We start from the raw sequence: 244,315 nt of genomic DNA, 5'->3' as shown, positions 1-244,315 counted from the left end.
TAAGTTGAAAGTCTTAACAATCATAGGCCAAATAAGTCTCCCTGTCAGGCACCATGTTCTCTCCAGCATTCATTTTGAACGAACCAAATCAACAGACTCTGCAGAAGACAGATGAAAAGAGGGGAAAGGTCCAGATGGCTATGGTGGCATTTAAAATAAGAAAATGTATTGTTTCTCTGCGAACACATCAAGGTGCCACCTGTGCTAACAAAAGGAACATTGAACCGAACCTGTACTTGTGTTGACTACACAGACCTGTGTTGCTAAGCTGTGGGAAACCCATGAGGTCCAACCTTTCTTCCTCCGGATTGCCTCTAGGGCAGGCAGGAAAACGTTATAGTGAAGGCAAATTCTGGCACGCCCACACTCAATAGCATACAAAGGCAATGTATAATTTCCAGGTCTCACAATTCTAAGAAGTGTGTTATTATGGTTTTCTTTCACATCCAATTGTGACATAACTTAACAATAACAAAATTCTGGCTGTCAGGAGGAAGTCACGACAGGACTGTCTCATACAATGTGTATTCTTATTTTCACCATATTGTCTTATAATGTCATAGACCATTTGATGAAAGTATTATAACTTCTTTGGGATCTCCGTGTCAGCTTACTCGTTGTGTCCCATTTTTCTGGCTATCAAAATATCTTACAAAGCAGATAATAGTATCCCTGCCATGAAGTTGGTGCCTGCTCAAACGGGCATGCCGCATACTTACAGTCAGTAAGGTGCTTTTGGAAAATGTATCTGGCTCATTAGGCCTTAAATTAGCTGGTAGATCTGGGTCATTAGGAATTAGGGTGCAGACAGTGCACCTGTAGAAGCATTCCCAAGTGTAAAGCTGATCATTGGGGTAATTCTTACTATCAATTATCCACCACGGTGGCTCATATCAACTCATGGCCGCTGGTTTTGGTGCTGAGCATGTTCCCTGTGAGGTATTGTACAGTCCTGCTCTTTGTATGTTACATTTAGTTTTTTCAGCTGTATTCTTTGGCTTTGTCCTCTTGCATGTGTACATTCTTTTTTTGTGTGTGTGTGTCATGTTCTGTCTTTTCTATGTTATACAAAAATCATCTATCCATTCATCTTAGGTCACCAGTTAGAGGGCACACACACACACACACACACACACACACACACACACACACACACACACACACACACACACACACACACACACACGCACACACACACACACACACACATGCACACACTACCACCAATCTTTAAAAAATAAATGTCTTTATGTCAATAGAATTTTGAGAAAAAAATAGAAAGACTCCTGTATATTGTAGGAATATGCCAGTTTTTTTTTGTTTGTTTTTTTTTTTGCCAGAAACATTCATTACTTCTTTCAGTTTTTAACAAATTCATCTTGCTTCAAGACCCCGAGGTATCTCCCAAAAGTTGTTTTTTTATGTGTTTTCATTCTCCATTTCGGTTCTTTTTTTTACCTGCATTGTTCAAGACTTATCTTCTATTTATGAGTTGTATTGTTTCCTACGTTGCAAATGTCTGCCATGCATCAACATGTCTGGAATTACAGAGACAAAATGTAATTATTACTTGAGTAAAAACTTTTGGAAGTCTGTGGCAACCCATGGTGATATTGAGAAGCTGAAGTTTCTAAAAATGAATATAATATAGCTCTGTTTTATTGGGGAAAATTGGTCCAACAATGATTGGAATGAAGAACATTCTTTCCAGTTAATTAGTTGGTCACTGTTGGTTTGGACATTTTCAAATTCAGCTCACTCAAATCAATACCCATATATCCAAGCTTCATTTGTATGGCTACTGTAAGAAATTTTAATTAAACTGATGAAATTCATTCAGAACCCATTATTCACTTGCGAAGGGAAGGTAGGACTGCTTAATTCATGCAACCTTTCAAAACTGCAAATGCCTCTATCGAGCAGCTTCGCAATGAGCCATAATGGGTACCCGGGACCGCAATCTCTTAATACATCTATTGAGGCTCGTTATAGGAAATTATGAAGATCTCTGTCTGTCCAAGAAAGTTTGTGTGGTAAGAAAAGGCATCTGCTTGAAGCACAATGCTTTTTTATTACATTGTATTATTTCACAAATATACAACAGTCAATAGGATGGATCGCTACTGTGAGCAGAAAACAAAACCAAAGTCTTATTTTTCAATGTTTTATTTATATTGCTACCTAATGCTGGTTCCACTGCAGTCAGATTATAGTGCCACATTGCACTTGTCATCTTCACTCCTCTGTTTTTCACCTCAGCTGATGAGCAGGAAAGGAGCTGCAGGAATCGTTTCAACTACACATCAAAGTCCCGCGGTCGCTACGCGCTTATTTCTGTATCGAATTAAACCCTTTTCATTTTTAAAATGATGGTCTTTAAACAGTGTCTCCTGCATAGTGGGACAGAAAACAGTTGAAGCAAATGTGACATAGGCAAGCGGTGATTAACGACAGGGAATTTTTCGAGATGAGACGCACGTGACTGATATCTGATGAAGTAATATGATGGAGTACCACGGATAGGCTCTCTATTTTTAAATAGGCAGCTGCCCTCTGACTCCAGTTCAATCGTTTTAATTCTCAATGACTTCACCTTACTCTAACCTTGACTGACATAGGTTCATTTGCAGGTCATGCAGGTCATTGAAAGTGAATGTATGTGAAATGTCTTGATGCGACGCGACAGAGGATGCACAACACAGCAGAGTGCATACTGTCGCACCTGAATAAATGCACAAATCCGAATGCAGAATATTGTACAAACACACTAAGTGCAATACACAGCATGACGTGCCTCCAGTGATCAACTATTGTTCTATTGATTGCGGTGCCATGACTGTAATGATAAAATCAGAACGGCTCATTTGAAATACCCATGCCTGCTCCCTGCGTGAGCCTCATGTTTAACAGGCCCAAACCACTGAATCTTTGAGTTCCTGTCAAAGTTTCACACAGATAACCCAATGAGCTTGTCGACAACTGATTTTCTTTTATTACTTTCAATAGATGGGTCAATTATATGATCATATTTCAAGAATATCCCACACAACTATAGCTGCGGGCCAAACTGACAGGTTATTGTGTCTTTTGATTCGTCTTTTAGTCTTTTTTGTCTGCCTACTGGAAGCTTTTATGATCAGGTGAGTTCTCAGAAATGACAGACTCTTTAATGGATATGTTGTTTTTGAATGGGCACATGAAAGGTCCACATCAATGGTTATGTCGACATACAGATTAGCGACACACAATGCCACGTCTTTGTCTGGTGCTTTGCCATATGACAATTTAGTAAATCATCTTCTAAAACGGCAGGTGTGTCACCCCCGAGCCCCTTCAACAATAATGGTTCGACTAATGAAGTATCACAATACAGCGATTAGTGTGTTTGCCTTCAAGACAAACAACTATTGTTCAAACAATAATGTTTGCGTATATGTGTGCTTCCAGTAAAAAAAAAAAAGAATATGGTGGTACACAGCAGGAACAGCCACATGTGCACCACCACCCTGAGAAAAGAAGACTGTGTTTGTTATTTGTTTCATAATGAGATTCATTAATGCAACATTGGATAAAGCAGAACACTGGTTAACAACAGTAAAGTGTTTCTATTCAGCCTATTGAAAATGATCCACTGATACACATGGGAGTACTGTGCATACCATTAAATGTGTGTTCTTTGCCACTGTTTGTCGATCGCTGTATACGTCTTGTGTTATTTGGAGATTAATGAAGATTTTTTTTTAATGTTCCCAAATAAATTCAATGAAACATTTTTAGCTCAACATGTGAGGATTTTATCAACTTAATTTCATGACACACTTGTGATCATTTGACATGTTAAAGATGTTGTCATTGCAACATCTTGTACTGATGATTCTGTTTATTATTAGTATAAATAACCATGTTGGATGGATAATTTGTTTAACTTCTCCATCAATAAAAACAGTTTCATTCAGATCTATAGATTATAAGTGTAACCTTGGATTTTTCTTTCCACCCGGCAGAAGCAGCTTGTTGAAACTGTCAAGGGAGAAAAAGTAACAGGTAAGATTGAAGAGGATCATGTGAGGAATCATAAACATTTATTGTACCCATAAAAGAAAAAACAAACAAACAAGAATAATCAAATCATTAAATCCATCCATCATCAATATCATTTTATTTAAATTAGGGTCAACCCTGGACATGCCACCAGTCCATCACAGAGCAACAGCCAGTCTCACACACACTCAAATCAGTTTAATTTAAAATTACAGTTTATAACGTGACTGTCGGATTAGTTTACGTGGTCTTTATATGCAAAACTGATATGTAGAAATAATGATTGCTTCAAAACACATCATCAATATGTTACAACCAAAATTAAATCAAGAAGAACCGAGAGACTGAAGATGGTTTTGTATTTTTCCAGTTGGTCCAGCTCATCCTTTATGTGTGGAATCATTAACACACGCCCACAGATCAAAACAGATCACCAGTCTTATACTTGGATATGGTTTGTTGCTCTGTAGATTACCTGGGTTAGTAGAGGCTTGTTTTAGCGGCATATCTTTGGCTCTAATCCAAAAGAATGTTTCAAGCTATGCTTCCAATTGATGGTTTTTGTGTGGGCAGAAAACATAGCAAGCCCTTTCTTTGAAACAAACCTGAAAAACATACTCTTTATTCATAAGAGCTTGTAACTGAAACAACTGAGAAAAGCAGAAACATGCTCAAGAGCTGTGCTCTTGAAATGTGGTTAAAATGACTTAAAACATATTCGTATAGCTTATTTCAAGGCACTTAAAATGTAATATTTTGTCTTCAAGTTCAATCCCTGTAAACTGCAGTGAAGGTTTTGTGTGGAAATCTCAGTAGATCAGTAATGTATGAAATAATCCGACAAGCATGTTTGGTACTTAAAACCTTGTTTCTTCTCTGTTCTGATGTCTGAGTTTCATCAGTCAGTCTCATTTATGTCATGTGATGGTCTACTTGGATATTTGTGTTTATGACCAGTTATTGAGAGGGTTGGTAAAACAATAATAAATACACATTTTACTGTAGTGAAGTCATATTTTTTGGGTACCTGCACATTTCTGACTATATTGTCCTATATGTAATTCACACTTAAGTACAATTTACATGTTGAAGTTGTTGAGAAAAAAGCACTATATACACGACTATAGTATATTTCTAGACAATAATTTAACTTCAGTTTATCCAAAAATGCACTTTTTCAGTCCTCTTGGCACCTTTGGTTACAAGCGGACTCGTCTTTATAACTGGAGAGTTTATGTTTTTCACTTTTTTTTTCAAACCTTCTGAATTATATTTCATTGATTTCACTGATGCTTCTCTGTGGAAAAACTAAAAATCTTAATTTGACCCAATGTCAGTGAGACCAAATATTTAATATTAAGTGTGTTTCCTGGTCAATATAATGCTCATTATAGGGTATTTTTCATTCATCTTCCATATGTGCTTTTTCAATCTTGGGGACGATGGCTACAGCTGATCCCAGCTAACATTAAGCAGGTAGCAGAGTATTTCTTCTGGATTACGGTAGCCAGGTTGCGAGAAAACAAAAACCCCAATGTTGTAATCACACATTTAAATGACATGAAATCACACATTTAAATTACTGGCAATGCTGCATCATCAATCGAACAATCAAGCATGACTGGAAGGAAACTGGAGCAGCCAAGGAAACCCACACAAGCTCAAGAAGAACATACACATCCTTCACAGGAAGTCAAAGATTGAGGCTGTACTTGGTCAGGATATTCTTTGATTTTGTTAAGCTTTTTTTTTTTTTAGCTTTTACAAATGTGCCTTATGTTGGAACTTATTCCTGCAGTTTTAGAAACTCTTGTAGAAACTGGACCTGTGAAGGTGCTGTAAAGTTGATTCACACCCATTAAAAAGACTTTAAATTCCCCACTACTGATGCAAACTGTTTTAAAGGTTTTGGTTTAAATGCAGTCTGTGGGCCAATAAAGGTCCATGCTAATTTTATTCTTGTTACCATTTACCTTAAAGGGTCATTTCATGCAAACTCGACACAAACACTGACTGGGATATAAAGACAGCGACTTGGCTAAGACGGGAAAGAATCAGTTCATTTTTACTACAATTGTCATGATATTTATTCCAGCCACTACCGCTCATACACAGAGGATATTTTATGCAGGATGTTAACTTTATTCTAAAGTTACAGACTCTTGTAAATGTTTTATGCTAACTGTGAGAAAAGCAGTAAACGCAAAATACAGACTGAACGCAAAGCAGGAACAAAGTGCAGAGGATCCATGAAGCGCAGACTCTTCGGAGAAAGAAAAAACAAAAGAAGCTTATGTTTATAAAACAACAGCGACAACAGAGAAAGAGCCATCTGCTTCATTTAAATTTTTTAACTTTTTCATTGCATTCGGCTAAAACAGATGAAGTAGATAGACGGGCGGGTGGATGGCTGGAAAAGCAGAGTTTGTACGTGTTTGTCTGCGTGTGCATGTATGTGCAAGCGCAAAGACATGTTTGTCTGTGCATGTGTGTGAGTCCCTTTGGTAAAAGGCTGGGTTATTAAAATCATCTGTCTAAACAGTTACATGTGTGCAGCCTGAACACCTGTTTCTGTGGAGTGGGAATGATGGTTTAAATTTTACATTCTAACAAATGCTTCCTTTTGTGAACTTAAAAAAAATTGTGTGTTACATATAAATCAAAAGTGCAACATATAGAAAGTCTGCTGAGATTTTCATTGGGCAGCAGGAAGTGACACGGACTCCACTGAGTGACACTGCTTAACCAGCTCAGTACATCAGTGGTGAATGTGAAGGTACTTGGCTTCCATATAGAAGTATAGTATTGCAACATGGCATTTAGGTCTTCTGACTAAAATAGGATGTGGGCTGAGTATGTGGCTGCAGCACCAAGGCTGAATTCGGAACTAACTCAAGCAAAATGTCCCATTGTGTGGGCGAATATAAAACCCCTTTTCTGGCTTTAATATGTCATTTATTTGCTGTGATGAATTGCCAGGTAAGATTTAAATATGTGTTAACACGTCTTGTGACTTGCGAAGCTTGACTTGGGACGGTTAATACACACGAGGCTCCCTTAAATACGAGTAAATCCTTGTGATTTTAGGCCTATTATGCAGATACATTTGATAAAATAACAATACATCAAACGGCATTTAATTCCTGCACCTGGCTCTCTCCAGTAACAGTTTGTTTGAACTGCCCTTGGGGCATTTATTTCCACTAATATGAAAGCTTTCAGTGTGTGTTCCTCTTGTTTGCTGAAGTCTCTGTCAGTGCATTTCAGTAATAATGACAGAGTGGGAGGGCCACTCGGTGCAACTAATAAGGACCGCGATCGAGCAGGCGATCCCACTGTGACTTTTATTTCTAAGTCCAGGAATCCGGAATCGGACTGATCGTAATCACACATGGATTATGCTTTTTGCGCTGCCTTTTGTTTGTTTTTGCCTTAGAGGAAACTTTACCAGCAACTGTAAGTACTTACAGATCATATGAATTGAAAACAAATTCTGCAAGAAGAAGAAGAAGAAGAAGAAGAAGAAGCAGAAGAAGAAGAGAGGAAAAAAAAAAAAGATAATCGGCTTAATGTAGAAACAAGCGTGTTAACACGTCGGAAATGTATTTTAAACGACTCGTTTCTCAGCTTTGTTTATGTGTGCGTGTCGCTTAGTATTTTATTCACTCAGTCTTGATGTGCCTAAGTTGTGCGCGAAGTGGGACGCATGTCTTGTGAGGGCTTATTTGTGATTTATGAATGCTCTGCAGCAGTAAACATGTGCCGTATTGCATCACTTTGTTAACAGCAAAGTGCGAAATGTGTCGGACTCTGAAGGAACAGGAACCTTCGCATTGCCTAATTATGAAAATAAATAAATATATTTATATATTTATAAAATTATCCAGCCAATCAGCGCTGGCGCGGAGAGAATCACGCTTCTTTGAATATTGCAGAGTCTCACTTAGACTGAGTTATTGCCCCTGACCGAAAGTGGCTGAATGAATGATGGAGCGACAGAGTAACCTAAGTGCCCAAGGTATAGCCTTTCTCAAGCTGTGACATATATGTGACTGAAGCTCACTCTGTCCCGTTTTCAATTTAGATTTCAGATCGATGCCTGCTCACAGCAGATAGTTCAAGCAGTGTTGCAGTCCCCAGTACAGAAACTAAACCATGTGTGCTATAAAAGTGCCCCCCTCCCCCCCCCACACACACACACACACACACAAATAATAACAATCCGTCATGTAAAGATGTGGAATAACTGTGACTGCTGGGTCCGAGCTCCACAACCGCGTGGAGTGCATGCAGAAAATTGACGGGAATAACGTTACACCTTCACACAGACAGGCAATGTGATACTTCTGTAGTGCTTCTTGTCTACGACCCATGCATGGTTTGTAAGTTGTAAGTGGCGTGGTCACATCGTCCAGAAGCGCCATGATACTGTGGGCCCTGCATGCAAAACTTTGTGATCCAGTGGGAGAAGGGCAACAGCACTATGACTAAATTCATTTAGATGTAACATGAAGGCAGTGAAAGAAGGAAAGTATCATGAAAAAAATAGCATCGGTCCCTCCCTGTGACCTCTTCATATGAATTAAGTTAATGTGTTGTGCCTTTTCTGTGAAGTTCAGTTCTCAGCTTCTTTTTGTTCTGCGTGGTGAGATCAGATAAATGTACACAAGGCAGGAAGGACTTTTGTCCCTGACTTCTGATGTTATATCACAAAACTAACACAAGTGCCAGTAATATCTTTAAAGAAAATTCAAAATCCAAGATCTGAAAAGTATTTTCTTTGGCGTGGAATGAAATACTATTATTGTACAATTATAAATTCTCGCCAAAAATCTGGATTTTTTTCTGTACACATCTGACTGTCAAACCTCTGCACTCCTCTTTGTTGAGCCCCGTTCTATTTCTTTTTTTGTCTTTGAAACTTCAGACAGTCCTTGAACAACCCATCTTTTTTTTTTTTTTTTTATAAGCTCAGTTTTCATTATCTGACAATGTGCTCGTTTTTCAGGCAGGTCTGATTTAAAAGAGTCGGATGAAGTTGTATTTTACTGACTGTACTTTGAATGGAACTCTTTAGCTTCCAGGATGACTCTGCTCTAAAAACGCTGCCTTCACAATGGTATGAGAGTAATGCACAGGATTTGGTTTGGCAGCATAGTCAAATTGTTCAGGAGACGTAGTTGTAACTGGAGGTTTCCCCAGTTGCTCTTACCGTGTGACATCCTTGACCGAGCCTGTGTAAACAGATCAAAACACGGACAGTTAAATGAGTATGATCCAAACAAAGAGGAAGACTTTGGCATTTGGATTGAGAGTTGATAAAAGCTTGCAGTAGAAGCTTGCCAGTTACAATTTGACCTGCTACAGTACTTTGTCATACATAGTTTGAATATAATTTGAAAAAATTCTATTGGGTGCAGAGTAAGAAACACAATCCAAATGAATCTTAAGCTGCGTGTTCGCAAGAAGAAGTAAATAATCATCATGCTGATAGAGACTTAAGCTTGAAGTAGAATGACTACTGTATTATAGGTGCATTCACAATTGTGGATTATGTAAGTGCATATGAGGGGTGAATTAGAAATACCACAATGATTCATTGCTTAGTGTTTATTACAAACCTGTGACTTTTGTGGAACATAATATGTGGATGTTTCTAACAAGTGCAACATTTTAAACGTCTATCTTCTAAGCTGCCACAGAAACACCTGCCTATTCTCATAAACAATGCTACCTGAATGAATTCCCCCCCGTCAAAGTTGTTGGTGTGTGCAGCATGAAAAGATGACTGAAGCAACCTCATTGAATCATTATCAGTGTGTTTGTTGGCACATGGATGGGCTCAGTGTGTAGTGCCAGTGTTTCATTGATTATTTGAAATTTCCCTTTCGATTTGATTGATCTTATATTTACTTATTAATGTTTTGTTTGCATCAAGGTTTTCATGTGGACTGCTTTCTAGCACCAAAGCCATGATTTGCTTCCTAAGATGGACTGCCGCCTTCATTTGGACTGCGATTTCCATTCCTTGCTCTTTTGGAATGGCAGTGAGTGAACAAGCAGGTATACGCTCAAAGTGTTTGTCCACAGTAACACTTTCCCTTCAACAACATCAACGACACCAATATATTGTGACTGATGCTGATGCTGCAGCCTGAGAGTAGCAGTTGGTATCATCTTCAGACAGCACATCTAAAACATATATACTGTATGTGTATGAGGCTAACATAACTGGCTTATTTAGGATATGCTTAATATTTCTGAACAGCTATCAGTATCTTGGATTTACTCACATTGGAGAGACTTGTTTTAACAGTGAGATGGTTTTGCAAAATTAATGCTTCTATCTAAAAGTGTAGATTTAGAAGAATATTTCAGGACAGAGGTGATTGGGACTTATCTTTGAAATACATCACAACTTTCTGTCTTTTTAGGGTTGATTCTAAAGTTTAAAGGAACAATACCTCAAGTATAATTGTGATGTTTGTGCATTAGATGGCTGTAGTGAGACAGCATAACGCTTAGTTTGTTTAACTGAAACTCTTTTAACGCCACATTATAGTTTTGGCAGTTTCTTTCTTCACAAGCTTCAGTCTCTGCTGTGTTTAATATTCAATGAATGTGTAATTTTTCTTATTAGAGGGAGGACAGACTAGATCCCGAAGTTAACATGCTGCGGCTATCTGGGGAGCTCCCTAACTTCAGTGGCCATATCTACTACATTACAACCCACAAACTGTTTGACGTGATTGTGAAGTTTTGAATTTGAAAATATTACATATGGGAAAACTTGTGCCAGGTTCATGAGCTGCAATGCCGACCTGAAGGGAAAATCCCAAAGAGGATCATGATCATCACATATTGTGCTCATAAAGGGAATATTTGAATCGTATTAAAAGGAGATATTACATTTTCTGCCCTGATTTCGATTTCTGCTAAGTAAATTTGTGCTTCCTAAATGAGAGGGAATTTGTTCACTATTTCCTTCATTGCTGTCGGCAAAATTGGTTAAACCATAAATGGACTGTAGCCAACTGCTTTAATTATTTTCCCCTTAGATGGCTCATGTCCCTCTCTGAGTGTGGAGGAACACAGGTTTTCTGAGGTTTTAGACCGGCCTCTGGACATTTCAGGTACGTACTGAAATAACACAGCGACTTTGTGAGTCACTCGACGCTCAAATCAAGTAACGCGCCGTCCACTTCTTGCAGGATTCGATCTCACAGACAAGTTTCTCCTCAGAAATGGGACAGGCACAGAAGAACTGCCATCGTATCGATTAGGAAGCAGTCCACTAATTAAACCAACAAAGTAAGTAGCATGCACATGTCGGCCATATGTGTTTATCATTTGCATCATTTGAATTGCTCTTGGTTATTGTCGTATGGGTGCAGAGTTAAAGCGTACTCTTGAGTTTGCCGCCGCTGCTATTGTGCTCCCTCATGTACTGATTCAAAATAAAAAAAGAGCTGCTTATTTCTAAATAGTCAAATATTGTAAAATCACTTGTAAGATTACATAAAAAGCAATACTGTTATCATGCTATCATGATGAGAATTTCGACTGGCTTCATCTCATCTTTTTTTTTTTCTTGCTTTCAAAAGAACAAACAGTTTAGTCATCTGCCATGAAAGGGTTGAACTGAGGCAACCCACATGTAACCTGCTCAGAGCAATAGTTTCATTTGCCTTGGCTAATAAGGGCAGGCAGTGAGGTGAGCTGGTAGACAGGGAATAATTTGAACAGAATTAATATATATTGCATTTATTCTAGAAACCTCCTAAGGGCAAAAAAATGGGACATAAAGGAATGAAAAAAAGCTTGAGCATGTATAATAAGACAGGAATATTAAAATAACTACATAAATGACACACTAAGGTGCCATTTACTGAGAACCTTTATTCCCCGGTCAACTAGCAGGGCCATGCTGTGACTTCACCATTCTGAGGTTGATATGATGATATAGTGCTCGTTTAATTTGATATAATATTTATAAAGGCCAGCTGCACTTTTCATTTAATCCCGTCAGTTGTATCACAGACCTGTGGCATACATAAGCCTATAATGAATGCTCAATCTAGGCTTTACATAAAGGCTGTGAATCAAAAGAGGAAAGTTTTTTGTTTTTTTTAAGATGTTCATTGTTTTCTGTCCTGAGGTTGTAACATTGAAAGAGAACACTCTGTCATTCTTCCAGGAGGGGTGGGTATTTTTAGTATTTTTACATGCAACCGTAAACATTTACTGCCAGACTCTCTCTCCCTGGCGAGGTGAAAGAATCTTTGAGCCAGGTGATTTGTGATCTGCTTCCCTGTTCAGTCAACCAGCTGAAAATACATTTACTTCAGCCCCTCACTCAGTCTGGGCCCATAGTGCAAGAAGATGCTGGCTCTCAGTGACGCTGCTGACACTGTCATTGGTTATAGTGGCAAGACTGCGATCCCTCTCATATCCAATTATCTAAGTACTTTGACAGGTGATACTGCACGTCAGCTGAGGAGGGAAAGCGAGGGCAATTGCATGAAGCAGGAGGCCCCTCTGCCCCTGCCACAGCCACTAAAACATTGCTCACTTTATGCAGGATATGCAGCAAAAGATGCTCCATTCCGCAGGTCTGGCTGACGCTCTGCCAACTCTTTGGCACTATCCAAATTGTGGCGCATAGATCACATCTGACACAAGCGTGGGACTGAGGTGTGTGAGACAAATGACTTCACAAAATGCAACATGCATTCATCCATACAGTATGAAAGCATAGTGGTGCAGTGGCTCACTGCCATTAGGGACGTATCTTTGTTTGATCTCGCTCCCTTATTGCCCCATAGGTAACTCATATCTCACATTCCTGTCTGATTTATGTAACTACTGTATGCACAGTATTTGCATTTAAACAAGGCCGACAGTGTCTTCACGATCAACATTATGGATTTTCCTGTATAGTTGCACACTCCAAACTATTGTAAGTTCAGTGAAGTTTGCAATAGCAACAGTCGATTTTTTCAAATGTTCCAAGTTTTTATTGCAATCTGTAGTTAAGTAACAGGCTGTTGCACTGGATTATAGTTTTTTTATGGATGCTCCAATTGTTTATATCAAAGGAAAACAAGCAAGAAAAGTTAGAATTCACGCTGTTCGCTTTGTATTTCTACCTTAATAGTTGTGCTTTGAAAACTGACAATTCTGTTTGTTATTTTGTTTGTGATCTTAAGAATCTTTCAATACGAAGACATTATGTCTCTTTTCGATTCGTTTTTCATTCATGTAGCAGTAAGTTGTGTTTTTAAAAAAAGGATTGTTTTAACTTTTCTCTGTAACGTCATCACAAATCCTCGGAGTGCACGGTTGCCATTTTGAAACTGAAATGTAGAGCATCAAAAATAACATGGCCATTAATATGCAGTTTCAGTGCTTTGCGATTGTTTTGTCAGATAATTAATCACATGGGCTTATGTGAGTCAACCCCTATACTGCTAACTTTCTTTTGTATTTATTTTCCATGTTAATGTTTTAGTTTGCTCCAGTTTCCTCCCAGACCTCAAAAACATTTAAGGTTAAATGGTCTCTATGAATTGACCCTGTTTTAATGTGAGAATGTACCCCTGTTTTTTGTGTTTGTTCAACGTGTACCCTTCATTTGCATATAGTCAGCTGGGATGAGCTGAACTGGATAAAGTGGTAGAGAAGACGGATGGGTATGTCAGTAGCTTTAAGATTACAGCTTCACCGTCGCGCTGAAGATATCTTTAATATGCTTTCACTTGTTACAAACCACCATCCAAGAAATGTGAAAGTGAAAAGGTACTGAAACTGTTTGGACTGATATTATGTGATTGTTGTGAGGATGAGAATTAACAACATTTACCTGAAAGGGTTGAGCTGCAGTACCTTGTAACTTTAATGGTTTCAAATTTGATATATTGCTGAAAATCATAGCTTTTGATGAGCTATTAAAGGTTTGCTGCTGTTGCAAAGCATCTTCCCATGTTATCCATTCGGTGTGCTTATTTATGCTGGAATAACAATAGCATACTGCCTGACACAGCTGCACACATGGACACTTATTTGTGTCGGCTCATTTCTCCATTAAAATATCGCGCTTGCAGATTGCAGGCATGGTTTGATAGTGTCATGCTGAGAAACGCAGCTCTTCCTCCACATTTCATCTTAGAGGCGGTTTCACGCTGAGAGGACGTCATAGTCTTTCCTAGCATGAATGATGCATTTAGAGTATAAACTGTCATGGTTGAGTTCACTTTGATCTTCTGGTGGATTGAGTGTCAGTAATAGGGACGCCAGCCAACTAGGCGAGCATTTGAAGTTTGATTGTTTCCACAGTGGCTATTCGATTCCTGCAGCTCGTTTGGAAGTATCCACCTGGATAGGGTTTCTTGTGAGCCACACCATCCAAAGTCACTTCCGTGAGATCATCTACTCGGCTGGTAGTGTTGCTGTGACACTCTGTCAAACCATTGTCCCTGATTAAACAAGGGTTAGTGTCAGCCAAGTAATAACTGCGGTCAAAGTCATGTTCCAGGAGGGGTGATAGTTTCCAGAAAGTCCGTCGTCATTCTCCATAAAAATGGAATTAGGTCTGATTATAACTCTTGTGTGCCAAAGTGCTACTCTGTGACTGTTGTCTGAAAAATGTTACTAAGGAAGATTTATATGATCCTCCGTCTTGATATTGCCGCTTCAGTAATTTGGATGGAAACCAGGCCCCACTTCCTAATGCGCTACAATCCAACTCTATGGTACACAGTCCTGACATGACTTGCATTGAAGCAGAACTTTATGAATGAATCTATTCCAGGATGCATTTCAAATTCTTCCAGAGCATGCACTGTTTGCCAATGTAAATTACTCATATTTGAATGGGGCTAGTTGGCAGAATCACTTACAGTATATTGTAAAAGTTTTGGCAACGTAGGGCATGAGGAGGAGGAACTGATGCACATCCTTTGCATTCACTCATTATCACATACTTGAACGTCAGGAGTAGATTTAAAAAAAATAAATAAATCTAGAGAGTCAGACAAACAGTGTTCCCAACTTAAAGACACTGAGTGCCAGGTTTAGCCACTTATCCACCAAGGGCAGTCAGCAGCAGGTCAAGACCTTTGACTCTGTTGGTCCTCAGAGATCAAGAGCAGCACACTGTAGACAGGCTGTGTTTTGAAATAAGAGGAGCCTCAGTTAGGGGCCCCATAAAAGAAGACTTGAACTATAAAGCCCTTGAAAAATATGGCATTTCAGTGTATTCTACAGTTATATTCCGTTCTCCTTTATCCATTTATATATGATTTCTTTAAAGTTATTCTTCTATCCAAAACAATATTGCGTTATACTTTAAGTACACGCACTTATTGTATGTGCAGCCTGAACATATTCTGTCCTGATGTCTTTTGAATTTCTCATTTTTATAAATTGCTTTGCCACTTTTGATATTGAACTGCAGCTGAAATAGTCCTTTAGCCCCCGGGCAACAAATGACCTTCCCAGTGCTCGGGCTCTCGCAGAAGCATTTGATTTTTCAGCAGCTTTAACTTGGTGTATTTATCATTTTAGTCATGTACCGTTTACACCAAAAATCTCAAAGAATTCGAGGGACACAATAGAAGAGGGTATGAAGCTCAGAGAGAATAGGAGATGATATATTGGAGTGAAAACTAATTTCCAACCTGTCTAAGGCAAGTCGCTCTCTCTTCCTCCCCCAGGCTGTGCTCTGCCTTCCCAACGACCTTATCATTGCATTATTATTATTTTTGCTGATCTTGATTTATTATGTTTATGCTCTTCCACTTTTGGTTGTTAATTTGAGTCTGGTGTTGGGGTTCGGGAATAGTGTTTTGAAGGGGACAATGTTTTGTTGCTGGGGTTTTTTTTCCTTTCTTCTTTTTACATAGTGTATGAAATTAAGAAGGGAGCGGGGGCTGTGGGTTGAGAGATGGCTTGGTGAATAAGCTGTAATTCATTTGAGTGTGGGTGTGATTTGAAATACGATATTGTTTTCCTCGCACATTTTCTATTTTGCCCTTATAGTTTGCTACTACTAAAACATATTTTTACCTGTGTGATTGGACTTTACAGAGCAGCTAAGGGCATAAACATAAAACCGTATGACTGCACTGCTGAAGGCCTCCGTAACACTATAACTGCAGCGCGCAGTATCGCAGTGAAGTAAAAGATTGGCGTCTTCGACATGGGATCAATGTCTATATGCTTTCATTATCTGAATGACAGGGGCGCCTATATAAAATTCATCAGGATAAATGGAATCAAGTTTGTCAGGTTTATTTATGTGAATATCTCAGCAGCAGGAGGCTACTGAAATGTTTTATTGATCGCCGAATTTGATTGGCTGGCGCATTATTCAGCCTCTGAAAGCTTGAAGCAAGTTTACATACCATATTGAGAAATGATACTGGACACTAACATCTTCGGTTTTTAAGACATTTTAATATTTAATTTGTTTACCAGGCACTGGTAATATCGTGAGTGTCCACAAAAAGAAGAGTGGGAAGATAGAGTTAATGAAATATACATGACGGGAAAGATCACGTTCTCATTTCAACTACAAATAGGTAGACTCGCTAAGCTTTGTTTGTTTGTCTGCTTCTTCTTTTTTGGGACATAAAACCCATAATCACAACAGAAAGGATTACCACATCTCCATAGTGTCTCTTCGTCTCTTTTTTTTTTCATTATTTTCTCCAATTAAATTTCTTTCTCCCACTCTGATGTTAACACACACCTGTTTCCCAGTATAACAAGATACTTATTAACGGCTCAAATAGTATTTGTGCTAATTGTTTCAATGTTAAAACCTCTTTGTGCGTTGTCTTTACACCAGAAACTTTAACATGATGCATTTATTTCCTTAAAATGATATATATTCTTTTGTATTTGTAAATACTTGAATATCTTTTGCAACAACTAGTTTGTCATTGTCATGTTGTTGTTTTTTTCATGTGCTTAGATTGATATTTCCAAATGGACTGTCAAGCGAGTACTCCCTTGTTTCCATTTTCCGGGTGAGGAGAACTACAAAAAAAGACCGCTGGTATCTTTGGCAGATCTTCGACCAGTCGGGAGGCAGTCAGGTGAGCTCCACTGCACATTACAATGCTGCATATCTACCTGCACGATTGGTGTATATTGCTGTGTAGAGATTATCCTGATCCGATACGCTTCCCTCTGCCCCTCAGGTGTCTTTGGTGGTTGACGGTGGTAAAAAGGTGGTGGAGTTTTCTTACCAGGGTCAGCTGAAGAACGCTCTCCGCTACACATTTAAGGGCCGCGACCTTCATGCCCTCTTTGATCGCCAGTGGCACAAGCTGAGCATTTCTGTCCAGAGCAACATCGTGTCCATTTACATGGACTGCAAGCTGATCGAAAGAAGACTGACTGAAGAGAGGGACAGCGTCGACTTCAGTGGGCGAACGCTCATAACGACACGCGTGGAGGACGGACGGCCCGTGGATGTATGTCCCATGCAAACTTTGCCAGAACATGTAAAGGTTTACGATTTGAGGCGCAATGATTTATCAGAAATTTCAATATCAACTCTTTATTTTCATAAGCTTTTTTTAAAATAGGGTGCATTTCTGTCTAATCTGTGTAAATAATCAAGAGTGTCAGATGTGTAAATTATTCACAGAAATGCTTGGTCAGGCCTCTATTGAAATAGAGATCTTAATCTAAAACTCTGACATCGTAAAAGCAGAGAAATCATAACAAAGCTTACTGTTTGAGGATCCAGTGTTTCTGTGTCGGATTTGCATCAAGTAAAATTCACAGCTGGCTTGTATAAATACCCAAAAATATGGTAAAGAATGCTAAATAGAAGCGAGAAGTAATTTAGAAAATAGCCTTTCAAAAATGCACAACTTGCATTTTAAATGTGAGGAGTGTATACTCTGGACCGGAGATAGAAAAGATAACAAATGAACAAAGTGTATTACCTTAATCAATTAATAGGACATATTTAATATGTAAGAGTGGAACATGTTCCACCCATTAATCCTTCATCTTGAAAGCTTCTTCCCACCTATTGTTGTGGGAGGGCTGGAGCCAATCTTCAGAGATTATATGTGAAGGCAGGACAAACACAAAGAGACAGACTCTCACAGACACTCGCACCTAAAGGCAATTTTAAGAACATGACGTGATACCAAAACTGTCATAAGATGCCCAGAAAAACAATTAATATACTGTCTCCCCCACAGATTGAACTGAAACAACTCCTGATCTACTGTGACCCTTACATGGCAGAGATGGAAATCTGCTGTGAGCTGCTGGAGGTGAAACACTTTAATGTCTTACTACAGAACTGACGATTACTTCTTTGACTGTAAAAGAAGAGGCAATGAGATGCCAGAAACCTGTCTGTTAAGTTCACAAGTTAAGGTACAAATGAGCTGATTGCAAGGTTACAACTTCAGAATTACACATGGTATCTGTGTACTCCTATTAGAGTGGCATTAACCTATGTATTGAGATCAGACAGTGAACGTCTTCACAAGCTTCTCAGCTATAAGGACGTGCTTCTCCTCATAGAAACTTGATAACAAAGAACTCTCACCATAACCATAAAATCAATGCCATCTAATGTTACACAGATTCCAAATGGAGTGCTGATCTCTGACCCATTACCATTACACGTCCCCATAAGCACACAGTCACGTCAGTGTAAAGTTACTCTTGGGGAATTGTCACAACCTTCAGCCCGACTTATTCAGAGTTTGCTGGTTTCTAACTTTACAATCTTCACTGCACAGCGATGTGAACAATGAATATGGGTTACCTTGGGTGAAGTGTGCTGTGTTTCAGTGGATTCTGCAGATTTTCTTTTCTTTTCTTTTCTTTTTTTTTTTGCCCCGAAGCACACAAAACCAAGGAAAGTGTCTAAATGGTGAATTTTTTTGTATTGATCTAGTGCGGAGCCAAGAAGACATTTAATGGGACTTCCCCTCCCCTGGTTTCAGCTCAGATCCCCCAGATGCTGTCTCAGCCAGTCTCACCGTCAATTGACAGATGTCACTGTCCAGCTGAAAAGGTACAATCAATTCCACTGAACAAAGGCCCCTAATTGAGTAAATGTAATGTCGATTGTAACTGAACCATGCGGATTTAACTCCATAGGTTCTCAGTTATTTATGGATGCTGCAACATCAGTTAGAAGTCGAAGGCATTTACTATATGTCAAAATGTATTCTCTTTGGAAGCCAGCCAAATATATTTCAACCTCAACCTTTTAATAAACACATTAATGGTACTTTCAAGCAAATGCAGGCAAATTCATTTGGTAAAAAAGTGGCATCTTTTGTTAAACAGCAGACACTAAAATGCAAATTGGGAGTTAAAAGCGTAGAGCCCCCTCAGAAAACAGAAAATGATGCAGCTCCATGGTAGTGTCCAATCCCACATACGCTTGTGAGTTTAAGATGTTGCCTGCAAGTCAGAGGAGACTGTTAAATCACCATTCTGAGGTGCCTCACAGACATGGCTCATTTCTGACAAGAGAAAAGGATTCAGGATATCACAACATGCTGAAACAATAATATTATACTATATTTAAATAACGTTTAACTCTATAAAGTCTAATATCTTAGTGGAGTGGTATAAATTACTTAATGCTTTACAGAAAAAACCCTTCTGTTAATTAGTACTGTTGCAGTATCTCTCCTTTCATGCGATGACATGCATCTGTGTCTTATCATGCGCTCACATTTCTTTTTAGTATTCATTACATCGAGAAAATGCAGTGGTTAAGTGAATATTAGAGACGAAATATTCGGTGGATCTCTGTGCATTCCTGTTGTTGTGCGGCGTCATGTTCAGCATCCACACCGCATTTCACTGTGTCGTGAATTTTGCCCTTTGTTGCAATAGACCGTGTTTTTTCGTTCTGAAATGATATACCTCACCTGCTGCCGTTGGTTTCCTTCGTGGCCGGTGCGGCTGGTTTTCCAGGACAGCTGCAAGGTCTAAATGTCAAGAAAGACAGCAAGTCCCTGTAGGGCGAATTTATACTTCATTGTTAGAGGAAGGGCAATACATCTCTCCTCTCTCAAGCAAGCAAATGTCTGTGGTGTAGTAGTCTGGCAAAGTTTCATGTTCTTCAGTCAAGGTCTCGTCAAGATGCTACCGTACAATTACTTTCACAAGGTGATCCCCCACCCCAAAAAAAATCTCCCATGAAGCATGAATTGGGAAATCATAGATTTGTCCAATCACTAGAAAATGGGTGTAGTTTAAAAAAAAAAAAAAGTGCAGGATCGTTTCACTATGACAGCTCAGCAGACAAGTGGATTTTTAAATTGTAAATGCCCACTCTGTGAAAATTGTGGGTTTTGTATCAGATTGAAGACAAGAAAAACATGAAGGCAGGACCAAATATCCAGACGAAAAAAGTGGAATTTTTCCGGAGACAAGTTACAGTCTCTGGGGGGAGCACAGCCTCCTTTTAGCTGTCTGTAAAATGTTCACTAAAAAAAAAAAAAAAAAGACGAGAAAATGTGTTCAACATCAGGTTTTTAGAGGGATAAAGAGTTGATTCTAGCATATGCCTGATTTGACCTTGATTTTTATTGCCAATTAAAAACCATCAGAATACGTCTGATGATCATTGGATAGGTCATAGTTTTGTTAATGTTCTTATTTTCTTTCTATTCATAACCTATTAACTAAATAATTCCAAACAATTTTCATTCAGCCGTTTCAATCATGGCCTCGAGAATGATTTTCATTTATTTAATGCCATGATATATTATAATATTTCAAAAGAATGTATTGTTTAAATCTTTATATCATATAAATTCAATTCATTTTATGTGCAATCTAAACTACTTTTCATAGTTTGCTGAAAAACTATAAGAAAAAAAACAAACAAATTTTTCCATCATTATTCTTGCTTATTAGTTTGCTCTTGCATATACGGTTGCTCCTGAAAATACATTTTCTTGAAATGAAGCCATTCTTTAAGTTTCCACCCAGATCACACCCTGGTGGTGTGATGTTTGTGGAGTTTTGTCCGGCGGATCAAAGTTGGGGTTTTCTAACCTTTCAACTTGCTGTTCTTTCTGTTTGAGCTAATTAACAACAAATTGAGTTTTTTTACATTATTAACAAGCTCGAGCTTTGCATTAAGCTTGTGGTTTCTCTGAAAAGTTTAGAGTAATGAGCATGTGCCATTGTTCATTTGGGTATAGCAATTATGTGGATAGGTATGTAAACAGCAGTGCTTACGGCTTAAAGTCTTTCACGCAGCAGGTAACGTTGCATTGAATAATGCTATAGTGGGAGGTGACACCTTTGTTCACAACAAATGTTTTGATACAGCATTTCATTCAAAATTGTGTGTAAAGACAAATTGTCCTAATATGATTTGTAGACGTGTTATAATTGGCCTCTAATGATCCCTAATTGACTGAACACAGATCAGCTCTCGAGCTGTAATAGTGTGTGTGTGTGTGTGTGTGTGTGTGTGTGTGTGTGTGTGTGTGTGTGTGTGTGTGTGTGTGTGTGTGTGTGTGTGTGTGCACGCGCACTTGGAGTGTGTCTCTGTTAGTGATTAATTTCTTGCCACTAATTAGTGTGACGATATTCAGGGAGCAGGCATGCATCATGCAAAAAGTAGCATGTATAAAAATGGGGGTGTTGCGTGTTGTCAGTGTCTCACGTTTTCATAAATAAATGTTTATACACAGCAGAAGTAAGAGAGGTGCTGAAGACAAACAGCTTTGTGTGTTCTCTATATTTGTGCAGATAATTAAGCAGAGCTGAAACAATAATAATAATATTAATATTAATATTAATATGCAGGCCACGACTTTAGCTTTAAGTCACTGACTCAGACTGTTAACACCTGAAATCTAATTTCAGGTCTTCAACAAATCAATACCTGGCACCTTTTGCTTACTTAGTGAACAACAAAATTCATAACAAATCCTATTACAGGCTTGAACACTAAATCAATGAAGTTAGAGAAAAAAAGAAAAGAAAACATGATCAGGGACCTCATCCTCAAGACTAAGCCTTCTAGGTTGAGTCAGCCCATAACGCTTCAGTGCGGAGTAAAGAAAGAAAACCACATGACATCTGTGATTTTTTATTTTATTTAAATGGTAATGCTAGAGCAGTTGCTCCACTTTGTTTGAATAGTGAGCCTCGTTTGCTTAAAATTTATTCCTTTTTAAAGACAGAGGCACCAAGGAGTAATTCTCCAACCTCTCTCTCCTCGTGTATTCCTCACAACCTTATGTCTTGAGAGGTTCAGCTTCTTCGTTCTGACCCCATTTCCCTCCTAATCTCCCTGTTCATCTCCTTCATCCCTTATACATGCATGGTGTAATGATTTGTTGAAACTGCTTAACACAAAGTCATTCTCCATGTGGACACACACCATATGGAGTTCAAGGTTACTCTCTCACTCAATAAACGTCAAGTGGGAAGCTATTTAAGTGATGTGACATATACCGTTTCATAGCCACTCTGCTCTAGATCTCCAGTGGCTGTTTGTAATAATTAGCTGATTTGTAATTTGAATGCACTTCAGCCAGATCTGCGGTGGTTTTGGTGACACACTTTATCCAACAAATAACTGATATATTTCACCTCGGTCTGAAATGGCGAGAAATACATGGGAAAGACATGTGCAATTACAAATATTCCGATAACATCATTCACAGCATTTTTGGGTACTTGCAGTACTCATATTACAACAAAAGATCAGCATTTTGTGGCTAATACTTTGTATTCTTTCAACTGAGAAAATTTGTTTACAAAGATGATTCCCTCAATGTACATTTTTATTTGTGTCTTGAACACAGACAATATATTGAGGAAATTGTTTTGAATTCCTGGAAATAACAATACTTTAATATCTGAAAAGTTAAAAGCAACCTAAATTAAGTGTTTTGAACAATTTTTTTTTTAATGTTGTAGTTTGATGTAAGTAATGTAACAATAGTTGTACTACAAAATCTTAATAATCTTTCTATCTATGGCGAATTGAGCTACTACCCGTCCCCCCATTCATGTTCTGTACTGCCTTATCTGACATTGGAGTTAATACTTGCTGACTATGGGTGAAGACAGGGTGCATCCTGCACTGACCGCCAGTGCGCCACAGAGCAAACACAAGCGCTCACATTCACAGCTACAAGCAATTTGAAATCGCCGATTAACCTCAAGTGTATGTGCTTGGACTGTGAGAGAAAACCAAAGTAAAGCCCCAATTCCTTATAAGGAGACGGCGTTAAACCCCTCCACCACTGCGTGGCCCAACAAATAAGATTTGCATACAAAGGGCTGCCAAAAATCTCATTGCGTTAGTCAGTGAACATATTGATATTTCTGAAAAAGATCAGGAGAAACTTGAATAAATCAAATGTCACAGATCATTGAGCCAATGTGTTGTGGGATTTGCAGATGTTAATACATCTCCACCATCGTAAGTATTTCACTTTGAGCCATCCAAGCAGTATATCAGAAACACTGTTGTGGCAGTCTTGGAGTAGTTCCTTCTTTTTTTATTCAGTCTGACCTTGTTACACATTAATCTGCCCGGTAGCTTATGGTAGCAGTTCACTTCTGTTGAAGGCATATTTAATTCATAATGATTGATCTCTACATTTCTAAGATTGTTCCTGTGACTGTTAAATGGCAGTGCAATTTTGCACATTTACTCTGCAGCACAGTAACGGGGGGTCATAGCGAACCCCGACAGTAAGGTAAACTCATGAGACCGTCAATTACCAACGTGAGATCCCCTTCTGCGTGAGATCTAAATTAGTCCGCCCATACTTACTAACAATTTAGCATGACTTTGTAGAGATTAATCAAAGACATCTGGGCTATTTAGAGCATTTAAAACACCCATAATGAGAACCGCAGGCCAATCATTGTGACCTACACAATAGGGTTTCTTGGGAAAGTGTGTGGGGATTACTTTGGCTGTGTTACTCCAACAGAAAGCAGTAACCCGCATTACAGTGAGAGTGTGATGGAGGATTCTAACGCAGTGCAAAGGGATTAAACTGCTATGATTAATCCAGGATCCCTCAGGAAATTAAACAGATAAGTAGTAGGTTATAAGAATGCAGCTTACTTGAAAGGAAATCCATTTTCTCTGGCCTTGCACATAAACCCCGGTATTACCAGAGTTGCAACTCCTGCATGTACATGCAAACAAAAAAAAAAAGAAGAAAATAAAATAATGATTAAAAAAAGACCCATAATTGTGAAATTAAAACTTATTTCCTTTTTGCATTGCCCTTAATTTGTTTTGCAGCATTTATAACACTCCTGCTCTTATGCTTGTATTTTCAATTATTACTATCTAATTCAATTTATGGTCATTGTATCACCAAAGTGTAATATTACAGCAATTTATTTGAGAAGCATTATTTTTTTTTTACGATATCCTTTCACTCAGACTGAATTTTGCTTACATGTCAAAGCCCTATTATTCCTGTTAATACGTAATATTAGTGTATCCTTTTATTTTCTTAAAAAGGTTTTGTGTCAGTACTTATAAGTAAAGAGGGAAGGTCAAATATTCTGTGTTTGTGTTTATAGTGATTTTCTTTTGCTCCTTTTGCAGCCTGTTTGCATGTATTTTGTCTCATACAAATGCTTGAGGTGAAACCACATTTTTATGTTCATTGCTTATTTTGTACAAGTGCTGGATTGGGTGTGTTGTCTAGAATAATGGGGTAGAATAATAGGTTTCTAATCCATTAAATAGAGATCGCATCTCAGTTGTTAAATTTGGCAGCATTTTCTTGTTCTGTCTAAGTAAGCCTATTGAGCTCTAATAAACAGGGCGTATAATGAAGATGTTACCATGAATGGGCATTGTCTTTAATTGGATTCTTAGCTTCCAGCAAGTTATGTGTTCATTTAGCCGAATAACAATCTACCTTTGCTCTCTTATCAGTTATGTGGATAGTTCACTTTTTCTTTTCTGTTTTTCTATAACTAGTCTTTCCTCTGCTCTGCTTGTAAGCGTGCACACGAAGGAGAATCCAACTTTTAATACCTTCCAGGTCTGCTTCATCTACAATATTAAAATGTGACTCTGTTATTTCACAAGGTTTGCCCTTTCCAGTTGTTGGAAGACAGTATCCTGACCTGCAGCTGCTGAGCCACTGTGTCAGCATTCGCTTGTCCCAACAGCTGCAGGAGCAGTATCGCTGATGAAATGACAACCCTCCTCAAAGCTATTCACTAATGTGCGAACGAGAGACCTTTCACTAAGAGTTCTGTGTGTTGTTTTGGTCTCAGGGGGACACAGGGGAGGTCAGCTCTCCAGGAAACCCGGGACAAAAGGTGGGTCACTCACTGATTCCTGAGATTTTCGTTGCCCTTTGAGTTGTGATTAAATCCATCTCACACAAGCCTCATAAGATTCTGTTTTTGTGCGTGGTTGTTTTGAATGCTGTTTGACTATCACACTGATTTTGTTTGACTGGGCTCCTCACGAACGCAGTGAATAGCAGGAGGTCCTTCGGTTAAGTGATTTATGGAATCTGCCACTGCTTCTCTCTGGGACAATTTTCTGATTGAATCACTGGCTTGCTTTTTGTTGACCTCAACTCAGCAACAGAAGAAAACAAAAACTACATTCAGAATTAAATTAGACCAAAAAACGTGGGTGCCTGGTTGGCGCAGGGTGAATTGTAGTGCAGCAGAGACGTAAGTTCAATTCTAAGCAGCGGCATTTCTGGCTTGGCCGCGTGCCCTAACGGCCACAGTTGGCAGGTGTCCTGAGTTCGGGAGCCAGAGAGGGATCATGTCCTTGTCACTGCACAGGCGACTTCTGCGAGATGTTTAGGCTGTCTGTGCAATGAGGGCTCAGCTTTGAGTGTGGACATCAGTTAGCATGCCATTCATTCATGCCTTCCACCACTGGGTGAAAAACGGATGACCTGCATAACTCTTTGTGTATTTGTGGAAACATGTGACTCCGTGCACCCTTGTCCAGCTTTTAGTGGAGGTCAGTGAAGACAGACATCTTCACATTAAGAAAAATGACCATTTGTTTCATCATTACATATTCTTCGTTTGGTTGTTCTTATATTCATTACTACTGTCAAACTTTCGAAGTTATTCATGTTTGTAAAAAATAGAAGATTATTGACAGACAATTTTTTCTTGCTATGTGGATTATAAAGTATCTCCTTGAATAAGATTGCTGTCTATGTGGCATCTTGAATTCATGTTAATCTCCAGTAGCAGAGGAGCCCTGGTCACTCGCAACAGCTGCCTACTTTAATGCCGCTCCTTGTGTGTCGTCTTTGACTTTTAAACTGAGATTGCCCTATAGTATTATCACGTAGTGGAAGGAGAGAGGATTTTCTCATTATTTTCTTCAGAAAAATAAAGAAAACGAAGAGCAAGAAAATAAAACATATCCACTTGATATTTTATTGCATTCAGGCAATCGATTGTCGAGTAGATTGTTGTGGAGGCTGTTTATGTATCTGAGGAAAATAGGATTATTCCTGGATGTGGAAGATGGTTTAATCCTGGGCCTATATCAATTGAAGACGTTAAGCTCCCTGTGGGGTGACTTATTTGCTCACGCACCTTTATATATGGAATATAGAGTAACATTTAATGACACAGCTAACTCCATTTGCGCTGTCTTAAATGAGGTTCAGGATCCGGCTAAAGCTGTTCTGTTACACCACACTGAACAGGAAAAGTCTACTTTTAAGAGCAGTAACAGCAGTATTGATACAAATGCTAATACACACTACCATGTTTTGCTGTTTTTTATAGCTGTAATGAGCCTGCCTAACCCTTTTTTTGTATTCATTCAATGTTTTATTGTAAGATGAATGTGTGAATGTGAGTTCAACAGAAGTGTGAAGGAACAAACTGATGGGGTTGAACGTTCAGACTTGCTTGATGGTCTTATTGTGAGAACAACACTTTCCACCAGCTGTTGATATTATAAGCGTAATGATATGGTTGCCCTTGGACACTGTAATGTTGCAGTTTGCTCAGGGTTTTTACGGACCAGCTGAGGTCATTAAACTATAGATTACACTCTCACAGCAGAGCCAGCAAACTCCAAGACGTTTCACACATTTTTGGCAGAGTGACTGGAAAGCAGTGGCTGGGCAGCTTGAGAAGAAACGGTGATCAGCAGGGTAATTGTGGAAATAAGCCCGTAGCAGCGTGGAGTGAAGAGAGGAGCAGCTTTGGTATTTCTTCACTAAACTCCTGTTTACTGTTAGAGGAGCGCTTTATTAATCTTGGAATGACTCTGTCACGCAGTAACACAAACGGTCAAGAGTAAGAAATGTTAAAAGTATATACACAGTACCTGTGATGTATTACCACGCTTTAAAAAGTGAGCATACTTTGTTAGAGCTTGTCTGCGGCTCTCTGAATGTCTGTAGTATGTCCCTGCTGGTTGCTGCTTCTCATTGTCGTCGTTGAAAACAGTAAAGTTTAGATCACAAAGCGTCTTGTTACGCCCAATATCTTCAGTAACTTTTAGCTCAATTTATTGAAGGAATCAGATTGTTCGGCAAATTTGTGACCGCAGCAGCACAACATGAAACATCATTTGGCATCTGAAAGCTGTTTGATTAAACTGTGCAGCATTAATGATCATTAGAGGAGAAATAATTGTTGTCTTGAAAGTATAGATTTTATTTTTGGTTTTAATTCAAATATTTCTGGATTCATGCTTACATCAGTAAATATTTCCTGATCATCTAATTGGTGTGAAAACTTTCTGTCTTGGCCACTCTGTGTCTCCTGAATTATGCTTTAGAGCTTCCGGGTGTAAATTAAAGACAGGTTAAAGAATGAACTTTTTCAGCATCTTTTTTTTTTTTTCGTTGCTTTTTAACTTTCCATCTTGTCAATGCAGGGGGAACTCGGATCAGAAGGGCAAAAGGGAATCGATGGCGTGAAGGTAAGTACCACTATCTCCAGCGGACATATATTCCATACGTAGCACATCAACCAGATCTAGTTTCGTCAGGGAATCAATTCTTATAGGCTTTTCATTTTCTGTGTGATGCCCTAGGGGTAGGAACGAAGCTGCGTTTTCTGTGTGGCATTTTTCAGGTGCCTGTCATATCTGAAGTGGATCTAAGTGTTCTAGCCTGCAATGTCCTTCTGCACTGAATTTAATTGATATGTATGCTGCCAGGTCTGGCATACTAATGGACTAAACTAATTTTTCAAATTACTGTGAGCCCTTCCTCTGTCAGTCCGGGTCGCACTTTTATTACATGCTCTTAAATCTGCCCGCAGTGATCAAACTAATGTATCTAGTCGAAACAACAATAAGAAGAACCAGCAAATGAGAAAATAAAAAAAAATGCAGTATGAAAGAATGACAGTTCTGTCCAGATCATACTGATGTTATTTTGGGCAAAAGGGATTCTTTCGTCCTTCCTTTTTGAATTATCTTTTTTAAATGGAAATGTGTTTTGGGTTTTTGTTTGTAGTCGGCACACAATGGCAGAATCTCAGCAGAAATCGAAGGTAGCGGTGCAGATGGTCAGTTTAAACTGGCCTAATAAAGGGACTTTCTTTTCATCGCCATCTTCCCCTTGAGTCTGCAAACAGCTGCCACAGAAATCGGCTTCCCTGCAGGCAGTGGGCTTTTTGATCTGCCCTCACTCAGAAAGAAAAAAAAGAGAAGAAGAAGAAGAAGAAGAAAAAAAAAAACCTATTTACTGATATCATCCAGCAGAATTACTTTTCTGTCTTTCATCACTTTTCAGGCTGCATTAAATGGATGTCTGAAAGTGCGCTTTTTTTTTTTTTTTTTTTTTCAAAATGAAGAGAGCACATCCAGAAACAACATAGAACTGAAGGAATTAAAACTCAATTACTCTTTGATTTACATGCATTACACACCAGTTTGTGATACCGTTGCAGATGACAGCTTCAAAACACAAGCATCCTGCCGCTGTTTGCTCCGGAGAAATGATTAAGTAGGTGGATAAACTACACAAGATCCACTCCAACATGATGGGTCTTGAATTTGTTGCTTCCTTACTTTTCTGTCTTATCACCCTCCATCAGTGTGCTTGCATTAGCCCAAGAGGGATACAACAGATAAAAGTAATTGCAAGAGAGCAGTACACCAAATAAAATTCCGGATGAAGGGGGGGCAAAGATAAAGAGGAGGAGAAGCAGAGTTGGCAAACTTGAGCATCAGTTTGGCTCCCCACAAACAGCATGGCTCTCTTTGTTCTACCGTGAGTCACTAGTGAGTGTGACTTGATGTCACATGACCATTTGCAAATGATTTGACATGAAGCGTATTTATATAGAAATTTGATTAGAACACACCACCTCATTTGTAGTCACAACATTACATACACTATAGAGAAACACTGCCAAGGCCCCTGATTCTGTGGATCATGTACATTAATTCCTGATTGCTACTGTGGCAACAGCAATGAAAAGGGAAGAGTGACACAGGCTGTAAATTGCCCTATTTTGTCACTCAGCGGTTCAGCCTACACTCACTAAAATGGACATCGCTGATATATAAACCGAAAACAGCTGGAAGCTTGTTCTCTGGGGAGCAACTGAGACAGTTTCCAACCTTTTTGTAGGAAAAACACACAGACAACTTTGCACAAACACTAGTCTACAGTATTTTCCCATGAATCCACTTTGCCTCAGCCACATTACAACATCCACTGTTGTTAGACCAATTAAAATTAGTTAGGTATTTGCGTACATATAATTTGTCATCAAATATTTACAGGACTCAGCATGATATTGATTCATGGTCATAGAAATGGCCGCTTTTGAAATTAGTGTCAGCAGGGGGTGTCTGAAAAGGGTAGTGAGTCGCTACATTGGCAGAATTGGACCAAGGGCCTGCTGAGAGGCCATCCTGCTCCCCTCCACTCGCTCTGTATGTGGCAGACATCATCGTTAGTGGTGCCCAGTTGGAAAACTTTATAACCAGAAATGAGTTTCTCCATCTCTTGTCGGTATTCTGTCCATGATTAGAAATGTTGAAACTGACAAATGCTTTCTTTTTTTTTTTCTCTTTAAACCAATGTCCTAATGTTCAATGGGGCCAGTTTGAGCACGAGTCTGCAACGAAAACATTTATTCCTCAAGAAGTGACTTGTTTTTGATCTCTGTGCATCCCTAGGAGGTCGGGTTTTCTTTGGTCACACGCACTTGGCTCACCACGCATATGCTCCAGGGATTTATTATACTATACCCCACTTCCTTCAGTTCTATGAGACAAAGAAACGTTGAGATATGGTTGCTGTTTATCTGAAGCATTGCTTCTAGCTGGCATGTCTATCCTGCATTTCAGACACCCATCAGAGATAATGATGAACAGGTCTGGGAGGAGTTCAGTGGAGCTTAGCAAAACAACAACTGCAGTAGGTGAATGAAAAGTGAAACAAGAATAGATTCACACATTAGATTTCTTTTTTTTTAAGAGTTATTCAGCAATGTATCAGATACCATGAGAGTACTATATTGTCTTAAAGTTAATGTGGGTAAACATGTTAACCCAACTATCTTTGTACCGAAGCATAGAAAATAATATGAACAACTATATTTTCCTTAAATTTCACAGTTTTCTTAGAGTGCTGTCTGTCTATGGTTTGTATATTGATGTGGATGTAGTGAAGTATGTAGTGTAGTGAACACATGTACAGTTCCTTCAATAACAATTCACTTTTTAGGATGAAGTATATATTTTTTAGCTGAAAAACTGTCAGTAAGCATAATTTTCAACAAATTGTTTTATTTTTTTGATACTTCACCATGAGGTACCAGACCGACCAGTAAACTGTCCTTTACCACAACCAGCACCTGTTGAAAATGATCTATTATTAATTCTTATTTTCCTTTGCTGTTTAAAGCTTTCAATATACTCACTTATCCACTGCTATCCAGTGTTGTGCAGGTGGTATCAGTACAGAAACTGTGCGGATCACAGTAACGAGAATGAACCAGATCAGTAAAGTTGTGCTCCATAAAACCAATATAACACCGGATTGACTGTGTACTCTGTAAAGTTGGAAGACATGTCATGTGGTCATCCTATGTCAATATAGAAATGGCCAATCAGAATTGTTTGTCGGTTACTGTTTGTGTGTTCTGGTCAAAAAATGGTGCACCTTTTTTCAAAAAAGGTTCATGGCAAAACAAATTGCACAATAAGTCATGCTGTAGTGGGGTGTTTTCATGATTAGTCTTTTTTCACTGCTGTGCTGCGTCTGATGATTTATTTAGATTTATTTACATAACCCTTGTGTTTACTTTAGAATAACATGAAGACAGGACACTGAAATAAAAGGTAGGATCTACCCAACCTCCATATGTATGAGCGAGCAGGGAGCTGATTAATAGGTTACAACCAGTATTCCCAATGTCTCCATAAATGAGTGCATGAAGTTGAGCCTCATCGACTAAATAAGCCTGTAATAAGGCTGCCCCTTCTTACTAGTTAATCACTTATAGTAATAAGTTCTGAGAGACTGAAAGTCCCAAAGACATAATTTGCACTAACTAGGTAGCAGATGTTGAAGATTACAAAAATAAATCTTAGGAGTATTTGAATATGTAGATCTGGTACTGTATTTAATAAATCCATCCATCCAGCCATCCAGCCATCATGTCAACATATGTTATCTAATCTAGTGAAGACTTGGCCAGTTTCAACTCAGTTGCTTATATTTGCTAAAAAAGACATTATGACATTTTTGCTGAAGTCGCTAATTACCCCTCTAAAGATGTGTAATTGAACCATATTGGCTGTAAATTTCAGTTTAAGTGCTGTATTCGTTCAAAGGGTGAAGTGGAGGGCAGGGTGATAATGAGAGAAGCAGAAAATCTGAAGTTCACTGTCTTTGACTATAGACACACTGGAAGCTGCTTTATGAGACACGGTTTCAGTTCATATTTGCTACGACCACAAGCTTGACCAAACTCTACTACACAACCTGTCCTTTCACTGCAATTAGCTCATATTCCGTTTTTAAAGCGAGCGTGTTATTTAAAGCTTCAGTAGATACCTGAGAAGAGAGAATTCTATGTATGAGCATGTGATCCGGTATCGTTTTGCAGATACGCCTCCTATGAGACAGGAGGAGTGCACACCGTGTTATCTGGTGGGTAATTCAAGTTACATTGGTGGATACAGGATGTTCAGCTGAAGAGTGAAGTGTAATTAGAAAAAAAAAACAGCCCAAAGACACCAAAACAACATGCAATCCTCTGCACTGGAGAAGCTCTGATATCGTAGACTGATATCCTCACACAATGGGTACAATGTTAATGCTAAATTGGTAAAGTGTACCTCCTCAAACCGTGTAGTGGCCAGGGTAATGAGCTACCCTCTGTACTCGTCAATGTCAGCATGATTAGTCCTACACCACCCTGTACGTGGTGGTGTATCGCTGAGCAAATGGAAAACCACAAAAGGCATTTCCTGCTGTAACCTCCCTGGCATTTGTAGGCCGGCACTCAAGATATCTATGTTACTTACAGATCCTGTTCCACAGAGCTTTAAACTTCTGTCATTCAACGTAATAACATTTAACCCCACAAATAATCAGAATACCTAACATATGGTCGATACAAATTTAGTTTAGCCTCACCTCAGTGGACAAAACCGAGTTTACAATGTTTAAATTATGCATCGTTTCTAGAACTTGCAATCAGTGTCAGACAAGGGCATTAACCTACAGCAGCTCCGGTTGTTAAAAGGTATAAGTAAACATAATTAGGCTGCATTTGTCCATTGCCTAGTACTCTGGCTCTGTTTATTTGCTTGCTTTAGTTGTATTGTGCTGGGGAGTTGCCAGATTGTCTTGTGGCCCCACCGCTGCTGGAGTGACGAGGCACAGTGGTGTGTGTAATTAGCAGGCAAGTGTACACAGCTCCCCACAGTGTTCTGACCTCGTGCTGCAGGAACAACTGCTGCACAAGCCAGCACCAGCTTATTCTCAGCCGCTTCTCCCTGCTTTATCCTTCCCTGCAAATTCAAGAAAGCCCACAGCTCACAACAGACACTAACAATATAACCCGGGCCCCTCTGGTCTGCACCCCCCCCACATGTCATTGTGCACCTGTATTGGGCCTGTGGGCTCATGGTTGAGTCCATTAGATAGAAGGGCAGCATCTTAACTAGGCTATAGTGTGCAAGCTATGATAACATATAAAAAAGACACAATGTTTCCCTAAAGGAGTCATTAGATGTTTCCTACTTCAGAGAGGGGACCTTTTTGACTATTATGAACATGGACCATAATGGAATTATTTACTGAAGGTCAGGAGAGACTATTTACAGCATTGTGTTATAGAAGAACTTGTACAACAGCACAATTATTGCTGTGATAACATTGTATGTCATCAGTTCCTATTTTAAGAAGAAGCATTGTGTCGGATATAGTCGGTGCTTATTTCATATATTGTATTATAGAACTACACTCTGCACAATACAATAATTGCTTCAATGGAAACTACATTGGTCAATATTATTTTCCTATGGGAAGGTTTATGCAGTCTAAATTAGTTCATTTATTATAGTTACCCCATTTATATTTCTTAAACACTGGATTTGCTATTGAGGAGGTGCAGTATTCATGGTTTCCTGTCTCATTCAGGCTGTATGTTTACGTAGTGGCTTCCACTTGAGTCTCAGAGCAAGGTTTGATTCTGGGTTCAGGGGTCAGGCGTCTGTGTGGCGTTTGCATGTTCTCCCTTTGCATGTGTGGGTTTCTTTCTTGCACCAGCAAGCCACTGACACGTGTGTCAGCTAATTGATGTCTTTAAATTGTCGTTTTATAAGGTGGGCCACACGGTGGTATAATGTTGAGCACGACTGTTTGCACATTCTCCCTGTGCAGACTTATTGTAGGTTTTCTCTGGGTAATCTGGTGGTGATGCACCTGACAGAGGTTGGTGGCTCCTTACTGAGAGAGCTTCCTCACAACGACACAGATCGTAGGTACTTCCGAATAGTCCCTCCTTTCTCCTTTCCTATCTACTTTACCTTAACCCCATAGATGACGTCACGGTGTTAAGGAAATATGTTAGGAGGCTTACTAAAGGAGTTAGGGAAAGGCAATTGCGTTGGTGTGACAGTCGGACCGCACTTCCACGAGGTGACGTAATAATAATGGGACGGCGGTGCAGGTTAGTGACGTCATCAGTGGTGAAAAAACAAAATAAATTTGAAAATGGACTACAAAAAGCACCTTTATAACACTTTCCCCCATGCCTCTAAACACTGATATAATATCAAATATCATAAGGTTTGAATTGAAATCAAAGGAAAAGAGGTTATCAGGTGAATAAATAGCCAATGCAAACTGAGAATAGGCTGCACAAAGAAATTTACTTTACCGTGTTTATTTTACAACATCCGCATAATATTCAGAGTTGGGATATGAGTTTTAGATTATTTAAAGTTGTTCAAGGCATATTATCGCATTGGTAACTGAACATGATCTGATTTGAGTCATCATGAGTTTCCCTGAACGCTTGGATGAGCGGGTCTCTTTAAATGTTGTCACTGCAGGGAATTGTGGGGCAGCATGATCTCGTCTCCTTTGATAAAGGATGCTTCAGTGTTTCCTAGGCTAAAGGAGGTTCTAAAGGAAGCCCCCCATTGAGCACCCTTTCCTTAGTTTATTGAGAATTCGGATGTTCCTTATCATGGCCGCCACTCAAACACTTCACACACCAAGGAGATAAGAGGGACTATTTAGATGTACCCTTAGTCTTTTCCCCTGTGGTCTATAACCCTGGTCCTGGAGAGCCCCTCCCCTTTTTACAGGTTTTGAATGATTTTGATTCTCCTGTCTCAAATGAATTTTTTCATTGTTTTCTGTATTTAAGCCTTCTGGAAACAGAAGTACCAGCTGAGAGAATGCCAGCCGCTGAATTTTACTTACAAGTGTAATGTCAACAGCTAACAAGTTGTAGAACCTTTATTACAGTGAAAGCAAGCAGTTTTAACACAAACTAATCAATTTCGGCTCAGAGGAAACATTAAAAATATCGCCATCTATCAGTTTAATTTAATTTAGTATTTAATTATATTGGCTACCCTGAAGGAGAAACTTAAATGCCTTAAACACTTTTTTTTTTTGCTTATTAACTTAATTTACAAAGTATATTATTAAAACAGCATAATTCCTATTGGATGATTAATTTATCTGAAATAATCACTGAAGATATTTGGGATTTCTTTTGACAAACTAATCTGTGCTGAATACCAACAACTATAATATGTATGTTTAAAAGTCTGAATATGTTCAGAAAGCATCAAGTGGATTTCCAGTGGGAAATTGAGATCAGTGTAAAAAACAACAAACTAACCAGTGAGGTCTCATTGTGCAGAATTTGATGCAGAATATTCAAGACTCCCAGCATTGTCACCTTTAAAAGTGAAGGCTTACTTTTAATTGCTTTTTGGTTGTTCTCATGTAAGCTCACGGACAGGTCCAGATGTTGTGCAGTCCCACCGTGGCAGTCATCTGTACTGTCACTGACAAAATGCACTCATCTGAGTAATCACACAATTGTGCCAGGATTGATCAAAAATACCAACACTTTTAGCCAGAGGGTTTTCTGTCAGTCTAGGGTTTGGCAAAAAACAAACAAACTGTAAAGCTGTTTTGTTGACTCGTGTAATTAGAATATTTGACTGCACAAACATTTTTGTGGCTCATAGATGATTCAGACTGTCTGCAGAGCTTGGTTTGACTGTGAAACATGGACAGGCACGATCGTTTGATATTTGGTGAGAGAGTGACTTGGGGGCTGACTGAGCACCTGTCTGACCTGCATGCCTGATACGGACATGTTGTGCCACTGGTAAAACAGCTCAGCACCTTGCAGAGCTTTTTTCCACTTCTATTATTCAGCCTGCATTCTGGCAGCGTGCTGTCAGCTTTCTTTTTTTTTTGTCACATGTCGGCAGCTGACAGGAGATGATGCTGATAAAGAAAAGTTATTATGGAATGGAAATATTAAATCATATCTACATTTGCGTTAGCATTACTACTTCTGGATTTATCTGTGCATTGTATTTAATAGTAACCTGCGTTGCACAATGTGGTTGCTGAAGTGGTTTGCGCGCTCACCTCACCGCGTGAGAACTACCCAGTTTGAGTCCTGACATAGAGGCCTTTACGTTTACATGTTCTCCCCGTGTATGTGTGGGTTTTTGTCCGTGTTCTTTAGTCTAAAAACTCGCATTTCAGTTTTTAACTGGTGACATAAAATAAATAAATAAATCGGTGAGCAGAACATGTCTTATTTGTGAATTTGGAATTAAATGTGAGGAAGACCACAGTTTCAATGTACAAATGATCCGAGTACATTGGACGTGATCTTTTTCCATAAATATTCTTCAGGCATAAAAGCAATAAAAAGTTAGCATTCTGTGTTTTTCTATGAATATCGTGAATATCATATGAATGCTGGTTCACTTCACCTGTCTTAAATCACTCATGTAAAACTCATGCAACTGTTGAAAAGCAGCAGACATGGTTTTGTCCTCACAAATGTGATAACCCTTTTTTTTTTTTTTCTCCTTTATTTATTCAGCTCTGAAATCAGCCAAATTGACTTGAAACACATCAGGAGGGTCGAATTCAATGTGACCAACACGAAATGCAGCTTAACCATTACTCAATTTGTGTTTGTGTGAATATGACTTTTGTGGCTTTTATGCCTCTACCAAATGCTTAATTACGCCACATGAGTGTAGCTGGCAGAGGCAGAGGCTGTTTTCTTTCTTCAAAGATTCAGTGACTTTGTGGCTGCGGTGTGAATAACCGGGTCAGAAGTGTGATAACAATCAGCAAGGCTCCGTGTTAACGACTTGTTAATGGTGCCTTACCAAAGAGTGGGATTAACAAACAGTCCCAGTCTCTCTCCAGCTGAAGGTAACTGGTAAAATGGTGGATTCATCTCCAACATCTTGTGTCCTTGGCTAAGCATTTATTATTGTATTGAGGTGTAATCTTCTTTTGATTGCCAACATAACAGATGCCTCATGAAGAGAGATTGTAACACTGCTTCAGTTTACTAACCGACGCAATTTGCCGCCTCTCTGTCGCAGCAGCACTTGTCGGTGAAAAGGTTAAAATACCTCTCAAGCTCGGTCTCTTGGTAATAAATCAATACACCATGTAAAGACATATCAGTCATTTCAACATTTTTGTTTTTCAAATCAAAAATGTGTTCTGATGCGATGGTTGAAATAGGTTCAAATGTCCCTCTTAACAAGCACAAGGCTGTGGGTAAGTACAAAACACCAGCCTAATGGTTTGCTTTTCCAAAAAGGGAGAAAAAAAAAAAGGGATCACAATAACAAGAACATTTGTTTATATTATGTGACCAATCTCATCATCGTAATGAAATGAGCCTTGCTTATTACGGAAATGGAGGCAAAATTCATTGATAAATCAAATGCTCTTCTGTAACTGACAGTCTGAAGTTGTTTATGTCCTTGCTGGGCCTTGTGCTCAGATGCTCCTCAATCCCCGCTGCAGCTCTCATAATACCGAAAAGGGAAATATGCTTCTGCATCCCTTTGTGCCAGATTGCACTAGCAAAGTGGTTAGGCTGTTGATTTAAATAAAGAACTGGGCTCACGTACAGCTATGGGACTTCTGCCCTATTATCGACTGCGTGTGTGTGGGCTGAAGGGCTGTATATGTCGATATAATCGGATAAAATCATGATGGAGTCATTTCACTATTTGTACAAGTTATGTGGAAGCTGTATTTTCCGATGCTGGTGTTGCCAGAGAGGCATTTGTTGTTGTTTTCTTTTTTTTTACCAGGGTCTCAACAAATTGTGTTTTTTGAATGGCAAACGTTTATGATGAGGCCAGGAATGCAGGGACCAGGCAATGAAATAGTCACGTCTCTGGTAGCAAGACTTAATGTGATAAGAGTAGATAATCATCCTCTGCAGATATGTAATGCACTATTAATAGCGTGTGTGAATACCAAATTCAACTATGACAAATTATTGTGAATCTGTCATTATACAGACAATCGTTTTAACCCATTCCTCCAGTCCCTCCTGCAAACAACCTGTTTCAAAGAGTTGGTGCTACTGGCCCAAATGTGTCACACCTAACCAGGCTCGCTGCAAATTTAGCCTGTCGATACTTGTCAAGCCTCATTTATCAGCTATCGCTGTTGATCTGAGCTGTCCTTCTACTTTCACATTTCAGCGCCGAGAGGCTCGACTTTGCCCTTAGCATATTCAGTTCAATCCCACCCCCAGGTGAAAAAAGCCGTGACAACTGCTGTCCTTGCTCCACCTAAAGTGCAAACAGGGGGTGGGTTGGAGGGTAAATACGGTGTAGCCAACTGATTGGGAATCTCTCGGCAGGATTTGGCTGCACTCAGTGTTTCATGGTGATTGACATTATCTGCTCTTTTCTCGTTGACCCGTTGTGACAGGCATGAGAATCTCCCACCTGCATGTGAGACTTGTCTGCAGCATGTCAAACGACGGCTGACATACAGTAACACATGTAGGCAGTTTTTCTTTTTCTTTTTTTTCTCTCTCATATCCATGATTCTCACTGAAAGGAAATATACTTCACAAAAATTTTTGTAAATATTTTTCTTCCGACGGCCCTAAAAGTGACCGAAGGTCTGTTGGTACCAAAGGAACCAAAGTGAGTGAGTCTGCCATTCTTACCAGGCTGGACAGAATGACACTATAATTGTTTTGTTTTTGTTTCGCCAATAAAAATAAATAAATAAATAAATAAATAAAAAACACTTGAGAGGATCTGATGTTTATGAGCTGTAATTCCAGTCTCAATAATGCTTTTTTCCCATTTGCTTGAAGTGCTGCAATGATTGCTACTCCAAACATGGCCAGCTAAAGAAAATTGTTATAGCTGTCATAACTTGGCAAGAACGTATTGATGGTCATATTTAGTAGCTTTTATCACAGCTGAGGGAAAAATTTACCACTTGTGAGGTGTTTGTATTTTCAAGAGATATCTGCTTGTAATGGACATACCCAACACATTCTGTTATTGTGCGGGATGAAAACACTTATTTTTTATTATACTAAATACAACTGCATCTTGCATACTCCTGTTCCTTGATATAAGGGCTGCTCTCAGTGTGGAATATATCTGTCAAATATCAATACATAGAGCAGGTATGTCCTGTGCGGAAAACTTGTGACTGCTCTCATATGACTGCAGTTTAAGACGAGCTTGGAAATGCAGCCACAGAAAAGCTTGATGTGAAACCTTGTTCTCATCTACAGCCCCTTTGGAGTGTGTTCACTGACATCAGTAATGTGAATTAGATTAACTCTTGTTACAATGCAGGAAATATTGGTCTTTTTAAAGTTTTCTTTCCTTTTCATCCCGCAGTGGGGTTATTTTCCATGTATGAGATGGAATGTTTTTCCTGTAATTAGTTGCCATATCTCCTGCTCTTTTATTTTTCTTCCCTTATTGGGTCTTTTTTGTTGTTGTTGTTGTCTTTTGGTGGAACTCACCACATAATTGTAGGTGCGATGCTCTGTCTGCCAGCCTTGAAGTTATAATGAGGTCTGTGTGTTTCTGTGAAGACAACAGAGAATCACAGGGTATTTTATCCTATTTTCCGGATGGGAGGGTGGGGATGGGGGTGGTGAGAGCGTTTGTTTGTATTGAAACTGACGGGGGGAGGCAGGTTTGGAAGCATAAAGTAATGAGTCCCCCGAATATCCCATAGCAGGCATATTTTAGCTGTGACATTCATTTAGACAACAAAATGGATATGAACTACAAGCATGCCATTTTTTCTCTTTTCTTTAATGCACATTTGATTAAAGGATACTGCCAGTTGTAAAGTCCACTGATTCTCAGCTCAGTGCCGTATACCACAATGGTGGGGATTGCAGTAAAAAGAGGATGGTAGGCACAAATACTGGACAGTGATGCATGACTTTTATCTTAAAAGACACCAAAAACAAGGCAGGGAGCAGAAGGCATTGGAGATCATTGCTTACATTGGCCTATGCCGGTGTCAAAAGGCATCTACTTCTTTCCCTTATATGACTTTTTGTGACCGCCTGTATGTCAGTCACCAAACAATGTTATCATACCTGTCCGTTGTTAATATGGCAAGGCTTTCACACAGCTGTGTTTATTTTAAGGCCTGTCACATTTAATAGCATCGACCCACCTGCCAGTTGTCAGACAGTGTGAAAGTCATCAGACTTCATGCTTCATTTGTTGACATTCTGTAAATACAAGTTAATGGTCTTCTATAGAGCACATAGCACTATAACATTACAGCATTTTTCAATCTGTCTTATTTTCTTTGACCTTCAGTTTTTTTGTCGCAAACATGATAGAGAGTTTTCAAATTGGCATTCTAATTTTATTTGAAGTATGATTTAGCTGTGTGATTTAAACAAAGAGTTTGAGGTTTTAGCTGTTTCACCAGTTATTTTCGCCCTTTACAGGGTGATATGGGTCTCTCCAGATCTCCAGGGCTGCCTGTAGGTTCACACTGTTTCATTTACATCTCATTATGCAATCTGTATTTGAAAGGACATTCAAGGGATCTAGAAATTTTGAGATGTACTCACGAGGGTATGACCTAAAATGGCCACGCCGAGCTTTGTAAATATCACAGCCTTTTGGCCGATCAGACTCTGCACACAGTGTTAAAACATGTGGCCCACAGAGATGTAGAGTCAGGCACTCGGGTGAACAGCCTCTGTGTCACATTACCGTCGCCTGGGAATGGGTCAAACAAGGAGCAGATAGACAGAGCTCAGTGGGCATCCTCACTTGGGCCAAAAAGGATAGGGATGAGCAGCCAGGCAGAGAAGAATGAAGCTCCAAGCCTCAGGGTGGGGGTGGGGGTTGACAGGTAGTCACTGATTGTATCCTACATGGGCGAGACATGCACTTATTGGGTTGGTGGCTGTCCCTGCAGAGGCCTCACATTTTACAGACAGCCGGCAGGAACTACACCATGCTTTATGTATTTCGATCTTATAATTGGACTGGCTGTACTTCTGCTTTTTCTGTGGTCATGGTAAAATCCAGGGGACAGACAACACAACCTGGGAATGTGCTGATCCCAGTTCACACATAAGTTAAGGCTACATATGTCACAAGACAGCTCATATGTGGACTTACAGACACTTGAGTAGTCAAAACATATAGTGCATGTGAATTCACAAATACTACCAGGCATGCTCTCAGCGCGTTTTAGCCCGGGAGTTGACGGCTGGTGTAGATTAAAGGTATACTGCGGGTGGTTGGCTAATTAGGTGCGGATCATGAGGGGATCAGCCTGACAGTTTTAATCAGCACCAGAATGAAGCAAGAACTGGTTTCACTGCTTCTGGCTTGCCCCTTTTATGTCACTAAAGGGGTTTCAATACTCAAGGAACACTGCCACCTTTCATTATAAATTTGCTGGTGCTAATTTTACATCTCAACAGACAAGCAAATGACTAAACATTTCCTGACAATCAAACATCGATTAAGCAAATTTTCTCATCGCATTCCAGTAAAAAAGTTGCGGAGCTGGTGCAGGAAAATGTTGTTATAGTTAGGAACTGGCGTCTTATGGATTTGCATTGTATTGCTTGTGAACCAAGGTCAGGACTCTGGGCACACAATCCCAACTGAAGACCATAGTACCATTGTAGATGAATAATTGATTTATTAACAAAACAACTGCAGGGAGACTGAGGCATGTTTTATTTAAGGTGCCACAGGTCAGAGCTGATCCACTTGTTATAGATACAGCTGCAAAAATCTTCCGGTTGTCAGTATTCATCTTTAAAAAACTTTCATTATATATATATAGTGGATCTTTATTTTTGCAGCTGTTTCCAAGAAAAGTCAACACTCTCTGACTTCTGGATGCCTATTGAAAGCTGACACCAATTGTTTAGGTTGTATCTGAAAGCTGATACGTTGTATGTGGCCTTGTGTTCATGCTGCGGCCCGGTGGATAGACGACTCTGTCTGCCCTTTCCTGACAGTGGCCAGCAGGATGTCTGGAGAGTTGTAATAGTCGAGCCCTGACTTTTCTCCAGGTCATCGTGGTCAAGAATAATTACTCCATAACCAATTGTGGAGCCTACCTGTAACCAGTCAACATGGAGTATAAATATACTATGTGTGTTTTTATACTAACTGACATGTTTTTGTATTTGTTGGATCTTTTTAAGTTGATGTGGAATGTTTCAAACAAAATCTGATATTTTAAATCAGTATTGAACTCATATAGACATCCTGCATTTTTGAGTATTGTTTTATTTCTTTAAACTAAAAACCTCTTTTTTTTCTTCCCCTACTTTTAGGGACCTCCATGTGCCAAAGGAGAGAAGGTAACACATATTTTACATTGTTGGACTAAATGCATGTTACATATCCCTTGTCTGACTAAGCAGGGCTGTGAGGGTCAACGAGCAGTTATTGAAGGGCTACAAGCAGATCCTTGCACAAGAACATCAAAATAAAACCACAACTCAGCATATATCTTGATTAACTTTGCTAATAGTTTCTTATCAGGATACTTTGTAGAGTAATGGAATTAAGCTCTGATCAACTGAGGCTGCAAATTGCCTATTAAGGGGATAGCGAAGAAGTCACCTAGAAGCTTTTCACAAGTAAGATTTGAAGCTGCAGCTGTACATTCTTTCCTTGTGTTCATGCACTTTTAACTTGGCCAATGCAGTTTTTTCCTATCACGGCGAATAAACTTACCAGTTATTCATTGTTCTGCTGAGAGCGTGTGGCAAAAACATCTGTCTGCATCAGTTTTTAAAAGAAGCAATTTATAATATCTTGCCCGATTCACTGAGATGCACGTCCTTTCCCCAGGGATTGGCTGGAGTACCGGGTCAACCAGGGGAACCGGGCAAAGAGGGCAAAAGGGTGAGTAAACACAAAGGGTTCACCAGTTCTTTGGCATGGCTGGTTGTTGTGAGGACTACTGGGAGGACCTGACCTGGGGGAAAGGCCAAACAGCAGCTGAGGGACTTTTGTTGTTTTAAAGGAAGCAAAGATGTTTTTTGGCAAAGGGATCACAGGGGCCCTCAAAAAAGAGAAGGAGTGGTGTGTGTGTGTTCACTGTCTGACAATTAATGAATGGGCTATGTGGTCAAGGGGTCACACACATACACACACACACATACACACACACACACACACACACACACACACACACACACACACACACACACACACACACACACACACACACACACACACACACACACACACACACACACACACTGATTGACTGGCAGCACACATGGTTATGTCCCTGTTGGTGACCATGGTCAGTGGTTTTCAGTTTCTGCAGAAGGCCAGCTCAATTTAGTTAAAATGTCAGCGATTGGCTCCATGTGTAGTATCATATCACATGTGTGTATGTATCACTTCAGTTTACAATACCTGTGGTTAGGTATACATGTGTCAGGATTAATTTTGTAATGTGCACTTTGTTTAATTCAACACTATGTAAAAACATTTTGTGGAAACATGAATATTTCCACTTTGTTTGCACTTGTTTGGACATTAGAAACAGGTAAATGGAAAATCAAGTTTTTGCTCAGGACTTCCCAGCAACAAGGATATTTCTTGATAACACAGCTGTAAGGTTCAGTAACAGGTGAGCAGGGACTGCTTTTATGTCCAACTTCATTGACCTGGTATGAATATCTTTTGCATGCAATAACATACAGTATAGTCTCTTGACACTCTTCATTGTTGCAAACAAAAGAAAAAAAAATGGCTTTGCTGTAGTAAACTATAGAATACATGGGAGGTTGAGCTGCACAACAACCATAACTAGGTCAGGCTAATGCTATTTTTCAGATTGACAAAAGCCAAGATGATGCGCACTTCTCCAAACATCTGGACACATGCATGTCAGGAATTCCACCCTTCTTGTGTGTGAATACATTCAAACTCAACATTTCCTTCAACATTAACAATTTACGACCTATCATTGTTTGTGGTATTCTCCAATGGCTCCTTCCCTGCAATGCATGAAGGAGCTGTTTTGAGTGTCATGGTCAAGAAGGGTGTTCGCTGATGCAGGTGCAGATGTGTTTTATGCAGTTTTCTGTGTCTCATTAGTCTGGCATTTCATTCCTAGCCCGACGTGAGCGTGGGAAATGCATTCAAGGCATCAATTATTGTGTGCATTTTCCTTTTGGACTACAGTGTTATGAGGAGTCTTTCAATCATAATTGGGAAGAAAAAGAAGAAAAGAGAAAGTCACCCAGTGTTTGATGTTGTGGCTTTTTGATTTCCCATATCATCATTTTTTCCCCCACTCTTTATTTCTTTTGAAGTTTTTGTAGGTAAAACAGCTACAGGGCTTTAAACCAGCAATTCCAGACCCTCTGCTGTTGTTGCTGAAGACATAGTTCTGATCTATTAATACTCCATCTTTGATGGCTGGCTGACTTCATGGTGACTGTTAATGTGCTAAGGTTTCTGCTTATTCTTAGCTCAGGGAGTCACATGGAGCCCAAGTTGTTGACCAACCTGTGTTTTTGCAGTTTGACAGCCTATTTTAAGAAGGTGGACATGTATCATTATCAGGGGCTAGCTGGTGGCCAGCTGATACAGCAAGAGACTCACCCTATTAGCCACTCTTGTCCATGCCTGTAACTTATTGGTTTTACTAAGAGCCTTCGCTGCTGCACAAATGTTGCAGAATAACTTGATGTGGACTGACCACCCCACAACCTTCATAGAATTGCCGCGAGTGGGAAGCTTTCACGAAGCCTTAGATTCAAGTCAGACCATCTCTCAAACTGTCTACTTCAATTTATTGTTGAGGAAAATACAACCACTCTAAGCCATCTAGATTTACTTCAAGGAGATGTGGAGGACTTAGTGGGGAAGAGAAGTGGAATGATGCCATTTGCCCCAATCCTGCTCTGAAGCTTAAAGCAACATATGCAAGAGAGAATATCAAGGGCATCCATCCAACCCTTCCTCTAACCCCATGTCTAACATTCATAGAATCTCAGTTTTACCTTATTACCTTGATGTATGATGAGTTAACTCTGTCAGGGTGAAGGTAAGGGCCAGTTCAACCATGACTTGGGATTTATTGGAATGTATTGCCCCCGCATTACACATTGCCAATAATGGTAATGTGGATATCTCAGCTCTATCTATTATAGATGGCATTGGCGCAGAATGGCAGGAAAAGAGTAGGACTTTGGGATTCAGTGGAACATTACAGCAGCTCAAAAGTGAAGAGTAGGAGCAACATTAAAAAAAAAAAAAAAAAAAAGAAGAAGCGATGTCCCCCTCGCTGGCTATGGTGTGCTAAAATATTAATCGCAGTCTGTAATGATGAGCTAAGCTACAGTAGGTGTTATCACTGTCGCCTGTTTCTGCACTGCACAGGTTAAGGAGGTAAAAGATATACACACCTAAAGAAACAACATATGGATTGAAAAGTTTTTAGGTCAGTCATTTTTAAGGGCAGCAGCGGAAAAGAAAGTCCATCCTGACGCTCAACATCAAACGTGACAGATTTTCTAATAAAGTCTTACCTGCATTCAAAATGGCAGCTAATTCTGTGCCAGAATGCAACATAAAAGAACAAATTACACAATTGGTTGTTCTCAAAAATAGGAATGAAAGCGTACCTTTGGTCAGTGTACATGGCTTCCTTAATGTCTGGAATGCCACAGCAAGCAAGGCTTATTCATGTGGTGCCAAATCTCTCCTGCATACCTTCATCCAGCAGCTGGCACAGTGTTGTGAGTGGGCTCAGTGCAGACATGGGCTCATCCCTGGGCAAGGCTGTAGCTTCCTGTGGAATAATAAATAATCACCTTAAGAAATCCCCCGTTTCAAAGTGGGTCTTTGGGTTTTAATCCAGACCTAACACCATATTAAACCTTATTAGCTGTATAAATGTACCTGTATACAAAAATAACTGTGTGCTGGAGTCACTGACAAATGTGATTCTTTGGTTTTCTCCTGAATGATATTTGAATCCATCAGAGGTAACAGCATAATTGCATAGGAATTAGTTATATTGAAATGCTTTGGGATGAGTGAAAGGGTATATTAAACAGATATACTTTATATCTTGAATTGTTCTACAGATAGATAATGTATTTTCTCTTGTGCTTTTTCTCTGATGTTAGCACAAGGTATGCAAAGTACTTGAACTCCACTTTAGTCAGCCGATGGCTTCTTCTGTGTCAAGGTTTTCTTGTCTCCTGCTTTGGAAGATGCACGTCTGACAGATGTGCTGCACCGTGTTTGTTCTTATTAGACTGTGCTAGTACAGTGATGATGAAACTCCAGCAAGCCCTGAAGGAAGGAGAACATTGTAACCTCTCCGTCCACAGATGTGTTATCTTCAAATAAATTATGCACTGAAGATTCTCTCACTTATTTATTTATTCATGTATATATTAAATTCTTGTTAGTTGCTTATTTATGTAGGTATTCAGTTTACAGAGTGAACTAGATTTCACTTAGTAAATCAGTTGGTTTGTAGTGGCTGAGCCCCAGCTCAGTAATAAACATGCTGGTGTAATTTGTGCTGCACAATGTGAGATTTGTTTAATCTGCAATGAAGAATTTGACATCAGGTAAAATTGGTTTATGCTGCTGTCTTTTGTAAAATACTACATTAATCCTAGTCATTGAAATGATTTAGATTTTATAGCAGGTTATTCACCCTCTTCTGAATCTCTATGCTTTACAACCACTCCGGTCATTACGTGCCCTGGCATGCACAGGCAGAACATGCAAACCGATAGGCCCCCAAACCCAGACATGAACTCAAAATTCGCTCTGTGAAGCAGGATTCTTAAACACAACAGCTCTGTGTAGCCCTTCCCACAGATCATTACTTATTAATTTCCACGAGACTGTGCCTTAACATCCCTTTTGATGTATAGTATACAGGGTGTATTAAAAAATGTAGGCGGATGATCCCTGATCACCAACCTTCATCCACATAACCCCCTCGAAATTTTTCACATTATAGCAAATTATTGCTCATTGGTCTTGGTGGGACCCATTGGCAATAAATAGGCATCACCCCTTCTTGTGCTTGTTGATTGGGTTTACTTTTCTATACAATGTATGGACTGCAGTTGTCACAACTGTTACACTTGCGGTTTTGCATTAAAGCTGATTTTATAATTCAAATGTATTCAAATGAAAATACTTCTGAGAATATCTTTTTTTAATTCTCAAACATTTAAAGTAAATGGCATGCAAAATGCCTGACTGCTTTAACTGCTGCAGTGTCACATCAGAACCCTCTGGTACATCCTTTGAAAATCACTGATCTGTGGTACATGCTCTGGCCATTTTGGTAGATACACATTTTCAAATACGCGTGAATGCAAAAAGGGAAAAGGCCAATCACATGACAACAACTCAATGTGCTTAGACATGTAGATATGGTCAAGATGAGCTTCTCAAGTTTAAACTGTGCATGAGGTGATTGAAGCGACTTTGTGACATATTTCTTTGATGCCAGACGGGCACGTATTTCTGAAGCTACCAATCTATCCCACACTCCTTCACGCAGAATCATCTTTTGGTTTTACATAGAATGGTCTGAAAGAAGAGAAAATGTAAAGGGAGCTGGATTACTCCGTGCCACAATCCGTGCAACATTAACTGAAATAGCCAGTCATTACAATCAAAGTATGCAGAAGAAAAATCTCACACATGTAGAACCTTGAAGCTGTTGGGAGCTGTTGTCAGCTAAGAACAGGAAACTGACAAAAGATTAGAAAACCGCTGCAAGATATGATGAGTCTTGATTTCTCTTGGGACATTCAAATGACATCGTCAGAATTTTGTGTGAACAATATGAATATAAATGATCTCAAGGTTTTTTTTTTTTAGTATGGCGACGGGTTCACTGGACTCAAAAAACATCCATCGACACCAGATTTCAGCCAAAAAAAGTAGTAGTTAAAAAGAAGATTCACATCATGGATGTCCAGAGGACAACTGTGCAATATGAGGAGAGCAAAACCTCTGAGAAATCGTTTTAGAACCTTTTGAATCTTTGTAGCTAAGAATAAAGATAAATGGTTAAAACGTCTCTAACCTGCCAATAGCCAGGCCTACCTAATGTTTTGGAGGTGAGGACAGTTCATATTTTACGTGACAGATGCGAGCTCACACGGTCCCCCTAAAATTGGAAATATGTATTTGTATCCTGTGACAGCAAACACGAAGCAGCATGGGGCCCCATATAACTGCACCTGTAACTTCACCCAAAGCACATTTCAGCGCAAGTCATGGGACTCGCCAGACATGTGATCCTTATCCCGGAAGTCAAATGAAAGTGGAGAACAACACTGGTGTAAACATGATCTTCCCTGTTTGGACAGATGACTTTATTCTCAGTTACAAGACCGCTTTTTTGTTTTTTATAGTAAAGATAACTATTTGTAAAATAACACAAGTCTGTGTCTCAAAACTGTCTGCCGTCGCATTGCATTTTTCAGGTGTCATCACTGGAGATCATGTGATAGCATAATCCCAGGTCAGTGCACATTAGTAACTCTGGTTCACCAACAGTTTCAGTTCTTTTATCCAAAATGCCAAACAAAGTAACATCAAGAGCAGCTGCCTGAGCTCTTAAACGTGCCATGGGTATTATCTGTCAAAACTAGAAAAGATCATCTGTCCCTTCTAAGCTTGACAACCAGACCATATCTGCCCTTAAACAAGAAGGGAGGTAATTGCGATCTTTTGACAATTATAGTGGTGTTTACATTTTTGGATTCTTGCCCTGTGCTGAATGACAGGGACAGCTGATTGTTAGTCCTGACCAGAGGCACAGGCATATTTTTTTCAATAATGTCCTCTTTTATCTGCTTGCTGACACATGTCCTAAAGGCTGTCTGGCCACTGGATGCAAATTAAATGGTGAATGTTTTTGTTTTGTTTTGTTTTTTGTCGAGCAAAAGGCGATCTATGTGATCAGGATCGGCACAAGTTTTTAACCGGGCACCATCAACTCACTGCTGCTCCCTTTTGGATGGCTTTACCCGCTGCCCATCGGGTCAAACCATTAGTGTCAGAATAGATACAATCACATTCATCTGCTTTAAAACCAAATCGCTGCATTCTAATCACGCAGTTTATAGCTTTTGTCATTTAATCTAATTTGAAAAAGCATGCCATTTTCTGAAAGCCAAATGCATGCTGTAACTGGAATTTAGATGTCTCTCCTTTACAGGACAGACCAAATGTTGTTTTGAGATAATTGAGCCACCACAGTACATATATAATATTCCTATTATACCTAATGGACTTGGCCGAGGTTCATTTTGATCAGTCTGTGTGTCTGCAGGGACCAAAGCTGTAGTGACAGTGATAGGGAAGGAGTAATGGCTCAGTTTGTGGGGACTAAAACATTTGGCAGTGGTTTTTTTTTTGGTTTTTTTTTGCTCCATAGGTGGAAGCAGGCATGAATAGAAACTGTAACAGACTGTTGACCTCTACCAGAGCACCTGCAGTGCAAGATTATTAAGTAACGAGTCCCCGGTGAGAATACCAGCCTTCCTGCCAGAAGTTCTCCATGGGAGGCTGCCGCAGAGTTGGGTGTTACAGTAAATGCATGTAATTACAGCAGCAACTATTTGATTGTAGTCGTGTTTTTTAGCGCAATTGCTGCAGTATGGATTTGTTTCTCCAGAGAGAGCATTTTAAAAAGAGAGAACATGTCATTTTTTGACACACAACTGAGACCATTTGCAGAAGTAACTTTAGTGCTACTTTTAATTTCCTCTTTGATTCTGTCTGCTGAAGTAGCACCAATCAGTTTGAAGTAAAGTGGGGCTCCACGCACGTTAGTCTGGCCTGTTTGAGTAAAGAATACGGCAAGCAGTCCACTGTACACGCTCTTCTTGCTGGAAGACAATTTTCAGCAGTCACGCAGAACTCTGCATAACACCTGTTCGTAAAAGAGAGAAAATGATGCATGAATTAATTGGCGTGAGGAAGCAGCAACAAAAGAGCTGAGATAAACTTCCAACATGCAGACAGCCACAGACAGCTCTTGTATAGATAAATTAATGTTTATTTAGGGCCGCCAATACATCTCCGGCACTGTGGAGGCAAGTTAAAGTCTGCTGATATCAAAGCCAATAGCCACCTCAGGCTGCAGGACAGAGAGCGACAGCAGGACAGAGAGCGACAGCAGCCTTTCAACTGTGTTCATTCATTCATTCATTCATTTTCTTCCGCTTATCCGTTTCCGGGTCGTGGGAGTGACAGTCTGAGCACTGTCACCCAGATCACAATGCACCATTTAAGAACCTTCCTGCAGGTGGTGAGCCCACGGGAAGGTGGCACCTGGCGTGGGACACGAACCCACTACCCTGAGATTGTGAGTCTCATGCTCTACCAACTGAGCTAGCCAGCGGACTCAACTGTGTTCATCTACCACAAAAGTAATGAGTTAACAGAAATAGCAGTTATTTCACATGTTACTAATATATACCAATATTTGTCGTGCTGAAGGTGTGTTCAGGCTTTTCAGTCAATGATATCTATTTTACCACGTGCTGTAGCTAAAAAGTCACATAATCGGAACTACCTTTAAGTACTGGACTGTCATCTTCCTTATAAAACAGCATTTTGATATATTTAGCCCTTTTAATGGACAGTATTGAGATTTGGTGGTTTTCAAACTGCACTGCATTAAGTCTCGCTTCATCGATTGTAACTCAGCTCAGTTTAATTGTAAAACAACTGCATGGCATATTAGACCACTGAGACACAGTCAGTGACAATATTCACAATGTGTGTTATTAAAGCGGTGGTTAAACACAGTAGCGTGATGTGGATATGTAGTTACCGTTTCGGCTCGACCCGCTGGAGCTCAATGACAGAGTAACACAGAGGGAAGAATTTACAGGTCAGCAGGGCTCACAGCTGAGATTTTATGGCAAGATTTACACCCTGTGTGATTTTACAAGCAGGGAGAGGATTCATTAACCCTTTGCAGAGCAGAACGGAATAGGTTATTCTCCTCTCGTGTATCTAAATTCACTTTGAGGAGATTCAGAGAACCCTGCATTTGACACCTGTATTACACCAGGAGGTAACACGTTTGCCCAGTGCACAAGGCAATTAATCTTGTCAATGTCAAGTGCATTGGGATGGAGGATGAAACAAAGATTTGTCCTGATTGGCTATGAAAAGGTCTCACATTTGGGCCCTGTTGGGAAGGGGGAGGGTTACAGGGGGAAGCGTTTGGCACAACCAAGGACAGATGCACAGAGCTTTGATTTATCTGTCTGACTCTCGTCTTTCCCAGAGAGCCCCAGTTTGGCTACGTCCATTGGTGTCGAGAATAAACACACATTAATTGGCCAATTAATTACAGGGACGAATACAAGGGTCAAGACTTTGAGAGGGCCACTTTGATGACTTTTACAGTCGTTGTGTATGTACGTGCATATGGGTCTGTAAATCGACGTGTGCATGTATAGGTATGAAAACCTGATGTTCAACAAGGGGTAATGCAGGTCAACACCTCCTCCGAGCATTTGATAGACTTGCTGTTGTCTGTCAGAGTGTCAGAGCGTGGCCTCCATCCACACATCTACAGCCTTTTTTGCAGGAGAGGCACCACACTGCAGGGACACTGCATGCATCCATTTGCTCAAATACATCGAGGGCCGACACCTCATGCTTCATGTCTAATACCTCTCTAACATTTTCTGAACGTTGTTCCAATGCCTGCCTGATCATAGCAGCACTACTAGGGTGTTATGTATCAAATAAAGTCAGTCGGACTGAATTTACTTGACTCACTGCAGCATGTCAGTGGACGGGGGGGGGGGGGGGGGGGGGTGACTACTCCTGAACCTGTGCAGTCCCCAACATGGCCTTAGTCATCCAAACAATGGGATTCATCTGGCTCCGAGCAGTCTGGCCAGATACAAATACATCCTCCTAACACTTTAGGTGAGGGTGAGGAGGAGACACAGTCTGAAAAATGCTGTGAATGTAAATACCTTTCAAATGGTATTTGTAATCTAGAATGCTTGGATTGAAGCGTGTCCCCAGTAAGTAAGTAAGCTCTATTTGTGTCAGCCGTTTGAGCCAAGCTGACTGAGGGGAGGGAGGAGGACATGGAGAGCAGGGGGAAAGAGGCTGGTCGGGGAGGCGAGGTAGCCCTGAACACTGCAGAACACAGAGGCGTGATGGTGGGATGCTGCATCACTTACAGCACAGTTACTGCCTACCATCCATATTCTGATTCTTCACACCCTCATCCTGCCTGCAAATTTAGATACATTCATCTGTGTCCACTTTAATGGCATGCCAGGGAGCAGCGTATTGACAGTGGCCTGATAATATACAGATGGTAGTGTGGGGGACCTTAGTGTAATCTGTTATGCGTGGCGAGTGATATGAACCATAAGACTCACTGAGGGCTTCACTACGCACAGAGAGCGCCCGCCTGGAGCTTTGCACAGTGTATTCTCACTGACCTCAAATATTTGGTTTGTAAAATGAATCAGGGTTTATTCAAAGTAGATTTCTAGCCTCTTCTATTCACTTGCTGGATAATGCATTAATGAAGCACTCAGTATCTGTAAACATAGGACGGGAGCAATCTGCTCTGGATGAATAATACGGCCAAAAGTCCAGATGAGACTGTGAAATTGTGAAAGAGCCAAGACTAATAACAGCATCCATTAGGAGATGAGAACATTCAAGAGGCATTGCTGGCCTAGTGAGGAGCCAACGCAATAGGCACCCAGCTTGCATTGAAACTCTGCACAGACATTCAGCCGGTCGGTGGGAATTGAGCTCACAGTTAAATATAGATTTATCATCGCTTCTTCACCACATAAAGATGCAAATTCAGATAATATCATCAGCCTTCTTTCCTCTCCTTAGGAGTTGTTAAAGTCAATGAGCTCTTAAAAGTTATCGCTGAAGACGAGGCGCAAACGTGGCTGTTGTAAAGCGCTGTTCTGAGGCTCCCTTGGGACTTCCGCGGCTTAGTTTCCATAGACATCCACTGTCTGCATTTCCTGTGTTTGCATTCAGCTCTGGTGTTTGCACACTGTGTGCTGGTGAAGAGTTGAATGTTTACTGAAATAGCACTGTAAGGGTTATTTTACCCAATGATATGCTGCGTTCTGAGTCTGGGTACTCTTGTAGTGCCACCTGTGTCCTTTTGTATTGTGTGGCAGCTGAAAAGAGGCGTAATGCGGTATGAGAATTATTGTCACACTCCCTCACTCTCATGCAGCTTCTTGCTCTTGTCTATTTCCTCCTTCTCTCATCGTCGTAAGCCTTCAGCTGAAAAAAAAATAAATAAAAAATCTCCTTTACGGTATTCAGTGCCTAATTGCCAGACTGCCTAATTAGGGATGTTACCCAACACACATCATACATTCATGCATTGAGGACATCCATCCCCTCTCTGCAAGAACTTGCAGTTTCCTCATTGGCTCTGTCCCTGCCATGTGCAAGAATTGTGATGAAACTAGTTTGCCATCTAGTGGCACTTGAACAAATAGCCTTTTAGTCACATGGGGTCCATGATTGAGTCTCTGTGAGGAAAGCCTTCATGGAAAGCTTTAGCCAAAAGACTATAGGTGCAATCTTGGTCAGCTGAGCTGTCTCTTAAGTCGGCTGCAGTGTCAGCCATCTCTTTATACGTCCCTGAATATTTAGATGGCTGGGAGTTAAAGAGAGCATTGTGTGCCAGTCAGAATGGTGAAAAATGCTAAGCTGCATTTGAGCCCCTGCCAGGCAGCTGTCGGCTTTGCCGTTCTCTTCCTGCCCCGGCCGCTCCTCTTAACCCTCAGTAAACAACTGGAACAAATCCTATTTTATTGAGGCTTTTACCAAGTGCAAGGGATCTCTGCAAGCTCCAGTGCCCAGGCATTTTCTGAGCCTGTGCAGTGTCCTAAGATGGCATCCAGTGAGGGCGGTCACAAGTGGGGAATTTGCAGCGTCTACCTCTAATTGGGTCCTTAATAAGGAGCAGGTGAGGCCTCATCCCCACCGCAGTGTCGTTTGTGACATTTCCAGCAAGCAGCATAATCGATATTCACCTCCCGAGCATTGATAGTTGATTTGACACGGTGAAAACGGGTGTGCTGAGGATCCTGACAAGTGGGGCACACTGAGCTGTGTATCTGGGGTAAATTCTCAGAGTATGTTGTCTCCTGCACAGGCTGATACTCACTGTTTTGAAACCGGTTCTCGAGGAGGAGCTTGACTGATGCTGACTTTTGTCAGTACGTCAGTGTTAACGATGCAAGTACAGCTGTAATGATGTAAACTGGATTTGGATCACATTGAGAACTTTTTTTTTCTTTATTTAAAGATTAATATCCTTTCTCTTGAAAAAGATGGTTTTTGGAGCATTACTTGTACATTCAGTAAAACTAGTAGTTTGGGCTCAAACTGGCTGTGATTTAAATAACTTTCACACGTGTGAGCATAAAGTATGTACAAAGCTATGTTTTTCCTTTTCTTCTTGATTCTTACGGTTCACGGTGCTGCGCATATTTGCAAACGAGAAAATATTTACAAGTGGGAAGGATGACATTTCAGAATTAATTACAGAATAAATTAGTTTCTGCTGTAAGTGTAAGTAATTTTTAATCTTGTCTGTCTGGATAGTGTAAGCGTTCTCCAGAGGTATAGGTTTAATGAAATGACTGTGTGCGGAGAACTAATGTACTTAAAACTGATTTTCTTTTTTTTTTTAAGTTTGGGAGGGTGAGCCTCCAACTCTCAACCTAAATCCATGCCTCCAGGCATTTTTTTCAGATTTCCTAATATCTTTCAGACTGTAAGACTATTGTTGGGATAGGCAACAAAAAGCAGAACTCATCTGGTGCCAGTTGTTTAATTTGACTTATATAGTAAGTCTTTAAAGTATATTAGTTTGTGACTGTCAGAACTTTTTCCCACAAAAGTTTGTTTTATAATTTATTGCTTTTTTAGGACACTTACAATGCAAAATGCTCTGGAACATTTCTAAAAAATATATATATTTTTACCTTATTTATTTTTATTTCCTGATTTTTCTCCAACATTAAAAGGGAAAAACAATCATGCTGGGAAAAGGCATTCCATCGAACCCAGATTTATGCCCACCCTACACGTTGAAATGCAATGAGCTTGAATATATTGGTGCTATTGTTTTTTTTTGTTTGTTTTTTTTTTAGTTTTTTTGTACTCTCTTAGACCAAGGGCGGTATTTTATTGGGGGATGAATATTGTGGCAGGGTATGTTTGCATGTGCATGAAGCGTGTGAACATCCGTGCCTTGTTTGTGTGTGGAGGACTCACGTTTACAACCCCAGGTATCTCTGCGGTACCCTGGGTCGAACCGTGCCTCGTCACCGGATCTCCTTTTTGCTCAGTCAATCTTATTAAAAATACATAATGGAAATTCAGAATTGTCACTGTTTTGTAATCATTTGCTTACCAACAAAATGCTAAACAAGGTAAACAGTCAGGATCCTGTCAAACCGAGCACACCGGTTAGAAAAACGTCTCAGGTGACCCGAGCACATGTCCCCAAAGGGAGACGGGCCTTAGCTCAGGCAAAAGGAGTGGGAGTGGCAATGTGAGTTTTTCAGTCAAGAAAAGGTCATCTCTCCCATGAGCTACATACTATCGGTGCACATTGAGCTGGCTTCATAATGTCAGAAAGTTTAGCCCCGAGGACTCTAAAGTTCTGTGTTGCACGCACCAAGTCCAGCACATCGAGTCAAAGCAATGTAAAACATTCCTCGTCATCAGCTCATCAAAAGCATCCTGCAGGCAACGTCTTGACTATAAAGGTGAAGATTAAACAACTGATTTTAGGTATCAATGTCAAGAAATCAGGAAAAATAAATAAATAAATTGAATGAGGATTCATGAGGATAATGAAAAATAATACTGGATATTAAACTTGACATTTCAAACTTTTTCTCTTCAAACTTTACTCTCACTTTTCTTTTTTTTCCTTTTACTTCAATTTCTACACTTTGCTCATGACTTTTTGACTTTTTCCCTGAAATTGTCTTTGGATTTTAGTCTTCACATTCAATTGATAATTTTGACATTTTGGCTGTTTGTGACATTTCCAGTTTATTCTCAACATTTCAGCTTCAACCCAAACACTTCACTGTAAGCTTGCCCATGTTGACTTTTTCTTGACATTTCGACGTTTGTTATCATTTCCACTTTATCTCAAAATGCAAAATATTGAAAAAAAATAAAATAAAATGTGTTTTTTACCTTTGTGTGACCACATTTTACCATAACATTAAATAAAAAGCTTTTTCTTTGGTTAAATGCTTTGTAAAAACAAATATTTATGGTTATTTTTACATATTAGCAACTAAAGTACAACATGCAATTGTTTTCAGTGACTAATGTCAGTTGTTCATGTCTGCTTTAAATGTTGTGTCTTTGTATCCTGCTCATGTTCCGGGATTGTGTCCGAGATTTGCTGGAACATGCGGTCTTCTTTGTTAGGGGCTTGTAAGCCTTTTTTTGGGGGGGAGGATCCCTTGGGTTTGAGGATGCTACCTTACATTTGCGCTCCGGTGTTTTTCCCAGTTTTCTGTTTGGTGGCTGGAGTTTTGCCAAAACAGAGTAATTTGTTTCTGGCTTCTGGACGTGTGGCATAGGACACCTGTGGTGAGCTTTGTTGCATTAACAAACAAGTTGATTTTAACTTGAAGGTCAGAGGCTTCCCTGCTGAACACACTGCTCAAAACACACCTCTAATATGAGTTGAGTAGTATTTTGCAGACTAGTACCAGTACTGGTTTTTGTAATGGTGCAATCATATCAGCCAGTTTAAAAGCAAAAGAAATAAACTATGATGTATTTTTCCTGCGAGATCCAAGGTTGATGAAAGGAGAAATCAAATCCTTTAAGTTGAGTTGGACTGTAGGGAGAAGAACAGCTCTGAAACAGCCAATTCAAAACTGTGAGGGGATATTTTGTTGAGGTGGAACGTAAATGCAAGAGGGGAACAGTTGAAGGATCTTTCACCCCCACTGCTGGTTTTGATGCGGTTTTATTGCACCTCAACAAAACAACTGGAAGATAGGAAAGCTCCCAATGTGTCTGGTAGCTTCCCACTGGTAAAAGTGGGAGGATTTGAGAGTTCCCGTCTGACATCAGTCAACATGGCAGCAGTTTTACTGAAAGAAATGTACTCATGCATTCAATAGTTTGTTTCATCTTTTTTTTTGACTCTCTTTCTAATAATCCTCTTCTAATAACACTAACCCTGTGATGGACTGGCAACCTGTCCAGGGGCGTACCTTACCTTTGCCCATAATGGCTGACTGTAATATTAATATAAATTGAACCACCTGAGCTTTATTTTATACCACTTTTGATTGATGTATGCGATGACAAGTTTGCCATTTTCCTGGCTCTGATAACAGCAATAAAGTGGCACTGCTGGAGGCTGTTTCTTATTTATTAGCATCATGTGAGCACTTAAAATTTGGAAATTGGACTTTCAAAAATTGGTAACTATTCTAGTTGATAGTTGCATGAATGCAGCATTCCTCTGCCGAAAGGAGAAACTGGCTCACAAGGTGATTATTGTAAGATAAAGCAGCTCATCTGGCTTTATAAGCGACACAATAGCCAGCATGCTTGGTGTATGGGGGTCTCTTATAATGACAGTTTAATACACACATCCATTGTTTGCAGACTTCCACACTCTTGTTTTATACTGTCTTGTTGTGAGCATATTTGTTTTGGGTTATTGTTATTGTCACTCTTTTTGAGATTGAGATTTGTTTGTGACCAGATTTGTAATAATTATATAAGGAATGGACATTTTTAAAATTTAATGTGAGCTCTGTTTTTTCATGCTGAGCAATGAAGTGGCAAATAAAATCTGAAATTAAATATTTTGTTTAAAATGTAAAAATAAATTTTAATAATTTCCCCCAGCTGATTTAATTCATTTAACCAAAAAGAAAAAAATAACTGCTGCATTTTTCTGTGTGTGAGCAGTCTGTCAGGTGTGAGTCGGGCTCCATGGTGTTTACTGCAAAAGGTTCCTACGGCTTATCTACTGACCCCTCTTGACAGGGGCATTTGTCAGGTGGATTATGTGGCTTTTTCATGGTGTATCTGCTTTATTGCTAAAAATGCGACACATTCTGCCTCCTCCATTTTAAACTACTGTGTCATCCCAGGATGGGTAGTGGGACATGGGATGTCTCAGAGAACATGTTGACATTTGGGATAAGGATTATGGAGTCATCATAAAGGAGTTTCTCTGCTGTGTGTCACTGTTGCTGTTGACTCTGCTCTCAGATTGGGGCTTGTGTTGCAGGACTGCGCCGGGCCCTGTGCCTTCCTTTTACACTCCGCAACTCACAGCAGGGTTGAAGCCAGTCAAGGCTTGGATTCATGTGGATTAATGTGGAAGTTCAAAACATGCTGTCAGTCTACTGAGGCTTCTTCCTTTCCGGTCCCCACTCTGGCTTTCCCTTATGCTGTTATCGAGTTAGTTGTTAATACGGTTTGCTTTTTCACACTTCTCGGATATGATTTGCTGATTTTTCAGAGTGGAGCAGATGAATAGTACATGTGAATTTGTGTTTGGTCTTTCCATCCTATTTTTCATTTACTCAAACAGCCCAGTTCATCTGTAACTCTGTCTCTCCCTCCTTCCCTCTCCTCCACAGCCCCTTCATCTTTCCCCACCTCCTTACCTCCCTCTCATCCTTTATTTCCTTCCCCGCTTTCCTCTGTCTCTCCCTTCCTCTAATCTACTGCAATGACCTGAAGGAGGGCTTCACACTGCAGCACTCAAATAATAATCAAGCTCTAGGATGTTGTCAAATTTATAGGACACTGAGCGTTGCATAGCAACAGAGATTGCTAGGGTGATCCAACAGGCGCTGGAAGTTGGGTGAGTGAGAAACGGGGCAAATGACAGGAGACGAGCAACGAACGAAGAGATGACAAGAAAAGCAGGAGGCAGGAGAGAGGGATGGGATGAGACTCAGAGAGTTATGATATACACAAATTGAAAGAGGACTAGAGGATGGAGGAACACAAAAGGAAATGAGAAAGTTATGACTGCCTTAGCTAAAGCCACTGCGGGCTGGTTTGATGCGCCTGAAATTCTGTTGAAGACATAATTACAATCATGTTGACACATTTTATCATGGCATTTGGTGGCGTCCAATCTAAAAAAAGAAGTCAACTTTCTTTCCCTCTTACTTCTTTGTTCTCTGAAGTTGAATCTTTCATCCTTCATTTTATCTCTAGCTGCCTGCAGACTGTTTTAGCTTTTTGGACTATAGTTCACTCCTGACATTTATCTTTCTTATAGTACAAAAGTACAGTCAGAAAAAAAAAAGACAAAATCAAAGAGAAGGTGTAGAACTTCTCTAATTCACTTGAGGTTAGTTTTGTATGGCCACACTGCAAAGAACATATCAATTCGATGTTTGTTTGATGCACAGTGACAGCAGTATACTGAGCTTTTTAACATCAAATGGGCCCTTACCGCTCACTGAGGTGAAGTTCCGAGCATTCGATTACAAAACTTGTTTTCAGACTAACCTCTTAGCTGATGGACATTTCAGATGAAACTGGCTATTTATTATTTTGTTAATGGAAATGTGCTTTGGAAGTTAATGTAGTGATTTCACTTAAACGCTAAGTATGCAGGTTGTTACTACATTTGCCAATTAGGATAGCTACATGGTGAAATTGTCTGCACTTAAACAAATGGATACAAAATTACTGCAATCAGAAGTAGCTCTCAGTCTCTGAAATGACCTCGGTTCAGTATCGTTTTCACGAGGTGCACGCACGTTAAATTGACCTGATCAAACCAATAGAGGGGCATTAACACAGAAATAAACTTAAATCAAAAATCCTCAAATGGGGAAATTCTTCTGACGGAGGATGTGTCGCAGTGTTCGGATGCTTGTAAGGCGCTCCAGAAGTTGTCAGTATCCCGACTGTGTCGATATTCCACCGCCACTATCTAGTTATCTCACTATGTCACTGACAGGTGTCCCAGTTCGGAGAGTCAAGTGAGTGCAAACAGTGATGACAGCTGTGGTCCTGACTAATTACTTCTTGTGACAGTGTACAGATTTGTTGGGGACGGCACACTAACCAGAGGTCCTCTGCACTGAAAAGTGCCAGCGTCACCCCAAGGTCACTCGATATAGTCATTCTAATGAATTGCTTTGTTGTGAAAATGATTGCCTGAGCTGTTGGTGTTGATGAATATTGAATGAATGTTAATACATTATCAAAGAAGTGAAACTCTGACATGGACTTCCAGCATAGTCACCCCCAACTGAGTCTGCCTGCACGCAGCCAAATGAGATACACTTAGCTGATACAAACAGCTGCACCCGGCCTGTTTGTACCAAAGACAATACACTAAATACTTCAAAGCAACGTTGTTGAACACCATACAATATAAATACTCTGTAGATAAAGTTTGTCATTACTGAGGTGTACCTAATGAGTTGGCAAGTGACCGCAGTACGACTCTTGTTATAATGATGTTGAGTAAGTTTGAAGTTAGAATCAGTCCATCTGTGTTTATTCAAATTTCATGGCTGTGAAATTTTGGTCAGATTGCAGTTAAGTGGTTGGTACTCTTACCTCACAGAGCGAAGGTCTCCTTTTTGAATCCGAGTCGGAGAGTTTTGTGTGTGTGGGTTTCCCTCTACAGTCCAAAAAAGATGGTTTTGAGGTTAATTGTTGACTCTGAATGATTATTAGGAGTGAATATGTATAGTGTCTCTGGTTGCCCTGTGATGGGGTGTTGACCTGTCGAGGATGTACTCTGATTTCATGGAGAGACGGTGGAGTTTGGCTCCAGTGTCTTTGCAAGCTTGAATAATATAAAGCAGTATAGAGGATGGGTGACTGTTATATTAATGAATAAATAGATAAATAAAGCTCTGTGAATGAGTGAATTTGCCCCTCTGTCAAAGTTATCTTCAACTTTCAATATCGGCCAATATTAGTATTTGTCTTTAAAGGTATTGTGAATCTCATGTTACATTTGGAGATCCCTGCAGCTGCTATACAAACTAGTTTATGGAGGCACACTTAATTTCTTTGGAAGTTTTTGAATTTCTTAATATTAACTATTTTGAAGTTATGGTTATGAAGTGTACACATATCTATATATATATATCTATGGCAACAGGGGCATAAAGGGGTTGGAAGTCTAATATCGCCTTATTAAGAAACACTTTATAAGTTGGTCACTGTAAGTAAGCTCCAGCTCTACATTAGCTACTGTGGAGTTAACCTGTGTCATAATTTGGCTGTTTTCACTTCACTGGAGAAGCCGTGCAGATGTAGAATGCCACTATTTATTTTGATGATGATATGCAAATACATGGACATAAAATTAGTACGCACTTTGGAGTTAAAAGAGATTTAAGGGCAAATGTGGGGAAATAATTTTGAAAACTGCATAATTCATGACCTACTTGGCATAATAGCATATGAAATATTCATTAGCTAAATTACTTATCTGTGTCATCTGCTTTTGTTGTTGCGTTCGGAGGGGAAAGGGCAGCAGCAGGGACTAAGGCGAGAACAAACAGTCAGATCTTTCTGCGAACGTAGTAGTGATTCAGCTCTGGCCTGTAAATTATCAGCCAAAAAGGAAAAAAAAGTAACACCGTTCGCCCTCACCAAAATGCTGCCTCGTGAGACGTGAACCTTTTAACGCTGAAATCGGTCTGAATCTACACAAAGAGCCATGATGCTCGAGCCCTCACTGAATTCCAGCCGCAACTCTGACTTCCCTTCTTTTGCCACAAAAGTAACCTGCCTCAATTACATTTCAAAGAGCTTTTTTTTTTTTTTTCCATGTCATATAATCTCGCTTATTTCAATGAAAGGATTTTGAGGTTTGGAGATGCTGCTGCTGCACATCAAGGTAATTTGATGCCTTCCAGCTCTTCTGTGGAGCCCTCATTCATGCACGCTTTAAAGCACATAGCCTATATAGTGGCCTCCGCGTTGTATAGCACAGATATCAAAAGATGCTGGCCAAGGCTTTGTTGACACATCAAACAGCATGAACTGAGGGAAGCACAAAGTTCCCAAGAGGAGGCATACACTGGTTCTATTGTGTCATTATTAAGGTTAATATTTACTGTACATCACTTTTTTTCATTATCTGTAAGCTATGGAGGACAAATACAAACACACACATGCTGCACATGAGAGCGAACGCACATGCAAACAGATGATTAAAAGCAGTAGCTGTTAGTGAAGTTCCTTGCTTTGCCTTTGTTGCTGGCAGACGTAGATGTCAAATTCGACCCAGTTAATCAAAGTGCATATACGGAGTGTCAGCGGGAAGAGTCGGGGGCGTCGCTTTGTGATTCTCAACTTTTCTTCCAGCAGCGAGCGAGCTTCTCCTCTCCACAGAGATACGCAGCCACCATCTCGGTGGAGGAGCGAAGTGTTTTTTCTTTTTTGTGTGTGTGTGTGTGTATCACCCGCACTGACACGTACAGTAAGAGAGGAATACAATGCCTCAATACAGCAATGGTGTCAGCTGATGAAACCCATACTAGAAAGAGGTAATCATGCTCAGCCGCAATACAGGCATCTGCTTTGTCTTGTCATTTTGCCATTGATCACGCCGTTGTACAGTGAATTGATATTGGCCAGAGAACTCCTGCCTCCTAATTGAGTTGATCTTACATCTGTCTTGTGTACGTGAAAGCCAGTTAATTCCCAGCACTACTCAACACAGAGCCCATGATGTTCTGCCAGTGGATATCAGCGCGGGTATCCACAGAGCTTTATCCTCTTCTCTCATGAGGACATAAACCCTCTTGATGTAAATTACAGCAACTTTGGTTTGGTTTATACAGCATTACATCTCATTAAATTGTCAGCTTTTCAAGTGATTTTGAAGAGGTTTTTTTTTTGGGGGGGGGGGTTTACCAGAAAAGAAATATGTCAAAAACAAAAGACTGTGGCTTTGCTTTGACCCCTAGTGGAAGGCTTGGCGTGTTTGCTGCTGTATGCCCTCTTTGGGCTGATTGATGCACCGAGGGACTTGCACAGCTGGAAAAGAGGCAGTAAACCAAAGGAGGGAACAAAGAGTAGTGGGCCACACGGGGTGCGGCAATTAAGCTGTTTTCTTGTTGTTAATTAAAAGCAAATTAGAGACTGCAACAAGAGTTGCTGTGTAGCCTTAATTGCTGGCAGCATGCATGCCCAACCACACCTGTTGTTACACATTCACTCATCTTTGTCTTATTTTTTGTGTCCCCTTTAGGGACGGAGAGGAAAACCCGGCGATCCCGGACCCAGAGGCCTACCCGTAAGTGATATGGTGTAACGCTTAACATTTTTCACTTCTAATTAAGCATCAGGACCACGATTATGCTGTTGAAAATCAAATAAAAAATCATACTGTAGCCATTGGTTTTTATGCATTACTTTCAACACGGTGTTTATTAATGCATGGCAACTCTGATCTTAAAAACCTTACCGCCTCCAGCGCTTTAGTTAAGACCTAAACATTTAATGCAGTGACGTTAATGTAATGGCACATAGTAGAATATTGTATTGATATTTTATAGGACATTTCTTTGTTTCAGAATCACATACACATCAATACACCCCTAAACATCCCCTAAATAGTTATAAAAAAAAAAAAAACTACAATTACAAAATAGTCCAAATAAATAATTAAAAAAAGTTGTTGTGCCAGGATCTATTTAGATCTTATAATGGACGCCCGATAGGACACTTCCCTCCGAATAGTTAATAGAGCTCCTCCACATCTTACAAAGTTATTTCAATTACAAAAGCATATCAAAGATAATTGTCAACAAGGACAGCAGGCATGTAATGCAAATCCATCACGGAAAGAGAAATTACTCTCTTCATGGTGAAGAGTAACTAATTTCATGGTTAGACTGCATTGATCTTTTTCAAATCGTTTTCCACACTGGCTATATCATTACCAGTAAACCACGTGAGGGATATTAAGGTAGCACTTGGGAAGGTTTGTATTGATGAGTAGGACACGTCTGCCTGGAGGGCCCATTGACTCCTTGAATTATGGTCTTTTCCTCTGGCATCCAAGCCAATACCAGACACTGTTTGTGTGTTTGTGTAGTGACCCACACACAAAAGGGCACCAACACTGCGATGCGGTGAAGGAGACAGCTTGTCAGACACTTAACTGAGCTGATGTCAGGACAAACAGGAGTGTTTAGGCATCATGTCGCTCAGATGCTTTGGGCGTCCAATTATTTTCACACTCGATTGCCCTGATTACACTGCTGATCGGGACATAGGGTTAATCTTACTTCATTTTATGCAGAAATCAAGGAAGTTACTTCTATACATGCCCTGCCTCTTCAATAACCAATGCAATTGTACAACACAAAGTCGTAGGAGAGAAGAAAGACAGGACAGCGGAGGTGTGACATTTCTAAATGGCAGTGTCCTGATGATACCCTTCACATGTGCCAGATTTTCCTCCGTCCCCTGGTATTGGCATTTATGAGTCACCTGTTTTGCTGAGGTAGATCTCAGGGGCAAAATCATCTATTCAAAACACACTCCGGGGCATCACTCTCTCTTGTCCATTGGCAGTAGGATAGTGTGAGGATTTGAAGGGGGGGGGGGCAGCGGTTATTTTTCAAAGTCACATTAGCATTTCACAACAACAGGGAAGTCTGTGAAAGGCATTTAACAAAGACCTGCTTAAATATTATGTGTAGACTACTGTGATCTCACTATGTATTTATGAGTACTAATGCATGTTCAAAGGTCACAATAGCATAACACAGGAGTATGAAATTAGGGCGAAGAAAGGGTTACTATGGTAATAATGTGTTGACAAATAAGATTTGTAGCGTTGACAAGAATATTCATATGATTGTCTTTTGGTTTCGCAGGGCCTCCCAGGAACATCTGAAGGAGTAAGTGTCAAGGATTCTCTCCAAATATCATTCATCACAAAACAAAGTACTGACATGTGGCATTTATAGTAGATTCAAGCTGTCTTCCAGTGTGATAAACTGACCCTTACCTGCACTTCCAGCAAGTGTGAATTGTCAAGATGACTGAGCAGTGTTGGTTGTAGCAGCCGTTCAACTAGGGGAAGAGTTTAATCATGTGTGTTGCATTGACTGTATAAAGATGTACCTACGTAAGTCTGGGGCTTGTCCTACAATCACAAGGCTGGGGGTTCAATCCCTTATCCGGCCAAAACTTTTTAGTCCCCAAAACAAGATAAGCACTTTGCATGGCAGCTGTGACAATGGATGAATGTGACTAACAGTGTTTTTATGACTACATTGATGAATATCATCAATTGTTGCACATGTAACCAGAAGCTAAATCCATGGTGCACTTCACTGCCTCTTTGTGTGATAAAAGTGAGGGGGAAAAAATATTTCTTGTTGCAAATGGCATCTCTCAGTCAATTGTAGCCTATCTACTGAACATGTTAAATAGCATCTCCCACCCTGCGCCACCTGCAGTGCAACACAGCGCGACTCAGTGCTCATAGTCCAAACAGACAGATGGCCATTACATACAGTGCTTTTGCAAAAAGGGTCTGCAATCATTTTCATGAAGCCCAGGGGTGCTGTAGCTCACTGGAGGAACATGAGATATGCAATGTAATAAAAAAAAAAAAAAAAAAAAAAACACACGTGGACCTGTACCAGGCCTCCTGCTGTCTCCGATGCAACCTGCTTCCTTCCCCTAACCCCCCCCCCCCCCCCACCACCACCACCCAACCACCCACCAAGCCTCCTGTGGCCTACTTGTGATCATGCAGAGAGTGAAAGCTATTGTGTAGTGGACAACCTCTTGACCGCAGCTGTTCGTTTGATGTATAGTTGCGTCGTTTTGCTGTGGTGTCAGCTCAGGCCGCAGATCTCCTCCTGTTCCCTCTGCCCAGAGCAAGGAGACGGAAGTGTCAGCCGGCCAACCTTGAAAACAAAGTTGCCTATATGGGGACATGCTGATCATTCCTAAAAAAAAAAAAAATGGGATCACAATAGTTATGACACGGACGGAGGCACAATGTACAGTGGTTTTGCCTGGGTGAAAAAAGGACACAGCATTACTGTGTAAAATAAAAAAGACAAACAGGGGTTATTTAGTTTTCATGAGTTCTCTTTAATTAGCCGCCGAGTTGCCGCTTTGTTTTGAACGAGTCGCATATCATGGAATGAAGCCATAAAACTCAAAGCTTCTCTTGGCAGAAAGGAAAATAGCTCTGAGATTGTGAGTTTTAGTGTCATCTTTGCAACTGATACTATATTTTAATGGGTCTTTGTTTAATAACTGGAGGATTTGAAACCGTTGAGGAAACAGGCAGATCATGCTCAATACTTGTCAGACTATATAGTAAAAGGTTGGAGGCTCACTTGTTCAAGCATGTCGTTGTACTTGCAGGTGATGAAGCTTGCTGGAGACAGAGATGCGTAGTTGAAATTAAATGTATCACCATAATTAATAGGACTCATTTGAAGCACTCACTGTAAGATTTTCGACTCATGTAGACATTAGTTCAGACATGCAAAGAAACATTGTTTTGGTGCTCTTACGCGTACATTAAATGTGCATAACAGGCTTGCCCCTGATATAAATCAGTCATGGCCCTACTTTACTGATACATCCTCCCTTCGTCATGATAAATTTATGCTTCCAGTGGATGACAAGAGAACCTGTGTCCCAGAGAAACACTCTACGTCTTAATATGCTATAATGAAACAACTATAGCTTTGCATTTAAACTAATTTACACAGGCTAATATGATAACTGAGGGAAGATAAAGTACTAGACCTCCGAGAGGAATGGAAAGAAATTGTTTTCACGAGCAGAAATAATTGAACAACATCAGGGATCCTCGGTATCTCTCACTGCCATCCTTGTGCATTTTTTAGCTTGGACAAAATAGATGCAAGTTAGACTAAACTGCAGCTTGTGTAACATCTGCGTGAGCGGAGCCCCCCTCTCACTCACTCAACAGAGTGTGAATGTTTTAAAAGTTATGGAAAAAAAATAGGTCTGTATGAATGATGTGCAGGAAAGACGGAGTTCTCATGAATTACATCTCCATAACTGCGTCTTTCACTCACAGCCTCAAATGGACTCTGATATTGAAGGAGAACAGGATGCGTGCAGTTTTTATTGCAGTTTGACAATGCAAGGTGTCTCTTAAACACAACAAATCATATCGCATTGTGCATCCATCCATCCATCCTGCAAACTTTCAATGTCGAGTCCACTTCTATAACCTCTTGGCTACCACTGTCTCAATGACAGAATAGAAGGCAAAGATCTTTTTTGCTGAAAGTGGCATCTCAGTTGCATTAATCCGATTTCCGTCATGATACATTGAGTCATCAGTCAATGCAAACTCTATCCATTGTCTGTATATACATTTTTGTTAATGAAAAAGCATGTGATTGATAGGATCATCGCAATTAAAATGTTGGAATTTCTTTAAAAGTATCATGATGAAATTATGAGTTGCCCCATGGTTAATAAAGCTGTACAGAATTCAATTAGTACTCAAAGTCAATTTTGCGAGTAGTCCCTCCTCTACGCCTCAAATATTCATAAGACAATCCATCTGTTCATACATGGCAGCAGTCGACTGATTTAATAACAGCTCCTAATTTGGACGAGGAAACAGTGACTATATCTCATTAAATGAATGGTATCGCAGCCGCTGTCATTAGTGAGTCCAGGGAACAGAGGAGGGGCTGAAACTGAATGGCAATTATTGTCTATTGGAGTCCAGGCACCGCTAAGGAGTGTGCAAATATGCCCCAACTTTTCTCAGATGTCTTTCTGTCTTCTCAGATTGCTAAACAGATGCTCCATAATGTCTCAGCACAGAGCTTCTCAAGGAATCTGGTTAATTCTTCACGCATGTCATGCAAAACCACAATAATCTTGAATGAATGACATTTTGTGTTCTCCCATGTGTGTTCAGCTGTTAAGATTAAAGAGAGTAGGGCAGTTTATTTTTGTCAAAGGTTTTTGTCATATCTGTGGATGAGATATGAAAAGGTGAAAAATACATGTGAGAATTAACAAAACCAAAAAATGTAAGAAAATTGTTGCAGTTTTAATTGCTTTTAAAAAAAAATAAATCAAAGTTTTATTATTGTCTTATTAGGCCACCATGTACATTTGACCCCGAGTTTGTTTTTCTTAAGTGTATGACTGCCAAGAAGAAATCAAGGTAAAATGTTCAAGGACAGCTCACGAGCAGTCATGAAGTGCCATCTATTGGCAGACAAAGGAACTTATTCAACTTGGATTCATAGATAAATGCTGCAGTGCAACAAGACCCATTTTTTTTTCATTATCCTGCTACACTCATATAATGCTGCAGTTACATGAAGCCGCTGCATTTTTTTTGCCCCCCGCCCTCTGTAATTACAAACTAGTTTCACTCTCCGATGACCCAGTATTGTACCTATTTTCTCATTACCTATTCATAGCAATCGCCTCTGCCAACATTTCACTCTCGTAGCTTTGTGTCTTTTCGCTGTGCCTTCAACGTCAGTCACTGTCACTGATGTGCTCTGCTCACACACAGGTGGAGAAGGTTGAGTTTGGAGTCCCCCAGGAAAAGGGGGAGAAAGGAGAGAGCGGAGATCCCGTACGTATTTTCCTGCGGTGACATGTACAACACCGCTCTGTTACACAGTCATTAACCAAGGCCTCCTCCCACAGGGTCAGCCCGGCGACGAAGGGACCGACGGGATGAAGGGACAAAAAGTAAGTCGCGTCAATGTCAAGTGTCATATATGATGATTCCCCCTGTTTGTACTTTGAGACACAGCCAAGGATTGTGTATGTGAGTGTGGTGGAAAAAGGGGTAAGCCAGTTCAAGCAACTTAATTGGTAGGAGGTGGCAGAAATCAGAGGTGACACCTTTTGAGTTAGTTATCTTCTTGAAGCCTGCCTTCCTTCCTTGAGTCTTTGAAACCTTTTGCAGCGTTTAATGACTCCACAGGTTTTGTTTCTTTTCTTTTTTTTTTCTGTTGTGCTTTGCTCCTAGAAGAATAATTCACGTCTCTGTGTGCATGCAAGCGTGCGTGCCTGTATGAGTGTGTGCGCACACAAGCGTGTGCATGTCTGCCTTTTTTTTATCTTTTGTTGGTGAAATTTTGGCAAAATTTTTCTTCTTCAAAAATGAGCTTCGACAAAAAGGCTACAGTTTTCATTTTTCTCCTCTTTAATCATCTTAAATATCACTTTATCTGTCACTTAGCAGAATAGCATCACTTAAGAATTATTCCACTAACTCTTGTTTTAATAATCAAGCAGTGTATCAAGAAGAAACAACAGCACCATTTACAAAGCTCATTTTGGCTCTTTGCTTCTGAACTGTAGTCGGAATATTAAACTTCACTCGGTCACCAGATTCTTATATGCATTGCTCATTTCGCCTAATTTGCCATTACTTTCATTGCAGATTTTTGTAATGTGCACACATAATGAAATTCATACCGATGGAAGTCAATCCCGAGCACTCCTTTTTAAATTAGGTCGAATTGCACAGTAATACAAAAAAACATTTAAAAGGCACTAACTCATAAGGCTCATTTCATCAGTGATCAAAGACAGAAAAAGCCCCTTAAAAAGAAATGAGAAGCTTGATTCAAGTTCTTTTTTATGGACTTCAACTGATTGCATTTGTTCCCAAACAGCCATGGCTGCAGCACTGTCACTCTGTATTCAGGCACAGCGAGGCTTTGAGCGAAATAGCTAAAATCCTAATGATAGCAATGAGATCACGATGTAGAACAGGCTAAACACGCTGGTGCAAGTTATAATGTTGCTATATTGCCCGAGTGATTGCCGTTAGTCTCGATGAAGGGATGAGTGCATGTGTGCACCGGGTTTTGTGGAAGCCGGTGATGCCACAGCGTTTCCCTCAAAGCATTCATTTCAACCTCATGCAGGTGCTAGAGAAAAAGCTAAAAGGATTATCAAAGTCATTAGGATGAATCGTCAGAGAGGAGATTGCTGACTATACACAATTTGGTGCCAATCTGTCCAGGGGAATTTGAGAAGTAGTAATTTAGACCTGTCCGTGGCACTAGAGAAGAAGCCAGAGATCACTTAAGTCATTATGGTTCATTTGTTCTGAAGCCATGAATGTCAGCATCAAACTGCATGCCAGTCCTTTGAATAGCTGTCAAGACATTTCAATACGGTCCAAAATGTCAGCTTCATGGTGGGGCTATAGAGAAAAAGTGAAGGGATCACACTCTGTAGGAGTCGTATTCAGGGTATGACAATTGTTTTAAGTTGAGAAATGTTAGGAGGTAAAGGAAAACTTTTTAGAGCTGTGACACAAGTGCAAAAACCCAAATCATTTACATGGTTGGATTTATTAAGTGGGCAGCATTGAAAGACGTACTGTTGTTAATGATAAGCCATCAAATCCAAAAGTCAGAAGAAATCATCATCTTGAGATCAGCTTCACAGCGATCTATCACTTTGTGATTTCTCCTAAGAAATTGACATTCCTGGTATTGCTGTTCCTAAAGCGACATCACAAATGAGTTATATCTTATTTGACGAAACCACTTTTCTCTTTACTTAGTGGTGGTGCTCTAGAAAATTCCCTTTTTCCTTGATCCACATCTAGATAGAAATTTAAAACTTCCGAAACCCTTTTCCCTTAATGAAATTACAAATTTAGAGGATTATGTAGTACAGCATGCCTTCTCTCAGTGCATTTGACTTGTTTGTGGCACTTAATATGGAGATGCAAGCTTTGCTTGTGTTTTTAAAAGCTCTTTTATTATAGCTTGTAAATTATGAATGGGAAGAATTGAGCTTCCCTCATGCAATTGTTCACAATTAAGTATCTTCCAACGTTCCCCTGAGCGCGTATTACAGTGGTAAAACAGGCTACATGATGGGAGTCCATGTAACATCTAAACAACATTGTGCAAAAGGTTAAATGCAGCGTCCCCATAGGCTTTTAAGAAAAAATATTTATTGCTGTTGTAGTTTCCACTCTTCCAACGGCTCTGTTGTGTAATTTGAAAGCTACCCACTCTATTGTTGCATGCATACATACATACATACATACATACATACATACATACATACATACATACATACATACATACATACATACATAAATACATACATACATACATACATACATACATACATACATACATACATACATACAATACCCGGTGTTAGACAGATTAATTATCGATGCACACACCTCAGTCTTCTCGCTATAAGGTGATAGTTCTAACCACCACACCCTCATCCACCCATCTTCCTACACCCTCTCTATTCGGGTGATTGAAATTGTCAGGGTCAAAGCTAACATAGGCTTAAGGGGAGGGTTGTTCCTGGACTGGTTTCCAGTCCTTCGAAGGGTCAAAGCAGAGAGAAGCAACAACATAGGTGCAGAATCATTAATTACCTCACCACGCAGATTATCCAGGAGCCACTCCACACACAACAATCGATCCTGGATCATCTCTCCGAGCCAACGGGGCTAATCACAACACCCCCGTTCCACCCACTAAGTTAAACCTGGCAAAGGGAGTACATGTAAACATGCCCCACTGACCAGCAGGTTCAGACCAGGAACATCTTTTTTCTCATGGGTCAAGAGCAGTAAACCGAGTGTGCATGTGTACTAACATGCTGCCCATCTATGCTTATGTCATCTTATTTATTTGTTTGTTTTAGTTCTCATTGTATAATATTGACTCATAAAAAGTAACTGACATGAAGTTTTGCGATGTGTCTTTTCAGGGTGATGTTGGTCCTCCTGGTCCTCCTGGTCCTGTAAGTACAATCAAGTGGAGAAATCCAAAGTCAGTAGCCTTATTGCATTAACCAACAAACTAACATTTTGATGAGTAACAATAATAAAAAGAATCAGTATGACATTTTTTTTCTCTGTTTTCTCAGCAAGAAACCCAACAAATTGCCTCTTGTGTATTAGAAAGCTCTTAATCTCCTGCTGTGTGAGCGTGAGGGAAGAGAAATCAAAAGCAGTGCGGTGTTCCCTTTTACTGTCACACCTCCAACATGGTGACATGTCATCTCGTAACCAATTTCTAATCTTTGACAAGCCTGCAGATTTACAGTTTTCATTTCTTTTTCTCCATGTGAATAGTGCACCGGAGTTGATGAATGGCTTCAACATAGAAAGCCTTTTTCAAACCAGAGGAGATTTGTGGTGTTGCGTTCTTTTCGTATTTTTTTTTTCCTTCGAACATCATCCTTGTTTTGTTTTTTTTGGGGGTTTTTTAGGTAATGAAGTCCCAGATAATTGGCCGCAAGCTCACTATGAAGGCTTTTTACAGATGTATATAGAAGAAAAGAATTCACAGAATAGCTTGCAGGGCGCTGAACTCTGTGCACTGTGATTTCTTGTACTTTTGGTATAAAGTGAAAACATTTGAAGTTGTGCTCGCATACTGACGCTGCCAGCCTTTCACTCGAAACAAGTGTTTCTTCATAGTGTGAATTAATGGAGGTCATGTGGCTCATGACCTGTTTGTAATGTTCACGATTCTAAATTATAGATAAAACCGCTTTGGTTGGAGACACTGGTGCCGCTTTTAGTGGAGAAGCAGATATAAACAGAAGCGCTGACGTCACGGAGGATGTCTGATGAGTGCTGAAGGTGACACAGAGTGGGTGGCGCTGAGATGATAGAACCCATCGCTTAGACATTTCACAGTCAAAAATACACTGTGACAAATCGGCGAAAGATCTCGTAAGGTGGCATTAATAACCGCAGAGGCATGCTTTGCGACGACGTGTACACTATTAATAAAGATGGAAGGATAAAAAGAGACAAATAAAAACAGGATATTGGAGCCTTTGTGCTTTGAAATGATGGCTTTGACATTTCAATGACTTTGTCCGAATGTGTTTTGTTCTAAAGATCTGCCGCATATTGAACTGCAGAGGGCTTCAGACATTAGCTTGGAAACAGAGTTTGACATCTTTCATTCTCATTGTCACTTGTATGGCTTGTTAGCGAGTAATTCTTTTGGAAATTGGACAGCTTAATTATAGGGGGAACAAATATCACTCCACTAGTTTCACTTGATTCTGTCAAACCAACATGAACTCTACTGGCCTCATAAGAATATATATCAGTGTAGCTGCTTTTAATAGCTGTTTAAAAACAGATCCTAAAATTTTTTAGGATCGGATACAAAGAAAAATCTGTTCAAAAGCGAAATGCTCGGTTGTGTTCATTGTTGTGCGATGAGGTGTAGCCCGCCCAGGACATAGGAGATTTGTGCTCTAGCACACAGTAGAGGGGAAAAATATTACTCATTTGATAAATGACACAGTTTGAATATTTAGTACCAGTCTCTGTCTGTGCTCTGTGCTTTCCCATGGCAGATAATTTTGGCAGTTAAGCATCGATTTCCCTTACACAGCAGAAGCTGGGGTTCAGATCATTACCCTCCCTTCATAAACCTTCTTGTGCCTGTGTTTATTAGTGACAGGGAGGAGCAGTGGGCTTACGGGCATGCACGGCCGTCACTACCCCCGATGCCCTTAAAGTGGCAAAGCAGTCTTTGTGGTTCTGAGACGGTCCTGGTTTTATTACTCCATTGCTTTATAATGGAGTTTTATCATCTATTAAACTGAATCTGTTATGCCAAGTTTTGTTGAATAAATGGTTTTAATGCAGCATTTCACATTGTTGGATAAAAAAATAAAAAATTCTGGCAGGAATTTCATCAGATACTGATGTCACTGTATCAAAAAAAAAAAAAGAAGTGAAAAAAAAAAGACAGCAGTCGTTTTGTTGAGTAACTGCAGAGAATGAGTGGACTGTTTAAACGTGTTTTGGCCATTATTGCTGGAGGAGGAGAGGGGACACACCATGTCGCCTTTATATAGCTCTTTAATCAGAGTTTCTCGCTCAGAGAGCTCACAGGCACACATTAGTCAGGATTGGAGAACACCTGCCCAGGTGGACAAACTCAAATAACTGTTAACCGGGAGTCACTCGGAGGAAATCACCAGCTGCAATTATGTCAACAGCAGGCACATCCCTCTCAATCTAAGTGCTATTGGGACACCAAAATTTACAGATATTGGTTCCTATTCTCTCTTGTGGTTCTTAAATCATGAAATCGGGCAAGGGTGACCTCCTTACAGGGGTGAAATATGTTTACCACAACACAAAGGACCTTAAGACATCACGATTGGATGAAAACAGTGACCATGAGAATTGATTTCCAAACTGTGGTATACATACCTTAAAATGAATGAATGATTGACTGAATGAACGAATGAATGAATGAATGAATGAATGAATGAATGAATGAATGAATGGAACAAAATTTATAATACTTATTTCTAATATTCATAATTTAATGGGTTTTTTTTTTATATCTTTGGACGAAAAAGAGCTGTTTTTTTATGTTCTGGCTTGAGATATAATGGAGAGCAGCACTTTGATGAGAGTTGAAGCTACGGCTTGTTACTGTGTGTCTCTGTTTGCCAAAAATCCTCAATGGATGAGCTTCATATTAGGAGTCAATTTCCCCTTCGTGATCATGTAAGCTTCTGCTATTGCATCATCGTGCTGGTCCTAGTTTGAGTGCTTTTAGAGTTCATCACTTTTTCTCAGGTGGTAAACACAGTAGAATGTTTGAAGACTACTGATCTAAAACATTTGTTTTGTTGCAACATTTTTGTGCATCTCATGTTTTAGTTTGTATCGAAATGTGCTTGTACAACTTGACTTTCTTATTGTATATATTATATCCCTTAATGTGATTATGAGTAATGCTACCGTCTTCACATTAAAGTTCCATCTCGTTACTGAATGAAAAATATACTTAATACAACAGAGTATATATTTGGGTTCACTACGGTCTTGTACTCTGCGTGTCTTTTGTGTGTATTTTCACCTGTGTGACCATTTCATTCAACACTAACTGATTCTATTCTGATTCAGTGGAATGCATGTTCATGCGAGGTCTGAATGAGGTCTTTGATTCAGTGAGTGATGTGACGTGCGGTTTGTACAGAGAATGATTTAGCTCTGAGGAAACGCTTTGAAGCCGAGTAATTCCGGTGATTCAAGTGGTCTTGACCTCTTCTCTTCCGTTTCATTTGATTTAGTCGTGGAGGGCTCTACCCAGCTGCTCTGTCACCCAATTTCTGAGCTTTACTAGAGATATGAAAGAGGAATAGAAATATTCTATCTAAATACAGATTAAATCTTTTCTAATCAAGCCGAGGTTCACTCTGCTGGCAGGGGAGTCACATTGTAGTCATTCATTTTGTCAATCAGGAAGAAGCTGTGACTCCTGTATGAGCTTTAAAAACCATCTGTGGCTCAGCTCAGTGTTTTCTTTAATTTTTTTCACTTCCCACAAGCTAAATGGAGACTTTTAAAAGAACATTGTGTGTCTGCTTCATTACTTCTAGGTGATGACAGCTCACGGATTACGACAGCTCTCTGGAACGGTGAGCAGTTGTTTACTTTTTATATTAAAAACAACACATGACAAGTACTGCCTGGTTGTATCCTGTTGTTCTTTGAGCCCAAAGTAGACTGCAGTAATTTCTGATATGGTCTCTCTTCTCTTGCATTTAAGGCTGACATTATGGAACGAAGTCAGAAAGGGGAAAAGGGAGATAAGGTAATTATTCATGTCTTTATTGTTCTTTGCTGAAAAAGGTAAAAGTCACTATGGTCGCCAGGTTTTATTGCATTCAAGGGCCCGGTGGGTGTCTTTTGTAACATCAACAAAAACAGCATTGACATTTGATTTTGAATGAACAATTGCGCGTCACCCACTGCTCAGATGGTGAGTTTGATTTCATCCGTGTTCTTTATAGAGACTCACAAGGTGAGGCTCTACATAAATTGCCAAACAATTATTGTTTGGGCCTCTGAACAACAGATGTATCTACTTGAGGCGAGCATATTACAAAAGCCACTGATGCAGCTATTGACAAAACATCAAAAGATAGTCAGCTAAATGAAAAAAGAAGGGGGAGGGGGGGGTAAAAAAGCTAATTACGAGAAGAGTTACAGTGCAGATCGAGGGTGTTTAGGAGGTAAAACTGTTGTTCAGGTTGGTTTTTTTTAATAACAGAACAAGAATAAACTTTCTTAAAGTGCCCAGATTTGGCTGTAATTGGAGTAGGTTTCTGTCAGCGTTGAAAGAACAGTGTGTCAGTTACAGCCCTTTTAGTACATAATGCCCAACTTGCTCTGGTTCACGGTTAATTGGACACTTGGCCGCTAAATGTTGCTTGTGCTGTTGTGTGTATTTCAGTGTTTGTTCATACACTAAAGAGTCCACATGTGCCTCGGCGATGATTGAAAGCCAAGAGCTGCCATTCAGATTGATGCAGAGTTGTCTGTCAATTTGAAAGGTGTGGAGAGCTGCACATACCAGAAAGCCATCCATCCATCTTCTGTACAGTTTTCTTCCAGCTTTTGGTTGCAGGGGGCTGGAGCTGATAGGCGAGGGCAGGGTAAACCCTGGACAGGTCACCAGTCCATCACCGGGCAAACACACAGAGACAGTCAGGCACTCACATTCACACCTGCCTTTCACCAGTGTTGTTTTTTTTTTTTTACTGTTTGAGGAAACAGGAATAACTGACAAAAACCCATGAATGTACACACAAGTAGAACATTCAAACTCCACACTAATGTTCTGTATTTGCCAATTGTGACATTTGCCCATGCAACAAGGCTCAAGCAGTACAGAAACATGCAACACTTGAGAATACAACAAGGTAGCCCAGAGATATCCACTGTGGTTTATCCGGCAAAGTGGTTTTGTAGTTAGGCACAATCTAAACCAGCACACAATGATACAAAAAAAAAAAAAAGTCATAAAATGGCCACAAAGAAGCACAAGGGGATGAAATCCTATGTGTCAATATCTTCCATGTCTGAGGTAAACAGTGAAGTTTATTACCATAACCTCACTGGATTCACCTCCAGATGTAAACTTTAAACAGAGAATGGATTGAGTGCAGAGTTCACAGAACATATAAACAAACAACAAAGTTATTTGGGAGGTTGAAACAAAATTAACCTCAAACAAAAAGAATTGAAAAGCGTAGAGACAGAAAGGACCAGCTTATGATTGGAAGAGAGAGTGAAGGTGTCAAACACTGCGTTGCTTCTGAGGCAACAAAATTAGAGCAGGAGAGTCTGTGAGTGATAAAAACTCAGTGGGTGACTTTTCATTACCCCGCAGAACAACCATCCAAAACATACAGTTGAAGCAAATAACAGCTTTTCCAGGTGAAAAGGTGGAACATCCTTAACTGTCTGAGTCATTCAGTGTAATTTTGATCGAGGACTCCTTCTACCTGCTGGAGACCGGGACACAAACATTTATCCTTCGACAGGTAGAGCGAAGGTCTAGTAGGCCTGTGGACTTAATACTGGTCTCAAACTGCAAAAGAATGAATATGAAGTTAATGTTGTTTGACTTTGTGCGTATGTGCCCAGTAACTCCTACACTTCAGGTTATTAAAGGTCTGCATCTCCCAATTGGTGAACTCATTAGAGCTGACACATGGCCCTAAAATGTTTCAAGGTATTTTATTGCAAGTTGAATTTGCCGAAACACAAAAGCCTGGATACAAGAAGAAAAAAGGGTGGATTGTGGAAAATCTGCAAAAAGGAAAAATTCAACTTGTATGCATCAAAACCCACAAATTCAGTTGTGTATATGATTTGAAGTGAAAAAAAAAAAATGTTTTGATAAAATTTCCATTCTCACCGCAAAGAAGCATACTTTCCCAAGGAAATATTCTACGTTCGTAACCTTCACTTGATGTGAAAGCAAACTTCATGAAAGTCCTTGAGGATTTTTCTTTCTCCAAATCGCACCATAGTCAGCAAAAGGAATGGCTTACTTGACTACTTTCTTTATGCACATCTTAAAACGGGATGATTTCCAACTTTCTTTATTTTTTTCACAGGGAGAGGCTGGAGTTCAAGGACCGCAAGGCTTCAAGGTGACTCCCTGAAAACTCAGCCCTGGCTCTAAAACTTTGTCCCCCTTTTTTCCACCAAATGCTACTCCGTGTGTCCCTCCACTGGAGGTGTGTGGCATTAGACAACAAAGTAGGGCCATATGGAGTATGCAAGCTCTTGATCAAAGTCTTCTTTTGACATGTTCCTCATCCTGTGTGAAACAGTGGTCCTTGCAACATGCCATGTCTTTGAGCTGCTATCAGAGGGCTTCAAAACTCTAGTGGCACACAGCGAGGAATCCATCTCTGTTTGCTCCTGAAGCTCATTCGTCTCTGCTGTTTATACCTCTCTAAACCTTTGCAAACCTTCTGAATGTACAAAAGTTTTACTGTATATTGAATTCAGAGGGAGGAAAAAAACCTAACACACTGCCCTTCTTTCAGGATCGTATCCCAGAATACAAATCTGAAGATGCTTTTCTATTTTTCTGCCTCTCTTATGTCTCTTATCCAACATTATTGGGGCTGTAACAGGGAAACCTTGGGCCACCAGGACTTAAGGGAGATCAAGGACCAGAGGTGAGTCTTTTATTTATCTCAAGGAGTGCCTCTGACAGTCAGTCAAAGGAGGATGACTAAAAGCCTGCAGAGTTCTGTATAATACAATATACATATAGAAATGTGCAAATATGCTAAAAACTAAAGCATTCTAGTTTGATTCACCAAAAGACTAATGTAAAATCTCCTGGGAAAAACATATTTTAAGACTGTCGCGGAAATATTGATATCAATCACTTCACTTTTGAATAAAATTCATGCAGACGTTATATAATGTCCACAGCAATACCACTGCATTTTCTCCAGTCAGTGAAGGTATGCATGAAGACAGCAGCCGGGAAACGCTTTCCTAATTCAGCCACCATTTAGCCCTAAGTGCTGTTTCCATGGCAATATGTAGCTCATGTAGATCAAAAAACAGTTAAGATCTAAAAAATAAAATGCATAAACAGCTTACTCTGAAATAACAGCAAGAATATAAGCTTGTATATTCAGTAATGTGTACATGTGAAGTTACTGCTGCTCTCAGCATGTTCTCAGCATTCAGTAATTGCCATGAAACAGAGCTTGGCCTATTAACAAGCAGCACACTGCTTTTTGACATACTCTGGAAAGCCTCTGGCATGATTGGCTGTGTTTAACACTTCAAATTCAGGCAATTCAGTAATCAAGCAAAAGGGCAGCATGGCCAAAGCAATGTGTTTTTTTAATTTTCTGTTTTTTCTTCTTTTTTTTTTTCTCTTTTTTTTTTTGCAAGGGGAGGGAAGGTCTACTAGGGCCTGCTGGACTCCCAGGACTCCCAGGCGAGCCAGTAAGTACGCTGGCAATAGACACCAGCACTTCATGTCAAGCCTTGCTTTCTCTCGTTGCCTTATCTGTCACCTTGCCACATCCTCCACTCTCCTCACTCCGGCTGCCAAAATGAAAGCGAGAGATAAACAGATAAACCTCAACAGGCAGAGACCGAGAGGAAGTGGAGAGAAAAGTCCGGAATTTTTACACAGACGATCAGTAATCAAATTTAAGAATTAATTAGTGGAAAGAGGCAAATCTAAGCGCTTTATGCCAGGAACGGAGGCAGAGGCCCAATCTGTTCTCCACACCTGCTTCAGTAATGAGCATCTGTCTTTATTCAAAAGCAGGGAGGGAAAAGAGGCATTTCATAAATCCTGGCTAAGGGAAATTATGTTGGAACACAGCAGCCCGCTGAAGCAGTGAGGAGGAGGAGATAAATGTGTGTGAGGAGATGAAGGTCTGGTGATAGATGTGTCTCTTTTCACCGCTATTTACAGGGCTCGCCGGGGGACCCGGGGGTGCCCGGGAGAGATGGTCTAAAAGGAGAAAGGGTGGGTAAACTTCAAATCGAGTTCTCACCTCAAAGTAAAATAAAAAGCTATGATGTTTTATCACAGGTTGAACATGCTACACAACTTGTGAAGGCGCACCTCAGAATTGCCGCCCAGTGTGCCATCCTCAATCATGTCTGATGCCTCTCGCCCCTCCGTTATTCATCGTGCACAGGACTCATCTTTCAGTTGCGTCCACAACACGGCGCAAAGCAGAAAAAGTGGAGAAGTGTGCAGTTGACATATGTGATGGGGTGTGCAACACGTCAGAGTGAATGAACTTTCTTTCAGGTCGCCACACCCACCTGAATCACTGTTATTTTGTTGAGCACTTCACATGACTGAATACATATAGGAGGCAGGAAAAATAAAATCACCTGAAGTGCTTGTCTCCAATATCCATGATATAGTTGAGACAGCTGCAGATGCACATTCAAGTGCATCGCCTGCTAGAAATAGGAAAACACTTGAATGAGTGTAAGAGAAAGTGTTCAGTTTTTTGAAACAGTCAGAAAAAAAAAACAGTCATTGGCGGTCCATGTGCTTTTCTCAATAAATTGATATTTTATATACAAACTGGCGAGCACACCAAAAATAATCTTCTGTGGTGCTTAATCCAATTTCGGGTCACGAGGGGCTGGAGCTGATCCCAGCTAACTATTCCAGTTGCCAGTCCATCACAGGCCAAATACAAAGAGACAGACAATCACCCAAACTCACATTCAAATCTCGGGGCAGCTTAGAATTGAACATATTTTTAGACTGTGAAAAGAAAAATGAAGTATCTGGAGAAAACCCAGACACAAGGGGAACATTCAGAATAGAAAGTGCCCCACTGGACTCGAACCAGGAGTATTGTTGTGGTGAAGTCAAAGTGCTCACCACTACACCTCAGTGCAGCCACCATGACAGTTTCAAAGTGTTAAAAAGAAAAACAGATACACGTTAAATTGTGTTTGTAGATTTATAAAAAAAAAAAATGCTGGTTATTTCTTTACCAAATATTAGGTTGGCTACATTCATAACACACTAATCAATCCAGCTTTGTTGACGAAGACCCATCGCGTTCTCCTTGTGGTTGGTTTTTATTGGCTAGTTCGAGCAGGAGCGATGTTTGGCGAGGGTGTTTAAGTGTCTGCCGTGCAGCATTGTGTGTATGAACCTCAGTTCATGTTTGATCTGAAGCAATCACGTCATTGGTGTCATCTGTACAATGTCACCCAGTGCTTTGTAATTCACCTTATAATCATCACCTAATTATTACAACCTTGTATTGCACCTGAATAATTCACAAATTGTTAGACTCCCAACAGGTCGTAATGTTTGTTTAGAGTCTGTGGAAATTTTACTGAAAATGTTTTCAATCTCTCTGACTCTTGACTCAAATAGTAAAGAAAAAAGCCTACAAATTCTTTATTAAGAGACTATAAATGTTAATGTTTCTTATTGGCTGGCGTACAACATGCAATGTTATACTACACTTGAAAAAGAGATTAATAATCTGGTAATAATGTGGTTCTCCTGGCTAAATTAAAATTAAATTAAAATTAAACTCTAAAATTAAATTACATGAAATATAATGATCCAAATATTACCATACAGGTATAACTGGCACTGTTATTTATCATTGATCTATTTCCAATAGTCATTATCTTACATGCAGTTGAACAGTAGTCCCACATTCAGAAATTCATGCCACAATAGGCATTCTCACAAAAATAACCTCAGTATGCAAACATACAGAGCAAGGTTCTATGACTTCCACAATACGACAAAAACAGGGACAGAAATACAAGATTAAGACATTGAAATGGTATTTCCTTACAATATATTTAATTATAAACTTTTTTCACATTGAGCACAGATTGTTTAAAGTGAACTACACATTTCGTCATAGTTAAATCTACCCAGATACGTGCAAAATATTGCATTCTTTACCCATGGACCACTGGAATGCAACCCATTATACAAGTGTGTCTATCATCTGATTGTGGCCAGTCCCGGAACTCTTGTCCTAAAATGCGTGTCACAACAAAAAAGTGCTATAGACGCATTAATCCACGTGAAGCCTATGACTTCACATGAAAATATTAAAGAAGTGTGGGAGAGCTGTGATATACTCACGGAGACCATTCACTAATGGCATTAGAGCAATAAGTCAATTGATTTTAAATCATAAAAGACTTCTGTGAATCTAGAAGTTGGACCTGTAAAATTATATGAATTATATATTTTAATATATTGTAAAAGGCATGATTTTAAATTGAATTTGGCTTCATTTTATTATTTGTGTACAATATTCATTTGGGTCAATTCATTTGGATCAAGATTTTTCACTGCAAGCCAATGCAGTAAATAAATTGTAGAAGAAGAAGAAGAAGAAGAAGAAGAAGAAAAAGAAAAAGAAAAAGAAGAAGAATGGCACTCCAATGAAAAAAGAAGCCACCCCACGTTCATTGTGCCCAGTGTATTTCTCCATCTTAGTTGGGCAATTTGAATGAAACAGTGTCCATGGCCAGATTCACAGAATTGATTTGGGACAGGGGAGATGAAAAGCGGACTCTGCTGTTTCTGCCTGCAATTTTAAACCTGCCGACTAGATGGGTTGGTAGCGTCCACGCAGGGTCATAAATTGTCCCCCTCTAACAAACAGCATTGTTACCAATTGTGCATCCCTCGCACATCTTCGTAAATTGTGCCTCACCAAGCTTCACTTTCTGGAATGCAGCGCCTTGTTTGCATTGATGAGGGGAGCATGGCCAGCTTGATGCTTTCAGTTTGTAATACTAACCGTGTGTCCATCTGCAGGGGGATTCTGGAGGAGTGATTGGGCCACCAGGGCCTAAGGGTGAGCCAGGGGAATCTGGTGGTGGATACATGGTGGGTATTGGATCATGGAGACTGACAATTTTATGCTGTCACAAAGCACCTCAGTGGACGGAGTCATTGTTGCAGGAAAACAGAAAACAAAGTAACATATACATGTATGAATCATCTGCATACAGGTAGAACAGCAGTAGATAAGCTTGAGTGAAGTAGTTCCTTCAGCTGAATAGATAACACAATGCTGTGTAGTAGCAATGTCATTAAGCGATCCACCTTTAGATAACCTTAGCCTGGATAATCACTTATCCTCCCATTATAGAGCTTATAGTGTTTGAAGCGCTATCTTTTATGGCCATGGCTTTGCATATAGAAATGTTCATTACCGCTTCACCCAAAAAAAGCAGCACATATGCAGCCAAAGCCTCGGTCTTGGTTGATAGCTCTTGCACTCCCCAATTACCGGCTGCGCTTTTCGGCTTTAAACAATCAGGTTTGTTTGTGTGTGGAAACATTGAAGTGAACATTATGCCTGACAGCAGACCCACTCATCAAGCAAGGGGTATTGTGAGCAGTGTAATAAGGACACGATTGCATTTAGGCATAAGTGTTTAAACCTCTTTAGCATACTGCAGCAATGTGACAATTGAAAAAGGATTGAAAAAGAGGGATGTATGAGAGACGTTCACAGCGTCCCAGTGACCTTTTACATTGTTGCATAGGTCCAAAATGATAGACAAACTGCTTTTATCCTAAGCTCACATTGATTTGCTTTTCTCTGTGTGGAGTTTTTTTGGGCCCAAGACTCACCCACTGGAGTGCAATTCAGTCACCGGGTTGACAATGCAAAATTGTTAAAATCACAAAGACACATAGGCAGCAACAAAGTGACAACTCTTCTTAATTTATTCACTGGTTGCAGAGGGACACTACATTGAAACTCAACGCTGAACAGCGACATCAACGACCACCGTAAAGCAGCCGTAGCTACAGTTTTGTTACTAGCGTTAGAATGAAAGCCATACCCTGAGAGAGAGTTTCTGAAAACGTGCACAATGAAGCTTTAATCATTTCATACTTCTTCATTTTGAAACTTCAAAAATGTGCCGTTACAGTTCAGTTATTTTACTGATCCACCTGAACTGGACCATTCTCCAGTGTCTTGTCATATAACATGAGGAAAAACACTAGAAACGCAGCTTCAAATGATTTTTGCATATTTAATCAGTCACCAAGCTGAAGTAATCCATATGTCTGTATTGATTTTACCTTCAGTTGATTAATGAGCAGTTCTCTAAATGTTTCTTTTGCTCTGTCGTTCTTTACTTTGATTAGTAGTTAGAGTCAACCTTCATCCACTGATTCAGAAGTTTTTGTTTATCAAATGAGGCTTAATGGAGCATTTCAATTCCAACCAGAGAATGTAGCTGTTGGATTGTATTTGACTGAAAAAAGTTCAGTACTTCTCAGAGTTAGAGTTTTATGTTTGATTGAATTACGACTTTCCTCCCTGAAACTGCTGTGTTCGTTCAAAGTCCAAGTACAACGCAGCTAATTTACATTGTGCAATGTTGGACTTGTAACACTAATACATGCTGACCACGGAAATCAATGTCTCATCTGGATGGTACAGTAAATAATGCTTACACCAGACTCCACTCAAATCAAGCATTTTTTTTCTCTGTGGTACGGCCTTATCACGGTGCCTCTGTAGATTGCAACTAATAAAAATGTTGTAAATAGTATTGGACTTGAGCTCATCATGCAGCTGCGATGCAGATTCGGGAGTGCTGTTATATTTCCGGCTGCAACTTAGTTCTCAAAGTGAATCGCTGATGAATTTGTACCGAATCCTCACGCTTCTGTCTTCTTCCCCTTGTTTTTGCAGGGCGATGGCTTGTCTCTAAGCAGAGGGTCTCGTGGGCCTAAGGTAGGAAACATCTCCAACACAACAGTTTTCTACCATCATTTTTGCAGTGTGATCATTGACGTACACTCTGTTTGACCTCAATATATATGGAGAGGTTTTTCCAGTAGTTTGAGCTACACGGACGCATGTACTCAATATACAGCATATGGTTGTAATGTTATGGCTGAACTGTGATACTTAAACTCCAGGAAAATATATCCGTAATGACTGTTACATTCATGTTTTGTTTGTTTTTTTTAAATTTGTTTTAGCTGGTTGATATTTACTTTCACTTCCTTGTGCTCAGTAGAAATTAATCCATTCTACTGACACCCACAGAGAAGAGCTGAGTTCTTGCTAGAGTATGTGAAACCAATACTTGTACATTACTGATCTAGAGTGACCCTGGAGGGGGGGTTAATTAAAATCTATTATTGTAAAAACCCATACAGGATTTTAACAGGGTCTGTTGCAAAATTGAGTGGGCTTCAGTAGAATTGAAAAAAAAAAACTGTCATTATGTTCCGTAAATACAAAAGTGATAGTGCAGCCTAAGCTGTTTAGATATGTTCAATATTTAATTATATTCTTTACACAGTCTGCTTGGAACTCTTTAGTCGACCGTCTGTCTTCTTGGGGCTTCTTGAAGACTTATTTTTGCTTCAGATGCTTCTTCTCTTGGGCTGAATTAGCTGGAGCAGCCAGTCTTGAACAAATTGGCAGGAGTTTGAAATCTATGCCACTTGTAGTGAATGTTCCTCATATTAAAATGATTTGTTTAAGATCACATGGAGAGCTTTTTTCATAGCCCTGAGACTCATAGGCATTCACACCCCCTTTTTATTTATTTATTTTTTTTTTAATTAAGACCCCAAAGAGCTCTTTGACCGTTGGCATGACGACACGGCACACTTCAGTAGCAAAGCAAACAGCAGGTGTGCTAAATGTAGGGGTGCATTTACGTTTTCTGAATGCTTGAAAGAGCTTTAAATTGTGAAATGAATATCATTATATTTGAAGTACTTCACATTCTTGCTTGTTCATTCAAGTGTCTATTTGGCGACTCACTTCTACAGGGGTCGTCACGGCAAGTCACAGCAATTTGCACCATAGACTTGACAAGTTGATATGCCGGATGCCCTTTTTGACTCAGTCTGGATTTTGACTGGGTTAAAGTGGTTACTGGAGGTTAGGGAAGCTCCCTGGTTCACATCGCTCTGCCACGGGGTCAACTGTCGCATACACATTGCATCAGGAAGAGCATCCACCCTAAAATACTTGTCAAGTCAACATGCAGAAACTATAATTCCCAGAATAGAGCAGCCCAAACACGTTTCCTCCCATCTAAGCTGAAAGCACTGCACAGATAGGATAAGTACAAGTGGCCTGTTCACGTCTATTGATATATCAGAAATGGTCACATACTGAATCGACTTTAATTTAGTCTGAAAAAGACTTTTTTTGATGATGTTATGCTCCAATTAGTAGGAGTATTGTTATAGGAAAAAATGGTAATGGTATGAATATACTGTGTTTATCAGCTCATGCATGACTTGAAATGCAGAAAGATAATGAACATGTGCATGCCTCTGGCCTTCACCATAGTTATGTTTCTCATCCTTGAAGCTACGAAAGGCAAAAGATAAAGGGAAACGGGTTCCAGCAGAGTTTGAATACTTAATGATCATGCACTGCGGCAGCTCTCCTTCTTCTGGATTCACTCAATCTCCACCCACCACTCTCTTGTGTTTGTTTCAGGGTGAGAGAGGCATACCTGGACTGCCAGGAGACCATGGTGAGAAGGGAGAACCTGGCGAAGGTGTCATAGGCCCGCCTGTGAGTATGATGCATTGATAGATTCATTTCAATTCAATTTTATATGTATAACGCCAAGTACAATACAGTTGTCTCAAGGCACTCGTACAGAGTAAAGCCCATAAATTCCACACGAGCAAGCATAAGCGAAGATGGAAAGGAAAAACTCCGGAACCAAGCTTAGGGGTGGCGGCTTGCTGCTGTTACGATTGAGTTTAAAGGATAGAAAGAGAGAAAAAGATAGGATAGAGACAGAGAACCACAAGCAAACAGACATAAATCCACTCACTGCAGACATACTGGGGGCAGTAAAAGGTCTCCCAGCAGCTTCAACCTAAAGCAGCTTCACTAGAAAATGGTCCAGGGTGGCCTGAACCAGACCCAACTGTAAGCCTTATTAAATAAGAACGTTTTAAACCTGACCTTTAAAGTAGAGACTGCATCAGCCTCCCTAACTGAAACTGGGAGCTGGTTCCACATGAGAGGATAGCTGATAGCTGAAAGCTCTGCCTCCCATTCCACTTACAGAAAACCTAGGAACCTCCAGTAAGCCAGCACCATGAGAGCTAGGGTAATGTGGGACTAACCGCTCTGAGCTTTATAAGTGAAAATAATGATTTTAAATTCTATTCTAGATTCAACAGGAAGCCAATGGAGAGAAGCTAGTATTGGAGTGGTGTGAATTCTCTCAGTACTCTCCCTGCAGCATTTTTTAGGCAGTTATTTGGACACACCGATAATAGAGAATTACAAATGTCTACTCTGGAAGTAACAAATGCATGATTTAGATCCTCAGCATCTTCCTGATTTTCGAGACACTGAGCAGATGAAAGACAGCAGTGCTGCCGGCTTGTTTAATGCGGGAGTGAAAGGATAAGTCCTGGTCAAAAGTGAGTGCCAGGTTTCTCACAGTGGTACTGGAGATCAGAGCAACACCATCCCCATTATCTCAGCCACATCCATAATTTAGCTCAAACTTCTGTTTCTCGCGAGCATTTATTTTTTTTATTCAGCTTTCCATCTCTTGTGCGCTGCGTGAACTATTTTCTATTTTTGTTTTCCGTATTTGTTTCTTCATTACTTGAACAACCAAAAAGCAGGTTCATGCACTGTAATTATCCATTTATTGAAAACTAAAGGCCACAAAATTCCTAATAGCAGAGACAAATGAGCAGATCCTCTGTTAAGACATTTGCAATTGTCATCTGAGGCCTTCTTCCATTAATGCTCTATGAAGCTTCACAAATGGACTCTGCATGTCACAAATTGAAGTTATTGGACTAAATTATGAAAAATACACAGACTTCACAGTTCCTGCTGTGACTTTAACTCCGCTATGTTAGAAAGGGACCAAGAACACAGTGACCTCCATCACTGATGAAAGAAAGCAGTAAAGAATCACCAATCAACAGTCTTTTTAGATCTGGACCTCCAGCCAAACTGAGCCTGACAAAGGGCCTTGATCACAGAAATAACCGAAGGCACAGAGGTCACTATCTTGAAAATGAGCTCTTTTGCGACAATGGGAGTTCCTTACAGAGGGACAATCACGAGGGCAGCCCTACAGCAATCATGTCATTATGGTAGACTAAAGCCATTCCTCAGCAAACGGCATGTTACATATTACTTCTATCAGGAGTTTGCCAAAAATCAGCTGAATGACATTCGAACCTTGAGTACCAAAACCCTCTGGTGTGATTAAATGAAGATTAAACTGCCGAGCGATTATTTCCACCGGTGTTCGAGGAAGAAACTAGATATTCATTAATACAGCCCCTACAGTCAAACCCTGTGCGGGCAACATCAAGCTGTGAGGATGTCTGTGCAACATGAAAAGAGAGGAAAGTTTTCCATTTCAGTAAGACAACATCAGGTATGCCACTGATAAACACATCAGGGACCCGCGGTGAAAGTCCTGAAGTGGCCCACCCAGAGTCCAGACCTGCACCCAATAAAGAATCTCTGGTGAGGTCTGAAAATGGCCGTGCACTGACGCTTTAATGATTTTGCTCAGAAGAGCAGCCGACGTTTTCCAAAAGGAAGGTGTGCCAAGATTGTGGGATCATTTTCAAGATGACTTGAGGCTGTCATTGCTGTCGTTTTGCCAAAGGCACTTTTAGCAAAGTAAAGCAGTCACTAAACTGTATGGCCATGAATGTAAATACAAATTTTAGTCCTTTGCTTTTTATTATTTTTGCAATTTCTTGGGGAAAAGGAATGCTTTTGCTTTGGCTCTGTGGATTTTTTTTTGTAGATGAGGTAAAAACAACGAATTAACTCTGAAACTCTGAATTTGAGTGCTTTAAGTGTTCATAGCAGACACTGTCACATGACACTCCTGGTTCTGTGTTCTGCGAGGAGCTGGAGTATCGCCCTCCTTTGTCATCATAGATCATCCCCATCGTTAGTTTGAACCTCACAGATTTTGACTGAGCTAGAGACTGTGTTCTTTTTTCTTTTTTCTTTTTTTTTTTTTTAAATACAGTATTGTTGGAGACAAAGAATCAATAGAGCATGAGGTGTCTTAATGCAATTCCTTTATTGGATCCTGGGTGCTAGAGGCCAGATGGTGTTAACAAGATTTGTGATGTGTTCTTAGGGCCCCGTGGGATCCCCAGGCAAGCCAGGAATTCAGGTTTGTGGAAAATTCTCCAAATCCACAACACACAAATAACATGTGCTTTGTTTTCTTTTCTTTTGTTTTTTTTCCTCAGTGTTCAAACTTTTTAATGCTATGCCAAGACGTCTGGCAATTTGGATCCAGCATGTGTTTGGATCCAGCATGTGTATGCCAGTGGTTAGCAGTTTTTCATAAAACATGGTTTTGCAAATCTACCTGTGTGTTTGCAGGGCATCCGAGGAGCCCCGGGTTTATCTGGCCCTCCTGGAGCTCCGGGAAGAGAGGTGAGGCGAGATCGGCTTGTCCTTTCACTCTTATTCACTCCCTTACACATCTGCAGATAAAAGATGGCTTCAAGCATGACAGAATGTCAGCTACCCTCTGTGGATGAACAAGCACAATGTACCAGAGCTCCTGGACACAAATCCCCGCCAGCAGAGAAAGCAGCACGTTATAGCCTTTGCATGGCTGTTTGATATAATAGCCAGGAGGGCTGTTAACTCCTTGCTTTGTCTCCATTAAAGGGCTCCCCCGGGAGACCAGGTCTACCGGGCCCAGCAGGACCTCCAGGTGAACCAGTAAGAGAATCTCCCTTCTGCAGTTCAGCTTCGCTGATCAGCAATATAAAACAACGAGTTTTCATCTTGAAGTTATACTCATAGTAGTCTGACTGCAACTTTGGTTTTAGGATAACTAGCAGTCGGCCAGCCAGGATAGGCACCGCCACATTCAGGGAAACGTTGCCGTTTGCGACTAATTGGCAGCACCCGATTGTTAGCGTGTCTTCATTTCCCTCTCGTCCCGTTTAAAGCGGAAACATTTACATTATTTCTAGTCGCTGCAGTGTGAACGTCACACAGGTGCTGCAGCAGCTGCTCCATCAGAGCATTCGAAACTGTTTATATTCATGTGCGATAAAGACGCATGAGAACCATTCATAGCACACTTTGTTTTGTTTCGCTTTTATATCAAATGTATATCGGTATACTTCCTCCACCTCTGGAAGCCAAGAATAATTTGTCTTCCCGCAGCAAAGTTATTAAACTGTTTCCTCAAGTATTGCAGATATCAACTGAAAATGAAACCAGAAATGTGTTGAAAGGCTTGTAATAAATCATCATCCAGTCACATTATTATATAAGATGATCTCGTGTCAACTGTGATTTTTTGAGGAACTTATGAACCGTTGCTTTGCTAAACAAACAAAAGCAAAATTATTCAAATGCACAACAAATTATTTTTGAAACTGAGACTTCTACTCCTTTTTCTGACAGACTGCCCTGCCAATTGTTGGAGACATGGGCGTCTTACTTAAGGTATTTCATTTTTTCTTTCTTAAGAAACATGGGAAAGGATGTCAGTGTTGGTATTTAACACGATCAGTTTGTTGATGTGAAACTGTATATAGCCACTAATTCATGATTAGGAGATACTGCAGTAAAAGCCCATGAGTGCCTCCATCAGGAGGACCGGGAGAAGTATTTCCAGAGAATTATAGCTAATAATTTCTCAACAAATCCAGGATTAGTCATTCACTGCAGGTGCACAGTCTGACAACATGTTTAATAAAGTATTTCAGAAAAGATAATGGAATATAGAAATATCACACCCGTGCATTGCAAATAAAGTGGAAAGCAGGTCAGTGCAGAGACGACAGTCTCAGAAGATAAAACTGTGCTGCGTATCTGTAAAAACACTATGCATAGATTCAAAAAAGGTGTTTTAATATCACTTTTTGGCTTTTGATATCATAGGTTTTTTTCTAACCCTCTAATTGCAGTTGACTATCAGTTATTATATCATTATCAATTGAGGATTGCTATGCAAGATACCATTAACGTGCATGATTTAAAAGAGGAATTTCTCATTTAGTTTTGCAGGATCAGATATGAGTGCAAAGCCATGAATACATCTGCTTTGTTCCTAAACTCAGTATGTAGCATGTGTATCTCAATGGCATATGTCAGCAGCAAAACATAATATTTAGAACACTTATTGTGCCTCCAACAGCAAAAATATAGTCTGGCAACACATTCAGGCTTTTGACATTATGGACATTATGGCACCACAAAAATACACCGATTAACATAAGCTGACTGAAACCATTATTAAAGTTTTCAAACTTGAAGTAAAAGCTTGAGTTTTCCTCTTCACCTCAAGAGGTTACTTGTAGCAGGAGCGCATAGTGTGGAAATAGTTAGTATGCAACCATAGTATTCTCAGTCAACTCAACTATTATCAGTGCAGTTTAGTGTAGCGTCAAGCTGTCAGAAAATACCCACATAAATCTAATTAAAAAGGTAGGCGTTCTCGGTGCTGAGAGTTGCATGGGATCTTCTGATTAAAGCAGCTTGAGCATCTATGACACCATCCAAACTACCCCTAACTTCAATGAAAAAAAACAAAACACCTCATGTAATTTATAATCCTTCAGACAGTCGTCACTTCTCACTTGAAACAGCTAATTTGTCTGATATTAATTCTTTGTCTAATTTAATTTTATCTATTAAAAAGATAGGAGAACATTCGAGCTCCACACAGCCCTCTTAAGCCAACCTATACTCTAACTTACATTCTTTCTATGAGTGGGCAGTGATGACCACTACACCGGTATGCAGGTATAGTTACTGCAGTTTTTCAATTAAATATATTCATTATTATTATTTTGCTCAGTCCACTTTACTTTGCTGAGCAGAAGCAGTGAAACTGTACGGTGAGGCTGAATGTGAAGGATTTCTCAGCGTGTGTTTTTTGAGCAGCACATTAAGTAATCACCTTTTTAGCCTCAACTTTCATAACCTGGGTGTCACGTCAAGATTAATGTAAAACACTGATGCATTTCCTTTTTTTTGTGTTTGATTAAATTACGGATCAGTCATCCTTGTGTTGTCAACAACTGGACGGTACTTGGCTCCACTGAAGCTTTTTCATTTTTCACTTAACACGAGTCAACTTTGACAATAAATGCAGTCCTTTTAAATTATTAGTTATTGACAGATAAAGCCACATGCCGGCGGCCTTATAATTGTTTGTCACCCCTTTTGCAAGTGTCAACTTCTTTTATCCATTATGTGCGCCGTCAGATTTAGCTTCTGTTTGCGGTCCTCATCAAAGCTGCATACTGGCACTCTAATTAGTACTTTCACCACCTTGATTCACCTTACTGCGTTCAGACTACACTTGTATATTCCATTTCATTAACCTGCCATGTTCTGCCATGATTGTCGCGCGCACTTCCTTTTCTTTTATACTGATGATGTTTCCTTGAACCTTTGGAGGATTGAAAAGACAACTATTATTCTGAGCTTACCTTTCATTTGGTCGTAGATTCTGGTTTGGTTTTAACTTTTAAATATAGTTCTTTTTACTGCTTCTTCCCGACTTAGAGATTGTGATTCTTCCCTGTGTGGTGCAGAACCTATATCCAGACAAGATTGGCGACCATGATATTTAGGATTCTCACCTAAATGTCACAGTCAATGAGTTTGACAAAGTTCACCACTCACTTAGATGGGAGACACTCTTGGAGGCACTCTTGGTGGGTTCACATTATTTCTGGTCTGCAGACATTTAGAGAACTCTGAGTGTCAGTGGAGGGCTTGTCCTCCACCCAAGGGATGTGACATAATAAAGGGCGAAAATGCATTGTTCCATCTCAGCTTGATGAAATCTTATCTGTGCCTCCTTTTTTTTTTTTTTGCTTGTTTGTTTCCTGCCCTGACGGTGCTGGCAGAATGCCTGCAGTGTGTGCCAATCAAAAGTCCCGGGGCTTCCTGGGCTGAAGGGAGAGAAGGGAAACCCTGGAGTGCAAGGAGTGGAAGGCTTGGTGGGAGAAAAAGTAAGAATATCTTGTTAGTACGGCAGACAATCATGAACAGATGCTCTCGTTATTTATATGCTACCATGCTTTATGTTACTCACACTCTAATAGGGATATATATGAAATGTTTTGGAGTGTGTATGCTCGATGAGCCACATTCACGGTGTACTGCTGTCCTATACAGGGTGATCCAGGTGTGAGAGGTCCAATGGGAAATCCTGGGAAAGAAGGCCCAAAGGTAGGCGAGGGAATATATCCTAAATTTAGAAAAGCCCATTTAACAACATTTTCCCCCAAATTAATCATTCAGTTTTGTATCAAGGCAAGAACCCGTGAAATGAATAACCTCATTCTGTGATCGTGTTTGTTGAATTGTGTGTAGAACCTGGTATTGTGAGATTTACAATCACAAATGTTTTTCATAAATTTCCTTGTGGATAATCGCGAGAAGCCTATGCAGCTGTTCTACGACTCGTATCATTCTCAACACTAGGTGCTCACTGCAGAGGTTGTTGCTATGGATACAGTCTCATACCACAGTGAAACAGGCTAGGCAATTTAAAGTCGGGTGCTGGAAGAGACATTTTGAAGTTTACACCCATCAGGATTTAGTTTAAGGCTTTTTTTATGTTTGGTGGAAAACATTCACGTTTCCTCCTCTCATCCATTCTGATCTCCTGCAGGGAGTGAAAGGGGAGCGAGGGTTCCCAGGCCCCACTGGAGATAAAGGCGATGAGGTAAGTGGGAGGAAGAGGAAAGTTTAATATAAACAAATTATTAAAGTAGTCGTCTCACCATGTGAAAGTCAGCGTGGCATTGAGAAACATCTCTATCAAAAGAATGTAAATATATTGTAATGTCGGCCTCATCTAAAGCCTGTCTATTCTCAGTCTGTTTTCAAAAGAAGCTATCAAAGGCTATCCACGGTGCTTTGTATGCACCGTGCCCTCCATGTCTATCTCTCTCTTTAAAAGCAGCTTTATTTAAAGGAAATGCCGCCTGTTCAAAAATACGCTCTCTGAAGGAACCAAGAAACATTTCATAGGTCAAGCAGTGAAATGTGATGGTTTGAGACTTTCAGTAACAGCCACACTTGTGACTAGATTATACCAAGAATAAAACAATGTTTTATAGTCCTTTATGTCAGTGCCCTGCTCTCACAGGGGAATGGAGCACATCCCAGCCAACAGATTCACATTTAGAGCCAGTTCATTGTTGCATGGTACTAAATAGACAGTGGATGGAGACAACAGAATGCATGGACAATGCAAACTCCACACAGAAAGGATCATGAAGCAAAGTTCAACCTTTATGCTGTGAGAGAAATCAGCTTTAACACTGTACCACCTCAGCTGTTAAACAGTAATGTCCCACAAATGTGTTTTCCAACATGCAGATTCATGTGTGTATTAAAGACCAAGTGATACACGATACATTGCAGGAAACCAACTGTCATTAGAGCAAGAACTGTATTTCTCTCAAGAAGTAGACTGGTTCCTCCAACAAAATGTATAAACAGTTAAACATGACATAGAAGTCAAAATAATTATATGTAAAGGTGACCAATAAATGTAAAATTGAGAAAGACATTATGATACAAAAAAATGGTTTCGCATTGCATTTATTGCTTTTAAGAACAGAAGCATATATGTAACTGCACAATGTCTGCTGGAGGAAGTGTGATGAAATAAATGTATTTCTGCCCCAGGTATTTTCTAAAAGTTTGATGGGATGAACAGATTGGATTGGATGGATAGATGCATGCATGTATTTACGATGGATAAGTGGATATATCACTTTTGCAACAACAACTTACTGTGATAAGTAATGTTCAATTGCACAGCATACTTGAAAATATTTTCCATTTAGCACTTGTGATTGAATTTGTGGGACTTGAGGCCTGTTTGAGATTATTGAAGGTAAAAAAAAAACAAAAAAAAAAACTCTTAACACATGTTGGACCAATAAACTGCTCAACCATCAATATTTTTAGAAAACCTACCTGCTCAGTGTTTTATATTCAGCAAGGCAAGATTCTTCAACCACCTATTTCACAGGCGATGATGAAAATATCAGAAGCAGACTGACAGTAATTAATGTTTTACTTTGCACATGGGGGAACACATCTCAAATGGCGTGAACTGTTAATCTTTCATTTCAAAATCAAACCAACATCGAAAGCTTGTCGGATTGATTTCTTTTTTTTTAACACTCATGAAGGCGTCGATTTATGCTGTATTTCTCCTTATGCATGATGTTGCAGAAGAGTTCGAGGAGGTGTATTACAAGAAGACTGCAAAAGATAAAGCAAAAGAAAGTGATGCACTGTCTTTCTTTGAATGATAGTGATTGGTTTTGCTCCTCCAGGGGCCTCCAGGAGTGCCAGGACTTCCCGGGGTGACGGGTCGAACAGGGGCCCCGGTAAGATGGCAGTTCTTCATGTTTTGTGGAATATTTCAATCTTTTTTAGTGTTTGGTCCAAGAAAATATCCTTTTATGGTCACAGTGGAGTGCAGAGACATGTTTATACATGGTTCCTCATCAGAATAGTGTGTTGGACTAACATTATCAACACATAGTCACCTAACTTTCCAGTAATGTGCAGTTTATGCAGATCCTTGAAGACTGATAAGATTCAACTATTATAGACCTATTAAACCCTAAAGCACTTTTTTTTTTCTTAATTCATTGTCACTTTGAAGTATGGATACTGTCAGTGTGTTCTCAGAACAGACATGTCATTATATTGCTGCTCTACTTACAGGGGCTCATGGGAAGACCTGGTCCAATGGGTCAGTCAGGACATAAAGGAGATAAAGTAAGAACTTTTCATATTTAAGTATTTATCAATAAAACATAGGTGGTCTGTGCATCTGCCCTAATTCCTAAACACAGTAAAGTGGTAATATTGTTGGTGCTGAGCTTGATAAACACTGATGGCGTCCCCCACGTTTCACAAATCCTGTGTTTGCATTCGGCAGGGGAGTGAAGGACCTCCAGGCAGACCAGGACTTCCAGGTCCTCCAGTAAGTTTCCAGTGTCTAAAATGAGAGTTAACTACTGATAACAAGCCTCAAAACCTCCATTAAGGTCACGGGTCACTTGGTGCGATTCATGTAATTCACTTGCTGACTCTTCATGCTGTGAACTATTCAGCACTTGTGTTTTTCTGAGTCTCTTTGTTCTAAGAAGGAAACAGTTACAGACAAATGTGTACAAACATGATGGAATTGTAGTGGCCTGCTTGCTGGCATTGAATCATGTCCTGTTCCTTTAAAAGGCGAGTGAGTAAGCACTTCCAAAGGCAAATCTATAATTCATCAGCTGTCCCCTTGAACCCGCTATGCCCCCCCCACACACACCCTGGTCTCATAAACTGCAGTCTGGGAGGACAGGGGATGGCTCAGTGGCCTGAAAAGGGCACAGGCATTCACTTGCTTTTAAATGAGAACCTTGATTCCTTCTAGGTTTACAATAGCCGCCCTCTATCAGTCTGTCATGGAAAAAACATTCTTTCATGTTCTAATACTACCCAAGAAGTCTAAATTACCTCGTCCCCATACCCAAATCTTTTTTTATAATCGGTGTGCTCTTTTGTATCTCTGAGATGCTCACTTTGTGAATTACGATCAACTCAAGGATTATTAAGTCTACTGTTCTCTGCATTTTTCAGTTCTTCTTGCTTTTCGCCCTCTTCTTTTTCCCGCCTCTATGTGTAATCACTAAATGAGCTATTGATCTTTCGCGTGCAGCTTTTAAGGGCTTAGGAGTGTGTAACTGGCCCAGACCTACTGTATGGGCTTCTGTAAAGACTTTTGGTGCTTACAACTCACACCACAGTGAGAGAGGAGGTCTGATTGTGTTGATTGTGTTTTAGGGTGTACCGATTGTGGAGGGCACTGGGATGAGCAGTCTGTACAAGCTGCAGGTAAAGACTTTTTAAATGACTTTAAGTTGGTGATGATGTCGATATGATCCACTGCACTGTTGTTGCATTGCCTTTAGTATTATTGACCGAACCGTTTTCATGCTTGTCACTAAAATGTGTTTGACCTACATTGTATAATATGTAATCATCAAGAAAATGTCTTTTCAGAGTGGTGGAGCTCTTTTAGGACCCCCTGGAGCTCCTGGTGCTCCGGTAAGCATAATCATTGTTATGCCTGAAGCAAATCCTTCGCAGTGTGCTGTGGAGGAACACCAGCAGACAGACATGCGGATGCTATATGAGCTGCACAACCTGGGAGAGCTCAATAACAAATAACCTGACCAGCCCTCCAGTGTTATCCCGGCTTCTGAGGCCTTTATATCACAGTCAATCATCCTCATTGAGAGTTGGCGGTGAGAGAAGGCCAAGAGGCTCCCCGACTCTCAAACAGTTGCCTGTGATCCACCCCAGGACGCACCACATCATTGATATGCAAAAAGGGCTGGGAAGTTCAGCTGCTTCGCACAGCGCTGAGCCTAAAGTGACCCGATTTGCTTATCGCCCCCACCTCCCTCCCCCTCCCCCTCCCCACTCCTCCTTATCAGACTGTTTGGAATCGGGTCCAGTCCTGGGAGACATTCAGTCACGGGCCCTGCAGGCGTCCATCCACCACAACCAACACTTAAGGTGTTCACAAAAAAAAATAAAAATAGGCACTCTGTTATCCCGGGTGCACGCTTCACATGAACCACAGCTAGATGGTGAAAATGCTTCTTACCATACTGCATCCATCATAGTGCGGCAGCTCCATGGAGCAATCAATAAGAGAGCATCTTCATCAGTGTAAAAAGGAACAAGGGATCCAGTTTATCAATAACCTCTTGGGGTTTTTTTCTTAGTGGGGTAAAATGCTATCGTGGACTTTTAAAAACACGTGGCCGGTGTTTGTCAAGCTGATGTGATAACCGCACCGGATTTTACGATCCTGGTCATTTCAGAGCGTTAACATGATTTAAAGACAGGAACTGTTTGAGAAAAGACCAGCTATAATGAATAATATAAATTTTAATGACAATAACATACTGCAGCCGCATGTCATTTCAGACTCTATTCATGGTTTTTATGGTGGCAATTGTCACATTCATAGGTGTAATCTGTCCTTTTTTCCCCCCTCTTTTAAGGGCCCCAAAGGAGATGAAGGACTGGCCGTGAGTTGAAGCTTTTCATTCTGGGCTATATTTTTCCAAGCACTTGTCTATTTTTGTGCTGCGCGCACAAACAGATAAGCCAGAGTTGCCAGACTTGCTTTTTATCGTTGCGTCTGTGGTTTGCTACTACACAACATAAGTCAATACACCCTCAAGCCTGAGCACTTAACCACTCTCAGTCGAGCTTCAACATGCAGTGAAAAACATGATCATGTCTCCGACAAATATGAAACCTTTGTACTAAGTTGTCTTGCCAGTGGGAACCCACGAACCTGCTCCCTCCACCCCTACATACTGACACCTGAAAACATTTCACGGAAACGTGGAAACAACTTGACGTTCCTGCCGTCATCTTGAATTCTTTATTCTCACAGGGCCAATTGCTTTTTTTTTTTATTGTTTTGTTGCACAGTGATTTTTCACCAGGATGTTAATTTGACATTTTAATAAATTGTGGGAGCGGTCTCACTGCTGTGGTGGAATTGCCCCAATCTGTCTCACAGCTGATCCTCTGACTGGCCCACTCTCCCTTTACCCTCAATAGCTTATTCATGACAATCTACATGTGTGACAATTACCTGGACAATCCGTCTATGTCAGCAACGTTTGCCCCTCTGTTCTGTGTAATGGTATTTCTCCGTGGCAGTTTGAGCAAAATGAGGTGTATAGAGGCCATCACTTGTTTGGGCCCCAGCGGTGGGTGTCTATTTTTAGTGCACAAGGCAATTCTGATTGTGATCATGAGAGGGTTTTTTGTTGTTGTTTTTTTTTTTTTTTTTTTTTAATGGAACTACAGACAGCCAGGTGTGGCACCATGCGTCACAGATTTGTTGAGTTATTGTCCTCTGTGCTTTTTCATTATATTGACACAGGATGAGTTGTAACAATACGCTACCAAAATTATCATGTGGCGGAAACGAGATGCGTGAAATCTTGGATCTAGACAGATATAATTTACTTGCTTTCACGCGACTGTGATCTATATTTGCTTATTTATGGGTGACGCTTACTGGCGATCTCATAATAATACCTGTTCCCTTCCAATAGCTCCTATTGGAGAGTCAGGCCAAAAAAATATCTTGCCAGTTTCACATACAGTAGAAGGACCTAAGAACCATTAGTTTATATGAGGAGTGACTTTCTCATCTTAACACAACAGGTGGTGTTTCTTGTTTTATTTCTCACAGGGGGACCCAGGCGCCATGGGATTACCTGGGCTTGAAGGGTTACCTGGTGCCAAGGTATGCAAGTGTCAGCACTCAGAAAGTTCCCCTTTTTCACGACACACGGATTGCAAAGTGGGAAAAGGGGCTTTTTTTTGTACGACATTCCAGTTTTAACATATAATACCTTTGTTACAGGAAAAATTTGTCAATGTGAGGGTTACACAGCTGATTCAAATTGAAGCCATGGGTCAACCAAATTATTGTCCGCAGAATTAAGCAATTTTCTTTTTAACCAAAGGCATTTTTGAATTTAATGAACCTTGTGTTCGGTAAATCAAAGCCAAAGCCATAATCGACTGTATTTCGTAACAACTTGCACAATGAACTAGTGAAAGCATTTTTCTTGAAGAAAGAAACAGCCGTGCATACAACTTTTTACAACTTCCAGCATGTGAAAAAGTTTCCCCTGATTGGCAGTGTGCGAGTGGATGTTGTGTGGAAGTGTGGAGGGGGTGGAATATTTCAGTTTCTGTCACATCCAGAGTAATTTATCCTTTCGGGGAATACTGTCAAAGATTTGACATATGCAAAGTGTTTGCTGCTGAAATATGAAGACGGCCCCAGTTCTTAAGGAATGATAATAAATCTGTATTTGTGATTTTTCTGAGGAGATTTAAAGTGTTTTTAAGTGCTTCACCTGCTTTACGTTGCTTTTGTTCACACAGTACAGCTGCATTCATTACACCCAGATTTCGTCTGTTTGTCAGATCACTCTCTCTGTGCCTGTGGCTTATTGTTTCCTATATGTAATGTGCATGTCATGTAACTGATACATCTTGTGTTTTCAGGGTGATATTGGTTTGCCCGGTCTACCTGGGACTTCAGGTCTTCTAGTGAGTATGACTTTTTTTCAATTACTTTACGTCATACTTCTCCCTGATCAATGTGTGTTGTTTAAGTCTACTGCTGGGGAAAAAAAAAGAAGAAAAAAGCCAATGATGTTTCCTTAAGTACACCGAGTAGCAGCTTTCAGAGTACAAGTTCCACAACACTGCATTACTTCGATCCAGAGACCTACAGCCTGTTTTGTGGATTTTCGTTACCTATAGGAGGCTAGTGGTTATATTCTACATGGACGGGTGCAGAGGTGCTATAGATATGAGACTATTGAGGATCTGTCATACACAGTCGGTTCTGTTCCTATGTTTGTGATTGACAGGGGAAGCCCGGCCCTCGTGGAGAGCCAGGGATCCCAGGAGAGCCGGTGAGCCGCAGCCTCTCACTCTCTTTGAGCTGTCAATCCATATGTCATTCCTTTGTCACCACCGCCTGACACATTGGCTGTCTCTGTTCTCTGACAGGGTGAGAGAGGGCCGCTCGGAGAGACAGGATTCCCTGGGCCCGAGGGACCCCAAGGTGTTGCTGTAAGGATGCTACATGAGTTCTGTCGCTTTTCTTCTCTGTAATCATGAGTAGATGTTGCCAGAGCACCTTCCAGTAATGTCCAAGCTACAAATAGAGCTTTGAATACTACACTGTTGCTTCGTACCGGCAGGTCCGAGGTGTTTTCACAATGACATTGTGTGGAGGTAGAAAAGAAACATAATTCAAGGACAATATGATAAAATACGTATGTTCGAACAACCACTTGTCCTGCAGGTGATTGCATTTCTCTGCGTAATTACCATCAGAGATGGTTTCTGTAATTTTCCCTGTAAGCGCACAATGGAACAGTGTTCGCACAGCAATCAGCATCATTATCCCTTGGTTGAGATATCTCATTAACTGTGGAGATTACTAGGAGTGCAACGGTGCTGATCCAATCGAAGGTGGGAGCTGATACAAAATGTCTTTGTTTGTGTTGCGCTCCTTGAGCAGGGGAGACCGGGAAAAGATGGGACTCCTGGATACAAGGTGAGTTGAGTGAACATGCTGCAAATCCCCTTATAGAAAGTGCTTTACATCAGCCAAGCTACAGAAAGATGGCACAGCAGATTTTTATCCCCCCCTCAAGCTACAGCATGCTGACTGCATTAAACCTATTTGCATATTTGAGATTTTAATGATAAAAACTAAATGGAATCCTGCAGATTTAAGGCTTTGTTGACTTTTAGTCTTTTTTTAACTTAATTATATTGTTAATACTTCCAGGCAATGATAAAATGTTTATAATAGAGGCCATTAGACACTTAAAATTAATTGTGCATTATTCTCCATGCTAAACCTGGTTGAAATTGAAATTAATAATGGTAGAGAGTAGCCTACTTTTAGGTGACTGATTAAATATATTCTACAATATTCAAGCCTTAATGGCACAAAATGGTCTCACAGGATGCCGACTGGGTCTGCATGAATAGCCATTCCCCACACATTACATGATCTATTATCTAAACTGCATTGGCTCTGATTATTACAGTTTTGCTCTGATTCACACATTTTCTGCACCCTCCACATTAATGACAGCCCTGACACTTTATTGTTTTTTCCCGATTAGTTAGTATTCTTCCTCCATAATCCCAGCATTACGCAGAGCCTCTCAACATTGAGCCTGAATGTTTGGAAGGGCAACAGTGCCACCTAGCAGGCAGCTTCCCCCCTCTACCCAGATTTCTTGCAAACTACTTTGAGGTTTAATGTAATGCTCAGGGAGGCACATTTCAGTGGGCAAGATGATAGATTTAAGCCTCCCATCAGGCAGTGGGGAATACAGAGCACTGCAGATTAAAGCAGGCAGGAGAGAACAGCATCACAAAGCAATGCCCGCTTTAAAACCACATCATGCCAGATTGTCTTTTGCATGGCTCCTGTAATCCAGCAGGAAATTGATACAAAGATGCTCCCGGAGGTATTGCTGCTAGCAGAGTAAAGGGAAGCAATGAGGAGTGACAGGGAGGGATCGGAAGACACAAGATGTTGTGACATGAAGCAAGAGACAGGTATTTTCTCCCAGCTCCTCTGTACAGTACAGAGAGCATGTGGGAAAGCAGACAATTGTCAAACAAAACAGGAGTGATGCAGAGGATCCATGACATTGCAGAAGGTGAAACACTACGCACTACAGGGAGACATTATACAAGTGATACACCTGAGCTGAGTAGGAAGCAATCAATGCACAGTCATCTCAAAAGTGCACATTTCTCAAAGTCAAGTTATTCAGAAAAAGCTTGCTCAGTTTTTTCTTGAGGCTGCAGAACAGAATCTTCAGCAAATATCAGAGTAAACATGGGTGGACTTAACAGAATTTAACCCGTCACATGTGTGCCTTTAACTTATACAGTGTATTGATGTATGGCCCTGCATTCTATCAAAAAAGCCTGATGCTGTGTGCACTGAGTGAAAGGTTTTACTTTCAGTATATAGAATGGTTGTTCAGATGTTTATTTCCCTCCTTCTCACAATAAAGATGCAGTGTGTGTGTGTGTGTGTGTGTGTGTGTGTGTGTGTGTGTGTGTGTGTGTGTGTGTGTGTGTGTGTGTGTGTGTGTGTGTGTGTGTGTGTGTGTGTGTGTGTGTGTGTGTGTGTGTGTGTGTGTGTGTGTGTGTGTGTGTGTGTGTGTGTGTGTTTCAGGGAGATTCTGGCAGACTAGGTGATAGAGGATCCAAGGGAGAGCGTGTAAGTAGCATCACTCGATGTTATTTAAACAAAAAGCTGTTTTATGACTCAAAATATGACGCAAAAGAGAGCTTTTGATGAATAATAATGAAAGTTGTCTCTTCAGCACAAATATGACTAATCCCCACAAGCACATAAGCGCTAGATAAAGGCATTTAACGCCCGGCACAGTTTTCCATTGTATTTTCAGGAGCTCTGTCACAGTTGTGCAGTAATCTATGGCAAATGCTGGTAATAGAGGATGCAAAATGAGGCTTTTAGTTTTGTGCTGACAACAGAACCCCAGGACAGGTGACTGACTGGACACATTAAGAGAAATAGATGATTGCGCACAGCGTGTTAAGTGATACAGTTAGCCCTCTAAAATTATAGCCACAGAGCTGCAGTGTGTGCCAGCGTGGATGAGCTTGTGAATCCTGTCAGACCAAATAAAGAGCCAGTTTCAGATTTTATCAGTCCCATTTACCTTGGGTTGTAGAGTGAAAAGGCCAGAGGGGAAGATGCGTGGTGACCTCTCATGGCCATAATGATTATAACAAAAGCAACGTAGATAGGCATGAAACTAAGATCAGGGTCTTTGCTTTTTAGTTAAATAACATCTTTATTATACTATATTTTCCTGAACCAATATTGGCCATTTAATTGGGACGATGTCAGTCAAACAAGATGAACGGAGTGTAATAGTTTAGATATTATATTTTACTGATTTTTATTTATTTATTTATTTTTACTGTGAAACTTCATCCCAGCCATTACCTACACAGTAGCTGAGATACAAATCTGTCCATGTTTATTCCAGGGTGATCCGGGAATTCCTGGAGAAAGGGGTGTTCAGGGTGAGAGGGGTCGCATAGGGGACGCTGGTCCAGTTGGACCGATTGGACCTCCAGGGGAAAAAGGTGATGTTGGTCCTCCAGGCAAGTTGGGCGCCGTCAGGCTTTTGGTAAGTTGTGAATTTGTCAACGTGTATGATTGAAAAAAAAAATAATATTGTCCAAGATAATTGAAGGCCTGATCAACCAGCTTGCTTCCTCAGCATTTGGAACGAGTTCAGTCTTTCTTCACTGTATATAAAACATTGTAGCTCCAGCTTCCCCGCAGGAAACATCAAACACGTCTGTGCAAGTAAGCTTGCTGTTCTCTTTCTGCTCAATGCTTCCCACTCCTGATCATCTAGGCGCAACAGAAGGTCAGGGAGGGAGGCAGAGACGGAAACAGAAAGAAAGACAGAGATATGTGGGCGTGCCTAAAGCTCTGCAGAGCGGCGAAAACACCTCCATCTGTCACAGACATTTTACACTTATTGTACACAGCCACAGTGGTTATATAACATTCTCATACAGTAGATGAGAAACCGTTTTGAATGCAAGATAGAGAGATTCAAGGTCCAAGGCTGCTATTGTTTGCCATTGTTAGTGAAGCAGTTTGGAAAGGGTCACATGGCACATGACATAAATTATGCTACCATATTATTTTGAAGTTCAACCCATTGTTATTTTGCCCGACCATACACTTGGAGGTGAACGCAGCTGATATGCAATGGCACATCATCCCACACAGAGTGCATCAGAACTCAAATGGGCATTAAGAAACACCACTTTAAAGTTATATCATCCAAATTTTTCATTTCCCAAGCTCAATCTGTTTTTGTCCAGTGTTTGCATGCAGCTGCTAGATTAAACTGCAATGCAAGGTGGGATTTCATCAACAAGATACAAAAGAGTTTTAAAATGAATTTGCAGGGTAATATCTTTTCCCCGGATTTGTTTTTTAATATGTCTGGATAAATGCAAATGCCTAGAAGACATTTTTGAGATGAGATACATGTCAGATATCTACTTAATTTCCATGCCGAGATAACTATCATCTTCACAGCATCCTCTGTGCTGTTTCTTCCTGTTGTGGCCTAATTGCATTTTCTTTCAGTCTTGTGCTGCCTGTGCTTCACTGAATACGGTATTATCCTCTCCATAAACAGGATGATCCCAGCTTCACAGAAGAACTCAGACAGTTTATCCGAAATGAAGTTTTGAGGATTTTTGAAGGTACAAACTGTTCCACATTGTGATTCCATGCTATTGTCCGTCTGTACTTTTCCCCCCACTGTGTATTACTTCTTAGCAATCTCCATGTGGCCATTTATTTTTTATTTTTCTCTTCTCTCAGAGAAACTATCGAGTGGTGCCATGCCACAGAAGACCCCAGCAGGCATCTTGGCTCAACAGATGCAAGGGCCTCCAGGACCACCTGGTCAGAATGGATTACCAGGCCCGCCAGGAGAGCCTGGACCTCCTGGATCTCAAGGTAGGAGCTCAGGTTGATATGCCGACGTGTAAACATCATCCCAGTAAAAACTAAAAATGTCTGTTGAAATATGAATAAGAAATAACATGTTTGACATTTTATCACTAAAACATTCTGGTGTAAAATCATTAAACTGTTGTAACCCACTGTAACTGTATTTATGTTTGTACATGTGCTTACAACAGATGTGTATGCATTATTGAAGCGTTAACCCCCCCACCCCCCACCCCTCACCCCACCCCACCCTCCCCCCCCGTTGTTTTGACTCATGCCAAGCAGTCACATTTCGTTGAATGCTGTTAAGACATTATTGATAATGGCTTTCGGCTCTTGGCTCTTTGTATCCACAGACAATAAAAATAACTTCAAACCTTTTAGTTGAAATATGAAGTAAGTCCTCACATTTAGTCTGGAAATGTTACATTTATTGCTTTGTCTTATGCTCATTTTCTAATTTTCCCTCTTGTGTAATTACATTTGCAATATGTAGAGTTCTATCATTGTTCTATTATTGTGTCTTTAAATTAATAATTAGTTCTACGTATTTCTTTTATCATGATGTTTTTTTTCCTCAACAAAAGTCAAAATTGATTTTGATTTTGGAGAAAGAGATCTCCTTCCTCTAGATTTCCCCTGCTAATCCACTGGCCACTGACACCCCCCTCCCCCCACACACACTCTGAAAACCACTGCTTTAAATATATAATTTAGTCCAAATTACCATACTCTGTGCTGACCTTATTATACATGTAATCTAATATTTACAAAAGGGGGATGTGTTTCTGTCGGATAAGTGAGGCGTTTTGTTGAGTTTTCATGTCAACACTCAGTTTAACATGATGTTTATGATGTGCACAACTGATAATAAATACTAATGATTGGCTTTATTGAGGGTCGGGCTGACACGTACGTTTTTGCAGGGATTCATGGGTATTTTTCTCTTGCATAGACCCATATATCAATGCAGACTGAGGGGCGGGAAGCTGAGGAAAGGCCAAGAGTGCGGTGCACGGCGGCTCTCTGGGAAATATGAAGACAAACGAAGAATTGGCTGTGAATAAGAGAAAGCGTTATCAATGTGGACAGGAAAGAGCCCCAGTATTGATACCTCACTCAAGAAAAGAAAGCTTCTAAAATACAAACTGAGCATAGTCAGGGAAGAGGTTGGACGTTCTTTATCAAACTAATGCAACTCTCTGACTGCTCATACAACACTAATGGTTTGTGGTCAGGCTTTGTACCTCGGACTTGCTTAGATTTGTATTGTGTCTGCAGCAGAACTTTGGTATCTTAACTTTTGAAGAGGAGTGTTTTATGTGTTGGTGCAGAATGAAGCACCATAGCATCGGCCTTTCTCTTTGAGCTTTGTATCTACCTCACATCATTCAAGACCATTTACATTTTAACCCTCTGCTATAATATGCTGCTCTCATTCATGAATAATGTAGTTAAAGTAGGAAACTACTCAACTAGAAATGTTTGTGCCGTGTTAATGCAATTTGCATTGCACATGTCTTGGATTCTCTTTTGGCCTGTTTCATTTTTTATGCTTCAAACAAGTGTTTTATAGGTACTTCTTAATGCAGCTTTGCAATAAATATTTATTGAAAGTAAAGAGGAAAGTTATTTCCCTTGATAAATAATAAAAAAATAAAATCAAAAAAACACGAACTTCTTAATTTTTATTCTTTGTTGACTTGTGCCTCCACTCAGCTGGTGAGAGTTTTGGGTAATATTTCCTCATTATTTCTCGTCATCCTCGGCTGGAGACTGTGCTCCTCTGGAATATCCAATTTGACTCCTTCTCCAATATGCCAAAATGAATTGTTTATGGAGAAAAATAACCCCTCTGTCCATGCTCTCTCTTTTTTTTTCCTCATGGTTTGATCTCACTTGGGTGGAAGTCTGAAGTTGTCCAACAAGGCCCAAAAGGACTCGTGTCAAAGAGAATCATTTCTTTTATTTCTTTCCTTTGTTGTAATTGAGTGCTCATTTATCATTCTATTCATCTTTTTACTTTTGAGGCCCTAATGAAATCTTTGTCTGATGAAACTCATTGTATTTAAGTGCATACTCCATAAATTCTACATTTTGTTGGCTTAACCTTCATTTTTTTTTTATTTTGTATTGTTATGTATTTTGTATATTTATTAGTACTGACTGGAACAAAGTGTCTTTAATTATAACTGGCTGTAAATTCTGTTTTGAGCTACCATGCTTTTGACTGTACACCATGAAAAAAAATCAGTAAATATCCCAGACTACTTAATGGAGCAGCTGCCTAAAGCAAAGTGTTTTGTTTTTTTATTCTTTTTTTTATAAGGTATAGTTTGAATCCATAGATGTTGCTGTTATGAATGTTTACAACAGTGTACAACAGGTGTAGCACTGCAATCCTATCAATCACGCATGGGCACTCTTGAGCGATATTATTTTAGCAAACGTACTTTGTCCATTAGTGCCCCTGGAAACGATTTGTTTTCAACCAAGTACACCGTATGGCATTTACGATTTATCAGATTGCGCCAATCCAGTCTGCCACCCAAGCTTATTGCCCTGTGTGCTATTCAGTATTTTTTTTTTGCTTAAGGTACATTGCTCTTTTCTCCATGGAACGTCTCCTCCCTGAATGAATGCCCAAGGCTCTGTGAGTGTTGAAAGAAGTCTCATTATTGTGGCAATGTGTGGATAGCCCCTCTCTCTTTGCGATTCAGTTTTGGAGCATTCATAAGGCTTTTTTTTCCTGAGATTTTCCCTGACATGTAAGCAATGAAGCGTTTCCCCTTTGGGCCAGGCGGTGCTATGCTTGATACCCCTGTCAATGTTTCTGATGCACTCCATGCAACTGCTGGTTGTGAGACTCCATTACTTGAAGTGCCTCATGGGGAAATATTCTCGCAGCCCCTCAGATTTGCACTTGGTGCCGTGTGCTGCTGGAAAGACTCACTGACTCTGCATGCCGTAGAGCGTTATGATTGTGTGCACACTGTCATAAGCAACACACAAGCGGATTTAACCGGAAGAATTGTGACAGCGCTTCGATATTTGTTTCACTCACCGGCCCGCTCTCTTTGACTAAGCATGTGCTTGTGTTAATCACTGCTTGTTTGTTTTTCTTAGAGGTAATCATGCCACACCTAGCCTCCTTCACAGGAGAGGCTATAAACAACATGAGCGTCAGTGCATACTTGTCATGAATACTGTGATTGTTTTCTGCATCTGTTTGTTTTGTATACGATCGACCTCTCTCCGGTTCACCTTTGATTAGGCTCGTCTTATCGCTCTGAATTCCTTCGGCAACCCATATTTCTGACCTCCATCTGAAAAACCCTCCTCACTCTGTTTTGAAATCTTCAAAGACACATGCTTGTGGCCCTGTTGTTGACAGAAAGCTGTACAAGTCCGCAATGCCTCTTCCTTCAAATGCTAACGTGCAGATGGCTTGTTTGATGATCTCTGTTTTGACAGGATGTCAGTACGTCTTTTATTATTCGAAGAATCAGAACTGAAACCAGGAATACAGAGATGGCTTTTTCTCCATCACATACTGAAACTGCTGTTCCTCAAAATGAGAGCAGACATGATGTCTGACATTGTTGTCATGGAGGTGATGTTTATATTGTCAATGAGCTGCTTTGTTTGAGTCCCTGGACAGATCTGAAGGTTGCAGGAGTGTGTCCTTGTCTTGACACTCCTTGGATTTCACCATGTCATGGCATTTTTACTAATATTACTAACGGTACTGCACAGTATGTAAACAGCACCACTCTGTTCTACTCAACACTCACTGTGTGTGTGTGTGTGTGTGTGTGTGTGTGTGTGTGTGTGTGTGTGTGTGTGTGTGTGTGTGTGTGTGTGTGTGTGTGTGTGTGTGTGTGTGTGTGTGTGTGTGTGTGTGTGTGTGTGTGTGCGTGCATGCCCCTCAGGATACAGAGGCCAAAAAGGAGAACGAGGCCAGCTGGGACTGGGGTTATCAGGAGATCCAGGACCCATGGGGCCCCCAGGTATGAACGCCACACTTAAAACATTCCAGATTTAATGCCTAATCTTAAGTTATCAGCTTGCTGTTAAAACCAAACATTTGACAATAGGAAATCCAAAGTGTTGGACAGCAGCGGTAGATAGGTACATAAAATGGAATCTGTTGGTTCATTTCAAATTTGTGCATTGTGGCTTGTTCTGAGGAGAGCAACAGTGATGCTGCTGTGAAAATGAGCTACGTTTTCACAAGCGATATTACATCAGCATCATATCCACATTGGCGCGAGCTTGTGACAACAAGCAGAATGTGTATGGCCTGATGAACTTCAGGCTTTTGCCAGCATCAGTTGACAGAAGTTCACTGTGACCAAAAACAGGTTGTGGAAATTGTGTTCAGGTGTCATGGCCCTAAAACTAGCGGGAATTCGTAGTTGTCCTTAGAAATTAATATTCCATCATTTTACTGATTTAAACCTTTAACACCTATTGCTGCAATTTCCAAACTTATTCTGCACCCATCAGGAACTATATCAAATACGCTGTGCCCCATCCAGGGGTCTGATTTTACTACTTTCCTTCATAATCTCAATTCATATACATCAAACAATTCGCCATATTCAAAGGAAACATTTCTACTTCATATAGTATCTGTTAGAAAGAAAAAACACAAATCATTTCTTTATATAATTGTTAATAAATTCAGGCAAAAGGGGGTTTAATTATCAGAGTTCAGGACTTTGTTGCATGACCTTTTGTTCCATATAGCCTGCAGCAATTATTATTTTGTATCGACATGAAATGTCTTCAGGGAAGCTTTTCATCGATAGTTATGAACTTAAAAAAGTATCACCCAAAGCCTGAGTTTATAGGGAAAAGCAGCATTTAAGAGTCTTTAAGCTCCCCATTTAGGTTTTATTTTTTTTGTACACAAGCACGTCTCTCGTCTCTGTTTCCAGCCACAGTAGGCAAGTGTGTTTAACATAAGCCCATTTTATTCTTCCCGCCCGGTAACAAATTATTATTGCTCTTTTATCTGGAACAATATGTCAGTGTTGTGTTTACAGCTCGTCACGCTCCTTGCCACTGGCCAAAAAAGAAAAATGAACACAGCTTTAAATCTTAATCCAAATCCTTGACTTTTGGCAGAATAATTGATGTTTTTAATTTCTTTTTTTTTTTTTTTCTTTTTTTTTAACTTTGATGCCCCTCATTTTCACATCTCCTTAGAATTAGATCTCAGAACGCAGAGAAATCATCAGTGGTATCTTTTGAAATAAATGCAAAAAATAGACAAGGACAGAGGACAGAACAGGGTGTGTAAGGCATCGTGAAAAAACACTTGTAATGGAAAAGACAAACAGACAAATACAGATAATAGGACAGTATTGTGAGTGAAATCCTGGAATTAATTGTTTACCTCCAAGGGGAAGGACAAGCAACAGACAGGACACAATCAAAAATCACAAAATGAGAAAGGGAATGGAATTTTAGACTGTAGTGGACGTTGCTGTGCTGGTCCTAACACCACTTTTGCTTTAGGCTGGAAGGTATCAACACAAATGTGAGAATCCTTTATCAAAGGTATTCCAGTAGAGTACATGATTTTAAATCGTACAAACCTTTATCAAAGTGTAGTGTTACAAGAGTGAAATACCTCCTTCTGGGTTCCATCCGTTCTCTCAGATGTGTCGCAACAGAAGCTGTAGAGTCGTGGAAGCAAAGATGAGAAATTGTCACCAGGGCCCAGATAGTCCGCACCCCAACACAGCGCAGAGGCAGCCCAAGCAGGCACATCTTTTACCATAAAAATGACTTACCTAACTGCCTAACTGCATAAAAACTACAAACACAGAAGTAAAAGGAAAGAATTTTCTTTTATATATTTATTAAATTCGTATTTGTATAGCGTCCAATTCAACACGGTCATAGCAAGGCACTTTTACAGAGAAAAACCCAACTATTCCACATGACCAAGCATATTTGATGGTGGAAAGTAAAAATTCCCTTTTAACAGGAAAAAAAAACCTTTGCAGAATCAGGCTCAGAGGGGGCAGTTTTCTGCTCATCTGGTTGGGGTTAGTGGCTAGAAAGACAGAAAAGGATAGGACAGTACCAGACAGCAACAAGCAACAGTGGATTGTGGGGAGGGATGCAAACCGTGATTCTGGTAGGGACGCTTCAAGTTTCTAGTTTGACAAGTTGATCAACATGATCAGGTTTTATGGATAAATACATTTGTGTATCTGCTGCATAACAATGGCAGGTAATCCAGAGTTTCCTAGTCCCTACAGAAAGAATGCATAATCTTAAATGGATATGCCTTAAGACAGAACCCTGTGGAACTCCATGGTTAACTTAGCTGAAGAGTCATTGTTAACATGAATAAAGGAGGCTCTGTCTGGTAAATATGATAGAAACCAGTTTAGTGCTGTTTCTTTAATCCCAATGATATGCTCCAGTCCCTGTAGCGGAATGTTACGATCAATAGCATTAAATGCAGCGCTGAGCTCTAACAGGGCAAGAACAGAAATGAGTCCTTTGTCTGAGGCCATGAGATCATTAGTAACTTTGACTAGATCTGTCTCTGTGCTATGGTGAGCTCTCACTCCTGACTGAAAAGACTCAAATAGATTGTTTTGCCTGTATACATATAACGCATTAAACCAGGTGAGTCCTTATCCCTCAGTTATCGCGGTTTTTTTTCATAGAATGACCCAACACAGCTCTCACAGCCTTTATTCCTTCACATCTACCACCATTTCTCGAGTTCTCCTACCTGTTCCCAAATAGTGAGGGAATGCACTGGTGCTGTGTGGAGCCTCAGACCTTAAATTCTATTTCAGCATTCATTTGGTGTCTCAGCATGTTTGAGATAAACACGGATCCCAGATTGCTTTATGTTTTCTCCCAACCTGGAGCTGCTGTGATACAAATGGTACCCTGATAGTGGACAAACAACCACTGCAGCAGAAACTGACATGCATCCTGTAAAGTGAAATCCCTGCTTGGTGTTGCCGCAAAGAAAAAGGCCACCCTCCCCCCAGGTTATCAGCACGTTCCCTCCACATGTGAACGGGAAAAAAAATAACCCTCTATATCACGACGGAAGATGAGAAGAGGATTGCTTTGCAACTTCCAGCCTGTGGCAGTAGGAGTTTGTCACTGAACCTGAAGTCAGTCAGCCTATCTAGCTGTGTGCATAATGCATGTTTGGGGCCAATGCAGCTCCTCTGGAGAGTATAAATAGCAGCTGTTTAAAGACATCACCTCTCAAGGAAGTTGGAAGACGCCATGGTGCTATTGGTGAGGCTTCTAGTCAGGGTGTGGTCCCTTCATAGAAGGAGTTGGAAACTACTTGATGAAGAAACTATTATGAATAAGGCTTCATGCTACTCTAGTTTTCCCTTTGCACTTGGAGCCTGATAATAAAATGTAGCTTTTACACTTGGCATTTACATTCAGTTGGTTCCTCTTGACTCATGGAGACCTGGATGCATGAGTCACGGGAGGGTGTATTTTACTATTAATGTCCTTCGTCAGTGTGGCTTGTTGATATATGGACAAGTTATTTATGTGTCAAGTGACCATAGTGTCTACTCGCTGTTCCTGTCCTCTTTGTGTCCGATGGTAATTAGACCGGATAGTGCCGTGGCTAAGTCGTGCCTGTGTGCAGTGAATTTGTTCTGTACTGTAGTTAATTAGCAGAGTCAAGCTAAGCTGCGAACACTTAAACTTGCTGCATGAACACACATATTTAACAGTCTGGGAAGCAAAGCAAACACTTGCGATGAGTGGGTTTTTTGAACACCTTTCCCTTCTTTTGCCAGCACGAAGTGCTGCAGTACTGTGGATGCTGCGTGCGTGCGTGCGTGTGGTTAAGGAGCAGATGGACGTGTTAGTGATGGAAAGGGCAAGTCCTGTTTTCATAGGCGTCGCAGTGCCTTCAATTCCCTCTGTAGAAAACTGTAGAGGAGTTCAGCTTCCCCTGAGCTGTGACCGGTCGACTGATGTAATGGACACTTGGGTGGCAGGACGGCAGTGGAGGGTTTATGTAATAGTCTTATCCAGATCCATTCGAGATGAGGTGCAATCACCGGGTGTTGTGTTTGTGGTGTGAACTGTATATGCGAGACCACAAAGCTATGTGGACTGCTTTGCCACACTTCAGCAGGTGGTTGCTAAGTAACATGAGATACTACTGGCTCATCTGCCGGGGTGACTTCATCATGTTAGTGAGGAAGTGTTCATTTTCTCTCCTTTACTGTGTTTATACTGGAACTGAAGGATAGATAAATTATAAATGGGGTGTACTTGACTGTGAATGCTTTCCAGTGTTCCCAAAGTCCCTTGCAGTATATTAAGGCATTGGATGCTCCATGTTATAGTCATAATCCTACTAAATGCATGACATGCAAATAAATTAGGATGCAATGATTTGTAAATAATTTTTGGTTCATAATGGTCCATGGATAACTTACCGGATATTAAAAGTAAGACATTTTAACCACAATATTCAATCATTAGAACACTGAAATAGTGGGAGAAAGACTTGAAAAGTAGACACAAGTTTGGGAACACTGAATGGCAGCCAATGCAAAGGCAAAAACCTCCAAACAGATAAGGGTCAAAAACCAGGCAAGATCGGATAAGGGTGAAGGATGGGACATAACAAATGGAACCTGACAGAATGACAATTGGGCAACAGACCAAATATATGAGATCTGAAATGCAAGGAGCCACAGCATGAAACAGACCCAGAACATGACTAGACAAGCTAAACACATAATAAACATATCCAGACTAGCCATGTATCAATCTTTTTAGGGTTGTTGGCTTATGGAGATGGTCTCACCCTTGGGCAAACACAGAGAGACAGACAGACACAGACTTGCATCAACAATAACAGTCAGATTCAGACCCTCCAATTAATCTCAAGGATGTAGTTGGAGCATGGGGGGACACAAAAGTACCCAAGAAAGATCCACACACAGCAAAAACATTGAAACTCCACACAAAATGTCCCCCAGGCCTGGATTTCAACCGGGGAAGATTCTCACCTCGAGGTTAATGCTAACCAATACACCATTGTACAGCTCCAAGACCAGGAAATAATAGATATTTACCTGTTGAAAAAATATATGATCAAACCTAACCTAGACTTGACTCTCTGATAAATACAGTTCAAATGAATTGGGACTGGGTCCCCCCAAAAAATATACCGTATATATATATATCTGGAAGAGCATTTTGCAAAAAAAATGTACTGGTAAGAGTTCAGTAGCATGAGGGGTTATATATAAAAATAACATATTTCAAAGGCAGCTTACCACAATTCTGTAAGAAAATATTTATAAAACATAAAATTGCAAAGACTTCAGTGATACCATCGTCGACATTACTTGATAATACCAAGTAATTCAGAGAGTCTGAAGGGATCTCTGTGCACCAGAGACAAAGTTCAAGGTCAGCATTGGATGCTGGTGATCTTCATGCGTCCTGCGGCGACACTGCAGCGGCATTGTTTCTGTACTAGAAACCACTGCATGGAACTGCTGTCACACATTAATGCCTGTCAACACGGTACACTGTGCAATCCACCAGTGCAAATTCAACCTCACATCCACAGAAGAGGTGGTATGTGAATGAAATTCAAAAATGCAGCTCATGTGAAATGGACTGAGAATAAATGGAAATCTGTTTTGTGGACAGATTAACCAAAATTTCAAATTCCAGATTCTTCTATTAGTGTTTTTGTTGTTGTTGTTTTCTGTTGTTTGTTTGTGTTTGGGGGGGGGGGGGGGGGGGGGTTCTTCAAATAATACCAAGTGAATGAATAGATTAGGATAAACACTTTCCATAAAGTCTTTGGTGTGGCAGTTCTTTGCCTTTAAAACAGCATCATTTCTTCTTCACACAGTTTCTGAAGGAGCTCGGCAGGGTTGTTGTTTCAGGCATCTTGCAGAACTAACAACATATTTTCTGTGGCTGTAGGCTGGTTCAAATCTTTCTCTCTCTTCATGTAATCTCAGACAGACTCCTTGATGTTGAGATGAGGGCTCCGTCGAGGCCATACCATCACTTACATGACTTCTCGTTCTTATTTATGCTGAAGATAATTTGTCATGACATTGGCTGCATGGTTGGGGTTGTTGTTCCCTGGTGCAGAATAAATTTAGAGCCAATCAAAACGACTCCTTGATGGCACCCCACGATAAGAAAGTAAAAAAATTTTTTTAACTCTTCCCGAAACATTTTTGCACTGTTCTGCACAGATGGAATTTCTGTGTGCAGCTTTTCACAACCAGGATTTGCAACTTTGTCCCGATAGCGCATGACTGTGAGTGATAGTATGAGGGAACATGCTGCTTGTGCCGAACCAGCAGTTTTAGCTCAAATGGAAACGTCTTTGTGCGGGATGAGAAACTGCATCCCGGTGCAGAAATTAATAATATCTAATTCTCTGCTTAGGTCCTCCTGGGATCGGCTCTGAGGGCCCTCCTGGCTTTCCAGGCCCCCGTGGAACTCCTGGGAACTGTGACCCCAGCGACTGTCTTCTTCCATCCTTCTGAACCCTGCATGGTAGTTCAGGCTGACTGGAAGACAACCGCCCAGCTCTGAGCTGCAGCCACATTGCAGGGAGAGGACAGCCTCACCCTACGTATGTGACGGCTTCCTGAGCTCTGTATTTATTGGACAGACTCACATCTGACCTCTTTTTTCTCGCTCTACAGTAACATTTGAATAATATTGGGTTTTTTTTGTTGCTGTTTTCTTTTTTTTTTTGTGGGATGCCTATTGGGTTTGTTCTGAATGCAGCTAAAAACCTTTTACTGTAACATTATATAAGTTATTTCTTGTTTTCATTTCCCCCTACTGTGATGTAATGCATTCCTCCTCAACTCTCAATTTGTCCTTTAAAACCATGAAATGACTTTTTTGTTTCATCAGGTTCAGCACTGTCTGAATTGCAATCTTAATTATTTGTTTGCCACTTTAATGGGCATGTCTATGCACTCTTCTGTTCCTATCCAGATAAGCCATTGTGCTGACAGAAGGTACATCTCATAGTTGTTTGTGTACGCGTAAATGTGTGTGTGCGTGTGTGTGTGTTAGAAAGAAAGAGATTACCTGAGTGGATGTACTTGTTTTATATGTAGGTGTGACAAGCTGTTAGATTTTTTTTTTTTTTTTTTTTTGAAAACTCCTTATGCAACCAAAGTGCAACCAACGTGTCTGATATAGAAATTATTTATTCTAAATGTGTTCTTCACGAATGTATTTTAAAGATTGTACTAATTACTGTACTAAATGTAGCATGAATTTAGTAACACGACAAGAAAATTCATTTATTTATGGATTATTCACAATCCCTGAATTTTATTTTTTTGATTGACCTTCATGACATATTGTGTAAGATAATCATTTTTAAAAGCATTCGCGGTATACATGGTGTCATCCCATATTCTGAAGGTCTTGTGTTGGTTCTCAATCCTCTTCAGTAAAGTTTGCCAAAGCTTCCGTAACATAAAACCCACTAACGACTCTCAGATTGTTTGTCTGAAACTATTTGTATGACACACATCAAGGGCAGATTTTTTTCCCCCACACAAAAAGAATGTACTTTAACTTACATCATTGTTGAGCGAGTGCAATGTGAAAGGTTCTTTTACCTTCACTTTTGATTTAATATGAAAAGGTGTAATTGTGATTTTATTTTATTTTTTAATCATTATTATTTCCGGACTAATGGGGTTTATTAAGGGACCTGATAGTATAATTTCATCAGCAGGTTGTCATGGCGACTCATAAAGGTTTTCTCATATGTTTTCATTACAGCAAATGGTGACAATTTCTTTGAGTCCAAAATGATTTATAACATATCTTGTTTACATAGTGTTGTATATGATGATTCCTCCGATTCATATGTATATTTTTGTTTCTCGGCAACACACAGGAAATCGGATTACTACACTACAACTTTCAGATTTTGTTTATTTTGATGGGACATGATCATCTACTTGAACTTCATTATCATGGTCTAGATTCTGGTTTTTCACTCACTGACCAAGACTGTTTTTCTATGTGTAGTTTGGTTTGATGTGTCTTATGACTTCAGTATAAATGTTTTTGTTATATTATCCTTTAAATCTAAAACCATGTTGAGTCAATCTTGCCTAAACCGGCTCGAAAAAAATGTTTCCTTCCTTTAGGACCTGCTGCAACAGCTACATATTTAACCTTTTTTAGGGTCAGCGTGAACACTTTGCCAATTTGATCCTGAAGTTTTCAGAGACTTTTGCCTTCATAATCTTCAGAAATAGTGGATTAAAGGTGGAATCACATCAGACTTGCTCTAAAGATATTGTCTCAGGTCCTAATGGATTAAGCAGACCCACGCATAGAAGAAAAAAATCTTGTTAACTCAAAAATTCAAGTATCAGTCTCCAAACTGCTGATTTGCATGACAAAAGTTTTGGATATTCAGTCTTTGCATTTATTCATTTATTTATTTTCCCGTTTGAAAACTTTGAGGTCTAGCAGTGTGTTCATTTATAAGATAACCAAAAACATTAAACTTTTGTATGCAAAAGAAGAAGATAATTGGCTTGTAGTGTTATTCTGCATTCATTTCGAGTTCTGTTTAATGAGAGTTTGACTCAAAGGCGTAATGTTACTTTTGAGTCCTGCTGTGATTAATGTTTGAGGCTTCCTGTGGGTGTATCTGAATTTTTTGTGACATCAAGAAGTCACTTCTATCTGTATTTCATCCTTCAAGATCTTTACTGACGCTTCCTTCCTTTGTACTACATGTCTCATATCATAGTCATTATGCTTCTCTTACACATGTAAATCATACCTCATACCACACTCAGAAGGTACAGGATATATATATATATATATATATATATATATATATATATATATATATATATATATATATATACAGGTATATGCCAGTTTTATGATCAGTGTGACTGGGTCTAGTTTTAAATGGGCGGTGACTCAATGCATGCTCCTGACTTCATTTGTGAGTTGAAAGAGCCCCCTGCTGGACATGTGTTTTATTTTATCATTGCTTGTAAAGTCAGTGGCGAACCATCGCTCTTTGGTTTATAGGCCACATAAAGTCTCCTCCTTCTTCTGGCTTCTGTCCTTTCATCACACTAATTTTCATATTTGGTTTAATGGGTTCCCATCAGAGACAATAACTCCGACCTTGACGAGGTTCAGATGAGACAGCGAACTAAGGCCATCTAAACTTTTTGGGTGCACTGATGAGAGAGCCTCTCTCCATATATCGGATTTAGCTGGAATTGATATTAATGCACACCAGTTTGTGGCTTCGGTTTAGCTAAACACTTTGATAAGTAGGGAGGACATGAAATGGCTGCTGATGTCACAGCTCACTTCACTGGAAATTTGGAGCCAGTTCTCATCACCGCCAGAAGAAATCTAGTTAGACTAAATGGGAAATGTCAGATGGAACGGAACTCAAAGGACAGAGTTGTTTTCGATTTAAACACCTTTTAGCAAATGCAAGGGGGGGGGGGGACACTTAAAACAATAACAGTACTTTCATGCATTTACATATTTCAGAAGTGCTCTTTTTTATCGTAATGTAAGTTGATCTTGTTGCCACATATAATCTAATGTTGTAATGAGGGGGAATATGGATCAGCCTCCCAGCATGGTCCTTTTGGATTAAAAATGTCTGCCTACTGCTTTCACTGCAACTGCTCCCTGCTCCTTTATAAGCTCATGTTGTGCTGGGTGGCTTTAAGGTTGTTATTGGTTTTTTTTTTTATCTCTGTTTCGCTGAATATCTACCTCAGTCTTGGTTTACCACATGTCTACATGATTCACTATTGTGGGAAAGAATATAAAACATTAAAACAACTGTTGCCTTTTATTCACAAAGCAATTGAAAGCCTCATGTGTATGTAAATGACACATTGTTTGCAGTTCGTTTTGTTTCATATTGGTTCTATTTGGCTCGCTGAAGTATTGGTAAAGAGGACGGGCACTTATGTCCCTGCGATGGATTCAGTGTGTGTGTGGTTACCAGATTTCAGAGGAGGTATTGTACAGTTTTCTTTGCAGCATCTTGATTTACATTGATTATTGGCATCTGCCTTACTTGTGTGCAATAAATGTCCTTTTGTGCTTTACTTCCTGTGTTATCTTGTTATTTCTGCTGTAGTACAGCTTGTTTCAGAAAATGTAGCAAGAGTTCAACTTGGGGGGCTTAAAGTGATTTAAAAAAAATATATAAGAAAAAAGGTGTGACACTGATGATGCATATTTCTTTAAAACCTACTGTTAAAACAACAGTTACAGAACAAATATCTTGTGAATTTCTCTCAATTTACTTTTGGGATAGTTTCTTTTGTACTCAAGTGAAATATCTGTGGTCATTTGTTTTGACAGGGACCACAACAGATCCTACTTTATGTGACTTTATTATAAAAATAAATAAATAAATTGTTGTCTTATAACAAATGAACAGACGTTAACTTTGACCCAAAGTGGTCTGTGGTTAACAGTTTGCTATGTTTTACCTGATTATTTCCTATAGTCAGAATTTGCAAAAACATATGGGTATATGCAAAGATGTATATACTCAGTAAGTAAGAAAAGTAAAAAATAGAAGTGGAAAAATTGTAATGTTCACGAGATAAGCTGAGATGAATATTTAATACAACAATGATAAAAATGATAAATATATATTATTAAACTATTTTAGTGCTATTTATTGAGTACTAATAGAACTTTTATTTTTGACTGGGAACACAAAACATGAAATAAGAAGGTTAAGTAACTAAAAAACAGAAACAACACTATTTTACCATAAACATTCAGAAGTAATCTTAAAGTTAAATCAAGGCTATACTAGCAATCCGACAAATCCTCAAAGTACTTCTTGGGTCAGTTAAAGCATTAACACGGCAGCGCTATTAATACAACTATCCCCCTGGGTTCCAGTTCTTTACGGAGAAATCACCATCTAAATCATGTCTTTTTCACTCTTTGACTGTGTTAACTCAACAAATATCTCTTCTAAAAAGCTTCATTAATTAAAATCCTCACACTATCAAAGGTGCTTGGTTTTCAAAGACAGTTGAGACTTGTAGCATTTAAAAAGCCTTTGTAATGCAGTAAAGTTAATAACAAATCAAAGACATGTACCAACAAACCAGTTGAGAATTATCATTTTAAATAACTAGGGTATCTTTGTTGAGACTTTTAGTGGCTGTTCTCCTGCTTTGCTATTTCAAATCATCAATAGGGAAGAGAAGAAAATACAATTTGAACACCTCCAACTGTGAATACAGTGCTGGAAAAGATCAAGTGATGGGGGTAAAAAGTGCGTAACAGTTACCATATTGTGACTCTGTTATGTAAAGTGTTCATATCTTTATTTTTTGTTCCTGGGACAAACAGTTGGGGGCATGTATCTTCCATTTACCTTTCATGAAATATATCTAATATCCAAACAAAAGATTGCCAGTATTCAGAATAAATAAACACTGCATGTGACAGTTTCATTTATTTGTTCCATGACCGAGGGTTATCCCTCAACCCTAAATATATATATTTCCATATGTGCGCGGCAGTAATCTGTTGTCATTCTGTACAAGGAGGCAAAATCTCACATCAGATGGTTTTAGTAGGAAATATAATTAACCACATTTCAAACATTTTTACAGATTTACAACATACACTGGCGTCAATGTGACTTGATGACAGTTTCATCCTCTCTCCTTTTTATTTGGAACTGCAAGGCTGAAAAGCGGTGGTGTTTTACAGAGGGATTTCAGCAGGTTTATCGAGACATGAGGCTTGAGGCTGGAACTGACTGGGATCCTGGTGATTATTTAGCACAATAAGCAGATTCAGGATGATGTACAAGGAGAGTGGGACAAACAAACATTGCTGGTCATTTCTTATCATCTCAGAAACATGAGCACAGTCCAGAAAATATCAAACATCTCTCATATAGATAAAAGACACTGAAACCATCTCTATTTTTGCAGCACTGGAAAAACAATGTTTTTGTGTGTTTTCACAACTCAAAGCGACTGGCTCCTTCTGATGGAGATGTGTTTGGCACAAAAAAAAAAGAAACATGCTCACTGGAGAAAAAGGGTTAATGTATCAAAGGCACGTTGCCAGCCACAGCCCCTGGGAAGACAGTGTGAAAAATGTTGTGTGCTCAGGGGAGATAATCCAACTGTCTTTCTGTCTCTGCCAGAGTGTCTCTTAGTTCCCTGCAGGTCCCTTCACATCCAGAGACTGGTGGGCAGCTCCTGCCTGGAGGTTGCAGGCTGACGGGTCACAGTAACCATTAGGACCAGATGCACCAGGAGGCCCAGGCACGCCGGGCTGTCCAGGCACTCCAGGGGGTCCCCTCTGCCCATCCCGACCATTCTGACCATAACCAGGTTTACCTGGCTCCCCTGTGAAGGCAAAGATAATCATGTTAGTCACTGGATTTATAGTACAGGTTTAAATTTGCAGACAAACTTTCAGGATAGCATTTCCCACAGTTTTTTTTTTTTTTAATGTAAAACGGGATTTACTCTTGAGTGGTTTATGAAGCATCAGGTAAAATTCCCTGAATGTTGATCCAGTGAATCCAGTGTAAGCACAAATAGTCTTAACACTTGATTACAGACTCAGTCGTCAACACCCTCAGCACAAGCAACCACCAGAGGCAACGTCCACAAGCTATTTTGAGACTTTCTAATTGTCGTCCTCAGTTACAGTGTAATTAAGATCAGATTTCTTTCATGAATGTCAGTTTGAATGAATCTGAGCTAATTATTTAAAATGAATCAATTCATACAAACATGAACTCACCAGGAAGTCCAGGAGCTCCAGGCTGACCTTTTGGTCCTCGTGCTGTGGGACCTCTGGATCCTCTGTCTCCCATGTCACCTGTCACATGCATTGTGTGATGAAGGCATTTGAATTTCATTCTCTTACGTCACCATAACCAGTGAGCACTGAAGGTGTTCTTATTACCTTTGGGTCCTTTTATTCCCATCTGCCCTGGAGGCCCTTTGAGTCCTGGAAGACCTCTTATACCTGCCTGCCCAGGGAAGCCATTATCTCCTGGAGATCCCGAGGGTCCTGGAGGTCCAGGTTTTCCAGGTAAACCGGCGATGCCTGATTCTGGCCTCCTCAAACTCGCAGCTAACTGAGCCAGCTGTTCTGTTAAAGCGCAACGGGAAGAAGATGAACAATTAGATGTGAAACTGGCAACTGGCTGACAGTTTTCGAACCAATAGCAGACGGCCACCCTGGGATTTTTGAAATAATTGATGCTTCAGTATGAGCAGGCTCATCACTGAATACTCAAAGCAATTCTCTTGGACAGGACGGTCCGACGGCGATCGTACTCAGAGTGAACTTGAGTGAGGTAAAAATGTGGTCACGGTATCCCTCGAGCAGCTCCGTTTGGGTTTTTTTTCTTTTTTTTTCTTTTTTTTCTTTTTTTAATCGTTTTTTGTAGAATCTCATAGAATTGAGCAAAAAAGAGATAATAATCTTTTTTTTCAAGCAATCAGCAAGATAATCTTTATGTCTAAGGCAAATCAGATCAAATATTAATCTCCTATGGCTGCTTGCTGCATGGTGTCCTGCACTTAAGATTCCAGTTTCCTGGCGGCTGATGAAAATTCATGCAGCAGCTGCTCGACTGCTTTTTTTTTTCCTTTTTTTTTTCTCCCCGAAGTTTTCCTTTTTCCAGGCAGACTCTTTGCTTGGAGCAGAGGAGTGCAGGTCTGCTGGAGGTGAAATTAATTTTTCAGCACATCGGGTATAAAAAAGTCATGAGTGTAGGAGATGAGTTGAGAAGACGTAAGAGCAAAAGAATAAAGAGAACAGAGGTTGTGACTTCAGTGAAAGATTTCTAAAGCTGGGGGAAGGAATCTTTCATCCATCACATAAACAAAGGCTGAAGCTTATTTCATGTTTTGGTTATGAGACCTTCCCTTCTTCAACTTCAGAGTGTGCCGCTTCCAGCCAGATCAGTCGAACACTAGAGGGGCGGCTCTATGTGTGGCTGTGTAATGAGGCATTCTGGGAAATATTAAAGTTATGAAATGAGACACGAGGGAGTGATAAATGGGGTCAAAGACCTGTCTTTTCTTACCTTGCATGACTCGCATGCAAACTTGTTTGATGTGCTGATCACTCGGCTCTTTACCCTGGGAGGAAAAAGATGACTTAAAGACTTCACAAAAGCATATGAAACATTTATATAAAGGCTCTACAGTACTGTTATTAATTTAAAAGTGCTCTCCTCCTGCTTTATTGTTTCGCTTTGACTGAATGACTAGTTGGTTCCTTAGTGGCATAGAAAATTGCAAATGGCTTGGATTTGTATAATAAACGCAAAGTGGACCATGTGTCCAGCTGAAATGAAACGAGGTTAAAAGGCTTCGGTTTTGGGTATTCAAGGGATTCGATCTGTTTTGATATGAAAACAGCGCTTCCATCTACAGTGATGTCAAAGTGCATGTGGGCTCAGAAAAACGAGGACTTTGATATCGAAACACTGAATGAGTGCAGAAGCTTGAAATCATTAGTGTGCAGGATTCAGTATCATCTATTGGTGAGGATGCAGATTGCAGCCTACAAAAACCCTTTTTCAAGTTCCCCAGTGAGAATCTATAGTGGCCACAAAATTAATAAAAAAAATAAAAAAAACAGGCCTTTGTAGAGGATCTGATGGTTACATACAAATGAACAATGTTATAATTTCCTAAAAAATTGTTTTCAATCCTATACATTTTCCTTTTAAAATCCTCCTAAAAAATAAATTCTTCCAAAGCATGGTACTCTTGCAGTTTGCTGGAGCCTCTACTACTTACTCAGACATACTCATAGTTGATTAATTTTGCACAGAAATAGAGATAAAAACAATATCAAAGAGAAAGAATGTAGCATCCGTTCAAGAGTGAGTAATTGCTCCCACTTGAACATCTTTATATGTTGTGTAGTTTAGGAAAGACCTTCTATCAGTATAAGTTCCTGACGTTTTCACTAATGAACTGAAACTACCGAGTAAAAACATTTTTTTCTGTGTTTCCACCCTTTTCTCTGAACTTTCACTCTAAGCTGCTTCCTCTTGGACTCACCGCAGGACCCTGTGTGCCTCTGACTCCAGGTGGGCCCCTGTTTCCCTGCATGCCTCGCGGTCCAGGTGACCCCGGTGGCCCCTCCACTCCAGGCTGGCCTCGACTTCCCTCGGGACCTCTATTGCCCGGCTCGCCAGGGTTACCACCCTAAACAGAAAGCGAGTAGAAGTAGAAGACGAGATTAATATTACAAAAGGCACAGCACTTGGAAATAGGCACAATCTGGAAAAAATAACATGCTTGAACTCACCTCCCCTTTAGCTCCAGGATCTCCTGGCTCGCCCTATAATACCAGATGAATTACAGATGAGTTGATTAACTCTGATAAGACGGATATGACTAAAGATAATGCTTAGTTGTACAGCGTAAGCACTTACAACGTCTCCTTTGTCTCCAGAATCTCCCTCATCACCTTGTACTCCCTATGAAAACACAGTCTGTAAATAATTTATGCAAAGAAACCCACTTGTTATTCAATTGGATCATTATATCTATGGGAAGAGGATTGCTGTTTAGTATCGGGATCTTTCATACTTGCTCTCCTTTGGGTCCTGTTTCACCACGGTCTCCCTGTGAGGAACAAAGCCACGTATTGTATGATCTTTGTTCAACAGTACAAAATATTCATATCTTCATTAGAGGATGCTACAGGGCTATTTGTTGCTTAGTTTAATTCTCATTTTCACGTTTTTTAATTTTTTTTTAAATAGTCAAATCTGAAAATTTGTAATAAAAAGGCAAATTTCCTACCCGCTCTCCTTTGACACCAGGCAGGCCAGGAGGACCTGGCAGGCCAGGAAGACCCGGATCACCTTTGGGTCCCTGTAACAAATAAGTATGTGATGTGTAGGAACATATAAACAGGTACAACATGTCAAGTTTTTTAATTCAAAAACTCAATACCTATCAACAGCACTATTATTGCGTAAGTAACTAACGGTAAATAACTCTCACGTATTAGTATGTATTTGCACACTGTGTCAGTAATCGAACTTTGTGAAAACTTGCATTGTTGCTTCTTCTCTCAGGCATGTTTGTGGGTGCCATTCAGCCTTTGATCGCTGACCGGCTGTCTGAGGAATGCCAGGAGAACAGAGAGCTCTTTCACTCCGCTGCTTGGTCTCCCCTTACTGTGAAAATAGACCTCATGTGAGATCTACCCCAAGTCTATTCTCTGAGACATTCCAGTCAAACAACAGGCAGGACCTCAGACCTCATTGCCTTTTAGTTTCTTTCATTCAATTTATCAAAAATCCTGCATATAATTAAGTTTTACCTCCTTATTCGATGTTTTGCTTAATAAGACAGGTTTCTTGGATGTGTGTCAGATTCTGCCGGCGTACAAAGATATATTTTCAAGATAAATTATGTTTTTGGAGTTTAATTCTCTCATCCTCCTATGTTTTCATTACTTACCCGGGCTCCTGGTTTGCCAGCTGGACCTGAAGGACCTTTCTCGCCTACGTCTCCCTGTGAGGCAGAGGAGAAAATAATAAGAAAGTGATGACATGCTAATTGATTGAAATATTACACATAAAGAGAAAAGAGATATTCGAAATACTCACAGGTTCACCAATGGGTCCAATAGCCCCCAACTCTCCCTGTTCTCCACGCTCGCCCTGTGGTGTTACAGGGAAATGACACGGTGATACATCAGAGAGGACAAAAAGAACCCGACAGTTCAACGCGCTCTGTTCATACATACGAGTTTCCCAGCAGATCCTATTGTTCCAGCGAAGCCTGCCTGTCCAACATCTCCCTGAGAGAAAACAACCAAAATTATATCAGATTTCTTCTCAAAGAATATGGAAAGTAATAACTCCAGAAAAAGGGGGAAATGTTCAACAGCTGACAAACAAACCTTAGGGCCGCCCAAGCCTTTTGGTCCAGGTGCACCTGGCAAACCCTAAATACACAGAGAACACACCTTGAAGACCTTCAACGAAATATGATGCTCTTTTTCTCTGAATGAAGTACAACACATGCAACAAGTGTTCTTTCCAGAATGAAATACACCTCACTCAATGGATTGCAGGATTAAGACAGGCTTAGTAAAAAAATAAAAAATACAATTATCTGACCTTTTGACCCAAATTAGTGCCTCTCATGAGAAAAATCACAAATTAGAGGACCAGCAGCAAATACTGCTCCCACAAATCATTTCTCTTTCTTTCAGTAATCAGTATTTCTCAGCTCTACAGGTGCATCAAAAAACATGTTGCTGAAAATATGAACTCAAAAGTCCAAAATATGTTTTTATTTCAGCTGTGGCCTCTGATTCAGAATATGTATATAGTGAAACTGTATTAAATGAAACTTAAAAGCATGAAACGTTTGACTTTGTGTGTAAAAAGTCTAAAATAACTGAATTGTTATAGATATTATTTGTGATATTTACTTAATGATATACAATTATCTGTATTTATAGAATGAAATTAGTAGTCCTGAACCAAATATAGCAATTTTTTTTAAATGATTAAAAAACTAAATTACAACATCACTGTTTGTTACAGCAGAACAGGGTGAGTGTTATAGGGGATGGTGTGTGACCCGTGGAGCTTTAAGCTGCACTCAGGTGCAATCCAATCACTGTCAGTTGTGATGGCTGAGGGTCAGAGGTCGTACTCACAGGAAGCCCCTGAAGTCCAACCTCTCCGGGAACGCCTGAGTTCCCAACGCCTCCCTGCAGGGGAGACAGGCAGTGGAAGAATCAAATTAAGTTCTGTGGCTCACAGGAAAACAGAAAAGGGTTGGGGGGGGGGTTGTTTGTTTTTTAACTTTTTATAACATTTCCATATTGTAATGTAAAATACTAGTCTGAAGGTAGACAGTCAAAGCTTCACCTTTGATCCTGGCATACCGGGAATTCCTTCACGACCATCCACACCTGGCAAGCCCTGGCAATACAACCAAGAAAGTTAAATAAGTATTTTGAAAACAATACTTCTGCGGTCATGTGATCATTTATTATCATCGACACTCACAGCCTCTCCTTTTGGACCTGGAAGGCCTGTGATTCCTCTTGACCCTTGAACACCCTGAACAGCACAGATACACAATCACAAGTCAATTCCTAATATTCTAAAAGTTATACTTAATGTTTTAGACCTGAAACTGCTTAGGTCCTGGAACATGGGTGCATCTACTCACCCCTTCACCTTTCGGCCCAAGTTCACCCATCACGCCTCTCTGACCTTGATCCCCCTGAACGACAAACACATCAAATCTTAAACAACATGTTGCCATTGACGCATGTTTGCTGCATAACTGCTACTTACCAAAGCCCCTGCGACACCCTGCGGACCTGGATCTCCATCAAGGCCTCGAGCTCCCTACCAAGGATGAGATGTATTTATGACGAGCATAATCACTTAAAATGACAAACTTTTCACAGAGACTGAGTTCAGCAAGAAGGTTATGTATGTAAAATGAATCCCAAACAAACCATCTCTCCCTTGGATCCCATCATGCCTGTGGCTCCACGAAGTCCCTGTGGGCCCTGAAACAATACAACGATTCAATAAATAAAAACACAATCAGTGGGAAACTGGAGAAGAATTCAAAGATAGCAAGAACTGCTCCTCACCGTTGGTCCCTGGGCTCCAACGTCCCCTAGAATTCCTTGGTCTCCCTCCTCACCCTGAGTGGAGGAAGACCATTAGGCAGAGGTACCAAAAACACATATTTTCATAATTTGAACAAAAATACAGATGCAGAGATGAAATGCCAGGTAAAACTAGCTGCCCTATGATGGACTAGGGACTAGGGGACTCCAATGCCTTGCTGGAGCAGAACAGTCAATGGATGGATGCCCTGTGTGAAATTCAAACATCCAAATGAAGGTTGCCTATTTGTGATACTGTCTCAACCATTTAGACTCGAATCAGCCATCATGTAAGAGTGAAACTAATCTCATGAATCTATTTCTTTCTGTTAAGTTACATTGTTTAGATATTGGTGTTGAAGTGTAAGGACAAAGTAAGTTAGAAAAAAAAGAGAGATTTCTCATATACCGGAACACTCTATTTAAGGACAGTATGACGATTTGTTTGTACTTTATCTCTGGCATGAACACAAAACAGCCTGAATTAATCAACTAAAACACAGGACATAGTTATCCACATCCCCATTTTCTGGAACAAAAAAAAAAAAAAAAGGAATGAGACTCCTAACTTCTGAGATTTGATTAAAAAAAAAATTAAGTGGGTGTATTTAACAGCCGCTGTTTATGGATTGAAAGGGAAGTCAGGCTGACAAATATTTAGTGCCAAATAAGTGTTTTCCAGCTCTGCAAGCTGCAATGATGCAGGCTTTGCCTGTGTTAGAGCCAAGAAAGCTTCATCATCAATCCATGAAAATAGTCTTTGAAATCTTTAGCTACTCACATTTTGTAAAATAAATTAAATTAAATAAATAAAAAGGCCATTTCTGCTTAGAGTATAAATATGTAAATGAGAACTATAGAGATGAATAAACAATGTTCAAAATGTGATTCAAATATCACAGAAATGAAATGAAAGGAATGAAACAGGTCGGCACCCGTTTGGATGTTAAGAGGAAGAAGGAAATGAACATTGTTTTAATACAGCTTCATTATCCAAGGTTTGATTGAACTTCAAGAACTCTTCCGTTTTTTTTGTTGTTCAAAAAGAAGAATTTCTCTATTCCTTGTGGTTTGATGTTACAAAAAAGAAAAAATCTTCCCCATCTTTTTGTGTCGCGAAGTAAAAAGCTGCATATTTTTTCCATGTAATGCGAAAACTGAAGCTGTTCCACCACCATGTGTCAGTAGGGTGTCACCTACACAAACATTACACACACTTGATATTTTCACATATCTTTTTGATCACATCAGACTTAAAAAAAAAATAAAAAAATCACTAAAACCCCAACATAACATCAGGTTATTCTTCCGTTGACTATAAACATCTTCATGTTGGTGAATTTGTGAATGAAAGGCATGCGAAAGGTCCCTCAAACGAAACTCTCTGTGAAGGAGAAAATGATTCTTGAGGACGCAGCGCAGACTGACACTAAATCATATCCTGGCGCGGGATGATAAAGGGAGATGGGCTCAGACTCATTTCCATTTATATAGTGCATAGACACATTACAGGGAGAGGCTAGTTGTGCTTCAACATCATTTCAAATAAATCATCCTCTGCGCATCACAAGGAGTCAGAGGAATTACACACAGGTTTGTATCATTTCCTCTTGAAATAGAGCGGCATGAATAATACTTGTCTCAAAGGTGCGGGAAATGTCTTTTTCAGTTTAAGTCATGCATGCTCCTCTCGTGAAACACATGTGTGACATGTTGTGGGAAGGATTACATGTTTCTAAGTAATTATTTATGCATCTTTGGTATTAAAAAGCCCACAGTAGCTTTGAGAATTCCCCCTACATGTTACATAATTTACCTTGTGCCCTTGTTTCCCAGGTTCTCCTGCTTCACCCTTTACACCTTTGTGGCCCTGGAAAGGATTTAAGAATACAAGTAGTGTCAATTAAAATGCACTGGCGGGACTCTGTGATGTTAGCACAACTCAGTACTGTCCTCTGATCACCTTCATGCCGGGAAGGCCGGGATGACCGGGGGTCCCAGGTGGACAAGAGTTTGGACACTGCAAAACAATGTCAAGATAAATGAGAGTTGTAAAGTGTATATGAAATCCTATGTGGGAAGGAAAAACACGCAATCAAATGATAGATGGGATTCGGAAAACAATTGTTTACCAGGTCAGCACTGCCAAGCATCCCAGCTGCACCCTGGAAGTGACAGGACAAGTTGACAACGTACTACTAATAGGTCAAAGGAAAGAAATTCGAGAAGACTATAAGAACAGCAGGATACTGTGGCATCTCCAATGAAAGCCAAACTCAAGTTTTTTGGAAGTCTGTTTTGCTGAAATCAGATTAAATAAGTTGCAAATTCTGCCAAATCTCAAGCAAAGCTTTTGGCTCCTACCCTGGGACCTGTTGGTCCGCGAGGTCCCTGCGGCCCTCGAACTCCCATCGCCCCCTGAAAAGAAAAAGACATCAACGTGTCACTTACTACACAGGGGAACTGAATGCACTGATGACAAATAAAAACAAATCTTGTCATTTGTAATTAAGCTATTTTAATGTAATCTGGATGTAATATTTGGAAGACTTTTAAGACTTTGCTTAATTATTGTTATTTATCCAAAAACAGCAAACAAAATATAGTTTTTATTAAGATCAAGTAGTTTTTATTACTACTTTAATAGTACGAAGTGCACTTTGTATGTGTGTGTTCGTGTGTAATGGGAAAAGCTCAATTTATGAAATTTGTAGTTTCATAGAAAATTGGAGGACAAATGTTCTTTTTTGGACCAATTTCTTAGAGGTATTGAGTATTGATCTGAACTCTTTCAATTTAGTTACACTGCAGCTTACAGTGGTTTACATATCAACATATCTTCATTTAATGAATCATATTAGGTATTTCTCATTATTGAGGACACGTTTAATCATGTGTAAACAAACTGCAATGATGCCCATGATTAATTAAAGAGACTCCTTTATCATCTATCCATCACGTTAGCTGTCTTCAACACCTGAAGAGACCCTAACCCTGCTTTTGATGTAGTCATGAATTTGCCATACTTTGCTACCTATCATGCTAAAAAGTAATTCTTTCTGTCTGTACTCACTGGAGGGCCACCTTTTCCCACTTCTCCCAGAAGTCCTCCAGGCCCAGGTGGTCCCTGTTCATATTTCAGGTAAACAATATCAATCACAAATGTTTGGGTTAAGACCAACAAATACAGTACAGTTATTTTTTTAATATGTTTTGGAAATGGAGATTACTTACAGGGGGTCCGTCTGGGCCAACACCCTGAAGAGACATGAACAGTACAGCCCAATGTGATATATATATATACTGTATATAATCCGGTATGATTAAAACTGTTTTATGGTGTTCGGAGTTCCACATGGTGATTGGTTTCTGATCAGTGGACTGGCAGGATTGAAAATGCTACTCACAGCAGATCCACGAGCTCCAACTTTTCCAGGTTCACCCTACAAGATGGAAGTAAACAGACACATTCAGGTAGAATTGAGCTGTGAGTCTGCAGAAGGTCCACATTAACATTCCTCTAGCTCATCACATGACTGAGCTGGGCACACTTGACCCAGCAATGTTTAGCCTAATGAGGACTGATGTTGGGGCTTCATGCCCCACGGAGATTACAGAGAAGACTTGCAGGATTAAGTCTCATTTGTCATGAAGAATTGGTTTATGCACTGCGGCTCTTGCTGCCATGCCAAAAGACTGGACAGCAGCTTGGCAACACTTGCACTGGCAACTCTCTGAAGCAGGAAAGCAAACGCTCATTAGTCACTCACTTTCTGTCCGAGGGGACCGTCAGGCCCAGGATCTCCAATGGGGCCAGTCAAACCCTGCAGAGAAGAGCCATCCAGCTAAATAATACATCACAACAACTCTCGATTCACTTTATTTTAAGGAACAAGAAACAGGTATAATTTATAAATTCATAAGTCAGCAGACATCTGTGTCCCTACCGCTGTTCTTATTTCTAAATCCATAATTGTATTTCCACATGTCACTCATCAAAACACAATCCTACACGTATGAGAGGATTTCTTTAGACTCACAAAAGGGATTAACTTGACTGAACGCTTACTCCTCTTGAGTGTGTGCTACACTACTGCTTCACTTCCATCAGTCACATTGAGATTCCAAGTCTTTTTTTTTTTTTCTGAACATGTCGTCATAACAACAAGTGCGTGTTCATCTTAACAGGCACACAGAAAATGTCAGCAGCCGGGGAGAGGGCAAAAGTCTCCGACTGCAAAACCAAGCAAAGAGCAGAATTCCTCAAGCTCATCTCAAAGAAGTATGCTGAAACAAGTCACTGCACACTGTTTTGAGCATTGGAAACACCGAGCGTGGACAATCCACAAAGCGTCATTGTTTACAGAGAGTCTTAGATGGTGTGTTGTCAATGCAGACAATGCATCATTACATATGAAATAACTCACGTTGCATTACTTAAAGTAAACTGACTCTAAGTACTTCAAACTTAAAGCTGGATTATATTCACCTACAAATGTTTTCAGTCTGTCATCTGACCCGGTATTTTGTTTGGATGTTTTCCTAACACACCTTCAAACTCTCAAAGGAGTCAAACTTAATTAAACGCTGCCCTAAGACAGCCTCGTTTGAAAGGAAATTAGGATTTGTTCATCCTGTTTGATAAATTCCTCACATTTTTGCACACTTCTCTCCCAAAAACCCTCATTTTGAAACATCAATGGTCACTGTGAAAGGACAATAAGTGTGGCTGTGTGATGTGGGAGGTTTGCTCTTTGTGGCCCCACCCCCTTGCAAGTTTGAGAAATACTTTTTGACCACATCACAGCCAACAATGCAGCACAGTCTTATCATATAAAGTGTCAGATGCAGAGGACTCACATCATTTCCAGGAATCCCAGGTAATCCCGAAGACCCGGCTTTACCTGCATCTCCATCAGGCCCCTAAAAACAAAGATGCACACAACCCTTTTCACAAAAAAAGGTCTTAAAATAGAAAAGATAGCGACGCTTCATGTAATGTTTTGAATAAATGAATGTACCTGTGGACCATCCTCACCCTCGTCTCCTCTGTCTCCCTGAAACAAAGACATTCTGTGAGTATTTTCAAAGCCTCTGCCCTATTGTGTTGGTAAAGTTACAGAGATACAAGCTCTTACAGCAATGCCATCAATTCCAGGGACACCTGCTGGTCCAGGAGGGCCAGGAGATCCTGTGCTCCTCTGTGCGGAATGATAAGAACATTAATGTTAAATAAATATATATTGGATGTCTGGAAATAATAATAGTGACTTTGCCCATTCTTATAACTATATACAGCACCATCAACAACAAGAGAGAAATAGGAGCAGGTGCAATTCCTTATTATTTGGCTTTAACAGATTAAGCTCTTTCTCAGGGTCCCTGTAAAAGCATACAGCCAATTAGCTTTTTCTTCTCAAAGTTATATATAATTGACAGAAGACTGTAACTGGGGAGGGTTAAATAATTAAACTCGCCAAAAAAAAAAAAAAGAAAAGAAAAGAAAAGTTGAGCAAACTTTTTAACAGGACAGACTGCTGATTAAAACTAATTGCTTTTCCACTGCTTAAAGTATGAAGATCTTATTTGCTATGATCACTGAGAAAAACTCGCCTGCGCCTCTGTCAAACACAAATAAAGAGAACAAAGACCATAAGAGAACCATAATGTGACTTACTTGAGAGGAGCAAATGAGCACAAGCTGCAAAAGCAGCACCAAAAACGGCCCCTTAAAGCCTGGGGCCCCAGCCATGGTCTCCCTGTGAGCAGGAAAGGTAAAGGTTGTAGTCCTTTCTCTGGGATTTGGTGGGCTGAAGCAGACCCCAGCAAAACAACCCGACGGAAATCACCTCGGCTATCTAGACCGTCCCAGGTCGCATAGCCATCAGAGGCTCATGCATATTCATACAATGAATGGATGCAGGCAGGGATTGGAGGGTCTGTGTGGGGGGGGGGGGGGGGGGGGGGGGGGGGGGGGGGGGCACCAGGGAGGGGCCACACTCCGATTCAGACCAACAGGAAGGGTCAGCGGGTTGTTTAACTGTAACACTGCCTTCAGATGTTGTTCAAACAAAACTTGAAGTATAAAAGCTTTTAAAATACAACGGACGGCCATAGCGGATTTGGTTTTTACATTTGACACACTTTAGTAATTTCAAGACAACAGAAAAATCAACAACTATGTAGTAGTTTGTGAGACAACGTCTGGATTCTTTAATCGATTTGGTTCTTACCGATGTCCCAGTTGAGAGGTCACGGAAAACAAAGGAAACAATGTATTAACGTGTTGTGTTTTCACAATTACAACACGAGTCAATACTGGCAGTCACATGAAGCTACAAGCAGCCATAATTTTCGAGGTTATGGTGGGATGAGATGAATATTGAAGGACGCGATTTGTGCGTAATTGATCACTGCACCTGCGCACCGTTTTTAGAATGTTTATTAAACCTGGTTGTGATCTGCTCAGTCCTAAAACTATACAGGATAATTTAGCCTCGTTTTCAACACCATAACTTGCAGAAAAATCCCGCATACTGCATGATGAAACAGCATAGATAGACGGAGTTTCCAGAGAAAAACGCAAAAAAGTGAAAAGAAAATCCAGAGATAACCACAGCTTTCCATCCATGTGTCAGCCCCCCATGCGTGAACATTTTATAAAACGAAAGTCGTTTGCGTGTAATGAAGATGCTGCCATGTCAAAAGTAAATTGAACAATTTTGTTTGTTTGTCTGTTTTTTGTTTTCGGAGTTTAAATAATACAATACCACTACCAACAACTATTCATCAGATTCTATTCTACTATTCTTCAGCAAAATTATTACTTTAGGTATGTCAAGAATAAGAATAGGAATATAATAATAATAATAATAATAATAATAATAATAATAATAATAATAATAATAATAATAATAATAACAATAAGAAGAAGAAGAAGAAGAAGAAGAAGAAGAAGAAGAATGGCGTTGTTGTATACGTTTCAACACTACCCAAGTCCCCTAACTATTGCAGACTGAGTGTTTTGGGTGTAAATGTACTTTTACTTTTGCATACGATGCGATGTATTCCGTCTTGAACTTGGACGTGTCGGAATCGCCATTCCATTGTCTTGGGGTTTCCCTATCAGTGTGAAGACATCCAGACTGACTGTTCGTTGGGCGGAATATTCTCAGCATCGACCATGACACAGTCCAGTAAAAGTGCAACAGAGTTCCTTCTGATCTCCAGAAACATTCTGTGCCACTGATTATGAAAAATAAAACCCAAAAACCTGAAAACCACAGTGCGCCTCCCGGTGTCCAGGCCTCTGAAGACGACCTCCAAAGACTTGGTGACCCCATTCAGTCTGATGGCCACCTGCTCCTCACCATTTAGGTCCTGAATCTGCCAGATAGTCCAGATTTTATTTAAAGTCCTGCCACTCATTGTAATACGGCCACAAATGTAAACTCCTCTGGCAGTCCGAGTGGATGGCCTGATCTGAAACATAAATATCGTTCAACAGCTCTCCACATAATAGTGATTCTTTTTTCATATTTCTTTCCTTGTCATTTAAAACCTGCCGCTATTACATGAATGAAGTGTGTTTGTGATGGTCAAAGTATATTTTCAATGACGTGTGTAGGTGTGATGTGGTCTAGTTAAGAGACGCCTTCGTTCTTCAGGACCATGGACAGGGTAAACTGCGTTGTACTACTTTGACCGCTAGATGTCAGAGTTCACTCATGCATGTTGCCATGCTGCAGCTCACCGTGTGTTGATCATGAAGTTGAAAGCAGGGCCTATTTGATAGGCAATATCTCGAGGAGATGGCCCTTCGACCGTTTTGACACTGCCCCTTCTTGCCAACTCAGCAACGTGGAGCTGAGACATGATATGTAATCCTGAAGGTGTAGGGAAAGAGCTGTGGCAAATTTTAAAAAAGAAGAAAAACATCCCGAGGGCCTGTTCTTTTTGGTCTTGAGTTAATTTATGTGCATGATTAACAGCCATTGGACTTTCATGATGAGTTATATATAAATAGATAATTGTAAATAACACAAGCTGTGCACATTTAACAATATGCAGCATCGTCAGTATAGTTCTTCTCAGGAATGACACAGTGGAGGCTTTTTAGGTTTTAGGTTTTTGGTTTTGTTTTTTTTAATTTTTTGATAGTGTCTCCTTTCTATTTTTAGATTGTGCTCAAATGTTTGTTCAATGTTTTGTGGATCCACCTGGGAAATGATCGTCCCCAACGCTGATCTGAGTACACATGGAGTGCTGCTCTGCATGAATACCAACTTGAGATGAAAATGTCACAGCTACGAGACGGAAAGAAGTAAGCAGACAGTCAATGGTTTTGTGTGTGTGTGTGTGTGTGTGGGGGGGGGGGGGGGGGGGGGGGGGGGGGGGGGGTCAGTGTTTGGAAAGCTGCACCACTGCCTTGAATAAATATTAGGTTATCTGTGAGTGTTTGTGGTGTCCTCCTTAACACTCAAGTACTAAATTTGAAGTTAAAGGTCTTCATGAAGTTTGAATACATAGTTTGCATACAACAGACACTTCCTTTTCCCCAAACTGCCGTGATTGATATCAGCACTGAAAAAATCTGGTTCTTAAACTCTATGCCCCAGGATTGATAGTGGAATGTATTTATTTCATGTACTTTACGAATGAGAATTAGTTTCTTCACTGAATATATTTACATGCACACAGCTGATCTATATAATACTGCAGTGTTGGTGCTACTAAGCCCATGAAATATAGATAAGAGGAGTGATGTGTGCAGAGGGTGGAAACAATAAACGCTACATCCTGCAGACAAATCATTAGCCTATCATCGAATTGGCGAGTCTTTTAGCTTTAATATACTCTGCAACTTGAAATGAAACATGAAATGTGGCATGGTCAACTTGTTTGTCAACAGGAGCAGCGGGCACAAGATGAACAAGTGTAGGAAAACCGCATCAAGTGAGAAAGAGCAGTGCAAACTGAGAGGCAGGGATATGGTTAATACAGGGAGTCTGTTTGGGATGACAGATACACCCAGCCGATCATGACTCATGCTTGCAGCAACGCACTGTGCTGGTAGTTTGCAAACTTCAAGGCTGTAACATTTTCCTTGAAATGTTAGCTGCATTTTGTCTCATTTTTTTATTGTGGTCTGAGCATCTGCACTGTGTGGTGCAGAATAAGATTTACTATGAGAGTGAAGTTCAGTACAGAGACTCTGCTGAATCACACAGCACAAACACAGGGAAGACAGCGTCAACTTTCCTTCCTCCAGGACTTCTCCTCCACGCATGTTGGTCTCATTCCTCAGATGTATTAATGCTTCAGTGACACATTCACAGGATAGGATCCTGTGTTGATGAGCCACATTTACAATTCTGATGAAATACATTCACACTATGATCAATCATAAAGATATGAAGTATTATTATGCACATAAAGTATGGAGAGATGAAAGAAAAGATTAATCTTTTTTTCCATGTATGCAACCCACAAACTCAAACCTTGATCATCCCACAAGGCTGTATGAATCAAATAGCACGTTGCTTTCCATTGCTATAAGATTTATTTCCAAGAACAATGGTTACAACAAATAAATAATGGAACTTTTACGAAGAAATATAAAGCCAACCAGATTTCAAATGAATATTTTTTAACTAACACAAGATGAGTTGCAGTTTTTATTGCTTATGGACCACTACAGTTCGATTATATGTTACATTTTGAAACATTCAGGTAAATCTAGCAATCAGTATTATACTACTGATTACTACAAAACGTGCAGCTTGAGAATTGGCGAGGGCTCATCCTCGCACACTCTAAGAACAACTGCAATGACTTGGAAAAGCAACATTTCTCCGCACTCTTGAATATTGACATTTATAGTTGCACAGTGCAAAGATTGCATTGTTCCCAGTGCAGGTAGAACTCAAATCAGTACAGGCAGGCAAACAAGGCTTCTGTCTGCAATATGACATGAAAACAATATGAGGATACAAGAAGTTGATTCATTTGCAAATAAAGTGCCCGTACAGTGTAATAATGTCTGGAGTCTGAAGAAATACAATGCATCAGAAATCTCTGCTTATCACAATGCTTATCACTGGAAATTGTGAGCACACAAAATAAAGAAATGAAACTGCTGATGGTAAACCTTTAACCATCCCCCACACTTCCTCCCTACATCCTGCGATTTTTCACTTGTTTCATGTGTATAATTGATAGGCCCCTTGTAACAATGATAAGTTAAATCTTAATTATTCCACACAAAATCAAATGCACATGTGGTAAATGATGGGAGTGAAGTCTGCCTTGTTGGTCATTTGGAAGGAGGGACATTCACACTGAATGTAATGTTAAAGTCAAACCAACCGAAACATATCACACATCAGTCACATGGATGTCCCTTTGCAAGTATATTATAATGGATGTTTGAACATTGAAACTGCATTGGGAAACTCTGAAGAAAGACATGTGTCACATGAGCAACATGAGTGATTACAAGAGGAGGTGTATAGGGTTCCCATGGCCCTCCAAAGATATAATTGACCACTCAGGACATTGGTCAAGTATACCACCAGTCAAGTGGGACAAATGCCTCTCAAAGTGAAGAGAGACAATTATCATAAATTGAGCATTTCTTATCAAATTCATCCACCCGACTGTCCACCCTCTGCTTTATCCGCACAGACATTTAAAAAGAAGGCTATTTGAAACTATGGTATGGCGATAAGTCGAGATAAACATTTCTCCCCAAATATAACATGTACAAAAATCAGGATTTTGTTCTCATGGAAAACATGTAACCTAACCTGGACATAATTACCGATTAAAAATAGGCATGTAAAAATAACTACATGGACTGTGACAGGTGGAAGTGGAACAACAAACTGAATCTAGAGCAACGCCAGCTGTTCAGCCAACTTTATTTATTGTGTGTGGTTTTTGACGTAAGAAAAATGTATCGAGGATGAAAACAGATGGACTTTTGAAAGTCATTTGATTCACCTGTGTATGAGCTAAGGTCATGTGGAATTATTATTATTATTATTATTATTATTATTATTATTATTATTATTATTATTATTATTATTATTATTATAGTTATTATTATCATCAGCATCATCATTATTATTATTATTATTAATAATTGTGCTGAACGTTGTTTCGCTCCTTGGCGATGTCTCAGTGTTGCGTGTCGTCGGCTGCGCCTCTGGTATTTGCAGTTACCGCGCAGTTGGATGTTGGTGAGCGTTCAGCTGCTGTCAGCTCTTCGGATTGAGACCAGTTAGCTCGGCTCTCTGAGCGAACACTCTCCGCAGAGGCGGCCACACGTCCAGGCGTCCGTCGGCATCCGTCTGTGGTTGTTTCTACTATCAAGGGAGTGAAGTACTCAGGAGAGTTGCGCTTTCTGCCACAGCGAAAAGACGGCCAGACGACTGAGACCGGGGGTTAGCTTGTGGCTAACGTTAGCTCGCCAGCGCAATGGTGAGTAGCATTAGCATAACTGTGCGGCTAATGTTACCCCGGCGACAACTGCTCGGTGGGTGGATAACTTTTACTCTTCGCTCTCTCGCAATCAATGGACACTTTTTTTTTTTTTTTTTTTTTGGTCGGTCTAATCCAAGAATGTTATCCCCGAGCCGAATGTTTCCCGATCTTCTTTGTGGGCCTTGAGGAAAATGTTTAGTAGCTTGCCACCTGTAACCGAGATTCAGCTTGTTTCTCTCCTCATTATAGTGACATTAAAAACACCCAACTGGCTGTAAAGTCAGACTGTTGTTTTTAACTACTGTGTGTCAGGATGGGGTGTTAGCTGTTGTCATTGTTGTAAAAAGGGAATCTGTAAGGGCAAGCTGGTGCCTGCCCAGGCCTTACCTTTATATACTGTTAACATGATTACAACATGCTTCATTTCTACTTTCACTAAGGTGTCTTAAGTACAAGTTGCAGCTCCTGCTGCCAGGAGTCGTTTTTACTAGAGATCAATATTTTATTTGGTGTTTTTTTCCTCTATTAAAAAAAACAACCAAATGTTAGTTTTTGTGTGAGGTTGAACCAATACTTTAGTGGGTGTGTGTCTGTTGAGGCCAACTCATCTGACTGCTTTATGAGACCAGCATTCCGGCCAGTCAACATCTCACTACACCTATAAATATAATCTTTATTAATAAGATGTAAGGACAGTCTTCTTGTCTAAAGACTGAACCTGATTAACCAGTTGCTCCCATTATGACCCATGAACTCGACACGAGCCCTGGACAGTTGTGTAAACATTTACTTGCCTTGTGCATTACACGCGATGCTGCAGAAGCTGTTTTGTCTGTGTCATGTTCCCCATGTCATTACTGCAGCTCTTGCAACTTTGTTATGAAGTAGGCTCAACAGAGGCACCTGTCACCGAGTTGGCTGCTGATTCAGCTCACCCCAAATTATGTTTGGTTGCTTGATTCAGCTGAGTTGGAGAATTGTCTTTCAAACACAGGACTTATTATCACCTTTTCAATGTAGCAGAAACGTTCTCCTCGCTCAGTTTGAGGCGTCTGTGTGAGTCAGGTCAGATTCGCTGCAGCCTTTTGTGTTTTGCCGGTTTTCTCCTGCACAATGCTGTTCTGTCTCCACCAAATGATTTATTCATTTCATACATGACTAATTTAGGGAGCGTCTGTATAATTATTTTTGCCAGTTCTATTTTGTTTCCGCAACGGCTGAATTTAGCTATATGACCTTTTCTTTAATTAGGCCTAAATAAATCTTGACTTATAAATGTTTCCCCCTATGACAAGGAAGGCTGTGTTTATTTCCAACACTACCAATTGATGTTATTGTGTTCCAGGCCTATTTTCTTTGCATTGATGATCATTGTAGAATCAATTACCCAGCTACATTGATTCTAGAGATTAAACTGCTAACAAATTCTGTCCAGAAGACAAGATGCCTCCTAACGTTTGTAAAAACGTATCTACATATAGCTTAGATCAAATGCACTGTTGAGCCTGACCTTGTGACTGTATTATTGCTGCCCCCACCCACATGATCCCTTCACATATTTTTTAAGTTGATAGGATTTATCTGAAGCTTTGAATGACTTTGAGATTAGCGCTACGGTTTTTCTATTTAATACATAGCTATTTAATCCTAGTTCAATTTGATCAAGTACAAAGGTTGTTTTTTTTTTTTTTTTTTTAAGCAAACTGGAATAGTTAGTCCATTTGTGTTGCAGAAATCATGAATTAGATCCTGTTCCCGGCAGGCCCACAGGTGTGTCCTAGATGATGTATGGCATCTCTGCCTGTAGACGCCCAAGATGACTGAAGTCCAGGCCACAGTGGAGTTTTCTGTGGAGCTTCACAAGTTCTACAATGTGGACCTGTTCCAAAGAGGGTGAGTTTGTCTTACAAACATAGTCCTCTGTGACTAATTGGTCTTGTTTATTTTGAGCATACAGTACAAATTGTTGTATCCAAGCTGCAATTTGGAGACAACAATTTTACTGCACTTGAATATGCTAAACAAACAGTGCTTCACTATAATGCATTATATAACAGAAATTAGATGTACATTTTTGGCCTAATCAAGTATGTCGATGCCTTGTACTACATCATATATCCCATCAAATCAACTCTGATTAACATCCAGCTTCATGCGAGTAATTTCAAAATGTCGTAATTCGCGGGAGACAACAGTAGTAAAATGTCATGTTTCTATTAAGTGTTCAACATCTGGAAATAGGTTTTTACAGCAGCAGTGTGATGATACTCCTGCTCATTGGTCCTGATGCATCAGTGCTTTAAATGCTGACGTTTACTACTTGATTGACTGCAAAAGAAAGTGCTCATTACTCATTTATGAAAGGTGTAGTGTCTTTTTACAAGTGGAAGCACTTGTAGCCAACCGGTGCGGTTTATTGTTCTTTGACAAAGCCTCTAGTGATATCCAGGGCTCTGGCAATAGTGACAGTCTTCCACAGCATTGCTACTCTTTAACAGATTTGTATTCATTTCCAGGTTCTACCAGATGCGTGCCAGTCTGAAGGTGCCACCACGTGTCCCACACAAAGTAGAGACCAGTCTGCTTCACCCGGGAGGTGAATTGCTTTTTAAAGATCTGTATAGTGCAAACTGTACAACATTGTTTAGTGTCTCTCGCTAAATGTGGTTGAGATTGAATCAAATATCTTTACACTTCTAGTGGAGTTGCATGTTTGGACGGATTTTCAAACTCTCAGATAATGAGGTTGTTTTCAGGGAAAAGTGCAGATTTACGTATTGTTTTGTTGGCTGAGAGCTCTTAGTACACTGCTTTTTCTCATAAGGCCACTCCTTGTTTCGAGTGTTTCTCCAAGGCTTTGTGCATATGCCTCAGCCCCTCAGGAACCTGCACTGCTCCTTTCACACAAAGCCCAATTCTTTGTTTCATAAATAAATAACATCATCAAGCAGCCACCTAATTCCAATCCTTAAATATTCTATTTTCCAGTTTGTGGACTTTTAACTTTTCTTTGATTGTGTACAAAAGAAACAATTCCACTTTTGATAATGACTTAGTGATGTTGTCAGATTGTTCCTGACAGTTTAAAAGATGACCTTCACCTTCCTGGTGGTTCTGATGTCTTTTCTGTGGGTTATACAACGCATAGATTTTTTGGGGGGGTAAATTCACTCATTTCTTCCTCCTCCTCAATACATTCTCGAAGGCTCCGATCTGGCTTTTCCTGCTTCAGTCCAAGATGATGTCATATGCAGCAAAACTTTCCAAATCCTGTACAAGAATGAAGAGGTTGTGGTCAACGATGTCCTTCTCTTCAAAGTCATGATGCTGCTGGATGAGAAAAAGGCAAGTTGAAATGTTTTTTGCAGTTTTCCTTTTTAAAATATGCAGGTGATTCCTCTGCTTTGCCTGTTTGACATGAGGTATGTGCAGATTAAATGCAAATTCTCCAAGAATATTATTGCATTTGTTTGACAGTTGAATATAGTCAGCATAGCCGTGTCGGTTGTGTTTTCTTGGATATGTCCCACAGTCTTGTGTGCAGAATTGGTATGGAAAGCAGTAGGTGGGAAACTTTCTTTGGGAAAATATTGTTTGTACCTTCCTCATACACCCATACAATCACAGTTTTACAGGCCATAAGCGCCGTGCACCTGAGAAACATTGCTGAAATCTAAAATTGTTTACTCGCTTTTTTCTTACTTGCTCCCAAGCGACACACCTGTCAGGGTGAATATGTTTGTTGTTGGTTCTGCTTTGAAGTGTATTCATTTTGGGGGGGGGGGGGAAGCCCTGCATCAGGAATGTGGGGTTTCCATTGTTGTAGCAGGATGCAGTGGCCTCGTTTTAGCCAGCTGCAGTGTCTATGGGGCATAGGTCACAACGATGAAGGCCTTCAAAATTCACTAACCTCATAAGAGCCCATATCTTTTCTAGAAAATGTGTTTATGGTCATCCCGTATTTTTGCACTTAAATTCTCAATCATCTGGTTACACTGTTTTTAATCATTCTTAGGTGGAGGAGTCCCTCAATGACATGGATTTCCAGCTCTTCTTGGATTTATATTTCACAGATGGTGATTACACGTAGGTGTTGCGATATTTTAACTGCATACGCAGTTTTGTCCAAGTCTCTCATGTTGAAAAGCAAGTACTTTAATTGTCCTCCCTTGCTGTGTAATTTCTACAGGCCAGATGACCCCAGCTCTCTTCAGAATATCAGCGGGCGCTCACTTCGATTGCACTTTAGCCTTCAGCGAGGCATCCACCAACATGTCAATGTCATGTTTGACTACTTCCACCTGTCTGTCATCTCTGTAGCTATCCATGCATCCCTTGTGGCACTACATCAACCCCTTATCAGGTAAGAGAAGAGGAGAAGGCTCCTTCACGCTGAGTATTTATCATGCGAGCTTCAGTCAAAGTCTGTGTTGAAGTAGAGACAAGTTGTTTCAATGTACCTCGGGATAATCTTGTGAGGATTTCCGGAGTTTGATTTCAGTGTGTGTTTGACTAGTTTCCCTCGGCCGGTGAAAACCACATGGCTTAACCGCAACGCCCCAGCTCAGAGTAAGGACTCTGTCATCCCTCCTCTGGAAAATGTGGTTTTTGGCAGCAGTTATGTCAAGCAAGTATCACCAGATGTAAGTAAAGCCATTGTAAAGCATTGAGCATGTCTTTGTGCATTTGTTGTGTCATTTCTTATGTTCTCAATGTATTAATAATCTAAAATTACCAGATCCTCATAGAGTCTGACATAAATCTTGTATTGCATAAGTTATGTAATTCAACTTTGATTGTTTCACTATTATTAGAGAACAATGCTTAAAGTAACAAAGCCATTTGATGCAGGGAGCTTGCCAGTGAAGCAGGCTTTAATTATTACATGGTCATGACTGAAGTCACAGAATTTACAAGCTCTACATCTCAACAGAGTGGTTTGTTACAGTCATTGCATTTGAAGCATGGGGCGATGTGTCAGGCAGTTAATAGCCGGGGCAAATAAAAAAGAAAAGCCTCTCAGAGCACTGTCACATTAAGCCAGGAATACTTTGCCTGCTGCGATAGAGAAAGGTGGCCAACTAGCTCTTCCCCCGAGATGCAGCCCTGTAAATGTAGCCCAATCATTCAGGCACAACAGAAGCAATGTCTCTCCTTGATGTATTACTGAAGAGCAGCTTGGGAATTACAACAGATCGGCGACTTTTGATTTCTCTACAGGGAGTTGTACTAAAGCCACAGTGAAGCATTTACACGTTATTTCACAAAAGATGGATGTCCACAAGTAATTGGCAGGTTGTTTTTTATTTAATTTGTATTACTGGCCATATTACTATTGGAAGTATTAGCTACAGGGTGTACAATTTAAACAGTGCCCTCCACTGGAGAGTTATTCTGCTGTAAATTCCTCAGAGTGAAAGTACACAATAATAAGATAAAATAATATTTTGTTTACATTTTGTTACTCATCACTAAGTGTGTAGTTTCAATGCATATTAAATTATTGATCCGAGCCTGAGGAAAACAAAAACAATTGAACGTTAGTGTGAGGTTATGTCGGATCCTAAATTATTATTTTTATGTAGTAGTAGTAGTAGTAGTTGTAGGAGAGTGGTTATATTGGTAGTTATACAGGTTTATGGTTGACAGCACCTGTAGCCTGTAACCTGTGTGTTTTGTGGTTTCAGGGCAGGACATTCCTGGTTTCTGACCCCTGTCTGCAGCATGCCTTCAGTTTGCACCATACACTTTGTTCCAATCTCCTCACAGCCTACCAGGGACTCTTTGGATACTTCACCTCCATTACCAAGGACCTGCCCTCCTCACATCGTATGGAACTAGGTATGCTGCCTCGTGGCTACACATCAGCTCAGGTTGAGTGTGAGTTAACAAGTAGTTTTCACGTAATATAATCCTAAATCCCAGATTCCCAGTCATATGACTTTTTATTTTATTTTTATTTTTTTTCTTCTTCATGATATACCATCTCATTATTTAACTTTCATTGGGAGTTTGTATTTTTTGTTTTCAGCATCTGTGTTGGTTGCATGTAAAGTTTGTTTTGTTCATATGCCATTTCCCCCAGTCCCTACACATATCACCATATTCAGCTATTCAAAGAGACCTGGCAAACACCAACCTACCATGCTGTTTCAGTGAATCCAAATGTGATTCACTAATCTTAACTCAATATTGTTTTGTTTTTTTTGACGAAACTATACTTGCATTCAAGCAAAAAGTCAGTAAACATTCATATATATATAAAGACTCTCAAACCTAAGTGATTGTTGTCACTAAACCAATTTCACTTGGATGAGTAGATCTTTACTCATCTTCGCTAACTAAGTAATATATGAGAGGTTAAATATGCCATTATGTGCAATCTTACTAGCAAAGCCCAGCATGCAAGTCCTATATGAGAGAGTACTCAGAAGACCCTATCCCCGAAGTCAGAGGCACGTCTACATAGGTATGTCCCGATCATTGCCGTACCTCCAATCAACTTGCTTTTCTCTCCCTTTTCCTCCGCTGCGTTTTTCTTCTTGCACAAGCAGTCATGCCCTCTGTTTTCCTTCTTCTTCTTTTTTTCTTTTCTTTTTTTAGCGACGCAAGACTTAAATTGCTGTCATGTTATGTTATCTTTTCCCTATGTACACTCATCCCTTTCTTCCATCTGTAGAACTAAGCCTTTGCTGAGACTTTCATAACTGTTAACTCTCTGTGGTCATGCCATACTAAAAATACTTTTAACTCTACTGCTGTCTGACACAACTTTAATGTGGTCACAGGCTCTTTAAAAATTGTAAGATGTAGTAATGACTTGTAGCAATTAATCTATGTGGCACTGTTTGCCCTCCCTCCTCAGAACAACTTGACTTGGAGGCCCGTCTGTCTGAGCTATGTGAACAAGTTAAGGTAGGTCCCGTTTGGTGCCGTGTTCAGTTGCCAGTGAAAATACGGAGAGGAAGTAACAAGTCTGCCGCAACACTGAAGTGGTGCCTACTTAATGAAAACGCTAAATGGAAATATCGCTGAATTTTAACCTCGGGACAAGTGTGTGAAATTGAGATTTATTGTACGTGCCAATGCACAGTATATTAGTGTCTTTGATTTGTATCTGGATGTAGCCTCCTCAGGAAAAAAATGAAGTCTGCATTTTTTTTCATTTCAGCAAGGAGTATAGTAGTGGCAACAGTTATTATCAAGTGATAATGAAGTGCACAGAGAACTAAACTAGTCGGTAGTGAGAATTTTTAATTAATACCTGCTGAATTAAGGTGTGTCATCAAATTACAGAGAGGATATGTCACTGAATGCAGATAATGGAATGAAAACAGACAGAAAACCAGATGTTTCATCATGTATAGTACAATGGTATTTAAAAGAACTGGTTATTAGATTATGTGTTCATTTTTAGTGGTGGGGGCCCAGATCCTTGTGATTCAGCCCCCCCCCCCCCTTGGAGTTACAGTAATAGAAAATGTTTTGCAATGCTGCTGTTGAGTAATGTAGGTTTCGAGAGATAATGGTGAGACATCAAGTGCCTCTTGTATGTTCCTGTCTATTGCACTTGTTTCCAAATATAGCTGTTTATGGTAAGTTAGAGAGTGGCTGGTTGGTGCAGCAGTTTTAGCACGGTGGCTTGGGCTATTCAGTCAGCGCAACAGTTTTCTGGCTCTCTGAGTCTGCGTGGGTGACCATGCTCCTGAGTATTCTGACTTCTTTTACAACCTGAAAACAGGCAAGTTAAGGTCATCTTTGACTCTCAATTGCCCTCAAGTATGAATGTGTGTGTGGGTTGTTGGTTGTGTATCTCTTAGTGTTGGTCATTTGATAGAGTAGCGACCTCTCCAAGGTTTACTTTGCGTTTTGCATGTCATCTGGAGGGATAATCTCTCGCTCTATGTGATCATAACTTGAGTAAAAAAAGGTTAAATCAAGGATTGAACTTAATTTGATGCCAAATATAACTGACTGAGTTTATTTCTTTTTGCAGAACAAAATTATTTAGACTTCATTTGTTCTTCTAAACCTTTTGTTGGGCGGTCTGTGTCTTCGTTCTTTCAACAGAAAGCTGAGTCCCCTGACGAGCTGGCTGAACTCGTAAATATGAACCTGGCTCAGCTTTGTTCTCTGCTCATGGCACTCTGGGGGCAATTCCTGGAGGTTGTGTCGCTGCAGGAGCACGTTGCTGCTCTGCTTGCGATGGAGCACCACACACTAAGAGTATGTTCAATTTGTTGAATCATCTGCAAACCGTTCAACGATCATAGTTGTTGTTTGAGCTGAAAAGCATTAAATATCTGTAATATTGTCTGAATCTTATACGTTAATGTCATTATAGGTAAGGCGATTTGCTGAGGCTTTCTTTTGTCTCGAACATCCAAGGCAATCAGCATTGGCATATCAAGAGTTACAGTAAGTTATACTGGCACATTTGTCTTGATTGTGAAATATGTGGTTGGTGATATCAAGTCTGGACCTGTTCAAACTTGCCACAAATACTATAGCTCAAGTTTGTTTTTCAGTGTGTTTTACTATCTCATTTACTTCTTCCATTCCCTCATCAGTGCTCACAGTCACCAACAGATGACTAACGCCATCAAGAGCTCCAGCTACTTTCTGTCTTTGCCGCCGCTTCCAGTGGAGTGTGCTGAGCTGGACGGTGATGTCAGCTCCCTGCCGATCATCTTTGAGGATAGATATCTAGATTCTATCACTGAAGGTGTGCACAACAGTATTGCTGCACTGCTGGGTATACATGCTCATTGACTGTTTTCTGAAAACCAAGTAACTCTTTTCTTTTCTTCTCCTTGTTTCGTGTGAAAGATCGCGATGGACCGTGGCTGGGCATGCACAATACAAGGGCTGGCTCCGTTAACAGTAAATCAGACAAGCCCAGTGCCAAGGACTGCAGTGCAGCTGCCAGCCCCATACCTGAGTCACGATGTGGCCCCATGGATAACACCTGGCCAGACAACTATGATCCACCACCTAAGTCTAAAGGAAAGTCGGTCAAATTGAAGAAAAACTCAAAGACTGATAACTCCAAGAAGTTGATCAGACAGGGATCTAAGGACTCGGTTGTGTTGGTGGGCTATAAGAACCTCAAGGCTCCTTACAGCAACAGCAGCGCAAAGTACAAGGAAGAAGAAGCTCCCCTCAACCAAGTCGGGGAACGAGATACCGTGCAGCAAGAACCAAGTGGTTGTTCAAGGACTAATGCCAGTTCTGTTTTTGACTCTGGTGCCACAGCAGCACATTCTGGAAATCGTGCTGATGATGCTATGACAGATGACAATATAGCTACGGCTGCTTGTCAGAAATCTATTTTCAAAAATCCTCCAACATTGGATACATTAAATGATCCCCAGGCGGGTACTGGGGCTGTTGGTTCATGCAACCAACCTATTCTAAAAGAAGGACAAATGGACAAACTGTCACAATGGCCTTCTGGGCTAAAGCAGATTGAGGTGAAACCAAATTTAAAGGACCCTTACCAAGGTGATAAAGTAATGGTTCTTTTACCGTATGCGCACGATCAACTTAGTCTTAGTACTAATTTCCCTGGAATCATGCAGACAAACCTTTGTGACTCACAACAGCCACAGCTTGCTGATTCTTTGTTCGATCGAGCCGGGAGAGAAGCTGCACAGCGCAGCCAGTCCCCTTTAGTCTCAGTACAGGTAAAGAGTGATTGTATCAGGCTGCCAGATGCAGGAGCCCCCAGTGCCTCGTCTCGCCTCTCAGACTCCGGTATCGAGAGTGAGCCCAGCTCCTTTGCCACTCAACTTGCTCCAGGACCACAGATGTATGGGGGGCCCAGCATCTTTGAATCGGGTGTCGCTGCCCCACAGCCTGATAGGACCCTCCCTAGCGTTGCACCACGGCCTGGTCAACAAAGTGCAGTGCAAAAGCCAAGTGGGGCAGGAGAGATTCTGATCCCAGAAAATGCCAGTGTTGTGAGTGGAGTCCAGTCCTCTCTCACGTCTATCAATTCTTTGCCTTCGGATGACGAGGGTGAAGGCTCCTCTAGAGGATCCAGTGGAGCAGAAGTGCGAGGCAGAAAGTCCAGTGTCTTGGTGCAGGAGCAGAGTGTAGCATTTACTGGGGATCACACCACGAGAGCCGATGTGGCTTCTATCCCTGACTGTGCTATGGGTGACTCGCAATGCAAAAAGCCTGCGTCTGACTCGGAAACAGATTCCAAATTAATAGGCATGTCTGATTTTGGACTAGAGGACACAGCGAGCTTGGGGACTGTGAAGGAATCTGGTAGTGAACCGCACACCACCTGCCCCTCCAGTAACTCTGCTACCAGCAGCACTGACCTGGTAAAACGCGGGATGGTAGAAAACTACTTTGGCTCGTGCTCAAGTACAGATGCGTCTGAGATCAGCCCTGTAGAAACATCTGCGATCACTTTGGGAATGCAGCCAGGACCACCGGCTGAAGAGGATGAGGACGAGACGGAGCATGAGATGATCGAGAACGGCTATTATGAGGAGGGTGATGGCTACGCTTTTGTTAATGGTGTTGCAAATGACGAGCCAGCTGCGGCCGGGGAAGCAGCCGCTCCAGATACAACTCTTCTCTTTGAACAGCTTGGTATCGGATACCCCCATGAAAAAACGGATTTATCCAAAGCTCCCGTTTGCGCTAATCCTGCCTCCAGCAGCGCCGGCCATAGTTTAGGAAGACCATCTCTTTCCTCCACCACCCTTTCTTCCAGCCTCAAGTGGTATGAGTGTGCACCCACACCACAGATGAAAGCGTGAGTCATCTTTCAAATTTTTCTCAAGTCCACCTAATGTTATCCTCAATGCACACATTCATCATATTTCACACATTGCAAATGAATATCCGTCTCTCTTTTTTTTATTTTTTTCATTATTAATGTGCAGATTTATCAAGGCTAAGGAAGATATGAAGCAGCTAAGGCTCCCTGGGTTCTTGTACAGTGAGGTGCCTGAGCTGGCATCCACTGTGCCTTATTTCAGTCTGGAGGAGGATGAAAGCTGTGAGGAAGGAATCCATCTCATAGTGTGTGTCCACGGCCTCGACGGTACGAAGGCTTCCTCTAGTATTATTCCTACGATCATCTTGTCCACCTTATGAGGAATATTGAAGTACTATTTTCCGATGCTGCAGGTAACAGCGCAGACTTGAGGTTGGTGAAGACGTACCTAGAGCTTGGACTGCCTGGTGCTCGTATAGACTTCCTCATGTCCGAGAGGAATCAGGCAAGTGGATAATCTTTTCTTAGATTAAGTGGTCATCAGATTAATGTCTTTGAGCCTCCTGAAACTGCTATGAATCCAGCGCCCCGTGGAGCATCCTTGGCCTTGACTTAATCCTTGTTTCATCACCAGAATGACACCTTTGCTGACTTTGAGTCCATGACCGATCGGCTGCTGGACGAAATAATCCAGTACATTCAGATATACAGCCTGACAGTGTCAAAGATAAGGTAACGTGACTCGTTCTGTCCAAGCTTTGGCAACTAAATGTTCAAAGGAAAACCAGTTTTTCATGTCTTAATGTGCTCAGGCCATAAGTCGGTGACTCATCTGGCATGTTGAAATAAAGCCACAGTGAACAGGATTTTACTTGAGTCAATATAGTCACACCATGAAGAGACTGTAATATAATATTCAGTCTCTTTTAGAGCTCACTGACAGAAAATGCAGCATAACCTGTTACTGGAACACTTTTGCTCTCCACAAGCTTAAACATCCGTGTTGACGTCCCGCTATCAGCCTGTTTTTGTTGGTGTGTAACTGATAGAAAATGTGTCAGAGCTGATTTTCATTTTTTCTGTCTGTGTTGTTGTATTCCTTGTTTTCAGTTTTGTGGGCCATTCTTTGGGGAATCTTATAGTTCGCTCCGTGTTGACCAGGCCCAGGTTTAAGTGTTACCTCAGCAGGCTCCACACCTTCCTTTCTCTGTCTGGACCTCACCTGGGAACTCTGTATAACAGCTCTGCTCTGGTCAACACAGGTGAATTCACACATTCTACTTATTTTTCTTACAGTCAGCTAACTGCTGATTGCAGTTACTGTTCTCAGTCGACTGCCGCAGCACTGCGTCCTGTGAAATTACTATTAAACATTGTTTTCAGGCCTGTGGTTCATGCAGAAGTGGAAAAAGTCTGGTTCACTGCTGCAGCTGACGTGCCGCGATCACTCCGATCCCCGCCAAACTTTCCTCTACAAGCTCAGCAAGAAGTCTGGTGAGCACGGCTGTTTACCGAACAGTTCAAGCTGGCGATTTGGAACACGTGATTGTGAATATAACTTTCCTGTCCTTCCGCACTTTTAGGTCTGCAGTTTTTCCGAAATGTGGTGCTGGTGGGGTCACTGCAGGATCGCTACGTCCCCTATCATTCTGCTCGAATAGAGATGTGCAAAACTGCGTTAAAGGACAAACAAACAGGTGAGTGGAAGCAGGTCCTGTGATTTGGCAGGAACAGCAGCCTTCAGTAAACTCAACCTTGTACTGACGCTAAATTGAGGCAAGCAGAATGAACCGTGTTCTCAGGACGTTGACATTCTCTACTGATGGGGTGTCACCCATGTGAGGACATTTCCTCTTGATGACAACTTCTAATTCGTTTTAATGCGTTTTCTTCCTGTTGGATCAATTTTCAGCTTTTTGTTTTAGAAATTGATCTAGTGTTCTTACTTGTTTAATTTCATTTAAGTATTATATTGCTGCTCCTGTTTTCTGATTATAGCACTGTACAAATGTGTTTGGCAAGAGTGACAAACTGTTGCAAATTTAAAACTCAACAATAAAAGTGAAAATAAAAATGTAAATCTCTTAACACAATGCAAAGTGAATATATGTAATTGAAGTTAGTGTCTAATGTGACCCACTTGTACCAAAAAAGGCATCGAGGTAAATTTGCAGACAAGCCTAAGGAATTGTTCATGGAGTTAATTTCAGACACCTTTCAGAAGTGACTCCAGATCTTCTGAGGACTCGTGCTATTCTGTTTTGTCATGTAATCTCCAATGGACTTCATATGATTGAACTCAGAACTCTGTGGGGCCATACCAGTACTCACATGACTCCTAATTTGTCTTTTGTATTACATTATTTAATAACATGAATCTATCATTTTGTTAAGAAGAAAAAAAATACATATCAGCATTTGGACAACAATAATTTTTTTAAAGTGAAAGTCTTTCCACACTTGAGGAATATGAATATAACTCGTGTGCCGTCTCCCGTTGAACTTTTGCCTGCACCAGGTCCTGTGTATGCTGAGATGATCGAGAACCTGCTGCTGCCAGTCCTTCAGAACAAAGACTGTAATCTAGTGCGATATGATGTCATTCATGCCCTGCCCAACACGGCCAACTCTCTCATCGGCCGGGCCGCCCACATCGCCGTCCTGGATTCTGAGATCTTCCTGGAGAAGTTCTTCCTCGTTGCAGGTCTCAAGTTCTTTCAGTAGACTTGTGGAGGAATCGGACACTTGGACAACGAGCATGTGGCGCTAATACCTCACTGCACCTAATGTATTCTGATCGCTGTATCTAGATGATTTCTTGGTTTTTGGATATATGAAATTTTCAAGTGCATACGAACAAAATTAACTTCTTTTCATGTTTGTATTGGAAACGTGGGGTATTGAATGAAACCATTTTTATTTTTCTACTACCATTTTTTTTAAAACATGTTTTTTGTGTGATTGGGAACTTGTTTACTGTATACTATATTTTCAGTGTTATTTATGTTTCGAATTTGTATTATTTCACTCCCAAGTCATCAAATTATTTTTAGATGCTGAACTGGAAACGTAGCTGCTACAAAAAAAAATGAAAAGGCCGTTTTGATGAGCTGACCCAAGTTAAGTCTGCACATAGTTCCCTCACTGTCGCAAATGTATTTTCCACCAATTAAAAAAAAAAGAAAAAACTAAACACTGCATTGATTTGCACCACAACTACATTTTACAAGCTTTTGTACTGAGAAATGGTCATTTGTACAAGTTGCTTTTTTATCAACAATTTTCCATCATTTTTAAAAGCAAGGGAAGGCATTTGAAAAAGGATTGTTGCTCAAATCTTGCAGCTTTGTTCTAAATCTTTTATGCTGTTCTTTGCCATTGCAGCATTCTGCACAACATTTACCCAGCCTGGTGTTGGGAGAGTTAAAGCTTTGCCTACAACATGACATTTTATTATAGGGGTTTCCAAAAAAAAAAACCCATCCATTTAGCAAAAGCACATGTAGGTGTTATGGACTTGTTTCATTAAAAGTATTTGCTTTGATGAATATTTATGTTTAAATAGGAAAGTACTGGTTGGAATTAAGAAATGTTTCCCGGACAGTTGTTTATATATCGACATAATCTACCATTAAATATAACTAAAATGATTATTGCTGTTTTTGTTTCGTTTGTTTTTTGCTGACATTTACACTTATGAACAGCTTGTATTTTCATTTCAACCTCCCCAATAATTAACTGCATTTCTCTTCTAGTTTATGGTTCAATATTTGTTAATCGTTTGGTGGTGTTTTGTTTTTGCAGTGAAACAAATGGCCCTGTAGGTGGCAGTGTCAACATTTTTAGATGTTTCTCCTTCAACCTTCTGTATATGCTGGGATCTTCACTTTATAAATGTTAAGTGTGAGTAGGTTTGATCCCATGTTTAAATGCAAAAAATTGTTTAATGGGTAGTTGTGCTCATTGTTACAGAAAGAATGTCTGACAAAGTTTGTAAAGGTCTATACTTTTCCAGATAGTGATGGAAAGGCACACTTTTTTTCTACCTCAACAACATATCCTGACAGAGTAGTGCAATGTCTATGGTAAGCTGAATGACACTGAAAATATTACATTAATATTATTTCTCTTGAAAATGTTGAAAACCCTAAACAGACTTGTCATCCAGTGTTGCTTTAAGCAGTGATCTCCAGTGATTTGTAAAAACATTACTGTCAAACTAAACAGTGGCGGACTCATCCACATCAGCAGGATTACTTTAGACTCTAAAAGGTCTTACGGCTTGGTATGGCATGTTAGATTTGACAACTTCAGAGTAGGCAAAGCCTCTGGGCTCCCTGAGATTTCTAACTGGTTCCCCCCAAAAACATCCCAGACACAAGTTTGGGAAACAGCAGTGCAGGCCATCCGGGAAACAGGAAATCATTTGAGAGAAAGCCTGTTGCTCAAACTCCTGAAAATTGTCAGAAATTTAGATAAGGTTCAAGCAATTCCAGGAAAACCCTGTGATCTGTTGTTACACTCGCTGGTACCACCGCAAGAAAAGCCAAACTTTTCTGCTGGGATGTCGACATTTGCGTGACTCACTGCACTACACAGAAATGAGGGGTGCCTGTTCTGTCTAATTAGAAGTTTTCGACAATAGTATACATAATGGATTTTATAAAGTGTTTATTTAGTTTATACGAATGGCATCCAACTAGAAATAACGACAGGAAAAGGCCTGGCAGCATTGTGAACACTTCTAACATGAATACCTTTAAAGTATTCCACCCCTACAACTTTCCTAAATGGTACGGCTCGCTGGTTGGGCTTCGGTCTAGTTGAAGCGGAGTTCACAGAAGCTTTAACTGAAGAGGGCGAGAAATCTGATGCTCTCCTCACTCCTCTAATGTTTCTGCTCGGATAACAAGCAAAGCTGACTTTAAATACGACTGAAGACAACCTGCGAGTGTCGTTTCACCTCTTATACCGAGACAGTAAGTATTTGCTGCATGTTTCTAACTCGCTAAATGAGCCGTCAGAGTTTGTGATGCACTTGTTGCGCTCCCATAAATACACGCCCATAAAACTTCCTTTTGACTTGTCGCTCACTCATAAAGCCTCCATTTAACCTAAAGGGTGTTAAATAGCACGGTTTTTTTTTCACATTTCTATCACCACTGAAGCACATTAAGTTTCAGAAATGCTTAAACATGTGTCTCATTGTATTGTTTTAAAGTTGGATTGAGCCTACTGGCTGCACCCCCCCCCCTCCGTTGTTCATCCAGACAACCCCCCCCCCCCCCCCCCCCTCCTCTTCCTCTCCCTGGTCTTCTTGTATGGTTTTAGCGGGCAGTGGAGGGGGTCCCTGATGTTGTCTTTCCACCAGCCAGCAGTGTGCTCAGAAGCAGGGATTATAACAGTCTTGCAGTGGAATTAAAGCATACAGATGGCTGCTCTCATGTGACGCCAGGTTTCCCCCTGCTCAGCAACATGGGGGATGTCTGGAGACGTCAGTCACTTTGAACTGATGGTGAACTTGTTTAGTTGACAGATTGCAGATCTAGTGCATTTTACATATCTCGTTTAAGTTCATGTGATCTGTCTTCATTAACTTTTCAAGATTCAAGCATGTAATTGCACACTGCAGATACTTTTTTGCAAATTATTTACAACATTTAAGGGAAATTTGATAATTGTTTTGCAAGTATAGTGTAGCTGTAAATATTTCGTCTCCAGAATGAATGTTGGTTCTTTTTGTGGTCTGATTGCTTTCCATATAAACTATGCTGTGTTTTATCCATCCATCCATCCATCCATCCATCCATCCATTCATACTGCTTTATCCAACTCAGTCCTTGCTGACTATATGAGCAACATCGGGAAACGCACTGGACAGTTCACCAGTCGATCACAGGGGAAACACAAAGGGACAGGCAGTCGCTCACTTTCACAACTACATGGAATTTAGTCTGACTAAGTAAATGGTGAAATACTAAAGGGATTTCACTTATATAGCGCTTTTGCACCACTTGAGCAGTCCCCAAAGCGCTTCACACTGTTAATCACGTCCACCCATTCACACTCCAGGAGAGGCGGCTGCCATGCAAAAGGTGCTCAGTCCATCCAATGGGAGCAGTTTGAGGTTCAGCGTCTTGCTCAAGGACACTTCCAGGAAAATCGAACCTGCAACATCCCCATTGAGAGATGACCACTCTACCAACCATGCCCCAGCCGCCCCATAATTAACCTTAAATTGGCATCATTTTTCTTCTTCTAATTTTCCAAAATCAAGAAAAAGAAACTAAAATTGAACATGCAATTGTTCCCGTGTGTCATCAGTTTTAAGATGTAGCTGACATTTTAGTACTCTCACCAACCAGAGTGTCAATCTACTCTGCTCTCTACAATTAGAATGATTCATGCATCCATTAATTTTCTAAACTTGCAAGGGGTGAGAATCCAAATGACTTGGCAGTGGGCAAAATGGCCAGAGTGAATAAGGCTTTTGTGGGGGGAACAAAAAAAAAAAAAGGCAAGTTTTATTCATACAGAATCAGCATTAAAAAGGTATTCATGGTTCTGTTGAGAGAATGTACCATTTGCTACGCTTCCAGTGCACAGATACAGTTGAGTGTGACAATGTCATAAATGAGTTGGATGTTGAAGTTACAGGAATTTCAGGTTTTCTTCATTCTGTTGACACCCAAATGTCAGTGAGACCATGTTTGAACACGTCTGAAAATCACATTTGGTATGACAAATGTTTTACACAATGAGCCCCGAGCATTTACTGAGAAACCTTCCACATAAATGCGAACAGCATTTCTGCATATGTTTGATGTTCTTGTTTTTTAAAAATGACAAAGGTCTTCCGCTTCTGGTGCTTTTACTGGAACGCTGAACTGCTTGAGCGTTCAATGTGCAATGACACAAACAAGACGGTTTGGAAAGGAAAACTTGAAGACAGTTGGTACAAGAGCAGACTGCTTCACTTCCCGATCACTTGTTTTTCTCTTTTTTTTTTTTTCTTCGTTTGTGGTTATCTTCCAGAGCAGGATTGAGGGGATCAGAGTTGGCGGCCAGCAGTAATTAACCTGATTAATCGATTCTTAGACGTTAATCAGATGAGCCTAGTACCAGTTGGGGCTTTGGGTCAACATCGCAGGGCCAGTTTCAGGTGGAGCTTTGAGTTAGACTGCTTTGCACGTGTTCATATGTCCACAGTTATGTGTCGCGTGACATGCAATAACCTTAAAAAAAAAAAAAAGAGAGGCACGGGTGTTTATCTGAAGGTTTGCATTTAATGCCTTTTACTTGGATTTGATGTAAGCTTGGTTGAGTTTCCTAATTATTTCACTCTATTGTTGACTGAAGATTTAAGTTGTATTTTTTATCAAGATGGAATACCTTCCGTAACTTATTATATTCACTTTTGGGATGCTCCCACTCCAAGTTATTTAGAGAAATTGTAAAAATGTCCTTTTAAGATGGGACAGACATGATTAGTTAATCCTGTTGTGGGATAATGGGACAGATTCATGTACTTAAGTCTGAGAACGGGATTTGTTTTCTTTTCTGTGCCTGATTGACAGCATGTGAACGTTTGTCATATAATTCTATAATTGGGGCAAAGTATTTAGATTTTGTTGTCCATCCAGACACATACAGATTCAGTTGTTTTCACTGTGTGTATTAAACAACTTATCAATCTTTTTTTTTTTTTTTAATGCTTATCTCACTGTTATGTCATCTTATCTTTTTAGATGCAGTATGGATGACGCGCCCAGGGCACTGATAACAAAGTGAGCGATATAAGAAGCACAGACAGAAACTGAAAGACTTCAACACCGAGAGCGCTTCCCGCAGACGTACACACAAGACGTCATGTCCACCTCGATAAAGCAGGAGAGAACAATTTGTGTTCTACTCCCCAACAAAGACCAGCTGGACATCGCTGTCGGGGTGAGTGTTAAAGGTATCTTGACTATCACCAACGATTCACAGATGGTCACAGTTCTGCGTGCAAGCTTTTTAGAGTTGCGTGGCGCAGGTTTGTCCAGTGCCAGCGCATGTTTGAATGCAGCCTCGTGTGTCTCCCTCACCCATTCCAGCTAAAGTCCACTGGGCAGGATGTTTTTAACCGTGTGGCAGAGATTCTTGGAGTCAAAGAGCTGCATTTCTTCGGCTTCACAGTGGTCAGAGGTGAGTTCAGGCCATCAACCTGAAATAACTCTTCACTCTAAAGCACAGCGTCTGCAAAGCATTGAGGAATCGGCTCCCTGAGAGACACGAGTGCAGGACTTTCTAAGGTCTTTCATGTTAACGGATGTTTGCATGTCTGGGCAGTAAAATCAGTGGTTGACTAGTTCAGTTCATGTCTTAAATACATTCTATACTAAATCTGGGACATTTTTATACACAAAATTAAAATAAATGTTTTGCTTGTCTTGTTTAACTGCAAATTTAATTTTATCAGCAATGGAAGAGTTTATATAACCATATAACAAAAGATCATTTGCCTCAACATTCCGCAAAATATGCAAATTTAAGCAGGTGTTTTGTATTCAAGCTCACCTCACAGAGCTTGAATCCCATTTCAGTCCTCACTATCTAGGCAAGATCCGACATCTCCCGGTCCACCAGATATTTCCCCCCACTTAGAGGCCTGCCCAACACTTTGAACACCGCTGCCCTTGCTTACACATTGGTATTAAGGGAAGCGCCAAAAGATTCAAAGCACTGCATTTCAGCACCCTCACAATGGAGTAGTTTATATAATGTTTTAGGAGCACTGGGGAGCATTTCACTGGGCAAAAAGAAGATCTCTCGGCTTTTCAGTCTGCATAACTAAGTGGTGTAATCCACTTTAACGACTGAACAAAGTCCTAAACTTTCTATTTTCTTGTGTCCGTCTTGTACAAATATGTTGAAATGAGTCGGTAATCTTGTGTGGCTCGCCGCTTGAACAGGCAGGCTTTTGTTTTTGTGGTGTTTGGCGATCGCTTAGGCCTGGATTCCTGCAATATTAACTTCATCAAGCCTGGAATGCCCCCTTGCATTCCTCTACTTCACTGAGGAGGGGTGGATTGATGATGGGAAGGGGAGAATGGGAGTGGAGGCGAAGAGGGGGGGGGGGGGACTCGTCATGATACAGGCTGCCTTACTCAACTCTTACTCAAAGGCCTCAATGAGGGATGAGAGGTGAAGGAGGTGGAATGAGTCAGAGAGGGGATGAGGCCGACTGAAAGAGGAGATGGATGGTTGAAGGAGCAGATTGTGAAACGGCATGGTGAGCGTGATTTGACTAGGCAAAGTTGAACAAAGGCGATAAGGCCGATCAGTTGGAAAATGCCTCTGTCATGACTCACAGGCGCAGGCGGAGAATGATACCACATCCCCCCATGATCCCCCCGGTGCAAGTTGCAAACAATTTGTAATGCAGATTAAACAGTGAGATGAAGATAAATATGTTACACTGAATTCATCTTCTCATTTCTCCACATTCCTGTGAAACCGCACAGCTTGTCGTCGCGGCATTTGATCTGCAGCTTAAATAAGAAGATAAATACATTCCCATTGGCATTGTTGTATAGCTTCCCCGTAGCCTCATTCACAAACGGAAGAACAAGGGCTTTTTTCTTTTACCCTAATGAATCCCATTGTTGGGCAGATTTTACGCTCGGTTACATTATTGTTTTGTTTCTCCCCGTTGTCTGATCGTCTTTCTCCGTCGCAGACAATGAGCACATATTCCTGGACATGGAGGAGAGGCTGACCAAGTACTTTCCGAAGGAGTGGAAGCAGGACCCGGTGAAGGTAAAGCTGAGTAATGCACCGAACTTCAGCTGAGAAGTTGATTGATCTGAACCATGTTAATGCATGTCATTTAATTAGAAGGGGAAACAGTTCAGTGGCCTATTTGTCAGTGCCTTTTTATTTAGCATGACAAAAAGATGCTGACATATTTATTTTTTTTGTCCAGGGATTACAGAAGAGACCATTGCCTCTCGTGCTTTGCCTTAAAGTCCAATACTACGTGGAGAATGGTCGACTCATTTGGTACGTTCTTTTGTTCGTCTTCTCACCGCTGCACAAGCTTCTTTTTTTTTTCTTTTTTTTTTTTAACTTGTCAATCTTTTTTTTGCTAAATGAATCTTTGTTGTTTACGGGTCCAGTGAACGAAAGGCCCGGCATCTTTACTACTCTGACCTGCGGGAGCGAGTGCTTCGCTCGGAGTGCCGCCAGCAGGAGGAGGTGTACTTCCAGCTGGCAGGTTACGCCCTGCAGGCTGACCTCGGTGACCACCCGCTGCCAAGGGGGGGTATGGAGGTCGCCCCTTACTTTGAACCTAAGGAATACTTTCCCCCCTGGGTAGGTAACATCATTTAACAGCCACATTTAAAAAAACGTATCAAATGGGAACCATTCTGAATGATACCACCTTACAAAGCTTCAGAGGTGGAATCTCATTTGTTCCTTTCCTCCTGCAGATCATAGCTAAACGTGGCGTCAACTATCTCCTCTGCCATGGACCCAAAGTGCACCAGGAGCTGTGGGGCATGTCGGCTCGGGACGCCATCCTTCACTTTATCAGAGAGTCCTGTCAACTGGAAGACGTCCCCGTCAGGTTCTACAGACTGCAAAAGGTCAATTCTGGTTACATTGATTTGAATGGACTTTTCCTGTAGTCTAACATGAAGAAAACATGCAAATCAACCCAAGCTTGAACTAGTTTACGCTGAACTGTTGTATGACAGAAATGGATTTCTGGTTTTCGGTGCTCTTGCAGTTCTACACTATCACAGAGATTGTCAGTTTGGCTTCGATCCATGCCGAACTAACAACTGTGGGGCAATTATGTAACCCCTCCACCCATTCCAGTTTCTTGTCCTCCCAATTTTGAAAATCACCCATCAGTGATATTGTGAAGGCTGGCCCATCCGTTGCGTAATGCGCTATCACATTAAGTTTAGTTGTGAGCATCAGGTCGGTGCTTCCCCAGTGAACTCAGCGTGGGGAGTCGAACTGTGAAGCGGCTATGTTATCTGAGCCTTTCAGACGCCTCTCTCACATCTCATCATTCGTTTTGTCCAGGACAAAAAGGAGGACAGAGGAACAGCGCTGCTCGGTCTGACTCTGCGAGGAATGCAGGTTTATCAGGTGCGTGCACGTGCGAGCGTGTTATTGATGTACAGTTTTTTTTGTGTGTCAGCACGTACAGAATGTACACGGCGGGGGGAATCTGCCTTTGCTCAAAGATTTGGTCTCTGTATCTGTAGTCCTCTAAAGACGTCCGCCTGGATGTGAGAGGAATGTGTGGGATTGCCACTAACAGCAGTCCATCAGTAGATTGGAGCCGCCCGCCGTGCCTGTCAGTTGTTTGATCCGTCCATCAGGGGCCATCTGGGGGATTAGCTCTTCTTGCCTGGCTGGTTTAAAAGCCAACAGACCGTGAGATATCTCGGGATGCTGCCGGCTTCCTCAAGGTCCAGACGGCTCCAAAAAAAACAGATTATTGATTGCAAATGTTGAAATACAAGTGAAGTGGGTTACAAGTCTGGATATTTTCTAATGTGTTTCTGTTGTTGCTCGTAGGAAGCGAACAACGTGCGACAGCTGCTCTATGACTTCCCCTGGTTCAACGTGGGGCGTCTTACCTTTCTGGTATACCAATTTGCATTCTCTCTTAACGATTAAGTGGCATCCTCGTAATTTTTTAATGAGCTTTAGCTACGTACACCGAGTATAACATGCTGGCTCTCCCAGGGCAAGAAATTTGAGATCCAGCCAGATGGCCTGCCGTCGGCGAGGAAGCTGGTTTATTACACCGGGTCATCGTTTCGCTCTCGCCACCTCCTCCTGCACCTGAGCAGCAGCCACCAGCTCTACCTCAGCCTTCAGCCTGCACTCAAACACCTTCGCCAGCTCGAGGAAAGCAAAGGTAAAGGAAGGCGGAAGCAATTACACAGACAGAATGAGCGCCAGCGATAATTACAGTTTGGTTTGGGGCCACGTCGACTCAGTGGAATACTTCTTCAGCAGAAGGGAGAACTTGAGAACAAACACCCCATCCCAAACAAAAATTAACTGTTTAAATAACACTATTGTTTCACCTCTGTGGTACTTTTGTGAAAGAACAAATTTATCTGTATGGGAGCAACTCGCAAATCGTAATGGTTTGTGTAAAGAAACAAACAAGCATAAAGTACGGATAAGCACAGTCAAATGCAAAATACATATTTTATTAATTGTGCGGATAGAATTTATTTTTCTTTTGATATGCGCCAAACTTTTTCCTTTAATTAAAACTGCATTAAACATCTTGGGACTCAGTGCAGACCAGCATCCTAAGAATATTTAGACATTATAACTCAGATCGTGTGTTCAGTGATTCACATCAGCTTCTGAACGAGTGCAGTCAATCACCATATCTCCAAATGAGCTATAATCTTTTCTCTATTGAAAGTTTTTAGAATTTTTTTATTTATTTTTTTTAGTGAAGCAGCGATACCGAGAGTCCTACATCAGCGATGACCTGGACCTGGACCCACCCGGCAGCGAAAGCAGCCCCGGTTTGTCCCGACACTCCACCAGCAGCTCCGGGATCGAGGCAGATGCTCGACAACACAGCATCTCCGCAGACATGGCCTGCATGGAGGAGGAAAGTCGGCACCGAGCAGGGAAGTGCTTCAGCTCTACAGCCAGCCGAGGCAGCTCCAGCACCTCGGGATTCGACACGGGCAGCAAGGCTCGAATGGAGGACGAAGGGTGTCCAGAGGAAGGTGAGCGGATTCACACCCCGAAGCTCCTCTCGGCTCATATTCTTTGTAAACGCTTTTGAGTACTTTCATCGTCGCCTTCCACGTTCACAGTACTGGAAACCACAAAAGTGGAAGTATGCTAATGATAATATACAGTATGTAACGGAATGAAATGTCAATATAAAGTGTTGGGTCTTTAATAAGTAATTTATCGTCGCCATCTGCTCAGGGGTTTTCAGTTGCTCCACACCATTACAGATAATTGTATACAGATTTACATTGTGCTCCCTGAGGCTGTGTATTATGCAAAACATGTTGCTCAATAAAGATAATCATGTCGTTAGTCCAATCGAATGCCTCACCTGCCCCACTACAAGCTTTATGCAATTTGATTGTGTTTTTAGTGCGTTTTAGTCGTGCTTTTGATTTTATACAGGCGCATCCTCAAATATGGAAAAATATCTGAATCATTTTTCAGATGTTTTAACTGAAGAGGCTGGAATCAATATAAAATTAAAACGTGAAATATTTTTGTTTATTTGTTGTGAGTGTAGAAATAACTGAGTGAATAAAAGTTTAAAATTATAACAGCAGTGTTATTCAGATTTCTTTTTAATAATCTGATTTGTGAAACGTATTTTTCCAGAGCTGAAAACAAATGTCGGGGGTCCAGAGGAGGTTCTTGTGGATGATCCTGAGGAAATGTTCCCACTGGCTGATCTTCTTGAAGGAGTGTCGGTGGACTGTACAGAACTGTCCTCAAATATTCTGCCATCAGGTAATTTCATTGGGTTGTTTTTTTGTTTTTTTTTTCACTTTTAATTTTAATTTTATTTTAGAATACATATGTACATTAAACACAAAACCTAACATGGAAAAACAGTAATTAAGTAGCTATGTCCTCTTATAATTGTAAGTAGTAATTGAGTCTATTTTGTTCAAGTGTCCCAGACATAAGAACAAGCAAGGTTGGGACATATCGTAACCAAAAAGAAATAATTTCATCTTAATTCAAATATTGAATTCACAAACCATTGGGCTTTAATTTTGTTTTTTTTTAATTACTTAGAAAAACTGTGTGTTATTCACAGAAATCAAAGATTGCCCCCGAGATGATGAGACAGAAACTGAAAACCCATGTGACCAACACGTGTTAAAAGAGGTCAGTCATCTGTTTTCTCTTCCTCGCGGCTTCTTTGTTTTCTTTTGGGATGTTTTCATTCTATTTATGTTTTGCTCTCGTTTCTGTTGCAGATGATGAAATCCAGGGCCCAGGTTTGTGCGGACCGGCACAGCCACAGTTTAGATGATGTCCGCCTATTCCCACCTCCGGCACCGCTGGGATCGGCGCTGCCACACGATTCCTCCCACAGCTACACGTTCGGGCTGCCAGATGCCTCAACAAACACAAAGACCTCTGTTGATCCCACTTATTACTCCCTGTTGCACAGCCAATCCAAGCCTTCTTTCTACGGCCGCAGGTCCACCAATTGCCTCTCCCTGGACATGTTGGGTGATGAGCAGTTCCTGGAATTCATCCTCTGAATGCGCCCTCTTTATTTTACAGCACAACATGGACGTCTCAGTGACGATGGTCGTTGCAGCAATGAAACTCTCTTTTCAGAACGGCTGTACTCCACATTTTTCTCCTTTCGGATTAGATGACAGAAGCGCTTCAGCAACATTTCAAAAAGTAAACACTGCATATTTATTATTGTTGTATATTGTGTAAATATTGCTTGAACTGTTCTATTGCATTTCAGCCTCTCTGAACAAAACATATCTAATCAGGTTTATTGTCTCTTGTAGAGTTCATGTTGTCACTGTCAGATTGTATGCCCTTGACATTTTTTTATAGACTTTTAAAAATCATGCAGTTTTATTGGGCATTCATAACATGTGGCTTACGTCCCTTTGTTAACCTTGTTTTTAACCAACACATCCTTTTAATAAGGAGAATCGCCGAAGCCACGAGGGTGTATCCTGCTATGTTCCTTTTCTATTTAAAATCAGATTTCATAATGAACCCTGTTTTCGTATAGTGTGCTCTGTCATGCTTTTCCTATTAGTCTTCGTCAAGAATGTAGCCACTGATGTGGAAAATTGAACCTCTTTACAGCTGGCAATGCATTCATCCAAAGCTCCTCTGTTCTATATGGTCCTCCCGTGGTCATAATTACAACAGAAAAGTATTATTTGTGTAGCACTATTTCTGTAACCACTAAGTCTATAATGAATCTGCCGTATTTTTCTATTATGTAACCCTGCCACCCAACAAAAAGGCTTGTTTTTTTATTCTATTTTTTATTCATGCATTGTCTGTTTTGGAAGTCATAATTGGTGGGCAATAGACGAGCTGTCTTTAGCCAGTGTGAGGTCAGCAGGAAAAAATGTTGGTCATTAAACTGAAACTTTTACTCTGTGCCAATATTATATCACAAAACTGCTTTTTTAAAAATCTAAACACCGTTTTTTTTTTACGTGAAAATAAATTCTTAATTCAACTGAACCCAGAAAGTTTTCTTTGTCTAACATTGTGCCACTTCTCTGTCAATATAATTCACTTATTCTATTTGACTGATGAGCAACCTACTTGGCAGCAGAAAGGGTGGTGTCAATGACATTATTATTAAAGTATCAATTTTGCTTCATGTACATTTGATGGAGGAATAAGGTTCTGACTATAGTGACTTCATATTCGTCTTTCATAATCAAATCCTGACTTCAGATCACAAAAATGCAGACTGATAAAGAATAGGATTACGTTACATCTTTTCCTGAATATGAATTATAGTGACATTATGGGCTTTTTGAACATTTTAATGAGACGTTCTAGGCGAGGTTTAGTTGTTCATATTAGTAAAAACCTTAAAATAAATGGTTTAATCACATATATGAAAACTAATTATAGGGTGTTTATTTGTTGTGTTCCTATTTGTAAATGTACTGAAAGACTGAGTCCATATCAAAATGAAAGTATCTATCTATCTATATCTCTATCTATCTATATCTCTATCTATCTATATCTCTATATCTCTATCATACTCTCGCGCTCTTCTGTCTCTCGATTTCTCGCGAGAGTTTGAAGTGACGTTTACGGAAGTTTACATTCCTGTAGGAAAACGTGCTGCCCATGGCGGCAGAGAGCAGGGACGGAGGCTGACGTGTATCTTCATTTCCCTCAATATCGGTATTATAACACACCTACCATGAACTCAGTGTTACTGAACGCGGTCCTGTCCGGCTGTCCGGACTACGACGCGCTGTTTGAGGCTCTGTCTTGGCCGGAGGAGTCCTCTCCGCAGGCTGAGCGGGTGGAGGCGCTGACAGCTTTCATTGAAGCACTCGGGCCGCTTCTGGATGACCACTCGGGGTCGTCTTCTGTTTCGAGTGCAAAAAGACGCTGCATTCATGAGAAAATCGAGTCGGTCATTTGGAAAAAATGTCTTCCACTCCTGTGTAAAACCTCAGCAGAGGCCGGGGAAGTGGAGCCGCGCAGGGAGAGCACGGCCGCTGCCTGCAGGCTGCTGGCTGTCTGCGTCCGCCTGTGTGGGCAGGACGCTTCCAGACGAGTGGCTCTGACCGTCCTGCCTTCCCTGCAGCTGGCAGAGGAGGAGACGCTCAGCCCGGCGCGACTCAGTGTGGAGGTCGCCGGTGAAGTTCTGGCCACTCTGGTGCCTTCTCTGTCATCGGATGAGCAGTTCACTGTCAGCACCGTGTCCGCTGCCCTGTCCTGCATCAGACAGCTCCCTGACCTGCAGGTCTCCAGAATCATCTCCAGGGTCCTGGTCCCTCTGCTGAGCAGCTGCAGCAGTGGTGTGGGCTTAATAAGCGTCCTCGGGTTGATCCTGGATGATCTGTGCTGCTGGCACTCCACCTCCCGCACACCGGTGGTGACAGAGCGGGCACTGCTGTGTTTGACAGCCCTGTCAGGTTACCTCCTGAAGTCTCACAGCCTTTCCCCCACCGCCACTGCTTCCTGGGCACCAGACCCCCGACTGTCCTTGCAGTTCTGGAGGATGATCCAGGATGGACTGACTCACAGAGACAACCTGTCACGGAAAAGGGCTCTGTACCTGCTGAAGAGGTGTGCAGCCCTGTCAGAGCAGGAGGGCTCAGACTGTCCTTCCTCTCCATCAGGAGAAGGTGAATTACTCCGGTTTGCTGAAAGGGATCCACTTCTAGGCTTACGTGTTCTTTTTAATTCTTCTAACTTTTCCTCTAATAATTTCAGATGAGACCTTGTTTAAATGGTGCCCCAACCAGAGCAGTGTGCTCAGAGAGTTCTGGGAGGATTATGTACTGGTAATGGAAACACTGGAGGAAAACCAGGTAGGAAATCACATTATACTTTTTTTTCACTGTTTGTTTCAAGTTCGGCATCATGATACAGGTTTGCTTTTATTGTCTCATACTCAGGTTCATGTTGTACGGCCAGTTTTAAACAGAATAGACACACTGATCCAAACAACAGTAAATGACAGTCAAGGTAAGTCTGAAATTAAAAGTGTCTTTGGTATTTCCATCAGGATAAATGTTTATGAACAGCTTTATTATCCTCTGTTTTGGCCACCATGCACAAATGAATTAAAGTTGGTCTGTGCTTAAGAAGTGATAACATATAATAAATGATGCTTGATAGGAAAATACCAATCACCCAGGTTAAAACTGAAAAATGTAAATGTCAACTAAAGAAAGAAAATAGAGGCTGAAAGTCTCACTATCAAACCGCAAACCAAACCTGAAACAAAAAAGAATAACTTAATGATAAGGAGTCGTCAGTCCAAACTAACACAAAGAACCTCTGAACCCTAAACATGCATATAAGAAGAAAAGAAAAAAAGAAAGTTGTTCTCTCTGTGTGCTGCAACCTCTCTATCGCCCCGACCGGACCACCAACTCAGGTCTGGAGCAGGTTGGAGGAGGGAGATGCAAATAGAGAGGAGGGAAAGCTGCTGACTACACAACATATTTATCTATCCTCTATAAGCTACTTGTACCACATGTCATGAAACAGACAAATACACAAATTAACAATCTATCAGATTTGTCTTTCGGTGAACTTGACGGCCCCTTTGACAACAGATTTCTTGTAAATGATACTCTATCGTCTCATGATATTTTGTTATTATTTAAGGTGAACTTGGAGACCGCCCCGCAAACCTTTTGACTCACTTGAAAATGTAATCAAACTGCAGATGCAGCTTGGCTTTAGAGCAACCCGTTTCAGCCTTGTAGTCCGTTCCTCTTTCAGACGCCAGCTTTCTGTCTGTGCTTTACCGCCAGGTCAAGGGCTGTTCCACCCCTCCTGGCTGCTGTGTGTTTACCAGCGCATGTTCCACAGTGAGAATAAGTCCTTAATGAAAGAAGGAGTGTGTCATCTGCTCGAGCTGCAGGTCCTCCAGCAGCCGGCCTTCGCGTCAGCCTTTTCTCAGGTTCGGACTTGGAAGCAAGGCTATTACAGCCATCCAAACTTTAGTTTCCTTCTTCACTGAAAGAACTCCTTAATAAATGTACTTTTTTTTTTTTTTTTTTTTTTTCCTCTTCTGAAGTTTATTGTCGGCCCCTTTATGGATGTTCTCTCTGAAACATCACTCTTCCACAGGTGAGGACTTAAAATCAGTTATTTAACCAAAGTAATTGATGTGCATCTGCCTCAGTTAAACTGACTCTTTTCATCTTTAGGTCAGCCGAGCAGAATGTAGGAGACTGTCCTGAGCTCGGGGCGAAACTTCAAGTCTTCATGACCACCTTCTTCAGCAGCCTGCCGTCAGAGCAGAGAAGTACATGAGAGTTCATGAAAACGCGGATACACGTCTCATGGTTTTAATTGCCGGCTAATGGCTCGCTGTGGTGTTTGTTGTGTAGGTTGTGTGTTGCTTCAGCTGATCCAGCAGCTGGCCTCGAAGCACTGGTGTGCGGTACCCATCCTCTTTGTTTCTCAGGCTCTGTCCAAACTCCCCCCAAGTCCACTGTTGGCAAACAGTGGTCTCACCGCTCTCAGGTAACTCACTCATCATGTTTACTAAGAGACAAGCAGATTTACCATATATTGAAGATGCTGATGTCTTTTATTTTGTTACAGAGAAGTGCTGCGATGCACCATGATCACACACCAAGTCCTGCTGAGAGGAGCTGCCCAATGTTTCCTGCTCAACAGTGCCCTCTCTCTTACTGTTGTGGTATGACAAAAATAATCATTTAAATACAGGGATGGATTTATTTCATTGTGAGGGCCTATGAAAATTAATCCTCAATACAAGAAGACCACATTATAGTTTTTAAAGTATAATTAACGTTCTTCTACCACAAGAATATATTTGAAATTTCACAATTTAGTGAAAAATTTAAGCTATGTTTGATTCATTACTGTAATTAAAACATTTCACGCTTGGAAATTAGGTTATAATGTGGTCAAAATGATTTTTCTCTTGTAATCTGTGAAAACAATATCGTATTCATTTTTGAAAATTGATTTGTGAGCTGTGAAGACTGAGGGTGGCTTCTTTGAAGTGCAAGTTGCCAATGTCTGCCTCCCAGCATGACACATTAACAGGAATAAAGAGTACAAAATAGGCCCCAAAGTAAGCAGAAGTATATGGTTTTAAGAGTATTAACAGACTGTTAAACATTACATATTTTGTCATGTCATCAAGGATCATAAAGGAGGAAACTGCAAGATGAATATTTAGTTTAAATGTTTATTAGTACCGTGACTGTTTCACCAAGAAGCTAAACTAATTTGTGCTTCTGTACATTTGCCATCTGACTCAAGTATCACAATAATTGAATCATATTTTTTTCACAGAGTGCAGTGACCCTCGAGGATGTTTTCAGTTTCCTGGTGCATTTCCGTGCAGACGAGTCCCTGTGCAGAGGCACGACGCTGTGGGACCAGGTGCGCTGTGCTATACAGAGATTGATGACGCAACAGTCGATTTAAAATGTATTGAAATAACAAGTTGTGGCAACATATGGAAGGTTTGACCTCATTCTTCATCACTGACATCTCTGCAGGTCTGTTCCTGGTTATTGGAAAATGAAGGCAGTTTCCAGCCGGGGACTGTGGATGGCGATGGCACAGGTGCTTCTGCAAATAAGGAAACTGTTCAGGCTTATGCTGAAAAAGAGATACAGTCGTATCTCCGAGTCCCTGCCAGCACAGGTACTTCTGAAGTGACGCACCCCGATTTAAAAACTGGCTTTGCAATGCATCAGAAAAGCCATTTACTACTACTTAATATGTCCCAAAATGCATTGAAGACCATTTTTTTTCTGTCCCTCAGGTCAGGCCGAAAGGCTGCCTGACTCGAGAGAGGCCTATAAGTTGGCCCGGGTTATTTTGCTGTGTGTGGACATGCAGAGGAGTCGACAAGGAGCAGAGATCAGCAACACTCTGGAGTCATTACTGTCTCCCCTGCTGGACACCTTGAGCAAACTCAGCACCCATATCTACTTGCCACTTCAGAAGAGTGACAGGAGCCTGCAGCTCGTGCTCAGCCTGCTTCAGCTCGGAGCAGCGCCAAGCTGCCGGCGTGTTGGAGAGGAGCAAGGTCTGTCATGATAGTGCTGACTCATTCCTGTAGCTGTCAGGCCCAACATTATGAATATGCAGTTTGCGCAGCAGATAGATAGGTGCACTTATGCAGCAAACAAATCAATAGCGCTCTCCTGCTAATTGTTTGTCCGTGTCCTATTGCATCAAATTTTTTCTCACTATATATTGTCTGGCATCTGCTAATGGAACTGGAATTCTCTACATTTATATTTTCTACCTGTGAATTAGCATTGAGAAAACTTGTATCATCAAGTTGTTTTTGTTTGATAATTTAATCGAATGTCAGGAGTTTTCTCTTTCATTTTTACTGAGATGACTTTCAATCTTTCTCTTTGCACGTCTGGCTTTTTTATCGATTCAAACTTTCTCGCATCTCTTGCCATTACTCTCCCAGTCAAAGCTCAGATCCTGAATGGCACAGGAACACGTGACATTCACCTCCTTTCCTCTCACTCTCTTTTTTTTTTACAGAGGACAGTGTTATGGGTGTCTTGGAGAAAGTAATCTCCAAACTTGTCAATCCAATCCAGGCTTTTATCTTCAGGCGGTTGTCTGGGGAGCTGCAGGAGGTAAAAAGCAAACTAAGCAAATCGGCATCACTCCAATTATGAAGATACTTGTGGTTCCTTACTCTGACGTGTTCTCTAGGTACAGCTGTTTGACATAGAGCGAGCGCAGCTGTATCTCTCGGTCCTGAGGCAGCAGGTCGTCATGTTCAATTCCACAACGCGGCAACAAAATGAAATGCAGCACAGCGGTTTCTCAAAACTCATCAAGTACAGCCTGACAGTCCTGAGAGAACCCAGCCCACAGGTACTAAACTAAATATTTCTGCATCTGTCATGAAGCTCATTGTTCAGTTTGATTGTGTGTTCCACTCATTGCTGATTGTTTTTCTTTGGTCAGGTCCCTTCTGTGGTGAGCCAGGTAACTAGAGCCATTATCATGGCCTCCCTCGCCACAGTATGCGACCTTCTGGAGCAGAAATTGATCGACGTGCGACCAGAAAGTATTTCGGATTTGAAGTCGCTGAGTCATTACTTCTACAGTCCAAGGCCTTCAGTGTCACAATGTCAAGCGTCTCTGGGAAACATCAATAAGCGTCTCCTTAAACCACTAATAACAGACGGCTCTTGGTTAGTATAGTAATCGAATTACTTGAAAATCTATTGTTTCTAAGCACCAAGATGAAATGATATCTTCTTTTATCAGCGAGGATCTGGAAGAACAAGGTCTTCTACTGCAGGAATGGGGTCGCGTTGCTGCCAATTTCATGCGGGATCAGTGGATCTGTCTGAACTTTCTGATGAAGGCTGTTGGGCTTCCGGAGCCTGTCCATACCTCCGAGGTGTCGGAGACGCTCAAGGCTGTGCTGAGTTGTAGCATTGAGGCTTTATCTTTGCTGCCCAGTGACCTGGTGCTGCCTGTGCTCACCTTCATGGAGACGGTGCTGCCACAAGTAAGTTTTGAGCTTAAATTATGAGCACAAAATCTGTCCATGTGCATTTCAAATAATTTGGGTGATTTTGTTTGTTTCTTGCAGTTGGTGCAGGATGACGAGGCCCTCTGTGTAGAGGCGGTCACTCAGAGCTGGCAGCTCGTGCAGGGCCTCAGCACCAATGCTCATGATTTCTGGCCGGCCCTGAAAGGCTTCATCTCGATGGCGTTCCAGCAAAAACTGCTTCAGCTGACACACACTCAGGCATCAACACTTCTCTGCACCTTGAAACAGGTCCGACACATCAGCCTGTTTGGCATCGAGAAACTGAAGCACAGAAAACGTCACTTCCGGCTTTTACGTTTCTGTGTGTTGTGTTTGTAGATTGGTGATGAGATAATGGAGTTGTCCCAGTCAAAGAGTGGAGTGTTTGGTGTGCTGCTTCAACACTGCTGCCAGACATGGCTGCCTGCCGATGATGGCAGCGGACTGCCGGACGACGCCGTGTTTGCGAGTGTTTTCAGCCACATTAACATCATCACCGAGGCTTGTATCTATGGGCCAGTGTTCAGGAGGGACCAGCGGTCAGTTCTCAAAGCTATACTAAGATTTGTTCGGTACTTTCTCTCAGCTAATTTACTGTTTTTTCCTCCTGATATATATATATATATATTTTTTTTTTTTTTTTATATAGACTCGTCCAGGATGTCCACTTATACGTGGAGCAGCTCGGTGAAACGTGTGCAGCAAACGTTGCAGTTACAAGGTGAGCTAGAGTTTTCTGCGAGCGCTCGCTCCACACGGCCGTGAATCCAAATCTTGCCTCTAGAGGTCTCTCTCGGTGTGCAGATGACTTCACAGCTCCACTCCTGTTTTACCTTTACAGTGATAACAGGGATGATCAGTTGCCTCGCACGTGTGTGATGGCTTTTCTCAATCGCCTGGATTCTTCCAATGAGCACCATGAGAGGCTGATGGAGGAAATCGTCATGGATCTGTTGAAAAAGGTAAGCTGCGCTCGTCCTGTGCTGTGAAATAGATTTAACAGGAGTCCAAATGAGAAACCCGCTCTGAGTAACTTTTCTCACCTCTTTAAAAAGAGAAACAAATGAAGTGCCTGAAAACTTCAACTCGGATGCTATTTTGCCAGTTCAGCAAGATTATTTCTCTGGGTACTCAAACATGCGATTGAGGTTAATTTGTGTGTATATTTTCCTTAACTCTTAATGTGAAAGTATGTCTGATCACCGCTGTGTTTTCCCTGAGATGGACTGTGTCCTGTCCAGGATGTGTTCTGCTGTCGCCCAGAATCAACTCAGATCATTGTTGCCGTTTTCTTTGAACATCGTCAGACATTAGAAGCGTTAATACAAGAACTGTAAGCTCAGAAAGTGGGTCGCCAGTCTTCTGCTGAGAAATACTTTGGGGTTATTCCGACCTCTCGAGAGGAGGAAGAGAAGCTGCTGCAGTAACTCACAGTCGGAGAGAAATAAATCTGCAGACGAGGATGAAGAGCTCAAAAGTAGTCATCAGTTTTAAATTACAGATGATATCATGAAAGTGCTGCTGTCGTACTGAAGATATCACCGGTTAGAAAGTGTTAAGTTTCAGACAGATTTTATCCAGCGAGAACCACAGGAATCCTAATTCAAAACTTTTGAATAGTTTTTGTTTTTATCGAGACTCGATTTTAAAGTTTGGAATTTTGAGGTTGTGACTCTTGGCTTGTAGCAGTTTGTGTGAATGTGCAAATTATTACATTTCTTATTAGATTTCATTAATAGTATGTGATCACTGATTAACGTTTGAATTGTTACGATTGCAGTTAAAATGCAGGTAGGAAAAGCTGAAAGCAGTGAGTTGGTGTGCTTTAATGCTTGTTCATTGGTTATTGTTCAGGCTTTCAGGGAATTGTTGGTGTGTATTTGCTCTTTTTTTCCCCCACAAAATGAACGTAAAATTTCATATTGTGGGCCACTGGAACCTCATAGAAACCCCTGCTGTATTGTTGATCCTCATCCAGAAACAGTTCAGTGGATGAACTGTTGGACATCACAGTTCACTGTTTTTCTTTCGGATAAAGTGTTTCTGCGATGTGATGTTTGGATTGCATTTGATGCTCGATAGTGAGCTCAGCACGGCCAATTTAACATCATTTCTCTCTTACCAGGATAATAGCATATCAAAGTCAAAAGTGCGTTACTATAGCAACTCCCTTCAACATCGTGTCAAAAACAGAGTCTGGCAAACTCTGCTGCAGTTGCTCCCCAAACTCAAAAAGGTAAAGCAGCTGCATTATGACGAATAATCGCATGTCAAAGAACCACTCGGGAAGTAAGTGTTTCCTGTCTCGTGTGTGCAGGAGTTTGTTGCCACTTTGTTGAACGGCGTGTATGAAGCCGCGTTCTGTGCGAACCAGGCCTCGGTAAAGTACCTCATCGAGTGGACGATGATTCTGATCCTGGTCCGCTACCCACAACTCATCGACAGCTTATGGCCCTGCTTCAACATGGTGAGCTGCTTCTCACCCTCCGTCTCACCAGGAAAATACAACAGCGTGTGTGGAAATGTTGAATTATCAACCAAAATGTTTTCTGCACAGGATCATGACAAGACCAAGACGAGCGTCTGCACCTTCTTGTCAGTCCTGGTGCATTTTAACGTCGTCCTTCCCAATGTCAGGGATAAGGTAACACACCTTTAATGTTTCTCTTCCACTCAAACACGTCTCTCTTTGTATCGCTGCTTGCTTTTTTTTTTTACAACATTTCTTTCCCTGTGTTTTTAAGACAGCACAGCTGCATAAAGCACTCGACGTCGTCCTCCAGTCCTGTTTCAACCACAACTTCAGTGTTCGCTTGTATGCCTTGCTGGCCCTGAAGAGGGTGTGGAGCCTGGCAGAAGACCGGGCAGAAGGAGAGGTCGATGAATTGAGTGGACTGTCCTCCGTGATCAAGGCCTGTCTGAACCAGGCTGAGACTATGCAGAGCACCGGGTGAGAGCACGTCGGCTCATATCGCTGTAAACCGCTCCCGGTGACACAGCAGTATATTTCTTATAATGTGTATTTGTTATCTATTGTTTAGAAATGCGAACAAGAACTGGATGAGGATTCAGGAGCACTTCTTCTTTGGTGCCTTTCATCCCATCAGGGATTACAGTGTTGAGGTTTGTGATCATACTTCTGCTCTACAGATCGATTGTGCCCTGACCATAGTAACGCTTTGTAACATGCTTTATTTTTTTTCTTGTACTCTTTTGCTTTCTTAGACCATATTTTTCACATTCCCCAGCCTCTCAGAATTGGCTGATGATGAATGGATACCAACCTGGAAGTTTGACAAACTCCCTTACTTCTCAGAAAGTCTGTCATTTCCTTTGAGAAATCCCGTTTCTGATTTGAGCCAACTGCATCCCGGAGACTGGATCCAGCAAGACAAAAGTACATGAAGACGTATCCACCGAGCAGAGGTGCACGCTTACAGGACTCGTCTCCTACATGTGTCGATGGTGTTGTGCTTTCCAGGTGAGCAGGATAAGGAGGGGCGCTGGGCCGAGGTGCAGAAGAAGATCACTCCCTGGGGGTTGGGGATCCACGAGCAGGAGCTTGAACTTCAGCTGGTTCCACCGCAGAGGGCAGCCCGACTGGGAAAACTGCACGGCGCCCTGCTGGTTGTGGCCTCACTCATCGACAAGCCCACCAATTTGGGAGGTCAGAGGCAGATCCACTCGAGATTTTTTACTTCTTTGAATCTCTTCACTGCTGAACATGCAGATATCATGATCCGTTGTAGGGACTTGCCTTCACGCACTAAAAATATATATATTTTTTAATTTGTCTCTCAGCTCAGTAATTCTTTTCGTCAATACGATAGACCAAGTAAAATAAGCGTCTGAGACAATCATTTATCCTCTTGGTCAGATGATTAATAGTGAGTACTGCAAGAAGGATATATCGAAATTACGGCTAGTAATAATATCTGCATATCTTACATTTAATTGTATGTAGGTATTATACATGTGTAGTATTTGTCACCTTAGAATACATTAAATAATACACTATAGAATAATTGCAATGCTTAACCGTTTCAATTACAATTAAAACGATTGACCTCCTTTTATTACTTGTCAAGCTAATAATATTTACATGCAAATGGAAACTCAGTTTCTTGTGTCATTTTATGCTGACTCATTAGTGGATGGATGACTCGGCGCTGACGTCCTAAACACTGGGAAAAAATGTAATTGTGTGAAAAGTTAATGTCACCTTATTTACTTAATGTGTCACAAAAAGTACAGCCTGGCTTTGTTTTTGTACGGTACAGATTTTACTTAGCCCCGTTTCGTTTAGTGTTTTTTTCTTTCCCCTGGCAGGTCTGTGCCGAACATGTGAGATCTTTGGCGCCAGCGCTCTGGTCCTGGACAGCCTCCGTCACGTCAGTGACAAACACTTCCAGTCTCTGAGCGTCTCGTCTGAGCTGTGGCTTCCGCTGTTGGAGGTGAGGCGCAATAAATCAACCGAGAATATGTTCTCATCATTGTGACGGACATGTTATTAAAAGCGGGTGAAATTAGGGTGAAGGCAATCTTTTTCAGCATTACAGCCTTTCACGGCAGTGGAACAGCTCCCTGTCCTGCAGCGATGAAGAAAACTGTCAAAAGATCACTGAAACTCCAACTTCTATCACATTTGGTAGATTTTTGGTTTTAGTACAGTAACAATTCACTTGAGAAAGTTTTTTTTTTTTTCCCATTTAAGTTTGAGGCAAATGATACAACTTGCTGATACCCGGGAGTCTGAGTGTGAAGATTCTTTCTCCATGTTGAGCACAAACCTCTGCTGTTGATGTGAACAGAACACAGGAGAATAGAGCAGGTTTCAAAATGTCATGCGTTTTGTTTTGAAGCTTTCTGTAAGAAGAAAAATTCTTATTGAAGGTATTTCTTTCAGAGATTTCTTTTAAAACGAGTTATGAGATCTTCCAAAAAGCATATTTGTATTGAGATCGGGATGTAGATTTAATACAAATGGAGCAAGTGCACAATATTTATTGTTTGGGTTTTAATGTTGTTTCCTGTGGAATACTTTATATTAATTTGTCTTGGTATGTCACGACAAACACTGTCAAGTCTGTTTTTAATGTTTGTTAGTGTGGATTTCTGCTCTCTGGTTGAAACATACATGTTACTACAGGTACCAACAAATCCACCAGAATATTAGTGTTACAAAATGTCTTTACATCTCACCTGTATCGTGCTTTTTATTTGATTTATATAACTTTTACCTTGCCAAATTGGTAGGGTTTGTATTGGCTGTATTATTCATGCTCGAGTGGCCTGTCATACACTCTGCAGCATTTCATCCACGCGTAGGTTGAGTGTTTTACCTGACTTTGCTTGAAATGAGATGAGAGTTCCGAATATTTTAGAGAAAGTAAATCCTGTACAATGTACTTTTACACATTATTTCTAATTGATATTTTCTATATTTTTGTAACGTCGCTACTGTATGAGCCCTGCAGCTCGTTAACATGCCGGAAGGCGGGCTTACGTGACGCACCCGAACGCATCACTCGAAGCTGGCAGCGACGAAGCGGCGTTTTAACTTTTGAACTGCACACCCTGTTTGTTTTCAGAAATACGTTTCTGAAAACCGCATGGCCGCTTCGCCCATACCCAAATCAGCTACTGCTTCTGTTTTTGTGTCAAATATACTTTGAAATCCAATCCTTCAAATCAGTAATGCTGAAAAACAAAAGCCATGTACGAGTTGTCCGCGGTTGCAGTTTTGGTGGACGAGTTTCTTCATCGGGGCCACAGTGACGGTGTGCATCTGTTGTTCAGGTGAAGCCGATGGAGCTCGCTGACTTCCTGGAGACCAAGAAGGGTGAAGGCTACTGTATTGTTGGAGTGGAGCAGACGGCCAACAGCCACAGCCTCCAGGACTACCGGTTTCCTGAGAAGACCCTGCTGCTTCTGGGGTGGGATAGCATTAAATATTAATCTCTCTCGCACACACATGGAGAGAAAACACACACACTCACACACAAAATCCTGTTAAGCCATCAGTGGGGCTGCTTCCACACAACCAGATGTGTATGAATGCGTGGCGGCCTCCGTCTTCCCGTGCCCCTGTGACTCGCTCAGATAAAGGTGTGAGCTGACGAGGCTATTTAATGTTATCTCGTCGGTTGAGTGTGGCTCCCTGTGGGGATCGCGCCACTTCTCTCCATTGTGTACCTGTCTGGGCATGCTGAGCTATAATTGCCTGTCCCTCAGGAAGGAAGGCGAGGGAAATGAATTAGGCAAACTGGTAATACAACCTGTGCCGTGACGGCATCGCAAACACCTGGACCTTCTTTTGCAGTGGCTGCAGTGCCCTGCAACACCCCGCGGGCATCCTTTAATTGACTTAATGTGAAACTAAAGCTCGGTTTTCACAAACATTTGCGTCTATGGAGAAAAATCCCAGCTTGTACAGCACTAGTAACTTGTGTCCATGTTCAGTTTTCCTGGAGAGAGAGAGCGAGAGAGAGAGAGAGAGAGAGAGAGAGAGAGAGAGAGAGAGAGAGAGAGAGAGAGAGAGAGAGAGAGAGAGAGAGAGAGAGAGAGAGAGAGAGAGAGAGAGAGAGAGAGAGAGAGAGAGAGAGAGAGAGAGAGAGAGAGAGAGAGAGAGAGAGAGAGAGGAGAGAGAGAGAGAGAGAGAGAGAGAGAGAGAGAGAGAGAGAGAGAGAGAGAGAGAGAGAGAGAGAGAGAGAGAGAGAGAGAGGAGAGAGAGAGAGATGGAGAGAGAGAGAGAGAGGAGAGAGAGAGATTGATATTGATCCCTTCTGCAGTAACGTCCTGCTTTGCTTCACCCTGTCTGGTCACAGAGGTGTGAGCGACGCTGCTCGTACGCCATGTACACTCAGTCTGGAGTGCGTTCACAGCTGTGCTCTCCTCAGCACAGCATGGCTCGGCTCTCATTTCTCATCAGCTCGCTATTATCTCAGCCACTTTCACTTCAGATAAATGTAGCTCATCAAATCATGCATTCTTACTGAGTGGCACCCTCTGTGGGGACTGAATGTCAAATTTATTACCCGTTTGTTTGCTTTTCATGGCCCATATTGCTCAGTATATACTCGGCTGATTACTCAATTGCTCTTAGACCGGCACTCGTCTGTCATCTGTATTAAGAGGTTATTGCACATAATTGTAAAGCCTTGAGTAAACGAGAGATTAACTTGACCGCTGCCTGTGAGGGCTCTTAAATTAAATCACATGGATGTCATCAGAAAGTCGAATGAAAGCTGCACAACACTCGATTACACACATGGAAAGATTACATGTAAAATACAGCAATGTTAAACTAGTTTGGTGGTTTGGGTTAATATTTCTATATTAAGGAAATGCATTTCCTTTTATTCCTACATATTGAAACTAGAGAATTGTATTTATTCCAGATTAGTTTGAATTAGTGTGAGAGTTTGGTTTGAGGTAAACGGGAACAGAAGTTTAAAGTACTCGATGATATTGTTGGATTAAACCTGATTTTAAAGAGTGTTTAATAAAATGTTTAGGGTTATTGAGCAACTTCAATTAAATAAAATACTTGAAATATATAATCACAGGCATGAAATATAACTGCACATATATTGATATATTTTGCATATATAGAAGTTAATCTGGAGGGGAAAAGTCTGTCTGATGCCTTTGGGCAGGTGCTACTTCATTTTCTTTCTCAAAAACTGAATGTCTTAGTTATTTAGGTCCATTCCGCCATCAAGTCACTGCTGATTTGAACCGATTGCAACAGGTGCAAAGAAGAAGTAGTTTTGCAGGAATCAGTTTAGCATTAACTATAAATGTATGATATATTGTACAAACCTAATGACAACCGCTGTGTGCCTCCCTCGTCCCCATTTTATTACTGTGGTGTTGTGGGGAAACACTCCCGTCGTGAAACTCTTTTCCCTTTCCCTCCCATAGCAACGAGCGGGAAGGCATTCCTGCCAACTTGCTCCAAATGTTGGACGTGTGTGTGGAGATCCCTCAGCAAGGAGTCATCCGCTCTCTTAACGTGCACGTGAGCGCCGCCCTGCTCATCTGGGAATACACACGGCAACATCTCAGCTCTGGAGCCACCGGTGTCAACCCAACGTCCGGCTGAGGAGGAAACCAGCAGAGCTCAGACTTCCTCACTCCTCTTCCTCGTGCAGAGAGTTTGACATGTTTGTAGGTTTTCAAAGTGTGGGAGGAAGAGCTTATACTGCAGTGCTTTTAATTTGAGATATGATGTTGGTACAGTCTGCAAATGTTACATTCATCATTTCAAACCATAGTTTCTTTTTTTTCATCACAAAGGCTTCTTAAAAAGTAATAGAACATTATGGGAAAAGCCCCCCCCACCCCATCCTACACTTTGAAAACTGCTGATTTTAGAGAGAGACTTGCATGAAGATGTAAAACCAAGCTCCTGCTGCTGCTGCTGTGTGAAGAGCATTCTCCTCATGACCTTAAGAGAGTTTGATGCTGTGTGACGAGCAGAATGGATCCTGTCGGGTTTCGGTCCGCTCAGCAGTAATCACACTTGCCCCTGTGCCTTGATAAGAGCCGTGAATAAAACTCACTTCTGCTTATTACTTTTAAATCTTCCACTTGGCAGGCTGTTATAATCATGGAGGGAATCTCTGCTTTGGTAGGACAGTTTTATGAATGGAAACATCCTGGTTGAGGAGGAAGGTTATATGAGCAAATTACTGATTACATCTAAACCCTGAAAGTATTTATTTTTTGTTTTTTGGGGAATTGCATATGAATAAAACTTAAGTCTTGTATTTTTTTATTGGCCTCCAGCTGTCTTATTGATCCAAGAAGAAGAAAATGTGAGTGTTAAATACAGCACAGTGCCCGTGCAGGTTCATCCCAGCCCATTAAAGAGTCGTTGTGTTGGTTCACCTGGAGACAGTCCGATCAGAGCGCGGGGAGCAGAGGGATCGCTCATTGTTTAGTTAGTTGTTTTTTTCCTGGTTCTTTGCTCACCATGTGAGGTTTTTCCTGAAGGCTATGGACGGATCCTGGTCGGGGCGCAGCTCTCCTCCGGAGGCGGCTGCAGGCGCCAACAGCAGCTGGACCGGAGACGCGGGAGGCGGCGTGTCGAGGCGCGTGCAGCCGCTGCTGGAGCTCCTCACGGTGCTCATGTGTGTGGGAGCTGTGGCAGGTACACGACGACCTGTGGACTCTTTATTCAATAACTGGATATTTGAATAATCGCGGCTTTGTAGAGTAATTCTCCGTTAATCAACACATTTTTTTTTCCAGTTTTCTCATCTCAGCAGGCACTAGATTAACGCGGATTAGAATGGATTGAAGTATTAACACGATGTTTTATGTATTATTTCTAAACTAACAAGAAACACAAATAAATGCATTTTCTTTTTCTGTTTTGTACTCTATTTGCCTTGTTTTTACAGATTTTCAGAAATCTTTGATTAATTAAATAAATCATTATTTATTAATTTGGAAATGTTAAACTTAAAATAAAACATATCTGCAATTGATATAAGTGCATACATCAATTGCTCATGATAGGTTGATGCCATCAACCTATTATGACTATAACCTCATGGATTATTGCATTAACTCAGTCTTGCTCTGAAGGGGTGACTATAAGATACATAAATGATTAAATCAATTAAAGAGCAACTGAAATTGTCATTGTTTGCCTTTGTTTTGGTTACTAATCTGTTCTTAGTATAAGTTTTCCATTTTATTAGACGTTGAACATTAAAATCGAAAAATATAAGTCCAGATTCAGAAATAAGCCTCATTTAATGATGTCTTATGACCTAAAATGCAATAAAAGGACCACATTGCGTCTTGCAGCATTAGACATGCATGTTTTAACATATTTCATGCTAATTTGTCCATTAGAGAGCTTGCTCAGGTCTCAGTAGTGTGTTAAATCCCCAGTAAATAAATCACAAATGGTAACTTTATCAAAAATAAAATCGAATAAAAAAATCTCTCTACAAAGTCATCCTGTGGGCTGGATTGGGCAGAGGGTCCACTATATGTTTTAGACCCCTGGTTTAAGTTATCCTGTTGCTGAACAATCTGTGCATTGTTCTACATTAGAATGTTATTTAACCTTAGGTCAAATCATTACACTTTCTTGACATATAAATTGTCATATTGTCAAACACTATATCTTAATATGATCAAATACGGTATCTTCTACCAAATTTTGAATTAAGGCATGTTTTTGTTTTTGTTTCTGCTTTTGTGTTACAGATGAAAAATATGTGCTTGTAGAACTCAGCCAGTTTGACCTCTGTGGCTGCTTTTCAAGCTCCGTGTGTTTTTGTGTAGGTAACAGCCTTGTCATTGTAACTGTGGCTGCAACAAAGACGCTCCACTCAGTGACGTCGGTGCTGATCATGAACCTGGCGATCAGCGACCTCCTGGTGGGCGTAGGGGTCATGCCTTTTGCTGCGGCGTCCATCCTCAACCGTGGATGGGTCGATTTTACAGTACGTCTCCTCTGTGGCACAGCAACATTTCTATTTGAGCTAAAGCTGATCTTACGCCTGTATCTTTTCGCGCCATTGCGTGTCTGTAATGTGATTGTCACTTTCTTTTCTGGCAGGGTCTCTGTTGGTACGTGGGTTACACTTCCTCTGTGTACTGTACAGCCTCTGTACTAACACTAGCCGCCATTGCTCTCGACCGCTACCACTCCATCATGGACTGTCTGCGATACAGCTCCCGCTGCACCATGTGGAGGACTTGTGCCGTGGTCCTGTGGATCTGGCTGCAGGCCCTGGCCACCAGTTGCCCCCCCTTGCTGGGATGGAGTTCCATCAGATATGTGACTCCTATGTACACCTGTGCGATCGACTGGGCCGGCAGTCCCAGCTACACCGCCTTCGTTGCGGTGCTTTCCTACCTCTTACCGGCAGTGGTCATTCTCTTCTGCTACGTCAAGATTGTCCAGGTGGCCCGTAGCCATGCCCGGAGGATTAACACTCTGGAGGACTCTGTCCAGCGCTGCAGGGGTCCCAGCTCTGCCATCGCCTCCGCTGCATCATCTTACCAGCACCGTGGGAGCCTGCACAGCCCATCGAGACTCATTTATCACGTAAGTGGACAATTTATGTCTAAAGTGAACGCAGAGAGAGGGACTTTCATGAACACTGATCTTGCTGATGCTGCAACAGAGGAGAGCAACACTGCGTCCGGACGATTTTTCACCTTTCTGGCACAAGGTAGGCTGCTGGGACCTCTGCAGAACTCCCAGCAGCACCACCACGGAGTGATGCGCCTCGTCCTGGTCATCTTAGCTTTCCTCCTCTGCTGGACACCTTACATAAGTGTGGCCCTGATTCAGGCCACAGAAACTGCGATTTCAGGTCAGTCCACCCTGATTCCTTCCTCTGCTGTCACCTTTTCCTACTGGCTGCTGCTGCTGAATTCTGACATCAATCCTCTGCTGTATGCTCTGCTCAGCAAGCGTTTCCAGAACGCGCTGCAGGGACTCAGGCAAAAACTACAAGCTCATCCGGGGTGCATGGTGGGTACCGGAGGGGAGGTCACCAAGCAAGGAGATGACGGCAGGCGCAGCGACCCCTGCACTCTGCCCAGCCACCATCCCAGTCCGACTTCCAGCTCGGAAAGTTTGACTTCTGATAGCTCCAAGTATTCCTCCTCCATCTTCACTGTTGGCACTGACCCACAGAAATCCAAGGAACATCTTTGCGAAGTCTGTCTTCCAGGAAACGTTTCACTCTCTCCGTGGCAAGATGCTGGCGGTGACTCACTGCAAGTCCCAGCTCGGCCACAAGAGGGCAGCAGATTACCCTTTTCTGCTCTGACGAAGGAGCGACAGGCCACTTTTTTCTATGGCCAGATCACAGTGAGAGTGGAGCATGACGTCTGAAGGACTTCTGCTGCTTCAAACTGAACATCTGTGGCCTCAGATCAGGGAAAATATGTAAATGTTTACCAGGCTCAAAGTTGGTTTATGGATTGTTCTAGCCAAAATATATTCACCTAACTATCATTAAAACCTGATGTTTATTTAAATTTGACTATCCATTTTAAAGCATTTCTCACTCAACAAAAACAGGTCGGCAATAAGTTATTTTCAATCTAAGCAGGCATTTAAACTGTGCTGTGGTGCAGCAGTTTCCTGAACACATGTGTTAATAGTATGTATATTATAATGTTTTTATTTTACAAAGCTGAACCTTTCGTATTTACACGGTTTGTATTGTCTGAGCGACATTCAAAAATGCCAAAAACATTAACTGATGTTTAACTAACCCCAATTCTATGAAGTGGTGCATTAAAAATGTAACCCAGTATATCCTGTCAAAAGGTAAGTGATGCCCAACGACATGGAGACTGCCTGAATAACACCTACATAACTGATATTTCACTCGAGAGTGTGAAATAAAAATCACAAGACAAGAAAATACAGAAAAAAATCTTTTTATATATATATTGTACATGTGATTACACTTGAAGACACCCCACAAAAGATCAAATAAACCCATCATTTATTGACGCTCTAAATATTTCTTCCTCAAATGTGATAATCATATGTTGCATCTCAGTGTAAAAATCATCATTCCTTACAAAGGTTTACATTTATGTCTAGCAATAATTCCAGAGGAATACAATATTATTATTTATTGTCATCGAGAATGACAATGGGAAACAGTGCTAATGTACTCTATTGCAAAACAAAGAAAAGGCAGTGAAGTGGACGTCTCGGCTGAATCGGCTCTTACAGTATATGTGCATGCTCGTTCTGTGTATGTCTCTCACTGGCCCGTTGAGGTTAGTCAGCAACCAAATGCAAAAATAGAAAAAGTTCTGTGCGATGCATCAAAAGTCTATCCCAGTAAATAAATAAGTACATAAAGAGATTCAGATGGTTGCAAGAGGGATAGAATTAAAGAGTCTCTCTCTGCAGCAGTCTGTGATGGCACGGTAAAAAACAGCACGTATGGAGCATGTGTGGTCGAGTGATGTTCGTACATTCACAACAAGGCAAGAGTTTATCCTGTTGCTCCACGAGGCGTGCGCCTCCGTCGCCCTCAGGTTTATGTTAACTTGCCTCAGAAATGAGATGGATGCCACAGTGAGACAGTTCTGTACCGCCTATAATTTTCACCATTAAATCTGTTTTGTGTTCATAATAATTGTCTAGACAGTTTATTGTGTCAGGGAGGCTCAGTGGTAGCTATGGTCGATGTTCAAAATAAGTAAAGGGGTAGCTCCAAGTTTTCTCTAAACCTGTCGCTCGATAAATCAACTTTTTGGAGGTTTTTAGCCCAAATAAAGACTGCAATACCTGAAAACACTTTAAGATTATTCGAATGACAATACATAAATACATGTATTACTTACATTGCCTGTTTAATGACATGTTAATATTGTTTGCTACCAGTGTTTTTTTTTTTCGATGGACCATTTGACGAACAAATACCGCCCATCTCATGCATTGGAAAGGAATGCGTTAGAGACACTGCTTCGAATATCTGGTGATTGAACTGCGGGCCTGAGGAATGAGTGAGCATTCACAGAGAGGGAATCTGGCCCCAGGAAAGCCGATAACCACAGGGAGCCAATCAATGTGGTTAAAAAAGAACCTGACATCGACTCTCAAGATGAACAGTGAGAGGCTTTGTGAGAGCTCCATCAGCTCAGATGGATCCTCAGATAGTCGGACAAGTCCGAGTCACACCAGCTGAGCCCCTCAGGTCCACAGCTCCAGGACATCCAAGGTGCGAGACGCAGCTATGTACAGTGCACGAAAGGCAGGTATTTGTCAATAGGTTTACACCTGAGGGACGCCGCTGCAGGTCTCCCTTTTTGTTTCCAGGCAATGAGCAGTTGAGGCATTCGTCTTTGGATTTTTTTTTTTTTTAAGGTGTGTAAATGTGTACATGTTAAAGCGAGCTGTTACGGTGTTAGGCCTGCTTCGATAGGTGTCTGTCCTTTTTTTTTTTTTTTTGTTCCCTATCATGACTGAAAAATATCAGGCAAGTTGGCACGTTTTCCCAGGCGCAAAGATGTAATGGATCGATGGAATGATTAAGTGTTCCAGCAAAATTAATCCTCAGCTCAATCAGTTATTCCTGAACAATCCGCGGAGTAAGAAATATTACAATTGATACGAGTCCATGCACCAACTCGGAGAAACTTCTGAGCGGAATGGACACCAAAACATCGGTGCACAATCTGTGACTCTTCACCGCCTCCTGGTTACCGATCAGAGGACAAATCCGTCATATAGTGTTTTTGTCACCAAGGGAGCCGCACGGAACAGCAGGCAGGGGACCAGGCTGATCGAACGTGTTAATGCGCCTCCTCCCGTTGGGTCTGTCTTTGTGTTTGTAATGCTGATATTTCGTGGAGTCAGTGTGCAAATGTTGACATGGATGTCCTGCCTCTGCTTCTCCAGTTGAGCCCTGTGGTGGCGCCGGCCTCTGCGTTTCCCTCCGCTGGCTCATCGCGTTTGCGCAGCTTGGTGCTGAGCTGGATGATGCACTGGTCCCAGTCTTCCGGTAACAGCAGCATGAGGAAACCCAGGCAAATGATGAGCACGGCGATGAGGCGCACCGTGTTAAAATTTATTTCACAAGTGTAGAGGTCCACCACTGTAGAATTTACAAGGAAACATTCAGATTAGCAAATAGACTAAAAGCTGCTTTAAATTCACACGGAAATCTTTCATCAAATATAAATTATGACTTTATGGGGGGGGGGGGCAGTAATACCATCAAATATTAAATAGTGACCGGATCTAAAACGCTAAGACTGGGAGGAATGTGAAAGGACTCACTGGCATTTACAGGAACACTTAGCACGATGCCAAGGGAAATTAATGTTGGGTACGTTATCGCAATGCCAAAATTCACCAGGACGTTGAAAGCTGCGGGAAGAAGCACAATCAGCACAGCAGCAGACTACGTAATGAGGATGACAGACCACAAGATCATGCGCCAGGTTTTACATAACCAGTGAAGTATCCAGTTTGTGCACTGTTGCTTTTAGTGCCGTCTCACCAAAAAGCAGCGCCGCAACCCCGCAGAAGTAAGCCCATGGGACATCTGCGAGCGAGCCGATGTACTCCACGTGAGTAAAATACAGGATCACCGGCACAAAGCTGATAAACACAAAGTTGGCGCTCCCAACGATGCTCAAAAAGAGGGCAGCCTCTCCGAATTTGGCACTGCCGAGGACCATCTTGAAGAGCACCTGAGGACAAACGGGGAGGAGCGTGATGAGAAAGAAAATCAGCCCTCAGAAGGAGGTGAGGGATATTTACAGCGGTGGCACCCGCCAAGTACATGCCAGGGCTTTGGCTCAGGGCCACAGCCGTCTGTTTATCACGTTAGTGCAGTGCTGGCAAAAAGGGCAGTGAAGACCAGAAACTGTTAAAATAGCACTACAGGTCCTACATGTCACTTCCTTGATCAGGACACAGCCTGAAGCCAGCACCCGGGGGCTACACTTCTCTGCATGCATCACACGAGTCGCTCAGCTGAGTCTCACATTTCAGAATCTCCTTCAGTCTACTGCCACCTGATTACATAACTAGGAAGGAGCCAGTTTGCTGCTTTCTTATATAAGACAAGACGATTCAGACGTATGTTTTGTTTTTTTGGTTGCTATATTTAATCTTATCCGTCATTCCGTTCGGAATAGTGACATCACAGCAAGGGAGGTCCATGAATGCAAACACAGGCTCAGATATTTTCCATCAAATGCACAGAACAATACCTTGTAGAGTGCGGACATTGAAGCAGAGGCCACGACCAAAGCAATCCCGATGACCGAGTGGCTGTGGAATCCATCAGCGTAGGTCATCATAACAATACCTGCTATGGCCAAGATAGCAGCTACTATCTGTAGACAGAGAGGACGTACATGCGTGAATGAAGAATGGATGTCACGAAGGCTCGCAGATTGGCGATAAAGACAAAGAGGATGATCCTTACTGCTGAGTGGGGACACAGCAGGCACGCAAGGCTTTGTGGAAATCACAAGCCTCAGCGGGGAAGTCTTGTAACGGTATAAATATTGTGTGGGATTTATTTTATAGCCGACAGACAGCTCGCATTCCGTGTTTCCGTAGACACAAGCACCCTTCAGAGAAATCTGCATTCAGTATCACTGGGCTCCCAGTACAGAACAGACAGCTTCTACAGTCTTGGCTTGATTGTCTGACATTGATTTCCTTTACTCCGCCATCATGTTTACAAACCAAATACCCTTCCCTCCATTCAGCAGCCCCCACTGAGCCCACCCGCCCACTTCCTGCCGCTGCGATCGCCACAGCTGAGAGCCGCCAACAGGCCATCTGTTTTATTCCACCTTCACTCAACCTTGACGCAGCGAAATCAAATATCTCATGTATGTTTTATCACATTGCATGAATACATTCATGTGCGTGTGTCTTCCTACTGTAACTGTTCATGTCGGATGTCGGGGGAGGGTTTGGCTGAGGAATAACTGGGGGTGGTGTCGCAGTCCAGCTGAGTAGATTAGCTCTGCATTAAGGAGGTGTCAGGAAGATAAATGAGGCGTGTGTTTGTGCTTGGCCGGAGCTCCCTGAGCACCTTTGGCAAAATGACTCTTTCTGCACTGCAGGCTGCCTGTCACTCAACGCTTCACCTTCCATTCGGTTCGAACGGTGGCTTTACTTCCACGATCGGCGACGATGCAAAAAAAAAAACATCTTAGCACAATGTGAGTGGCGGTGGGGAGCGGGCGTCATTACAACCTCTAACCCTGCGCAGGGTCACCTGGACATTTAGCCTCAGCCGTGTCAATTTAGATTCAAACTCCCAGTAATCCATCTACACACCGCATGACTAAGAGTGCTCCTTAACATGCCACTAAAAAAATTAAAGAATAAAACTAAATCATCTCTTTACGCACACACCTCTAACAATACCTCACCCCTGCTCAATAAGGACGACTTAGCGTCCTACTACCACTTTCTCTCTCTCTCTCTCTCTCTCTCTCTCTCCTCCTTCAGTTTCAACACATGCTTGTCCAATCCAAGCTCCCCTGCATTGCTGCAGACATCCAAACACTGCAATCCCCACCACCACAGAGAGAGAGAGGGGGGGGGGGGGTTTATAGGAAGAGAGAGCACCTCGTTTATTACGACATTTGTCTCTAGCTGAGTCTTTTTATCACACATGATAGAGGGTAAAGAGCCGGGGCACGCACAAGGGAGAAACTGGTTGGCTGTGAGTCTGAGAGAGTAAAAGAGGGGGAATCCATTCTGCAGGATGCAGGATGCAGGATGCAGGATGCAGGACAGCTGCAGCTACGAGAGGATCTGAGACGTGCGACGGGGAGGAGAGGAGGAGATACCTTCTCCTCACCGAGGTAAACCCTCAACTCTTCCGCCTCTCTCTCCCCTCATCTCGACATAAACGGGAGAACAAACACACAGGCTAATACATGAATGCACACTGGGAGGTACATTTGAATGGCAGTCCGATCATGGCTTCGTAATCACGCTGTCAGCCAGATTAGCTGCTCTCTGCTCAGCCGTGCAGCGTGTGCGGCTCCAATGGTAAAATTCAGTCAGAGCAAGTCATCACAAATTATTTGCATTTCTTTTGTGGGGGTTTTTGTTTTGTTTTTTCGCACCGGGACAAAACAGAAAATCCACTCCTGACTACAATAGCTTAGAAGAATGATGATTATTTGGAAGAAATAAAAGAAAGGCACAGTAAGAAGTCTGCTGGCAGTGAAAGGCTCTCCTGTTATCTCACGTTATCTATAATACAGCTAGTCTTCCAGCATCACTGGAATGTGGGTCAAACAAGATGCTGGGGACCAAATATATTATTGTGACAGCACTTTATCTTTTAATGCAGGCAGAAACAGAAGCACAAACACAAAGTCTGTGCTATTTCATATCTGTCTTTATCGACGTTTCCCAACTTTTGTGGAAGGACACTTCCGGCAAAATGAATCCAAAGAAGTGTCTAGACATGACTCACGTAACTCTAAATGAGAAAATGAGGGACTGAGTCATTTTCTTTTATACATTCGTCCATTTATAGCTCATTTAATCTGAGAATGAAAAAATACAATTACTCATAAGATAAGATAAGATAAATGAAGATGGTTTTTTTTGTTGTTTTTTTTCGTCCACGCCACAATCTGAACTGAGACCAAGTCATGCAAACATTCAATTAAAAGATATCGTCTCCTGACACAGGATATTCAAAGAACCACGGGCTAATTTCACAATAGACTTATACAAACACTAAAAGTTAAGACTTGAAAATCGAACAGGACAACATAGAATCGTAAGTATTAGACACATGTAGTATTATTATTATTATTATTATTATTATTATTATTATTATTGAGTTTTAGGGATAAGTTACATGGTTTGACGATACAACTTTTTTACTATTCAGGCTCCGTGACCTGTACTTCAGATGGAAACTCCCTTTGCACTTCGATGGATCAATCAAATGGATCTGTTTTCCTTCTGCTGGGGGAAAGTCACACATATATTACGTGCAAAAAGATGCACTCACCCGGACTCCCATGAAGCGATCTCTGAGTACAATCCAAGACAGCAGGAAGACGAAGGCCTTGTTACAACAGAACAGCGCTGACACGTCCGTTGTGTTGATCTTCCTGAGGGCCTGCAGGTACAGGTAGTTGGTGAGGATCCACAGCAGGCCAAAGGGAGCCACCTTGGTGAAAAACACCTTGGGCGTCAGCCCGTCATCCCCGAAAAACCGACAGCACTCCCTGCGCAAGGACACAATGCAGATCACCAGGTTAGTGTGCTGAAATTTTAAATCTGATAACTTCTGACTGAACAGCTCAGTATAAACAGCTCAGTATAAACAAATGTTCCCACTTGAGCAGTTACATTTAAATGATGTTAGTCCCACACTGTGGCACGCATGGGACCAACTCTTTCCTACAAAAGACATTTGTAAATATTTAGCGATCAGGTCTGCCACAGGGCACTAAAATTAAATAAATTCAGTGGCCCCATTAATGTTTTAAAATATACGGAATACCTTCAGGTTGTTTGAGATAAGCAGCCACAATATGAGAGTGTGTTTAGAGACACTTGTATCGGACACGTACCCTCAGCACGCACGCCAACTTAAATCCTTCATGATGTCGCAACGGCGTGTGAAATATATGACTCAAACAAACAAAGCTGTTTGGTAGTTTGTTGTCACGAGACAATCAAAAGCCCACTTCCTCTTAAATCCTCATCTTTTCTCAAAACTCTTTGGTACTGCGGGTTGCTTTAAAGGTACCAAGTAATACGAAAGTATAACTATCACTTTTCAAAAAGCTTTATATGTGAGGAGCCTCAGACCCATATTGGTGATGATTTACTGTGCATAACATGCAACTCTATACATTTCTATCTGAATTAATTAAACTTTTTTTTTTTTTACAAAATGTCACTATGGACATATTTTTTGGGGGAATTCAATAACTCACAGACTGTTAATGTTTTTTTTTGTGCTGATATTTATAGAACAGTTCCCTGGGCTCATCACAAGATCACTGTGAGTTACACAGGTACTGACTGCATGGGTTTAGCAACTAATAATCAAGAAATTCTGCTTTGAGGCCCAAACATTCATGTGTGCATAATGATGGAAGTCACACATGGTATTTATATGTATGTGTATGGATATGTAATAATGTAATAATGTTTCATGTATTTTATAATACAGCACAGACAGATATAATCGTTTAAATGTTCTATATTCTTCTGTGTGATAATGTCTGAGCTCGGTGTGTTTATCAAAAGAAAACAATCAACAATGGCGGTGGGCTGACATTCTACTATTTTGAAGAAGTAACTTAACTAAAAGTCCTGCGTAGGTATGAAGCTTAGTCATAAATCATGACTGAACAAGTCTGGACTTGATCTCTGAGAAGAAGGCAGTGGAAGTTTTTTTTTGTAGTTTTTTTTTTTTTTACTGTGTCCAAGAAGTTTGCGGCGATGCCCTTAAAAGTTGTGAAGTTACTGGCTTGAGTCAGTCTGTCTTCAATGTGAAAGAGGAACGAAACCGTGACATGATGGATCAGTATCGAAATACTTTATCGTGTTCCTGTTCATTCTTTTTCCACATTTTCCGTTGAATAACACGTCACACTGCTCTACCGTGAAGCCGACAATGACTTATTTTACACAGAACCCCGTCCACCTCCACTCCCACGAGTAAAAATATAACGTTCACACACTTCTTGACTGCTCGTGTTTACAGTCCTCCTCATATGCTATTTACTCTGAAAGCACCTGGTCCCCATGAAAGAGATGAAGCAGCAATAATGGAGGAGGAGTGGCAGGTATATTTGCCGATGATTTCTGGCGGATAGAGAGGAGCAGGAGCAGGATTGCTATGAATCACCGCCAGAGAGCTGAGTCTGCACCAAAAGAAAACACACATGACTCAAAGTCTCTATATACGCAACACTAACACAAGCACTTTAAAGGTTATCATCCTCTTATTAAAGGGAGCGGATGTGACACTTTGTGTGTGTGGGTGTGTGGGTGTGTGTGTGTGTGTGTGTGTGTGTGTGTGTGTGTGTGTGTGTGTGTGTGTGTGTGTGTGTGTGTGTGTGTGTGTGTGTGTTCTTTGAAGCTGCATTTGTGAAACTGGTAATCTGTGCTAATGTTTAAGGGATCCTTTTAAGTCTGTGGTTTTGTCAGGAAAAGTGTTATAGAGGTGAAACCAGCTTTCAACTCTGCCTTTGAAGCGAGAGTTAAAAACCACCATTAAAAACCACCATTAAAAACCACCATTAAAAACCACCATTAATTTAAGCAAATCAGTCTGTCCGTCTTGTTTGATTTCTTCTGATAAAAAAAAAAAAACAGCAAACACTGTCAGACTATAATTCAAAACATATTGAACATGCTAATATTTCATCCTTTAATGATTTGTTCCTTTCCGGGGCTACTGCTCCAGGTGATCTGTGTTTGTCTTCTGACAGGACAAATGTGTCCACATGATTGACACGTCAAGGTGGGCGTTAGACTCTGCCAAGGCTGTGACTTGTCTCAACTTCTGTTCCTGATTTTCACGGACAGGGTGTTGAGGCACAGCCGAGGTCAGGAGGGCTTCATTGGGGGGAGCTGGGAGGTGGCGACTGCTTTTTGCAAATGGTGTTGTCCTTTTGGCCCGTGTGATTGCCTCTAGCATGCACTGGAAGAAAGAAAAAAAAAAATCTATCCAAGTGTGAAGAGGTTTAGATGCAAATCAGCATCTCCTTGGTTTTTCCTCACATAATTGAAAAAAAAAAGAATGGCTTGCTTTCTTCAAGTGGAGGAGAAGAGCTGACCCCAGGTGGAGTTCAAGTGTCTCGTAGTCTTAATCAAAGAGGGAATGGACGAGTGATTGTGGTCATTAACAAAAGAACAAGATCACAGATAGAAGCAGCACAAATGACTACTTTTTGGACCATATATTAGAGGCTCAAAGTACAGATGCTACTCCTCACGCTGACAGGAACCAGCAGTGGTTGTTTGGACATCTGGTCTCCTGAGTACGTCAAACTTGGGAGAAGGTTCCCGGGAGTCCATCCAAGACTTGCTACTGAGATTATATCTCTCGGACGGTGTAGGAGAGGCTCATGGGCTCAGCACGGAGGGAGTTGCGGCGTCCACGGATGACTGGGTTTCTTTCTTCTCCACGTTGCCACTAAAACCTCATGAGGACTGAAGCAAGAAGCAGATGGAAGGACTTTCCATTCAGTCGGATCACTGAGTAGATTTTGAAACTGCTTGACCTCTTCAGAGTAGAACAATGTTAAAACACTAACACACAAATGTGATTCCACCAGCTAATACTTTTATCTACTGCGGCCACAGCTGGCCATATAAATATCAAATCAGACCTCTCAGGAAGGCGACGAGCAGCAAAACTCTTAGAGAGAGGATCTTCTTCAGTCACACCAGTGACGAGAGAAACCTGCTAATGCGTAATGTCAAACAATCTCCTCTTGCTTGGCCTGCGTTTTATATAAAGAGGCAGGGCAGACTATTACCAATGTCAGCTCTTTGTCTATTTTTCTCTGCATTGCCCGGGATGCAAAAGCCAGTTCGATCTGAATAAATGCACTGCAAACAGAGCATTTGATATTCATAGCACACAGGCTCTGGCCCGAGGAGCAATCGTCCCAGATCTTTGTGTAAGCCCTTGGAAAAACAGAAAATAAAATAAAAAGTAAGACTTGCAATACAGAAAAGCAGCCTATCGCTCCCAGCAAATGCCCATGCCACATCATTTTTGAGTTTTTGTGTTGAAAGTAGCAGAGGAGGAAGAAGATAAAAGACTACATACTATGATTAATGTGCTGTTTTAACTGTATAAAAGCATCTCAAAACCGTCTTAGGATGGCTTTTATGCGCCAGGAAAACCTAATAAAAGCACAAGACTCAAGAAATAGGTGGTCATCTATTTCGGAAAATCTGAAGAGAGGGAGTGACCGCGCATAATTACTTCAAACATATGATATAAATAACGTCAGCTCATACAGAGAGATGATCAGCTGGGCTCATTCATGATCATTGCAGGGAGCTGGTAAGACTGATTAAACAAGGTGTCGGTTCCTTCATGCAGGACAACATATTTCACACCGTTTAGAGGATAGTTATATGTCAACAAAGACACACTGGTTTAATGGCCGGTTTTAGTCTGTAATCAAATTTTCTAATTAAAATTTCTGCTAATCTAAACCTTCATAAACAAACCAGCCACTTCATGATAAATACCTGCTGTCTAATGTGACTGATTGCAATGATATCCCATTCATTCTGAATTTGCAAAGGTATTAATGAGCTGGACTGCATTAGTTTGTGTTTCGAATATTCAACACATACTAATCAAGGGACCAATATAGTAAGAACACTTCTTATTGTAATGCATGCAAACATGAACATTGTTACTTTTTTAAAAGACATAATGTGTTGCAATAAATCACATTAAAAGTTCTAGTAGTAAATTTAGTAAAGTGACTGGGGATAGTGGGGAGGGCTTTTACCACTAAGAGCTCTGCTAATCTTTGTATTAATGAGTGAATAACTTTAAAAGTCAACATTATTACCACTAAAAACAACAGTGACAATTAATTAAAAAGAGTAAAAACCTTTTGGAATGTTAAACAGTAATTGACTTATTCACAAATAGATTTCTGACAATTTGCTTGTCGCTTAAGAGTGAAAACCTAATCTATCTATGCTTATGGTGTTAAACTGTATTTTATTCATTTTTCAATGGTGAAATTGTTTGAATTGAGTTACGCTCCTAGTTTGTCAGAACTAACAGAACAGAATGTTCCAGATGTTGTTGCCTGTCATCCCAAACTATTTAACTCTCTTAACTGTTCTCAGATTTTCTGGTTCTGTTTCTTGTTATTGCTTTTAGACAAAAAGCCCTTCGCTGCTTCATGGAAAGTCAAGACACAGCCAAGATTCAGACCTAATTTTGTTAATTGGTGTTCCAGACATGCCAAAGAACATTGCTAATGAGATTCTCATGCAGTGAAATCCACGTAACTTTCATCCTCTCATCTTGCCGCCGTTGCTCTTTGACTCTGGGTCGCCTCCCACAAGATCTTCGACCAGTCAAGGCAAAAACCAACTGTGATTTATTGTGTGATTTCAGCTTAGAGTGCACTTATCATGTCTTTCTCCAATATTTAGTTCTCTCTAGATTTCTTTCTTCAGTTATTCTTTTCCGTTTGGATCATTTTGTAACTTTGAATTAACAACATGAACGAAGCCGGTGTCAGTTTGTCTGGTTCGTGTTGCAGCGGGAGTTTTCCAACCTGAATCTCTGCTTGGGCGTCTGCCTCTCCGCACTCTTGCAGAGATGGCCGATGTAATAGAGCGGGAAGAAGAGGCAGTTCCAGGAAGTGGCGAACCAGGTGAGGGTGAAGGGGGCGTCAAACTGCTTAAAGGTCAGCTTGGCGAGCTGGGTGGAGCCTGCCCAGGACGAGCACACGCACATAACCATAGCGACTCCCCACAGGGCCTTCCTTATCTGTACTGTAGTTACTCTGATGCAGCAGTGGAGCCTCCGCCTGTTGGAGACGGACTCTGCTCCGGATGCACCAGCTGACTGAGAATCCGTGGTGCCCACCACATTCTCTCTGGCGCGGTCTTCTCCTACGGATGGACACAAAGAAATCTCAGTTAATCATCACAAACAAACAAAAATTGATCAATACCCTTTTCTCTCTCTCTAGAAGATCAAAATAGCTTTATACCCCCAACAGACCTTCAACGTCAGTCTGAGCTCATGAGGTTTTTTTTTTTTTTTCTCCTTTGCTCAAGTGACTTCAGGTCACACGTGCCATGTTGTGTTTTCGCAGATAAAAATAGCTGCTTTTGGAGTTTAATTGAACTTGAAAGCAATCAATCAGACATCCGAGTTAAAAATGTGGTGATCAAGTGTGACAGGCGACAGCCGAACAGAGGACAAAAGAGGGCATATCTGATATCCAATCCTCGGCCACCACTTCTCCACCCCGTGAGTCACAGTGGCATGGGTGTTCGGCTGAAGACACACACACACACACACACACACACACACACACACACACACACACACACACACACACACACACACACACACACACACACACACACACACACACACACACACACACACACACACGCACACACACACAAGCACATTTTTCTTTCCTATTTCTCCTGCCAAAACCTGAAAGAGTCCATACTTCTTCCGTCCCACGCACACCCACTCTCCACGCTGAGGCACTTGCCAAGGTCTTCTGGTTCCCCTGAGTCATTACACTTACTGATTAATGAATTGGCTGTCATTTCCTGTAGCCAGTTTAGCTATAGATTTATAATCCTCTGGGTAATTTTTTGATAAACCTGGATTACAACTTTTAAGATGATACTGCAATTGTTTTGGAGGCAACTGTTCATCAAAACTATCCATCCATCCATTGTGGGTATCATATGCTGCCATAACAAAGAAAGTCATCAAACAAATATCCATCATACAGTGAAGTGGAATGGCAATAAAGATCACCTAAACATCTGTAAATAATATATGAAAAGCACCATGCACCAGTCTGTAGCTTTCTCTTGTCCAAAAAGTTAAATCTGAGTGTTTTATCTTATAGTGTCTCAAGAGGTACCGATGCAACTCAAAATCTGTATGCCCATTCGTCTGCACTATTAGCTGCTGACTAGAATACAGAGGGCACTTCAAAAGGCCTCAATGAGACAAGAGTAAATCTCACCAGAGCCTCACTGCAAATATTATCATTGTAAAGCGTCTGCGGGACACTGAACTCTCTCGTCTTAATGTAGTTGTCCTGTGTCGTGCGCCTGGCGCTGATTACACAGTCTCTCCATGTTAACGTGATCTGTGTAATCAATTGAACACCCATTGTATGATGACAACCGGCCGCTGCGCGTTTTCTGAAAGAGATGTATAGGGAGGAATCCATCACAGTCAATGAGGCATCTCATTCTTCCTGGAAGAGTGGGCTCTAACCTTGCCAGGTGGTCTCATCATATCACAGATTAACTTTCTTGATGACCATCGCCTCTAATGGTAATGCCTCAGCTTTCCTGGGACACCTAATGAATATACAATAGATTTACATTATTCATTGTTTTCCGTCCTAAAAAGCGACGACACGCGGTGCAATTAAGATGAAGTTATGCCACACGGTTTATACATCTTGAACAGAGAGCTCCTACACATACAAGGCGATTCGTGATGGGTGTCTGGTATGGCAATGAAACGATGTGTCAGCAAAGACCAGAAAAGGGGCTACGCACACATGGATGTTTATCAACGACTTGAGCACAAGGGTGAGAATTGAGTTTCTCTATTCTGAGCCCTGCGTCGCTTTGTCTTGTTCTGAAGGTTATCTCGTGCTTACACTGCCCAGTTTGTGCCCTTCCTGGGGCTTTGTCCCACATCCCGTGGCTCTGACCACTTTTTCCGTACTGCACCAGAGTTAATCTTCCAAATGCAGCGATGGGCCAAACCAATCAGCCCCCAAGACAGGCACCACGGCCCAGCTAAGCATTTCCCGCTAAGCATCATGACAACGTCAGTGATATTGCATACTTCACACTATAATATAGTATATTTCTTTCTGGAACACAGTCATCAAAAATAAAAATGACACTATGGACATGTCAATGCAGATTTTTTTTCCTCTTTCTTTCTGCACTGCTGAAGCACTTGACTTTATAAGGCTGGGATTTCTTTCACACTTTGCGGAATGATTAACTGAGAGCTCTTAGCCTTATCGGAAAACAATCAGATGTCAATTATCAAGGTCAGCATGTCGACTGCTCAGTAGGAACAGCCCTCCAGTGAAGTTACTGCTGCATTGTAATGTACCTCCACAATATTTCCAGAATTACTCTCAGCCTTCTGTGTGCTAAAATGGCGATTTATATGAAAATTTGTTGTAGATCCTTATATCAGCAAAGATGCTCCCCTCCTTCTGTGTCCACATGTACTTGAATGTATCCTAACGGGCATCCATGAAATCACAGGAGACAGGGAGAAAGTGTTTGGCATCCTTGTAGGACCAGCTCTTCATCTGCTCTGACAGCTGTGTATAGCTTCTTTTTGTTGCTTCCTCTGATGTATTTACCCTTAAATTCATTTTTTTTTTTTTAATCACAGCAATGCAGGATACTTTTTCCTCCTCATTTTGCATTTTAAAAGAGTTTCCTGTGTGTGTGTGTGTGTGTGTGTGTGTGTGTGTGTGTGTGTGTGTGTGTGTGTGTGTGTGTGTGTGTGTGTGTGTGTGTGTGTGTGTGTGTGTGTGTGTGTGTGTGTGTGTGTGTGTGTGTGTGTGTGTGTGTGTGACATGGCTTTACTTGACTGGTAAAGATCTCTTAGTATCTCTAAGAGCACAGGCTCAGTGAGTCAATCTTTATTGTATGTGTTCATTTGTCGGTCTGTAGTAGTTTGGTAAATTGAGTATCTCATAAGGTTTGTATTGAGTATATGTTGTACTTCCAATAAAGTCGAAGCTGGAGGTGTTGAGATTTATCTTCTTATTAACTCGCCAGTTTTCCAGCTTTGCCTCCCATCAGAGGCCATGCTTCCCTGCGTCCCGACCAGCCTCGTTCCCGCTCCGGCTCTCCTCCCTCCCCCTGCAGTTTCTGCAGTGCAGATCTCTCCTGCTGATAGCTGCAAATCCCAAACGTGCCAGCAGAGCACCGCCTGGCTGCCTGCTCTCGCTCTTCGCAGAACCTGGCCGTGACAGGCCGAGAAAGCTCTGCGATGTCCCTCCGTTGCTCACCGGACGGGACCACCACCCACGCCGTTCCCGGCGCTCCCTCTGCTGCGCCACCCAGAGAAGACGAACAAAGAGCGGCGCGTGGAGGTGGCATCAGGTTTGTGGTGGTTTGGCACGGTGACCAATGCAACAGACGGGAGTGCTTCACTGGGACCTCTGAGTAAGACAGAGTTTTGTCTGTTTGGGTGTTTGGCAACACCTCTGTGGGAGTGAGAGTGCTCTGCAGCGCTCTGCCTCAGTGATTCAAAAGGGTAAACAGATCAATCACCCACACACACTTCAGAGAAACTCTTCTCCTTGTCTGACTGTCTGCGGGGGTCGCCTTGGCGATGAATATAAATTCACTACGGAAACTTGTACGCTCATGCTCATAATCAAACATTTTGGCGTGAACACTTAGTATGGCACGAATATAAGTTATTCTATTGTATTCTATTGTATTCTATTGTACTCTATTGTATTCTATTGTATTTTGTTAGACAAAAGTCTCACAATATGTCAGTTTTATTGCAAGTTCTCAATAAGCTCACACACTGAACCCATTTTACAAGTTAAAAAACAAACAAGTTCAACGAAATTTATATTGTATTCTTTTATACAATAGCTGGTTTTAGCAATGCTTCTTTTACACGTTTTACTATTTATCATGCAGTTTTTTTTCTCTCATATGAGTAGATTTTTCTAGAGGATGAAGGAAGCAAAAAAGGCGGCAAAAGATGAAACTACAAATGCCAAACCAAGTTCAAATCTGTTATACGTATGGCTTGATAGTGTATAAAGTGCGACAGGTTTTCATTTGAAACAAGGTCATTTATTTCTTATTTCTTCCGCAGCAATGTTTTGGAGTGTATTCTGCCAATGCGTTTCCCACTGCCTGAATGTAAAAATGAAAATATCTCTGCGCTTCCGGCTTAGTCTTCACAAAAAGACAGCAAAGCAGTGTTGTCTTCTGCCCTGTCTTCGCTGACCCAAAACAACCCTGTGCTTTATACAGCGCCTTCACTTCCAAGGATGTTGCTCAATTTATTCTGAACAGTATTTACTCAAACATTTTCTAAAAGCACTAGTCAAACATGATCTTGAGGAAAGTGTGTGCAAGGTCTCATACACCAGTTTACTTGCTTCCAAGTGTGTGTGTGTGTGTGTGTGTGTGTGTGTGTGTGTGTGTGTGTGTGTGTGTGTGTGTGTGTGTGTGTGTGTGTGTGTTCTTTGTAATTAAGGTCAATTTAACCTTTGATTTAAAACAGATTAATACAATTAATGCTGTAAACTCGTCCATGGCTGTCAAACAGCATCAATCAATGATTTAACACAATAGTAATAGTAATTCAGTCTCGTGTTGATTCGCTTGTTTTGTCATTTCTGACAAGCAGGTCAAAGGCAGACGGTTAACAAATGTTTGTACTTGTTTGAAATGTAATACAATAACATTATTCATCAATATGAAGGCTGAGACCTGAGACATCGTGGTGGAGAGACAGATAACAGTCATTGTCTTTGCAGCCTCAGTGTCTGACAGACAGTGGGAGTTTGTGATACTTGACGGTGACAGCTTGGTCGGGCCAAGCTGTCAGTCAGAGGCCTTCAAAAACACCACAGCAGGCTCATCTGACAAGTCTGTCCACACTCAATAACACAAAAGAGAGACAGGCGGAAAACACACCCTGCTGCGTCAACAGGCTAATAGGTAGGACCGCAGAGGCTGAGGGGACAAAGGCCCAGAAGGGCAGACGGGGCCGGGACGCCTGTCACCGATCCTGCTCTATTTTATTCTCGACCGGTTTCTCCTTCGACCTCGAAGGACAACAAAGCAAGTTCCCCACCGAGTAAACTTGTTTGTCAGTGCCGTGACCTTCCCAGCTGGTTTAACATATGCTTATGATACAGGTCAGTGCCACGGCCCTCGGACGCATCGTTGGTTCGTGACACAAGAAAAACATACGCAGTGTAAGTGAGCAGAGAGACACTGGGTGGGTCTGTGCACTGTGAGTTACCGCAGAGTAATAACATTCATATTTGGTACAAGGGACACTGCCCAATGCTTATAACCCTCCCTGTCCTGAAGCACCCCACCATTTCTCTTGCATTCTCTTATAACAGTGGTGTTATGGTCCTGCAGTTTAACAGACTGGCAAGAGTCCCAGCACTTTCAGCAACAAATCAATATTTAAAAGATTGGCCACAGCGCCTGTGTTGAAGTAATGGATAGGCAACCACCGCAGGTGTACACCCTGAGTGTCTGCTCAAACACTGAATTTAGTCCCTCGCTGCACCCCGAGGCCACTAATATCACATGTATGACATCACTATTTTTGAACCGCTCTCTCGTGTAAATTGACCGTCGCAGTTTGAAAACTGAAATGACAAGAAAAGAAAAATAACTAAAGTCATCAAAAAAATTTAAAGGAAAAACCTGTTAAACTCAGTAATTTTCCAGTTCAGAACCGACAGAGCTCCCATTTCGCTGACACTGGTCACCATCACACCAAGACCTTTAACACGTGTCCTTTCTCTACTGGGCTTGTTCCCACATGTGATACTTTGCCTTCCAAGCTCAGTGTTACTCCACCATCCGGTCTAACCGCAGCATTATACATTTAGAGAAGACTGGCAGACTTCCTGCGCCCTGACTAAAGCTTTCTCATCATCACCCTCCATTGCACCTTGTAGCTCAAAGCATCTCATTTTTCTTATTCTTTATATATGAAACATGGCTGTTCAAATGAATGTTTTGTCTTGTAGAACAAAAGATCATTTATAGCAATGAGGCCTGGCAATGGATCTCAAATGAGCTTCGATAAATTTCAGACATTACCCTGAAACTAATAGTTCTTTTTTCTCTCTCATTATAAAAGCGCTGTTTAACAAAGCCTAGCCTCTTAATAGAATGAAATGTGACTGTTTAATCACTTGTCAAGCAAGAAAGGCCTATTTGAAATGAATTTAATGAGAAGAAGTCTCAGTTTTGCACATCTGAAAGCCATCAAACTCAACTTGTGTTATTCCAAAAATAAGAATCGTGCAACTGAAGTGTGCAAATGAAAACTCCAAAATGATATTCATAACTGCTCCTGGTCATCTTTCAGCTGAACATACGTGGGCCTCTGTTTGACCTCTGCTTTGGCAGATGAAGCCTCATCTCCATACTGAGGTTGCTGCTGTTTACACAGAGCCCCATTTAACATTTCCATACAAATAAGACACATGCAAACAAGTACAAGATGCCCGCTTCTATTTATGCCCTCTATGTAAGCAATGTTAAAGTAAACATGACACCATATTTGTGTGTTTAACTTGGATGATCATTCTGATTGTTGCATTCTTTTGTCCTCAGTGCACATATTTCTATGGATGGTCCACAGCACCTTGGTTTTCCAGTTTTCACGTCCATCTTTTATATCGCTTTATATGACTCAAGTTTACGAGATAGTCAGGTCACCGATCTCACAGGGAAGTATATGCTCAATACATACAACCTAAATATAATATCTTTGGGTGATTGGTGTGCACTGTTGACATTGATATCTGATTTTGAGCATGTCCAAAATTTTCAAAAATGTAATGAAATGCAATGAAGCAAACGCTCAATTGTACAAGCAGAAGTCGGCTTCTCTCATTTTTTTTAATCATTTGATCACCCTGGCGTAACACTACCATGAGGCCGGTGCCAAATTACAAGTAAATAAGGCTGCAGTTGGCGTTTCAGAAAGAAAAGCTTCCTGGAAATTGAGGGATAAGAAGAGCATAAGCTGTTAATAAATAATTAAACTGTGCTGGATGGAGGATGTACTGTACTGCAGAGTTACATCGAGAGCATCTGCAAGTATGAACTGTGAATTACATTAAAAAACCTGAAAAATATCCTGACAATAAGCGCAATGGGTCACCGTAAAAGTACAGAGGCAGATAAATAAAACCAACAGCCGAGGTGTTCGCAATAACACGAATCACATTAATTCAATAAACAAGTTGAGCTCTCATACTATTTCACAAGGCTTAACACTTTCTACAAACAAGTTAATTATCTCCATTTAGATCAGAGGCTCTACTTTTGTTAGTGAAGAGGGTTTAATTTGCTCTCATCCTGCTGATATTTTGGTCAAGGTGCAGGGAGCCCCTGGGAGAGCTTTACGCTGCCCATAATAGCAGCTGGTGAAATATGACCAGTGTCCTGAGGGACACGTGTGCGCTGAATCACTCTTAAAAGATGTCTGCTCTGTTTCAAAGCGTGTAATTAAATTACAGAGATTAAAGGGGCTTTTTATGAACTCTTTACCCTCGCCTGGGACGACACGGGAACAACACTGACATTCCCCAAAGACGGCGTCTGTCGAAATACATTCACAGAGGAATCAATAATAATAGTCCATGGGCCAATGGTTTCCTTGAATTTGTCACAAGAACACGCAGAGGAACCGGTAAATACCCCCGATGAAGTCAGTGAATCAAAATAAGGGCTGTAGGAGACAGTAGTATACAGCCAGAACCGACCTCTACGGGGTTAGAAAATAAAATCAGACCGCTCAACGAACATGGGATGACTGTGGGAAGCGTTTCCTGATGATAGATTGTTTTGATAACAGCCTCAAGAAAACAACTGCATCACTAAAAGGCCAATGCCTGCTTTGATTGTGCGCTGCTCAACCCTCCCCTCAAAGCATGACTGCTTCTCAACGTACTGTGATCAGGTAGCACAGCCAGATGCAGTAAAATCAGACTCTCATGTTGAGCGTTTTTTTTAACCTGCTTTCACAAAGCTGCACCCGCCACACCGTCCCTTCAGACTGTGGGTGTAGGGAAGGTGACTGAACAGGAGAATACAAAACTCTTTGACAGTCGGCTGTATGGTTGTTAGTGTGGAGAACAGAGGTTTTGGGGCTGACGTTACGTAAGCAGCAGAGAGTCTGAAAGCTGTATGTTGATCCGCTGGGGCCCCCTGTGGCTCCCTCCTCCTTCAAAGGAGCTGCTGAAACAAGGAGCCGAACGATCACATCACAAAGTTGTCAGCTTCGGCTCCCCTGAACAATTTACAATTCTGCGTCGCCCCTCTACAAACATGTACTACACACCTTCACAGCCTTGTTTTCCATTCACCACCTTCCAGCATAGCAAAGCCTATTCTGTGTATAAAATCCTGTCAAATAGGAGCTTCTCCATCTCAGTTTGTCTGAAATAAAATATTTGGAGATGACATTCACACTAATAAGACTAAAATCCTTTCTTCCAGTGATGAAGTCAATGCAGCACAAACAGCTCTCGGACATCTTGTTAGTCCGTTTGGTTTCCTGCAGTGTCCATATAAAACTGCATGGAAATTCCTCATTCATATTCCAACAGCTGGTTGAGTCCTAAATTATAGATAATGAAGTATTTTCGGATGCCTTCACATTAGTACCCCCCACACTGTTGTGAACATTTAAGAAAAACATTGAAGTTTGAGCTCAGCTGACAAATCTTACTGAGCGAGCGATAACCTTTGAGCTGCCAGCAACGTTCTCCAGACTTTATCTGTAGCTCGTCACAGCCTTTAATAACTGTAGTCATGAGGTCAGATGTACATATGTGCATATTTATCTTGGGAAAAATCAACAAAGTAAATTGTATTAATTGGTTGAACCTTTTTTTTTTTTTCTGGGTGCCTTAATGATCAAACTACAGAGATAACTACAGATACAAGCTGTAAATGCAGTGAAACCAGGAGCCAGCTCACGACTAACTGGGCTTTTGACACACTACTCATTGCTCTGCTGAGGCGCAGATTAAAAAATGCATAACATCGCTTCCTTGCAGAGGCATAGGGCAACGAGCAACATCCCATGAGCACAATGTAAGGGCAAGAAAACTGGTATGACATCATGGCACTCTTTGGACATGTTGGGACAAGGATTGCTGAGCATGATGCAGCAGCTGTAGTTAGGAAGATGTCCAACAATCGGCAGGAGCTTCCAGTTTGGGGGGGGATCTCAGACAAGCAAGGGGGGAGACCCACTGCAGAGAAATAATCATGAAGCCACTGAGAAGCACTGTCACCAAGCATCCACAGGAGCCATTAACATGTTTACTGCTGGGGGTCGTGTCCCAGCTGCTCTGGCATTTTATCTGTGATGTTGCAGTCTGTGGAGGATGCAGGGTGGAGGGAGGATGGTACAGGGGAATCCCTGCTGCAATAACAACTTAAGACCCTCCCTAAGGAACAGTGCATTTAGCACAGTGCTCATCAAGTCACTATGAGTCGCGCTTCAAAAAAAAAAAAAAAGAAAGAAATAAAGAAATAATCAATGCGTCAGTAACGTTGAAATAACACGGATCAGTCTGGGAGCGCAGTGTGTGGGTGTTTCATCACAATGTCACGGTGAAAGAAGATAATCAATAAATAATGCAATTAAAAAAAAACAACCCCGACTGTGTTTGTCATCATGGAGAAAACACATTACGATGCAGCTGTTGGTGTGCAGAAGGTGCACATCTTGGCTCAGATTGTAAGTTTTTACGCGTGGCGGCGGTTCCCCGTGCTGGTCGATCCGCCTCGCGATGAGATTTTCTAAAGTTGACGCGTGTCCTAGAGCGACCGGTGTGTAACCTTCAAAGAATGAAAAAAAAATAAAAAATTATAAAAAAAAATTAAAAAAAAGATCAAGTGAAGTCTCTGTTGTTGGAGCTAAGCTGTGGAGGGGGGATGGGGGGGGGGGGCAGCCCGGGTTTGCGGGGGAAACGCGGATCGGAGCTCTCCCTACCTTCCACTTTAGTGAGGGTGAGCACCGGACTGTTGCAGGCGGACAGCGGGGCGACCCGTGCGGAGTGCTTCTTCATGATGATGAGCTCGGATGGGCTGAGCTCCAACCCGCTTCGACTACATCCCTGAAGCGGATTTGGTGCAGACACCACACCTCTAGACGGGACCCTTGGTGCTTCTCGAGCCGGCGTCCTGCTCCCTGCACCCCCGCATCCGTCCGACTCCCTGTTGATGGTGTTTTTCCTGCCTCTGTCGTATCCCCCCACCCCCCTCCTCCACCTGCCTTCCCGCCCCAAATCTGCTGTATCCAGTGCGTCCTGGCGCGTCTCTCTCTCTCTCTCTCTCTCTCTCTCTCTCTCTCTCTCTCTCTCTCTCTCTCTCTCTCTCTCTCTCTCTCTCTCTCTCTCTCTCTCTCCTTCCACGTACAGTTTGGAAATTGCTGCAATTCGCCAACGTCACGCATTAATCGCACCACCACCACCACCAGCCACCAGCCCCAGTCCTCCAGCCCACCTGTCCTCCCGGAGACCCACGCCTCCTGGCCGTTGCTCCCCGGGGGCGCACCGAGGGGACAGACGCGCTGACCCGGACGCGTGCAGACAAACCGTCAGCTGTGACAGACACGATGTCATGCAGCTGATATGTGGAGTGAACTGAGTGGATTGTTTAATCCACTCAAACACTATACATGAAACGTTAGTGGTTAATTAAATAAGAACAAAATCATCTTTATGTTCTGTCTTGACATTGAGAATCAAATAAAACCCATGAAATAAAAGTGTACAGAAGCTCACTGGAGTATCCAGTGAATCGCTAAACAGCAGTGTCCCGTGTTAAAGTCTGGATTGCATGTTCTCCCTGTGAGGGTTTTCTCTGGTGTGTGTACTCTATAGCTACTCTGGTCTTCTTTGTCATGTTTGAGGGTAATGTTGTTGATTTCATGGACGTTTGTGTGCAAGAGTCTGTCTATGAGTGTTCGGAGGGCTTCATGCCTTCACACCTACTCTTTCTTAGCTGTTAAAGTCATAATCAGCTATCATTACGTGAAGATGAAGCACTTTAAAGGAGATTTTGTAAGACATCTCCATCTTCTACACAATTTCAGCCTGTTCAGTTTCATGGGGCACTGGAGCGAATCACAACTCACAAAAGTGGATAAAACCATAGAAGAATTTGCCAGAGCGTCAAACACAGAATGACAGAGACACCCTCTGACGGACAACCACACTCACGTGCACATGAGGAGAACATGCAAAGCCCATAAATCCCAAAAGACTAATACAAAAATACTAATACGAAAATAGTCTGCGTTTCTGCAGACTGGATAATGTGAAGAAATAATATGTGCTAAATATATATCTATTATAATGAAGTCATTGGCTGGGGATGGTGTTGAATAAACTTAAGATGTGTTAAGGTGTGTTGTGCTAAATCCATCCATCCATCCACCCATCCATCCATCATTCATTTAAAAGTCATATTTATTTTACTAGTTATAGTTCCAGATTTCAAAATGGAATTCATCATTTTGAATAACTGTAGGAAGTTTATGACAATCATGAATAATATTTGCCAAAAAAGTTAACTTGTCCTGTATTGTTTCACGTATATGCCTTTGCCCTAATAGTCGGGATTAAACCAACACCACAGTTCACAGGAGTTCACATCCAGATTTCTCTGCTCTGATACAGACTCTGACACCACCTCGAGGTATTTGCCAATACAATATATTGATCCAACTCACCCACTGTTCTTTTCTCCACTGACTTAATTTCAAACACTTTATATGTGGTATTTTGAGCTCAGTCATTGCCTTGGCAATAAAAACTGTGTTGGCGGTTCATGTTCACCTTGTCCGACTTAGTGCAAATGAAAGCACAAGTACTCAGTGCTACGTTGGCATGCAGACAATAAAACGAGATGTTTAATAAGACTAGTATTTCCTTTGACGGCAGTCAGGAATCAGAGCATCTCTACTAAATACCTGAGCAATAATGATACTGTAATGACTTGAGAAGCTGCTTAAAATTCAAAAGTCCAATATGAAAATAAACAGTTTCATTTATCAACTCATGTAAAACAAACAGTGGACAGTGGGATCAGGAGTCTCACCTCTGCACAACATAAGGTCACAATTTCACCAAGTAAAAGGTCTGTGACCACAGTTTTGGTTGTATGACTGACCTAAGTTTGACTCTACCGACGCTGCCTCCTCATGTTATGTCTGGCACAGCTCCCACAGTGTGAGGATGCTGAACACATTCTACAGTCCTCCAAATCTCCTGTCTGTGACGTCTCTGTACCAACAAGAGAAATTGGTTTTGAAGCCTTGAGTGGTAATTCAGACCTTCACACCAGGTTTCATAACACTGGTACACCGAGAGCTGTCCAGTGTGCTCTGGTAGCAGCTGGTCACCTGAAAGTGTTCCTGAGTTATTCCACATGACACTTGTATTCAACTCCTGAGACGCAGTTCCACTCTAAACAGAAAGATGCAAAGAACTCTGATACTGTGGGTTTGCAGTGATTCAAATGAAGGAAAACTGATCAGTCCCTCTGAGGTTCATGTGACACTACTTTAATGTCTCTAAAGATATACAACTACGGTGTGAGTGTGTCCGCAATGGCTTGGTATGTGTGTGTGTGTGTGTGCGTGTGTGAAATCCACTGAGTGCGAGCGTGCCTAAAGGAAGCTGTGCTGAATAATTCACTGCTTAGACTCTACCTCACATTCAAGCAAGAATCCTCAGCCCAAAAAAACTAGGACAGAGAGCTTTAAAAACACTCTGCCCAGACTGATTCTGGCATCCTTCAGCAGCAGCGACCAAATCCACTGGATCTCTCGCCATTTTTCCACTGCCTCCCACTCGTCCCCTGTGTTTGGGCTTGAAAATGGGAAATGTCACTGGGGGCGGGCGGAGACGAGGTAATGGATGAAGTAAGGGCAGGAGCTCACGGCGAATCAACGAAAAACTGTGAAGGGTGAACTAAAAACAGCAGAACAGGATGTTTGACAGCTAAACATAACATCTCCTCGATGAATGATACTGTTGTGTGTGACGGTGACAAATTCCACATCACATATATGTGTGTGTGTGCATGTCTGTGTGTGTGTGTGTGTGTGTGTGTATGTGTTTGCACGTGAGTCCTATTCAGGCTGTGCAGCTGCCAGCTGTCTTTGGAGACTGATGTTGTCAGTTTTCGGCAGCTTAGTGTGGTAAGAACATGAAGATGCAGTGAGAGTGCACATGCTATTATTGATAGAAAAGACACGGCGGTGGAAATAGGTGAAGCGAGAGAGATCATTAAAAGATCCAAGTCAGTGACTCACAGACTTTTATCCGCAAACACGGAGGAGGATCAAACCAGTCCATGCTCTGAGACGCCATATGACAGCCCTCTCTAACACACATTCATACGCCGCTGGAGTGTAAGTGTGTGAGCAATAAGGGAGTGTAAAAAGCCAAATCCTTTGAGGTGCCTGCATCAGCCCAGGCTTTTGAATGCTCTTTCTACCCAGAGACTGAAAGAGGCAGAACTGGAATGGGAGGCGTTTATTCTTCCATGTACTTTGGGATGTTCCACTGCGCTCCGAAGAGTGGCGTGTGCTTTTTCCTCCTTTTGATCATTCAAGCCGAATGATAAAGGAAGCTGTGATAGCCATTTTCCAGGTCAGACTATCTTTAATCGCAACAGCAACAGCAAACAACCAGCTTCCTTATGGTCAATTATTTATACTATGTATATTTAGAAAGTGTCTCAGCGAGAGATTGATTCCTGGAAGAGGCCCTTTGAGGGGATTTAAGGAAGTGCTATATATCCGCCTCTAAAATATTCACGCTGATCCCACGGTGAAATATTAGTTACTTGATGTTCAATAAATGTATCAGCCAAACAAAAAAGTTGAGTCAAGGAGAAACAACATCAACAGAGAAACAAGAACAGTTGGTTGTAGCAATGTCTGGGTCACATGACGGTTTGTACCTCAGTTAAATTTTTGTTGTTATAACTTTGGTCTCTGGTTGAAAAAGAAATAACTAAAAAACATCTTCTATTTTTGAAAACATTTATTATTGTGAAACCTCTTTCTTTGGTTTTCATGATGTGATTCTATTGGTTCCAAATCTATTCCAGAATTTGTTTTCAAAGTTCTGTTGTACAAAAAAAAAAATCCCAGGATGCAAATAGATGGAGAGGTTGTTTAAAGAACTTATACTTCTTCCAACTCACCTTTTGAGCATATCAAGTTTTCATTTACACTGTACTCATTGATTTGTTTTTATTTATCATGTTTGAAATGAAACAGACAAACATACTAAACCCATTCTATTTGTGAGAATTTACAGTACTTTGTAAGCAAAGCAAAGATTTGAAGCCTTCAAACTAACTTTTGTTAGAAGTGCAGAGGACGAGGTGCAGCAGCTGTGGTGACGGGGACTTTATTTTTCTGCTGCACAGACTCCCCTCGACATGTGAACCTTCAATGACCCGTGTCTTTTTCAATCCAGACTCAAAACCTATTCTTTCAGATTGGCCTTTAACATCCAGCAGTGCTGCAAGTTTCTTTTTTCTTTTATGCCTCTTTTTATTGTTATTTTACTGTATATCATTCCTGTGGCATTCTTACACACCTTATCATATTCAGGCTGTTATAAAGGGCTTTATAAATAAATACTGATTGATTGATTGACTGACTCATTTATTCATTAATTCGTTGAGCTAAAATCATATAGACTCAATAGTTTCAGGTTAAGGTGTGCTAAAACGAGACGCTTCACTGTTTTGAATGATGGAAAAAAATTAACTTTTTCATTGTTTTCAATCTCATTTGTTCCCCGTGTGGCTTTTTGTTTCTGTGTACATTATAAACGTGGACGTCGGTCAATCTTCAAGCAGTGACAAGCATCGCAGTTGAGGTCATAGTGACTTGGCTGCAACAGTTACCATTCCCAGAGACTTCATATTCATCTCAGTAGAAGAGGACAAGCAGGGAGGAAAACATAGTGGATTAAAAATCGTATATATCTCTTTCCAACAAAATTACAATATTGTTCATTCTGCTAGTGGATATAAAGTTGATGGTCAGGAATTAAAATTAATTCATAATATACAGAACTGGTCAGCACATCCTGAGGAAATGTTGTGATTTTACCTCCCTGCTGGAGTCTGAGGCGATCTCTCCTCCCAAATCACATATCATCGTCATCATCATCAGACCTCTCTCAGGTTATTGCACCCTCACCGTCTAATATGTGCACCTGGTTTACACTGCACTGCTGGAGGGAATGCTGCCTCAGCTAATTTTCTGCCAGCGGGACTGATGAGTAGAATTTTCCACATGATTTTTGCTATTAGTGGTCTAATGTCACACCAAAGGCCGTAGAAAGGAAGAAAGAATCCTATTCACAGTTAACCCTAATGTACATACCAGGAGCAGTGGGGGGGGGGGGGGGGGGGGGGGGGGGGGGGGGGGGGTCAACGGCTTTGCTCAGGGACCCACAGTGGTGACTTGTCAGCAGTGGTATTCAAACCTTCAACACTCTGACCGCTCAATGATTTGAAAACAAATATGTGATGGAAAAAAATTATTATATTATTATACATGAAAGTGCATTGACAGGTTATCATATTTCTTGATACACCACGTATCCTCCACTGTATCGTCCAATCCTAAATGCGAACGAATAAACTGAGGTGGACAGAAACTATCTCTCATTGATTATGCATAAAAGGGATTCATCTGCAACTGGCTGCACCGAGTACCTGACTGTGATTGACTTGGGAGTGTTAAAAGGTGTATGCAAGGCTAAATGATTTCATGCCACTCCACTCTGCATGAACCCAGTCGTGCCAGTGTGAGAGAACGCGCCAGGCTTAATTTGTGTCTGAACCACTGTAGCTGAAAATGTTAACAGGTTTGTTACATGCGCTTGCGATTTAATGGCACAGCTAAACCTGATTTGCGGCAAATCAATTCCTTGTTGAACACCAATAAAGCCGTCCTAATGTGAGCATTACTTTGTGAAATTGAGGAGTCTTGGAGGCGTCATGAGAGCAGAGCGGCTGCTCATAGAGCAGGTGGTGAAATTCATAATGTCATTCTTGAGCTCCACATATGAAAAGTATGATTTCTTGGTACTTGTTTTTCTGAACAGAATAAATTTAGTGATAAAATGTAAATAAAGAGGATTATTTAATTGGTAAGAATGGGTGGAAAAGCTTCATGTTTATTTGAGACAAAAGAAAATTAGCACAGTCAAAATTGAAACTGCTGTACTGGGGAGAAGGAGAAAAAAAATCCAGTCAACACATCTCATCAAACGATATAAAAGTACAATTTCGATGAAGTATATGTTTTCAATAACAAGCAAGACATTAAAAAAGAAAATACTTCAATGATGCCGACTCTTGGGTTTCATTATTGTGTCTGTTTTTTTGGTTTCTTTGCACCCCCAACTTTAACTTTGGCGGGTCATGAAGCCGCCCAGACTATGCTTTCGAGCTTTGCATGACAATGATCCATAAATGCAAAGTCACTCGAAAGTAATGAACGGAATTCTTCTGCAGACTTTCTCCAATTCATCCACATCAGCAAATATAATTAAGTTTACCAATATGAGTGAAAAAGATGGAGTTGTGAAAACAAAAAAAAGGTCAATTGATTTTAATGCTACTATGAATATTAATGACGCAGTGATTAAAATGAATGGACCGTATTGGAGTAGAGGATTCCTGCTTGTTTGTATGAGAGAAACATTAGTTTCTCTGATCCACCTCCACTCCAGATGATTTATCACAATAAAACGGGGGAGCTGAGGGTTCATTAAAATGCTGGAGGAGTCTGTTTGCCTACTTAACAGCAACTCCCAGGGCACGCGAACAGAAGAGGGGAGGTGGCGCGGAGTCCTAAATAACAGCTTGTTTGAAGTGGCAGAAAGGTCGAGTCAGATTAACTTTCCCTCTTCCGGGGTCCTATACATCCTGAGAGCAGACGCAGCTCATCTGCACAGGCAAGCGGCTGTCAAGGCGCCGCAACCAACAGCAGTGTGTTGGATTAATGGCCTCTGTGAGGTCCTCTGGGAGAGTGGGGGGGGGGGGGGGGGGGGGGGGACAGTTGCCAAAACACTTTCCTCGTTTGCGTTACATTGTAAAGGTTGGTGGTGGCGCACGCTTCCATTGATCCACATGAGCTCGGAACTTGAAACTTGTGCTGTCAAAACAGGACTGATACGACTGCAATCGTAATCTAATATCTGATACATTAAACTGTACGCTGACAGTTTTAAGCAATGAAAAGGATATTTCGACACAATACATACACTTCAAAATGATTTTTAATGAGCTTTTGCAAAACCCTTGTTGTCTGGGGAAATCAATACCTCTGTGCAATATTGTGATATTACTCTCATTCTTCTCTGCAGGACAAGAGCAGCATGAATATTTTATGGTGGCATAAACACTATTAAATTGATCCAAGGCATCCAGATAATTAAGCTCTTGTGATGTTGTTGCCCAGAGTGATTGGCTGAACAAAGTCTGTGTGTGTGTGTGTGTGTGTGTGTGTGTGTGTGTGTGTGTGTGTGTGTGTGTGTGTGTGTGTGTGTGTGTGTGTGTGTGTGTGTGTGTGTGTGTGTGTGTGTGTGTGTGTGTGTGTGTGTGTGTGTGTGTGTGTGTGTGTGTGCAGTCTGAAGGTATGCTGACAGCTACATTGGTCTCCAGGAGTTCAGTTCATTTCCTGGATTTCCTTTTTTTCTTTCCAGCTCCTGAATTTCAAAACTTCCCAAAGGCAGTTAGCTGGTGTAACTAAATCACTGTAATCAAAACAAATGTAATTGCATCCAGTACGAGCTATATGCTGGATGCAACTCCGTGCAGAAAATAGTGTTTCTTTTGTTCCGGAATGTCGAGAAAAAAGATCTGCAACATTTTCATACGTCTTTTTTTTTTTTTGTCACAGTAAATTAAATGATATCACAAGCAGCTCATTTCCCACACTGATAACCTTTAACCGTTTCGTCTTTAATCTTTTCTGTCTCTTAATTGTTGATTCAGCGATTGTTCCTGGTCTTGATTACACATCCCAGCTGCCCAAAACAAACGATCTGGCTCTTTGTGAGCGGACACTGGGTCACAGAGATCAGCCTCCACTCCGCAGCACAGTGCTGCACACTGCGAGGAAGATGGAGAGACCTACACGGAGACCGCCACTTTAAAATGCGGGACTCCGCCTTAATTACAACCACAGCTAATAAATTCCAGCACGCCTCTATTAAACGCCGCCAAGTTGTAATACCGAGCGATAGCCCCTATAATCATTCTTTACTCCGATGGCCCACTCCTAATCAGGAGGAGTGAGTCTCCATTAAATTTACATCCCACCGGAGGAATCCAGCCCCCGCCAGCTTGTTTCTACTATCCAATTAAGCTGGTTTCAGGGCCATCACCAGCACTGGGTAAAAGTTAGTGGAAGAAGCATTTGGAGGCTTTCCTTCCACAAAATAGCCCCGTGGACACATGGACAGCAGATAAAGAGTAATTGTTCTGTCCGGTAACTAATGCTGATACCAATCAAGAGGGGATTTAGCACTGAGGAAGGTAAATTGAAGTGTGCTTGTGAAGGAAATCCCACATCAAGATCAAATAGGACTGTCCTTCTGCTTTTAAACCGAATTAATACAAACATAGGATGGACAGAAACAGTGTAGTGTCACTTCATTTTACAACGTTTGGTTCACTCAGTTTTTATAATTAGCACATGCACCAGCCATATCAGCCATAACATTAAGACCACTGACAGGTGAAGTGAAAAAAAGAAAACTGAAGATGATCTCTTCATCATGGCACATTTGTATTCAGAATACATTAAGCAGCAAGTGAGGATGGTTTCTTCAAAGTGTTAGGAGAAAAATGGATAAGAATAACGGTTTAAGCAAGTTTAACAAAGGTGAAATTGCTGGACGTTTGAATCGGAGCGTCTCTAATACTGCAGCTCTTGTGCTGTTTTCCCGATCTTCATTCAGCAAGAAGAGTGGTCCAAAAAGGAAAATTGAACAAAAGGTGATTGGATCATTGATGGTCAAGGCTCATGGAGCGAATGAAGGCTGGCCAATCCAACAAAGATTAATGCTGGTTCTTATAAAAAAAAAAAAAGGAGATGCTATAAAACAGTGCATTGTAGTTCCAGATGTTTAAAAGGGGGACGGTATGTAATATTGGGCAGATGTTCACAATGTTGATAGTTAAATAAATCACAGTTTTTTGTGATGCCTACAATACAGGCACAGCGCTCCTGATTTAAAAACCACAAAAATAAAATTACAAAAAAAAAATCAATAATGAGCATCACAGACGGTTGATGAAATCGTCTCATAGCAACAGGAGGGGGTTTCCTGCTTTTAACATTGCCCTGCCGCTGAAATGGATCAAGACAACATTCTAGAATCTAATTAGAATTCTGAAAACAGCCCAGAGAAAACTAATTCCTCTGTCAAACAAAAGAAATTGACCCCTGTGTAAAGGATGTTTTCCTTAGAGGATAATCTGTCTGCAAAAGATGTCTCCAATAAAATGACGCTGGCTCCCTCTGTTGTCAAGTTACAGTATGATCATTTCATCTTTGAGGACATTTAAATTGTTTGAATGAGTGTCAGTAATGTACTTCTCAGTATTTTTCTTAATCTATCCATTTTTAAAACTTGCATAAAAAAAAAAAAAAAAAAAGAGATTAGCAGTTCTCCTCAGATATTTTACTCCTTCAGCTACTTCAACCTGCACTTATCGCCAGTGCTTAGATTATTCAGATTACTCTCAACTGCTGTAATTATGTGCTTGTATTTCAAAAAGCCTCTCTCCTCTCTGCATTTAGATGAGACAATTACCTGAACCTCAAAAGTGTGAGCATGGAATTTGAATGTGTTATACTTCACAAACTAACTTCACTTGTTCCTATAATGCAGCTTTTTAAAATATTTGATAGGAAGAGATGAGTTTTGTTCCTTTCATAGAAAACTTAATACTCTATCAGTAATATTTACAACTATGTGTGTGTATCAAATTATACTTGATATAATGGTGCTTTATTTTCTGATGGTATTTGTATTGGACAGTACTATTTGTGATAGGACAAAACTCGATAGCAAGTTGAATACCCCTCCTGCAGAGACTGAGTTCTGCCTGAAGGGGGCACTGTGACCACATGTACGTGCTCACAAAATTCACACACGCTCAGGGTTGATGTGAAAAAAGGACTTGATAATCGATAGCAGTTCAGCAGTGAAGAAACAAGAGAGGTTGCTGTCATGAAAATTGCTAGAACGACCCGCATACTGAGAAAGAAACAAATTATACACTGAAGAGATGTTCATTTGCAATACACACTGATCTTAACCCCCAACTTATCTTAATACTACCTCTACATCCCCAAAATGTACCTCGATCCTTAAACATGAAAATAGTGTGTGGGTCTGACTTTTTAGTACCCAAGAGATCAGTCAGGCTCCTCAGGAGACGAGCGCTCTCAGGTTTAGGGACTAAAGTGTTAATCGGATCAGTTGAATAAAGTGAAATTCATGAGGAATGATCTAATGCCCTTCGTTAAAGTTCTGCCATTCGTAGACCATATTTAAGAACATTATCTGTTTAACATCCACGTCACCTTAAGAGCTAAACAAAAGATAATTTCAGTAGCATGTTCGTTTACTCTCAGCACATGATTTTCAACATTACTCTTTGGATTGCCAATTCCTCTCCACATATGTAACATCCAGGTTAACCAGGACTGTTGGCAGTGAAATCATATGACTGTTCATGTTTATTCATGGTTACCTTTCTGAGAAGTGTGGTTGAGAAAGGCAGTGGGCCGATGACTTAATAAAACATATATTATAGTAGACAAACTATGGAACCATTCTTTGAACCATTGAACGATTCTTATTTAAGCGTCACATTTTTTTCTCTTGAGCTGCACGATAAGAGCATTTGTAAAAAACTGGGAATAATATAAAAATTGACACTTCACACTCTGAAAGCGACGGGGAGCCACGACAGAGTGGCCTCGGGAGCCGAGGGTTGCAGACCCTTGTCATTGACCCTTCACCCTGAAACATCACAACTAAGAATTTCAGGAGCGCCTTGAGGGCGACCACAATACTAACGTTAACCTAATTCTAACTTCAGCCCTAAAACCAACTGCACGTGGAATTCTATCTTGCATGCCTCCATTTTTTGGGTCCAACAAAAAAAAAAAAGCAAAGAAATTACAAGAGCACACAGGAACGCACACAGAACAGTAATAGATGTTTCAAAAAGCATTGTGTCCCTCCCGATAATCACTCCTCTCTTTTTTCATGTCCTTTCTTGTGCTGTTGTTAAAACTCAGCCCCAGTGTGAGTCACTCACGCCGATTTTTATTTTTTCATTTTTTTAAATCAGAGACATTGTTCCGCAAACTACTTTGTAGGGAGGTGACAGGGGGCTAATATGAGCCCAGAGTGACTCGAGGAAGCACATGGACAGCCATGTACAGTGGGCTTCTAAAAATGGAAACATATTATAGAAAATTGTTTCTGCTTCAAAGCTCATGAAACATTGCTGCAGTGGTGGACTGCATTAAGCTAGTTAGTTATATTTGTTTTAAATTGGTGTTCCTTCTTCTGTTCTTTCTTCTGTTGTCTCTTCCTTTGAGTGTTTGACATCTTGGCTTTATGAGCATTGTATTAGACACTTAGCAGAGTTCCAGTGACGCCACATCCCGAGCAAACTGCGGCAAAAATATATTCAAGCGGTACGATTCACTCACGTCCTGAAATAGTTGGGCCATGCAGGCAATTTTTTTCCACAATCATTAGATAGTAATGGGTTTGTAGATAAATGGTTGTAGTACAAAAGAGCCAATCTGAGATTAATATGTCAACAGATGCATTTCCTGCAGGACCTATACACTTTATAATGAACTTAAACATCATCGGCAATGATTATTATCACTTCTATCGCAGAAAACAAGTTGTGCACAGAGAGGAAAATAAATCTGTCAGTGCTCAGAACAAATCTGCTTATGATTGGTTTTATGATCAAAAGCACATGGAATAATCTAATAGAAATACGGACAATACATTGTGAACACAGTACTGAGTATGGAAGAGACATACAATATGAAATATAAAAATGGCTCACACTTGGAATTAAAGCGAGACACACGTCTGAATGCATCAAAGAGGAAGAAGAGGAGGAAGAGGAAGAAAGAAGAAGACGTTTTAATGAAATGCAGATTTATTTACATCCAGACTTGCAAAAAGAGGTTAAGTGAGGTGAACAGCAAGAAGTGAAACGGACTGGGAAAACAAGGCTGCACGGAATTTAGCTTCTTCCCTAAATTTTTGATATAGTTTCATTGATCCCTGGAGGAGGAGATCATCTTTGCCCTCGCTTCGCTTTCCTGTGCAATGCTGAACCGCTAAAGTTGTGTGTTACTGCTGATTCATTTGGTTAAAGACTCAAAGTGGGGAGCTGCTCTTGTTGTCTCAACACTAAAGGTAAGCAGGGGATTAAATATTGGGAGTGTATAATATATTAACAGGGGATATATTAAGTGTGTATACATCTTTAACCTCTAAGATTTATTAACACTGTGATCATTTCTTTAAAATCCAGGCTTGTGAACCTTTTTTCTTTTGGAGTTTGTATGTTCCTCTCGTGTGTCCAATGTGTTTGAGGTCTATTGATGTTTACAAATTGCCTTTAAGTGGGTGTATGTCTAGTTGTCTCTGTTTGCCCAGTGACAGACTAGAGATCTGTGCAAGTTGTACCCTGCTTTCGCCCATAGTCCTCTGGGATTGGTTCCAGTTCCAACACCTACAGTTGGATAAAGCAGTACAGAGAACTGATGGTTAACCGCATGTCTTGGTGCTGAATGAGAACATATGAAGTGAGAGAATTTAGGAACCTGAGCAATGAATAAGCACAAGTCATTCCAGAAATAGAAGGCCTGTTGAAAACACCCCTAACTTCTCCTGTAGAAACAGTCTTAGCAGTCTACACATTATGACATGGGACCTTAAATGAGTTATTCATCAAATATCCATCTCTGTTAAAGGATGGTACCATGGAGACAGCCGTCAGAACTGTGAATATCTGACGAGAGCAGCGGATAACATTAAAGAATACACCTGAGACTGTACACCTCAATTATACAGTTTTTGGTGATTTGAATCATTCCGTTTGGACATAACTGAGGATGACAGATGCACAAAAGTTGAGTGTACAACTCTGCCTTTACTGGTGAATAATTCAAAGACCGGGAATAGATTCAAACACTAAGAGAGAAACTGGTAGTTAAACACAGCTGGCAGACGCGACATAATAGGAGTCGTTGTCATCAGAGTAGAATGATATGTGTTGAATATCAAATGAAAAGAGGAGGTGATTTTTTACCCGTGTGTTTTTTTGTTTTTCACATTATCTCCGAGCGACTGATCTGTTTGTCTTTGAAGTGTTAACGCTGGATATAGTGATTACAGCCAGGTCTCTTACAGCGCATATAAAGCCGGTTTGTGATCACTGGTGAAACTTGTCCTTGCATCTATGACGGCAGCAAGTGTTTGGAGACTCTTCACAGGCGTGTGTGCGTGCGTGCGTGCGTACGTGCGTACGTGTGTTTGCTAGTGTGCGCAGGTGTGTGTAGTGACAGGGATAGAAAGAGCCACACTCTCTATCTCTCCCTCGTCCAACGTCAAACCATGAGCGCAACCAGGGGAATAGTGAGCAGTCAGCGTCGGACAAAAATAGCACTTGATGCTGTAAATGTACATCTTCGTGGGCTTGTTACGGGGCGCATGGGAGAGATGTTTTCTTCATGAGCCGGCCATCGAATTCCCCAAAATGAGGCAATTTATCGTCCAATTGAGCCAAGTTCTCGTTATGGAGAAGTCTCCTCGTTATAAGTGTGGTGTAAGCAACATGGATGACAAATGTCATGTCCCACTCTCCAAAGTAATTACCCTGATTTCACCCTGAGGAGAGGAAAAGAGGTGCGCTTCATCTTGTCTGGGTTTCAAATCATTTTCGCCATTTAGCCAGGATAGAGAAACCAACCTTTAAAAGTTACATGAGTCGGCAGAACTCGAAATATTCTTAGAATATACATTTTAATAACACAATATTTTTTGATCATTCTAATATTAAACATAATAAATCGTCATTGTGGCCACGCTTGTTCGACATTACCGACGGTTGCAGCTCTCACTTCCCAATATAATTTGCTCTTATAAACCGATTTATCAGAGTACAGTCCTTAAAGCGTGGAGTGATTGTGCATGGTTAGTACTTGGGCAAATGGAGGCCTTTGCATTGGCTTGATTTGAATAAGCATTGTGATTAAGTGGTTGTTTTTGTGCATGTAGTAGGCTGAGGGATGTGGACCAGTCACTTCCCTGAGGGGGAGAGGAGGTTTAAGCCTTCCTGGCTCCTTCTGCACTCCCCCATTGGCTGTCGCTTCTCATCCACATCCACAGCTCCCTTAATTGCCTGATTTCCTCAACCAACGTTGAATACTTTGTACACTGGGAGCTGGGGGGTTATAATAATGACTTATAGTGACATGCTTGGGGAAGACTTGCTCCCTCGACTATCACAACTCTCACCCACTGACTACGGCCTCATCATAGACCTCTTGATTTAATACTGAAATTAAATCTTCATAAACAGTCACACAAGACTATTACTCTCGTAAAATGTAAATTCAAAATGCAAGAAACTTCATGACTCAGTTTCCTACTGGTGAATATAAAAATCAGTCATTCTATGTGCTTTCCTTTTTTAAAAATGAATGGCGAGGAGAGGTAAAACTATTACCACGAGGGTCATTTATCAGCTCCTCTAAATGAAAGAAAATGAATCACAAACCGAATTCGGGATCAATCAATTATTTAAGAAGTCAGCTAATACTTAACTCATTTTGATAAGTGATTACCTGTTAAAGTTATTTTTAAAACAAAGCTGCTGCTGCTACTTGACAGGACATTTATTCTTATAATTTTTTTTTTTTTTTAGCAAATACTTTTACTCAGTGGATTCACGTTCAGAGAGGGAACTGTGCTGACTCTTTAAACTACTTCGAATCTGAAACGATCACGGAAACTCATGCCATTGTGGTCATTGCTCTTGTTGATTACGAAACTCTCGATGCAGTGAGGAATCGGAGAGATGGATGGATGATCTTGTTTTTGGTTCCACAGGAAATCAACCGAGTCATTAGTAATACTCCCGTGAGCACATCAGACAACAATCTCCGCGGGGTTATCAAAGACTTAGAGCCCTGCTTCGAGAACTTTGGCTGCTGCCTATACAATGTGATTATGATGTGAAATTACTTCTCGGGATGAATTTTAAACTGTTTCTAAGCAAAATTTGTATTCCATGGAAATCAATCCTGAGGTTGTCAAGTGGATAGAACACACATATTTTTGTCTTTAACAAAAATAAAAGTCGGTGTGGCTGCAGTCTTTAGTGAGGATTGTTTCCTTTTGAACAGTTACAGACAGAAAAAGATCAGCTGTCAAACAGACACCAGTGAGAGTTTTTCCTCCCACAGAGACTCCAAAGAGCCAGTCTGTCACTGCCTGGACACTTTACAGCCAAAGGAGGAGTTCTCCATCTCTAGAAATAGATAAATCCAGTAGGTTTTCTTTTCTTATCCTCGCAAACCTCGTTCTGTCGTCTGACACATCTGTTCACGTTTCCAGTCGCTTTTGTTTGCTCTCCTAGGAAGCACGTCACTCGCTGATTTACTGTGTGGTCGCCTGTGTGTGAACACTATCAGTTTCTCAATCTAAAGGAATATTCTGACAATTTATGACAATTGTTTATTTTATTTTCCCAGTGAGGGTTGGATATAGATTGGTGCAAAGCTGTTTAAACGGTTTAAGATGTGCAGAAACCCAATTATGATCTGCAAAATCAAGCTATAGTTCTTGTCGCAGGCATTACTGAAATGAAAGGCCATTTATTTTCACACACATCTGGACATAAGCATATGTAAGTGGCACACATCCAAAGGCCACACGCAGCCTTCATCCCTCGTAGCCCCAAAGCCAAATTCCTAAAATGTATACACTGTCGCTCACAGTTCGGAGAAAATAGAAAAGGTATTTCAACCACGTGTAAACATCATTTCAGCGGTAAAGTTTCAGCAACCGCCGACCCCCACCCCCCACCCAAACCCGGTAATGAAGAAGGAAGTGTAACAGTGATGTATGCCTGATCGATCGGTGAAATAAAATAGATACACATATAAATATATCTATCAAGAGTGGAAGAGTATAAGGGTCGAAGAGGTAAAATCATTTATTGAATGAATGAATGAATGAATGAATGAATGAATGAATGAATGAATGAATGAATGAATGAATGCTTTATTTCGGTTAAAAATAAAAAATAAAAACAAAATCATGTTTTTACAAAATAAACAGACAGCAACCGAAAAAGGAATAGGCTGAAGCCTCAAGGCTTATTTGTGCCTATCCTGTACCATCATAGGATTAACTGAATAATTCACAATAAAACATCACTCATACTCCATTACTACTGAAAAATCAAATTCAATCAAATTTCATTGTAACCTTTGATAATTTTAGACTTTAAAGTCTTCTTGAAAACATACATAGAATTACACATCTTTATTTCATCATTAAGTCCATTCCATAATTTTACACCCAAAACTGACACACATCTGTACCTGATATTAGTTCTTACTTTGTGAGTGTCAAACATTAGCAAACCCCTTAGGTTATAAATCCCCTGCCTTAGTTTAAACAATTTTTGAATACAACCTGGAATTGTCTTATTTACCACTCTAAACATAATTTCTAATGTTTTTGAATATACAATGTCCAAAAATTTTATTGTATGTGATCTTATAAACAGCTGATTTGTGGAATCATGATATCCAACTTCATTTATTATCCTAATCGCTCTTTTTTGCAGTTTGATTGTTGGATCTAGGTTTGTTTTATATGTATTACCCCAAATTTCAACACAATATGTCATGTATGGCATCACAAGTGAAAAGTACAGCAAATGTAGGCAGTTCTTATTGAATCATAAGTTGATAAAAATCAATCAGCTGTGAAAGTGTGGCTTTAATCTCAGGCTTGAGAATTCGACAATGACTTGAGCCGCTTCAGCTAGATGAGTGTTGCACAATGTCTGCATGGTAACATCGTGTGACTGCAGATATCTGATTTAACCAATGGTACGTCCAAGCACAGCGTCCTGGAGGCTTCCCTCCTGCTGACTTGCCTCAGGTTGCATGATCGCAAGTCCAGCCCCTCCTCCACCACACACTCGTTCATCCTTTAAAAAAAAAAAAAAAAACTGCATTCCCGCTACAGTATATCACCGGCAGGATCACCTGAGGGTGATGCATTCATATATTCTGCTAAGTGAGCAAACACCGGACCAAGCAACTCCCTGCACCACGACTATTCTCCACAAGCTACGCATGGCTGCTCTTGTTTGTTTCTCTCTGGCATTAAAACCACAGAAGGCTTGCTCAAAATTAACCTCAAGTTTCACATACAAAGCCCAGTTTGCTTTTGTTTTGTCCTTTCCTGCTGCTGCCAGGCGATCTGCAATTCTTTTGTCCATTTTCTTAGATGAATTCACCTTAGTATATTATGTAGCGCTTGGCTGGGTTGATGAGACCACGGATCTCATGTTGTTGCATGCACTCGCACCACACACACACACACAGTTGCAATCAGCCTCTTGAGAAATGACTGTGAGACAAATGAAGATGAAAGCTTGTGGTGTAAGCAGACGGTGACTGGAAAGGGATAATAAGCAGACGAAGAAAATATAGTAGCATCAAAGAGGATCTCTGTGAGGCCTGAAAATAACTCCAGCAGATGCAAAGTAATAACACCTTTATGTGTTTTCCTGGATGAGAAAGAAAATCAGTGGCAACATTATGTCACTGAGTCGCAGAGAGAAAACAAATGGCTGTGAATCATGTCGAGTTGCTGAAGGATGAAATATATGTGACTCTGGCTTTGTGCATCTCGGCTTCCAGCACCGTATTATATCTGGACCGTATGTAATATGAACATTTAATCCCCGCTGGTATGGTAAAGTGATTCTACAACAGGCAGTGTAAATGGGTCTCTGCTGCTTTGTCATTTATCTAGTGTTTATACTTTAGCCAAAACAAAAGTACATCACAATCTAGTTTATGTTTCAGTTACAAAAGAAGTATGCTAATGATTTTTTTTTTCTCTGCCAGTGAAGCCCTGGAAAACAGGATATTCTCTGACCTGAATAAATAATTCAAATATGTGATTGGAAGTTAAAAACAAACAGTTTTCTGTAAAAATGATTGATTTTCAGTACACCTACTTTTGTTGTCACGTGCAGAGTGGAAGGAAGAAAAAAAAGACTTTGGTAAAAGTCAAAGTACTGATTCGACTTTATCAGTTCAGTAAAAGTAAAACAGTGGATGTTTTAGAGAAGTACAAAAGTACAAGAGTAAACTGTAGAAAAGGTCAAATAATCTTTAACTTTATTGATACAAAGGGTTCAAATTGCCTCAAAAGATCACACACGCACGCACACACACACACACACACACACACACACACACACACACACACACACACACACACACACACACACACACACACACACACACACACACACACACACACACACACACACACACACACAATAACTATTGCTGTTATGGTATTAATGTTTTGAGTCAGGCGCTAAGTTATTTTCCAAATAGGAAGACCTGGTTGCACTTTATATAAAACACAATATTCATCCCATATTGGTCAAATGTGATCACTCTTCTACACATTCATTCTCAACAATGCTACTTTGATCCTTTCACTGTAACTCAGAACTGTAAGTCCTCAAACAAGAAGTAACAAGGCATTTTTAAGAATATAAGGACTAAAAATTACTAATATTTGCTTTCAAACGGAGAGCAATAATGCGAAAAGCTGTCAGAACTATAAATTCTCATACACCTGAAAATTAAGTCACATGTACTGTGTTACTTTCCGCCTCTGTAAATGCCAAACACAGGCGAAAGGTCTACAGTGACACACTATTTCCACATTAACGTAACACTGCTCTGGCGCTTAATTGTGCCACCGGTCGGTACATTTCATAAATGCGTTTATTATAAAATCAGTGTTTACCCTTGGGAACAGAGAAGCAGGTTTCAAACAAACAGATTAACACTTGAACAGCACAAACCTGTGAACAACATGAGCCTCTACCTGAGGAGACGAGCAGACCGCTCATAATATGTTCACTCAGTTTGTACATGTTTACTGTCCGGTGCTCTGCTTGGTAATTACACTCATTACCAAGCTCATTTCAGCTTGTCATTCATTTCAGTGTCACTCATTTCAGACATGAATAAAAAAAAAAAATTCATATATTTAAAAATCTTTTCCGATTATCTGAAGGACTATAGGATAGTCACAGCAATGTACCATAGTTAATATGATAATTAATCATCTTATTACACACTCTTACATTTCAAACTGCCGGGAGGGCTGCATATTTTTCTCAGATTTAGTGTGGCAACAAAGATATCCATAATTATGTAAAACGTTGATTTCTTCTATAATCTTCAAAGATATTAACTCACTCGATGGAAAAATGCACGCTCACTTTGTTCATTTGAAGACGACATTCATGTATGATGTGTCGAGCGAGAGCAGCATGAAGTGCAACTCTGTCACTATTTCACTAAACTTCTGTTTACTGGAGGAGCGCCTCATTAATCTGTGTGTTTCTACAGTTCTTGTGACGAACGAGCAGCCTCAACAAAGTTAGATTACCTTCAGCGGAGCTGTCTGCGTGTCTGTAGCGTATCTACTGTAAGCTCAGTGATTTGAGGACCAATGTGATTGCTATGGTGAACTTCATTATAACCCAACCTGCTCCTGTTCAATTTCTTTTTCCTGACTGTGTGAGGAGATGTACTTTGGCCACACAGCTGTTTCATTTCACAGGCAGTCCTGTTTGATTTTGAAAAACTAACGATCAGGTTCAGCCTGTTGTTTTGGTTTTTTTTGGCTCGTGCTTCAAAAGATATTTTTTGGCATAGGGGCCATTTTCTTTTTTTTTTTTTTTTTTTTTTTTTTTTTTTTTTTTCTTTTGCCATTTTTAACACACTGAATGAAATTGGAATGTTACTTTACAGAACTTAATTTCACTGTCTTTTTGATTTGTTTAAAATTAAACTGACAGCAGAGTTTGAACGTTAACATCAGTGTATGTGTGCGTCCAGATGACGGACCCTGGAAATGTTGTTATGTCTATAAGGGACAAAAACGCTGTGAAACCCACTGACCAAACTTCAGCTGGACAAAATTAATGAATTCGACTGACTCACACAGTGATAGCAGCACAGCCAGTGTCTCACAGCAACACGACAGTAATAAAACTGAATACACACTAATAAGACAGGTACAGTTACTTTCACTATCGAGTAAGTAACTTTTTATATTAATAGAAGTAACTCATAACTGTAATCAATTTCTTTGTTTGGTAACTTAACACTAGGTTTGCTACATAAAACAATAACAATGCTGACTGCTGCAGCTTTAATGGGCCACTAAGGTGGTGAGAAATCAGGCATAACTAGGTACTAATTTACCAGATCGATGTGTGTGTTCACTGTCTTACATTTCCTGAGTGAATCAGGTGAGTGGAAGCGGTGTGACAGACACTTGGCGGTCAGCGTTGGATTCTGCAGCATGTCAGGCCTGAATGCAGTGAAAGTGTTTGCTGCTCGTCGTGCACCGCAGCTCGACACTGACCCTGCATATTGCTCTCACGCAACACTGGCTGGCAGAAAAAAGGGAAAAGGAGCGTTAGTTAAATATGACGGACAAATTGAGATGGAGAGAAGTAAGCTTGTTCCAGAAAAGTGGAATAGAAGAGACATGAATATGACAGCAGTACCCAACTTTTCATAACTAGGTCAGTTGATACAACTCTTTTTTATCAAGCCATGAAAAAAAAAATAACTAAAAGGGGTAGAGACGGAGATGTATCTTGAGCTGACAGAAACAGACGGTGTATTTTGACATGTCGTTACAATTATCGTCTTATGCAGCATGCAAATTAATTAACAGAGTTTGATGTAAGTTGCTGCCATCAATACCCCCATCTTCCTCCGTGAGGTTGTCCAAGTCAGCCTCCTAATCACTTGCACAACCTCATTAACACTGTGCACTCCCCGCTTCCAAGCACGCGACTTCTCCGGCCAATACAGACAATGATTGCCGGCCACAGCAGACCCTGGACTTAATTACGCTGAGGTCGGAGTCATCACTTCACAACTTCTAATTAACAGCAGAAGGAGCAAGGAGGAGCGGGGGGGATGACAGCGGGACAGGATTTGGCATTAACCTGGCAGGATTTCCATCACAGGGCAGACTGAGCACTGAGAAAGGGGAGCGCCACCGCTGAAATTCACTTAGAGCTGCCGTGTTTCACCCTTAATCCAGAAAAACGTATGCAATAACAATACTGAGCCAAGTGGATCGCTCATTTCTTACATTTTTGTTGTAAAGCAAACTAGTTTTTTAAACTAATTCTTTTCCAGAATACTTTTTCAAGCCCACTCGTTTTGTCCTCTGCATTCACCACTTACTCCACAGTAATCATCGCACTGGGTGTCACCGAGAGCAGTGACGACGAGCCACTGCCAAAAACACGACCGGAGGTTTTCTTCTTCAAAGTGGTGAAGCCGTTCCAGCAGCTCCTGCAGTCCAACGAAAGCGTTCAGGAGCAGGTGTGTGATGATCTATGCGTCCTCCTCAATTATACATGCGACGTTACATAACAGAGACAGCTTCTACCAGAGAGGGTAAAAAAAACAAAAACAAATACACCTGTTCTAACGAACCCTGTTGAACAGGAGAAGAAACTAAATGACTGAAATCAACATGGGTTTGTTTTTTTTCCAACGCAGTGGGTAAATTACTGTGTGTTACTGTATAGAAACGCAAGTTTCTATGATTATGGTGGAATAACACAATCCGACAGCAAATCTGAAGACATGAAAAAGCCTCCACGCTTATAAAGGTTTAACAATGTGCTCCAAAATACACGGATGACTCTATGCTTTATTTATTTATTTAAAACGTGTTAAAACCGAACTAAAAATGTTCCGCCGGTAAATTCAACCTCAAAACTGGGCCAAGACACTTTGCTGAAGTTTAACTTTGTATTAAATGAAGAGAAGCTCAAAACGGCTCTCGCGCTGAATTCCTCGCTTGTTCTCTTCCTTGCTGATTTTCCAGGTCCTTTGGCTGACTGAGACCCGGAGCGGGATCATTTTCTCCTCTGCGCTTGTGCTCCCTGGCTTCCCTGGGGCCCGCCGAGACTCCGCATTTATTGATACATAAATACCCACAAGTGGAAAAACACTGTATAACTGAATAATCTCTCTGTGGAAACATGTCAGATGTTGTATAGACTTAGTATGTTGCAAAAACTCATAAATATATGTCCCTCTGCCACATAAGCCATTTACATAAAATATTCAATATATCATGATGTCCAAGTCCTCTGGGTATCTGACTTTTCAGCACATCTTATGTTATGCATATCACTAAAACATGTAGGAGTGTTTTAAAAATGCATGCTCAAAGACAGAAGAATCGTCAGGAGACGGAGCTCTGCAGGGTAATGAATTGTTTACTGAAATAGTGTGCTGTTGCAGTTTTCACTTGTTTTTTCCTCTTTTCACAGTTTTTTTTTTTGTGGATGACTTTGCATATGATCACGTGAACGTGCAGAAATTTTGATGGGGCACTTTACACACAGTGTGTGGTTGTCTCTCTCTCTTTGTTTGCCCTGTGGTGGACTGGCGACCTGTCCAGGATGTATCCTGCCCTCGCCAATGGTAAACTGGGATTGACTCCAGCTCCCCGCGACCGTGTACTGGATTTAGCGGTATAGAAGATGGATGGATGGAGTTTAAACACCCTCGACTGCACGTCAACACACTTTGATGGTTTGTGTTTTTACAGCAAACAAAAGAATATGACAGATAACCCTCTCAGTCAATAAATTCACAATGTGCATCCGTCCATCATCTATCCTGCGGTGCTGGAGCCAATCCCAGCGTACTATTGGTGATACACCCTGAACAGGTCGCCAGTCTGTCGCGGGGCAAACTCATACACAGACCATCACACACACCTAGAGCCAAATTAGCGTCACCAATTAACCTCACATGCATGTTTTTTGGACTCACACAGGGAGAACATACAAACTCCACACAGAAAGGCCCCAGGCTGTACTTGAACCCATGACAAACTCACTGTGAGGTGAGAGTGTTAAACCACTGCTCCACTGCATCCACCCATAAGATGTGCCGCTCTCCTAATGTGAGCTGATCCATCCATTTTCTATACTGTTTCATTCATGTCACGAAAGGTAAAACCAGCTCAATACAGGTGCAAATAAAACAGGTGAAAAAACACAGAGAGAGCGACAGACAATCACATGCCTGACCGATTTACTTTGTAAATTCAAACACCTTCAAAACTCTGTTTTTGGGTTTGTGGAAGAAGAGCCTGATTCAAACTGGGATATAGAGTCACTGTTTATCCACCACACAGTGATGCCCTACTATAAACTTATTGCATACAATCAGGTAAATCATTGTTTTCTCAGGGACAGAGCTTTAACAAGGTTCATCCAGGCTCATATGCAGGCCAAGTTTGAGCTGAGCAAGCAGCAGTGTGCATCTGTGTAATTACCGCCATCTTTCTCCTCAGCTCCAGCTGAGTTGCAAAGAGTTATTCTTACAGTCGGTTTGTACCTCGCCCATCCCTTCCAGCTGTCCCCTTCCTGCCAGCATTGAATATATACATGGGTACACAGGCCAACCTGCTCCGCTGTCGTGTCTCACCATGCCTAAACCCTGAGCTCAAAATAGAAGTCCAACCTCATTTCATGCCTCGTGAAGCTCTAATTTGTACCACAGGGGACACTACAAATGTGATAGATAACATGAGGAAATTAGGGAAAAGAACAAAGTCTGTTTGTCTGACAAACGGTCGGCTTTTCAGGGCAACTTGACAAAGCTGAAGAAACAATTTCATGGACAAGGGAAAAGTCTTAAATGAGAGTACACCGCTTCAATGTATGAGGACAAAGTATAAAACAAACTTCAGGCTGAGCCTTTCTTTGAATCTAAATCATATGTAGGTCATAGTAGTTCTGTCTTTTATTCAACAATCAAGGCAGAGTCCTGCAGTTCACTCTGCATTCACAGTATTGTCATATTGTCATACTCACAAGTTATGGATGCTAGAGATACATTAAGTGCACTGCGTAATATAGTTTTGTTTTGTTTTTTGCTGTAAATACAGGCGAGATCATATATACTTAAAGAAGTCATCATAAAGTGAATATTGCAAAACTTTTTGTCCAAGACGGTTCAGCTACAGTAAAATCTTTCTCATGTTTTATGGAATCCTCCGGCGAACTGGCAAAGTGATGACATGCAATTTTTCTGCACGTTAAAACAGTTTCCTTGTATCTTTTAAGAGTTAACCTGCAGCAGTGATACCAGATTCCGTTTCTCCTCACTCCGTGCCCTAATCAGTCAGAGAAGAGGACATTCGTTGATGTTTTATTAATCCTAATGTCGATAAGTCTTAGAAGATGAGTTCTTTCTGGAATTCAGCAGAAGTAATTCCCCTCAGTCGATGGACAAAAATGAGATAGAATCGATCGCACAATTATTCCTTTTTACTTTAAACCTGGCTGAAGTCTGAGTCGCAGCTGCTTCAGTAATTGAAACTTTACAATATACAGTAAATCTGTTCTGCATTATTTTGACCAATACATTTACAACCCTTTACATATACTATTTCCAAAATGGGATTTCCATTTATTTGACTGTTTATGAAGAAACATGCTTAAAACTTAGACATTTCATGAAGGTAAATTGAACCCAATGTCTTTTATTAACAACGAAATAAGTTATTTATCATAACTAATGATCTTGCGTAAGTTGTTTGTAATTGTTTTACTTTTCTTTGTGCATTATTTAATCTTTTATTTTGCATTCATTGAAATACCACACCTCTGAATGTTTTCTATCGATACTTCAGTACTTCAAAGACCGTGTATAACATTTGATGAATTTGTGGATTTCTGCAAAAGCTCTTTCCCCACATGTATCATTGCATAATAACTTACTAAAAGCATTGCTGTTATATTTGGAGAATTACACCAGTTTTTTGTGTACAATACTATTGCATAGTTTAGTTATCATACTTTCAAGATAAATGTGTCAATCAGGTGAACTGACTGGACTGAAAATATGCTTTGGCATCGTAAGAAACATAATAAAATGCCAGCAGAGCACCTAGATCAGTGTTTATCAGCACAAAATCATCAGCACATGATTATCATCAATGCACAAATGTCACTTGCTTGATACAGGAAACAGTAGTTATACTTGAGTAGACGATTCCACCTGTTTCCACCTCTGCTCCTCAGTAACCTGTGGCCCCCCGTCCCCACGTCTGAGGACGTTTTCACAGTGAAGTGGGAGTGTACTTTTCCTCTCACAGGCAAGGCAGCCGACATGATTTGTAGATTTTCCCAGATAAGATGATTGAATACAACCATTTTAGCTGCATGCACATTTATCAGTGAGGAGCAGTCTGTAGAAAGAGATTGTCAGGATGATATTGCATGTAGGCACACCAGTCAGCTGAGACCATGCTGGGGTCACATGGGCTACAAAGCCTGGCTGAAGAGCTGTGGCATCTTGGGAAAAACATGCCAGATGAATCGCTTGTATCGAGCACATCAAAAGCAAGGCTCCTCGACTGATGCTTCTTTGACATTGCATGTAAATCACTAATAGGAGAGTGACTCTCAGGCAGGTTTGAATAAAGTTTGACATGTTGGCGTTGATTTTGTTACACATGCTGTAATGTTACTCTGTGTGGAGTTGTTACATCACCCTGCATGTTTATGATCCCTGTGCAGTATCATAGGCTGTTCGGACCATAAAGGCAATCAGCACACGGCCACCTCCCATCCCGGCTCACTGCCAGCACCCAGTCCAGCTCTGTTTACTCCCCTGTAAAGAGGCAAATGTGCCCGTTTGGAAAGAGGTTCATGGTAAATGAAACAAACAGGCAGCATTTTGCACTCCGCTGAGAACCACTCAGCCTCCCACCTCTCTTGAAATCGGCCGCCAAACCACTCTTTAGCCATTAGCTGTTGCTTTGTAGTTACCGTTGAGGCCTCAGCCGTGTGTGCGTGTGTGCGTGCGTGTGTGTGTCAGGGCCGTGGGCTTATTCTGTTCAACACGTGGCATGCAACCGTGCGCAATGTGTGACTAGCGGGACTTCTGTCTCCACGAAACACAGCTGCAACACGGTGAACCAGAAAGAAGTGAAGAGTCGGTTTATTTGGACTCCGGCACACGTTCGTTTTACTTGAGGACTGATTTGTTAGAAAACAAGAGAAAGCTGAGTGAACACAACACTTCTTGAAATGTTCAATTCATGAACATTTCTCCCCAAATTACATGGCTCAACACAAGATATGTGACGCAACAATGCGACAGATCGTGAAACCTTTTACTTATGGCATTCAATAAAAGGGGTAGAGAATATTTTTTTTTTAGACAATGGTGTTGTGAAATAAATCCCTGAAGGGTTTTCTAAGATAGAAAAAGTGTGTCTTGGGTTCATTGACTTTAATAGAAATGCAACAGTTCTAACAACCAATGAAAGGTATTATGTCTTTTCAGAAACGGCTATTATAGGCACATTGCCATGAACCTGTATATAGATGATAATGAGATGCTTGAATCACTGAACCATAAAATGCTAAATTTACTGTACACAGTTTTACCCTGAAAACACCATATGGAGAAATCCTTCTAAACAGCTGTCTCATATACTGTATATGTGCTTTCAATCATTCATTCATTCTTTAATTGCTTGTTATGTCATTATGTGTTTCATTTTATTTTAGTCATTAAACTTTTAGTGTTTCTTCAGCCTCAGTTAATCTCTTCTCTTTAAACGGCATGTTCAAGTTGGATGAGTCACTGGAAGAAACTGACAGTACCCATCAAATAGTATAAATATGAAGTTGCTAATAGCACATGCAGGGCTGAGCAGAAAGTTTGGGGTTGTTTATGACAAAATAATATTATGAATCTTACACCTAATAAAAGATGAATAGCCAAACAGACTGGTGTGATATTCCATTTTGCAACAACGGTTGTGAAAAAGAGAAGAAAGCTGAAATCTGATTTTAACAGCAGCTGTCCTGTTAATCCATGGTGCTCACATTAGGTATAGGCTTATGGATTTTGAGGAAGCCCCACGGTTGTTTAATATTGCAGCCTCATATGAAATTTACAAAGTTTACCACCAGTTACCAGCTGGAGGCTGTCAGTCGGCAAAATCCTCCCGACTAAATACAACCGTGTCAGAGCTATAAAAACAAATGAACGTCAGACTGTCACTTGTGAGGGCTGCGGTTTGTTGCCGCACCGCCACAGCAGCATCCCAGATGAAGCATCAGAGCAGGTGAAGCAGCAAGCCTTGAGTTCATCGCATCATGAAGGCAGGATCAGCAGTTCAGGCGCTCAATGCTCCACACAAAAAAAAAAAAAACACGATGTAAATCGACTCAAGCGATGCAGAAAAGCACAAATAGGAGATGTGTTGACAGCATTTTTTTTCTTCTTCTTCTTCAAAGAATCAACTGCTCAGAGCAGCATTCTCGCTGTCTGACTCCGAGCTCAGCCAGCTCCAGTGAAGCACAAATGAGCTCCACACTTTCTGCTGCGACACAGGCACTTTGGCAAACTAATTCACAGAGTTACAAAGAGTGCAAATTCAGTCACGGTGAAAACAACGGCAAAGCCGGTGACTGACGTCAAGTGTGCCTCTTTATCTCCTCTTCCGATGAGCAGGACTCGTTTCTTTAGTGTCTTATGTGCATGCATGAACTACGAGCGTGAAATGTTGATTCGGCGCAAATCTTATATGCTGGACATTTGTAAGCACATCTGGACTACTGCGATTTAAAGAGCCATTGCCAGCAGCCTTTGAAATCAAATAACCCAAAGCACAAGGTTGACTTTGTACCATCCAGTAACCTGTGACTGCTATGAGTGTGCTGCAAGCACACGCACAGAAGTAAAGAGACAAGTCCCAGCCACGCTCTGTGTTCCAGTTATTTGAAATGCATTCAGAACCCTCTGCCCGTATCCACCCACATACAAGGACAATAACATCCAACTCTGTCAGCTGGAAAATAACCATCCATGTTTTTATTAAATCATTTATTACCCTTCCTATGTAATCTAATGAGCATCTGCTTCCTGCAATAACTTTTCCGCCTGGTTCTTATCACACTGAGATCACCTGACCTCTCATGGGCCTCAGCATGAAACCCTGCATGCCCCACAATCACAAACAGCTGTGTGTGAGTGTGTCTGTGTGTGTGTGTGTGTGTGTGTGTATGTGTGTGTGTGCTGACACACTCACTCTTGGAGCTGGCACTCCACGGCTGGTATCCATAATAGCCGGTGATCCGCAATATTCGCTCCTCTATGGACGCGCTGTTGATGTCCTCAACTGAGCGGGAGGACTTGAGGTCCTCTTTGATGGCCTCGTCCACCACCAGGTACTTGAGCTGTCTGAGCTGTGGGCTGATGTCCGAAAGCCTTCTGGGGCTCACGTCGGGCGACTTGCGCATCCCGCTGGGAAGAGAGAACGAGAGGCGGCAATGTTACAAGACGAAGTGAGGCCGCTTGGCAAAGGGAAAGGGAGTCTCTGAACCCTGTATGCGACTCTGTGATATAAGAGGTCTCTTTTGGGAAGCCGGGGGAAGTCGGTGTTGTATGTGCGAAAGAGAGGCCGGCGTCAGGGGCCCCTGCAGCACATCTCTCGTACAGTACAGAATTCATCATCCTTCAGTGGCCCTGCGTCCGCCACAGCACCACAAGAGAAAGACACTAAGCTGAAGTGACTGGTCCTGCAATAGTTGTATACCATGCACCGCGTGACCTCTATTATAGTCTTATAGAAAAACTAATGAATCGATCATGAGTGATTTGAAGGGATGGGGGAGCAAACATTGGTGACAGCTCTGAGGATGCAGGATCAGTTCTCATCACAGCAGATCCTCGGTCAGTTTCATCATGTAGAAAAGACACACTCAGCAGTGTGTGCAGCAGGTGAGAGATACTGAAAGGAGCAAATGGAAACTGCACCGATATAGCCCTATTGAACTGTTTACACCTGGCAAAGTAGAGCAGTGGAGACTTAATGGCCTTTTAGGTCTTACAAAACCAACAGCATGTGACAGCAAACTTGATTTAATGACCCACTAAGAGGAAAACCGTGAAATATAGCGATGAATTTTCTCTTTTGCTGCAAAATCCTAACCCTAGACCCTTATAATTACTGCAGAACTCCCCCCAAAAAATCTTGGTAATAAGTTGAAATGAAAACACAAGATCAAATTCACAGTTTGCATATGTAGATAACTGTAATTTATAGCGCATCTGCCTGATGAAGTGAATCCATTTTTTTTTTTTTTTTTTAAAGCATCTGTGAAAGCAAACGCTCAACAGGTTGTCCCGCCTCCTGTCGATAGGATATTTGCAAAAGTTTAAAAATGTCTTACATGGGCATCAAAGTGGTGGGAGGTCCAAGGTAGCACATACAATCCCGGTGGGGCCGCCCGACACGGTCCCACACCGTGCCCTCTATATCCCCGTACATCTTCAGTCCGGGCGGCTGCAGTCTCTCTCAGTCCTCGTCCTGACAGGCTGGAACCAGCACCATGGTCCTGCTGCTGCTCACTCCAAACTAAACATATGCCCGCCTGGCCACCACAGCACAGACTGGCTCCAACAATAACCGCTGCGCTCTGCTCTGGATGCGCCCGCAATACCGGAGGCACTGCAACAGCGCCATCTACCGGATCCACACGCGCGTTCACGATCTGAAATGGGGAGCGTTTGCAAATTTGCTCATTTGTTTTTCTCTACTTTCCTGTCAAACTGTCACATTCAGGTGGACACGGCAGCTCCATCTCAGCTCCAGACGAACAAAACGCATTTATCTGAAGTCTGAAGTATTTATTCATTTTTATTCTGTGACAATTCCAATTAAATGTGCTTATAACTGTATCACCTGCTTCCCAGGGTAGTTTCCTTCTAAAAAAAAATACAATCAATCAAAAAAAGTCATGGGATGGACTGCATCCTAAAATAATCCAAATCTTTCTGATAATCTGTCAAACTGCTAAACATCTGCTTCATTTGTCTCTTTTGTTTTTGAATATTTCTGCCAGTCAGAGTACTGAAACATTTTGAGTATTGACACAGAGTACCTGCCTTTTTGATACTTTTTCATTTATAATTTTGCATGCAAGTGGGGGCAACAGGAACAAAAATATGTAATTTCCTTGCATAATTTTCCTCTGCCAGGTGTTTGTTTTCATTGCTGTTGGTTGTCTGGTTGCTTGCTTGGTTGCCAGGATAACTCAAAAACATGTTGATGGATTTGGACTTTATTATTTTTATTTTTATTTATTTTATGGCAGGCTAACATATAATGGGACACGGAACAATTGAATTAAGGACCAGGTCACAGTCTTGCAAGGAAATAATATGTGCTTTTTGAGTCCGGATCAGAAATATCGATAAAAATTTGTTAAAAGTTAAAGGGAAAATAGCATGCATAAAAGCACATTTGTCTAATTTCATATCTCTTGTAAGTGGATTTGACATGAATTCAAACATTAAAGTCTGTCTTGAGCAAAATCATAAATTGCATGTTAGATGACTTATCTGACCATTAAAACCACTTTAAAAATTCTGGCATTCAACCAAAACTTTGGGATTAGACAAAGCAGGTGCATTGCAAAAATTGGAGCTTATGGATCCTCACACATTTCAAGCTCTGCGTTATTTTACAACAGCTAATATTGTTGTATGATTGCAAAAGAGTACATTTAAAAAAAATTTATTGTAACAATCCCAACTGCCCAGGTCCAGAGAGTTTTTTCTATTCCTTCACAGTGATGAATCATGCCAGCACATTTACCAGACAACTTTTACCAGCGACTTCTGCTGTATTTGAAGAGCCTCCGGGGTCCCCTTTGTTCTATTATTCATAGTCTTCTTTTTTTTCTTTTACCTCACTTCAGCAGAATTTCAAAGCAAAGGCAAGGCCCATGTTTAAAACGTTCAAGTGAACTGCGGTATAAACCGAAACGGCAGAAATACAGCTTACTTTCAGTACAATCAAAACTAGTTAGAGGGATGTCGTTGATTACATCCACTCAGAACTGTGCTTCCAGTCGCCTAATAGGATAATTATGTTCGCGGGTGGTGATTATATGCAGCAGAAAATGTAATTCAAATTCGGTCTCTGTTCAGAACGGTGAGCTGTGCACAACTGTGCACACTTGCAGTACACTTCAGGATTCAAGGTTTTTATTGGCCACATACTCACTCATACTTAGTGCGATGCTCAAAGAAATATTGTATTTTGGCAGCACACTTAAGATACATTTGATCTATATCTATAACTATATCTATATCTATATCTATATCTATATCTATATCTATAGCTATAGCTATATGTTACATACATACATACATACATACATACATACATACATACATACATACATACATACATACATACATACATACATACACACAGACATACAAGTAAGAGAAAATAATAACTGTTTAACATAGAGTGCAAACTCTCTGTTTTACATTTTGTATTTCATGTTAAAGTCAAAATTACGTCATGACTGTCTCAGTAATTTTAAATAATCTGTTGAGTTTATTATTTGTAATTAGCGGGAATATTTATAAACCATGCACAAAAAGCAATGAGATTAGTGTTTGCTATATCATTTCTTTGTTGTCATGCTGTTTCTGGCAATAAAGTCTCTTGATAAGGCTTTTACAATATTTGTAAGGAACATGCATTTGTGGGATGAGCTCCGTAGTTGACAATAAGAGTTGCACACATGGCAAATCTGCCAAATCAGATTTTCCATTTGTGCAATGTTTATATTCCAAGCTCAGAGCAGGTAGGATTCGTGTCCTTTTTTGCTTAACATAGTCAAGAAGCACATGCAGCTCCAGCAATCAGGAACAGTTGAACTGTACCTTGCATGAATGGAGTTGTGTTGTCCATACATCCCAGGTCTGTGCTCCACTCTCTGCATTGCGTCGGCATGGTGTGAGCTCCTGACTGCAGAGCGTTGGCTATTTTTTGAAGACAAGTTTTGCATGGATCAATGACCAGCCACACCTCACACTTCCACAGGAGTTGGGGTAGGTGTGTGTGTGTGGGCAGAGGTGGGGGTTGGCGGGGTGGGGGGTGGGACCTCTGCTTACTCGAGCAAAATAAAGTGGAGTCCAGTCATCAATAAGAGGGTCAACACCTCGCATCGACACTTTCAGGGAGGAGAGGATCAAGTTCATCTTGCATAATGTACCTTTCAACATCACAGCTCAGCCTCGGCTCCAGATCAATTCTTGATGTACAACCTTCTTCTTTGCCAAAACTCTTGTGGACCCCTTTCCCTCAGAGGCAGCTCATACATATCAAAACAATTGATCTAAAGGGTTTTTAAAATATTCAAGTCATCTACTGCTACCCCAGTGTATCATCTTTCACTTCAGCAGCCCCCTGATAGTGATCTAATTGGTTTCCCAATCTGCAGGGCACTGCACTCCTTTATAAACACAAGTCTGACATGAAGTTTGACCAAAATGCAGTAAAATATACACACTGGCAAATTCTTCACTCACAAATGATCAGAGACACTAAATATAATTATCTGACTATGTATATGTTTTTATCAAACTCATACAATCAGCCTTTCCCTGGCTGATGTTGAGACTTCAAGGAAAGTGCAGGTGTTACTAACAATAGCACCAATGGCTCCGTTCCATTAATCATCAATGTGTTAAAACAGAGAGCCAACGTTGACAGTGCCAAGGCCTCTGCCTCCCCTCGCTGGAATGGAGCCATTTGTCATGTTATATGGCATCTGTTGTTAAAGTGACATATATGTCAAATTAAAGCAAAAGGTGCCGAGAAGGTTTTTTTTTCTTCTTCACAGCAAACATGATGACCTGTGCAAGGCAACAAGTATACAATTCAATTCAATTCAATTCAATTCGATTCGATTCGATTCGATTCGATTCGATTCAATTCAATTCAATTCAATTCAATTCAATTCAATTCAATTCAATTCAGATTCGATTCAATCCATACATAGCAATTTAAAGGCAATTTACATTCAAATAGAATATAGAAAAACACTCCACAATTATACTGAAAGCCAGTCTTGGGGAAGGAGCCACAGATAGTAAATTCTTTGCTCTGTAGCCTGAGAATCCTGCAAGCAAGAAATGTGTGGAGAAAAGATAAAGAGAGAGGAGAGAACAGAAACTAGAGAGAGGGAGAGCACTGACTAAATTAAAAAAAAAGCACAAACTGGATTTATAGTAGGGTTATGATCACAAGTATTATGCAAACTTGTTCATTGTCAGCAACTGGGATCTTAACATGAAGTCATAACGTTATTGAATATGTATGGTCTTGTTCTGCAATAAAAAGCCAGTAAACTTGAAATGTGTATCTCAAATGTGTGTTTTTATTAAATAATCCCTGCTTTTACCTGCAACAAACTTGAAATTGAAGTTGCACAATAGTTATCTAAATTATGAGCGTTCCTTTCTTGAATTAACAAGCGAATAGGCAGGATTGGAATAAACCAAAGGTTTTGCTGATACATGAACAATATCTCTACTCCTTGTAGGTCATGACTGTGTGACAGTGAGCCAGAATGTTACGACACCAGAAAATGAAACAGTAGCATGAAATTCGGCCATCTATAATTGTATTTCCTGTCAGTTTTGCTTTCCTACTGACACCGGCAGAGAAGGACCTGTTCTTCTTAGCACACATGTCTCAGTGGACCACGTGTTCAAATACTGTGAAATGAAGGAAAATTAACCCAAGATGTCAGCAGGCTCTGTCTGAATATCTGATGTTCCTGCAGGCAATATTCAATTTACTGTCTGCAAACTGCAGAGATGATGTTAATGTCTGGTATTATCTTATTTGCAGTCTTCATGGTAATGGTAATAATACATTTAACAATCCCTCACATACGTTGTCCTTCAGCTCTTTTCTGTTCCTTCTTAAACTTCAGTACTGAGTTAGAAACAAAAGCTGGGTGATTATTATATATAATTATACTACTGTGTCCAGTTTCACATCATTAAAAAAAAAAAAAAGGTATGATACAAACACTGTCTCTTCACACCGTCAATATTTAATGCAGCTTTCAGCCTGGAAACAGTGTGACAGGCCACTTCTGATTGGCCAGTGCTGAAAAAGGAGAGAAACTCAGAGCCAGTAAAACGGTTACAGTTTCAAATGTGTTTTTACATGCTTACAGACCTTATTTAAACCCTGTTTTTCCGTGGTATATTGTTGTTCTTTGGATGTCCATATGTCAACATGAGAGGTAATGCATTGTTGCATCCCACAGAGACACATCTTTCCCTCTGTTTCTAAAGAGGGGATTATCTGCTAAATGTTATTTCTACCACAAGAAATAATAACCTTTACGGAGTGGCACCCCGCAGTCGCTGGGAACGTGTGTTTTCTTCAGGGTGTATTTGTTATTCGTCTGCCATTATTGGTAAGGCTGACTCACAGCTGGAGAGCAGCAAGCAGAATCTCCGAGGATGAGAGGTCCTGCTGACGTTATTATGTGTCAACATCATGAACCAGTTTGCTGCCGAGGCGAACGACTCCGGCGGGATGAGAAGATTGGCATCCTAGTCTTTTTCTGGCCAGCTGGAGCTGCCCTGATTTCCATTATTAGCCATTCTTTTTTTAGTTTTACTGACAAATGAAAACGATGCAGAAATATATCATTAAATTTCTGGACGTGTCCACACACACCCCAGTAACTCATGCGCTGCTATTACTACGAAAACACAGCCCTGAAAAAACCTCAAGAGAAGCCACTTCAGAGGTGCTTTTCAGCCAGCTGTTTCACAATACTTCACTGAGTGTGTTATGGAAAACGATTTTCATTATCGCACACAATAGCTCCTGAACTCTGCACTTCTAGCCATTAGATTAAAAAGCCCTCTGATAAAAAGCCATCGGCTAAACTCAGAACATAAAACGTTAGTTTTTACCATTTCACATGCTGTTAACACATTTTATAGTGATAATTCTTAACAGTTAATGTCACGAACAAACATGTACACAACTCATTCATTCTACAACAATAATGATTTAATATAATAATAATAATGTCCACTGCTTTAGCTGTGATATACACTTTCTCCTTGTGTTGCGTAACTGCACTTCCTCTGATTAGGATTCCTGTTGGGGATTTACAGTAATTGGTTACCCCAGGTTAGGAAGCGAGAAGTCATCAACAAGCTTCCTCTTCAAGTCCTGGAGGTCATGTGACATTTGTCACTTGAAACAAGTCATTGCTTCTTTTTAATATTTATAACCAATTATATTCTTCGAGTCAGGAGGTATGAAGACTTTCTGCTACTGAGGCCATATTGACGTTATTCCACAGGCACTGTGACAGCATTTAGAGACTTACATGGAGGTTTGTTGGTTTGTAATTCGATTCCTGTTTTGTAGGAAATTGATGAGCTGAGATGAAGTCAGGGAGATCAGATTTATTACATACCAATGTTCATTACAGGCACTACGAGTTCAGGGAAGCAATATGTCATGCACAACCTAGCAATTCTTAGGCAATAGTATAATTACAGTCTTTTTAATCCAACTAAGTATCTGCAAGAATTAACAATGGCATGTCTGCCTATTAATTGTGGGGTTTCCTTACATTTTATCTGGAGTTGCTAGATTTTTTTCCCCTCCTGGAGAAGAAGAGAAGAATAATGTTCTTTGTCAAAGGAGAGTGCTGTGAGCATGTTTGCAGTTTGCCTCCTCACCTTTAGCAAGAAAATGGGTGAATGATACTAGAGAAAAGGGGCTTTTTAGTATGAATAATATATAGAATATGAAGATTCTCAGCTGTATTGGTGAATGGACAAGGCTCTGTGTCTTTCCATTCTTACGTTACTAAGCTGCAGATCTGATTATTCTCAGATTTGATGTCAGACAGATCTATAGAAAGGTGCACAGTGCTGTCGAGTTCCCTTGAACTTCTTCATTTATTTCACGACCAATAGCTGTGATGATTTTTGACACAAGTCATCGCAAATGCACATATGCTGTTTTTGTTGTAAAAAAAAAAAAAAGAAAAGCTGCATAACAACAGGTCTTGGTGTTCCCATGACATCGCAGAGTTTTCACAGCAGGGGGGTGGAAGGAGGGTTAATCCCGGTGGCTGCAGCATCCTCTTACCATTTTCTCCTCCCACTCTTCTCTTCTCTGCTCTTGATCCTGTCAGTTTATCCTACCTGCTATAAAACCCAGACTCAGTGCATAAATCCTACTGAAGGGCTACTGCATGCATGAATAGAAAATCAATAGAGTTTCTCATTTTGTGGCCCTGCGAGTGTGCTTTCATGGGCCAATCTAGAAAAGAGAATTAACGTTCACATTTTACAGCAACATGGTTGCAGTGTTTGCAGTAGGAAAAGAAAACAGTTACGCAGCTGGCAGTGGGGAATGTTTGGGCTTGAAGTGGCTACAGAGATGTGTGAGCGGGCGTGTATAAAATGAATATAAATAGAATTGCTCGACCATCAGAAAGCAGAAGTGCTATAGGGTAGATGTCAGTCATCGCCTCAGTCCTGCAGGACCTAGCTCCGTGTCCCGGACGACCCCTGCGTGCCAGCTCCCCAAAGTTTCATTTACTCTCTGTAACCTCACTGATGACATGTACACTGTAAACCCACATTTCGTTTCCAATTCAACTTCTGAGTAATCATTACTTATTATTTTATGTTTTGTAAAAAAAAAAACTGCTATCATTGCAAAACAACATTAGTTGTTTATACTATTAATCTGAAAAATACATTGTACTAGTCATGTTTAGCAGAGATAACTTGGTGTGTTTGCGTCCATGTAAAAGGGGAGGGGATTAATTCAAAACCCTGCCCGGTCACTTGATACCAGCATTTTGTAAAGGGCATTCATGCCAGCCATCGGCAGCAGACGGTACCCTGGCCAGGAAACAACCTTACTCCATACATATGATATACTTGGCGTTTTTTTTTCTCACAGGTTTTGTAAAAACATCCTATCACAATGTTACTTTTTTAGTTCTGTAATTCAATCCAAGCATTGCTTGGTTTGTTTAAGCTTTCTTATAGATCATTTTTTGTTTTTCATTTTAGCTATCTAACTTGTGGTATTGTGTTTAATTCCCAAGGGACGACAGGGCCAACCGTGATCTGGATGCAGGTGCTCAGAGGGATTTCCATCCTCCTTGGGGAAAAACACCCACACAAACAACACACACACACATTCAAAGATAAGGTTCTGTGTCAGTACAACTCGGCATATTTCCTTGCAGCTTCTGTAAAAACTAAAATGGTATAGGGCAACAGTTTTCCACACAATTTGCCCGTGAAGTCAACTCATTCGGGTTAAGAGTGTAAACAACACAGGAGGTCCCTGGATGTTTCTGCACTGTGTGCTCTATGGCTTCGTGTTACCGTTTGATTCACGTGTCCATGCGTTCATTCATGTTTAATTCAAGGGTCTTGACTTATTTGCACACAAATGTATCCGAAGTCAATTCAAGTTTTATCAAGGAATACTTCAATCTTCACACCTAAAACTCTGCTGGTTTCCTGTACGCAAAATAATCACACAAAAAGATCAAACAGTGGTATAAATGACAGGAAGCTGGCGGTGGATTTCAGTCAGGTGTGTCGAGATGCACCTCTAGAGAATAGTCATGTTCTCCCCTTTTACTCTCTTGACTGACTGCCTGCTTACATCTTTTGACAACTGCACTGCATGTGTGAAGGTACCGATGAAAAGCAGAGAGACAAAGAATGAAGCATTGATGCCCCGGAGTGTGGGTGTACTTCAGTTGGCCATCTGCCAAACTTGAAAGGTACATTTGTTTGAAGTGTCTGGAGTCAGCCAATGCTTTGTAAGGTGCAAGAGATTGCTCATGCATATAGCATTTTATATGGAAATGAATTTGTGGTAACCATCAGACCTCCCTATTCAACAAAGCTTATAGTTCGGTGCTTCCTCGGGCCATCCCGGGACCATTTTCTATTGAAGCTTCTGCTGTAGACAGCTGGGACATCTAATTCAATGCACCTGATTCACTCCACACAC

The 244,315-nt window shown here is 41.0% G+C and overlaps 9 protein-coding genes across 15 annotated transcripts; 7 read left to right on the top strand and 2 right to left on the bottom strand.

The window, feature by feature from the left end:
- Positions 1–7,299: 7,299 nt before the first annotated feature.
- col19a1 (collagen, type XIX, alpha 1) lies at positions 7,300–89,714 on the top strand (the record flags this gene model as incomplete). Its single annotated transcript, XM_080481040.1, has 26 exons — positions 7,300–7,497; positions 9,980–10,104; positions 11,100–11,174; positions 11,253–11,352; positions 17,018–17,141; positions 17,247–17,522; positions 18,267–18,341; positions 18,977–19,096; positions 25,330–25,374; positions 27,935–27,979; positions 42,385–42,411; positions 42,908–42,961; positions 63,363–63,407; positions 64,999–65,022; positions 68,673–68,735; positions 68,810–68,854; positions 71,876–71,908; positions 75,539–75,577; positions 75,709–75,753; positions 79,912–79,965; positions 82,774–82,845; positions 84,677–84,718; positions 86,456–86,533; positions 88,410–88,477; positions 89,363–89,416; positions 89,657–89,714. The coding sequence occupies exons 2-26, from the start codon at positions 10,014–10,016 to the stop codon at positions 89,712–89,714; spliced, it is 1,752 nt and encodes a 583-aa protein (XP_080337166.1). The 5' UTR covers positions 7,300–7,497; positions 9,980–10,013.
- LOC308121162 (uncharacterized protein) lies at positions 82,980–97,575 on the top strand. Its single transcript, XM_080482263.1, has 14 exons — positions 82,980–84,718; positions 86,456–86,533; positions 89,112–89,147; positions 89,363–89,416; positions 89,657–89,710; positions 90,407–90,448; positions 92,866–92,970; positions 93,137–93,190; positions 93,636–93,689; positions 95,320–95,373; positions 95,717–95,770; positions 95,934–95,978; positions 96,830–96,880; positions 97,049–97,575. Exons 6-14 carry the CDS (start codon positions 90,431–90,433, stop codon positions 97,214–97,216), a joined length of 603 nt encoding a protein of 200 aa, XP_080338389.1. The 5' UTR covers positions 82,980–84,718; positions 86,456–86,533; positions 89,112–89,147; positions 89,363–89,416; positions 89,657–89,710; positions 90,407–90,430; the 3' UTR covers positions 97,217–97,575.
- LOC308120427 (uncharacterized protein) lies at positions 97,371–116,697 on the top strand (the record flags this gene model as incomplete). The annotated part of the gene is made up of 13 exons (XM_080481034.1): positions 97,371–97,567; positions 98,028–98,088; positions 99,276–99,329; positions 100,103–100,147; positions 100,474–100,518; positions 100,616–100,678; positions 101,133–101,168; positions 102,822–102,866; positions 103,666–103,809; positions 104,845–104,911; positions 105,033–105,170; positions 109,097–109,174; positions 115,620–116,697. 13 exons carry the CDS (start codon positions 97,371–97,373, stop codon positions 115,718–115,720), a joined length of 1,074 nt encoding a protein of 357 aa, XP_080337160.1. The 3' UTR covers positions 115,721–116,697.
- A 3,584-nt stretch (positions 116,698–120,281) lies between these two features.
- Positions 120,282–133,812, bottom strand: col9a1b (collagen, type IX, alpha 1b). The gene is made up of 32 exons (XM_080481198.1): positions 133,579–133,812; positions 133,040–133,102; positions 132,923–132,958; positions 132,762–132,824; positions 131,672–131,725; positions 131,309–131,344; positions 131,136–131,159; positions 130,975–131,028; positions 130,266–130,319; positions 130,034–130,066; positions 129,865–129,921; positions 129,718–129,771; positions 127,884–127,937; positions 127,743–127,796; positions 127,576–127,629; positions 127,448–127,501; positions 127,282–127,335; positions 127,141–127,194; positions 126,927–126,980; positions 126,159–126,203; positions 126,003–126,056; positions 125,863–125,916; positions 125,714–125,767; positions 125,048–125,119; positions 124,832–124,867; positions 124,675–124,719; positions 124,548–124,580; positions 124,298–124,444; positions 123,310–123,364; positions 122,178–122,366; positions 122,013–122,090; positions 120,282–121,609 (listed from the first exon to the last, which is right to left on the bottom strand). The coding sequence occupies exons 1-32, from the start codon at positions 133,651–133,653 to the stop codon at positions 121,413–121,415; spliced, it is 2,040 nt and encodes a 679-aa protein (XP_080337324.1). The 5' UTR covers positions 133,654–133,812; the 3' UTR covers positions 120,282–121,412.
- A 5,320-nt stretch (positions 133,813–139,132) lies between these two features.
- fam135a (family with sequence similarity 135 member A) lies at positions 139,133–153,778 on the top strand. 3 transcript variants are annotated; one of them, XM_080481290.1, is made up of 21 exons: positions 139,133–139,385; positions 141,151–141,281; positions 141,905–141,984; positions 142,594–142,733; positions 143,404–143,474; positions 143,578–143,751; positions 143,905–144,031; positions 145,076–145,229; positions 145,780–145,857; positions 146,254–146,303; positions 147,459–147,614; positions 147,733–147,806; positions 147,959–148,113; positions 148,218–150,162; positions 150,293–150,453; positions 150,540–150,631; positions 150,761–150,858; positions 151,237–151,388; positions 151,510–151,620; positions 151,710–151,823; positions 152,645–153,778. In XM_080481290.1, the coding sequence occupies exons 2-21, from the start codon at positions 141,205–141,207 to the stop codon at positions 152,848–152,850; spliced, it is 4,215 nt and encodes a 1,404-aa protein (XP_080337416.1). In that variant the 5' UTR covers positions 139,133–139,385; positions 141,151–141,204; the 3' UTR covers positions 152,851–153,778. The 3 variants fall into 3 exon arrangements, with proteins under 3 accessions (XP_080337416.1, XP_080337417.1, XP_080337415.1); XM_080481289.1 differs by having other exon boundaries at positions 139,304–139,385; positions 141,196–141,281; XM_080481291.1 differs by lacking the exon at positions 145,780–145,857 and having other exon boundaries at positions 139,137–139,385.
- A 1,157-nt stretch (positions 153,779–154,935) lies between these two features.
- Positions 154,936–165,384, top strand: LOC308120545 (FERM domain-containing protein 6). 4 transcript variants are annotated; one of them, XM_080481194.1, is made up of 14 exons: positions 154,936–155,105; positions 157,875–158,073; positions 158,223–158,313; positions 159,848–159,927; positions 160,094–160,170; positions 160,287–160,482; positions 160,602–160,757; positions 161,206–161,271; positions 161,707–161,775; positions 161,878–162,052; positions 162,609–162,893; positions 163,519–163,650; positions 163,964–164,034; positions 164,127–165,379. In XM_080481194.1, the coding sequence occupies exons 2-14, from the start codon at positions 157,996–157,998 to the stop codon at positions 164,415–164,417; spliced, it is 1,767 nt and encodes a 588-aa protein (XP_080337320.1). In that variant the 5' UTR covers positions 154,936–155,105; positions 157,875–157,995; the 3' UTR covers positions 164,418–165,379. The 4 variants fall into 4 exon arrangements, with proteins under 4 accessions (XP_080337320.1, XP_080337321.1, XP_080337323.1 ...); XM_080481195.1 differs by having other exon boundaries at positions 154,946–155,105; positions 157,875–158,086; XM_080481197.1 differs by having other exon boundaries at positions 154,963–155,105; positions 163,942–164,034; positions 164,127–165,384.
- Positions 165,385–166,081: 697 nt separating this feature from the next.
- Positions 166,082–180,693, top strand: tarbp1 (TAR (HIV-1) RNA binding protein 1; the record flags this gene model as incomplete). The annotated part of the gene is made up of 29 exons (XM_080482103.1): positions 166,082–167,018; positions 167,107–167,204; positions 167,292–167,361; positions 168,159–168,307; positions 168,425–168,477; positions 168,558–168,655; positions 168,741–168,876; positions 168,958–169,054; positions 169,681–169,770; positions 169,890–170,037; positions 170,159–170,425; positions 170,902–170,999; positions 171,079–171,243; positions 171,337–171,566; positions 171,643–171,889; positions 171,974–172,162; positions 172,253–172,452; positions 172,563–172,634; positions 172,755–172,875; positions 174,039–174,149; positions 174,231–174,380; positions 174,471–174,557; positions 174,658–174,863; positions 174,955–175,036; positions 175,139–175,310; positions 175,395–175,580; positions 176,243–176,367; positions 177,713–177,849; positions 179,840–180,693. The coding sequence occupies 29 exons, from the start codon at positions 166,082–166,084 to the stop codon at positions 180,018–180,020; spliced, it is 4,902 nt and encodes a 1,633-aa protein (XP_080338229.1). The 3' UTR covers positions 180,021–180,693.
- On the top strand, positions 179,972–183,788 carry LOC308121058 (5-hydroxytryptamine receptor 1D; the record flags this gene model as incomplete). Its single annotated transcript, XM_080482104.1, has 4 exons — positions 179,972–180,085; positions 180,914–181,070; positions 182,222–182,382; positions 182,499–183,788. Exons 1-4 carry the CDS (start codon positions 180,080–180,082, stop codon positions 183,786–183,788), a joined length of 1,614 nt encoding a protein of 537 aa, XP_080338230.1. The 5' UTR covers positions 179,972–180,079.
- Positions 183,789–185,786: 1,998 nt separating this feature from the next.
- slc35f3b (solute carrier family 35 member F3b) lies at positions 185,787–235,891 on the bottom strand. 2 transcript variants are annotated; one of them, XM_080481467.1, is made up of 8 exons: positions 235,644–235,891; positions 234,500–234,714; positions 195,716–196,055; positions 190,438–190,657; positions 187,646–187,771; positions 186,928–187,120; positions 186,705–186,794; positions 185,787–186,519 (listed from the first exon to the last, which is right to left on the bottom strand). In XM_080481467.1, the coding sequence occupies exons 1-8, from the start codon at positions 235,739–235,741 to the stop codon at positions 186,278–186,280; spliced, it is 1,524 nt and encodes a 507-aa protein (XP_080337593.1). In that variant the 5' UTR covers positions 235,742–235,891; the 3' UTR covers positions 185,787–186,277. The 2 variants fall into 2 exon arrangements, with proteins under 2 accessions (XP_080337593.1, XP_080337594.1); XM_080481468.1 differs by lacking the exons at positions 234,500–234,714; positions 235,644–235,891 and adding an exon at positions 205,933–206,296.
- Positions 235,892–244,315: the final 8,424 nt, after the last annotated feature.

The sequence above is a fragment of the Lipophrys pholis genome (genome assembly GCF_963383615.2).
Source record: "Lipophrys pholis genome assembly, chromosome: 15".
In the NCBI taxonomy this organism is placed as follows: domain Eukaryota; kingdom Metazoa; phylum Chordata; class Actinopteri; order Blenniiformes; family Blenniidae; genus Lipophrys; species Lipophrys pholis.
Note: the sequence above shows the minus strand (reverse complement) of the source record. Positions and strands in the feature narration are given on the sequence as shown.

Excerpts from the sequence above, each read along its gene's own strand:
- LOC308121162 (XM_080482263.1), top strand. Across the intron at positions 93,191-93,635 it reads CTGGGAAAGAAGGCCCAAAG|GGAGTGAAAGGGGAGCGAGG; the intron begins GTAGGCGAGGGA and ends GATCTCCTGCAG. Across the intron at positions 95,979-96,829 it reads CAGGACTTCCAGGTCCTCCA|GGTGTACCGATTGTGGAGGG; the intron begins GTAAGTTTCCAG and ends ATTGTGTTTTAG.
- col9a1b (XM_080481198.1), bottom strand. The coding sequence starts at position 133,653 with ATGGCTGGGGCCCCAGGCTTTAAGGGGCCGTTTTTGGTGCTGCTTTTG. Across the intron at positions 130,067-130,265 it reads GCGGACCAACAGGTCCCAGG|GGTGCAGCTGGGATGCTTGG; the intron begins GTAGGAGCCAAA and ends TGTCACTTCCAG. Across the intron at positions 121,610-122,012 it reads TGGAGCTCCTGGACTTCCTG|GGGAGCCAGGTAAACCTGGT; the intron begins GTGAGTTCATGT and ends TTGCCTTCACAG.
- fam135a (XM_080481289.1), top strand. Across the intron at positions 142,734-143,403 it reads TGCTGCTGGATGAGAAAAAG|GTGGAGGAGTCCCTCAATGA; the intron begins GCAAGTTGAAAT and ends AATCATTCTTAG. Across the intron at positions 151,389-151,509 it reads CTCTGCTCTGGTCAACACAG|GCCTGTGGTTCATGCAGAAG; the intron begins GTGAATTCACAC and ends CATTGTTTTCAG.
- LOC308120545 (XM_080481194.1), top strand. The coding sequence starts at position 157,996 with ATGTCCACCTCGATAAAGCAGGAGAGAACAATTTGTGTTCTACTCCCC. Across the intron at positions 160,758-161,205 it reads GGTTCTACAGACTGCAAAAG|GACAAAAAGGAGGACAGAGG; the intron begins GTCAATTCTGGT and ends CGTTTTGTCCAG. Across the intron at positions 162,053-162,608 it reads CCAGCTCGAGGAAAGCAAAG|TGAAGCAGCGATACCGAGAG; the intron begins GTAAAGGAAGGC and ends TATTTTTTTTAG.
- slc35f3b (XM_080481467.1), bottom strand. The coding sequence starts at position 235,741 with ATGTACGGGGATATAGAGGGCACGGTGTGGGACCGTGTCGGGCGGCCC. Across the intron at positions 234,715-235,643 it reads CCCACCACTTTGATGCCCAT|CGGGATGCGCAAGTCGCCCG; the intron begins GTAAGACATTTT and ends CTCTCTTCCCAG. Across the intron at positions 190,658-195,715 it reads ACGCCCAAGCAGAGATTCAG|GGAGTGCTGTCGGTTTTTCG; the intron begins GTTGGAAAACTC and ends GTCCTTGCGCAG.